We start from the raw sequence: 288,358 nt of genomic DNA on the forward strand, positions 1-288,358 counted from the left end.
TGACACTTTTGAAGAGTACTGGCCAGATATTTTGGAGAACATCCCTCAATTTCAGTTTGTCTGATGTTTTCTCATGATCTGGGGGGGAAAATACACCAGAGGTAATGTGCCCCACTCATCCCATCATTTGGGGGGACATGATGTCAAAATCACTAATCACTGGTGAGGTGGTCACATAGTTAAGGTGCTGTCTGCTAGTTTGCTCCACTGTACAGGGACAAACTTTCCCTTCTTTTCTAACAACACTTCATTAGAGGAGAGGTGCTGAGTTTAGCCTTCACTAAAGGAGAGGAGAATTAAGCTCCATACCCCTAGAGAGGGGAATGTATCTACATACATTATTTAGAATTCTTCTGTGAGAAAGATTTGCCTCTTCTCCCCCATTTATTTATTTATTCAACCATTTATTTATGTTATTACAAAACTAAGGATTTTAAAAAATTCTTTGGGTTCTAATTCAATTCTCATTTTTATTGCTCAAGTTGTTCCCCCTTTGGCCATTTCAAGCTCTTTCAAGTTGGCTCCTATATCCTTTTGACACACTCTACGTTTTTTTAAAAAATGCATTTCCTTTCTTTCTGGCACTATGAGTGCTCCAGGCTCATCTTGGCTTAGAGTCAGACATTTCTTCAAGGAGCTTTAGGTCCTTGTGTTGGAAATGACATCTGTAAACCAAGTCTAGGTGTTAAGTGTGTTTGTTGCTACTGAGGTTTTACTGCTTCTAGGCTCTCTCAAAGGACAGAGCTAGGAAATATATATATATTTGTTTATTCCTTGTATACTCATAAAGTAGTTTCACAACTGCTTACCCATAACCCTGTAAGAAATGAATTTACCAACTACAGTACAGTATTTAGGTACAGTTCTTTGCATTTTTAGCTTTACAGCATCTAGTAAAAACACTGTTTTCAAAAGTTACTTAGGTCAGCTCCTTTTTGCCTCCATCATTTTTGTTTTTAAATAATATTTTTGCCTTGTTACACATATGCTCAATCTAAAAATAAGAGCAAGCAAAAAGAAGAAAATACAACTCACGCCAATACTATGACTAAGCAATAACAATATGGTCACTGCTTACGTTTTGGTGGATGGTGTATATGTGCATGTGCCCTATCTTTACTAATATTGAAATTATTCCTTATATTCTTTTGTATGATTTTTTTTTTCATCTAACACTATGGATCCTTAAGGAACTATACATTTATAGACAGCGGCATCTGCAGATAAGATTCATGTTATAAAGGCCACTCTGGTGGCATGGAGAGCATACAGTGGAGGTGGAGGGAAGGAAGGGGACACTGAAATCAGAAACACTAGGTAGGAAGATAGAGTTATCTAGACTGAGAGATGATGTGTGACATATTTAGAGTAACAAGGGGAATAGATGAATCTGAGAGGCATTCAAGATAGAACTGCCAGGATTTTAGCGAATGATTGGATTGGAGTGAGGTAGAGAGGAGTTGAAGAATTCTGACATTTTAAGATGGAACGGATCCATCAGCAGTGATGACACTTCCCAAAGTCCATACAGAACACAAAGCAAAGGATGGGTTTTACAGAGAAGGCGAAAGTTTTATTTTTGTATGTATTGAGTTTGAGATGCTTCAGGTCTTCCAGCTGGAGAAGTTCAACAGTCAGTTGGAAGTTTGTGTCTGGTGCTCAGATAAGAGGATCAAGCAGGAGACAGAACTTGTAGAGAAAATGTTGGCCTTTATGCCAAGAGATTGGGTGAAATCAGTCAGGGTGATCTGTAAAACTGAAGAAAAGAACAACAAATACATCTGGAAATTTAGATAACATTTAATATTTTGTCCAAAGAAGAGAAATCAGCAAAAGAAATAGAAGAAAGGGAAAAGTGGTACAAGAGCTAAGAAGAGAACCAAAGGTGAGTTGTATCTAGAAAGTAAAAAGTGTAGAGTTCAGAGAATGGAGTGGTCAATCATGCCAGTGGTACAGCTGCAAACGATAAGGTTTCCAAGGACCGAAGGAGATGAAGACGTTGAAGTAACACGCCTCAACTCTCCTTCCAAGAATGTGAAGGTGAAAATAAAGCAGAAATATAGTTTGGTATCTTGAGGAGAAGTTAGGGTAGACGAGGCATTGTTTTCTTTCTTTCTCTCCTTAGTAGGACTGGGGACACTGAAGGCCAAACAGTTGGAGGTGGGGAGGATCTCTGAAGTCTGACTGAGCCAGATGGTTTTCCTGCCTTTTAAGTTTACTCTTACAGCCCAAAGCCTACTGAGAAGTTACTGCCAAATGTGAAGAAAGTGGAAATTCTTAAGTGAGGGTTAGGTGAGGGCAGGGCTGACAGAAGATCCTGTGAGCCTTCACCATTTACAGACTGACAAGCAAGAAGAAATAATAAAAAGGTCACTTATTTAAAATGGTGTTTGGGGGAGGGATTTTTTATATAACATAGTTAAAGCTACAGTTAAAAATCCTGGGATTCCTCGAAGAAAACGTAGTAACACAACTTTGTGCTTTTTTACCCGTGATATGATTTTTAAACTGAGTCAATCTGTAATGCTCAAGTGGTTTAAGAACAATAATACAATGTGTTTCCTGAGGGTTTCAGATATGTAATGCCCTTGAATATGAATGGAGCTCTAGTGAGCCACTATAATACTATGAGAAAAATCTAAGCCTCAAAAAAAATCTACATTTCATTGCTCATGTGGGAGTAAATGTTTTAGATTTGTCTAAACAAACAACTTCAACTTATTTATTTATGCTAGATTTTATAGAAGAATGCATTGAAAACATAAACACTGAACTGAAATATGGGCTGTTTGTTTACTGAATGGCTCTTTCTAAAGATAATAATAATGTGAGTCACAGAAGTTAACTGTTCCCTTTTGTAACACCACATGGAATTTCTTTTGATGTGAACCAAGATGAATTATTTACAAGTAACTTTAAAAAGATTTAAGAATTTTTTTAATTAAGATAAGAAACAACACTCATTTATATTAAACTGTGACTGACTACAGATAGAAATGTGATTCTACACTCTGCACTTACTCTCCTACTATACTCTATACTTATTACAATGTAAGTATATTCTGCAGAAGAGCCCTCATGGTGAGGGGTGAGAAATAGAGCCTGGAGTGCCAGCCTCAATTCTGTTGCCAAATAGCAAGTCACTTGCTGTCCTGGATTTTGATCAGAGCACATTTTGGCGATTCTTTGATTCCAATTTCCTATTTAAAATGTGTTCCATTCTCATCTCTGGAAAGGAGAGAGATAAAATCCTCTGATGAGGTGACTAAGGCAAAAAGAAATTCATTGACTTACTGAAGACAAAGAACAAAGTCATCAAAAGAACCAGAAGTAAGACAGAAACTCTCAGTTCACACCAGCACAGTATAGTGACAAACAGCAAGGGCTAGGGATTGGGACTGCCTGGGCTCAAATACAACGTTTGTCACTTGCTAGCTGGAACCCTGGATGAGTTATTTAACCTCAATATTACCATCCTAAAAATGGGCTAATATATAGACTTACTACTTAGAGTTATTATGAGAGTTGAGGAGTTAGAATGAGAAAAATGCTTAAAACAGTGTCTACTACATGTAAAGACTCAAGAAGTGTTAGTTATTCATATTATTTGCACTACCTTCCTTGTATTTAACCCTTCAAGGGTTTGAAGTTCTCAGTCAAACATGATGTAGATTAAACTACTCCTCAAAAAGTCACTCAGCCAGGGCCAGACCCAGGTACTAAGTGACCTGAAGATTACACAATTTGGGAGAAGTACGAATTACAAATGCAGTAGAACTCAGGCATCTGAGGAGTCTGAAGCTTACATATCATCAGCATCTTTTTATATTCATCCCTTTCTGCCCTCCACCTTCACAAAATAGAATATAGCATGTTGCTATGACTTGGAAACTCTCTTTTGTAAAACATAACAAATGCAGAAATTGTACAGATGAGCCACAGCATAGTCATGACTCCACTGAGAGGTTCTTGGATCCCCTACAACTCGAGGCTGAGAGACTCACAGAACGTTTGAAGTTGGAAGAGACCAACTGGATGTTTTTATTATGAAAGCATGCTTTACGTGCAGGCCCAGAGGCCAGCTCTGTAACTGCTGGGCCCTGGGATCCAGGAGGAGCAGACGGGATGGTAAGGCTGCCAAAGAACAGGGCCCCAAGCAGCTGCATGTGGTGTGTGTGCTGAGAGCCAGCTTTCTCAGACAATGCTCAGGATGGCTCAAGTTACCCAACGCCTGAAGTCAGCTAGCTGTTATTTATTCTGAAAAAATAGAGTTGAGGAGGGAAACGAAGAGGATAAGGGTAAAAGAGAAAAAAAGCAAAAGATGTTTCCTGCCTGTTCTCTACAAAGGCAACGAGACATTTTCCCTAATGTCTTCACTCTGGCAGGGTAACACTCCCTTGAATATGTCACTATGAGACAGTGAGTGGAGAGCCAGGCCATGGGAGAGCAGGAGTATTTGAAGGTAAATAACCAGGGAGAGAGTTTTCTTTCTTTCTTTCTTTCTTTCTTTCTTTCTTTCTTTTTTAAAAATTTTCCTTGAAAACCATCCAAAACCCCTGTAGTTGTCATTATTTATCTACACTAAGCCAGCTTAATCATGACTATACTAATAGAATTTCCTCTCCCTTTGTAGGGGTCCAGGCAGGGGTGGCGTTATGGAAGAAGAAAAAGAGGAATATTGGAATTATCTTTATAGCTTATCTGTAAAATTCCTTCTCTTTTGAAGACGGCAGTACAGTTCAGTGATTAACATGTCCTGGCTCCATCTCTTTTCAGTTGCTTCCGGAACAGTGGATAAACCTTTCTTAACCTTAGTTTCCTTGAATGTGAAATGGGGAGGGACATGGAGCGTATCTCATGGGAGTGCTGGGAAGGCTTAAGAGACAAGACAAACCAAGCTTCTAGCAAGGCACCTACAAAGTGCCCTAAAAGTGCAGTGATGATCATTATGACTCTCTTAAGCATGACTTGATATTTTCTTAATCCAGTGTATCAATCACTTCACTGATCAAAGGAAATATGGTCTGAAGCTTTCTTGAGAGTAAGGATTACTAAACCCTTTTTTCTTTTTCTATTGATTGTAAACTTCTTGTTTCTCATGTCCTAGATTTGTTCTTTGAGTTTTCAATGGCATATTTCTTTCTTTTTTTTTTTAATTGATATACTGGAGATTGAACCCAGGACCTCGTGCATGCTAAGCATGTACTCCATCACTGATCTATACTTCCTCCCACCCCGTTCTTTTAATTTTTTAAATGTGAAAAATCACCAACTGAAGACCCTCAGGTTGAACATTTCTATAGAATGCTGGCTACGGCTGAAATTGCTTTAAGAAATGATGCTCTTGATAAGAACACAATGTTTGGGAACTTGTCATTAACATCTTACTAAAGCAGTATTATATGTTCAAGTTTGGGCTTTCTTGAAATCTATTCTTGGATGGACACCCAGATCTGCTGTTGCAAAAGTAGAGAAGTGTGGTCCTTGGCCCTGCGGATTTTATCATTTAATAGAGCAACTGGCTGTAGACAGAATCACATAAATAAATGTAACAGAAGCACATAAGCAAACATTTATACATAGCTGAGCACAGCTGCTTAGGTTTACACAGGTGCAAACTAATATATCTGGGAAAAAAATTCTAAATGGTTATTACAGTACTTGGCAACTAGAATACAGAGCAACATAAGTTTTGAAATTGCACAGAACTACACATACATGGTCTTCATGGTTGCTAAAAAGTATGTGGAGCCTAAGGAAGCTCAGAGATTAGTGAGGAAGAAAGGAATTCCACTTTAGCGGAAGAGCAGGTATGGATTGGAAATGGGTGGGGTTGAACTGCTGTTGTCGCTAACAGTTATTCATGACTGACATTTGAGCTCTTCCACTGTGCCAGGAATAGGGCTTTAAATGAACCATTCCATCTAGTTCTCACAACAGTCCAAAGAGGTTGTGTCCTTGATACTTACATTTCACAGATGAGGAAACTGAGGCTCAGGGAAATTCAGTGACTTGACCAAAATGTGTGTCTAAGTGTCAGCAAGTGCCAATACTGGTATTTGAAACTGGGTCTGCCTGATTTTGAACGTGCCCTCTTAAGCTATTACTCCACTTCCTTACTGTTACAAACTGAAAAGAGAGGTAAAAGGGATCATTAAAAAAAACAAAACAAAAAACAAAACAGACAGTGGGATGAAAGACTATTTACTAAGTCCTTAAAGCCCCAAATGAAGCTCATGACAGGACCAGGCTGTGTGGAAGAAAGAGGTAGGTATGTGGAAGAGAAGCCTTGGATGACAAGCCAGCAAGAGGGGCACCAATGGCATACGTCCACCTACCATCTAAAGCATTACTGACAAACTCTTCCTCTATTGCTAAGCAAGTTGCTTTTACGTGAAAACTTTAACTCCCTAACAAACAGTGCAGCATCACAATACTACACAGTAAAGAGCAAATCATCCTACACATGCATGTAGATAACCAGAGAGGGTGCTAGTTATCCATTTGGTAACCTCACCAATTGGTAAATGAACTGGAAAAAATATCTGCTGCCCTAATAACTACTCTACCAAGCAACTTCTCTCAATGAGTTCCTGTACAGCATTCTCTGTTAACCTACCTATTAGGGTAAGAGTGAATCTCTGGGGAGGGATGGACCTGGACTCAGGTCCGGGCTCAAACACCTATTAGCTTTGTGACTCTAGAAAAGCTTCATAAGAGCTCTAGGCATCATCTCTAACATATATCCAATAGATCTATCCTAGGGTTATGAAGAGGATTAACTGAGATGATACATGTGGAACATTAATACAATATGTAGCCCATAGTAAGTGCTCAAACATATTACCTGTTATGATTAAAGGTATTCTAAGACAGGTAAAGCACTTTATAAGCTCTTCAAAGCAGTCAGAGGCATCTTTTCTCTGTGCTACTGAAATTAGCAATGCTATTCTTCTGTTGAGGATACAAAATATCTGCCACTTAGGGCCTTTGTATTAGGCAAGCACATTCCTGCTGTGGGTGGTACTACATATTCATGTGGGACAGAGATCTAGTTAAGTACAATACATTGGGACTTGAGTAGTCAAATCCCATAGCTGCAGTGGCCTGGGGGGTGGGGACACCACCGCTAATTTGAACATATCCTCTCCAGGCTTTTTGTTTCTCTCTGGTTACCTGTGACGCTCGCTGGGGTACAATTGCAGCCAGGGTTTGCAGTGCAGTTAAATGACACCCCCGTTGCACAGTTGCACAAGGCTTTGTTTGGGTGCTGTTCCATCAAAATGATGTGAGGGCGTGGGGGGGGGAGCACAATCTACTGCAGCTGTTCATCATTATCCAGATAAGCTTGGCAGCTTCCCAATTAAGCTTCGTGTGTGATAAAGCCAATCAGTACATAAAAACAAGAATTTCTCATTTACTGAAATGATACTTGGCTTGTAATTGCTGTCTGGGAATGGTGAACCAGGTAGAAAACATTAAGAAAATTGCCCTCCTCCCCACAAATTTTAGCCTCATAATTAAAAAAAAAAAAAAAAAAAAAAAAGACTAAGAATGTCATTTGGTAGCCTAAACTGTTTTGTCCTGATTTCAAGGTAAGAATAGAAATATATATTATGTCTTTTGTTGTAAAATAATACACTAAAACGTGCTTGCAACTTAAAACCTGAAATAAATTTATGAGGCATATAAATCTTTTCATAAGTCCTTGTGGCTTAAAAATCTAAATAACAAATTAATTTGGAAACATATTCTCCTTACATATGTTTCATCTTTTCAGAGAAAAAAACAAAGTAGAGAAAATACAGCATTTATGTAAATAAGGGATGAACACATGATGATTAAAAATTAATAAGGCCAGTCAAATGATACTAGTTTTTGAGATCTTGCTGTGTACACATTACTGTGCTATGCTGGGTGGTCAATATAATATTAAGAGTGAGAAGATTAAACCTCATTAATTTTGTGTCTAATAGGCCCTCAAATATTTATTAAAATTAACTGAATTAAATTGCATTGAATTAAATTATGTTAACTTGAATTAGGACAATTACAAGACACTCCCTATACTTAAATCTCCAATCTAGCTAAGAAGCTAAAATATAAATGCATAAAATCTTAAGTAACACTCATGAATAATTATCATTTAAAAAAATAATGGCTGCTCTCCAGAACAGTAGTCATTCTCCTATCCACCTTTTCTCCCACCTGAGTACATGCCACCACACCATAGAAAATTCAGTGGACGTGGGCATGAGCCCCCCTGAGCTATCTTTTTGGTTGTGAACTAAAGGCTGACAAAGATTATTACTTTTTTTTTTTAACGGAGGTACTGGGGATTCTATTTCTATGGTTTTGTCATTCTAAGAATGTTAAGTAAGTATAATCATACAGTATGTAACCTTTTGAGACTGGCTTTTTTTCACTAAGCATAATGACCTTGAGATCTATCTAAGTTGTTGCATTTGTCAAAAGTTTGTTCTTTTTGTGGTTGAGTAGTATTCCATGATATGGCCGCACCAGCATCTGTTTAAACATTCACCCATTAAAGGACATTTGGGTTATTCCCAGTTTGGGGCTATTACAGTTAAAACTGCTATGAACATTCATGTATAAGTGTTTTTGTCAATCTAAGTTTCCATTTCTCTTTATTTTAATGATTACGTTTTGGCCTTTAATCTGAAAAGCATTGATTAAAAGTGTACAACAGAGCGAGTGCAAGCAGCTAGAAGCCATGGAGCCACCAATAAAAAGAATGTCCTTAAATAAAGCTCACAGAGTAAAAATCAGATCCACTAGTCCTTCCCTCCAACACAACAGAGTACAGGCACAGAACCGGTGATGAGCCCCAAGAAGCAAGGAGGAGGCTGGGGAAGTCAGCGCAGGCTCCCAGGCTGCTGTGCAGAGGCAAAGCCCTCTTTGGAATGGGCTGAGCAAAGCTACCAGCTTCCCCTGCACACACCTCATAACCACTGCTACGGTTAAAGGACAAAGAGAAAAACCCAGGAGTACAAATACTGGGTCGTATGGTAGTTGCCCTGCTAGCTTTGAAGAAACTGCCACACATTCTCATTAGCATGTATGAGAGACCCAGCTGATCCACATGCTCTCCAGTATTTAGTTTTACTACTGTTTTTATTTTAGCCAGTCCAGTAGGTGTGTAGTGATCGCTCATTGTCGTTTTTAATTTGCTTTTCCTTAATACACAACTACAATTTAAGAGATGTCACAAGAGAGTTAACTGATTGCAAACTGGACAATTTTTGTCTTCTATTTTGGTGGTTCTCAGGATTGACTATGTTAGAATCACCTGGGAAGCTTTCAAACTATCTCCAAGCCCAGGCTATACTTTAGACCAATTAAATCTGAATCTCTCAGGGTAGACCAGGCATCATTATTTATTCATTAAAATTACCCAGATAATTATAATATGCAACCAAAGGTGAGAACCAGTGTTGAATCTAATTTCTACACAGACACCAGAAATCTAATCATACTTAAAGCTCTTCGTTGATTCCTTGTAACCTGTGGAACAGATAAAAACCCAAGCTTGTTGACCAAATCCTCCAGATATCCCTGCCTGTTCCTCCAGTCTCATCAACCTCCACTTTCTGTCTACACTTTATGCCCTGGTAGTAACAAATTATTTGTAGCTTGCTACACATATCATTATGTTTCATGTAAAATTCCTGCAGTTAGAACCTAAGAAAGTGCATTTTTATTAAGAACTCTAAGTGATTCTGATGCACAATAATATTTGAAAAACACTATATTTCCACTAATTGCAAAGTGATTGACTATTTTTTAACTCCTCTAATCTTCATTTATTCATTCACCCAAAAATATTGAGTACCTAAAATGTAGACAGCACTGGAGATGCAGTGATGGAAGGTCCCAGCAGACAAGTAAAAATGTGACAAGTACCCAGGTGGGTAAGCATAGGAATTCAGGGAGCTAACAGGAGTAGCATCCCACTCACTTACAATCAAGTAGAGGCAGCTCGAGACTTGAAGGGTGAATAGGAATAAGCTAGGCAAAAGAGGCAGAGGAAAGGATAGAGTTTTTCTAAAAGAGAAAAGAGCATGTTTAAAGGCTAACAAAAAATGACATGGCTTGTTCAAAACATTTTAAGACCATTGGTATGGCTGGAGCAAGAAAGGGGAGGAACAAAGCTAAACATTAAATGTTCAAATGTTTTAATCATATTACTTGAATGTCTCTAATAAAGTAATATCAATAAATAAGAATCAGTGGAGTCATTTTTCTTAAGCAAACAGTAAATGCTAATTGCAGGTTGAAAGGCTTTTGAAAATTCAATTGGAAATAGCCTTCACTTCATTAAACTCTATTAACAGCATTTTTTTTTTTTTAGCTTCTGACCCTGCCCAAGAGTAGCTGACCTTAAGTTCAGGGTCAAGAGATTTGCTCCGGGCACTTATTTCAGACCCTAAATTTTATGGGAACTAAGTACTCTCTCTTAATCCAAGAGTTCAACTCTGATGGAGGAAATTGCTCTGCTCTCTAAATGACACTAACACTTCACTATTCAAATACATGTCAGCTGTGTTGCTGAGCATCTACAGCAGATGTCATTCTGCCGCCTGAGTCAGTGACTTGAAGAAGCTGCCCTCCCAGCAGTGTGTGTGTGTTTTGGAGAGGGTGGTAGGGATTAAAACATAAGTTCCCAATTGAAGCACTTTAAATTGCTAAAATTTCTACAGTACTCCATTGGAACCAAAAGGAGAAGTCTTCAACTGAACTGCTGAAAAAGTTATCAAGAAAACTGAAGAGGAAAAAAAGTAAGTAAAATTTCATTTCTAAAAATTAACTTTGAAAAAAGGCAAGTTTCATCTCACTGGGGAGATCTGCTGCTCCAGAATGATTTTAAGTTAACTTAGGGATATTTTAGTTTTATTCATATTTTGGCAAAATTTATGAGCTGCAGATCATTTCCTGAAAATAAGACATTGTATAGTCCCTGCCAACACTGGAGTAAATTTCACTTTATCAAGCAAAACTGTTCAGACTAACAATTAAAAAAAAACTACCCTGGATGCTATGGAAGAACTCTCCTTCCTCTGGATCTCTGAGAACAAATACAACCATGGGTCCATTCGAGGGAGCAATTATGCATCAGAAGACCCTACCTGGACGTCACCACTGACCGGCTATGAATTAGGACTTGCCACTGCCATCACCACACAGCTTTAATTAAGAACCTTTCTGAACGTAAGGCCATGTGGACAGAGTAGCAATGTGGCAGATCTTCTGATAAATCTGAGGGTTCTTCAAGAGGCTCTAGAGCAGAACATCTGAAATCAGGGCTATTTTAGAAAATCCAGGACCTGTTGTCACTGCTTCTACCTTTAATTGACTTCCCATCCAAACCTTGTTGACATGGATGAAGACCAGGCCAAAGAAATAATAATCCTTGAACATGTAGAAGCATGGTTAAGAATTTATATTCTCAACCAAATATGTTTTTCCACTGTTAGCAGTTTGCAAATCTTTTGAAGACTCAAAACTCTGTAATGGAAGAGGACATAAGAAAGGCCCCACTGGCCAGCTTCTCAAGCTTCTTTGCCACTTTATGTAACAAAACTAAAAACAAAACTCTCTCTTAACCAGAATTAAGGCTAGAGAAATTGTGTGAGTGTGTGTGTGTATGTGAGTGTGTGTGTGTTTGTGAGATGGGAGAGGCCAGAGCTTGAATACAACACTAAAGGGATTCTACCATGTCCTTATTAAATATCTGTTCATTCCATTTGTAACTGCCTTCTTCTGAAGGTAACTCAAGAGAGGCCAGCCCTTAGAGTATCAGCAACTCTGATACTTCCCTGAGGGCAGCCTGAGAGTAGCAGGGTCTTTCTCTCTTGCTTTGAGTCCATGTTCACCCAATTTTGGCTCTGGTTAATGGAGCATTCAATACGAAAACAAATAAAAATGTCCTCCAAATCACTGCCAACATTGAGGCAATTGGTCTTCCCCAAACCCCTACATTATATGTCCCTTTCCCACCCATCTCAAAAATTGAATAGGACAAGCAGGCAGAGGAGCAGCAAATTTCAAATAAACTTTTCCCTCCTTTCCTCCCCTTCTCCAACTCCAGTCCTTGGATCTTTGTCCTCTGCCCTAAAAGTGTCTTATTTTTTCCCCTCTTGTCATCTGGCAGCCAAGAATACTGAACGTGGCTTGAAGAAACAACATCATATTCTGGAAACATTGTACTAAGACAGCTGACAACATATGTTAGTGCATGTACTCATTCTTTAGATTTCTATGCCATTTTAGGGCAAAGAGAGGGTTTGGATTCAGTTGTCATGGGATTTTTCAAATTTCATGTGCTGTGGGAAAAAAAGCAGAGCTTGCTATGTTTCATTTTTGCAAAGTTATGAGGATTAGGGAGTTTTTTTTTTTTCCGTCCCATGATTTAACATGACTTTGAAAATTGCCTGTTAGTTCACAACATAATTTTGATATTGCAATGCCAGAACAATCTCTAAAAAGAAAAAGCAAATAGAGCTCACTAACAAGGAAACAAAGATTCCTTTCACAGATGACATGGTACATTTCCAGGGTCTGGTCCAATAAAGATCAAAAAAAGGTGATCCTCACAAACGGCATGTTCAGACCTTTAGGCACCATTGTCTTTCTGCAAGTGTGAGCTATCTTTCAAGCTCACAGATGAACCCCTGGCATGCTTATAAGCTGGCTGTTCCTTCCTTGTCCTTCCTTCTCTGTCTCTTTTATAACCTTAACACTTCTCTTCATAAGAACTAAGCTAGGATGGTAAAAGGAAATGATTTCATTTGGGTGGAGAAGGGAAAAGATACAGCTTTACTCTCAAATCCTGTAAGTCTAATGTGCTGTGCAAGAAAAAACAGCTGCCAAGACACGAGCTGAGTCTCCTTAAGTGGCAGGGCCTCCCCAAGCTGGGGAGCAGCACAGGGTGGGGACAGGGAACAGACAGAATCAAGACTTGCATCTTGATTCCATGTTCATAATTTTCTCTATCCTGTAGTCCTCTCCCTCTTTATTTTAGCAGAAACAGTCCTTTCCAGAGATCTAGAGTGCTATGCTGGCAGTCGTAACTTCTCACAAACAGTAGAGAAAGGTGAAAGGACAACTAATCTCCTCAGCCTTGGATTGTGCAAAATGTCTATTTCTTAGATCGTTGTGTAATGTGCTCAGCCTGAAAACTAATCTAGAAATATATTCAGAAAGTAAGACGCTTTTAAAAACTTGGACTTAAGATTCTAGCCCAAGCCAAAAAAGCACAGCTAATCCTCAGGAGGAAAAATATTGCAAGGCATGTGCTAATTAAACGTAGTCTCACTTATCATGTCACGCTTTATCAACAGCATGCTTCAAAGAGGAGGCTATGCAAAATGCATTGACTATGGCCTGGGTTTTAGGATCACAGCCACACCCAGAATGGAGGTTGGTGGGCTTCTAACACGCAGTAGGGGAAATGAACTCATCAAGCCAGCCTCTGGGGAGCTCAGATTTGGGAATAGCTGGGAACTTAACCACTTTAAGTATCAATTTTGTTCGTGTGTCTGTTAATCCTTTTTTGGACGTAAGTCTTTGAATGTTTCATTTACCTCATAAAAAGAGGACATTTAAATTGTTTTTTAATTGTTTGATGACTAGGGTCCCACCTCTTTTCTCTTTGTCAGCTCACTTCCTTTGTAACTCTTTCACAAGGGGAAGGCCTTGTTAAACTGAACCAGCAAACGATGAGACGTTGACTGGACAACAATTCACTAGGAAGCAGGGTCATTTTGTGTTAACAGGATCCAGCTCACTTGCCCTTTTTATAGTCCTTTTAGGGACCTGCCCAGGTGTATTTGTTTTTGTTAACATCCTTTGTCCATACACTTATTAAGAGGGTGCATTAAAATCTAGCTGGGCACTACAAATACTACCTTATTAGATTTTATCATTAAACCTTCATTGTAATCTATGAGGTATATACTATTATTATATCTATTTTACAGATGAGAAAAATGAGTCTCAAAGAATGTTAGTAACTTGTACAAGATAGAGAGACAGCATCTAAAAAGAAGTAGTCTATCTTCGGCCTTTGCTCTTGACCTCTGAACTATGCAGCATTTCATCTCAGTCCTGACTGCTGGACCATCCACATGAGCACTGATACCCTGTGAAAGGTGCTCATGCCCAGTGCTCCCAAAGTGGGGGGTCCTTCTACAGCAAGGACACCTGTGTTCTAAACGGAGGCAGGAAGAAAGCTCCGTTCTATACCTGGTCATGTGGGTGCCAAAGCAGCCAACTTGGGGCCTTGATTTTTAAATTTCTTCATGAAATCCATCCTTCAGTTTTGCCATAACCATTCTTTCTAAGGGCAAAGCATACATCTATGGGGCAAAGTGATGACCAGTATCTAAAAAAGACTCCACATCCTTCCCTTCCCACTCTCTCCATCAAGGCACCCTTGCAAACTCACTTTCATGGGGGGAGGAGAGCCAGGGTGGGGGTGGGTGGGAGGAGGGAGGACAATGGTTAAAGAATGGATCTCATACAAATCGACTCCTGGAGACCTCACTTGATAATTTACCAAAGTTTTCCATGACATTCTATTGGCCCTCAAGTACAAAGAATTAGATTCATTGTAATCCTGTTTCATGACATACTATCATCACTGATACATACAAGTCCTGCTTTTATTTACCTAATTAGCTATTTAATTGAATATTTTAAATAATTTAATAAGCACCAAAAAAACTACCCCCCTCAAAAGCTAGAACTTTGGAATAACCTATATTTATTCATATGATTCCTCCTCATCCCCTTAGCCAACTCCACAAAGTAACATCATACTAAATCCAGTGTTGATCATTCCCTTGGTTTCCTTTTTAAATAGTTTTATTACATCTGTACACATTCTAAAATGTATTTTTTTATTTTACTTGTTATTAACTTTAGAAAAAGGGTATCATGCTATAGGTAATCTTTTGAGGCTTAATGTTTTTAATTTAATATTATATTGATAAGATTAACCCATTCATTTAGACTGTAATTTTCCTTTGTATAACTAGACTACAGTTTATCCCCCAGTCTCTCATCCACAGGCATTTGGACTGTTTCTGTGTTCTCCTTGTTGTGAGCAGCACTGCTGTGAACATTCTCCAGCTCATGTCCTGTTGCATGTGTGTGAGTTTCTCCTTGGAACGCAGCTAGATGTAGAACAGCTGGGTCAGATATGAGGCTGTTCAACTGTACAATCCAATGCCAAACACTCCCAGGCAAGTGTGACTCCTAGTTTAGATTTCACACGGGGACCCCATTCCTCAAGAAAGTAGCTCCTCCAGAGACTTGAGTCAGTAGCCAGTGCAGACTCTCTAGCCTGCAGAGGAAGCACGGTAACAAGTCCCAGGCACCGAGAGCTACAGGCTTTACTAATTCTGGTGTAAAAGGGCTCAGAGTTAGCATTAGAACCATATTGGGAAGATTTGTGTTTTCTGATGTATTTTATGATTCAGTTAGCTGTTTAGTAAACTACGTATAGTTATTTCCCCTGTGTATGGGCTTAGTCATTCTCAATAAATTCTTTTATTGGTTTGTAAATCTCAAAATTAAGAAGCTTCTCCAAGTATTGTTATGTCTACTCTCTGAACTGAGGAGTAATGCTGGAGTGCTAATAAATATAGCAAGATTCTGGTATCTGAAGTGGGCAGTCAGATAAATCAGATACTGTTTGCAGATAATGCCTTACTGGCTTATGTGGGTATGCTACATAAAACCACCATTGCAGAGATGCTTCTCTATGCCAATTAAATAGAAAGAGCTGTTTTCATTTTCAAGAAAGAATCCAAATGCTATATTTTTTAATCTGAGTTTAATTTTTTAAAGTTTTCTCTCTTTTCCCTCCTGCCAAATTATTAGATATCATTTCACTTTCTCTTATAATTGGGCCTGTTTTCCCCTACAAAATAGTCTTGGAATCCATGGTGGGATTAGGAACCACCAGCTAAACCTGTTACAGTTATGTGTAACGTAAGAGTAAACGGGATCTGAGGGAGAGTCTAAAGAGGCTCTCTTCCGAGTAAAGTGAATTTCATGGACTTAACATAGTTTTAAGGGCTAAAGATCTCTTTTGCTTACTTTCTTGTTCTCAGTTGTATTCTGAGTGGGAGAGGTTACTAAATTGCCAAATTTCAACTATTTAAGATAATTAAGCAGAGAATTCAGACCACGACTCAGGTTCTATTTCAACTCTGATACTTGATTGCTATCTGATTAAGCAACAAGCTTAATCATCCTTTACCTCTCTCAGTTTATGGAGTCAGAAAATTAAAATGACCACCCTCTTCAGGTAGAGAAAGGGGTTGATTGTCACCATGTACCTGAATCTTCCACTAGATGACATTGCCACAGCATAAAGCATTATCCTAATGAATTAAGATTACCTTACAGCATGTTGACCTCTGTTTAGAAATCTCTAGAAAGGACTCTCAAGCTTCTAAGCCTTTCATTAGGCAAAGAAGCAAGTAGCTGAGCTTTCCTAACAGATATTCCAGCTGGTGCAAAAGTATACCAGGCTCTAAGGCAGATATTTTATATAGTTGAAGGGAAAAAATCCAAAATGTTGGATGTCTAGAAATCTCACTTTTTCTTAAACCATTATATAAAGTAGCATTGTACTGAAGTGGATCAAGTGAAGGAAAAAAGCAAGGAGAAAAGAACATTTATCTTCTAATAATCTTTGACTAAAATTTGCCAAAGCAGATCACAGCAAGCTCTGTGTGGTATACTGCAAATATGACCACAAACTTGTCTGCTTTATTTAAGTGGAAGCTGTTTTCCTATCCTTGGGATCTGGGATAGCCATGGGTCTTGTTTTTGGCCAGTAAGACATTAGCAAACTTGACACAAACAGAGGCTGAACTTACCCTTGCACATTGGACCATGCTTTCATGCTTTCAACATGCCACTACCATGAAAAGAAGCATAGACTAGCCTACTGAAAAATAAGAGAACTTCTGAAGGAGAAGCAAGTGCCCTAACTGCACTGACAGCCAATCAACCCCTAAAAGGGGTGGAAAGAACCATTAGGCCACCCATAGGTGACTTCTGACACATGTGCATCTGAAATTCAAAAACAAATGCATAGAACCATCCAGATATTGCTAACCCTCAAATTATACATTGAATAAATGGTGATTGCTTTAAACACTAAGTGTTGAGGTGGTCTGTTACTCTGTAATAAACAGCTGGTACATTGAACATATATTCTTTCTTCTTTCTTGCTTCAAATTAGTCAAGTGATTCAGAGGATGGTCACCTAATTCCCTCCTCTTAGAATGGATCTTGACTGACCTAGGCCATTGATCTATTATATTGCCATTTATGGTTTATTGTCTGTGTCACTGATATCTACAAGTTGTAACTGATCCATTGTCATTAATTAATGAGCAATGAAATCTGAGGGGCGATCAGTTGTGGGGCTGGATTTTTCTCTGCTTCCAAACAATATCAAGTATGAGATTATTGCCACCATTTTGCTACCAGCCCAAGGATAACCAACATATAGAGGAAAAGGGAACCAAGAGACCCTCAGAAAAGCTGAGCTTGGCCCTCACACCCTATGCCTGTGGCTAAAGCCCCCACTTCTGGGTCTTTTGTGATGGGAGGATCTGAATTTTCCTATTGTCTGTGCCAGTTTGAGTTGGAGTTTTCAGTTTCTTGCCTTCCTTGAGTACTCACTCCCTGTACAGCAGGACATGCCAACTGACAGCTAGAAATGTGTCATTTGCAATAAATATTTTACGGCCATTGCAGCAAAAAATGTGAATTTTTAACAGAAACATGTAACAAATAAAATATTTATTTTCCATGTTTCTATACATCTTAATCTTATTAGATTTTGAGAATATTCTTTGATGGGGAAAGAAACTTAAAATTATGCTATTGTAGCAGTGAATATAGTTTCTGGACCATAATTTCAGAGCTACATATAAGCTTAGGTAGATATAACCAAAGTCAACTCTAAGATCTAAAGGAAAACATAATGTATTTGTTCATCTGTATCAGGTTATAGTTAACATTTATTAGAAGCCAAATTTATCAGTTTATTTGAATGATCTTAGAGCATAGTTTTCCACTTGGAGATAACATGGAAATAGCTTTCGAAGGAAATTAGTAGATACCACTTAAAAGACAACTCTTTATAAGCCCAAGCAGGACCAAATTAGAGACAGAGTGAGATGTCTGATGACCACTTAAAAGAATTTTGAGTCAGAGTAATACTGAGTAAGTATGAAATTGTTTTTACCCATTTTTAAAAGCCTATGCATCTGTGATTACTTTCACATTGGTATGGAACTTGCATGCAATGAATTGCACAAATGTCTACTTTATGGAATCAGAGACAATGTCAGGCAAAAAGCCCACTATCCATTCTTCATGACTGTCTCCAAACTTGGCCCTAATATATAGCTCGCTCCTGAATAAATTCAGTGAAATGACACATCAAAATGCTTTTATTAGAGAATGATTTTTTTCTATGAATGTATTTGCCAAAATGCATTCTTTTACTTTCCAGAGAGTCCTCAATAAGTTTCTCTTGAAAAGAAGTGTTCCTTGGTCTAATAAGTAGAGAAATGCAAAGGACAAGTGATTCACAATTGAAAGCTCTGAAAAGTATTGCTGTTTAATTTAAAAAAATTTTATTCCATTATTCTGAAAAATGCTGGTTTGTGAAATGCTGCTTTAGTATAATCTATTGACTTGGCAAAAGATGGGAAATGAGGTTCAAAAAGGAGACAGCAGTAAAAATTGTGTTGATGTGTTGAGGCTGGATGACTGGAAGACTGATGGTTCTCTTAATAAGAAAGGAAGCATGAAGAAAGTTTCAAGTGGGGGGAATGATGAGCTCCATTCTGAACGTGACGTTAAGATCCCTTTTCGGGTGTAACTGTCCATCGTTGGAAATTCAGTATTAGAGCTTACTGGAATGGTCTTGACCAGAGATGAAGATTCCATAATCATATACAGAAGCAACAATTAAAGCCAGGGCAATAGATTAAATTGGGAAAGAACTGATGAAAAAAGAAGAAAGAATGCCAAAGGCAGAACATCTCACTGTATTTAGGGAGCCTAATCAGAAAGTTAAGAAGAGAACAAGAGTCATATGTTCTTGTAGAAGCAAGAAGAGGATACAGTCTTAACAAGGAAGAAATGCTACCCACAAGGTAATAAGACTAAGACCTGAGATAATAAAGTCATTGAATGTAGTGATTTGAGGTGACTGAGGACCTTCTAAAGAACATTGGTGGCATTATGGTAAGAACCCATGCACTGTGAAAAAGGCTAAAAATTGAAGGAGTGCAGAGGAAGCAGTGGCCAACCAGCACTGAATATGTCAGTGATGAAGGGAATGAGGAAGATAGGTTGGTAACTTAAGAAAGAGACTAAAAGGAGTATCGACATTTTTAAGATGTAAAATAGCCTAAGGTTTTTTGTAGGCAAAAGAAGTGATTCCAGATGTAAGTTAAAAGGGAGATAGTTGATAAAGTTTCAAAGAAGCTAGGGGTTGGAGGTCAGGAGTCTGGATGATATTACTAGAAGATAAATTGATAAAGCCTTTTCAGAGAGCAATGTGACAATATCAAAATTTTAAGTGTACATACCCTTCAACCCAGCAATGTCACTAATATAATTCTGTCCCACAGAAAAACTAAAGCAAGTGTGCAAGGATTATTTATTATAATATTAGTTGTAATAGCAAAAAATTGAATGCCCTTCAGTAAAGGGATATTTAAATAAATCATGGTATTTATTTAATAAATGACTTAATAAACAATTTTTATTTAATAAATAATTTTTATTTAATAAATAAATCCTGTACAGGATACCATACAACTATTAGAAACAATAAGAAAAATATTCACTTACTGAAATGGAACAAAGCTCAGTATCTTGCCACTGTACTGTAAGCTGTACTGGAGCAAGAACTGTTTTCTCACCTTGTATATCTATGTCCTATAATAGAGCGTGACCAATAGTAGGTGCTCAATAAATACTTGATGAGTGGAGTGTTGAGTTTTTAAAAAGTCTTACAGAATAACATGCAAAATGTGAAGAGTCACATTTGTTTTATATATACATATATATGCTCAAATAGGTTTATACGTGCATAGAAAAAATTCTAGAAGACCACTCAGCAAATTAGTTATCTTTGGGGATGAGAATCAGATGGGAAGTGGAGTAAGAGAAATTAAGTACGTACATTTTTAATTACTTCTATATTCTTAAATTCTTAAATTGAAACATGGATTTCTTTAATAATCTCAATATGTCAATAAAAGATACAAAATCACTAGAGAAATGGGAAGAAGAGCAATAGAATGGGTCAGCCTTGGCCAGGGTCAATCCCCTCTCTTCCTGAAAGACAGTAGTGAACAATGGCAACCTTAGGGAAAGGTGGGAAAACTAGGGAACTCAATCATGTTTCTCTATAAAGTAGAAACCAGTATCACTTCTAAGAGTGAGAGCAGTAGTGACTGGCATCTGAGAAAGGATGAGAAAGTTGGGCACATGGACTCAGTTTTAGAGCAGAGGAGGCCTTGGAATTCATTCACTCCAACCACCCATTTAACAAGGACTTGCCAAAAAACACCCATTTTTGTGAGTGACTGTGCTAGTCCAGTACAACGGCCTCTAAAAATAAGCAAAATAATTCAAGACAGATGAATAAATGAATCGCCAGACATTTGTAAGGACTCTGATAAGGTTAAGAGGCGGAATCATGATGTAGAGTCTACACTATACCATGGCATTCTGTGTCAAGGCCAGGCAACCTGTGAGCTGGAGCAGAAGCAGGAAGTGAGTGGAGAATGGGCAAGCTGGTGAGGGGAAATGGTGATGAGTCCTGGGAGATAAAAAGTGTTTCAAACAATAAATACATAAATAAGCAGAATGAGGAGCTGGAACTTGTCCACTCATGAGAAAAATTCTGAGCATAGAAAAACGGTATCAAAATGGGAGACAGTTGAATTGATGACTGATAGATCAGGGTTTAGACTGATAGGCTCAAATGAGCAATAGGCCACTGGATTGTCCCAGTTTCATCCAAAGAATCAAATCTATGCTAGTGTTATGTGAGTAGATAAGTGGACAGAGGTGCTGCCACAATTGTAAAGGCAGTATCCACTTGCTTAATAAAACATGAAATCACATCAGTGAATTAGAATGTCTGCTGGTCCCTGGAATCCTCAAGGTGGATCCTGACCTACCACTTTTAACAGGTGTAGCTAGCAACTCAGCCCTTCATGAAGGCAGTGGCTGATTAAGGCTAAACATCCTGGCAGGTGTGTCTGGAATAGAGGCCCAGCCACTCAACCAGCCTTTTGGACACCGTGTTGATATTGTGTCTTCTTCCCAGATTCAACTGACCTCTCCCAGACTGATGTCCTGAAATGATGTCCAGCCATGATGCAGTAATTGGGACTGTCAGAGTGGATGGTGGACCACAGCATATGGTATTGTCCATCATTCCAAAAAGGGATCAGAGGCAACTGTTTAGGTTATTAAAAGGGGTGGGGGTAAAGAGACAGAAGGTACAGACAATGTTCTTCTGATCTCTGTGATTGCTTTGTGTTTTAATGCTGCTGGCTTTTTACTTTTTGTTTATTTTTAAATTTCTTTTCCTTTTATGGCTTACCCTCATGTCTGTGTTACACGTAGACAAGAAAGGTTGAGTTTGCCTGTGCCCTACTTTGGTCATATGTGCTACACAAAGCTACTCAATGGTCTCAAATTCATTCCTGTTTTATTGGGTTAAATAAAAACATTTTCCATGAAAGACTGAGTTTGACTTAGTCTAACAGTAGATTACATGAAAGCTGTGAGTAAACAAGGAATCTACAGCCCCAATTACATAATACTAATTCCCCTTATCCCTCAGCATCCAGCACACAAGCAGATGCTCCTTGTTCTGCACAGGTCAGTCAGGCTTGTGTCTACACTTGGCCTTGGACTTATTTATGAATTTCACATACATTTTGTCATAATTTACCCTTTAGCTTTTTACCTAATATAATTGTACATTTAGCATCTTCACCAAAAGCAAGGATAAAATGATTTACAGCTAAGAAAATACATGGGCTAAAGGGAATGGAATTCAACTTCATTGAATGTAGTAACTCAATAATTATTTTTTGACTGGCCCTGCAGGTGGCCTAATGGCTGGGAGCTACCACGCTTTCCTGCCACTAGAGTCACAATCCCCTGCTGCAGTGTCCTTTGTAGTTTGTCTGGTGTTTTTCCATCTCCAGCACTACATGATTTGATGGCCTATTGTTCTAGGAAGTACATACCATAGGGCCAGTGAAGAGCTGTATAATAGAGGGGTGAATTGAGGACAGGAGTTATATTTTTAAATTCTTTTCCTTTTGTGGTCTCCAGCGGCCTTATTTCTTTTCTGGTCTACAGTTCTGAATCTGGCAGAGTTTAAAATAATAACTCATATTTCTCTTCCCTTTGTTGCATTTGATTTGTTACATGAACTGTCCACAGGCTTTCTTGAGGCATCTAAAATATAGCTTCAGGCACAAATTACCAAATCCTGGGTTCAATTATTCCAGCAGGGATGGCCATAATATAGTCCTCTCAGTGTTGCTTTCTAAACCATCCATCTGTTCCCAACCATGCCCAGAATGGTCATGGTGTCTGGATGGGCCCTTTATTAGAAAATGACAGCCTTGAAGCTGAGTGGGACCCCAGGCTCATCTTGCCTCACTTTATATTTTATAGAGGGAAAAGGTGAAGGCCAGGGAGCTTAAGAGACTAGTTCAAGGCTGTGACTAGAGAGGCGCAGCCCTGGGGTGAAACACCAGGTCTCCAGCCCTCAGGCCAGGGCCTCTTCTCCTCCCTGTGCTCTTCTCCAGGCCCTTTATGGATATGCTTGTCATCATTCATCATAACACCAGGTTAAAAATCACACTAGACCTTTCTCAAAGGCACTCCAGCTGAATTAAGCACAGAAATGTCACAGGCTCACCTTCAGTAGCCAGCTGGAAGAAATGATTATTTCAAGCTCTTTACTACATAATCATATTCACCCAGAAGATCTCTTCCCTTAGAATACAAGCCTGAGCCACAGCAAGCCCAGTCCTTAGATCATCAGTTAATAAAGGGAGAGAGAGGATCAGCCTTCATTTTTATTCAGTTGTTTAATGATGAAATGTGTCTCCTTCCAAACATACATTCCTTTTCTCCTATCCTATAATCAATTTTTTGTCATTGGTATTTTTGTTTTCTAATAAATATTCATTTAAGAATAATAATAAGTGAACTTTTTCTCAAAACCTGATGGACAGCAATCTTGAACACTGCTTTTTTTGTATCCTTGATGCTCAGCTATGACTTAATTTGGATCATACAAGTTAAGAATGTCAAAGACTGATGATATCAGGAACCAGGTGGAATGGGAAGAGATCACACCAGGCTGAGAACCTGAAAATCAGCCTTTGGGCCTTAGTCTGCTACTCTCTGATGTCTTCATTTCTCTCAGCTTCAAGTTGGATGATGACTTTCCCCACAGAGTTGTCAGGAGAATTATTTGGGACAGTGTAGGTGAGAGCATTCTGTATACTCAAAATGATGTGAACTGAAGACCTTTGTAAAATGCCCTAATTCTAAACATTTTAGTAATTATAGAGTCTGAATTTGAATCCTTGAGAATACCAGGCAGGAAACTGTCCCCTCAATTATTGTCTAGTTCCCTTAGAAAAGCCTGTTCACATCTAGGAACTTATTCCTATGGATTTCTACTATGTCTAATTCTACAAATAAAATTCAAATACAGAACTGAGTCTGTTAAGGACATGAGTCATGCTCAGATCTCTTTGGACTGAAAGAGCCAGGTAATTAAGGACAGAGTAGTTGGAGCCATGAATTATCTGGATAAGGAGTAAGATGGGGCCTGTAATGAAGGGCTAGATGTTATCTTAGCTTGATAATCAGCCCACAGTCATGTGATAGACTGAGTAGCAGCCTCCATGAAAAATGTTAACAAATATTAGATACCATGTTGATAGTAAAGCATCTGTAATTAAGTTATAGCTTCTAATATTAAAATGACTAAAAGAAAAGTGAAAAATACTTACTGAATTATGCTATACACAACACAGAATTCTATTAGCTTCATAATCATCAACCTATCTCTGTTTTTCAGATTTCTCCAGAACACATTAGTCATATAACAACAGTAATAATACTAATACTAGTAGTAATAGTAATAGCAGCTAAAGTTTATCGAGTGCTATGTCCAGGCATTGCTCTGGGCAATTTATATGCATTATCGTATTTTACCCTCACAAAAACTCTATGAGGTAGGTACACTCCCCATTTCATAGATGTGGCAACTGAGACTTTGAGAATGATATAACTTCCCAAGATCACATAGCTAGCAAATAGGAAAATTGAGAAAAACAGACAGTATGAATCTACAGACTGGGCTTTTAACAACTACATCTAGGTTCTCTTTTAATAAATGTCTCCAAACTGACAAACTTACAGAAAATCAATACATTCTATATATAGGTTTTGCTTTTCTGATAACTGTTTCCAGAAGACTAAGATCTCTGCTCTGCAAACCATCTTTTATACACTCATCTCACTGATACACTCGTAACAATCCCTTTCAAAATCACATTTCTTAAATTCCTACCATTCTTGTATCAGAATCCTTTTGGTTTTCAGTAACAAAAAATCTGACTCAAATTTACAATAGAAGGTATTTCTTGGCCCATGAAATTGGAAAGTTCAGAGGTCAGTTTGATTCCACAGCTAAACATCTTCGAAGACCCATTTTCTTACTCTCCTCATGCTGCCTTCCACAAGGTCAGTTTCCCCTAAAGGTCCTTCCCTTGGGACTGCTAATGACTGCATGGGCAACAAAGTCCCTCTTCCACATAGAAGTGAGAGCTGCCCTCTTGACCTCTAGAAGCTCTCTCCAAAAAAGGAGAAAGCCTCTTTCTAGGAGATCCTAGCAAATCTCTCCTTCCATCTACTTGGCCTGTATCAGTCATAGAACCATCTCTGACCCTACAATTATGCTTCATGATGGGATGGGATTCCACTGATTCATTTAGATCTGAATCAAATGTCCCACCCCTAGAGCAATGAGACACTAGCACAGGTACTATGTTAGGGAGGTGTGAATGCTCCACAGAAAATCAGAGTAATTACCAAGAGCTCTCCTAATGTCTGCTAGAGTTCTCATCAGTAGCTCTAGGGTTCCAGTGATATTACAGTGAGAACAAGTCTAGAAATCCCCATAGAATAACGTGGCTGTACTTAAAGGTGAGAACCTGTGTTGATGGGTCACTTTAATTAGTAAGAACTGCATGAACTACAATCCCAAATATCATAATTGTTTGTTTTTAGTATATATACACACACATAATCCTTTTTAATTACTAAAAAGTGAAGAGGACTTGGGAAATGACTTAATAGGAAAGATTATCTTTTTATTAAATGAAAGAAATATGTTATGTCCTTAGCTTGAGATAAATATAATTATAAGTGTGGGACTTTTGAGAAAACAAGGACAAAAAAGGAGAAGAAATTGAAGCAAGAATGAGAGAGAAGAAGGAGAAAAACCATTAGTGTTTTATTTGGAAGTAGTCAAAATAGTCAAAGTAGACGCAGGGCCAGTAATTAATGACCTTTACTAAAGGATGAAGTATATGATGGATAGAAACTATCTCAAGGAATCACTGTCAAGCAACACCTTCCACTGGCAGAGAAGAACATGTTGTGGCTTGGCAAGCTCATGATGGTGTGTATTGGCTGGGAAAGACAAGTATCAAATGTTGCTTTCTTTCCTGGCCTATCTGTCCCCTCTGGGGGAGGGAGGAGGAGTGGGGATGGGGGTGCTGAATCCAATCAAGCTAAAATTCAACTCAGTTTCAAGGAAATACTGGTTTTACAAATTGAGGGGTCTGTGACGCAACTGGATTGGCCCAGGGATGGGGAGATGTGTGTGAGAAACACAGTAACGGTTCACATGCATTATTCTGTGTTTGTAACCTGAGGTCTAGACTGTTATTGTAACAATCTCCCAACTGGTCCCCCAGGCTCCAATCTCTCCACTTCAGTGTACTCTCCACATGGTTATCTGATTAACCTTTCTTAACTCCCTTGTGATCCTCTCTCTTTTCTAGTAGTAAACTAGTAATCCAGCCCATACCTATTTATTCCATATTACCTCCCATTATTCACCCAGATGAATTTTCCACAATGCTTCAGCCAATCTGCCCTTGTCCTCGCCCTTGCTTAAACGTGCATGTTTTTTTTTTCAGTCCTATGCCTGTGTCTACGCTGTTCCAATTGCCTGAAATTCCCTTCTCCATGCCCCTCCCCTACCTGTCTTCCCATACCTAATTACTACACCTGTGTGTAATCCAGCTCCAACCTAGAATAGAATCTCTTCTCACTGGGCTCAAAGGGTTCCCTTTCTGCTTTAACTCCCAAGAGCAATGGATTTGTCCCCTGCTTGACCACCTATTGACTTGAACTATAGGTACTGCTATTACCTATATGCTACAAACCTCCCTAACTAGACTATAAGGTTGTCCCATAGTATTATCCATAATATTATCCACAGTTCCTTGTAGATCCCAAATAAATAAACAGTTTGTAGATTATGCATTATGTATTATGAATTTATTATGTTTTAAACATAAGTCTTTGAAACGTTATGCTATGCTGAACAGAAATTGACACATTGTAAACTGACTATACTTCAATAAATTTTTTAAAAAGTCTTTAAAAAGAGAAATGAATACAGTTTAAGAATCTGATCGAAGAGGCATCTAAAAAAAACATTTCCCTAAACTAAATTCTTCAACATCTCCATTGCCAACTTGTACCTCCAATTCTCCTTCCCATGTAAGTAATGGCAAATCCAGAATCTGAAGACTTCTCACATCTAAGGCTAACATTGTGGACCAAGCTACCATTATCTCTCCCCTATATTATTGCAAGAACCTCTGATCTCCCTGCTTCCTCCCTCAACTCCTTCCCTATAGTCTATCTCCCACATGGCAAACTAAGTCAAATCATATCACTTATGAGCACAGAACCTTCAAATACTTCCCATCTTACTCATAGCAGAAGCCAGAGTCTTTACAATAATCTCAAAGTCCTACATAATCCACCACACACAGCTCCCTGCATTTCTGACTTTACTTCCAACTACTCTTTGCCTCCATCACTTCATTGTAGCCTCTTTCTCAACAAGGCTAGCTCCTTCGCCCCCTGCAGCTTCCACTGTATCCTAAAGCACTTTTTTTCTCCATTGTACTTCCATTTGACATAATGTATTCCACGCATATGTACTTCTCTTGCTTGATTGTTTATTCTCTTTCTCCTACCCTTGCCTCATGAATGTAAATTTCATGGAGGCAGAAATTTTGATCTGATTTCTCCTTTACTCCATCCCAGAGCCTAGAGAGGTGCCACTTGCTAGGTAGACACTAAAAAGAAATTTGTTGAATGAATAGGTGATAAGTAAATCTTATTTAGAATGTTAAATATTCAGGGGCTGTAGACTACCTAAGGGATGTGGTGGCAGTGACTTAAGAATCTTTCTTCTAAAGGTCAGATTCTGTACATTTGAATTTTTTAGTACCAGATCAGTTTCTCACTTGTAAGAGGAGCAGTAACTACTACAGTTCCAAACTGTAAAGCACCATGCAAATTTTAGGCATTGTTAAAGTTATGTGTTCCTATTTCTGAAATATTTTTCCCAAAGTCAGCTGATTCCCCAAGGTGAGCATGTCCAGCATGTGCTTTCTAGAGGATAATGCAAGGGATACAGGGCAAATTATAGAGCTTTTGAGCTAGCATCTTACAGTCTGGTTTCTGCAGCTGCTCACACAAAGCAGGTTAGAACATATTTTAACCCTCCGCCCTGTTTATACACCCACAATCGTGACAGAAATCCTTCTCTTAAGGAATCTTCTCTTCCCTTTGTGGTGCTGGAGGTGCAGTGTGTGCAGGGACACAAAAACCCAGTTTCTCAGACCTCCTCTCTTGAGTGTTGCCCAGTTCTCCTTAATTGAGTCATTTCTTTATCAAGTTCCAGGTGCTCCTACTTTCTATTGATCCCGTCACTGAGTTAACGGATGTTGACGCCTCCATTCTTTGTTGATTACATTACTGCAGAGCATCCACCACTTCCCTTTAGCCTGATGAAGTAATTATTCCAGCAGACCTAAGGAAGGCCACAGCTGAGGTGCTTGATAATCCTTATTAGGACTGTTCTGTCTCATCTGTTGGTTTCACTCCTTCCTCCATCAGGCCGAACCACTTGGATCAGGACGCCCTCATTGCCATTGTCACTCCCAAGTGCTCTCTGAGCCCCTTCTTCATGGGTAGAGTCTCTGCCCTTGGGGCTTACAGAGTCAGGGCAAGAAGAAAGGGCTTCCCAGCCTCCTACTGGTCTCTCAGGCTGCCCTCATCCACACTAGCCAATCCTCCCAAAATGCACATCTGAACACTGTGAGCTATACACAGTAATAATAAAAACACTGGAGTTACAGTGACACGGACAAAAAGTTAAATATATATATATACATATATATACATAGTTTGATTCATTTTTGTAAGAAAAAATAGATTGAATCTATAAAATGGACATATATTAAAATATATTTTACATACAGTATATATATAATGGACTACATAGAATATAAAAATAGATGGAATCCAGTAATATAGATATAACAGAAGCCTAAAGGTATTTACACCCAAACATTTTCAGTGTTGTCAGTCATTGCCCCAGAGTGGCACGATTCCTACTGACCATCATTTCCTTCCTGTTTGACACCTGTACTTTCCAATTTTACTGCAGTTATTACATTGAGTACATTAAATTCTTTAAATGCCAATATGAGCATGTCATTCCTGGGCTGAAACTTCTTAACTTAAGAAAAAAATGACCACAATTTAATGACAAGAATGGTCAGAGAAGCAAGCACAAGCAGCCCCCTGCCATGAGGTTTTTAACTGACCGTCAACTGGCAGGAAGTTAAAATGGGAGATGGGGGTCTCTCTCTCTCTCTGCTCACACTCTTCTCCCCTCTGGCCTTGTGTCTCTTCTATGAATGACTCTGGCCCCATCCTTTCCTAGTGGTTCACGGGGCCTGAACTTCCACAAGAGTCATTCGCAGAGGAGACGCATAGGCAGAGAGGAGAGGAGAGTGAGCAGAGAGAAAGACCCCATCTCTCTCTCACCTTCCTGCCACTTGATTATCAGAGACCTCATGGCAGGGACTAGCTCATACTCTTCCGACCAATCTCATCATAAAATTGTTGTCACTAGTACACAGTCCCCACAACAATCCTCTGTCTAATTATGTCCGAGATTAGCACTTAAAAACCCAAAATAGCATCTGACGTGTCTTTCTATTTGCAGAAGGGCTCATGGGATGCATTAACAACACCCTCACTAGGTCTTTGGAGACTGTGGACAGGCCCAATAACTAAGTGCTAAAAGGAGTGGGCGCCCTGATATTTATCTGTTGATAACTGTACCAAGGGACTCAAGAGAATTCCAGAACCCTTTCTTGATAAAGCTGCCAAACCATCAGATCTGCTGCTGCCAGAACTAAAAATAGCTTAGTCTGGTTGGGAAAGCATTGGTCTGAGAGTCAGAAGGCATGGGGCCCTTGTTCTGCACTAACCGGCTTAAGTGTCCTTGCCATTTAACCTTTAGCCTCTCTGAACGTTGTGCTTCTTCTGTGCACTGGAGATGATGGAGCAGCAGGCCTTCCATCATGGGGCAGGTGGGTGTCCCAAAGAAGACAGTAGACATGAAAGCGCTTGGTGAATGCCTGGAAAGGGAGAGAGGGAAGGTCGTGATAAGAAAGCAGCCATACTGGAGACACTCCCCAGTTGTCATTTCAGCAGGAATCAAATCCTCCCACACTTGGGCCTTTGATAGTCTTGGGGTGGCCCTTTGGTGAGGAGATGACGCCCTTTGTTCTACTGCCTTCTATCTTGCTGTAAATTAGTCAGCCAGGTCCCCTCCTTGCCCACCTGCCAGCCGTATTACTCTAAGACCCGCGACTGCTTCATTTATGGTTAAGGCATGGAAGTCTCAAGTAACAGCCAGAAATGTGAATGGCTACTCTCAGCAAATGGGAGGTTACCCAAATCACAGGATAAATAAACACAGTTATTTTTCCTCTTTAAAAATAATTCTGTTCTTTTTTAAGACTTTAAAAATACAGTAGAGTTAAACAGTATATATTGAGCACTGACTATCTGCCAGGCTGTGTTAATGCTTTATTTACATTATTTCATTTATTAATCATGAAAAGGGCATCATTATCCCATCTTACAGAGGAGAAAACTGACATTCAGAGAGACTAAGTTCTGTCAAGCTCCCAGAACTACTGTAAATAGACTTAGGATTTGAGCTCCATTTTATTTCATACAAAACCCATGATCCTCTATATTATGCTGTTTTGCCTCAGAAATAGTATTCTCCACAGAAAGAAGATAAAGAGGAAGAGTTAGAAGCGTATGTTTAATCAAAAATAAAAAGTTCATAGTCCTCAGATAAATGCAGTTCTACCCTCACTGCTCAAGCCTCTCACAGAACATGAACACCGCCTGGTGAGAAGGGAGAAGAGGCTCTGGGTCAAATAAAAAGTGTGCAATTACTTGACAGTTAATGAGGAGCAGGACATAATCCTTCAGAAAACAAATGTGAACAGTTTTTGTATATTGAAGAGGTTTATATTTGAAGTCAGAATATGATGTGTACATATATTATTATTAATTGTTATTACTTAAAATTCTTTTAAAGTGAGAGTAGAACAGGATATCTGAGCATCATTTTTTCCTCTTCAGAGTCTGGCCATCTTGTTTCCCAATATAAGTCTCTTGAAGAACCAATTCAACCAAACATAAATTTTTAAGTTCTTTTCCTTAATTTAGTGGTTTAACCAGCTTATGTGGAAGAAGATGATCATAATTTAGCTTAACAGTTCATTGCATTACTATTTTTATATCTTAAAATAAAAATATTAGATACTTTGGGATATATGAAAGTTTTTTACTTCTTCCAGCCTTGGCACTTTTGCATCACGCCATTTTTACCATTTAAAATCAATGACCTTAGCATCAGATTTGCCTGGGTTTTAGTAGTACTTTTACCACTTACCCATTACTAAATGTATATAACAATACCTATCATGAGATTATAGTGAAGATGGAAACAAATGAAATAATTTATGCAAACTTTTTGGCATCTAGGAGGTACCCAAAAGAATGGGAATACCATCTCTTCTGTCTCAGAATTTATAGCCTTTATTTTGTGAGTTTCAGGGTGATGTAGATGTGGAAGATACTTTTGGAAGCAGTGAGGACCGCATCCAGCTTTCTACCAGCTGTGTGACTTGGGCAAATGTCCTAATCTCTCAGAACCTCCCTTTTTTCTACTATAAAAAAGAAATAATAGTCCTATTTTGCAAGAATGCTGTGAGGTTTACAAATAACATATGCAGAGAATCTGACATGTGGTAGGTGCAAAATTAATGGCTTCTTTGTTTATCTTCAGATAAAATGATTTTTGTCCTATCAAATAGAGCTCATGATAGGTTTTATTTAAATGTTTTACTGCATGATTGTGGGTGATTTCAAACACCTAGAAACTTACTTAGGTGTCATTCTATGGTTGTCTCATGTAATCCTTTTTAAGCCATGTTTGGGTCTTGTGGGAATGCTCCTTATGAAGCCAATGAATGCAAAACTTCCTATCAGCTGTAATGGCCATTGACCCATCCACATGGGTGTCCTGCATAATTGTAGCCCAATTTCACCCTGAAGTCTTGGAAAGATTACATGACTCAGGCAGATGTAGCAGGCATGAGATTACAGGCCAAGAAGAAGAGGTCGGGGCTGTGGGCAGTATATTTGACAGGCTCATACACTGCAAGCCTTGTTCTGGGCCCCTTACAAAGCACCTCTTTAGGAGGAAAACAAGATGTTCTTTGTAAATAAAAGTTCATGCATTTGAGTAATGAAGTCATTTCCCAGTGCTGCAGTGAAAGATATTCTTCTCCCAAGCCTTTGGATGAGGACTGTTGGGAGGAAGAGGGTGGCCAGCCAGTCTCCACGAAGGTACGAGCACAAAAAGTGCAGCAGCTAGTCTCTGGAAAACCAGAAGAAAGTGGGTGCCCTCCCCCTCTGCCATCTGAGAGCATCCACCTCCGGCTCCAGCCTGGGAATCCCTTTTCCACCCACCTTCCTGCAAACTAGCGGGGCCACATAAAAGACCTACATAAATATAGATAAGACATCCGGCACCTTGGCTAAATAAATAAGAGATGTGAGGAAGCAATCACAAAAGCTGAATATTCATCTGGGGCCCTTGGAGGGGCTCCAAACTGAAAGGGGAGGGGAGGCCATAAGGAAAGGCCCCTGCCAGTGTCTGAAAGGCCAACTTGGAGGGGGAGGGTCTGGAAGTGAAGGTAAAAAGGGAGTGGTGAGAATGGGTGTAGGAAGGAAGCCAGGACAGTGCAGCCCTCAGTCCAAACCGGCAGGGACAGGAGGTAGCCGGCACTCCTGGGGCTCATCCCAATCCTGTCGGCCTTTTGATGCTCAGCTTTAAGCTCCATCCATCTGTACATTCTTCGGCCAGAGCCTCTGGGGAGAGAGAGAGAAAGTGAGAGAGGCAACAGAGGGAGAAGAAAGAGAGGGAGAGGGGGGAGGGAGGGGAGAGAGAGAGAGAGAGAGAGAGAGAGAGAGAGAGAGAGAGGGAGAGAGGGAGAGAGAGAGAGAGAGAGAGGAGACAGGCTGTGGCTTACTCTCTGACTCTCCCTTTTTCTACTAAGTTGCTCCGTGGGCTGCCTTGAGTTCCCACATCTGGATACTGCAGACGCAGAGAAGGCAAAATAAGGGAGGCACCGCCGCACTACAGGGGGTACCGGCGAGGACCAGCAGTGGCCGAGCCCCTGGAGGAGCCCTGTCGGATGTCAGCGGAGAGATGGCTTTGAGCTCAGCCTGGTGCACAGTCCTGCCCCTGTGGCTCCTCTGCGGCGCCGCCTGCTCCCGAGCGGCGTCCGGGGACGGCAGTGCTTTTCCTTTTGACTTTGAAGGGAGCTCAGCGGTCGGCCGACTGGACCCGCCTGAGACCAGCGAACCTGGCGTGGCTCCCGGAAGCCTGCCGCCTCCGGCCAAGGTACAGTGTCCTATCATTGTCACCCTGCTGGGGCACCTGTGCCTGGGCGCTGTGTGTGCCACACTCATGTTCCTCTCTCTCCCCTCCTCTTTCCCTTCCCCACCTGCCTTGAGAGTTTCACCTGGACCAGGTTAGTTCAGAAACTTGAAATAGAGTTTTACTTTTTGTGTAGAGAGCTGAGGCTTTGGAATATGTCCCTGTTCAAGCTGACAAAAGGGCATATATCCTGCATACTCTGAGTCGGCACACTACTTTCACCTGGGGCTGTAGTGGCATGTTTGTGACTTTCCACCACTTGTATGACCCAGTAGAGTCATTTTTGTGAAGTCACAGCATAATGTGTGTGCCCTGTCATGGGCTTCCTGCTCCTCTGTGATGTCAGGACAGTGGGATCAATACTACAGGACCAATCCTTTCACCACAAATTAAACAGAAGGTCCTCTGCAACAGGGGAGGGTCAGGCAGATGGGGCACTATGGAAGCTACAGCACAGCAGATACCTAAAAGAGACATGAACCATTGGATTTCAGAAACAAGAAATCATGATGAAAATTAAACTCCATCCCAAACATAAATATGACGGGGATATGCTATTGATGGTATGCTTATTCAAAGAGCTGCTGTTTGAGCCCCTTACAATAGCAAGCATAAGCAAAATGTAGAAATTGAGTAAAGGAGGATGAATCCAGAGTAAGTGATTTAAGAGCCGCCTGAGCCGAGATGGACAACAGCACATCCAGTACGTGGGAGATGCTAAGTAGGAGGAAAATGAAGTCACCTAAGTTCATGGGAAAGGAAAGAGCAGTTGAACCAACCGCGCGCACACACACACACCCCACACACATATCCTATAGCTATGTTTACAACTATAGAACCAAAGCAGTTATGTGAATTGATACCATTTCTAACAGCACTGAAGTCAGGATTATGGTTATTATCCTACTAATTGTTAGTATAACTGTAGTTATTAATTATTACTGATAAAATAAGATGCATGAAGATGGTCCTTCTTCAGGAGGGAGCCCTACCCATGCCCCCAGATGAGGGGAGGATGGGTAGAGCCAGAGACACTAACCTCCCATTGTGGTGTGAAATATAATCTCCATGAGAAAGGGGGTCAACTTTGTACTCAGACAAGGGGAGAAGCCAGACCAGGAGACACTCCATGCAACGGGAAAGATTCATTTCTCTACAGGCTTGGAATTAAACCCCCTAGAAGCATTATCTCCACCTGTTGCTTTGAACACGGAAAGTCCCAGAATGAAATGCTTAAGAGTAGGATTGCCAGACAGAATACAAGACACCAAATTAAATTTGAATTTCAGATAAATGACAAAAAAGATTTTTGGTTATGTCTCAAATATTGCATGGGATGTATTTATACTAAAAAATTGTTCATTGTTTATCTGAAATTCAAATTTATCTGGGCATCCTGTATCTTTATCTGCTAATTTGGAAGAGACAGGCACACATAACTTTTTGTAACTCTCATTTCACAAAAAGTAAGAAAATAATTATTTGATTTTTAGGGAGCCTTAAATTTATTGCTGAGACCTTGAGCAATTTATTAATATACCCAAATGTTCAGTGAAATAATAGGAAGGCAGCACAGCAGTGTTTTAGGTTGCAGGCTTTACAGTCTGATGGTCCCAAGTCTAAATTTCAACTTATTTGCTCCTTACCTTGGGCAAATTACAGAGGCCCAACTTGCAGATAAACAAACTGAGGCTTAAAGAAGTTATTGATGTCTACTTCATATTTCACACAGTTATTGTGATGAAATTAGTTAAATACATAGAGAGAGTGCTTACCATAGTGCTTGGTATAGTATAAATTCATGGATGATTAGATTAAAACCCTTATTTGGGAATATTTCTCAGAACTTTATTTTTATGGTGTTATTTTACTTAATATTGCTTGTCTGTATCCTTCCAGTCAGAAAGAATGCCCTGTAGTGAGTTAAATTTGTAATACGGTCAGAGACTAATAGGTTCAGAATGTCCGTTGAGGCTTTTGGTTTAGAGAAACAGAAAGAAACTATTAGTCATTCCGGAGGGTCAAAGTATATGATGTAGAAAGGGTGGGATTGGGGTAATTATGTTCCCACTGCATAGTTTCACATAATGCCTCTAGTCAGCCTGCGGTCCCATGGTGATCCCACCATTTGGGTTTCCCATGCTTTTTATAGCCAGCAAGGAGACCTGAAAGCAAATACATTCTTGAGATTTAATAACATGGTACAACCACTCTACTGAATTGGTTCAGGAGGTTGTATTTTCATCTAGAAAGAAAGAGGACATGAACTCATATAAGATATTCATTATTCATGGGAAGGTCCAGAGGTGGATGGAAGGATATTCTAAAAATACATTCATTTTATTTGAATTGGATTTATATGAATGATTATTCCTCAGTTCTCCTTCAAAGGGAAGGAAGAAAAATACTAAGCAAGCATGCAGCAGTGTGAGGTGCTAGGCCGACAATCTTCCTAAGGCTTTCCTAAGCTTCTCCATAGTAGGACTGGCAACCTCTCAACCCCTGAGCCCTCCACCCTCAATACAGACTAGGGCACTCTGAGTAAGGGGAACAAATAAATATGCACTGAATGAAAGGATGGAGAGTGCTGGCTGACCAAGAAGAAAGCCCCTCCTTTCCTTCTAAATTAAGCACTAGCTTCCCCCAGGATGCAAAGAATTGCAAAAGAGGAGCATCCATGGGTAACTCTGTGCTCATTGGTAGAATTTTCCCACCATCTGCTTTCTTGTAAGCAGATAATCCACTGAGTCCATTATTTGTGATAGAATGGTAAGAACAATGATTCTCAGTAGGCGGGGGTGGGCAAAGGGGAACCTAGTTTCAAAAAGTATGTTTAGCATTCTAATATTTCACATTTAAGAAAAGAAAGTGAAACTATAGCAAGTGAAACTAGGCAGAAGTCTTCTTGATCAGTATGGAGAAGCAGAAGAACTGAAGGGGGTACAGGGATGGAGATGGGAACAGTCCTCCAGGAGAGGGTATCAGAGTGTCCTTGGGAAGAGTGACATTCTTGTCTATCAAAAAGAAGGAGTTATAAACAAGGTCAAGAACACTAGGTTAGAGGTTGATTAAAAGAAAACCTTAGTTGGGAATATTTCTCATAAATTTATTTTATGGTGCTATTTTACTTAATATTGCCACATCTGTTTGTCTATATTCTTCATGGCTAGGAAGAAACCACTCAGAGACTCAGGAGAGCGGAGAACTCTGCTGGAAGGACAAAGTGGGAGGCAGTGAAGAGCGACAGTGCTGTTACTGCCTTTGGTAGATTATTGAGAAAATAAGGGGAATAACTGACAATATTGAGCAAACTTCCCTGAGAGGATAAAACAAGAGTTTATCTCCTGGTAACTGGACTGGCTATTCTGGGTTTTGCTGATGCTGGTCTTAGTTTCCCTCCAAAAAAAATTAGTGCCCCATGAACCACATGTACAAGTGTATCTCACACTAGATAAACTTGCTGTTAAAAAAAAGTACCAAGAACTAGACTAATTCTGAGGGACTCTTCTTCTAGACTCTTTTCATGGTTGATCTGTGATCCCACGCAAGTAGTTAGGTGCTCTTCCACTGAAGGATTACAGTATGTTTATTAAAAGACAGCTTAGATCTCTTTCTCCTTCTGCTTTTCTTTTCCTTACCTTGCTCCCTTTGTAAAAGGTCCTGTAGACTCACATTAAGACCTCCAGTCACTGCCCTGGGCCATCATTCTGTACTGCTGTTCTACTGCTGTGCAGTAGGTAATATGCCCTCACTCCCCACCCCAGCATGCAGTCATTATTTCATTTACTTATTATCATCCAATGAAAATCCTACTACGTACAGAGCAAAAACAGGTGGCAGGAGGGACAGAAAGAAGGCAGAGTCACATCCTTATCCTCAAGGCGTAAACAATCTAAGATAGAAATACATATTCAGAACCACTATATAAAGCAGAATGAATTAATGTTCTATAAGAGTGGCTACCAGCTAAGTGCCTTGGGGATAATGTGGAAAAAGTATTACTCCTGAGCTAGGCCAGTAGGGCAAAAATACGTACTCACTAAATACCAAAGAAGGTTCCTGGGAAACATTATTTTAGAAGGACTGGAATATAGTAGCAGTAGCAGTAGCAGTAGCAGTAGCAGTAATAATAATAGCATGGCTTAAAGCTGACACTCATTGAGTATTTACCATGTGCCAGACACTGTTCTAAGCACCTTCCATGAGTTATTTCCTTTAACCGTCAAGACAGCTCAATGGGACTGGTATAGTTACTATCTCATTTTGCAAATGTGGAAACTGAGGCACAGAACATTTGCCCAGGCACCCTGCCTGGTAAGTATCATAGCTAGGAAGGAGATTATGAATGTAACTTGACTGTGCAAGAATATCTAGGAAAACGTGGTTAGGTAAATAGAATTATCTGTAGGAATAATTTTAGTCAAAGTTTAGGAATTTCTTAAAATGATGACAGATAAAATACTGTTCAAAGACCATTTATGCAGTGCTTGCTAGAAGAGTAGCATAAATTGCATGAAATTTTAGGATTACCAAAGAATTTAGATAACTCCCCCTCCCCTGTCCCAGTCTAAAAACTACTTCTTCATAAAAGACTCACATAGGAAAGAAAAAATTAACACTTGTTGATTCTATTATGTTCCATGAAGTTATGTTACTTAACATTCAATAGTGAAAATTATACCCACTTTACAAATAAGAAAATTAATGTTTGGAGATGGTAAGTACTTTGCCCAAGGTTTCCAAATTGCTTTCTCTTTTCCTAGCATATTACTGGCTCTCATTGATAGATGTCTTTTTTTTTTTTTTAATGTAGCATTTTCTTGCATCCTATTTTTCTTTTAGAAGTATAGTCTAGTATGTTTCCTCTGCATGATGCTATGGTCTACATTAGATTAATTGGAGCAGAATTCAAAACAGCAGCACCCACAGAAATACATGACCTATCTTATAGAATTTAATATAAAATTTCTGGAAAATAGAGAAGTCCATTTACTATAATTCCAGAGTTCTCTGATTTAACCAGAAGAAACATTTTTTAAAAAACTGTGGTCAAGTATACATAACATAAAATTTATTATTTTAACCATTTTAAATAGCATTAGGTATGTTCACCATCTATCACCATCATCACCATCCATCTCCAAAACTTTTTCACCTCCCCAAACTGAAACTCAATAAACATTCAACAATAACTCCCATTAGCCTTTTCCCCAGACCCTGACAACTGCCACTCTACTCTGTTTCTATGAATTTGACAACTCTAGGTATCTCACATAAGTGAAATCTACAATATTTGTTCTTTTGTACCTGGCTTATTTTATTTAGCATAATGTCTTCAAGGTTCATCCATGTTTTAGCATGTGTCCAAACTGCATTCCTTTTTAAGGCTGAGTAATATTCTGTTGTATGTACATATCACATTTTGTTTATCCATTTACCTGCCAGTGGACATTGAGTTGTTTCTACATTTTGGCTTCCATGAATAGTGCTGCTATGAACATTGGTCTACAAGTATCTTGTTGAGTCCCTGTTTTTAGTTCTCTTAGGTATATAACCAGAAGTGGAAGTCCTGATCCTATGGCACAAAGAAAGTTTTAAAACTCAGGTTTTTATAGAGGCCAACCAAAAATAACTGGGCAGTGAAAGGAACACATCCCGTGAGTGGTGGGGCCCAAGCAATAGCAGAGGAAGGGATGCCTTTTCCAGAGGGCACCCACCTCTCAGTGTTGCCATGTCTTCTGTTTTTTGAAGAGAAGACAGAATCCGGATTCTTAAGTGAAACTGCTGACTCTTCTTTTTTAATGCCCTGTGGGAAATTCATTTGGTGGCCCAATTCAGCCTAAGGACTGTTTATTTGCAGTCTCTGCTTTACAACATTTGAAATTCACCTTTCATCAAAGGCACAATGTGGGCATCTAGCCAGACAGATGTGTTATGAATCCAGCTCCTCTACCTTCTAGCTGTTTGACTTTAGGCAAATGAGTTCATCTTTCAGAGGCTTGTTTTGTTTGACAGTAAAAATACAATGTATTTGCCTTACAAGATATTTGTGAAATTTCAGTGAAATAATATGTATAAGCTGCCTATCTCAAAGTCTGCCCTCATTCTCTCTTCTATTCCTTCTCCCTCACCCTCTTTCTTCCACTGTCATTATCTACCTGCAAGTTAAGATTTATAATATCAATTTATTTGCATCTAAATTTTTACTTATTCTGTAAATTTGATTGCTTTCCACTTTTGCTTACATATTTGCTGATTATCCAACATTGGAAAAAAAGGAGACTAGTTTAATTTTTATAATCTATGTATCCCTAATGGCTCTTTATACTTAACCTTTTTCCAGCAATAGGATAATCTGAGCAGTTAAGAAAAATGAATGAATTTTTCCAAATCCCCAAAAAAGCTAAGCAGAAAACCAAACACTTTTGATATTTCAAGGACTATTATCTTTTTTTTTCCTTTCACAATTAAATTCTCAAATTTCTTGACATCTATAACACCAAAAACACTCCTCTCCTGTAGGGTTTTTCCTTGCTCAAAGTAAATGTATAAATATAATGATGGCCGGACATAATTTTGAGACATTTGATTGATTAAAAACCATTAAAATTAGATCACCAGTCCATGCTCTGAGTTCCAAAACTTAGCATTTCCAAACAATTAGTTATGTGTTTTCTAAAACAAGTAATCTGCTACTTGACTTGAGATATAGTGATCACATAGAAGGATATTTAATATCTACTCCAGCATTTGCCAAAGAGCATCATTCTCTTTTCAACTGTTTTTCTTTTTGCTCCTAGTGTGGTAAAGTTAAATTCTGGGAAATGGTTTACTAAAGGGAAGTTTAACCACAGATGTTTGTAATTCCAACTTAAGTTTCCCATCAAAGTCTTAATGAAATTCAGCTGCCAGCAGTTCAGCTCTGACTCTGAGTCTTTTTTATCATGAGAAACTTGGGAAAACAGCATTCTGAGGCTGAATGGTAGTGGGAAAATGTCCATACTCAAGCCCAAATCCTCTGCATAAAGAAAAAAATATATAAAGAAACAAATTCTGTTTTTTTTTTTTTTAAAAAGGAGAGAGAGGTGGTCAGATTACTTTGAATACCAGGCAAGATGACCCTCTTTTTACTTCCAGGAATGTCTTAGTTTGTGTGTTGTGTTTTCCTGGAAGCTGGAGATCTAGTGTTTACCTAAATGGAGTGAAGTATCAACGTTTATGACTCCATGAGAACCGACAAGTTGGAGAAATCCCATAATGTTAACAGCTGCATTAGCACAAGTCTCTCGGAGACTGGGGCAGTGATCCATGCTACATACTGCAGCTAAAAAGAGCCTTGAGCACAGTGCAGACTTTGTATATTAGTATTTATTTTGAAATTATGCCCTCCACTACATGGAGTGGCTTGATTACTTTAAAGGAAATCTAGAGATCAAAGATGTCTTCACTAAAACTTGCCTCAGACGTGACTGTTATATGCAATACTATTGTCTATTTACAAAGTGAAAAGCAGCTCTGTAAAGCCAAATGTCAACCCAAGGGAATGCATAATATGGACACCAGCAGAAGGCTCAAATGCCAGGGGTGTGGAACCATCTAGAATCACAGCAAGAACCAGCACAAATTCAGGGTCTCAAACTTTAAATCATGGCTGGCCTCTTCTTCTGCAGATTTATTCCACAGTGCTTTTCAAGGTTGACAGCTACAGTGTGTGTGTGTGTGTGTGTGTGTGTGTGTGTGTGTTTATCTTTGATGAACAGTGATATAACCTGACAAGCTGAGCATGTCCTAAGTGTAACTTCTCTTCCTGCTGATATGCTATGAGTCCTGGGAGCAGCAGAGCAGTTCCATCGTCTGTGATTCTGTCAATCCCCAGGTCACAGGTGAGGTGCTAAATGCCTGTTACTTGGAGAATGAACAGAGTCTGAATGCCTGGAGATGGGCCAGTGTTTCTTTGTGGTGCCTGAGTAATTGCCTCATTCTGTATTCTTCTCTTGGAATTGTTGTCTGTCATGATCAATGCCAGCAGACACCCTGAAATTCCACCCATCAGAGACAAGCCCTAAAGTCTCTATTGCAGCACAGAATTCAGCATAAAGGATACTGTTTGAATGCAGAGCCAGTGGGTGGTTATTATTGGATGTATAATTCTATTATACCTTGCAATGGGAACCATAAAATCAAAGGGATCATAGAATGTTAGATCTAGAAAGGGAATTTAGACATTCAACCCTCTCATTTTGTAGTTCAGTAAACTGAGTCTCAGAGGAGCTGGGGTGCTTCACTCAAGGACACAAAACTTACTAACAACAGTGCCAGGAACTATGTCTTCTGACTTTCAGGTTTATGTTCTTTCAAATTGTTTCAATGAACTTAATAGTCCTTAGCTTTAGAGCTGGGAATCATTAAGTGAATATGTATTTTATATATATATATATATATATATATACACACACACACACACATACACACATATATATACATATACATATATATATACACACACATATATATATTTAAGAGAAAATTATTTACTTCTAACATACTATTATTCACTTTATTCTTTATTGTTTCTATTTATCCTTAAGCTGAATATCAGTAGGAGAGTCTCATAGAATTGAGTGGAGTGGGACAAGCAGTGGACTGTGTGTCTGAAACTATTCTGATTCTTGGCCATGCCATTAACAACCAGATCACCCTTACCAGTTAAAGGAACCTAGGCAAGTCCCTTCATCTACTGGGGCCTCAATTTCTACAGCTTGAAAATAACAAAACAAAATTAAGGTTACCTCTAGTAACAAAGTTCTATAATTATCTAATAACTAGATCAAATTTTAAACTAGTTAAAGGAAACTTGACTTAAGGGACAAAATCATTCAGAGTCACAGCTGATGTCCTAGTTAGAACCTCAAGATTTAGGAGTCTAGAGCCTGAAGGAAACACAAGTCCTGATCTGGTGAAGAGGGTTGGGTGGGGCTACTTTGATAGAGTCCTTTTTCCCCCTCACAACTCCAGGGGCAGGGCTGAGGATGGTTTTTGCAGGACAGAGCACTGACCCAGCCATGGACATGAGCCTTTCCAAGGCGACACACCCAGGAGGCTTTCCAGCCAGTATCAGCTGCAGATACCTAAGTGTGTCCAATAATGTTAACAGTCTCCCACACCAGGGTTCCTGAGTGTTGCCACCTGCCCTATTCAGACTCTTCAGGGTGACTTTAAACATGAAGCTCCACATGGAGAAACAAGAAGGATGACAATGGACGAGATGAGGGACATGGAGAACTACACGTCCAAGCATCTCCTAGTGCTTAAGTGGCATATGACAGGGATTCCGGAGAGAATGTATTTTTACTCCAGGCAAAAGGAAGGAGGAGCCAGTGAGGGATTACTGATTCATTTTAAACATCACTGAAATCACTGCATTACAATAGACATAATACCACTACCAACTGAGGCTTCATGGCAAGGTAGAAAGGAAGTCTTAATTTGATAGCCTGCTATACATTGGGCAGAACGCAACATTTGGAAGCAGATATTTTCAAGGACCTCTCTGAAAGCCAGAATTGCCAGTGTGCGAGGGCACCTGCCCTGGCGTGTGAACGGCTGTCAGGAGGAGGGGTCTAAATCATAGAGACTCAAAGTGTGGCCCCAAGGACAGCAACACCAGCAGCACGCAGGCCCGTGTTGGGGATGCAGACTCTCAGGTCCCACTGCAGAATCAGAATCTGCATTTTCACCAGACCCCTAGGCTGTTCATATGCATATTAAAGTATGAGAAGCTCTAGCCTCTAAAATGCAGCTGGGCTTGAATTTTAATGGACTTGGGGAAATTGCGAATCCAGAAAAGGGTAGCGTTTTGACTTAATTATAGAAAAGCCTAAAATACAAAACCAATCATGGCTATGTGGGGCCAATGAGAGAGCTCAAAGGCCCACTCAGGTACTAGCTCCTGGCCTGAAAAGGTACACTTTAGAGTAACAAACAAGCTTCAAAGCAAAGTGCTGTTTCAAGGTATCTGGAGGAGCTGAGAGGGGAACATCACTTCCTGAAACCATGGCCTGCACATAGTTAGGTGTTCAGGAAAGGGATTTAAAGAAAGATATGAAATGGTAGGGAAGGTTTCCTACCCCCTCCTACAGCCTAGAAACAGGACTACTGGAGACTCTGTCCTTGAGAGAAAGGGAGTGGAGATGGGAAAAATTTACTTGTGAAATTTTCTTGAAAATTGGGTGTTGCTAGACTCTTAGGAAACAGTGGGATTGTTTCTCTTGCTAACGAGGTTTTCTAATTCACGATAATGTGTCTTCGGGGAGTGAGGAGTGTGGTCCGTGATCTAAACTAGAAAGATAATGATGAAAGATACGGAAGAGCTAGTTCTCCAGAATGAAAATTCCCAAGGCTAGTCCTCAGGCTGTACTTTTTGAGAGGGTTAACAGTTGAAGGAAAGTCCTCTGGAGACAGGGTCTCTGCCTCTTTCTGCATCAAGAATGGTTGTCCCCATTCTCCTGGCAGACTCCAGGTCTCCTTCACACAGCCTCAGTCCTAAAAGGGGCCCTTTTATTATTTTATAACAGCCTGACAGGACAGCTGTCATCCTTTTAGTTTTAATTCCTAAGCACTTGATTAGTATTTGCTGTATCCTAGGCATTGTTCAAGGCACTTTATATGTATTCTTAATTCATTTATTGCTCATTAAGTAATGAAGGCACTACTGTTAGCACAATTCTACAGATGAGGAAACTGAGTCATAGAAGCTTAGTAACTTACCCACGGTCACAGTTTAGGGAATCTGGCTCCAAACTCTTAAGCTCTGACCTGTAAATGACCCTCTAACATCTGTTTCTAAATCTCAGAATGCCTTACAATAGCTCAGCTAACAAGGGTTCCCAGTATCATACAGGAATGCCAGAGTAGTCTTAGTAGTTGATGAGTCTATTAAAAAACATTTAAATTAGTCGTATGTTTACACTTTGACTTGTTTTTTAAGGTCTAGAGTAAACTCACTCTATCATTTCAGTAACAATGGGAGGTTCCTCTTTAGACATAACAGGCATAAAGACTGACATAATATCTGAATGTGTATATATTTATGTATCTCCAGCTATGCTAAGCATTAGTCATTTAGTGGAATCTTTAGTTTACATTAGGGACCTACAACTTAAAAGAACTTGATAGAAGGCTAAAGAAAGAACTTGAACTGTAGTAAAATCCGGCCCTCGGGGGAAATGATTAGACAAAGTGTGTCAATAATAGGAAAACTGAGTGAAGGTTTAGAAACAATTTGTCTTTTAAATTCTTTCTCTATAAATGACAATATGGAAAGAAAGGGAGTTTAGCAACAGAAAGGATTCAAGTCAGACCTAAAAGACACATAGGCTGTTAGCTTCTTAACTAGAATTTTTCAAGCACTATATAAAAGCATGTCTGATAGAAGTTGAGTTAATCATTAAGGGCACAGTGATTAAGAGCTGAGCAAGGCATCAGGAAAGGCACCAATGATTCCATCTGGAGCAGACCTGGGTAGGCCCTGCTCTCCTGGACTAGGAGGGTAGGTGTGGTAGCAGTCACCACTGGTACCTAGGAAAAGGGAAAGTGTTATAGCAGTGGTCCCCAAGGTGGTCATACCCAAGAATCTCTACTGTTTCTCCTATTTCTCTAGCTTCAGGTTTTGAAAGGTTTTGCTTACTGTATTAGTTTGCTAGGGCTGCAATAACAAAATACCACCGACTGGGAGACTTAAACAACAGAAATTTACTTTCTCACTGTTCTGGAGGCTAGATGTCTGGATTCAAGTTGCTATCAGGGTTGGTTTCTGATGTGAGCTCTCTTCCTGGTTTGTAGATGGCCATTCTCTCTCTGAGTCCTCACATGGCCTTTTTTTTTTTTTTCTGTGCACATGCAGAAAGAAAGACAGAGATCTCTCCCTCTTTTATCAAGACACCAGTTCTAGCAGATTAAGGCCTTACCCTTGTGGTCTCACTTAACCTTTATTACCTCCATACAGGCTCTACCTCCAAATACACTCACATCACTCACATTGAGCACAGAGCTTCAACACATGAATTTGGGGGGAGGAGAGGACATAACTGAGTCCATAACACCTACCAAGTATGTTAATCAGTAACTCATTTTTTAATGAAGTACTTTATAACAACAAAAGAGAGCTTATTATAAAGTAAAATAATCAGTGTTATCATCCTGTATTTTCAGCCAAAAACAAACACAAAATTTAGCATTTCATTTTAGTTGTACATTTTTATAAGTATGTCACAATTAATTTTTATTAGATATTTTGAAATATGGAAAATAGTATGTTGGGCCCTATATTAACACCCTGTCTTCCTTAGGTGTCCAGGGATACTTTCTGATTGATCAGCATTAGTATCTTTATTCTCTTATTTTAAAAAGGTCCCCACTACCTCAGCAAGTTCCATGTACACTACAAAGATGAGTAAAACATCATTAAAGAGATAAAACAAGTAATACAACTAACAGTAATACAACTAAGTTGGTATGTTATAAAAACTCTTACGGGGTTTAGAAGGAATGTTCTCTCGGTGGGCAGTTCACAAGTGACTTCATGGAAGAGGTGCCATTTGAGTGGAATCTTTAAGACTGAGAAAAATTCAAGCTGAGGGAATAAGACAAATAAAGACAAAAATCACAGGGTTTCTTCTGGAAAGGGATATAGTCCTAGTTGGTGGGACTAGACAACAAGGAGCCACTGAAGATTTCAGAGCAGAAAAGAAGCTCAATTAGAATTCTTCATCAATATTAATGCGGAAACAGGCTATCAGATGGAATGGGCAGTAGGCAGCAGAAAGCCTGGAATCAAGGTAATTTATATCATTGTACTGGTAATTGTCCCGGATTCACATAGTGGCCATGGTCTGGAAAGGAGAGAACAGACACTGGGTCATTGCAGAGATTCTATCAAGATGATTTGCCATGTTTGGAGAGCAAGGATAACAGAGAAGTCACAAGTGTTGCTGATGTTTGTAAAAATGTATTACATCATGGGAAAAAGAGACCTTTTAACACAAGACCTATTAAATCAGTGGCTTTCAAGCTGAGGCTTCGTGGAAATGCCTCAGGTATAACTTGAGGGGAGGGAGGATAAGCAGCAAGAAGTTGGGGCTATGCTTCCTTCAACCAGTGCATCTTCTTTTTTATCTGTTTTATAGTTGAATTATACATGAGATTTTCCTGGGGAAAAAAAGGAATTTTCTGCTCGAAATATTTGAGAACAATGATGCTGAGGGCTTTTGAGATGGTATTCTAAATCATGACAGGTCTCCAAAATGTTGCCCAAAATCTTGTTCAAATCAGTGCCTTCTAGGCAATTTCTCAGTGTTACACACACTTGCCTCAGGGCCAGTGCATGTTGCTGATTGCACAGAGCAGCTGGCTGGTACTCTGAGCACCCCTGCAGGAGCTCCAAACACAAGCTAGAAATCTCTAAACAATTGGTGTTCTCCTGAGAGATATTTTTGTGCTTCCTGTTCCCTGTCTGAAGATATTTTTGGCTCTTTCCTAGGAAATGAGGAAATTCCACTTTTGTCTCAGTTATTACCTGGAATTGCGGAGGAAAACAGCAAAGGAGTTTTGAGAAGTTTTGGAGGGTGGTAGTGAGTAGGACAGATAACTGGTATCTTTCAATCCTCAAAGGAACAGTCAGATGTTTACATGGTTCTTAAACCAATTATTCCATCATCATTAACATCATCTTATCCTAAAACCTAAATCACATTTTCTTACCTGAACTCTGAACTAAAAAGATAGCTCTTAGTCTTATTTTCCCATCCCTCAACGCATTACACCCATCTGTGGTCCTTCATATTCCAAAGGCCAAAATGCTTCCACTATGAATGTTATGTCTATTGAAAGGGAATAAATAAGTATTTAAAATTGTATTTTCTTTATCTTTTTTATTTGAATGGAAAACATGACACCTTAAGCATTTCAGTGTCATGAAGGAAGGTGCCACTTATTTTATTTTGCTTTATGATACATACTCAGAACACTGAGAAAGAACTAATCTTCTGATAAATTAGGAAACCTTCCTATTATCTCAACCTGTAATTTATTTTTAAATCGTTTTTTATTTATGTATCTATTTTATAATATCATATTTTTAAAATTGAAGTATAGTTGATGTGCAATATTATGTTACAGGTATATAATACAGTGATTCACAAATTTTTAAAGGTTATACTCCATTTATAGTTATTATAAAATACTGGCCATATTCTCCATGTTGTACAATACATCCTTATAGCTTATTTTATACCTGATAGCTTGTACCTCTTAGTCCTCCACTTCATCTTGTCCCTCCCCTTTCATCTCCCCACTGGTAACTGCTAGTTCCTTCTCTACATCTGTAGAGAGTCCATTTCTCTTCTGTTATATTCACTAGTTTGTTGTATTTTTTTAGATTCCACATGTGATATTTTACAGTATTTGTCTTTCTGTTTGACTTATTTCACTCAGCATAATGCCCTCCAATTCTATCCATGCTATGCACCAGAAACTAAAACATTTTAAATCAATTTACTTCAGTTAAAAAGCAAGCAAGCAAAGAAAGAAACAGCCCATTTAAAATATGGGGCAGAAGAACTGAACAGACATTTTTCCAAAAGAGGAAATGCAGATGGCCAACAGGAACATGAAAAGTTGCTCAACATCACTAATACCAGGAAAATGTGAATCAAAATCACAATGAGACATCATCTCACACCTGTCAGAATGGCCTTCATCAAAAAGAACACAAATAACAAATGTTGGCAAGGATGTGGAGTAAAGGGAACCCCGGTACACTGTTGGTGGGAATGCAAACTGGTGCAGCCGATGTGGAAAACAATATGGAGGTTTCTCAAAGACCTAAAAATAGAACCACCATATAGCCCAGCAGTTCCACTCCTGGGCATATATCCAAGAAAAATAAAAACTTTAATTCAAAAAGATACATACACTCCGTTATTAACAGCAACATTATTTATTATTGCCAAGATACAGAGGCATCCTAAGTGCACATAAATAGATGAATGGATAAAGAAGATGTAGCACATATATGCAATGGAACACAACTCACCCACAAAAAAAGTATATTTTGCCATTTGCAGCCTTTCATTCACTTTTTTTTTCACTTCAAAAATCAGAATTTTATAACTGCATAAACATTTCCATTGCATCAAAAACAAAATACCTACAAATAAACGTAATCAAGGAGGTTACCTATACTCGGAAAACTGTAAAACATTGATGAAGGAAATTGAAGATGATACAAGAAATGGAAAGATATCTTGTGCTCTTGGATTGGAAAAATCAACATTATCAAAATGGCCATACTACCCAAAGCAATCTGCAGATCCAATGCAAACCCTGTCAAAATACTCACAACATTTTTCACAGAACCAGAACAAACAATTCCAAAATTTATATGGAACCATAAATGACACTGAATTGCCCAAGCAGTCTTTTGTAGGTCTTTTCTTTCTTCTTTTTGTTCTCTTTTCTTATGGTTTGATGACTAGGCAAATTCCTTTAACATTTGTTGTAAAGCTGGTTTGGTGGTGCTGAATTCTTTTAGCTTTTGTTTATCTGTGAAGCTTTTGATTTCTTCATCAAATCTGAATGAGAGCCTTGCTGGATAGAGTATTCTTGGTTGTAAGTTTTCTCCTTTCATCACTTTAAATGTATCATGCCACTCCTTTCTGGCCTGTAGAGTTTCTGCTGAAAAATCAGCTGATAACTTTATGGGAGCTCCCTTGTATGTTATTTGTTGCTTTTCTCTTGCTGACTTTATGTTTTCTTCTTATCCTTAATTTTTGTCAATTTAATTACTATGTGCTTTGGTGTGTTATTCTTTGGGTTGATTCTGTGTGGAACTCAGAGCTTCCTGGACTTGGATGGCTGTTTCCTTTCCCAAGCTGGGGAAGTTTTTGGTTATTATCTCTTCAAAAATTGTATCAGGTCCTTTCTCTCCCTCTTCTCTTTCTGGGGCCCCTATAATGCAAATATTATGTGCTTCAAGTTGTGTCAGAGTTCTCTTAAACTATCCTCATTTCTTTAATTCTTTTTTTTTTTTCTGTTCTGCAGTAGTGATTTCCACTAATCTGTCTTCTAGCTCACTGATCCATTTATTCTTCTGCCTCATGTAGTCTATTATTGGTTCCTTCTAGTGTATTATTCATTTCAGTGATTTTATTTTTCAACTCTGTTTGGGTATTCTTTGTATTTTCCAACTCTTTGCTAAAAACTTCGCTCTAAGTTCTATACTTCTCTTGAGTTCTCTGAACATCTTCACCATCATTACTTAAAATTTTTTCTCGGACAAATTGCCTATCTCCTCATCACTTATTTCTTCTGGGATTTTATCTTGTGCCTTGGCCTAGCAGATATTCCTCTGCTGCCTCATATTGTCTATCTTTCTATTTGTATTTTTAGGTAAGTTAGTTACATTTTTTGACCTTGGAGAAGTGGCCCTCTGTGGGAGACGTCCTTTGTGTCCCAGCAGTACACTCCTCACCCAAGGGCCAGGGTCCAGCTGGTCCCAGTGTAGAGTCTGGCCTGTGTTTGTGGATTCCTTTCACAGGCTTTGAAATTGTTGTTTTCTTATTTCTGGTATCTGCCCCCTGGTGGATGAGGCTGGACTAGAGGCTTATGCAGGTTTCCTGGCAGGAGGAGTTGGTGCCTACCCACTGCTGGGTGAAGCTTGGTCTTAGATCTCTGGTGGATAGGGTCATATCTAGAGGCCTTTGTGGCTCAGGAAGTCTGCTGATGGGTGGGGCTGCATTCCCATCCAGTATGTTGTTTGGCCTGAGGTTTCCCAGCCCCAAGCCTACAGGCTATTGGGTGGGGATAGGTCTTGGTGCTAATGATCTAATCAAGATGTCAGCCTCCAGGAAAGCTCATGTAGATGAACACTCCTGGAATGTCTGCCAGCTTTTGTGTCCCCTGGGTAGGCTGCAGGAGACTCTTCAAAACCAGCAGGCAGGTCTACCCCAGGTTCCCATGAAATCACTGCCTCTGCCCTCGGACCTGGCACACTCGAGATTCTGTGCACACTTCCCAAGAAAGTGAAGTCTCTGTTTAACCTAGTCTCGTGGGGCTCCTGTAGTTAAGCCCCACTGGCTTTCAAAACCAGATGTCCTGGGGTCTCCTCCTCCCAATGCCTGAACCCCAGGCTGGGGAGCCTGACATGGGGCTCAAAACTGTCACTCCTGTGGGAGGGCCTCGGTGATTTAATTAATCTTCAGCTTATGGGTCGCCCACTTGCGGGGTATGGGGCCTGATTATATCATGAGCACACCCTTCCTACCGTCCTGCTGTGGTTCCCTCTTTAAGTTTCCAGTTGAAGAAGACCCTTTTTGCTAGGTTCCAGTCTTTTTTTCTGATGGTTATTTAGCAATCAGTTATGGTTTTGTTGTAGTCATGAGGAGAGGCAAGCCTATGGCTCAACCTATAGTTTAAAAAGTACAGCTTCAACAGAATATTACTCAGCCATTAAAGAAAGAATGAAATAATGCAATTTGCAGCAACACAGATGGACCTAAGGATTATCATATTAAAGTGAAGTCAGATAGAGAAAGACAAATATTGTATGATATCACTTATATATGGAATCTAAAAAAATGATACAAATTAACTTATTTAGAAACCAGAAATAGACTCACAGACATAGAAAACAAACTTATGGTTACCAAAGAGGAAAGCGGTTGGGGGGACAAATTAGGAATTTGGGATTAGCAGATATACACTACTATATATGAGATAGATAAACAACAAGTAACTACTATATAGCACAGGGAACTATATTCAATATCTTATAATAACCTATAACACACAAGAATCTGAAAAGAATATATATGTATAACTGAATCACTTTTCTGTACACCTGAAACTAACACAACATGGTAAAGTAACTATACTTCAATAAAAAATGGTTTTAAAAAAACTATTGATATTGGACAAATATTATTCACAACTGAAAAATACTGAAAAATTCTAGTGAGTACTAACTCAGTTGAAAAACAATTTTAATATTTACAAAGCTTCCTACATATTTCCACCTTTATTCCTTGCAACCATTTTACAAGCCAAGCAGGTCAGTGGTTATTATCTAATTTATGTAAACATGGAGAGGTTAAAGTTTCATAGCATAGAACCATAGCTGGACAGCAGGAAACTTTACAGAATTCTAGACTGTTAGGATGGGAAGACCCCAGAAAGCATCGTGTCACTAATGTCATCGAAAGAGGAAGGAGCCAGAAGTTAAGGAACTTCCTCAAGGTCCCATAGCAGGTTTCTAGAACTGGAACCAACCAAGTTTCCTGACTCTTAGAGCAGTCCTCTTGTTCTACTGAATCATAGCATGGATGCCATTACTAGAACAAATAACAGGGGTAAGGAACACCTGATGATCTTTGTGTTGGGATGTTAAACAAGCTGGATCAGATAAGAGCATATCAATGTTTACCTTCTTGTTAGGACTTATGTCACCATCTGTGCCGTATGTCTGAAAATTTAACTCCTAAAATATGAGAAATTCTCTTGCCCTTTCGGTCATTATATTTATCCCAAATTTGAATTTAATTTATAACCACATTACTCATCCTTCTTCTTTCATTTCAAGGATTTTTGTTTTGGCTCCATATGGCTATTGATCCACTTAAACTATGCTTTCAGCACCTATACTTAAAAAGAAAGCTTTCAAGTACAGTAAGATTTCAGAATTTCCTGCTAGAGTTTTCTGATGGTCATACAAAAATAAACAACACATCCTGGATCTTAAAAGGAAGAAAGAAAAAAAAAAGATCTATTTCAAAAATGAACAATAACCCTTTTGTTTTAAAACAATTGAAGAACTAAGTTTAAAAGTTCCCAGACCACATTATGTCTGCTATTCCCCCTGCACACAGTCATCATTCAGGTTTCCACATGACTTTAAGAAACTTCTTTATCATGTAGTAAAACAACTGCAACATAAGAAATTAATGAAGAAAATGAAATGTGTGCTGGCACCCAAGTGATCTACTCTGGCAGTCGTTCCCTGCCCCAACCTGCTTTATAACAGTACTGAGATTTGGCATCCCCATTTTTCTTTGTGGAGCTTTTCCACTGCTGATTTCAAAGCCAAGCCATTCTACTCTTGCAACAGCAAGGAAATATATAATACTTGTTTCTCAAACACAATCTAGAATTCCCCAGAGAACTACAGTTAGTAAATTCCAGGGACTGCCCCAGGAATAGCAGCTGCTTAGATGTACCCTGAGTCTAATAGAGGTTAAGAAATAAGGAAGATTTCAGGGGGTTGGGGAAGCCCACGTGTGGTCAGCAAAATAGGAAGGTCTTTGGGAAGCTGAATAGCTCCAATCTGCTGCCCACTTAGTGGTTCATTTTCAAAATGGTGGGCACCATCATCCCTTGTTCTCTTCCCTGGTCTTTGATATGAGGAGGACCCTCAGTATGGTGAAAATAATACTGTATTTAAGGAAATATAAATATCTTTGTAAAATGAGAGTAATAATATTTATGGGGAAAGGATAATATTCTTTGTAAGGTGCTTAAAATCTCTGGGTTTTATTAAAGGGCTGGGCTCTTCCTATTCTCAAAGAATATTCGTGATTATTTTGGCAGGTGAAGCACATTTTTCCTGTGACCTGTGTTTTTGGACCTGCAATATATCAAAATGTTCAGTGGAAATAAGCATTTTGTTGTTGTTGTTTTTCTCCAGAAACATCTTTTTATCTGCTCTTCTGTTAGTTATTTTGAAAGCTAACAAGTGTTGGACCCTTCTTTTAGTTTTAAGACATTATATCTTCATCTCAGATTATCTAAACTATTTCAATTTTCCTTTGATTACAATCTCTTTTTTAAATCTGCTAACATAAGTTCATGTTCATCTAGAAAATATGCTTTCTCCTCAAAGTCATGAGTAAGCATGGATTTCCTTTGACCTTAGTTCAAATTATCTAAGAAATTTACAAATTTTAAAAAAGGAGAAAAAACTAAAATAGTTGAAGCTTTAAAAGAGGATAGACTTTTGCTCTATTTCAGCTGTTCAGTGACTGGGTTATTGACAGTAGAGTACTAAAAACCAAGTGCACTAGATTCTTGCTTTAATTATTGAGATTCTCAATCAGTTGAATCAATCTTGTAGCTATTGAGAGCACCACACAACCAAGTATCTGTGTCACCACTCTTTTTGCTCATCTCACTTTGGGTAAAATGCATTAGATAGCAGAATAAAAGAGGATAAAATTAGAATTTTCTCTTTTTACAGTTGAATGACATTCTCCCCATGGATAAATTATAAGTTGGAAATTACTGTCAATTCCAAAATTCCTAACGTTTAAGCCACGTGAGAGTCCCTACGGGATCCTGGTGACCACAAAGAATTAATGAGGCTTCTAGGCATACCTAACACTTAGTTCAGGCATTAGGGCATGCCTATAAAATTATATGCAATGTGTGGAGAGAGGGTCGTAACTCCGTGTGAGTATACTGTAATCCAGAAGGTTGCTGAAGATGTCACATGAGTTTAATTGCTGATATTAACCAATCCTTCCAAAGACGATTGGGAGAAGCAGAAAAAAGGTCGGTCCATCTGGTGCCTTTTATTGAAGTAGATTACGGGGGTGACGGATGCCTGCTTTGAGCAATAAAACATCAGAGGGAATATAAGTTTGAGCCTCTCTGCCTTAAGGGGAGTGACTAAAAATTGCCCTATGTTACCCAATATTTCAGCTTCAGCTTTCTTCCCTCAAGAAAACCTTGCACAAATGCCACCTCCTCCAAAGACCCATTCTTGATCTCTGCCTTCCACCCAATGTTAAAAGTAATTTCCCTTTTCACTCTCTAATCATTCCTCTGTACCTCTTCTGTGTTATGATTCTTAGCACTTTCTACCATATATTATAATAAGTTACATCTACACCTTAAATGCCGCCACTAAATTCCTGGAGGCCAGCAGCATCCTGGATTCATCTTCTGATTCCCAAATTGCCTGTATAATAGTTGCTCCAGTATAATAGTATAATAGTTGCTCAAAAAAAAAAATAGTTCATGCATTCCTTATTTGTTGAATGCCTACTTTGTGCCACACCCTAAACTGGTCCTTGGGTAAACAGTGCTACATGAAACAGACAGAACGAATAAACGATCATATCAAATAACGAAAGCCAAAACTGTGCCTAATTTTCTATTTGTGGCATGTGCCTATTCTGACATAATCCTGCTGTATACTTCTGATGAACAAATAGGCATTCGGCTTGACATCAATAGCAAACCATGGTGTCCCTAGGCTATTCATTCCAAGAGCTCTGCCTTGTGGGTGAGAATGCCTTTTAAGCTAAAAGCTTTGTCTTTCCCACTGTATATGGAAAAATTGACTATGCACTTTCATGGAGAAGGTCTAGCTAAGAAATGTTTATGTTGGAACAAGCCCCATCTCTAAATCTGGGCTTGTCGCTGAATGGTATTTTGTTTCCTTGGATCAGGGAAGGGGTCTGGAAACATCTGTAACTAAAGTATTGTTTTAAAATCAGCACAAGTTTTCCCCCTCAAATGACAGATAACAAAATTACTTTAAATCAAACACTCTCAGCCTTCCTCATTCATTTCCTTTCATAAATGTGTATTATTTTGCTGTCATTAAAACGGCAGTGCAGAGAATAGATCTGTAGCACTCCAGGCACTGCCATCTCCTTTGCAGTCATTTTCTTCTCACTTTGTTTGTGTAGTTTACCTTCACTTTTATAAGCATGCTCTAACAGAATAACTATCTGGGTCACAACAGTAATTTGGGGGCAAAATTTTAAAGCTACAGATAATCAGATTGCAAAGTGATTCTGAAACTACCCTCCAGAATTTTTACTAAAAGGAAAATGTGCAGGTCGTTTATGCCTTTTATCAATGTAAAATTGAATGAAATAAAGATTTAAATTAAATAGTATTTTACCAAAATCACAAAATGAAATCTTAGGGGAGGGAAGGTGGGGAGAAAAATCATAGGAAATAATCCCAAACAAATAACATGAAAAGGATAGAAATTCTGTACCAACTTTGACTATTATTCATGTTCTAAAAATAATAGACTATGATCAGTTCATGATATTATAGTTAAAGTTTTGTTAGTATAGATTTACCATTTGTTGGAAAAGTCTTTCTGTTGTTTTTTTAATTAGCTCCCCAAATTGAGGAGCTAAATGTTCAGGATGGTAACTCATTTGCCTTGTGTTCTGTAAGCAGTTGGTGTTTGATATATTTATATATTTAATATATTTATTTGATATATAATTATTCATGAACTGTATGAAAATGGCCTTGCCATCAGAGTCTCTGAACAGACCAACACACTGAAATACTTCAGTTGTGGCCTGAAGATTCATTTTCCTGAGCCATTTAAGTGCTTGACACATAGTAGAGATGTAAACTATTTGTTTAATAAATTCTACTGCTCTCATTTTACAAATAAGAACACTTGGGGTAAAGTCTCACTGTCACTTGGCTCATAAAAGTTGTCTTATAAAATATATCAATGGCAGTGTAGGTTCATTTTATATCTTAAGTTTTGAGCCAGTCACAAACCCTCTGTGGGAGCTAGCCTCCCTCAGTGTTGAAGGATCAAGGTGTTGGTTTCATGGCTGAGTCAAAATTATAGTGATGGTATTTTACTAATACAACTTATGGGTCATAGTTTTCCTGTTAGATGGGCCAGACCCATGTCATGCTGTCATATATTCTGCCTAACCAGACATCTGCTTCCTATTCATAAGGGGAAACACCTGCACATGCACTGGTGTGTATTACACAAAGGAGCATCCTTTCCTAAGGCCCACTGTCAGATCCCTCAAATGGAACAAGGGAGGTGTCAGGAACCAGCTTCTACATGTCATACAACCAGCTTCTAACAAGAGTTGACTTCTCTAATGAGTAATCTATTACTTGCTTTTCAGAATATCTGCACTATATAGAAACTGTTAAAAATTGAAACACCAGCTGTAAATTATTATATTTAAATGATACAAATAATTGCCATATACCAAATCTAGTCATTACAGAGGGCTGATGGGCAATGTTTCCTATCTCAACTGAGCCACCCACTCAGAGAAAACTTGAGCAAGGTTTAAAAGTGTTCTTGCCCCTCACCTGCCCCCTCTTCTCCATCCCAACCCACACCACTCCTTCACCCTCATGCGTGGACAGTGGTAGTTAAGACCTTTTGATGATGACGGCACTCACCTGTGAAATAAGGTAGACAGTACTAATGGAATAACTTTAATGAGATTCTTGATAAATCTGGTAACCATGAGCAGAACTGATTTTTACCCCAGATATGACTGTGAAAGGCAGAGGTAAAAAGTGTGGGCCTGTCTGCAACCCCAGAAGAGGAATGAGCTTCAGCACAATTCCCACAATACTTAACATCCCTTCCTTCATTATCATCAAGAAGTGTGGCTTAGTGGAAGGAGCACTAAGAGTGGCATCAACTTGCTGTATGTACCTGACTTTAAGTAAGTCCCTTACTTTTCTAGGTTACAGTTTTCCAAATGTTAAATGAGGGGTTAGATTAGGGAACCACTAAGATCTTTGGCAGCTCTGGAATCCTGTGATATTGTAATGGCAAGCTACATTCCATACATGCTCATTAAGCACCTGCTATGCAAGGCACTGAGGATACAGTGACAAATCAGACAAATCCAATTTCTGGTCTCAGGGAGTTAAGTCTTTTCAGGAAGAAAGACAATGACCAGTAACTTCAGGTGTCATTGCCAAACTGTGTCCCACAAAGAGTTATGGCTCACTGAAGAGCCACCAGTTAAAACAGATAACCCTAGAACAGACACATCCAAAAGGGAGGGAGGAAACTAATAGCTACTGAACCCCTTCCATGCCCTTCCATTGGACTTTAAATGCACAATATTAGTTGATCCTCACAATCACTCTAGGTGATAACATGGTGATCACTCCCATTTTTTTCAGAAAGGGAAACTGAGACCTAGTATTAAATAAGTCAGGCAAGATCGCCCAGTAGTAAAACTGGAACTGGAATCAAGATCTCATGCTTTTCACTGCTCCAAGTTGTCTCCAGAGGATGTAACTATAGGGAATTATGGCTTCTGTAAAGAATAGATTGCAGTGCATCACATCAGTGCACATAGGAGATAAAATGGTAAGATCTAGAAGTTGGGGGTTACCTCAATGCAAGCATATTTAGAGGAGAAATTGATTCATTCATTCAATAAATATTTACTGAACTGAAGGGCTGCCAGATGCATGGTTAACAAATGAGGACCTGAACAAGGATACACATGTGTGCACTTCTTACAATGCCAAAGAGTAGCTTTTCATCATATTCTGACAGTTTGGGGCACAAATTCTAAAGAAAAATTACCTAAATGTATGTGTTCCTGGGGAGGGGGTGGGAGAGGGGATTGTAAGCTGTTGGAAGAATAAGGGAAAAAAGAGAGAGACAACATATTTGAAAAGAAAATTCCCCCAACCATTTCATAGCTCTTAATTTCCTTGATTTGTTATTAACCGATTGCAACTATATTGAGAAACCTATCAAAATTGATTATTTGAAAGGGATCCCACCTTTGAATACAAACTCTTAACTATTTGGAATCCCTAAAAATATGTTCCATCAACTAAACAGGGGAAACATGTCACTCTTCCCAGATTGTTATAAACTATGAAAGAAGAGTCCAGATTTGTGAGGTGCAACCCATCTTTAGATGGTGCAGTTTCGATCTTCAGATGGATAAAATTCAATTTGCTAGCTGTTTTCAGTCCATTACAAGCTATTCCAAAAATATGTCCTGTAAGAGGCACTTATATTCATGTTCTTTCCTGACTGTGGCCCCGAATGGGACCACTTAAATATCTGTCACCACCAAATTAATGTTTAGAATAATTATAGCTAAAAAAGAGCTTTCCACTCAACCAGAAAAGTTATCTCCCAAGAGTTGATTAAATTTATATGAAATGTAAAGTTGAGTTCAGGATGTTGGCGGTGATCATGGGTGTGGTTATGGTTTTGCTTGTTTTCAGAGGCTTATGCCTGAGGAACGCTGAGGAACAGGGCTCTCTAAGGGGACAAAAAACATGAAGGAGATGCACCATTCTCCACTGACAAAGACAGCAAGGAGTAGGGCTGCAAGGAAGGTGTGATTAAAAAGGAGCTGGATATAGATAATCCTAAACTTTTAGCCTAGTCTGGCTCAATCCACACAGCCACAGTAATTACTGGTATCACATTAATAATTTTCTAACAAAAGCTGACTTTGCTTCTGTTTCAGGGTTTAAAACCATTCTTATTGGTAAATTAACATTTTTTTAATGAGCTTTCAAAGATTTGGTAAAGGCAGCTTGATTATTTTAAAGAGGACTTGGCCTAGGTCTGTCTGAGAAAAAAAAAAAGTCAATCAGATGTCATGTCACTTGTCTGCTGACCATTTGAATCATCCCAGATAAAGAGCTGGTGGGTCAATTATTTCCTATTGTTGCTTGAATACCTTCTCTTGTCACACCCCTGGGAACGAGGGTGTGCTGATTACTCTGCACGTGCCCCCTTCAATCCCCCCAGATGCTAGCTGTGCAGGCCTACTTGCTACTCTGCCTCCAGAAGCTAACCCCTGCAGACTCCACACTCAGGCTGCCTTGCTGAGCTAGAAAGGAGAGGGGAGAGGTGGGACAGTTCTGCACTATTACTTCTCTGCCTCAGCACTGCCTCTTCAGCAGAAGCTGTGACTCCCCAAACGTGTAGCTCCCATGGTGGCCTCTCCTCCATAGCTCTGGCCTCTCCTGGGTTGGTATAACAGCTTTCTTTGCTCCTTGCACCCTAGGGGTGGTAGGCCTGACCCCATTGCCTGTCCATCCCTTGCTGCCTTAACTTGCCCACACTTCTGTAAACTACCCATCCATTTTCTCATCTTTCTTCCCTTCATTTGAATCCTCCAGAGTGAATTCTGTTTCCTCGTGAGCCTCTGACATTGACTATATCAGTGACAACCTCTTTGGAAATTCATGGCTTTGTCCATTTCCTTTCTTGTGGGAGAACCCTTTCTCAAAGCATCTGTGAGGCAATCAGCTGTTATAATTTACAAGTTATTTTAGTTTCATGTAAAAGAATAATGGAGAAGAGATTATACCCTTCAAAACCAGCAAACTATATGAACATAATCTTAAATTCACAATTCAGCTTCATTTCGTTTAAATCATTGCAACACCTTTTCCCATTCCCCCTTTTCAGATCCAGGCCAGCTGGAGAGGGCAACTTTTAGCCTAAGCTTGTGGGTCACTCTGTCATGTTCTGCCAATTAAAAGCCAGAGATGGCTGGGGCTTCCACTATTAGCTGTCTTGGTCCCTGAGGAGTCTGGACTTCAACTCCCCTCTTAGAACACTTAGAACACTAGCCTATAGAAAACTAGCCTATAAACTCTCTTACTTGGATTTTAACATTTTAGTTAATTGGAAACTGGGAGTACTGTGCCCTCTTTGAGAACCTTTTACCTCTGCCTTAAATTAGTAAGTCCCAACTAAAATAAATAAGCACCCTAAAAATCCTCTAGATTGCACAGGTAGCCTAGGACATGTAGCTTTACTGATAGAATAAATTAATTAGTGGAAATCAAATTAAGTAGTTATTTAAAAATTTTAGACGAATGTAGGAGCTGATACACGCTTTAACTGAGACAGATATACAGTCATGTGAAAGGCTTCCATGTGGGATGAGGCAGCTACTAGCTGTATGATGAAAAACAAAGGAAGAACAAATTAAGGAATATTCTCCTGCTTATTCTTTTAACTGTGTATAATGATAATGGTACATAATGGTACATAAATTCAATAACAAGGAAGTTAGGGAAATTATACACAAGCATCTGAACCTATTGTCAAGACCACATTAGTCACTTCCTAGAGATGATGTTTTAGACCTCACCAGGTCTAGACATGGAAATTCAATATCCAGCCAATCTAAGTGGGATTTTGTTTTTCTTTGTCTCTCTCTCTCTTTCTTTCATGAACGTTTGTATCCCACCGTGTAGCTTAAGAAATAAAATATTGCCAACATAGTTGAAGCCCATATATCCTTAATTTCACTCCTCTCCTTTCCCTTTAAATTGCCTGATTTCTCATTTTCCCATTTATTTCTTACACTTTTTAATATGCATGTATCCCTACACAATTTTATGTATAACATAAAATTACTTTGCATATTTTAAAATACAATATAAGTATTGTACTGTTTCTATTCTGCAGCAGTTTTTCTTCCTTCATAGTATCTTTCAGAAATTCACTCATGATTGGTGATCTTCACTTGTGACATTTGCCAAATTGCTCTCTAAAGTTTTTATATGATTTGCCCTCATTTGGTTCATTCTTTACAGATTCAAATGCATTTTTTGAGCTAACATATTTTCAGCATCTACTTGCTATTTGTTAATCATTCTGATAGGCGACAAAGATACAAATATAAATAAGAAACTATCAAATTCTCAAGGAGCTCATGGTGATTTCAGGGAGGCTGAAATATAAATTAAAAATTGTAATAGCACATTTTGTGTGCTCTAATGAGGTGTGTGCGGAGTGCCATGTGAACACAAAAAACAACCATGTCTTGAGACTGAGGAAAGAATTCATAGGTGACAAAGGAGAGAAAGGGACCCCAAGACTCTTCACACAGTATGTGCAGAGTCAAGATGGTCAAAAGAATGGTATATTGGGGGAAGAGGGAAATACATAGTTTAATTAGGGCAGAGGGAGTCGAGGTTGAACCTGAAGAGACAGTTAGGGTTGTATTATGAAATAGGAGCCTTGTTTGTCATGCTAAGGAATTTTTCTTACTCATGTACACAATGAATGGAGAGCCATTGGGAGGTCTGGAGCAGAAAAGTAGTATTATAAGGTTTTTAAAAAATTAATTATGGTAATAAAGAAGGGAGAAAGCCCAGTGACTAAGAGAGTAGAGTGAAGGTAACCATAATAATTCAGGAGAGAAATGCCAAGATTCTGAACTGAACAGTGGTATTAGGAACAAGGAGGAAGAGTTATCTTGGTAAATATCTCAGAGGAAGAGTGTAAGCTCTATGAGGTAACAGTATACAAAGGGTGACAGGAGGTGGGATCAGTCTCACCCAGCTGGAGGCAGTAAGGGATGCAACTGTGTATAGAGAATTTTAAAACAATAATAAAACTTACTAAACCACAGTCTGCTTTTTATTATCACTGTGTGCCAGTAATTCTAAACAATGTCCATGACAAAATTCTCCTCCCTGAAAAATCTTTTGTTGTCTAAGTTCTAAGTAGTTGCTGTGGTAACTGTTGAGTTTTAATAATATAACAAACACATAAGCTTCAAATTAGCACATTCCAATTGCTTAACCTTTGATAAACATTGTATTCTACACAGAAATTAATCTGGAGAACATCGAGTCCTACAGTCCACACCAATACAGATATATTCATTTAGAGAGTAAATTTATAACAGTTCAGAATTGTGTAAGGTCATTTCCAACTTGAGACTCTTAACTTCTGTGGTACTTCATCTACCTCCACTAAACCATATTTGAAATAAACAACAATAGCACAGTATTTGTAAAAAAAGAAGAGATAAAACATGAGTACTTAAACTTTGTCATTCTATATGCAAACCATTCTCTGATCCTTGCAGAGTCCACTCTTTTGGAAGCTTTTCCAAAACCTACATTAATATAAAATTCATTCATGTGATTTAAAAGTATTAATCCATTATTTTTCCCTTTTATGTTCTATAATCTTAATTATTAACTGAAATATAAGGAGAAAAATAGATTGGGGAGAGAATATAATAAAGTTAGTATGGAGTGCATTTAACTCCATATGTGTAGGAAACTGGAGATGGACTTGCCTAACAAGCAATTAGAACAAGAATGTGGCATAAAAGAGTGATATCACACATATGTAGAGAGAGATGGGATCTACCAGAATATAGACGGAAGTTGAAACTGTGAGAGAGGTTGACGTCACCCAGCAAAAATGTGTAGATAGAAAAGAGGGATACAGAGTTATCTTGGAGAACACCAACAATGTGGGGGCAGTAGAGGAAGAGGAACAACCTACCTTCCTTTCCTTCAACATCCCCCATCCCAATACTGAGAAAGATAGGCAGGAGAAAAACCCAAATAGATAGTTATCCTGGAGAGAAAAGAGAGAATGTCAAGGAGGGAATTTCAAAAATGTTAAGTACTGGAATAAGAACAAGTAAAACTGGAACAGCAAAGCCACAAAGACATCACCCAACAGCTTTGTCAACAGGGCAATTTTAGTGGCACAATGGAGGCAGACGCCAGATGATAGATAGAGGCACCAACTGGTATTAAGGAAACAGAGCCCATGTAATTGAGTTCTCACTCACCAAGTCTGGATGGGAAAGATTGGAGGAAAATGAAGGACAGAGCTGAGGGAAGGTGTTCTTAGAATCTGAACCCAGAGGAAGAAGTCACCACTCATTCAACACAGGACTCAGCACCTAACTGTACTCTCCCCCTCCTCATCCCCGTGGGTACAAAGAGATGAGTGGCATGGATGAGGAGGCTCAGTGATGGAACAGGGCCTGCAGGCCACAGGTGTGTGGGTCCCAGAATGTGGATAGAGGGCTAGTCTTTCCTAAGAGAAGGAGCACTACCTCCTCTGAGATGGGCAGAGGTCATTAGCATGAGTCAAGACAAAGATGAATTTTGAGATGGAGAAGAGGGAGAGAATGAGATTTTTCACCCAATGACCTCCATTTTCTCATTGAAAGAGGAAAGATTACCTCCTTAGAATAAATGGGTACAGCAGAGGTTTGGAATGCATTTCTGTTTCCTACTTATTCACCACAGCATTTCTTCAGTGATGCATACACTCATGAAGAAGAACATAAAGAATGACAGGTCCTGCTGGTCACGTTCTGCTTTGCATCCTGAGTGGGCCAGGGTGAAGGGAGCACTGAAGTACTCAACACAGAAGCAGGTACACCTACTAGCAATGGAAACTGATGGAACACTCCAACCAGAGAACCTGTCCAAGAAAGCACTGGTGCCTTCCCTGGGCACACTGAACAGAAGCCATCATCATTTTATAGACAATTAAGCTTCCCAACTTCTTGTAAAAAGTAAAGGTAATTTAGGCAGACATTTGCAAACCTGTGGGCTATTAAATGGTAGTAACAAAAATGGAATGTCTATAAAGAGCACTTGGCTCATTGCCTGGTGTCTGACAATAAGTATTAGCAGTCATTATTCACAAAAATCAGTTGAAGAGAACAGAGATGTCTGTCATTTCACAACATTGATCCTTACTAAGTGGTTAAAGAGTTACATCAAAATCCCCTAAATGCTGTAACCCTGAAGTCATTTTTCTCTCCTTGTTCTTAAGGCTAGCCCTTGTGGTTCGCATCTCTTCCTTTCTTGGAAATGTGTCCATGGCATTAGCCCCAGTAAATTAAATAAAACTGAGTCAGTTTTCAGATATATTAAAAAAAAATCTGGCAGAGGCTATGTTGTGTAACCATAGCTTGGAAGGCAAGGAGTGAAAAGCACAAGCCAGTTACATGAGGCAATGAGAGGAGGACCTGGAGCAGAAAGCCTGATTTTAGCAGGAGATTTTTTTTGAAAGAAAAATTGAAGGAAAAAAGGCACAGCTAAAGTCCCATTATGTTTTATAAGTAGCAATCATTACTATAAATGAGCAACTTAAAAAGTGTTTTAAGTAACTTTTCAAGGAGAAAATCAAAGATATTTTCATCAGTAGTAATGAACATAATCATCCTCCAATCTAACATTTCAAAAGGAAAATCTTTATGGCTTTAGGGCTCTAAACTTTTCTTGTTTGATCTCTTTAGTTTTACTACTAAAGAGAGCTATTTATTACCAAATGTGGTAAGTACTTCATCACAGCCTTAGTCTGTTGGTACCTACAAGTCCAAATAAGCATTTGATCAAGTGCAGAGTTTGGAAACAGTTATTTGAGACCTTTGAGTGGAACACTGGTTTCCACACCCAAGAGAATACCCAGAAGACCCAAAAAGAGTACCAAGGAATAGCCACGTAAATGCAACGTAAATGCCATGATAAATCTCTCTCCACTCTACAAAATTAAAGGACCTGGCTTAACTGTAGACAAGATAGCAGTGCTGTGTTCCTCAGAATTCCCTGGGACCTAAATCACTGTCTCTAGTTCATTTGGTGATTAAATTGAGGGCTGGAGTGTTTCACAAGCTTGCCAAGGCATGGCAGATACAGCTCCTAAGCAATAAGCACGAAGATAGCTCTAAGAGCCAACTAGAAGAAACCAGCACCATAGTTTGTGTTCAGCTGATACCCTAGCTTTATTATGCCAATCCTAAGGAGAAATACCTTTGAACTGGATAAACCCCTGAGGAATGCTGAAACCACTTTCCTAATCAAGCTATGGTGAAATCACTGTCAAAATCTGAAAATTAACTTCGCCTATTGAAATGCGGGGAATTTCAATTACGCAAACAAGAGCTTAAAGAGACCCAAGGGAGGATACATGGATAATTCTCTCCAAATTCAAGTAAAATCAATCAAGAAGCCAACTTCTTGCTAACTGTAACCGATTGCATAATGTGTTTAACTTATTTTGGTACTTTCATTATAGCTTTGTATGTGAACAATCAGAACATGTTAAGCCCTACATGAAAAAATAGAGAGCCAAAGTTATCAATAGCTTAATTTGGGACTGCTTTCTATCCTAGATACATTATCTTCTATTTTTACAGACATAGGAAAAAAAAAAAACTGAGTGATGCCAACCCATGTAATGAATTCATATGTTTTCAGGAGTCACTCCTCCCCAGCAAAGGCTAAAAGCTAAATTGATACTTTTAAATAGATTAATCTGAACTATTGTATATTTAGGATCCCTAAATACTAAGGGATTCTTAATTCTGCTCCATTTAAGCAGATGAAAGTCAGCATTGTGCAAGACCCAGAGACTCTGAGTAAAGGCACAAAGCTTCAATTTAATTTAATTTAAGTGAGCATAACATTCAGTCTTAAGGTAACTTGATTTTCAAGGTGGCTCATATACTAAAACAAAAAATGGAATTCACTAAAACTAAAACTAGAACTGAAATCATTGTTGCCTGGAAACAAGAGAAAAGTGGATTCATTATACCCATACAAAAACCTAAGCAGAAAGATAATTGAATGTATGCTGTTAAATTTGAAGAATACTAATTCAGAAGGTAGCAATGACTCTGGATACAAGTGAATCAATTCAGAGTTTTGTTTTTTTTTATAAAGCTTTCCACATTAAGCCTTAGTAAATTAAAGCAAAAATTGATGAATCAAAATTCTAAAAGTCTAATTCAGAAAGCAAGATGAGTTGATATTTGTAAAATGTTTGTAGATCTTGGTTGAAGACCAAATGCAAAGATCTATTCCAATTACAGGTCAAATCCTATTAGAATAGGCACCAGGCCTATGGAACATGCTCTTTGTAAAGGAATTTTATTGTATTTAATTCATTCCTAGAGAATGCTATTACAGCATTCAAATTATTTAGTCAAATGGATGTTTTAACAGAAATTCTGAAGGTTCTAGAGATTCAGTATCTCTGCAAAAGTAATGGCTTGTGGCCAATTAACTGGCACCTCTATGACAATATTTGGAAAACAGTGAGATTTTTGTGAATTACTAAATGGTATTACTTAGCTTGATACTCAATTTATTTAATAACTCCCAAGAGATTTTTAGAAGTTTGCCACACTCAAAGGATGCAGACTGGATTATACTTCAAAAGAGCACAATTTAAGAATTTTAAGAAAATGCAAAACATGTTCTATACAATGATAGTATTGTTGGTATAAGTCTAGTGTTCTCAAGGGGACTTCTTTGAATGAGGACAAAAATTATCAATCAGCTGTATAAATGTTATCCTTTTTGTTAAGAAACATTCTTAATTATAATTATATTTAGTGAAATAATTAATATTGTATTATATGATGGACCTCTGGAAATAGTGCCTTCTGCAAGGATATCAACATATACATAGTGTCATTCCCAGTCCCATTAAATATAAGTGGTACATGGATATACAACACTAATTTCCCCCTAGGTTCCACCTAGTTCTAATTTCTATACATATAAAAGTAGTCAAGTATACATACACTGATTTTTTTACTCCAGGCCAGACATCATAGTAATCGTAACAAAGTAAGCAAATAGCAATTTTCACTCTTATTCTTCAAAGGCAGAAGTAAATGTTATTGATTAATCCAATCTCAGTATCAGGGCAGGAGGCAAGCTATAGTAACACAGTGGCTTAATAATGGAGGGATGTAAAAGGTCTACAGTGATTTCGTGGAAAGTAATTGATCAAAATGATAATGTGACTGAAATAAGTTGTTTCAAAAGTAAGTATTTCCATTCAATGGTTTTCATATGCTAATAACTTTATGTATTTTTAAGCATGTATTTTAAGAATTTTTTTTTCTGTGGTTTAAAGGAGAGATTTTACTTTTTTTTTCCTTATTAATTTCAGCCTGCTCTGGATTGTTTATAAAAACAGCAAAAAAATTGGAAATAATCTAAATGCCCAACAAGAAAGGTTTGGTTAATATATATTAATGGTATACCAGATAGTTAAGAGCTCAAACTTGGGAATCAAACAAAGGATCCACCATTTCTTATCTGTGTTATTTGGTCTGAGTAACAAAATCCCTGTAAGCCACACAGACCTCATCTACAAAATCAAAGTACTAGAACCTACCTCACAGGGCTATGGTGGGAAAAAATGCGAGAACTATACAACATGACCAATGCAGTGACTTAAACGTGGTAGATATTTATGTTTAACTAATTAAAACGTCAATTAAGATAAATTTTCTCTTCCTTTCTTCTTTCTTTCATTCCTTCCCTCCTTTCTTACTTTTGAATTTGGATCAATGTGAACCTCTTACAAACCTATGTAACGGATACATTTATAATCTTCTCTGACCCTCAATTTGTTCAATACTAAAATGCAGGTAGTTATACCTAATTCAGAGTTGTTGTGAAGAGCAAATATCACAATGTTGATAAAGGACTTATCACAATACTTGGTACATTGGCCTTCAGTAAATAGTAACCATATTACAACTATCACCATCATCATTATTGTCATTATTATGCTTGTTATTATTATCCATTTTTTAAAAGGTTGTGGCACCATCCCAGAAGGTACAAATCTCCTAAGTGTTCTCTAAATCACCCATGTGTTTATACAGTTGTCTGCCTAGGTCAATTGTCTTAGGTGGGCAAGATGGTTCAGTGTGGGCAAGAGGGTTTAGGGTGGCATTTAAAAATTGATTGTAAGACTTCTTCTCTTGCTTACACACACAACATATACATAAACATCTTTGTTTAATAAATTCTGGTTAATATTCCAAAAGAAAGCAGACACTATTTTCTTTGTGAGATGACTATTTAGCTTTCACAGATCTCTAAATAGCACAGGTCTTAGAATTACTTAAAGAAAAGATTGTTAACCAGAAGCAAAACTGAAAAATAGCTATGCTTTCATTCTACCTTTCAATAGTATGACAAAGGTCAATTGTGCTAGCTCCTATAGAATTTTAAGAAGAGATTCAGTAAAAATTGATAGAACTTTCTGGGAAAAAATAGTGAAATGTCTTTACATAAAAGTAACACCCTTAAACAGCCCTTCTGAGGACACTCAAACTTCTCTCAAACCATTTAACAATTTGCCATTCCAAGGAATCCCCTAAAGTTCTACCTCAAAAGGTCCAAGGTATCCAGTGCATGGGCTCTAGTTATGGCATCAAAGCTCCCATGCATCTATACAGTGCCTTTATGTGAATTTTAAAATGGTGCCTCCCTTTCAGATAGATGAATTAGAAAATATAATCCTTTCAGGTGTATAAAACCCAGCAAGAAAGGAGTCAGCCAGGCTTCCAACCCCCTTGTCCTCCTGGCAGGGGGCCAAATGACTGTTTCACACAACCTAACCCTGCCTCCCTTCTCTTCCCACCTTCCACAGTATAAGAGACCTGAGCCAAGTCATCTTGCACACAAGGTCAGTGCCTTCACCTGGGGAGTGGATAAGTGGATAATGACAGATTCTCAGAGTGAAGGCTCCTCCTAAACTTGGCATAACATAAAGAGTTCATCTTGTACACAGTCCAGTCTAGGCAGTGGCTCCTTGGACTATGTTGAGAAAGACTGGAGACCAAATCCAGTCCTCACAGAGAGCAGTGAGTATATTAGCAGGATAAACCATCGGTTTCCAACAGCATGTATGCCTCAGATTTCCTATCCTGGTCCAAACCATTCAAATCACAAGCATTCATTGAGCAATGAACATGTACAAGGTGCTGTGAGAGGTGCTTTGAAGCAATCCTTCCAAACCTGATCTCACATCAGAAACTTGTAGAGCTTTTAAAAATACAGATTTCTTAAATATTTTTTAGTAAACCTAAAACTATTCTAAAATACAAATTTTCCCAATTTTTGGTTGGTTTTGGGGGTATTTTTCCTATGTTGTGACAATTTTATTTTTGATTTTTAAAAAATGAGTATCTTAATTTAGCCAGGGTCTCAGGAATGTAAGAGATTAGCCACTGTCTATTCAAAATGATGCACTTATTCAGGGAAAAACTTAATTTTCTTTGTCTTCTTCAGAAGAAAGAGCTACAAGAATGCCTAAAAGACATGAGCTAATATCAATTTAAAACACGCTTACTGAAACCTGATTCCTTGGGCCAGAGGAAAGTCCTTAGTGTAGTTGATGATACAAGTGGATCTTTTCATGCACTGTTTTCAGCCATCACTACCAGACTCCCTGCCACCATAATTACACTCTTCTCTTCTAATTTATGCCCCACTCATTGGAACTCATAGAGAGGCCAGAATGGTGGCCACAGGGGGTGGGAAGGGAGAGGTTGGTCAAAGGGTACAAAACTTCCAGTTATAAGATTAACAAATTCTGGGTATCTAATGTACACTAATGTATTGCTGTATATTAGATACTCTTGATTATAGCTAATAATACTGTACTATATACTTGAGAATTGCAAAGATAGTAAATCTTAAATGTTCTCACCACGAAAAAGAAATGGTAATTATGTGAGATGATGTTAGCTAATACTATAGTGGTAACCATTTTGCAATATATACGTGTATCAAATCAACATGTTGTACAACTTAAACTTGCACAACGTTACACGTCAGTTTTATCTCAATAAGGCTCGGGGGAGAATTAATTAATTAAATCATTTTTAAAATACAATATTTATTTTATAAAAATACAGATTCCTTGGCTTCACGGTCAGAACTGCTGAATCAGAAACTCTCCAAATCAGATGTCTGCAGCTTGGTCAGTTAGAGAACTTGGAAAGCACTGGTTTAGAGGATCCTGAGATAACTAATACTCAGCCCCTCACTACTCTTATTCATTACCCCTAAGTTAAAACCCTCCTAATGTCAAACTACAGGATGCAACACATTCATGGGTTACTAAATCAATGTTTTGTCTTAGGACCAGGATATATTTTTAAATAAAACAGGGAAGTTTAAAGTATATGACACACAGTAAGATTAATTACTGTTTTGTGCTTTTTTCTTAATCTTGTTTCTGTGAATTCTTTTTCCTTTGTACCACATCATAATGAAAACATTTATTTTTTTATGTTTGAAACATAAGTCAAAAACACATGAAATTTAGGTGGTCTGAATTCAGTGCTGCCTGCTGCAACTTTAGCAACTTTCCCTCTCCTTTGTTTCCTAGTGGAAACTGAGAAAAAGGCTCACCATTAACTACAAAGTCTCCATTATAAATTATAAATTGGTCCCCTCTCAGCCTTACTTTCTCTCACTTGGAAAGATGGAATTTTTTCGCCTTTTCTTCATACGCAAATGTCATTCTCAATTAAATTTCCTCCAAGTGAACTATGTTACATCTTACTTTGGGGACTACGGTGTTTTTATACTGCGAATGGTGCTTAGTGATTCTTTTCTCTACAGAGAGAAAAGCAAGAGGAAATAGGTTTGCATACGAGTCAGAGGGACTTCAGCCAGATACAATGAAAAGTTTCCTGCTAGCCAAGACAGTACAAACTACAATGAGTCAGGGTGGGGGAGAGTGTGATGTGAAACCTCGTACTCTTGTCAGTTTGTGGAAACAACCCAGATTCTTATCCGTCTGGAATTCTTTAGATGTAAATCTTTCTGATAGGCAAGGAGTGGACCTTCCAGACCTATGATGGCACTTCTGCTTTGCTTCATTAAAACAGCCCAAATAAACATAAAATACATGTCCATAAGACCAACTGCATAAACCAAGAACAATCACACGAAGTTTCTCGACTAGAATACTAGTGAATTTGGGGGAGGGCACTTCAGCGACTGCACGATGGTTTCACATCCCTGCAACCCACAGCACCTCTGGGTTTAATCATGTAATCATTTCGCCACTAGCATGGAGGAAAATAATGTGTTTCTCACAGTTATGAGGATAAATGGAATATAGGAACAGCACCCACACAGGACCCGACAAGTGTAAGGGCTCATTCACTTCCTTACTCCTCCCTTTAAATTTTTAGGATTGATCTGAAAAGATAATCTTTTTAAGAGCTCAAGTTTCTGAGAGACACATCTCTAAGTTGCTCCGCCAAAACCAATAATTCCCGAACCCATAGTCTTTACTTACAGGGAGCGTGTCAGCTGTGCCTCACCCTGACTAACAGCCGCGCTTGGATTTGGTTTGTCTTGTTTCGGATTGGAAGAAAGCATTTATTTCTTTCTCCTTCACTGTTATTTAAAATCTTCTTATTCCTCTTTACAATGATGGACAGTATTAAAGGTGTTCCCATTCTCCTGAGGGAAAGAAGTTCCCGGCACGCCAGTGAGAAAGAGGAGAGGCAGCGCCACGCAGGCGGCTGTGGGGAATCCGAGGGCCGCAGTGCATCACGGGAATGGGCGCCTATTTGTTCTCGTCTGTGATTGGGCCCCCGATTGGTTCCCGTCTGTGATTGGGCTCCAGATTGGTTCCCAGCTGTGATTGAGCTCCGCGTGCGAGCAGGTTACGCGGGGTTGCGGCTGCTCCTCTGACCTTGGCGGGACCCAACCCCCAACCCAAACCACCCAAAAGCAGTGAAAGACGAGGCAAAAAAGATACGTAACAAAGAAAATTGGATATACATCATTGACTGGTAGTTCATTTTAGTATGTTATGTAAAGAAATATTTAAATACTTTACTAATCATCCCCTCTGACTCCTCCCAGAAAAAGATGGCCAAAATCGATCTTTTCAATAATAAAAATGCTTCTGTTGCGTCTGTTTCAGAAATGCGATGCTGGATTCTTTTTTGCCCAGTCGGGAGAATGTCAGCCTTGTGACTGTAATGGTAATTCCAACGAGTGCTTGGACGGCTCTGGACTCTGTGTGGTAAGTCGACGGCATCTGTCTCTTTTCACATATTTAATTGAGCCTCTGCATGTTAGAGAGGGATAATATATTCTTCCTGGACGTTTGAGCTACGTAGGAGCAAACTGCTCATCGAGCTTTCTTTTTACCCTTCACTTTTTCCTGTAAAGCACCTCATATAAACTGCTTATGACTGTTAAGTGGCCATTAAGGTGTGTGTCTGAATGTGCATGTGTCCCTGGTGGTAACTGTTCTACCGCCCCCGGGAGCTGGTTTCCTGCTATAGGCCAATGGTGATGGGCTTGAAAATAATACACAGAGGGGGAAATCATCCATCCAAATTCCTCTGTAACAGTGTAGTTTGCCATATGTTTGGCTTTACTCCACATAAACCAGGAGAATAAAACAATTGTTTCATAGGCTACTTTACAATCTAAGATAGGTCTGTAGATCAAAATTTGTAAAAAAAAAAAAAAAAAAAAAAAGGCTTGAACCAAATAGCTAATAAAAATGAAAGCTTTGGCACTGTGGTCTTTGTAACTATGAGTTCAAACCCCCGGAGACCTTTTTGTCCTTAACTGGAATGAATTCTCCAATAGACTGTTCTTCAGTGAAATATGATAGAGACTTATGAGGAGACTGAGAAGCCTTTTAGCAAAAAGTTCTTGCTACATATTTCCCATTTTCACTGGATGGACTGACAGCCTAATGAAAATGGGGATTGAAATATTTACCAGAAGTGACATCAGTAGAAGTCAGAGAGGGCATTTTTAAAGATTTATGCTGTAAGATCATGTTTTCCTTCATGAGCTGTGCTACATAGCAGTAGATTCTAATAGTTCTACAGGCAAAAGAGGCTTTTCACAACTGCAAGCTTATTTTTGCATAAACTGCAAGAATACTTAGTTAAATACACCTGTCTACCTCAAAATTAGCATAATTATCCATATTGAGATAATTTTGATAATAAGTTTTCTTTAAGGTGTGTACATGGAAGTGTTATTTTACTCATGCATTATGTTAAGATGCAAATTAGAACATTTTGACTTATTTTAAATCTAACAGTTGCTGTTCTCCTAGGGACAGAGAGAATTAAGTGGTAAACACCAAACGTTGCACACTCTTTGTAGTGTTTGTTTAGTCCTGAAGTTTCTATTTTCCCTTCCCCCATCTTCTTAAATAACCATTACATCCAGGATGTCCTCTGTAGCAGTGTAGGCACACACAGCTGCCAAAGTCTACCCCTTTCTAATGCTTCCATCTCCGGTTTCCTGTTATTCTAATCCCAGTGACATTTGAAAAGCAAATTCCATGGATGCATTTGAACTAATAATGTACATCTCTGATAATTTGACCAATTAAAGGCTCTTTATTATCTAGTTTATTTGAATATAAAACAGTAGGGACTGGCCCGCCCATCAGCTGCTGTTAGGCAGTTGGTAAGAAGGAAGACTGAAATAATTAAAGGGGGAAAAATGTCCTTCCTGTTAGTGCCTATGGAGAGCTATGACAAAGCCACTCTTTATAGTGACCTTGTCAGAATAGGAGCTATCATGGTTTTATCTTTGACATGGACTTGAGCGTGTGAAGAAGACAGTTATCACGTGATTCCTACATAACTTCTGGGGCAAAAGAAGTCCTAATAAAAGTTTGGAGATGGGCTAGGATGTAAACATTTATATGCACATTCAGGAAAGTTACCAATCTTCTTGCATTCACTTTGTTCCAAGACAGAACATTTAAAAAGAAAGAAAAAGAAGGAAGGAAAGAAGGAAGGAAAGAAGGAAGGAAGGAAGGAAGGAAGGAAGGAAGGAAGGAAGGAAGGAAGGAAGGAAGGAAAGAAAGAAAGAAAGAAAGAAAGAAAGAAAGAAAGAAAGAAAGAAAGAAAGAAAGAATCTTACTTATCCTAAAAGTAGCTCCCCCACCTCATTCTACTCAGATTAAAGTAATATATGCTTAAAGTAGAAAAACAAAACAATACAGATAAATACTATACATGAAATTCAAAGTGAAAATCGTCTACAGTCATCCCCAAGAGCCAAACATGTATTTTCTTATAAATTTAATTTAGACAAACAAACAAACAAAAAGAATGAAATTTGTATTTAAATGTAAGTGAGGGAGCAGAAGAGGCTTGCCAATATAGAAAGAATATTTTGTCATTTAGTTGGCTAATATATTGTCATGATGTCACACAGGAATCAAACTCATATTTTTCTGTTTCCTTTGGTTTCCCTACTCTGGCCTACTGGTCAAGCAGGGCCAGTTTCTCAGCTCCTGCCTGGTAGCCCCAGTTCATTATCAGCTGTCAGGGAGCCAGAGAAGATGTGGCGGCTCCACCTGAACACTTCCTTGCAGTTCACTGTGGGCACCAGAGTTTCAGTCAGTTCTTACAGTTTGCCTGGCCTAACTCATTTTCCCCATCTTCCATAAGCAACCAAAAACAAATGGCCTCCTTTTATTCATTTTGTTTTATTTTAAAGGTTTGTAATGCCTGTCTTGTCCTCCCCCAGTGTTTCTAATTCCTTCTTCATTCCCATGTTCAATTTCAATTTTACCTTACATTTTACAGACTGTTTTCAAGAAACTAAGACATTTGACAATAAAATATGTAGAGTAGACAAAGTTATGCTACCATTTTAGACATACTAAAAAATTTTAGAGATTTCCTCACAAGAAGAATGCCAGCTCTTCAAATACAGAAAGGTGACTAAGTGAAAAGTGGGTTAACTAATGAAATCCAATATGTATTTGTTGTTTTTCTAAAGGGCCACCTTGCGTCTTATCAGAACTGGAGTGCATTGGGCAGAGTTCTCAGTGGAGTCAACTAGGCAGAGCCCCAAAGGCCAGGCAACTCCAGTGGACATAGTAGACTCTAGGTAAACTCCCAAAGGAAACATGAGAAGAGAATTAAGGGTAGAAACAGCTAGAAGTTGTCAGATGGCTGGTGATAGGAATGCCTGGTCACTGATAATCCATCTTTTATCCCAGATCTAAAGGCTAGGTACAGAGAACCAAGAAGAGACCATGATCATCTAAAGAACTGGTGCTTTGTCATTAGGAGAAAGGCTGGAGCCCACTGACCAGAAATAGAGTGGAAATAAATTTGACTTGAAGTTCACCACTGGCATAGGGCTCCTCAGGTTCCTGTTAATTAAGGATTGGTTTATCTGTTGATTTCATTAATCCATTTAACAAATAAGCATTTTCTGAGTACTACCCACATGCCTGACACTATTCTAGGATCTGGTTAAGTGGATTCCACTGTGGGTTGAAGGGCTGTAGGGACAGAGCACCTACTTGAAAATGCTTGTGCATGTGACCAACATAATGAAGTTTAAGGTACAAGGACCATCAGAACTTCAGAAACACATGCAGAAACCCTTAGCTGCTCAGTAACAATCATAAAAAAAATTAAAATATTTCAGAGTCTGTACTAGCATTTCAGGGAAAAGTATAAATCTGAATGAGAATATTCAGATTTAAAACCACTGAGAACTGCAAAAACATAATTAAAATCTAGAGAGAAGACCATCAGGCTGTTGAGTATTTACATCTGGCTGATGGAAGTGTAGATGGATTTTTATTTTCTTCTTTTCACTTTACAGTATACCTGGCCAAATGTTCTACAACTGCCTATAGCAATTTTATAATTAAAAAGATATTGATATTCAGATGGACTTCCACCCAACCCTAAATACAGTGGAGAAAGGGGAGCATTACAATATATTTCAGCCTAATAGATCTTTTATTACTCTGAAAGCTTAATTAAAACTTCATTCAGGAAAGCAAAGGTATTACATCTCTAATTTTTGCAGACACTAGCATTTTTCTCATGATTTACAACTCTCCTTTATTATGAGTATGAGGCTGAAATCAACCAATGTTAAGTCCCTGTAAGACTAAGCATGTATGATTAATAAACCAACACACTCATTAGGTGTCCAAGAGCAAGAAGAAATTGAGTTCTAAAGAATTCTTTTTCCTGTTTTACTTGCAACTATAAAATTGGTATCTAGGTCAAGTGAATAATTCTTACATAAAAATGTTGACAGTTTTCCAATCTGTTGCAAACTTGGAAAAACCCAAGTTTTGGAAATAGTGATGGATTTGATTCCATGCTAGCTAAAGTTTCAAAATAATATCATAAAATTACATGTGCAAAGGATTCCAAGGGTGGATATCTCAGTGGAGTCTCCTGTTGCTTTGTACCCCCAATGTAAGAATACGATGGGAACCAAATGCAGATAAGTTCTCTATACAGTGTTTGTCCTTCTCCCAACCCTAAACATGGTCCTCGTATATTCCCTACCTAAATTAATGACAGCACCGTTCTGCCAGTCCTCATGCTTAGATGTCCCAGATGCTTCATCAGCTTCCTTTTCCTTCTCATCTACATTCAACTGGACACCATGTCCTGCCAGTTCAACTTAGGAAAGAGCCTCCTGTCTTCTACACCATCCCACTGCCTTAATTCATGCCCACAGCATCCCTCACTGACCACTACTACAGCTTCACAACTATTCATTATGACTTGCTCCATACTCTCCTTACCCTAATCTGTCTTCCTCACTAGCGTTGGAGACATCTTTCAAAAACTGATCAAGACGTCCCCCTTTCTAAAATCCTTCAGGAGTTTCTATTCCAGCCCTACGGAGCTTCTCACTGCCACCTAAACTATACTTTCACACTCTGTGTCTGAACTTGTAAATCCCACCTGGGATTTCTTGCTTATCCTTCAAGGCCTAGTTCAAATGTCACCATCTTCATTAAATCTCCAACAACTTTCTCAGGAAGAGCTAGACCCTTTCCCTCCTCTCTATCCCATAGCAGGTATGGGCTTTATGCACACCTCAGTCATGGCACCTAGCACACTGTGTTATCCAAGGCTTACCTGTCTGTTTCCTTCATCACAAGTTTGTGAGTTACTCAAAGACAGGAGCTGGGTCTTCTTCATTTTAGTAACCATCACAGCCCACTGTCTGTTATGATATCAGCTTAATCTAAGTTTGTTAAGTGAATGAGTAAATTAGTTAATAAAATAACAAATAACTTAAATGCAAAAACCTTTAATATGATAACTTGAAGACACAGGGGTCCTCTTTATTGCAGTAAAATGTACTGTCTTGGTATGCTGGAGACTCTGGCTTGGGCCCAGTGCTGAGTAACTAGCAGACAGTGCTACCTACATGAGGTCTTTCTATCTAGGCCCTTGTTTCTCAAGTATAGTCTAGACCAGAAGCACTGGCAATACTTAGGAGCTTGTTAGAAATGCAGAAACCCAGGCCCCACCCAGACACCCTGAATCAGAATCTGTATTTTCATAAGATCCCCAGGGTATTCAGTATACACTGAAGTCTGAGAAGCTCTGATCTAGACAGAGCCATGCTTCGCAAACCTTTCGTCTCTTGTGCCCTTTACACTCATGAGACTCACTCAAGGCGCTAACAAGCTTTTGTTTATGTGGATTGTATCTGTCTACATTTACTGCATTTGAAATTTAAAACTGAAAATTTTTATATTTTCTTACTAATTTATTTGAAAAGGACAATAGTAAACCCATTGCATGTTAACATAAACCATATGTTTTTATAAAATATAAATGTATTTTATAAATGGAAAATAGGTTTCACATTTGGCTTAAGAGAAGGCAGCTGGATCTCACATGTGCTTCTGCATCAGTCTGTGGTGATATGTCCATGTCATGTATCCTCAGGAATACTCCACCTTACACACATGAGAAAGGAGAATGGTGCAGAAGATAAAATCTTAGCATTATTGTAACAGTTTTGACCTCCCTGGATATATTTTGAGAACCCTGGGTCTAGGTAGACTAGAGTGGTGCATAAAGCATGTGACCAGCCACACGAAGGCTAACCTGATTAGGCTTTCTTCCCACGTTATGCTGGTGCTGTGGCCCTGTTGTTGAGAGACATCATTTCTCACATGAAGGAGACACAACTGGTGCCCAAATATCATTCCTAACACTTATCTGCAATCCATTGTCTACATATAGCTTTCTTAACCACTGGCCAAAGATTCAGAATGCTTTTGTCATTTGTAAGCGGAGTCAATTTTATTAAAAAAATAAATGATCCCCTCACCAGCAACAACCTACTCATTTGTTGTCATTTTTCTTTTCTGTTTTTTTTTTCTTTTTTGGTAGCGGTGGTAATTAGGTAATTAGATTTTATTTATTTATTCATTTTAACGAAGGTACTGGGGACCTCGTACATGCTAAACACATGCTTTACCACTAAGCTATATCCTTCCCCCTCTTTTCTGTTTCTTAAATGGCAGAGTAATGAAGGTAAAGGATATTTGCAATCTCAGAGTTAAAGATTTTCAGAGCTAAAAGAAACTTTATAGACAATCTCAGCTAGATCTTCATTTTACAGAGAGAGAATAGAGACCCAGAAAGGTCAAGTAACTTGTTTAAAGTTGACCAGCTAGGAAATGGAGAAGCTAGGGAACTCTGTCCCTATCACCATCACCATCCCTGCCAATCTCCCAGAATGTGCAGCTGTGCCTTTTAGGGAATTTCATAACAAACCCTTTAAAAGAAGGCAGGTAACGAGTCAGTGTTTGCACTCTGAGCATTTAGGGGTCGGAGCGATTACCTTGAGAGTAATTGCTCCCTGTAGCTGCCATAGCAGAATTAGAGCCCTGACAAGGAATCCGAAGCATCCATCGAGCCATAAGGGGACAGAACTGGGAATTAGTTCATTTTGCAGCTTAACAGATGCTGCAGGCACGAACAATGGCCTGACACCTTACAACAGGCCTATTTTCTTCAGCACAGATGGGCTTCATCTGTCCAACAAGGACTTAGGCAAATTTGACCCCAATCTAGAGCAGCCCTGCCAGATTGCTTATAGCTTAGATTCCTGGTTGTTGGGCAAGGCTCATTGGTTTTCCCTGCAATAAGAGATTGCCACCAATTTTGAGCTGGCTTTGGGTGCGTGCTAATTTTCTTTACTTGCTCCAAACACTAATTCACTCCTTCCCACTTTTTCCTTCATTTTTTTCTCAACAAATATTTACTGAGGGCTGACTTAGCACTTGACACAGCTTTAAGAACTGTGAGGGAAATATGTTAACGTCCTATTATCTGCATATCATACTTTATTTTTCAGTTTCTCATTGATCTGTCAGGTGGTCTAAACTAGCCTTTTAATTCTATTCTACTAACATAATTCTAATCAGGGGCCAGAAATTGTCCACATCTAATGGTTGATCAAATGCCCAAAGAGTTGTCAGCCCTGATAGCTTGTGGCCCATATTAGGAGTCCTCCCTTTTGTCTAGTGTGTTGTACTTGATTTGAAGCTCAAAATGTTAGTAAAATAGCCTGACATTTTTCTAATACAGTCATTTTATGACTTTTCAGAAAGGAGCCTTTTCTCCAACACACTGGAGAAGCAGTATAATATACGAATTAATAGCCTAGCTTCTGGAACCAGATCGCCTGAGTTCCAGTCTCACTTTTGAGACTCACCTACCATCTGTGTGGCACTAGGCAATTTACTTAACCTCTCTGTGCCTTTGTTCATTTGTAAAATGGGGAAAAATAGTAACTCACCTTAGAATTATTGTGAGAATTAGTTAATCCAGGTAAAATGTTTAGAGTAGGACCCCACCATTATTTTACTTAGAACCTTAATGTAGAATATAAAAACAAAAATGAAGAGCTCAAGTTCAGCTTACTACTGTTCCATCTTGCCTTCCACAAGGTTCCTGCAACTGTTGGAAAAAAGTTGTGTCTGTTGAAGTTCTCGTGCATAGGTATTACTAAGGGAACTCAAACAGGAAGGTGCCTCTTCAATGGCATTCTAATTCTAACAGCGCAGTTTTTCACTGGAAATTCTATTCAAACTTGTATAAAGTTACACTTTGGTGAATGTAAAGATGAAAATACTATAGTGCTACTGGTGGTGTCTTGTGCATCCAATTCTGTCCAGTTAGAGAAAATATCAGTAGACTAGCATCACTGCCTCTTATAGAGGACTAATCAAAAATTAACCCATCAGCTCAGCAAACAGCTGCTGAGTACCTGCTCCTTTCAAGTCGATGGCAGTATAGTGCTGAGAGACACAGTGTCGGGGGAAGCGCTGCTGAGGCTGGGAGCAGATGATAACGGTACGGTGTGGGTAACGGAAGGAGGGAAGTGTTAGGGAAGGGAGCATCAGGGAGGAATCCTGAAGCTCTCAAGACCTGGTGTAGATCTTTAGTGATAAACAGGCATTCTGGCAGAAGAATCAGCTGTTCTGTGCTTTTCTTCCAATTATCCCCACCATAAATGGAAAAAATCACACAATAAACCAGCTTCCTATTTCTTGTATATCAATATCCAGTATATCCAACCTATTAGCAGAACATTCTTTATCTACCTGCTACTCCATTTATTCTTTACTCAGAAACAATTTGTTCTTCCAAGCCCATAAATTCTTAATGTTCCCCCTGGTAAGTACCAGGGGGGATTTTTTTTTTTAATTTCAAGTCCAAGTCAGTAAACTGATGCTTCTACGATGTCCAGAGTTTGATCATTCTGATTATCATTCTGAGTTGAAACGAGCAACTGAAAAATAATCCCCTCTGCACACAAACTCTAAAGAGAGTCCAGGCTGCTAGAGCACACACACAAGTCATCACCATCATCCACACTTTCTAGCATTGACTGGGGCCAGCGTAGCTCCTTTGCTGACCACTCCCATCACACACCATCTATTTTTATCAGGCCTGACATCCCCTTTGCTTGAAGTACTGCTTGGTTCACAGATTTGCTGTGTATAAAATTTCTTTTGTGACCCTGTCAATTTTCTTATCTTTTGTCTCATAGCATTGCCAACGGAACACAACAGGCGAGCACTGTGAGAAATGTCTAGATGGTTATATTGGAGATTCCATCAGGGGAGCACCCCGGTTCTGCCAGCCATGTCCCTGTCCCCTGCCCCATGTGGCCAAGTAAGTCTTAAAGAAGATGGTCTCTTCTACTGCTTATACCCTTAATTTTTCTTTTTCTTTTTTCCCTCTGCCCACAGTTCTAAGGTTTTTCCACAGTCAAAATTGAGTATCTCATGTTGAGGTGAGATTAGAAAAGATATTGGAAAGGTCTCTAGCCTAAATACACTTTCAGGAATGTTTAAGCACTTGCAGTATAGGTGATGATTGTTCCCTCGATATGAGGGCAGGGTGCAGGCACATCACAAAGTCAATGAAGTTCCCTATGTTTTATAAGCAAGGCTAGTCTCTTCTTTTCTTGGCCATCCCTTGACCTAGAGAGATCACAACTGATGATGCCAACAGACATTATAATTCAGCATTTTCAGTGGTAGTGTTTCTCCTGACTTCCACAGAGCAGATATTTCCCTGTGTGTGGCAGCCAAGTGGGCTTTCAGTCAGAAATAGAACACAGATAAACAGATGTGCTTTAGGCTAATCAGCTCATAGAAGATTTCCAAGAAAACTCATTTTCACTTCTGGCTGTGTTTTGACCTGAGTAAAATGTTATAGGTGATAGACATACATCTTAATGGAAACAATGGAATTCTTTTCAGGCACATAATGTATATAAGTCCAGTAGTCAAGTCATAATTGGCCATTTTATTGGCTTAAAAATGGAGAATGTAGAATTAAAGTGGCATGGTGGTATTTGGTTTTCCAAGTATCAACCAGTTTCCAATTCTCTAACATCAACTGGGTGTCCTACAGTCCATTCAAATCTGACACTACCCGTAGGCGTTAGTGCAGACCCCATAGGTTAAGAGCTTAGTCCCACTTTGGAAGCCAGCCACAAATTAGGTTTCCAGGCTACTTGAATTTCTTCCCAGCTAACTATAAATTCAGGAGTTCCTTCAGTGCCTCTCCAGTTTCAATAATTCTCTAGAATGACTCACAGAACTCAGGAAAGCACTGTACTTACAATTACAGTTTTATTACAAAGGATACAACTCAAGAGCAGCCAAATGGAAGCGATGCAGGGGTGAGGTATGGAGGGGGAGTTGGGACAGAGCAGTCTCTGTGCATTTGCTCTTCAGGTGCACCAGCCTCTTAGCAAATCAGCATCTTCACCAACCTGAAAGCTTCTCAAAGCTTGTTGTTCAAGAGCGTTATTGAAGTTTCATTATATAGTCATGATTGAGTAAATTATTGGTGATTGAACTCAATCTCCAGCCTCTGAAAATTCCAATCCTATGGTAGGTTCCTCCACAAACCAGCCCCCATCCTGAAGCTACTGAGGGGCCCATCAAAAGTCACCTTATTAGCTGAAACTCAGGCAGGCCTGAAGGATTGAAAGGAGCTCATTATGAATAACAAATGACAGTCTTGTCGCTCAGGAAATTTCATGGGTTTTATGAGCTCTGTACCAGGAACCGGGGACAAAATATATATTGATACGTATTTTTTATTATACCACAGGTGCAAAGAGTAATGAACCTAGGTTCATATCCCTGCCTTGGCATGTTTTAGCGGTGTGATCTCAGACAAAGTCCCTTCTCCCTATCTCTCACTTTCCATGGGATTTGAGTCAAGGAAACTAGATTCGGATCTTGTTCCATTTGTTGGTTCTTTAACCTGCTTTGAATCTCAGGTTTTTCCTTAGTAAATCAAAGTTGGTGTAAGCATCTGCCTCATAAAGTTGGACTAGGGCAGCACGTGTGGGGTACTTGGGTTGATGCCTTATGCATGGAAAGGTGTATGTAGATATTGGCTTTACTGAACGTAAGCTTTATATTTTTTCTAACACATTTTTCATACTCTATGTCAGGCACTGTTCTACGTGTGTGAATGTGATATTTACTTGACAGCTATTGTAAAGATTAAATAATGCATATAAAATAAGTTTTAAAAGACCTGAATGCCATACACACACACACACACACACACACACACACACACACACATTTTCTTATAAAGAGAAAGAGATGACAACCAAACTTCCCCCCTAAGTTTTTTCCCTTAATTGAATACCAGTATCAATTAACATTTCACCTACTAGCTTGTGATTTTTTCAAATCCTGTGATGAGTCTGACACTCAGTGAAGAAGTCAGATGTTTTACAGCTTCATCTTTAGAAGCCATTAAACTGCCTCAGCCCTTACTTTGTGATTTTTCATGTCTGATAGTATTAATAATGTGTGCAAAATGGATGGTACTGAGAATGACAGTGGAAAACTCAAACATTAAATGTTCTATTATTTTCACTCAAGTGTGTCTTGATTTATGAGCTCCCTTTGCCTCATCTAGGTATATTCTTTAATTGTTCATTAATATTCCGCTCTCAAACATGAGTCTTAACCATATCTGATGAGGTGTTTAGCATGCTGCTCCCTTACCATGGTAGAGTTATTTTGTTAAATATTTACCTCCAGCTTTCTAATAATAGGTTTCACTCATTCTCCCATGTAAACAAATGTATCATACAGCACCATCTGCTCAAAACAGGTTTATAAGCTTGGAGCTGTAATTTCTTTAGAAGCTAACAAATGAATTAGAAAGTAACCCCAAATTCTTCATTGTATTGTCTGACTTTTGTTCTTTTTGATCCATTGATACCACAAGGCTTCCTTTTCTAAATTATATGACATTAATGCCTTGAGGTATGAGTCTTCTGGAACCTCATTCCTATGGGCTGAGAAGTCTTGTCTACATAAAATCAACAGATACTAATCGAGCACTTATTATGTGTCAATCATATACTAGTGACTGGTCACAGCAGTTAATAAAACAGTCAAAAACTCCTGCCTTCATTAAAATAGATCAAATTACAGCAGTATTTTGAAGTTCCTAAAGCAAAGAGCCTTTTTAACCTTTGAGCTGGGTTATCCAGTATCTCAGTCCATTAAGAAGCTTTTCTGAAGACTGTTAACTCTTTCAAATAAAAGAAGCAGAAACTTGTCAGTTGGGTAATGAGCTTCCTCTCTTGAAAGAGGAAACACAGGTAGTTTCCATAGGCACCAGGAATTACCATTTTCACTCATGTGCTTTCTCTGCATGTGTGAGTGGATCTAGGTTCAAAAGAGCAATTGAGGGACTTAGGGAACCGGCTGTGCAGTTAGGTACGTATTCATACATGTAAAAGCTGAAGTCTCTAGAGAACAGATTTGAGGTGGAAAAACCTGCTAAAAATTAACACAAAAGCAAAAATACGCTACCTATGAGTAAAGAACATTATGTGGGAGTGTGGAGGGATTGGGAAGGGTGGGAGAGACCTGCTTTCTCTGTAGTAGCAATAGTTCTACTTCCTGAATCTTTGGGGGAAAAAACTGGCTACAAAAAGGGAGGGTGATAGTCTGTGGTCATAGAACAGAACAAATTTGCCTGGATCCTATGAAGTGCTAGCCTTTGATCTGTCCTTATTATTAGAGTTAACTACTCAAATACTAATCAAATATCTTACCAGAAATCAAATGCCCCATTGCTTCTTTCAGCTTTTCTTAAAATTCATATTGCTACTTTCTATAAAAATGAAAGCAGGACTTTGATTTGAGCTTTCAGAAAGACACCAAGTATGGAATCTGAATTACACTTTGAAAAACATGCTGGTCAGGCCTACAGACCCAGGATTTGGATTTTCAGTTACAATAGCCACATCAGAAAGCAAGAAAGTAATGCTTGAGGGTTTAGGATACAAATAGTGCTGAGTCTATTTCCTTTTAAGTTCCCGGAGGGTTTTCCAAGAGCAAAAGACTCCCTTCCACTTGGAGAGAGCCCGCCATGGTTGTTAGTGCGGGCTGAGAAGGCGCTGTGTTTTCATTGCCTTAGCCAAAACAGACATTAGCCTAAGAAAAATATAAACAATCAGTGCTGATGAAAAATGGAAAAGGAACCCTCACTGGCTCTTCTGCCTCTGAGTCTCCCTCCACCAAGACCCATAGTCACACAGCTTTTCCCAGGGACCATTTGCACAGAGCTTATGTATTTATTTTGAGGTTGGCCAGACATCCTCTGTATTTACTACTAATTGCTCCAAATTAGGAAAATGTCATCAGTTTGAAACAGCAGGACATTAGCTCAAAACAGACAACTCCAAGCAGATATTTCATTCCTTCAAGCCATGGGTGGGCTGTTTGGTGGAACATCTTCAAGGAAATAAGCATTAGAGTTTATTCATATTCTGAACACTTAACTGTTAGTGTTTCTTTAAGTAGGCTGAGGAATGAGAACAAGCAAAACAAAGGGTAAACGCCAAAGAAGTGTAATTCATTGGAATGTTTTTAACCAAACTGTTAGGGAAAATAAATTGTGTGTGCTGCCTTTCACTAAGAAGCACATACTGTTTTCTGACTGATTTTATAAATGTCTTGACACAAAGCAAACATACCCATTTGCTTTCCTCCGAAGACCATTAGGTCTTTGCTGATGCACGCAGGAATGTGAGAACAGCAGGTCACACTCCATGGATTGTACAATACCTAAGCCAAAACTAATTTAAAATCCTTTAAAATTTTTCACACACACCCCCCGCAAAGAGATGGATTCATGTGTCAGCATAGAATTTACAAAACATGTGGAGAGTAATATTCCATTTCCCCTGCCTTAATAATTAAGATAGTTATTTGTTCTGCTGCAACAATGTGTTTATTTTTTTCTGTCCTGTGTCCTAATTTTTATTGTTAAAAAAAAGAAGAAGAAGAAGAATCAAGAGAAGTTCTATGGACTAGAATCCTTTTACAATGGGTCCTGTTTCTTGCTTGAGTACTGGCTTTGTGACTTTGATCAGCTGAACCAGTCTCTGCACCCTTTATTCCCAATCTTTAAGGTACACATGAAAGAAATTAAGGTTCTGTGGAGACTATAGAGCATAGTTTAGAAGTGGCTCATGACCTTGAAGAGTGAAAGAGAGCTAGTGTGGAAAAAAAGGGGGAACCTTTCAAATGTATACACAGAAAGTGGTGGAAATAAGAGGAAATGCTTATGTAAGTTTAAAATCGCAGGTAAAATTTGCTTACTTTATCTCTGGCTTTGGAATATGTATTTTAGACTTGCATTAAAATATATGTATATTTATAAACACACACATATTTGATGTTCTGGAAATTCCCACTGCTTCAAGTAAAAATAATGAAGTGCCTCTATGGAGAGATAAGGTGGACATGGGAAGTGGTGTCCCCAGTGGCGTGTCATTTTGTGTCTGAGCCTGATATTCTAAACTTTCTTGAAAAAGAAGAGGATGTAATTTTTTTTTCAAATTAAAAAACATGTATTGAAAAATATGGAATGCTTCACCAATTTGCATGTCACCCTTGCTCAGGGGCCATGCTAATATTCTCTGTATCATTCCAATTTTAGTGTATGTGCTGCCGAAGTGAGCACAAGAGGATGTAATTTAAATGAAGTAAATGATCGCACCCATTTGAACTTGAGGGGGACCAAGGTAGAAATGATCTAATCAAAAGTTAAGACAGTCTTTTCAGGGATGTATGGAATTGACTTCTAATACTCTCTTTCAATTCTAGTTTTGCAGAATCCTGCTATAGGAAAAATGGAGCTGTTCGGTGTATTTGTAGAGAAAACTACGCTGGACCTAACTGTGAAAGGTAGGCTACTAAAAGTCACTGTTTTCTGGGGAGGGTCAAAGGAAACTTTCTATTTCTTGCACTCATCAGCTCTGCCATGCTCCCAATTCACTAGATCTTAAGAAGAGGGAATGGGGGATCACATATCAGAGCTCCCTGGGGAAGCTTTCCCAAGTCCCATGCCTCAGATACAGCTAAAACAATGCTGCCTAGGCATCCAGCACTGCATCTCAGGATAAATGGGCAAGGAAAGAGGAAAATGAATTTGAGTATTTTGAAAAGATTTTCTACTTGATTTTGGTACCATTTCTCTATCACTGAGAATTAGTAGTATAATTAATGTTCAAAAGAGAGAGAGAGAAAGAAAGCCTTCCTAAATGATTCCTTTTTTAATTAACTGATAGGTCAGTTAATAGAGTGATACATTGAAATACGTTATTTAACCCATTCTTTACACCATCTCTTCTGAAAAGTAAACTATTTCCATGAGTTTGGATTTTCTAAATCCCTGTTTGTTACTTAACACCTAACACTCTTTTTTAAGGTGCTCGGGGCTTTGCTCAAGTGGAAAAGTCCTTGGCAAGCAAGGGACCAAGGCTTCTCACTGAATATTTCCTGGCAAGGCATTTCCCATCCCTGCCACCATCAGCTGTTCACCAGTTTCCAAGATAAAACGGCTTCTGCTGAAAGTGTCTCAGAGAGAGGCCTTTTTTTTTTTTTTTTTTTTTTGAAATTAACTTTGGCACCCCTATTGTGTTTAGGCAGCAAGTTGATGTTTGGTGTCCCAGAGACAGGGAGGGAAGGGCGGGGAGGGACGAGTCAGACATCTAGTCCCACATCCCCACATCTGCAGGGCTCACCTCACCACAGCAGTTCCCGACTGCCCTGGGTGTGGCTCACAGACTCAGCCTGAGGTTCAAAAGGTAAACTTAAATACCATCTCACTTCCAAAAATAACACCTTCCACCTCTTGAAGAGTAGCTCTGGCACTCTTTTTAAAAAGCCACAGTGTCTATGGTACATAGAAAATCTCTTGAGGCCATTGCTATTGTGATTATTAAATGTGAAAAATAAGGATAATTCTTTCACTAAAGAGTTTTGATTTTTCCCTTTTTTGCAATAAAGAAAGAGGAAAGTAAAAACTGAGAGATCATATAAATTTCATCCTTTAGGAGGGACTGCTAGAGATGATCAGATTAATGTTAGTGACACACTTATTCTGTATTTCCTTATTTGGGAACCCAGGAAAACAAGCCACCTGATTTACTCATTATCTGGCTCAGTGAGGGTATGAGAGGATTGTTCATCAGCTAGGGATGGAGATTTTTCTCCTCAGTGTCTGAGGTTAAACTCGGTTTAGTCTGATAAGGATTAAACAGCATTACCAGCTAGTGGGTGTTCAATGGCTCCTGTGAGGGAAATTAGTGGCCCTAAATTGTGTCCTGCTGACCAAATGCAAGTTCTCCCAGAAGTAAAGTAATCTCAGCCCCAAGGGCTGAGCCCTGCAAAATTGCACAGGGGTGTGGCTAAGGGTTCTGTCAGTGACAGTGAGGGGCCTGGCATGAACGACATGCCCACCTCCAACGTGGGACTGTAGGTAATAAACCCCCTGACCCACATCAGAGGCTCCTAGGACCTTTCATTAATTGACAGGCCTGAGTCCGATCTGATGCTTAGTCTGGACCTGGACTGATAGGATGGGGAGAGAGCACTAGTTTAGGAAGTGGAAGCAGAATGTTGAAGAGATGTAGCGTCAGCCTGACTGAGTCTATCTCTCAGCTCTAGCCCCTTGTAGTCCTCCTGAGCAAGTTATTTGACTACTCAGTGGCAATTTCCACATCTCCAGAAAGGAAAAAATGAAATTATCCACCTCACAGGACTGTTGTGAGATTATACTAAAAAGTTTTTAGTATGGCACCTGGCACTTAATAAATGTTCAATAAAAATTAACCGGTGACAGTACAAATCATTGTGCCCCATTGTCTGATTTCTGCCACTGGCATACTGTGTGCCTGGGACAAGTTGGCTCATTTCCCTGAATCTCAGTTTCCTTAGTTAGAAATTACGGCTTTGAGCTACATAGTGCCCTTTATTGTGTCCTCCTTGCTTTACATTTCTCATCCTCCAGCCTTATAACCACCCTGAGAGGAGGTAGTATTTCATCATTTTGCAGATGAGGAAACTTTGACCTGCTTAATGTCACATCACTGCTAAGTGTGGGAACCATCATTTGCAATTTGGCCTAAAAATCTGGATTCTTTCCCTGTCCCCATACCACTTTACCTAAATGTCTTCCTAAGGGTCTCCTATTTTAAATGATGATAATTAATAAATTACTTGAACCTCTGATGTGGAGGAGAAAAACTGTTGGTCTGTTACTAGATTCCCTTTGACAGGAGGCTGCATCTACAAAGGTGCTGGAAGTAAGCAACTCTTCTAAGGCCTTTCATGTGCACCGGGGAGGATCACTTTGAGCAACCTTCTCCTGTCCACCTTCCTTACACCCTGCTCTTTTAAAGAGAATGTACTGAGGTCTTGTGTAACAAAAATTGACCCAACAATCCAGGGGACTCTTCTTCAAAATAGAAATGATCACACAAACAGATTGACGGAGGGAGTAAGGCTGCAATACATCTAAGATAAGGTCTCTTGTCCTCAATGAAGTCAAGGCTAGGAGAGGAGACAAACCTGAAAACCATTCATTACGAGGCAGAAAAAAGAAAAAGCTCAAGAGAAGGACAAGCTAAGGCCCTTAAAGTGTGTACTGGAAGGGATGATTTCCTTCCCACAGAGGGGCTGGATCATCCCACAGAAAGGGGCCTTAGCTGCTTTTGATTTGTGTTTGACTCTGGGACTCAGAGGGGGTTTCTGTTTCGAGTTTAACAGTCACATTGTTAAGTTGTCCCAGTTCAACTTCATCTAATCTGTGTTTTCAATGAATTTATGAGCTCAGACTTCTCCACAAGGTCTTTTCAAAACACATGGCTGATTTGTATGGATATCTCTCTCATTAGTCCAAACCAAGAACACTCTGGGTGTTTCTGTACCAAGAGATCATTTAATTAAGGGGTGGTTTTCAATCCTGACTGCATGTAAGTATCTCCTGGAAACCTTTGGATTCCTGAGCCCTCCCTAACCCTTTCTGTGCCCCACTAAAAAGAGGCCTCTAGGATGAGGCCCGGGGACCCATATTTTGACTCCTCACTGGGTTCTCACGCCAGTCCTCTCAGTGCCTTGTGAACTGCTACTCTATTTCAACCTTCAGTACCACACCCATGAAATATAAAACAGTGTTTTTCAAACTGGGGCTCAAGAACCACTGGTGTCCTTAGAAACATTCATGGAGGTTCATGGGTTTTCAGTGAATGTTTTCTTAATTTTGTGTTTAATTTCAATGATAACCTTGAGACAAAAGTTCATTGAAACATATTCTGGACTTTCTATAGTACCAGTTTATAATGAGAGGGGATCTGCCTTAGAGCTGAGGAGAAAATAATGGCTGATGGTGTGTCAGTGAGGCATTACAGACAACTGGAGGCCAAATGGCATAACTGAGGCAAACTGAGTCATCACGTGGCACACAGCAGGTCATGCATGCTGAGCTCAAACAGTCCTCTACCACGTCACACTGCAAGTGGCCATTTGGTTGCAACAAGACAAGATCATCGATTGTCTTGAATTAATACTATTAATTTGCATTTGATTCATTTTATACTTTTGTTGTGTTTTATTCGGAAAATTTGCCTTGGTTTTCAAGGTGTATAAAAGCCTTGGACATAGTAGGTTACTACTTAGTTTTGTGTTTGAAATATTTAAAGACAATTTAAGTGAATAGTGGAAGAGATATTCTATATAAATGTTTTTACTTTCACAGGGGTCCATACTGCATACAAGTTTGAGCAACATTGGTCTAAAGCGTAGGGCATGAGCCTCTTCTAGTTCTGTGCAAAACATCTCACAACACATTTGTCTTTCTAGTGAGGTCCATGTTTCTTAGCTTACTCGGGGTCCTACCTATCTCTTCCCAAAGTCCTTTTCCCACCTCACAATTTAAACTCCCCATGCTGAACTCACACTCTTACAATCCACCAGGTCAGTGGTAGAGCTTACCACATTGTATTGCATTTGGATTACTAAAAATAGTGACTAATATTTATTGAGTGTTTACTGTATGCTAGGCACTGTTGTAAGCACCTTACATGCAATGACACATTTAAACATAAAAAAAAAAAATCCTATGAGATACCATTTTCATCCTTATTTGCAAAGAAAGTGAGATACAGAGAGGGTAAGCCACTTGTTCAAAATCACACAATTTTTAACATCTCATTAAGCTATGAGGTTCTCAACAGAAGTAGCATCTTATTTATTTCTCTATCCACTCTTCCTCCATCACAGTATCTAGAATGTGGTATGCACTGAGTTATATTTGTTTCAGTAGTACTTTTTTAAACTAAAAAACTCAGAACTTTTAATATTTCTTTAAAAAGGTACCATGTAGTGACAAGAGTCAGTCATTTCTTGCACCATTTGTCCCCACCCCTCACTTCCCACCCCATGCCTGGAAAATGGAAGAGGGTGACCCAGAATTGAGTGAGTCAAGTCACTGCCATCTGGCTGAATAGAGTTTGTAATTGGAAGTTATCTTCTGATGCAAATAATTATAAGATGCACAACTGTATGGACAGAAATTTTGAATTCTCATTCTCATTCTAGTGTGACATTCCCTTGGCTCCCAAGTAATTCATTTTAAAGATGAGCCTGAAACTCAGAGCCTGAGGAGACTTAATTTAATGTCACACAATTGACCCTCAATATTCAATGCAAAGTTTTCAGTTAATAAATGTATATGATGTCGATGCCTCAGTAGTCCACATTGTCTCTGGGACAGCTTTAGTAATGCACCTTTATCCATTCAATTCTGTGGGGGAATGAGAGACATGCTAAGATCCTATGGGGGTATATCTTGTGCATTTTGTTGCTTAAGGATCTGAAAGAAGAAAGGGACAAATGAAAGCAAATTCCAGGGAAACCTGAAAATCCTAACAGGAAAGGCTGAGAATAGTATCATCAGAGACAGTTATGATGACAGTGATAATGATTTTGACGATAATGTTGATGTTAGAAAAGAAGAATAAAGAGGATGAGGAGGAAGAGGAAGCTAACATTTATTAAGGCTTATCTTTTGATTCAGGAATTTAGTCTGATTCACTGTGTAGGCACCAAGCTTTTCAAACTTAAGCTATCAGCCCTGTTATCGCTACAGAATTCTTCTTATTACTCCCTACTTTCTGCATTGCCCCACTTCTGGATTCTTGCCCTGAGACCTGGAACGGGTTAGTTACATTTTCCTACCCTTATTTTTCAGGCTTTCATAGAGAAGTAGAGAGCATTTGTATGGCACCTACTATGTAACAGGTGCTTTTTTTAAAAAATGTAATCCCAATGTTAGCTACAGAGTGACATCTCTCTCAGAAAAGCTTCTGTGCCACCTGGGCTAGGAATTTTGGCACCTTTGATAAAGGCATTTAGTGAGAGCTGTATGACCCTGTGAAGAGAAGCAAAGGAGAAAGAACAGAGGAGATTAAAAAGCGCTACAAAAATTCCTAAAATAATAGTTTTTAGTCAAAAACATTTTTTCCGAAAAACATCTTTTTGTTTTCCATTTTGCCCAAATAATTTAACTAACTGAAATGACAAAGTTCATATGGCACAGTTCTCTCATTTATACTGTAAATTTAAAAGCTCTATTTTCTCTGAATGAATCAATTCATTAATAAAGCTAGAAATGAGATTATGGAAGAAAAAAATAGGATCAGTACTGGGTACCTAGGCTCCAATGCTGACTCTAAATCCAACTCCTGGTCCTTTTGTATCATTTGTTATTTGCTCTTTGAGAGCAGAAATTAGGTACATCAATAGATAGCATTTGATTACTCAACTGTTGTAATCATTAATTGATTATTTAGTTAATTCATTAAAGACAGACTTGTGAAGTGGAAAGAGCATAAACTTAGTCCTAAATGATGCCTGAGCCCTGAAGCAGTGAACCAATCATCCAGTTTCTCTGTGCTCTACCTTCCTCATTTATAAAGTCGAGGTTAGAGGGTATACTATGAGTACAAGACCTTTGCATGCTCATTATATAAAATCTGTAGGGTTGAAGTTAGGACTGTGACTTCAGAGTTGTCTCTGAACCTACCACCAAAAGATGTTCTTGAAACTCAGAGTGACTCAAAGTAGGTCTCCACTGTGACTGAGATTCTGACTTAAGAGAAGAGAGAATTTGGTTTTTCTCTTGTAGAAGACTAGGGCAGCCTTTGGAGATCAAATACAGTGGAATTAAACAGAGAAAAGAAAGTAACTGGCATCGGACTTCTGAGAGCTTGGACAAGTCCGTTCACTCCCAGACCTCAGGCTTCCCAGCTGTACATTGAGGTGGCGGATCTGAGGCCCATTTCAATGAGGCTAAGAGTCCAGTATTCTGTTTGGTGAACTGCAGCACAGGATAGAAATTCAGTCCAGCCATGAGTGCTGTAGAGGGATGATTTATGCTGGCTTGAGGACAAGAGGGCCTATAAACTAGAGGTACAAAGACATGAGTATAAATAACAAAATTCATCGCACATTTCCTCTGGGGGGGGGGCGGTGTTTCTTTGTGAGTTATATGGCACTTACGTTTATTCTTATCTTTTTCATAGACCTCGATTTCTATAATTCATGGTATGATACATAATTGTGCTTAATTATTTTCCTGTTCTTTCAGTGCATGGGCTGTGTGTTTTTCCTCTTCCTGTCTCTCCATGCCTTACACAAAATAGACATGAATTGTTCTTCTGTTGGATGAATTCACTCATTCATTTACAGCAGCAGCAGTTGTGGTTCAGGGAGGAGCGCAGGAAAGAACATCAGAATCAGGAGGTCTGGGTCTTTCACTGTGACCTCCTAGCTATGTGAGCCTGGAAAACCAAAGTAGCCTCTCAGCCGCAGAATGCCAGGCCTGCATGGCCTACCTCCCATGTGTCTGTGGTAACTAAATAGACTCACCTAGGTGAAGCCATGAGATACAATGCTAGTATGTTTGTTCTTGACAGAACAAACCATCATTATAACTATGTCAACAAAACTGAGACATGGGAAGAAAGCCTGGAAAAACACATGCAGAATGTTGAACAGTGATTTTGTTAGGATCTTGGGATTACAGGTGTGATTTTTTTCATATCTCTATTTCTCAAATGTTCAGAATCATGATTCTCTTACTTTAAATGGAAACATTTAGAAAATGTGATGTCTTATTATTACTGGCCAGGTCTTATTGGTTTCCTTGGAAAGTGCTCCCTTCCTTTCCACTCCCAAGGCCAAGACCCCACCCCAGGCCCTCCCCATCCCACCCCAGTCTCCCGTTCCAGCCCGCAGTCCATCCTGAACTCTGATGCCAACACCAGCTTCCTTCACCATCACTTTCATCGCACTCAGAAACCTTCACCAACTCTCTTTCTTGTGCTTTCCCACATCAGAACTAATGCCTGTGCCTGACCTTCAACCCCATGATGACGTGACTCCGCATTCTTTCCAGCCATTCCCGAAGCATCTTCAGCCCCAGTTAGCCAGTCTTAATGCTAGTTTAGGGTCCACAGCAGAGAGGAGGCCACAGCCAGCCAGCAAACATGGAGTTTGGCTCATACAGTATTCTTACAGAGTTTGAACCAACCTTTAAAAACTGAAATTCCACATGAAAATCCAAATTTCAACTTTTTCCTTTTAAAGTAAGAAAATCTAGTAACAAATATGTCATTCCCTCCAGGCTACAATTTGGAAACAGTTGACAGGAGCTGAAAAGCAGCTGCCCCCTTAAATGAGGCCTGTTGCTCCTTCACTTACAGCAGGGCCTCTGCTACCCCACAGGGCACCTTTTGGGAAAAGCAGAGAAAGGCATTTTTTTTTCCTCTGAGAGAGGCAGCCCCACCCAGAATGCGCAGCTTGGCAAGGCCAGCAGAGGCTGGATAGATTTCAGTCTCTGCTCTCCAACTGGGCTGGAGTCTCTCATGAAGGGCCAGCTGGCATGATCATAGGCATCAGTTCTGCCCCTACAACAAATGCAGTTAGATGCCTGGGCTCCGTAGGTTCATATATTTAAAACGTACAGAATAATGGCCATCTGGCTCTGACTCCATTTATCTGCGGTACTCCCAGCTCTGCCCTCTGCTTTGTCTCCACACTACCTTCCCTCAGTCACAAGAAGGCTGCCAGAGCTGAGTGCTGTCTGCCTCTACATTCACCTACAGATGGAGAGAATGCCTTCACACAACTGTTAAACAAGAGCCCTGAGTTCCTCTCCAATTGAATCACTCCTAAGCCAAACCATTTTGGCCAGGACAATGCCAGGCACTGATTGTCTCAGGCTTAGTTTATCTGAACAGTTCTGTATAGCAAGGTGGAATGGTGATTTATACCAGTGTTTGTCAATAAAGGTATCATTAACATTTTGGCCATGACAATTTTTAGCTGTGCCTGGGGGGCACATCTCATCATCACATTTAGCATTTCTGGTAGCACCCATTATATGCCGGCTGTGCATCCCAGTCATTGAGATGACCAAAATTGCCCACTTACTGGTTATAGCCAGACACTCCTGCACCATAGGGTCTAGCCAAATTGAATGGGCTGCAACACAATGGGGAGGGGTAGCTCCTTAAAAACAAAGTCTTGTCCTATTAGGAAGATGGGAGAATGGGAATTAATTCTGGGATGCCAATCCACAAATATTCATTACACTTTCTTCTAGGTGGGAAAGAAGATAAAAAGGAAGACAAAGCTATGGATGCTAAATTTTTGACATATGATTCCCCTTCAGATGTGCTCCTGGTTACTATGGAAACCCCTTGCTGATTGGAAGCACCTGCAAAAAATGTGACTGCAGTGGAAATTCAGATCCTAACCTGATCTTTGAAGATTGCGATGAGGTCACTGGCCAGTGTAGGAATTGCTTACGCAACACCACCGGATTCAAGTGTGAACGCTGCGCGCCTGGCTACTATGGGGATGCCAGGATAGCCAAGAACTGTGCAGGTACAGTGCTGTGCATACAGCATCAGTTACCTGGCCAGCACGTGCATGATAGAGCAGGTTCTCTGTCAATGCTGAATTTAGGTGAATTTATCTTAGGGAAATACTACAAGTACCCCCTTGACACTTCCAGGGCAACATACATTCTCAGGAATGTAGATACTCATAGGGGTAGATATTTTTTATCTAGATGAAAATAACTTAGCTCATGGGTAGAATGAACCCTGAGATGCTAACACTAGTGAACTTTTTGTCGTATCATCTTCATATCCTTCCAATTTTGATCAAAGAAATAAATCAGACTTTCAGACCAAAGGACTGAATGAAAGCTTGCATGGTTCACATCGTTTTTCTCATTCTGCAAGCTGTGTCTTTTTTTTTTTTCAGTTATGTTGGGTAAAATTGACATTTTAGTGAAATAGATTAACAAGCCAAGGGTAGTTTAATCATCCCCCAATTTCCTCAAATTATCAGAGTAAATAGTTCAGGGAAAGTATAAGAAATCTTCCTAGACTTCAGTTACATTGAAAGGTACACATTTTATTCAGGATTTCTCCAGTCCATTTACCTCAGAGAGTGAATCTCTTTAGAAGTGAAGTTAAATTGCATTTCCTTAGGGCTAAAGGAAGGCTAAGACTGTATATTCTTTCTCTTATGCAACTTTGAGGGGAAAAAGAGTGAGGAAGAGGTATTGTGCTCTTGGCATGCTTCTATCAGAGGTTCTCTCACTGAAACAGATTTCCACTTGAAGAGATTTTAGGAAGTGAAGAGTTTGAATTGAGAAGGAAATGGATATGATCTGCAGAAGTCACAATAAAATTAAACAAATCTTCAGGAAAGTTGTGTGCTCACGGGCGTAACCCTGAGAATAACAGGGGGAAGAGAGGAGCTCTGTGTCCAGTCGGACTAAAGAGAGAGAAAGTGGGCATCAAAAAATTGTTGGCAAAATCAGACTTAAACATTGACATCTTGATTCTCAAAACACTGACTAAACTCATGTTAAACTACATAGATGCAGATCACTCTTTGAAAAAAAGCTAAGGTTCGAGGCAGTAAAGCATGCTCTTGCTGAATTGTTTAATAAATCTGCATTTTGTGGAACATTGAACAGCCAAAATGTAACAAATGTATGTCCCCCTTAAAGCTAATTTTTTATGATTATTCTGTAAAGACAGTTAAGAAGTGGAGGGAAAATTCACAATTGTATTCCAGCTTTTTGCTAACCTAGATAGTTTAAGAAATCCTTTTTAAATATTAAAAATTAATCTCCAGTTCAAAACTCAGTGGAAAATAAACAGTCTGATGAGATTGGGATATTGTTTTTGTTTTTGTCCAAAAGGCATTCTTGAGAATCATCAGTAGATTAGTAATGGGCTTTCAGACCTCCTCGATTCATGTAAATATGCTTCTAATTCTTTCCACGACATTGTTCCTAGCCATCCCATTGATAGCTATCATGTGGAGGTTTGGAGTCAGTCTTGCCAGAGGTCAAGCACTGTGGGAGCCAAGAATCACTCTTGGGTCTCTTCACTCAGTCCTAGCTGGGCTGCTCCTCCCTCACACCTGGCAATGATCAACCCTGGAGTTGGATTAAACTGGAAAATCAGTCTGTGATGAAAGGATGGCTTTCAGATTCCAACTGAGTCATGGGCTCTGTGATCATTTTGTACTTGTGAAACTGACCAGGATCTCTTTGGATTGAAGCAGTTGCAGCATCATGCAGAATCTCAAATAATTGACAAAGGAATCCTAGAAACGTTTAGATTGACTTCTGCCCCAAAATCACCTTTGGAAATCTCACTGAGCTGGGGCTTAATTGGGTGAAGGGCATAATCCCTATATCGTGGATTCCACATGGTTTCAAGAAGAATATAATTAATCCCCATTGAAGAATTATATACTGATAGCCAGTATTTCTACAAACCACAAATACCATATTTTAAACATTAAGAAATGAATCCCTAACCTCTTGTTTCTGTTTCCCACAGTGTGCAATTGTGGAGGAGGCCCATGTGACAGTGTAACTGGAGAATGCTTGGAAGAAGGTTTTGAAACCCCTACAGGCATGGACTGCCCAACCATGAGTAAAAATAACAGTCCATGATTGACTAACCCCACATTCTCTAATGTGCTGCAGATGTAGGATTAAGAAGAGTTATGCAATACCCTCTCTCTAGAAACTGCCTGGGTCCCTCGACTTTAACCCTGCCTGTGCCTCAACCAAATTGACCCTAAACAAAAGGCATTCAGTCCACCTGATTCCAATTGGCTGACAGATGATGTATGTTTAAACAGCTCTATTTTAGAAAATGTATTTTATCAAGTCTTTAAGTTCAGCATCTTATTTAGTAGGTAAAGGCAAAGTCAGAAACACAATTCCCAATGACTGAGTTCATTTTAGCTCCTCTTTCTATAGTCTCTCTTCAGGTCCTCAGATAATGTTACCTACAGACAAGGCTTTACAGCATGGGGAAACTGAGATACCAAGAGACTTAAGCTGGCTTTTCCCAAATCTGAAGTGGTACCTGGAATATAATAATATTCAGGCCTTATGAAATGGAGCTGCCTTTTCTCTTTCCTGGATTTCTCTCTCTCCTGTCAATCAAATCATGCATGATTCCAATGGTGCAAGAACCTGCTGAAACATTTTGAACCAAATGCCCAGAGCCAGTCTGAATGACTTCTCAAGCATCATTCAAGACCTTAGCCTAGAAAAATCCATGATTGATTCTTAGAAGGATTTGAGGAAGCTTTGCCTTAGAATGTCTAATATTTGGCTTAATTTTAAATAGAGTGGTTTAAAGTCTTCTTTAACATGAGACATCCCCTCTCCCAAACAAAAATGTCTTGGTCTCTCAGTCCCTCTGGGCACAAGAGATTAATATTACTGATGAATCCCATCTTAGAAAGTGACATAGGATGTGAGGCACAAGGAGCACAGAGTTTTACACACTGACAGCATAGGTGGTCCCCTAAGCAGGGTCACTTTAAGGATATCAAGATGCCTGCCTGGCCCTACGCGTCTCCTCCACCAGCCTGATATGCTGTCTGGGGAGTCATTCCTTTGAGAAAGCATATGAGTAAGAACATGTTAAACTTCAAATAACAAATTAACATATTAACAACCATTAACACTTTAGTCTCCATTTATCAGTTCTCTAGAAGAGAGTACAGCCTGAGGAAAAGAGATTGGGAACAGGAAAGTTTCAAAGGGTGACCTTGTGAGTGTGTCATAGGAAGGCACTGGGTCCCTGGGTGTGATGACTCAAATGCAAAATGCAGGAAGCAATGAGAAACCACCACCTACCTCACCAGGTGTGCAGGTTTGTCAGCTATCAGAGAGTGATACTTGGAAACAGTGATGGCCTAGCGACCATCTTCTGCTGAAGCATTCATCCAGACTGAAGGTCAGGCCATGGGGAGGCATTGAGCCATCGCTGGGGTGAGGCAAAGGCACTAGAACCTAAATAGCTATAAGAAAAGCAGCTAGGAGAGGAAGAATGTCTGGTACCATACCATCTTCACCAGCCAGCACAAGGCAGAAGCCTAAAGCCTGATGTGAAGTCATCCCAGATGGCTTTCCCACCACCAGAGAAAAGTGGAGAGGGGTTCTCTCCACCTATCCATCTATCTCTCAGATGCTTTGCCCTTTTGTGCTTCATTCCTTTCTCAGTTCAGCCCTTAGTGTTCATATTAACCTACTTTCCTGTTGCATGTGTTTGTTTTTTGTCACTTTTTAAGTGAGGATAGTGCCCAATATACACTTTGGTTTGTCTTAGGCTCTACTCTGCTTTGAGTGTAAGGACTAGTGCCATGGCCCAGAACATCTCAGGAAACAAAAATACAAATAGTATTAACCAAGGAAGTGCATGTAATGATGGACAAAGTGGCATGCTTCCTGGCTGACCTTTGATTTTGAAGAAATGACATGCCTGTTTTACCTCCAGGCTGTGATAAGTGCATCTGGGATCTGACTGACGACCTTCGGCTAGCGGCGCTCTCCATTGAAGAAAGCAAATCCAGTCTGCTGAGTGTGTCATCTGGTGCTGCTGCTCATAGGCATGTGAATGAAATCAACTCCACCATCTACCTTCTCAAAGTATGCAAGAATGGTGTACCCTCTGCTTATTTTCAATCTTGTTTCACGGCGTCACTCCGAGTAACTCCTAACCCTTTTGGTATTTGAGTCCTGTGGTTATATTGCAAATTGTTAGACCTAGAAAGTTATGAAAAGTTGATTGTAGTCATGAACTTCAGCCTAAACCAAGAGCTGTCGTCTATGAAAGAGGTTAATATGGAAAATTAAATTACTGAAAAACTCATATCTGTGTAGAAAGCTATTGAGGGAGGAGAAACACTCTTATTTCTTTGGTGGAGCTAAATGTTGGTTACTCAAGTCAACAACACAAACATGCCATTACTTTAGCTTCAGTTTGCCATGTTTAGAGAAGTTTCTCTAATCTCCTCTCTCTCTCCCTCCACCTCCCTTTCACTCTCTGCTTCTCCCTCCTTCCTTCCCTTTATCTCTTGTCCTTTCCTTCTCACTGACACACATTCCTTCTTATTTTCCCACACTCACACACACACTCAAACATGCAAGTATACTCATATTCTCTGTTTCTTTTCCTGGGTCTTGGTTAGTATCTAATCAACAAGTTAAATGCAGGCAACAGTCAAAAACTATAACAGTGCTTATATATCTAAGCTGTAAGAGGTTTTTTTTTTTTCCTTCTAAATCATGAGCTTCTATCACAACTAACAGATATTTTTAAAAACAATAATAATTAGCTGAAAGGATAATAGAATGAATTCCAGCACATTTTTTTACTTGATTAATCCATTCAGCATAATGATTAAGACCATAAACTTTGACACCAGAATGCTTAGATTCAAATCTCAGCTCTGACACTTACTAGCTATGTGACCTTGGTAAGGTATTTAACCTCTTTATTTTTCAGTTTCCTCATCTGGAATTGAGGATAATGATTACATCCATCTTGTGGGTTGTTAAGAGAATTCAGTGAGTTGTTACATGTAGAGCAGTTAGAACAGTACCTAACATAGAAAGTTCTCGTTACTCTGCTTTTTGGAGATGAAAATGATATCCACAGCTATTGCCTAAATATGCAAAGTATAAAACAAAGTCATTTTTGTTTTAAAAATCACAAAATTTTAGAGCTGGATGGAATCTTAGGGAGCACTCTATTCTAAATTTAAGAATTGTTCTTGTTCAGACTCATCTGTTTGGATTCATGAAGACACTAATTTTCAGAGAAGTTATCCAGACTCAGTCCTCTTGATACCATTCGAATCCTCTTTCCCCAACAGCACAACTTCAAGATAGGAATAATTATAGGTGATGGGAAGTAAGTGCCAAGATTAAAAGGCTTACTCCAAAGTAATTAGAGGAAAGCTACATTTGGACCAAACTCCTCAAAAGTAGATAAGAAAGGGTCTGAAATAAAGAGAATTGTTCTCTTTACACCAAAAAGAGGAAAGTGAATTTCTAAACTCCATTTGTATTGATCCAGGTGGGTTATCATTTCCTCCAAGACCTGTCAAAATTGGAGTTTTAAAGCTCAGACACCCAAGGCCACTGCCAGTCTATATTGTGCCTTTGTGCAAATTTGGAAAACGTACCCTTTCCCCAGAACCAGCACAGCCCAAGCCAGAGTCTCCAGTGTGGTGAGTGGAGTTCACAGAATTTCAACCCCTAGAGCCCTGAGCCCGCTCACACAGACCTCAAGCTTCGTACCAGCCTGCAGACCCCACTGTTTTGAGAATAAAGGCTCACACTCTATTCTGAGTCCTCTTACACTAAGAGAATTTTTTCTATTTTTTTTTTTTACAAACCTGGTGTGCACATCTACGGACTTTGGAAAAATATGTGGTTTTTGTTTGTTTGTTTTTCCCCACAGACAAAATTGTCAGAGAGAGAAAACCAGTATATCCTAAGAAAGATACAAATCAACAATGCTGAGAACACAATGAAAAGCCTTCTATCTGACGTGGAGGAATTGGCTGAAAGGGTATGTGTTCAGTTTCTGGGGCTGACTTCAGAGAAAGGACTTAGCTGGTGTGAACCTGGCTAGTCACAAATGACTGAGGCTTAACACAGCCCAGAAAAAATGCAGTGACCCAAGTGCCTTAAAATAAATCAAGGCAAGATCTGGGGAGAAAGTTAATATACTTGGTCTCTGCTGTATCTTCCCATTTTGATTCGTTTCCTTGAAAAACTACGTTTATGGGGAACTTACATTCTATTTGCTGCTGGTTAGCATGGTTGATATATGTTTCAATTAGGGTATCATTTAACTGTTGCCTTAACATTTTATGGCTAAGAGCTATAGAACATCAATAAATAGACTTTATTGTATAGAATATAAAATGTAAATATTTGCTAAAGGATGGATTAAATAATGAAAGGAAAGAAGAGAAATTGTGTTCAGAAATAAGTTTTGCAGTTTGGCAGGAAAAGAATCCACATGGATCCTTATTTTATACCATATACTAAGATAAATTCCAGACAGATTAAAGACTTGAGTTTAAATCTCAAATCCACAAGAAAACAGAACCAGGTAATTATTAAGCCTTGAAAGGAAATAGCAATACATTTAAATATAGCATAAAGAATTATAAGGAAAAGAGAGAATATATTTGACAAGATAAAATTTCAAATACCCAGTAAAACAACTAAAATGAAAAATGTCAACAAGACTAAGAAAAATGTGGAGGTAAATATGACTTGCAAAAGCTTTTGCAGATGAACAAGAAAAACATTAAAACATGAGCAGAGTCAATGTGAGAGACTATTAAATAAACTCCCTAAGAGCCTAAAGGAAAAATATCCATCCTCTATACTAATAAAACAAAAATACAGCTAAGCCACAAGGCGCCATGTTTAACATATTAAAATGTTTCACATATTTTTTTTCCACCAGCTCTGCCCAGAGTACTCTGGAATTTCTGCTTTCAGATATTGGTGTTTGACACTATAAACTGTTGAAGTTCTTTTCAAAACAATTCTCATTTTCTACAAAAATCAAGGTTAAATAACTCTGATAATCTCTTTTGATCTTGGACCTCTTAAACTTCAAGAGATTATGCTTTTAAAAATGTGAATAACTCCAGTTGGATCCTTGGAATAGTCAACCACTTTAGAAGTTTAAAAAGTATGTGTATAAAAATTGTGTCCTTCATTCCTGTGCAATGGAGCATATTAATCCAACCATGAGTGTTTGAAGAGCAGTGAGATTTCTTAAGTTTCAAAGGAAATACCAAGCAAGAAATCTTTGTGAAAATTCATTGTGATTTCATTTCAGTATCATGGCTGAGACTTGCCAAAAGTGTCTCAGATTCTTGAGGAACTGTTTTCACCAAGATTATTTCCTCCCATAGCTTAGACACGGAGTTACTGTTCTTTTGTTATGCAGTTTTCCCACTTCCAATACAAGTTAAATGCAGGCTTTCATAGGGAGGAAATACTGCAAGCTTGAAACTAACATTACAGTAGAAAAGTCTCCTGAACAATAAGAACAGACACTAAAGCAAGAGGTTGATGATAAAACTACTGGAACATTCATCAGACTGTTTCCACTGATTCTTACTGAAAACAGCATCCTTCTGACCACGATACCAACAGTCCTGTTTGATGCAAGAACCTGCTGAAACTTTTCAAAACAAATGCCTAGAGCTGGTCTTAAGGACTTCTCAATCATCCTTCAAGCCCTTAGTCTAGAAAAGTCCGTGACTGATTCTCAGAAGGATTTAAGAAAAGTTTTGTCTTAGAAAGTCTTCTATCAAGAAAGTAATTAATATTTAACTTTAAGTAGAGTGAAGGATTTCACTGTAGAGTCCCACAGTATGATAAAAATCACAGTAATGTTGCCCCTTGAACTTGAAAATATGGTTGATCCTTGAACAACACTGATTTGAACTGCATGAGTCCACTCACATGCAGTTTTTTTCAGTAAATACATACTACAGTACTACATCATCCACAGTTGGTTGAATCTGCAGATATGGAACCTCAGATACAGAGAGCCAACTGTAAAGTTATACACAGATTTTCAACTGTGTCTGCACCCCTGATCCCTGTGTTGTTAAACTGTACCTCTGTATGCACATTACCTGTCACATGAATCTTACATGATCCAAATCTCACAATTTACATTAATCTAAGGTTACTGATTTTTTTTCCCCCAACCTCCATATCCAAGTCCCCTAGCCCTCTCTTAGGAAATCTTACAGCCCTTTCCCACCCTACTTCTTCAAAACCTCCAAAGGATGCCCAAGCATTTGTGTTCCCAAATAGCCACTACCCAAAAGGGCCTCACTTTTGCCACTGCTGAGCATGCCTGTAATGATAGTACCAAAGCCTATGTCAAGATTCCATTCTCCCATGTTCCCAAAGCCACCATCCCCAAAGTCAGAGTGGGACTAGGCTACAAACAAAAGTGAAGATGGCAGCCCTCTCCTAATCTCAGTATTGCCCTTTGGCATCTGGGTCTAAATGGTACACTGTGGAGCCCTGAGTTACAGAACCCAGTCTCCAAGGGCTGGCTCAGAAGGGAGGCGCACCATCCCCTCCCCTTCTCCATCTCCCCCATCTCTTCCCTACTTCTTCAGCCACAGCTAAAGCTCCCTGCATATCAGTACGTACAAAGAGATCTTTAATACAGGAAGGAAAGTAGATCACCTCCATACATCAGAAGCATTTGAGCCTCATCTCTGATCCTGAAAAAAAGGCAGGACAAAAAAATAAGAATACGTTTCAGTTCCAAAAGCACTCCTTACCACCCTATATAGCAGTTATTATGTTAGATGCTAGGGATACTGAGATGAATACGATAAGACCCTGCTCTCAAGGAGTTCACAGTCTCCTAGGAAAAACAGATATGAAAAAAAAAAATTAGCACTGTACTCAATAACAGAGGTGTAATACAGGCTAAAGAGATAGCTCTAAGGAAGAAATAATTAACTCTTCTTAGCAGAGGTACATTAGGGAAGGTTTCTCGAAGAAGATGAGTATTGGCCTGTGTGCTAAAGAATGACTAGGTGTTTATCCAGCACTTCCAAGCAAGGGAAAAGTACCACAAGTGCAGAGAGTTGTGAAACAACATGGTACATTCTTGGAACTAGAAGAACTTTGGATTTGGCCTTGCGGAAGATTAACGGTAAGGCGGAAGGAGGAGATATTGCTGAAAAGTTCTCACAGTCGAAGTCATGAAGAACCTTGCCCACTATGCCCATCCTGTGGTCTCTGGAAGACATTGCAGCATTTACATAGAACAATGAGCTGATTAGATCTGAGGTTTCAGAAACATTTCTCTGCAGTGTGAATGATAGATTGCTGAGTTTAAGACTCTGAAAACAGAGACACCAGTTAGGAGACTGCCGCAGTAATCCAAACGAGAGTGGTCAATTACTACCTTGTCTGCATGTGAAAAGAATTTGCAGTATACAGGGATAAACTGAGATTATAGGTGGTAAGGAACAGGAAGAGAGGCCAAAACGACAAGTGGAATAACAATTGTTTGGTGACCAACTGCATATGAGGAGTTACGAGGATGTAAGCTTTACTTGGAAAAAACATGGCCAAAACTAAAAATTCAGAATGGGTTACCCTGGAACTTTTAAGGGTGAGGTATCTGTGGATGCCAGAGGGCAGTTAGAGATTTGAGCCTGTAGCTCAGAGAAGAGATCAAGGCTGGAATGATACTTGGAAGTCAATATTTGGGAGGTAGCTAAACTCACAGAAGTACATACTACTGTACAGATTCTGAAATGGCACACCAATTTTCCTACGTTTCATTCAGCACTGTCCCTGTTTATGCTTGTCTTCCAGGATGATTATTAAAAGTTCCCCCTTTCACTCTCAAAAGTGTCCCAGTTTAAACAGTAAACTATATGACCATCCTACATATTATCATACTCAATTTAATAGTATTCTAGGTACACTACTCTTTATGTACTGTATTATAAAAAAATTCTTGCCACTTTTTATATCAAATATGTACAAGGAGAATTCACTGTTGGGGTAAGTAAATGATTAATCCATTTGTAACATTAACTACCAATGGCTTATAGTTGTGAGCTTATTTTTTAATTAGTTTTTCTTAAAACAAGTTGCACCTGTTTTATCATGTGCCCATATCATTATTTTCTTTCCATAAACAAAGTTAAAGAAAAAAGTAAAGCATTCAAATAAGTCATCACTATATATTATGTCCAGTAATTTTGTAATTTAAAGTAACACATGTTTCTCTTTGCCACTCTTTTATTAAATGTATATATCTAAGCGCCCTCTGGTGTTTGTCAGAAGAGGTGGTCTTAGAGCTGTGACAGTCTCCAGCTGTCTTTCATTACTTCAATGAATTCAAAGTTTCCGTATCAAAAAATGAATTAAATCAACACAGTAATAACAATAAGCCCTTTCCCTAGAAAGATGAAACCAAAGTCAAAAATATACATGTTGTCCTTTGTAAATACAACTCAATTTAAACTGGACCAAAACACAGCTTGTTAAATTTTTTTTTACTGTTTTATATGTTTGTGTCCCTATTTTTTAAAATCAGGAAGGGGTGACATCAAGAATAAGATTCATCTTATTTCCTACATCATCTAATTTTAAAATGGCCACAGATTTTGTGTTTCTGGAAGGCATTAGAACAGGACAAGAGGAAGACTGGAATTGGGGAAAGGAACACCATGACTCATGGCCGTGTCCACTTGGAGAGCCCACTGTTTAGGGAAGGGCCTAGTGGTTGTGCAGAGAGCTTTGTACAGAGGGGATTTCGGATAAGTGCCTGATGAAAAGCCTCTGGGGCATGTGTTTGCTATGATACCATTTCTGCATTTTCTTCCTTGATGAAGGGCCACTTGCTTGGGTCATGCACAGGAAGTGTAAAAATATTCCAGGTAAAATCATGGCCCTAATCCTCCAGCTAGAACACTGGGTGAAAGGAGAGAAGTTTGAAACAGACACTTTCCTGTCCTGGGGTGTCTCCCAGCCAGCACTCTGTGCAGCAGACCACGCTGCAGTCCAGTCAGGAACTGCAGCCCTCTTTGTCACAGAGCTGAGCCAAAAAACACCAGATGAGGCAAGTGAGCATTGACCAAATAAATGCCAGACTGAAGATCTCTTCTCCTCTTAAATATAACCTATGAGTCAATCTTTCGTATGACAAGAGTACACGTCCCCATGCTGTCATACAGGCCAGTGTCCTGGCCTTGAACCATTTCTTACATCAGCTTCTGCCCTTACACACCACAGAAATGTGCAAACACATGCACACACCCACACATCCTTTCTTCAGAAGTCACATTTGAGTTGGGATTTCATTTTGACAAATCCTTCATGGTAGCTCTGAAACAGAGTTGAGAGAATGAAATCATCTTCTCAGAGAAGAACTCCATTCACCCTGAGCCAAAGCTGCTTGAGTGGTTATTTGTACACAAGTGCCATAAATGTTGACGGGAATTTGGAAGGCAGCACTGAAAACAGCATTTAGCCCAGTGAGCATAATCTTTTAAATCCCTGTGGCAATTCAGTTGCAGCAGTTGCTAGACCACCCAGAAGCCACTGGACGCATGGGGCATTTCAAGATCTGCCTACTTTCTCAACAGGTTTTCCTTTGAACCTTTAAGCATTTCAGTCAGCACAATGTCAAACTGATTAGCAGGCATGGGTGATTTCCTAGTATGGCATCTTGAGATACGGTAAAAATTCAAAGGCTAAATTACGTATGAATGATGGTTTGCATTGAACTGAGGCTGATGGCCTAGGAATAACGTCTGTAATTCTAAAGCTGGTCATCACATCAGTCTCCAGGCATGATTTCTGAAACGATTTTATATGTTATGGAACTTTCACATGCCTGGGAAATTTATGTTTATGGAATACATTATGCCCACCCATCCCCACATGCACGTACACAATCTTTCCTTCTTGTAAATTTAATCTGGTGCTTGTACGGATTATTTATAGGAAAGTCAAGCCTCAAGAAAGAGCCAGGTGGCTCAGAAGGAAAGTATGGATACCATTAACCACGCAACTCAGCTTGCAGAGCAAGCCCATGATATGAGGGACAAAATCCAAGGTAAATATATTTTCTGCTTCAGCTTCATGTCAAGGAATCATTCGTGTTATTAACAACAATCAAAATAATAGCTACTGTTAATGTTTGCTATGTGTCAGGAACTGTTGTTAGAGTGTTACAGGTTTAAATTCATGTAAGATCTTTCAAGTTTGTTTATCTGGGATTTCTGAGCACTCATCCCTACTTACTATCTGTCAATTTTCAAGGATAAATTTACAGAATCATTCCCTTCTTTGGGCATTTTGCAGAAGTGAAATGCTAAAATACCTTCCCAGCAAAGGAAATCACATACTATGGTATCTCTAAAATGCAAGAGTTGAATAGGAGTCAAATTTTTCTCAATTACTTGCAGAGAAAACACTGCCTTTAGAGTGGCAGTAAACTGTCCACTAATCCATGTCGTCCTAAGCTGTCTCTATGATGCTCTTTCCCACAGACTAGGCAGGCCACATGTTCTGGTCCCCAATCCAGAAGAAAAGCAGTGATGGGGAATGGGAGATTTCTTAGCCCTAAAGCATAAGATTGTGACAGATTTTACCTTTCTTCTTGAGGGTTTACTTATTTGTGCTCTAAACTTCTCATAAGTGCAGGCTGCATTTTGAAGACTATCTTAATAGCACACTGAAAGCCAGCCTTCAGTTTACCAACAGATAACAAGTGATTGCATATGTTCTAAGATAAAGAGAACATCCTGGGTTACACTCTGCTAAGATACAGTATTTATGTGATTCCAAAGTTTTTATTATCCTATATATTAAGAGCCTGATGACAACTCCAAGTGCATCTCAAGGGCACAGTGGCAGTGTAGGGACCCACAGTGGGGGATTTCATATCTTATACTGATGTATAGGGAGCATATTCCAGGAAAAGGGATATGTCAAGCCAAGATTTATCATTTGTTATATTTCCTTTGGTGCCCATAATACATAATAAAAACAACTGGTATGCATTTCAAACACTCCTGTTCCCATCTTCATCAGCCAATAAAATATTCTTTTCCTATAACATTTTAGAGTTACTATTGATTTGTTCAAAAAATAAGATTAAACCTAGATTAGCTGACCTCATCTAATTAAGAAGTACATGTCCCTCTAGGCAGCAAATAGAGCCAGCATCCTGTAAGCCATTCAGAAAAAAGGTAATTCGCCTTTGTTGTCATAACTCAAATTTTGATTCTAAGGTGTTTCATTTGGAAAGACTCTAAACCCTCTTGTTTGACCATTAGGACATAGGAAAAGAAGGAAAAAATACAAAAGAAATGTAAGTGGGAAACAGTAATTTCCATCAATTTTTACCTTTTTAAAATGATGTATGAACGGTCTCCAAAGACTAAAGGCAAAAATGATATTCTCTAGATTTCTTTTTTCTAATCTAGACTAGACATGGCTAAAATAAAACAAGCCAAATTGTAAATATAATATTTGTGTCAAAATGCCAAGAAATTCAGCATTGCAAGTGCTAGATCTGAAGGAAAAAATATCTATGTTTCAGGAGTTAATATTTTAGACTTTACTTAAAGAGTGAATGTTTAATCCCTTCATAACTTTTTTGTAGCATATCTTGGTTTCCCTAAAAATTTCTCATTAAAATTTATAGCATTAAAAACCTCTTCCCCCATTTATCTCCCTTGCTTCAGAATTCAGGGACGCTGCTCGACTCCACAGTATGTCATTCCTTATTCCCAACCATCTCTAAAATAACTTCTAGTGACCTTCAGGCTATTATCTGTATAAAATACAAGCCCCTATCTTGGTATGATTTATGTGACACCAGTGCTTGTTTACCCATCTTGTCTGGCCAACCACATAGATCATGGTAAACCACAGACACACAATTTCATTTATGCCAGGAAGATAAAATGCTTCTCCCGGAGCTGCCATAGGACAAGGTGGCAATTACATAACTTTCATCTGATCATGTGTAGTAGGAAGAGGCAGCCAGAGAACTGCTCAGCTCTGCCGGTGTTCACACAACTCATCTGTCCTCTGAGCCTCAGCAGTCCTCCCAGTTCTAAAATTCTCTACCCTAATTCTCATAGGGTGAAAATGACCCAGAGTCAACGGCACTATCTTAACAAGCAGTCATACCACATAAGGCAAATAGCAGTTGCAAAAAATGTGTATATTAATGAGCAAAAACTCACGTCTTACTATAACAAACATCTGTATTAATGTCATCTGTACAATAATATGAAAGACTCACTTGGACAACTATTGATATACACTCATTTTGGCTTAGAGCTTGGGTAAAATCCTTGGCTAACATATAATTAGTATCTCCAGTGCCTCCTACATGTGACAGGAGCTACCTCAGAACATGTTCTTCAGATTATCTATTTTATATAAAAGGTTGATCAAAGGCCCAGATTTGTGTGCCTTGAATATTAACGTTTCTGAATCATGGTAGAAATCAGACTCAGATGAAATCAGGGCAGGCTTTGTATTAATTCCATCCCTGTTCTGAAGACACCAAATGGAAAGCAAAGAAGTGTGATTCCCAGGTTTTACCTCTCCCTGGAATATATGATGAACTCCGATGCCAACACCAGTGTTCACAGCGTGAGCATCATCACCATGCTGTCTTTGCATGAGTCTGTCTTTCCTTCTTAAAATCAGCCCTGCCCTTTGCCCTCCTCCTGGGTTTTCAGTGACATCTCTGTCAAATATCCTGTCATCTCTCCCTCCTGCCTTTTCTCACCGTGTCTTTCCTTTCAGAGATCAACAACAAGATGCTGTATTATGGGGAAGAGCAGGAACTTAGCCCTGAGGAAATCTCTGAGAAGCTGGTGTTAGCCCAGAAGATGCTTGAAGAGATCAGGCGCCGACAGCCGTTCCTCACCCAACAGGAACTTGTGAATGAGGAGGCAGATGAAGCCTATGAATGTAGGTGTATTCAGCTCCTAGAGCCCAGCACATGTCTGCTTCCTTTGTGGGTCAAGGAGAGGACACTGAGCTGCAGGGTAGCATTTGGTCAAAGCAACCAATTCCCAACATTCAAAGTTATTAAGAGTTTATATGTGGCTTCAGGGAGTCATTCAGGACAACTTCACTATATGACCAAGATTTTTAGATCGAGGCCCACCCTTGAGCTTTTGAGAAACAGCTGAGATTCCACAAGGAATGCACAGAAGTTTACTCCTGAGAAGAAGAAATAAAAACTTAGCAGTTGGTGAAAATGTATAAAACAGGGGAAAGAGAGCTAAGGGGAACCAATTCCCCAAACTACAGTAAAGGAATCTCACTGAGAAGGCAATAAAGCTACACCCAGTAACATTCATTCATGTTCTGATGTCCATGAATGACTTTTAACCTTCAGTGAAAATTTAACATGTCCTTTCATGATAAATATAGGTAACAAACCACAGTAGTATTAGCGAATCTACGACTTAGTAATTGTATCAAATATCAGTTACTAGCTCACATTTACCCCAAACATCTTCATTTAAAAAATAGTGATTTATTTACTTATGATTTCATAGATGACAATTTGGGCTGGACTCAATCTGGACAGCTCATCTCTGCTCCATGTGGCATGGTTGAGCTCACTCACATGTCTGGAGACTTAGCTGGGGTGACTGGGCCTTTCACTCCACGTGGGGTCTTGTCCTCAAGAAAGCTCACTGAGGCTTGTTCATGAGGCAGCAGCCTTCCAGGAGGGCAAGAATGGAGAGTGAAAGGTCCTTGAGGCCTAACCTTGGAACTCAGCAACATCACATTCATTCCATTGGTCAAGACCAGCCCAGATTCAAGGGTAAGGAAATAGACTCCACTCTTCATAGACAGAGTTACAAAGAATTTGTGTCCCTTTTAATCTACACGGTCAACAAAGAAACTGCAGGTTTGCATGTCATACTTCAGCTGTTGCTATTATCTCACAACATTAATTCATCAATAGTTCAAAGTTTTTGTCGTTACTGGTCTCACTTCTAAATCTTGTTGCTTAATGCATTAATAGAAAAGCACATCAATTATTATATTACCAATTTGTTTTTTAGTATAATAGTCTCCTTTATAATTCTACGTATTTTATTTTGTGCATTTTAAAACACATAAGAAGGGGTCTGAAGGCTTCACCAGATTGTAAAGGGGCCTGTCTCACAGAAGGATTAAGAACACCTGCATTAGATCATTTTCCTACATTTGTCACTATCAACTTCTGTTAAAAATTATTGTGAATATTCTAAAAGAGGAACATTCTTGACATGAAGGCATATTGTGATAGCAAACTTACAAGGTCTTAGAAACAGTAAGAAGTAAAGAAAACTCTCAGGCCCCATTTCTGAGTTGGGATGAGGCCGGCAGTCAGGAAGGCTGGCGCTTTAACGTCACAGCCAGATGGTTCCATGCTTCTTGCCTATTTTGGAATTTAACAAGACTGCGCTGGAAAAACGGGACCAATCACGTCTCCCACTTAACTGCCTTCCACCTAGTGAATGCATTTTCAACCACTTTCTTTACTCAACCATGAATTTGTATCTTCTGCTCATGGTGATGAAAGTAAATATGAAACCTCAATAAGACATATTCTCTGGAGGAAAAATAGAATTAAGGCACACAGTCAATTCATGTAACTTTGATCAGAAAATTAAGACATATGCAGAGTTTAAGAATATGTCATTGCCAGTTAATCCTCATTCCACCCAAAATCATGATTTCCATTTGACCTAAAGGAGCTAACTAAAATCAGCTGCCTGGAGAAAATACAGAAAATGAGTGATTGTGAATATCATTTGTCAGTAACAGACAAAACAACTTGGGTTCTTTCAATAGTAAAACTATAGTATATCCAAGTTCCCTTTATATGGTAGAATTATTAATAATCTGGGTGGTCATAAACTTAGTTTAATAACATCATTTTCATAAACATAAGTCATAATCTCAATAGGAAAACTAATAAAGCCTCTTTTTAGCTAATAGTGGTCCAAAGACCACAACAGTGTTATAAAATAGTATTTTTTTCCTTTAAAGATAAAAGAAGGGCTATTTTTGTGAACAACAGCTTCAATCTCTGTTGCTAAAGAAGGCATAGCCTGACGAGTTGCTAGATGCTGGATGGTCTGGGAGGAGACAGGAAGAAGTCCAGACTGAGTTTCTGCATCCTTTTCTTCCCAGTGCTGAGCCAGGCTGAGAATTGGCAGCGGCAGTACAACGATACTCGCTCTCTGTTTCCTGTCGTCCTGGAGCAGCTAGATGACTACAATGCTAAGTTGTCCGACCTCGAGAAATCACTTGACCAGGCCCTTGACCATGTCAGGGATGCCGAAGACATGAACAGAGCCACGGCAGCCAGGCAGCGGGACCACGAGGTACAGTGGACACTCTTAACTGTAGATGCATTTCAGGCATATGCAACATGAAGTTATACCAAAGAGGACAGCTGGTACACAATTTTTTAAATATTGGTACATTTAAATCTTTATTTTTAAAATTATCTGTACATTTTTTGCCACTGTAGTTTGCTAATGTGTGTACACCTAAAATCAAGTTGAAACCATTATAATTGTTAAGCCTGTGTGTTGGTAAGAATGCAGTTGTTCTTGGTGCTTGTGTCTGCATGTATGATTGTATTGCTTTTGCAAGTGAGTAAACGAGGCACAATACCTGTGCCAAACTGTTTTTATACTGAGAGCACTAAGAATCCCAAAGCAACCCAGAACCATGTTCCTGTAAGCATATGTGTAATTTTTGGAAGGGCCTGATAAGCAGATCTCACAGCCTGGCTGGTGAGCAGCTGCAGAGATAAGGAGTCTAATTCAAACTAAGATCAGGCAATTACAAAGAGGTAAGAAAAATTCCCAGACTTGGCCATAGCCTGCCAGGGCAGTCACCCTAGGAAACCAGGATTTGTGCATGCCCACACCTAGGGGCTTAGAACTGGTGGTGATCACCTGTCTGCCCCAAGCAATGCATGCACTCAACACCACCATGCAGCAGGATCTTCTGATAGGAAGACACCTGCCTCTTTGGGTGTATTTATAAAGATTACAGTGAAAAAGCAATGTCAAAAAATAGGAAACAATTATGAGCAAATTCATTACTTCAGTTATGTTAATTTTTATTTTTGACAAAACCAACTTAAATTAGGTCCTCTGCCTTGATTTCCAGTCATTGCTAGCTCTCAGCAAGTCGTTGTAAAATTTCCATAATAAAAGTGAATTACATTCAATAAAGAATAAAAATTAAATAAATAAAATTTTAAAAGTGAATTACATTTATCATCACCATTTTGTACCATTGGAGCAACCCCCTTAGCTAATATTTTTAGAATAGTAATGGTCAGGATAGCATTCTTTGTTTTAAAAAAAAAAAGCATGATTATCTTACACAACAAAATTATAACTGTAATGCAAAATAATAATTTCTTTAAACAGCATTCAAGAGAGTTACTGGGACTCATCCGTATCCTTGAATTTTCCCTCTTTCCCCACCCTCACATCTAGTCAACCACAAGATTCTGCCAATTTTACCACTGGACTATTTTTAGCTCTCTTCCCTCTGTTCCATTCCTCTATGACTTCTCCAGTGTGGGCCTTCATCATTTCTGAACTAAAATAGCCTCCTCTTCTCTCTTTCATTATGCTTCCATCCAATCCATCCTCCTCACTCTGCCCGAGGGGTCCACCTTAATCACAATCCTGACAGTCACCTCTTCACCTCTTACTTTTACTAAAATAATCCTTAACTTTTTCCTTATAACATATGGCAGTGTCTTTGGCACTACAGCTTGTGAACCATTTAGCAAATCACAAAATAAGTTTTGAGGTTGTAACCAGCATTTAAAAAAAAAAAGAAATGAAATAGAGGAGAAAATTTCCAAGTGCATCATCTATAGTAAGACACGGTTTCATCACCTTTCTGCTTTAGTTATGTATGTGTACTGGGTTGCAGCATAAAATACATTTTTTACTGCGCAGCATGGGTAAAAACATCTGAAAGACACTGTCCAGTAGTATAGTCTATGTTTGTTCTTGTGACGTACGGGACCCTCTCTGTTGGGCCCCTGCCAGCCTCTTCAGCCTCACCTCTTGCCGTTTGCCTACTTCACATGTTCAGTTCAGGCAGCATCAGGTACACCAGTAATGCCACTGCAGGCTTTTCCCTCTTTTCTCCTTCACCTGGATAATTCTAGGCATCATGTCCTCCCGGAAGGCATGCCACCATTTCCAGGTCAACACGTGCTCCTCTCCAAAAACTTCATAATACACCTGTGCACATTTGTTTCTGCATTGTGATCATCTGCTAATGAATCTATCTAATAAATGTTTTAATTTCACGTTTCACTGCTAGACCTACAGTATGGCTTAGAAAAAAATAATGCCAGAATTCCAGTCTTTATACAAAACCAAAAATAACCACACAATGTAAGCATTTTGATGTGTGCAAGTAGTAGCCACACAGCTAATGATTACATTATTTATTTTGCCATCCTTCTCCCAACCTGAAAGGATAACAGAATGATAAAAAAAATTTTTTACCAGATGAATGAGACTCTTGTCTGTTTAGGGATTCTCATAAACCAAAGCTTCACCTTCCCTTCTCTCTTTTTTTAAAGGATCAGGAAACTTTTGTTTTATTTTTTGCATATGTGTAATGGATACCAAAGCATGCTGAATGGTGCTAATTACATCATTTTCATAATTATTAGTTTTTGAACTTTCTTTTGTTCCAATTGCCCATCTTTCTGTGGGAATAACTTTGTTTCGAGGTTAATTTTATTCATCTCTGTCTAACGCTGTATATGGTACATGACAGAAACCCTTTAACTTGAAGCATATCATTTTCCAACCACTGCCAATGAGCTTATCAGGCAGTGCTGTTTGCACATGGCTTTGAAGTTTGGTTGTTACTTCAGGGGGTTAGCTGTGCTCCCATAAGGCAGTGCAGATACGAGAGCTTCCAGAAGGGGTCATATCTCAGACTCTGCAACAGGAAAACTGCTCTGAGAGAGCTAGATAATACCAGTCTTTTTTCACCTCCCTTCCTCACATACTTTAAATTACTGCTTTTGTGTAGAGCTGTGTAACTACCTCTCCTTGTACAGACAAGAATAATTAACCCCAGATAGCCACACTGCATTAAGCTTGATGGATTTTGAGGGGAAATTGATTTTTTTTTAAATGTTCTTGCTTTAAGAGGATGTTCAAATGAGATTCTTTTTTGTCCGTAGACCTATGTCTTACCCTGTAGCAATATATTTGGAGACGATTCTTCCTTTCCACTGAGTCAGGAAAGACTGCAGGGAATGAGAAAGGACATTAAGGTGAACTTAGAAAGTTTAAAGTATGTCCTTCAATATCTAAGTTTCTAGAATTATTTCTATGATATCCTAAATTATACCATAACTTATACATTTCAACTCCAGTTAAAATTTATATTTCTGAAGTAACTTTAACTCATTTTTTACTCAGATTATAAAGTGAATCTTTTACTTTTCCCTCTAAAGTTTCATTTTGTGCCGCTTTCAAACTCTGAAATTCTTTGAAGCTCCAGTGTTTCTTCAGAATCACAACCCTGACTCTAGAAATTAAAGCATTCATTTACCTCCTCTCTCTGAAAAAACAAAGGAAAAAAAAAGCATTCATCAAAAAATATATATATCCACACTTGGGCAACTTCCCTCCTCAAAATGTCTGAGCATCTAACATAAAGAGCTCAGAGTAGAAGGAAGCAAGTTCACAATTTTATGCTTTGATAATAGGGCCATTTAAAATTTTTAGGGGACATTAAGATTCTTTTGTATATACTTTATTCCTGTCCAAATGAGCTATTTATGCCTGGTCTAAAGTTAACACATGATAAATGCTTTTTGGAATTAATCCATTTTCCAGTTAATGCAAATACAGTTCAACCCTGTATCCTAACCCTACTTCACATTTATGGATAAAGAGGCGAGGGCCCTCTCTGAAGTATCACCTCTCTTCGAGGTGGTTGCATTGTAAGTAATAATCATAACTAACTGCTTTAAAACCCTCAAGGTGCTTACTTTCATTATCTCCATTTTATAAATGAGAAAGCTAAGCCGGGGCTGGGTGGAATTCCCCAGAGTGGCACAGCAATTTGGTGGCAGGTCTGGGATAGGAACGCAGATCTGTCTGAGTGCAGACAGCAAGCTGACAGTTGGCACTCTCCCTGATGCCTTCTCTAAAGCGACCTTCTCTTCCTCTCTCCCTTGCTCTTCTCTCCTGCAGAAACAGCATGAGAGAGTGAGGGAACAGGTGGAAGGGGTGAACGCTTCTCTGAGGACGTCTTCCTACTCTCTGATAACGCCTCGGCTGACCCTTTCAGAACTTGATGACATAATAAAGGTAAGGACACACGTGACTTGTTCAGGTTAGTGTTTATAGCAGGTTAGAACAGCAGCTCAGTGTCACAGAAGAAAATCGAATCCAGTTCAGTCTATCAAATTACCTGGTGTTATAAAAGTAAGATTAGGTGACTGAATTTTTCAGTTTTTTTCATTGTTCAGTTGCCACTACATGGCTACTTAAATTTAAATTTAAATTACTTAAAAAAAAATAAAATTAAAATTGAATTTGTCAGTAGCGTTAGCTACATTTCACTTGCTCAATAGCACCACATGTGGCTGGTGGCTGCTATATTGTGCAACACAGATAATTCCAGAAAGTTCTGTTGAAAGTGCAGATCTGTCCTACTCACTCTTTACTCATAAATTGTGTATTTTATTAAGCTGACATTCAAAATCAGTAAAAGTCATATTTTAAAGTAGCAATTTTCCAATAAAATGCAGTGAACAAAACCATCACAAAAGTAGTCTTACTCATTGTTATTACCTTTGAAAGGATACCATTTTAAAGTCATCTGATCACCATCTCTCCATCTCTACTTCCATCACCATCCTTGGTGACATCAAAATCCAGATGGATGAACCCACCAGCTCTCAGCTCCTTGAACTTCTCCTACCCAACAGGCTTTTTCTCCATACTACCTTTGGTCATCTGGCCAGACCCAGATCTTGTCATCAGTAATAGCACCTTCTCCCAGATCCCAGTGTCAAACACCTCCTTCCCCAAGCACCATCTCTTATCTCACTTACTCCAACAATTATCTGGCCACATCAAGACCTCTGCTGTCTCATTTACTCTACTCCTTTCACATCCTTTCTTTCCTTCTTAAACAGCTAAAATTATCAATGTAATCATTCTTTGCAAACACCCTTTACTTCCATACCCACCTCTTCCCCTATTGTACTCACTTGAGAATTTTAATTCCATAGCCCAGTAAACCCAAGTACCTTCAGCATTGTGGCCACACCAGAGAAGCCAGTATGACTGGTGGGAAACCCACCTCCCCTTGTATCAGTCTGGCTGGTAGAATTTGCTTCATGCTTCACTAAAAATTAGGAGCAAAGATAAGAGAATTCCCCTCATCTTCCCTCCCCAAGTCTACCAGCCCTCCTACATGTGTATGCATACTTCTACCTCCCTTCTTATTATAATTAATGAAGTACCCCCTTTTCCTGTCAGAGATCCAGTTCCCCAACCTGTGCTCTGAGTCCCATCCTTCCTCTGCTTGAAAACAGGGTTGCTGGGTTTCACTCCAAGAGTATAGCCTCTCTCCTGTTTCACCCAATTCTTACTTTTTACTGAATCATTACTACCAACATACAAACATACTCTAGTATCTTCTATGTTTAAAAAATTAAAAAGAAAAAAGCCATTGCTCACATCCGCTATAATCTCTCCCCCATTACTCTGCTTCACAGCAAAACATTTATAGTTGCTATTTTCACCTTCCGGCTCCCCCCTCCACTGTCTACTGTACTCATTCCACTTTGAGTGGGGTTTCGTACCCCTCCACCAAGACTATTTTTGTCCAGGTCATCAGTGACCTCTATGGTTGCTATGGTTGCTTCTCTATCCTCAGCTTTCTTATCCAACCACTAATTACCCTTCTCTCTTTTTTTAAACACTGGGAGCTTCTGTCCTGGCTCCTCCAATACCCTACTCACCTGATCCTTCTCCCACCTCCCTCACCATTTCCTCCCAGCTGACTTTGCTAGCTTCACCTCTATGCAAGTCCTCTATGTGGTAAATATTTTAGGTTCTACAGGCCACATACAACTTCTCTCCCTTATTCTCCTTTGTTTTGTTTGTTTGTTTGTTTTTCACAACTCTTTAAAAATGTAAAAAATATTCCTAGCTAGGATCTATATAAAAACAGACCTCAGGCCACACTTGGCACTGGGCTGTGTTGGTCCCTGCTCTGGAGAATAAACAGCTCAGTCCTCAGTCGCAGGACCCTCTTCAGTCCCATGACTTTAAAGAGTAATTAGATTCATGATTCCACAATTTGTATCTCTAGCCCTGGGACCTCACTGAGTTCTAAGCTTCTATATCCAAAAGCTTACTTGACATTTTCAAGTAAGAACTCAATGTGGTATGCAGCTAAATCATAATTTCATCTACCACTTAGATGTGTAATAGGCATATTAAACATAATATATTCTGAATAAAACTCTCTTCCCTAGTCTTCCCTATCTTAGTAAGTGTCACAATCCAACTGCTCAAACCAAAACTCTGGGTCTTTCTTGATTTTTCCTTAATCCTCACTCCCATTTCAACAAGACCTGGTGGCCCTATCTCCTGAATCCTGATTTCTGACCACTACCATCTTCTCTGCTGCTACTCTTTAGTCTAAGTCTCCTCATCTCCAGCGTGGACTGCCACAGGAGCCTCCTAGTGATTTATTTACTTCCACTTTTGTACCTCAAGACCCATCATCTATACAGCAGCAGAACAATCCTTTAAAAACGTAACCAGATAACATTATTTATCCCCCAACAAAACCTCCAGTGATACTTAAAGTAAGAAACAAGCTCATGTTACCATTGGCCCTTGAGGCCCTAAGTAGCCTGGCTCCGGCCCACCCTCTGACTTCATACCCCACCCTATCCCTCACTCATTACACTCCAGCCCACTTCTGTTTATTACACTCCAACTCCTTTCTGTTTTTCAAACATACCATAATTTTTTTTTTTGCCTCAGGACCTTTGCACCTGCTGTCCCCAGACTTCAAATGGTTAATGTCCCTGTGAACATTCAACCCAAGTGGATTTCTTACCCTCAATCACTCTCCAACCCATCCCACCTGCTATATTTTATTCAAAATATTTTTTACTCCCTGAAATTAGCTTGTTTACTTACTTGATCACTTGTTTAACACTGTATCTTCCCACTAGATTCTAAATTCCTTGAGAGTAGAGACTGTGTTCATAGCTACGTGTTCTATTTCCTGAAAGAATACCTGGCACATAGTGGGCACACAATGAGTATTTGTTGAGTGAATTAATAAATAAAGATATAATATCCATGGTATTTTTTCTGCTTATACAATTAAAAGCATTTTTTTCAAAGTACTGTTCCCCAAATGACTAACCAAATTACTACAGGCTTAATACTGTCTCCCACAAAATAAATTCTATGTGCTGGGAACTGTGCTACCTTCTGAATAAAAAAATAAATTAAACATAGTTTCTGCTTTCTAAGATTATATAATCTTATGAGTGAAATAATGATGTAAAATCATTGTTGTAGTGTGGCACGTGGATAACTGAACCATGTGGCAACACTTAGCTTACCCTAAAGAGATTAGAGATGGCTTCACAAAGGAAGTGACATCTGAGCTGAATTTGGAAGGATGAGTAGAATTTTCCCAGGTGGATCAGACAGAAAAGAAAGAAAAGTTATTCCAGACAGAAAAAAATATTATATGAAAAGGCACAGGGGCCAGAAAAAATTATGGAGCATTAAAACAACAGTCAGTCAAGTTTGGACCATGGGATGTGGTTGGGTGGAAAGTGGTGGGAAATGATGAAATTGGTAAGAGGAGGCATCTGTTGATGAAGCCATGTGTAGGAATTGAATTTGTTCATGCAAAGCAATTGGCTGATTTTGAGAAGGGAAATAACATGATCAAATTTGCTTAGTAGAGAGTTCACCACTCCTGCAGGATGGTGGAGAATGGATCAGAAGACTAAAATCTGGGCTCAGAGAGAGGAGTTAGGTCTCTCAGACATGAAAGGGCTGAGTCTAGCCTTGAGGAACATCAGCTTTTAACATCTCCTGCCTGGCCAGGGAAATAGGAGACCAGGAGGGAGCAGCATCACAGAAGCTAGGGAAAGAGAGGGCTTTAAGGCAGAGACAGTGACCAACACTGTCACAGACCAGAGAGTATTTCCAGTAAATACAGGAAAGTGTCAAGTGGATCTGGCAATGTGGGATCTGACATGGGGAACCTGGCAAGAACCATTTCTGTGGAGGGCACTTCATCTACACATGAGAAGAAGTTGGAAGGGAGAATAGAGTCAAGGAATAGGTTTTGTTTATTTTTAATGGGAGGAACTTGGACATATTTATATCTGAGAAGAGCCAGTAGCTAGAAAGCAAGAAATCAGAAAACAGGGCCACTGAGAAAATAGGGGAGCATGCCTTGTACAGAAAAGGGGCACTTCCTCTTAAAATATGAGGAAGCTATATGTATAGAGGTAACTATAAATAAGTGTATAGGGTTTGCAGGGGCAGGGGAGGCCAGAGATGGTAGCAAATAGTTGGGGAAAGTCCTGGTTGTTGGTGTTGGCATCTCTGAGTAGGCTCTCAATAAACGACACTGCTTTTCAGCACCCAACAAAGTTCTAAACAAATTGAAAAATAAATAGTAAATATGAAGACCAAGAATATCACCTTTATTTCTGATGCAGCTAAACTGAGGGAGTGGCTTTTTAAGAGATCTCTGAGTGAAATGGGATTGCTGACACTCAATCCCAGAATTAGGCAGATCTGCCCACCAGACTCTGCAATGCCTCAGAGCTCATGTCGAGGGTTCCGCCCAGGACGGTTTTCGGAGTGGAGGAGCACAGGAAAACTCAGCTTTCTGCCGGCAGCTTGCTCCCAAGAGGCAGAAGGGTGGAGGTGAGCAGAGTCTGTGCAGTTATCCCCCCAAATTTACCATCAAATAAACCACCCTCTGTCTCAGGGCAGAGAGAGGAAAAGGTGGAGAGGTCTAGACTCTCACTAATTGAGCTCCCTTTACAGGGAGGGACATCACATCAGGAATTCATAAAAAGTGTTCCCCACTAATAGCTAATGTTTTCTAAATAAAAAAGAAAATAAAGTGATCTGCTGACAATCAGATAGGGATGAAAGAAGGAATTATTACTGGCTTGAGAATGGTTTAGAATCACTAATGGGAGTGACTGGGAGAGCAAAATTCTTTTTAGTGTTGAGAGTACAGACAAGGCTGGAAGTATCCTATATGTGGTCTTTAGCCAAGATATAGGTCTTTGGTTGAATTGAAAATTAAGAGAGGTCACATCACAAGGTGAATTTCAGGGAGGGAGTAGTCAGCACAGGAAATGCAGCTGAGAGGTCAGATAAGATAAGAACTGAGTGATACCCACTGGACTTCGAAACTTAGATATAATTAAGTGAACTTCTGTGTTGATGGAGTAGTGAAATAAAAACCAGACTAGAATAGGTCAAAAGCATGAATTTAAAAGAGATGAAGTAGAGATAGCATTCATAAACACTATTTTTTTGGTAGGAGGAGGGTTTCTATTTTGCTATGAAGGGAATAAAAAAAGTAGGGTAATAACATTAGGGAGAAATATGGAGAATGGAGGGTTTTTGTTTACTTTAGTTTTCTTTTCAAATGGAAGATGGCAGAGCATGTCTAAATGCCTTTCTAAGGAAGCAATCAGTAGGAGCTGAAGATGCAAGAGAAATAGATAAATATCTATGTGTAGCATTTTATACTCATGTAGATCTGGCCTGACACTTAACTGATCTTCTTATTCTTAATAAAGAGGAATACAGATTATCTTTGGTACTCCCTGGAAAAAAGTATTTTAATTCCCTCTAAATTTAATTCTCTTCTTTAATATATTTTATTTAGAATGCATCAGGGATTTATGCCGAAATAGATGGAGCCAAAAATGAGCTACAAAGAAAACTATCCAACCTAAGCAACCTCAGTTATGATTTAGTCCAGGAAGCTGTTGACCATGCACAGAACCTTCAACAAGAGGCTGATGAACTGAGCAGGTAATATCCTGGTTTTAGAAATGTAAATATCTACATAGGCTGAATGATTTATTTTTATTCAATTCCACATGACAAGGTTACTGGGATACAGTGTTAGCAGGTTGGTTTTAGGGTTGAGTTTGCTTGTTTGTTTATCTGTTTGTTGCTTGATCAGTCTGACAGCCAATTACTGTTTATTACGGTTGCTTTGAGGAGAAAGTTCTTTGATTTTAAAAAATCTATCAGATCAGAGAGCTGTGTTGTTGGGGCTAGGGGTGGTTCCATTCCACAATTATTAATAGGATTACCTAACACATTTTAGTTAGGGACATAACTGCTGCAGAAAATATCATCAAGAAATCAGATCCCTCTACAAGTTCTAACTCTGCCATCATAGCCTATTTCTTTCACAGACAGAATTAGCTTTCTGCATTCAAGTGTCCTAAATAAAGCTGGTTGGAAGTTGGCAATCCAGAAGACTTCTGGTAAATACTCTGGCCACTCCACAGTGCCCAATAGGAACTGATTTCAGCACCTGTTAAGATAAAATCAATTGATAATTTTCCTCACAGCATCTAGAATGGAGTCATGCACCCCTTGAACACTCATTTAATGTTAATTGAAATGTACAAAAAGATTGGAATTGAATTCATGACCCTGAAGTAGTAGGTAAATAATGAGATCATTATAGAAAAAGATCACAAATCTGGTGATTAGAAACAAGCGTTGGTAAAAGTTATGAATAAAATAAGAACCAGTATTCACTTCTGTTCAAAACTTGAATTACCCTTTTTATTCTTGATTGCCAAAATTTTCAGATATCCTTCCAACTCTCCCAAGAAGAGGGAGCAGGAGTGGGTATGGGAATGAAGAGATCACATGTAAAACCTTGGTGTGTGAGGTGGTGTTATAAACAGCTCAGTGTCATGCTCTCAGGAAATGTGCTTTTGATCAAGCCAATAAAATGAAGCTTGGGTAAAATACTGGTTTTTTGGTAATATACTGTATTGGTAAATTATTGTCTTTGAGATCCATCCTCTGTTATTGTTCTTTTGTCAAGTTAGTAACTACATGCCACTGAATGGGATCCCAACACATACCTTCTCTAAATGCCACCTGCAGCAGACAGTATTCTAGTATAATTCTAGGGAAGTTATCCCAAGCTTTACATGAAACATAATCAGAAATATTAATCACCCTAAAGTCCCTTTAATGTTTAGTGTATGTCTTATTACATATATTCAGGAAAACACCCACATTTATAGATGTCTTCCCTTCAAAATGTGAGTACTCTTCAACATCTATCTGGTGTACCCAGTGATTTGCATGTTGTGCCCTATCCAGAGATAAACATAATTCATCAAGAAGTTTCCATTTCAAAAGTACATTTTTATTTTGTATATCAATGTTATACCTGTTTTGTGTCTAGTAATGAAAACAAAGTGGTAAAGGCTTTGTTTCAAGTTCTTTAATATATTTGCTCACCACTTTAGCCATCAAAATTTTTAAATATTAATAAATAACTGTAAAATTTTATTCCCTTTACCCCTTTCTTTCAAAACTTCCTCAGGCTTACTCTCTGTGCCATTCTGAGAACAAAAGGTTGTGGGGGAAAACAAGTTGCAAGTTTTGGGATCAGAATTACCTCTAGAACAAGACACCATCATGACTTCTGTGGACCATTAAAAACGTTTTAAATTATATGTCATGATTTATACATTGATATAAAGGCTAATTTAATCATTATTGTTATCATTTTTTTCTTCTGATTAAAAAAAAAATACATGAAACCTTGTCTTTGAGGGCCCCTACTATGCCTAATGGATGTCAGCCCTACTGCAGAGGAGCCAGAATGACAATGAACTTGGACACAAGAAAAGAAAATTGCCAGGGAGATACAGAGGATGTCGCTCTGAGCCTAAGCAAGCATACAGGGACTGAAACTAGATGGAGGAGGCTGATGAACATTGACTAAGCTCAATAAGTCAGGACAGTTTGAAGAGAGGAGCCAGTGTAAGATCTGCTGTGTCATGTACTGCATCACAGAGAATCTTCTGGAAGTTACTGATGAATAAAGCAATACTAGTCATCAATATCTGATGACAAAAAACCTGGAGCTGGTGAATTTAAGACAGTAAAATTAAGACAAGGGATTTAGGATGAGCTGCAAAATGCAGGGTGGAGTTTACATCATAGAGGAAGAAGTGTTTGTCAGTAATATGAATTATTGTGTGGATACACGTACAGTTTGAAATTCCCATTTAGAAAATAGTTTAGGTGTAATAATAAGCCCTGAGGTTTACTGGATGCCAGGCATGGGTACCAAGCGTCATACATATTTTATCCCTGTTGGGCCTCATATGAATCCTCTGAGGCACATACCGTTATCAGCCCCCATGTGAGGGTCATGCCCAGTGCATGACAGTTATCAGTAAATGTCAGAGGAACTATACAAGGGCCAGAAGGAGACAAAGGCAGAGAACCTGGTTTCAGGGCAGCGGTGGTTATGAGGTGAGGGTGTGCAATTGAGGGGAACAGCTGCGCCTCAGGAGTGAAGCAGACCTTAACCGTGTTTGCCCTGGGCAAGTTATGCACCCTCTCTCAGAGCCTCAGCTACTTTTGTGAAAAAGGAATAACGATGTCTATTTCATGGGTGTAGTAAGAATTATAGACATAATATATGGAACGGGGCTAGCCCAGTATCTGCCTATATATGCTCCATACATGTTATTCACTTTCTTAAAGAAAAATATAATGTGTTATATAAAAGAGGAAAATAAGATTGAATAAATAGAGTGAAACCAACTAGTACCTAACAGCATGCTGAGGTCATGCACCCTCTCTGAGAGCCTTAGTTTCTTTGACAGGAAAGGAATAACAATGTTGATTCAGGTAAGTAACAGTGGGGGGTGATTGCAGGTTCATTCCTCTGCCTGACACCACCACATAAACAAACTTTTGCTTGAAGAGGTGCAGATGCTGTTTTTAAATCAGCATTTCCTTTCCCTGTGGCTACTGCCAAGCAGGCAGCTGTCAAGGAGCCAAAACAAGGTGAAGTTTTGGGGGCACCAAAGGCAGAGGAATGCAAAGAAAACATGGCCCTCGAAAAGGCAGCTCTAGAAAACCTTGCTCAGCCAGGTAACTTTAAATAATAGGAAGGAAGTACCTGTGGTCCCAGAAGTATTCAAATCAAAATCTAAAAATGGCTCTGTTTCCCAAGGAGGTAAGAAGAAATAATGCCAAGTTTGTTCACTAACAGGAATTTGCACAGTTCAGATATGAATGGGCTGGTACAGAAGGCTCTGGACGCCTCAAATGTCTATGAAAACATCGCCAATTATGTTAGTGAAGCCAATGAAACGGCAGAACAGGCTCTGAACATCACTGACCGAATTTACGACGTGAGCATTCCCTTATTTTAATGTTCATTTGTATGTTGCCTTTTTCCGGCTTATGACTTTTCTGTTTCCTAATGTCATCTCTTGAGCTTCCAATGTAATACAAATGGCAGAAAGGGTAGGAGAACTAAAAAAGATCATGTTATTTATGTTATGAATGTTTCAGTAGTACAAGTTCAAGATGTGTCATACTCCAGTCAGTGAATGCCAGTTCCTTTGACAGCTTTTTTAAGCCAAAAGCCCTAAATAAAATATTTTCAAGACTAGCTTATACTGATAGAAAAGATGCCTTATGCATACATTCAGATTTCTTCAACTGAAAAGTTATTTATTCAACTGCTTCTTCATGACAAGCACTTTGATGGGGCCTTGGCCAGGCACTGTTGTAGGTTCACTGAATTTTCCTCAAATACCATTTATCTTGAAAATGTCAAGCATTTTGTTTTCTCGTGTTCACATTTGACCTTGATTTTGAGCTATGAAAATGAAGCTGTATGAATTTAGCTTGGTGTTTAGAAGATAAACTGTGTCATTTAAATCTTAAAACCATGAAAAGTTGATTTCTTCTGCTGTCATTCTTACACTTTCCACCCAATTCCTTCGTAGGCTGTGAGTGGGATTGATACGCAAATCATTTACCATAAAGATGAGAGTGAGAACCTCCTCAATCAAGCCAGAGAGCTGCAAGCAAGGGCAGATTCTAGTAAATATCCTCACTTCCCTGTCTTCCTTCTGATTTATAGCCACTTCCCTCCTTTCACAGTGTTTCTGCATGTAAACAGAGGTTTCAAATTTCTAGGATTAAAAAGTAAATTATATTTCATTCAAATAGTGCATTAATAGCTCCTGCTCAGAGTGCAGGTATAAAGAAGCCAGGATTGGGTATTTTAAAATAAATTGTGGTTTTAAAAAAGATTCCATGTAGTAAAATTATATGGAAACATAGAGTTATCCAGCATGTAGTGGATATTCTTGCTAATCAAAAAGGCTAATTAATAGAAACCTACTATAAATACCAAGTTTTAAGATGATACCATAAAATGCACTTAACAGTAAAATTACATTGCACATAATTTAACCTTTCTTGAACAATTCAGAAGGCCCTTTAAAATTTTATCATGAAAGGATGAGTCATCACTGGGAGGGTCAGGAGGACAGAGTACCACAAAGCCATCTGGTTATTTGCACTTTCTTGTAGTTTGTGTTCTACGTGTTTGCTGTATTTAGGACAAGCGTAATGACCATATGGAAAGAAGCACTTCCAAAGGCGGGTGTCTGCATCTGCTAAATCAAGTCCATCCAAGAGTGGGAGAGGGAGGAAAAAATAAAAGTGAGATCATTTTAGTTAATTTTGAATCTTGTGAGTTACTTTTAAAAGCAATCAAACTAAGAATTTTACTAAACATTTCTCATTTCTGAGGTAATGAGCTCATTCCTAAGAATATTCAAGCATTGACTAATGAGGTTGGAAATCCATTATCTAGCTAACTTCTACCACCTAGAAACAAAGACCAAGTTTGAAACTGAAAATTTCATGTGATTTTATCAAAGCAATTAATCTCAAGTCTGTGCATTTTCTCTCTTTTTTTAAACGTAGAGCCACTATATAGAGAGAAACAAATGCATTTATTTTTCATATGCCGACTGTTTAACTATTTAATTACCATAAAGCAGCTATTATTTTCTCTTTTCTGAATAAACAAAGGCAGTAGAAATGCTGTTTCTTCATTCTAATTAATTTATTGTACAAGTCTAGTCTTAAATATGCTGTTTGGAAAAGAATTAGAATATTAGCAATAAAGAATTAGAATATTAATAGTAAAATATTGCAAAATAAATTTTGCCATATCTATGGATTGCTTTTGTTTGTGAAGACCAGAATATGTGGGTCTTCATAATGCAGTGACTTAAATATTGATAACTGATAAATATTTCCTTGATAATTTGCAAGATATTTGATCAATTCTGTCATTATTGAATTACTGAAGTCATGAAAGCAGTTTTTCTGTTCTGAATAAATCTCCTCAAAGTTTCATATTTTATGTGCAAATAAATCTCTCTGCTTTGGTCTTTGAATATTTTGTAGATCTGGTCACCTATTTCATGATATTATTTGGTTAAATCCCTTCATAAATTTATTTACAAAAGGGACACTAATGGGAGTTAGGACTGTGTGGATCAGAACTTGCCTCCCTTTAGATAATACATGTTTGTAATATAAATTTAGATTTCAAATTGAGCCACATTCATCTACTCAGTTATGTTACAACTTCAGATCACTGTTAATTCATTTCCAAATGAGTTTCAGTGATCAGTAATCTTTATTTACCAGATTTCCTTTTCTTCATTATTTATAGCAAATGGCAATCTATAATAAACTCGAGAAGCTGCTATTTAAAGAAATCTTCTTCTAAATTCATTTGTAAAATGAAAAATGTTTATGTAAGACGGTAGTTCCAAATGGGACAGACATTTTATAAAAAATTTCTTCTTATAAAATCCAGCCCAAAATAGATTTCCTTTCTCCTATTTTTATCAAAAACTCCAAATATAGTTAAACATATTCTTTCTCAACATACCAGCCACTGCTTTTTGCAATAACAAGACCCAAAAGGAAGAGCTGAATAGATTGCTTGTATCACAATATCCAAAAGTTGAAACTAAAAGAGAGAGAAAGGTTGCAAAACAACTACAAAGTATGTTTAGGACCCTCCTTGAATTCCGGGAATTACCTGCACTGCCCAGAGGAAACAAGAAAGAAGTGCTTGTACTTTGGCTACATTGTACTTGGTACAAGTACATTGACAGAATCAGCTAAACATCACCTGTTATATACCCATTATACACATGTATGGAGGGAAAAGATAACTGAACAATAAATCAAGCACACCAAGATTGTATAATAGAAAAGGCAGTACACCATTGGAGAGTATATGTTTGCTAGCTTGTTGGAAAGAAAGAAAAGAAGAATGGGAATTGAAGAAATTTTTTTCTGTTTGTCAAGAAACATAAATTTCCTGATGCTTTGGAGGTAAACAAAGCAGGAAAGCAAGAATTCTTGGGAAACTTGATCCTTCAGTTCAGATGATAAGATACTACATCATAACTTGTTTGGATTTGCCTCAGGGCAACCCCAGTTTAAGGTCTATGCTTTAAGCACACTTTCAAGAATAATTTTGTAAGAAAAGGACTAATTATCAAAACTGATACAAAAACTAATAGAAAAATCTGATAGAACTGTATGTACATATGTATGTATAATAAATCTAACCAGTAATTAAGCCCTCCCACAAAGAAATCTCAAGGCTCAGATGGCTTCACCAGTGAATCCTCCCAAACATTCAAAGAAGAAATAACACTATTAGCGTATAAATTCTTTTGGAAAATAGAAAAAGAGGAAATATTCTCTTTTTCTATGAGCCAACAAAACTTAGATATCAATACCTAAGGACATTCATAAACAAGGAAGAGTATAAGCCAAATTCTATCATAAACAGAGATGTGAAAATCCTAAAGATATTAACAAGTCAAATCTAGATACATGGAAATAGTAATACATGACCAAGTTAGGTTTATTCCAGGATCTCAAGGATATTTTTAAACATCAATAGCAATTCACCAGATTTACAGAACATAGAAGAAAATTCATATGCTTATCTCACTACATGCAGGAAGATCATTTAACAAAACTCACTACCCATTCATGTTTAAAAAAACTCATAGCAAACTAGGGATAGAAGGAAGCTTCATAAAGAATAATAAAATAATATTCAGCAAACATATTCATACTGAAATATTGAAAGCTTTTCCAATAAGATTGAAAATAAGACAAGGATTCTCCACATTACCAATTCAATGTGTAAATATTCAGTTTAATTCTATGTAAAACAACTAGAAATTAACTTTTTAAAATAACACCATTTGCAATAACATAAAATACCTAGAAATAAACCTGATGAAAGATGCTAAGATCTTTACACATAAAACTATAATACACTACTGAAGAAATTAAGTAGGCATCTTGGCCCTATTTGTACTTTATTCGGCTTCTTCTCCACAGTCAGTGAGGAGGCAGTGGCTGACACCAGCAGGCGTGTGGGTGGAGCCCTAGGAAGGAAGACTGCCCTCAAAAACAGATTAAATGATGCTATTAAGAGACTAAATAAATGGAGATCAAAATGAGAATTTAGATTTAAGGAAGAGTGAATAAAGAACTGTATTTATTAAATGATGACTCAAATTTGTAAAAATAAAAATTTCTGCCAGAATTTATCTATAGATTCAATATAATCTTAAAGTACCAGAACTGTATGTACATATACAGGATGTTTCTAGAACTTCTTCAGAAATGGGAGTAGGCAGGAACAGCCAGCAGTCTGGAAGAATTAAAAAAAAAAGCTAGAAGACTTAAACTACTCAATATCAAGACATAAATCCACAGACATTAAGACAGAGATGCAAAAAGTATGAAAAATTGTAATACTGTATCATTTCTTTTGAATAAAGCTTAAAAGCAAATGCAACTAACAGAGATAGGATTCAGAATAGTGGTCACCTTTGGGTAATCATGGGGGTCCTAAGAAACTGTAAGGGGCTAATAATGGTCTATTTTCTTGGCCTAGGTTCTGGTTATATTTTGTGTTCAGTTTGTGGAAATTCATCAGGTTGTTTACTTATACTTGTGTGCCCTTTTCTAGATGTATGTTGTGTATCAATTAAAATTGTATTAAAACAATTAAGAAAAAAGAATTAGTCTTATGTAACTCCCCACGAATATGGATAGATCTATTCAGCTCTTTATCCATTGTGCTGTTAGGTGTTACTAGTCACAGCAGTGCTATATTTTCCAACGAAATTAACCATTATCTCTACACCCTTTATGAGTTACTCTCTGGCATCCTAAATCACTCCCAAGCACTGCTACAAGTTTTCTGCAATCCTTTACCTCTTAACTAAATGCCATTTTCCAGAATCAGAGTTCTATGTTCCTGTCATATTCAGAATATTGCAGATGATTCCATGGTACAAATCATAATTTTCCTTTTTGTTGAAATGGAGATTTTTTTTCCCTGCATCTTGGCCCTATTTGTACTTTATTCGGCTTCTTCTCCACAGGCAGTGAGGAGGCAGTGGCTGACACCAGCAGGCGTGTGGGTGGAGCCCTAGCAAGGAAGACTGCCCTCAAAAACAGATTAAATGATGCTATTAAGAGACTACAAGCCACAGAGAGAGGTGAGAATCTCAGACAGAACTTAAGCCTCATCTCTTTGTTCACTGGTATTAAGATAAACCTTGGAGGAAAGAGTAGGTGATTCATTGCTTATCAGTCTTTTTAAAAATAAATATTGTTTTCTGATGACAAAAGAAACTATGTTCATCACACACACACACACACACACAAAGCACACAACTTCATCGAAGTGATTTTTAATTTTTTTAATTAAAGAATACATGATCATTATAGAAACATTAGAAAATATAGATATGAAAAGAAACCAAGAGAAGAGAAATCTTTTATAATCTCATTACCTAGGAAAAAACATTTTTAATAATTGTTTTTATTTTAAATATATAATTAAAAAAATAGAATTTCATTATAGATTTCTTTGAAACTTGCTTTTCTTATTCAGAAATAATAGGGGAGGGATAAGTTAGGAATTTTGGATTAATAGATACACACTACTATATATGAAATAGATAAACAACAAGGACCTACTCTGTGACACAGGGAATGATATTCAATATCTTGTAATAACCTATAATGGAAAAGAATCTGAAAAAGAATATATATATGTATGTATAACTGAATCACTTTGCTTTACACCTGAAACACTATAAATCAACTATACTTAAATTAAAAATTTAAAAAAAAGCTTTTCTTACCAGTTTACTTCTGTACTAGAGCATCATTTTTATGGCAAAAGGTGTCCCACAAAGAAGAAAGTGATATTTACAATGAATTTCAGACATCATAACATTTTATGAGTTAGTATCTCTTACGCATTTTCTGTCTTTCTCACCAGGTCTCTAACCTGAAGAAATACTAATTACTCTTTTTGTTAAAATTTACCTCTAATTTGAAAATGTTTTAAATGAACTACATGATTTTAATGAGACTTTAGAGTCTTTCAAGCTCACTTATTAATACTGCTTCCAGTATTCTTGCACAGGTAACTTATACCATAATTAACATACATTCAAAGATTTAGTTTGACTGAAAAGCCCAGAATTTGAGATCTATTTCATCCCAATGATTAAATGGATATTCACGATCCCATCAAATGTCTTCTTTGCAAAATAAATGTCCTTGTGTTCTGTGTGAAGGTGATGCTCAGCAGCGCCTGGATCAGTCCAAGCTGATCACTGAGGAAGCTAACAAGACCACAATGGAAGTCCAGCAGGCAGCCGCCCCGATGGCTAACAATCTAACTAACTGGTCACAGAATCTTCAGAATTTTGACTCTTCTGCTTACAACACTGCAGTGGACTCTGCCAGAGATGCAGGTATCACTTAGCAACTTCACAATTTGCATCCAGTTAAGGAATTGGCCATTAAACTCTACACATCTTTCATTAAGAAGCAGTTTTCTTCATTAAGGCTTTAGACTGGAATATTGTAGAAGTTAGCTTAGAAAAGGATAAAAACTTTTTGCCCAGTTCATCTATCAGCATGTATGTGTGTGTGGACATATGAAATATATATATTTCCCATAAATAAATGCTAGCTAGATTGGTTAAGAGTCCATTTTTTTCCACATGAAATAATGGTAGCACTTGTTTCTATCAATGTAAGACTGATCCTTTGGGGAAGAAGGTCAGTCACATGTTAGAATAAATAATCTTAACAAAATGCTGGTTAGCTTTTAAGAAAAAAATTTGCTAAACAGCATCACTTTAACCAAACAGCATTGCCTTTGCTAAACAACATTGCTTTTTCCTGATCCAAGTAAAACCGGTTATTACCGACAAGTACTGAATATAGTCAAACATAAATGAAGCGTCACATTAAGAAGAAAAGTTTATTGTCCAACTTAAATATAAATATACAGCAATAAAGATGAAATATACTGATGTCTACCTAGTTTATTTAGTTACATATAGATACTCAAAATCACATATTACTTGAGAATTTTTTCCAATCTCTTCATATTTTTATTCTCTCTCTTCATATCTCTTAAATATCAGTGTCTTTGTCATGACTAGAACTTCCAGTTCCCCAGCATGGTTTTGCAGACCATGTTCCCTTCACTTCCATCTGAATTTAACCACCTTTTAAAATCCATATATGATCTGTTTGTCACTGGAAATTTTATCCTGGGGCACAATATCCATTCCCGTAACAGGAAGATAGCTCTTTTATATTCATCTCTTAAGTATGTATTCATGAGTTCATGTAACCACTCAGTTTCTTTTAAAACTTGATCTTTAAAAGATTTGCCTACATAATAGCCAATATTTACATTTATAAAGATACTGCCTCAGGAATATTTACTAAATCGGTGTTAATTTTTTCCCTCCTTTTTCCCTCCTATCAGTGATTCCAGTAGCCATCTAGAACTAACACTGTGTGCTTTCCTCAAATAGCATTTTGTGATTCAAAACAAGGTAAATGAAAAAGAATACCACAATACAAGACTTTATAAAGACTCTAATATGGAGTGATTCCCTCTCTCTGAGAGAATTGGAGGCAGAGAAACCCTGCTTTGTACATATTTCCATAATCAAAATTTAATGTAGTATTTTAAATACGCTTTATTACTTCTAATGTTGAAGACTATTATAATATAACAATAGCCATCTTGTGGTATGGCTATTGTGGTCAGTGATCAAACAACAAATATTTACCTCTGTTAATACATACACTAAACTGATAGTAGCTGTTAATTTCATTCCTTCTGCTGGAGCAGCACCTTGTTTCCTAAGTACAGAAAAGAGATGTTTCTCAGGTCCTCACTGACATATTCTCCTAAATCTGAGTTTAGTTTGGCTCCAGTAAGATGCTTGCTCTTGTCCAGCTGCTAATGCTGAGTGACCGTGCCCTGCCCTGAGGTAGGGGAATGCCCAGAGATACTCATTCTCTAGTCCAGTGGTTCTCAAATACCAGTGTGCCTGGGAATCTCCTGGGCTCCACCCTCAGAGTTCCTGAATCAGTTTGCTTGGGATGGAGCCAGAGAAACTTTGGAGAAAGTTATGCCTTTCTGTGTGTTTTGGGTTTCTCTCATCAGGCTATATCCTTATGATTTGTCCTCTTTCCTCTGTGTATGTTATACATTCCCCCACCACCCAAAAAAAAGTAACCTAAAATGTCAGTATGACCTGCTTATACCATCACTCTTGTTTGGGCTCATAGCCCATGGCTGCCCCCGCTCCACCTTGGCACAACTGCCACTTTCCTGGGTGCTCCCTTGTTTCCTCCACCTAGCTCTGCCTCTGCTGGGACCACTGCAATGGCAGTGTGATGTGTGAACAGGCTTCCTGGAAAACAACCTTTCTACCTCCTTTTGCCCTGCATTCCTTTTGACCTGTTATATCAGTTAGATTAGAAATGAAAGCAGAACCTGTGCTGTGTGGTGAAAGGGGCATCTATATATTTGTCATGGGCCCTGCCCTTCAGAAATGTACATTATATGTCAGCTTGCTCTGCATACAATTTATAGATCGACATGCATTGTAAATGCCAGAAAACAGCAACTGATTATGCTTTGTGCTTAACTATTAGTTTTTCAGAATTAAAAGTAATTTCTTATAGTGCTACCAGAAGTAATCACGTGTTTGTTGTCTCTTCACTTAATTCTTCAAATGACTTAATATTGAGATATTTACTCAAGTGATTAATTTTTATTAACTGCAGTAGGAAATCTGACAGAGGTTGTCCCTCAGCTCCTGGATCAGCTTCGTATGGTAGAGCAGAAGCGGCCTGCAAGCAACGTTTCTGCCAGCATCCAGAGGATCCGAGAACTCATTGCTCAGACCAGAAGTGTCGCCAGCAAGGTAACTGATGAAAGGATCATTATTGGTCTCTCGATGATCATGAGAACGTGAGGCTGAGCTCCCGCTAGTTGGGCTGCTTCCAGAGCAGGAACCTTTCTACTATATTGTCCAACTCCGTAGTTCTCCGCTCCATCTGCTCATTAGAATCGCATAAGGAGCTTTGAAAACCAAACCAATTCCTGATCCCAACCTCAAAGCAGTGGTCAGGCTGTCTAGAGGAAGGGCTTGGCACTTGTATTTTTTTGAAACTCCTCAGTGATTCTAATATGTGACCAAGATTAAGAACCACACAGTTAACCTAGGCAACAAAGCTCATAAAGCAAAAGGAATCAAGTAAAGCAAACCGCAATAAGAGTCAATTTTATTATTATTATTCACTATTTATTATTCTAACAGCTCTCTTAGTGCAGTCACTGTATGGGATAATCTTGCCAATCTACAAAGAATTCTCTAGCACAACACAAATGATATGAAGCTTTCACAGGCTTAACTAAGGAATGACAAAGTAGCTAAACTGAACAATTTCAGCAAAGACCCTATTCTGAGGTGGTATATGGAACCAACACAACACTGCAACTAGTGCCAGCTTTGGTAGGAACATATCCGGACACAACAGTTAACATTTTCAGTGGAAACAGGACATGTTCTTGGCCCTCCTTTTAATTTATTTTTAATTCATTTATAGATCAGCATCACTTTTTACAACCAAATTATATGGTTTTATTTCTCAATTGAGCTGAACAAACTATTGGCCCTAATTACTGACAGAATTAAGAGTTAGAAATCAACTATTTTGTAATGAAGAAAATTATTATTGGTAAATACATATCCAACTTTTAAATTATATATGAATATTGGTCCCACAACATAAATCACCCATTTTAGATATTTGGAGAACATTTCAAAAACAGATTTATCATCAAGAAATGGTATTTCCAAAGCTAGGTTTTTGTGAATGCCTTCTGGTAGTTTTATTTGTATGGAGTAGAATCTGGGGGCCTTAATCATCTAAAACTATTTTCTAAAGAAAGTCTTGGCAGTGCCTTTGGGATCCCACTCAGCTCCCCAAAGGCAAATACTTTCTATACAGATAAACACCTTTTTTGAACTCTCAAGTTTTACAAAGAGACTTTAATCCCATACATTGCTTAATTGTTTATTAAGATTTATTGTCCTTTATTCAACTGGCTACAGAGGACAGCTGTAATCTAGGTGCTTGGAAATAGAACCTTGAGCTCACTAACCATCAGTATTAACTAAATTAATATTAATTAATTGGTCTAATTTATTCATAAATATTTGCATAAATGGCATAAATATACACAGTCCATCCACTTCTGAATACTCTGAAAACCACCTTGAATCAGACCAGTTCAGTGCATCATATTGGACTTCTTAGAAATGCATTTACTGAGTCTTGCTTTATTGTGATGCCTTTCTGAGAATCATTATAAGAAATACCTTAATAAACTCATTACAGTTATTATAATGAAGGAGCCAGGCACTGGAAAGCACTTGATAGTTATCATCTTATTTCATTCTCACACAAATGTGTTGTCTTCATATTACAGATGAGGAAACTGCAGGTTAAGTGACTTGCTCATAGTTCCATAGCTAGTAAGTGGCAGAGCCAGGTTTCAAGATCCTGTCTAAGACTTAAAAACTGGGTCTAGACCGCTCCCAGCTGTCCTGACATGGTCAGGGATGTTGCTCACAGCCCATGCTCCTCTTCTGAACCCTGGAATGAATGTCCTACCTGTATTGGTAACCAAGATTAGTTATTATTCTCCTGATCAGTTAGTTGTTAATTTTATGGGCCTTGTGAATTGTATAACTGACCAAGTATCCCTTCAAGCTGTTTAGTTCACCTCAACCAAGTATGTAGTTCTTTGTGGAATTCATATTTATCCTCATTCTTGGATGTACTTTGTCATTCTCTTTTTTTTTTTACTTTCTTTCACCCTACTTTAAATTTAAACTATTGTGTTATAATGTTCCTTAAATCCTTTCTGCAAAAAGGTGAAGACGTAAATAAATAAGGCTCAGAGACCCCTTAAGGAGTTAAGGAAGCCCATTAAGAACCATGGGAAAGCACCATGCCCATTTCTGCAGGGTATTTTAATGGAGCAATTTTGTAATTCAGGTCCAAGTCTCCATGATGTTTGACGGCCAGTCAGCAGTCGAAGTGCACCCCAAAGCCAGTATGGACGACTTAAGGACCTTCACGTCCCTGAGCCTGTACATGAAGCCTCCTCCTGTGAAGCAGCCAGAACTGGCTGGGACTACAGATCAGTTTGTCCTGTACCTCGGAAGCAAAAATGTAAGACCATGAGGTTTTAAATGAGAGAATTATATTAAAAGGAAAGATAAGTGTTTTTCTCTTGCCTTAAAACAAATCTGTGGTTGAGGGGGAGACAGCTCAAGTGGTAGAGTGCCTGCTTAGCATGCGTGAGGTCCTGGGTTCAATCCCCAGTACCTCCTCTAAAAATAAATAAAATAATTGCCTCCCCCTCACCAAAATAAAATAATTAATTAACAAACGAAAAAACAAAGCTACGTAGCAAACAAACAAAATTTCCATCCTAGTAACTCAAAAGGTATAGGTTATTTTAAGGCCAAGACAAAAGTAGTGACTTAAAGACAAGTAATTCCTTCTCTATGTGGGATATTTCTGAGGTTGCTTCATATAAGTCTCACACTGCTAACTCTGAGGAGTCTGGATGTAGCAATGCAAAGACCTTTGCAATACGGAGGCCTATTATGATTGATGCCAAAGCCTGCTTGAAGGTGCATAGCAGTCGGTACTGGCAGATTGCATTATATCCCTGGTTAACCAAACAAGGCTCGCACATTCCTGGCAGCCATCAAATGTCCGCAAGCCTGCAGCTGCTTGCCTCCTGCCCAGGATGATTTGGACAGGCCCAGGGGATGCAGCACACTGATGCAGCCACAGGGAGGCTGGAAAAGAAGGGACACCGCCCAGTCTAACAGGCACTTCAGTAAATAATTCAAGCCAGACATGCCTTGTATACAGCCAAACGTTTGGCTTGCTAATTATCCTTTAAAGAAATGAGAACAAAAGATGACATTCATTCATGTGGATTTTATTTAAGAGACTTCTTAACATTTCAGGCCAAGAAAGAATACATGGGTCTTGCAATCAAAAATGATAACCTGGTATACGTTTATAATTTGGGAACTAAGGATGTAGAGATTCCCCTGGACTCCAAGCCCGTCAGTTCCTGGCCTGCTTACTTCAGCATTGTCAAGATTGAAAGGTAAAGTGAATCCATGACATAGGGCCCATGTGCACATTTTGTAAGAAACCTTGTGAATGCACTCACACACACACAGACACATGGTCTTTCTATGGATGTTGTAAATAGCACTTTTTTTCCTTTTATTCTTGCTCCTCTTTCTTCCATTATTCCTGTATTCCTTCCCAAATACCTTACGGGAAAACAAAAAAATTAGAAAAAACAGTCATCATTTCTAAATAGCAATCTGATTACTAGAATTTTTTTAAACTGGCCAATCCATGAATTAATTCCAAGATGGAATGTTTTTTCCCCTTCCCACTGATTGTTGACATTCTGTAAATGCTTATGTACATGACAAAATCAAATCACCAAATCTGTTATGAAGGGACATTCACTTTTTGACATTTTAAAAAACATGTTTTCTACAAATTATCTGGCTAATAAAAAGTGAAAAATTCTTTATCTGAACAGGGTAGGAAAACATGGAAAGGTGTTTTTAACAGTCCCAAGTCTAAGTAGCACGGCAGAGGAAAAGTTTATTAAAAAGGGGGAATTTGCAGGAGATGACTCCTTGTTGGATCTGGACCCCGAGGACACTGTGTTTTATGTTGGTGGCGTGCCTTCAAACTTCAAGGTAAGCTATCCAGCTGTATTTTGACTTACTGCAAATCTACACTGATTATTTTTAAAAATCCATAAAACCTACAGTGATTTGAGGGTGGGATGGAAACCTTAATATCTTAAAAAAGAGCTTAGCTCAGTGGGTGGTAGAATTCTGATCTATAAATTCAGGATCTATAAATCTGGTCTCTGCTACCCATATTTTCATGGTGTCAAATGCTTTCAAGCTATCGCTAACTCTTTTTTTTTTTAATGAATCAAGTGTTTTATAACTCTTCTACAATATCAAGAAATTTTTTCTTTTTTTATTGATATAGCTAACTCTTGATACCAACTTATTTCATTCTGATGTATGCATATGTAATTAATATTACCCTCACCTACTGCAGGAATATCTTTACCTTGTGGGTGTGTTTGTAGCTAGTCTTCAGGTTCACAAATGACAGTTCCAAAAACTCAGTTATTTCAGCTAATATACGGGCATGAAATGAGATACCTAGGGTGAGGGAGGGGATGGAATCTAGTGGTGAGTATGAGACCTGAGGAAGGGCAGGTACAGGAAAGGCCCAGGAAGATAGGGAGTTGAACTAGGATTTCAGTTGCAGAACTATTACTTATTAGTCAGAGGTGCATTATTGAACATCTCTGAGAATTATTTTCCCTTGATAGGAATACCTACTGCACAGAGCTGATGTGAAGACTGACTTTGATCATGAATTCACTGTCCAGCGTGTGACTGACCCATAGTATATGCTCAATAAATCCCCCCATCTTTGCTAAGATATGTGCAACTGAAAAATTATTGTTTACCTAAATGGTTTGGCATAGAATAGACACAAACTCAAGTCTAGAAAGATATTTATATCAGTGGGAAGATCTCCTTGACCTGTGGTTTGTTTCATTGCCTGTTCTGTGTGACTGGTCATCAGGTGGTTATTGACTTCACTTTGTCTATTTCACAGCTCCCTGCCAGCTTAAACCTGCCTGGCTTCCTTGGCTGCCTGGAATTGGCCACTTTGAATAATGATGTGATCAGCTTGTACAACTTTAAGCACATCTATAATATGGATCCCTCCAAATCAGTGCCCTGTGCCAGGTAAGAAAGTGTTAAGAGAACTGAACATTTGACAGCCATGCATGAGCTGCAAATGAGACAAGTGTGGATCAGTATTCAGGTTCTCATACTTTTCCTGGGGGAAACTAGTTTTGAAACTGCATAATAGTCATGCCTACAAACAACTTTTCAGTTCTCCTCTACCATAACGAGCATGCACAATTATTGAAAGTGTTAAACTGCTTGTTTGCAGCTTTGGTTTTGAATTCCAGAGACTGGGGTTTCACTAGAGCCTTTTGCTGTCTTAGCGCATAGGGTAAAGGGAAAAAATTCATTGAAAACAATTCATTTAAATGCTTCTTTGTGTCTTCCATGCAGACATCAGGACTTCATTTAAATGCTATAAGGTCCATGGAAGATGTCATGAGGATGGGTTAAAAGGGCCTGACTTGACAAGCACAACATAAACTGTCTTGTTCATATGATCCTTATGTTTATATTTCAGAGATAAACTGGCCTTCACTCAGAGTCGGGCTGCCAGCTATTTCTTCGATGGCTCTAGTTATGCCGTGGTGAGGGATATCACAAGGAGAGGGAAATTTGGTCAGGTGACTCGCTTTGACATAGAAGTTCGAACACCAGCTGACAACGGCCTTGTGCTCCTGATGGTCAATGGAGTGAGTGAAAATAAAAGTCCCACATCTTCTCCTTTATTGCCTTTACTTTTCTGCCAAGCATATTTTAGGAACCTTCCCAGGTTGAATGTGTCATGCCATCAAACTGGAGTTTTAGTGTAGAAAGCAAAATTGCTTTTTTTTTCCTTTCTGGGAAGTGATGTCAGCAATAAGTAAAAGCAGCCACGAAATGCATTTCCTTGCCCTACATTTTTGGATGTATATTAAATATAACCCCTTTAATAAACTAAGGGAACTTTGAGCAAAATCACCCCCAAGATCTAGATGAGCATGTGTCTGCAGAAATTTAGCACTGACTTTTTAAACCATTTGCCCTAATCATTAAAAAAAGTTTGCTTGCTTAGTATTTAAACATATACATACATTTCTTTATCTATTAATGATACATGTATGCTATATATGAATATAATATTCAAAACTTAGAATAAAAGATAATTTCTATAAAGATAAAATATTGAATAAAAATAAATGCAATTTTAAAATAAAGATGGAATACAATAAAACTATTTTTATTTGTTAATGATACAAAAATTAATAGTAGTGTTAGTGAGAACAATGTAATTAAATATGCTTAAGTATTTTTTAAAGTCTCCTTAAACTCTTTATGATACGAAAGTCTTGTCCTGAGTCCAGTTTATTTTAATACTAAGCTTTATTGGCTATCATAACTGAACAAGATATCTCATACAAATAAAAATGTAGGAAGTGTATCATTGGCTATGTTTATTAAATCATGGCATGGTTATTCAGTCTCATTCACCAACTGGCAAACGTTGTCTTTGAAATTCAGTGGTATATTTTCATATTTCCTGATTTCAGTTCTTGCAAGCTAATTAGATATTGTATCATTTTGTAGACTTTAACAAGAGTTCAAGACATTGAAAATCTTCGTTTGAAAGATTTTTAAACAGGTTAGAAATTTCTTTCCAAAAATGTTTTAATAGTACAGGTATGGAGAGTCTTTGTGGGTAGTACAGTTACTTTGTTTTCATCAACAAATTTACTTAACAATAAAAAAAATTTCCATGTGAAAAAAAAAATTTCCAAACACATTTTTTAAAAACCATCTCTCTAGAATACAGCTTTCTTTGAAAAAAAAAAGTTAATTTCTCATCCATTATTATAATGCCCTACCTTGAAATGACAGATCAAGTATTTTTTTTAGTACTTAGTAGGTTTCATACTACTGAAAGACATTTGTCATCACAAATGAAGGTTAATAAATTTAGAATAATTCATTTTATAAAGAAAATTTATAACCCTCTTTAAACGTGATGGCATTTTTAGTAATTTGCAGGAAATAATCTGCAAACATCTACATATCTCAAAATATTTTCTCATCACTGTATCTCAATAGAAAATCATTGTAAATATTCTGTTATTAAGCCATCTCACTTAGGCACACATAAACTGCAATAAACTGCATAGGCTAAACACAAAGAAGTGGGTAGGGGGCCATGGCCAGCCTTTCAAGTGTGGAACTTCGTTCTCAAAGCCTCATGTGCCATGTGAATCTGAATCTCGTGAAAATTCATCCAAAGGACAAAATGAAGGCCTAGAGTAGATCTATGTATTAAATATTAAAAGTTAGCTTCTTTCTCTGTTTTTGAGTTTTAAAATGAGTGTAAGTTGAGATATTTGCTTTCTATCCCCCCAGTGGATTGTGTTCCACATTCTCAGGAGTATAAAAACTTCATCCGAAATCACTTTTTGTGAAATGGGGATTTTACCATGATATCTTATTTTTCAAATCTCTTGAATTCTTGTATCTATGAACTATCTCCTGAAGCAAGCAAGACTGACAAGTAAATTACTTGAGTATTACAGAATTACTTTGGTTCTTAAACATCATGTGGTCCAAGTGCATAATAATCCCATATTTATTTACGTAAATTCAGTGTTTCAAAATAATACAGAAGTAGCCTCCTTTTTCTTATATCCATATTTGCTGATAATTTTTAAAGATTCTTTTCAGCATACGTTGGAACTATTTTTAAATATTACCAATTTTGCTCTTAAAATGAAATGTAATCACCTATTGGCCTGTTACAACTTTCAAACGTTGCCTAAAACAAGGCAGTTGACTATATATGCTCTATAATACTGTTTTCAAAGATTTCAAAAAGGTCAATAAGGTAAGCTTAAAATTTCATAAATTCAGAAAGTAAATGAAAAATGATAGAAGATAGTTGTGTTAAGTTGTACATTAACACTTTGGTATTAAATTGAGACATAACTGCTGATTTGGATATAGTTGTGATTTTTATTTTTTAATAAAAATTCATGAGACTTCTTTAGTCTTCAATTTCAATAATAAAGAATACAATATTATTTCTCAAATTCAGCTAAAGCTGCTCTTTCATAATAGCAGACACTCACATCTTATAACTTTTTTCCTCTCCACAGAGTATGTTTTTCAGCCTGGAAATGCGCAATGGTTACCTACATGTGTTCTATGACTTTGGGTTTAGCAATGGCCCTGTGCACCTTGAGGACACAATGAAGAAAGCCCTAATTAATGATGCAAAATATCACGAGGTACCAATCATTGCAGTTTGCATGTTTTGTTTTGTTTGTACTTAAATCTACTGACCTAATCAGATGGTCAAATGAGATCAGTGAGAAAGTAATTAAACTGAACACCTTTATATATAAAGAGCAAGTGAAGGGCCCTCATCTACTCAACTCCAGGGTAACATTTTCTTTAAAAGAATGGATATTTTAATCACATTGACATTTCTATTAAAAGTCAATCAAAGATTACTTTTGATTACTTCATTGACCACAAGTCTCCTGTTAGTACTCAATATCTTGATTACAATGACACCTTCTATACATTTGTTGAAAATGCCAGAGTGTAGATATACAGGCATTTTTTTAACTTATTCATTGAGCCCCATTAAATGTAAAAAGATTAGATATAAGTAAAGAACTTCCCTTTAAACAGTTTATCCAGAGCTTAGAAAATATTAACACAGATTTCTTTATAAAGAGAACCCACAAAGAATGCTCTAAATTTAGTCTTGAAACAGATGTGTAGTATACTGATAATATATTTCATTTATTTTCATTAACAGCTACTTTAAATCTACAGTTTAATAAAGTGTATAAAAGGCATAATATCTTTTAAGTTGAACTGAAATGCAGAGAGTAGAAGGCTATATTTCTCTTTTCAGTTCAAAGTCCATAACCTACATGAGAATAGTTCACGATAATATTTTAACCATTTTTCTGACTAACATTTTCCCAGATTCATTAAACTTTCTTACTATGTCACCAAAAAAATGATATCTGGCAACATGTAGTCAAGAGTCCAGAAGGTACCTGTTTATGCTTTTTCACCCAAATCCCCTCAACAGGGCAAAATAAAACAGTTGGTCTCATAACAGAATTTTTCTTGGGCTAGCTCCATCTCCATATGGAAATCCTCCTCCTGCCAATGTGAACTTCTTGTTATAGAAGTAAGAGTTTCCATGTTTGTGAGTAAGAAAGGAAGATGTGTTCCCCATTTGATGAACAAACAAGCACAAGAACATGAATATAACCAGAATAATTAAAATAACAGCAATCTCCAAAAAGCTGATTGATAAACAGTGATCAAGGCTTACTATATATCATTTCTCCCAGATCTCAATCATTTACCACAATGATAAGAAAATGATTTTGGTAGTTGACAGACGACACGTAAAGAGCATGGATAATGAAAAGATGAAAATACCTTTTACAGACATATATATTGGAGGGGCTCCGCCAGAAATCTTACAATCCAGGTAAGCTGTTTTGTTGTTGTTAAGCTGCTTGTCCCTAATGAGGCACGGGGCTGAGTATTCCACACCCCGCAGAGGTGCAGTGAGTGTTGGAGCATCCCTACCTACTACTTCCAGGCACATGCACAGGAGCGCACACACACTAACATGCACCCTCGGGCCTTGTGCAGCCAGCCCTCGTGAACCCCTTAAATTAACATTTAGTAGATGTGATCTACAAATTTCTTTAATTATTGTATTACTCTCAGAATATGTCTAATGCAGAATTTCTCATTCACAAGAGGAAAGGTGGAGCATGTGTGTTGTGTAAAAACAAAGCAGCATTGTGTCCCTTTACTTTTGTTTCAGTCTTAATTTAGACTTATTTGAACTCTCAAATAGCATCTGAGGGTAAACAAAAATTTTAAGCCTATCCCAGGGGTTGTGGATTACGTATGATGAAAAATTCAATTCTCTGTTATTACAATCAATTCATAGCATCAGAGACCCTTAAAACTGAGAAACAACTTTAGGATATTCCAGTCCAGTCATTCTCAACCCTGGTTCTCATTAGAATAACCTAGAGAACTTCTGTAAACATCATTACCCATCACAATTCTCCAGAAATTCTAACTGCTCTGGGATAAGTCCTCAACTTTAAACTTCCTTTCTAAACTAAATATCTTCTTCAGTTCCTGCAACCACCCACATGGGATCTTTAACCATTATGATTGCTGTTATGTGCACCTCAGTCTGTCCATTAGCATGGTCATCCAGGTATGATCTTGTTGGAGCAGAATACAGTGGGACTGTTACCCCTGTACAGTTTGGCTAGTGTTCATCTAAAATACTTTGAACTCATAATTTTCTCAAAATTAACTTCATGTTCATTCAATATCCAGCAATGTGTTCTTGGGCACTTTCTATACTAGGCATAATGATATGTACTAGGATTATAGTTTTGAACAAAATGCCATCCTTGATCTTAAAAATGAAAGGATTTCTCACTTTCCTATTGGACTAAAGGCCCTACATTCACTAAAACCTTCTCTAGCCTTGATTGATTACAGTGTGTTGCAAATGAAGACAAGAAAATGAGTTCATGACCCAAGTGGATTAGTGGAAGACTGAAGACCTGGGTTCAAATCTTAACTTACCATTTGTGACATAAAAAATTTTAATATTTCTTAGTTTCATTTTATAGGTTAAACCATGTGAAATTGCCAAGAGTTGACCATTTTTGACCCATAAATATGTCAAATCCTATGGTTCAACATGTTAATCATCTATAAAATGAAAATAATAGCATCACCATCTATCTCACTGAATTGTTATAAAGATAAAATGAGTTAATGTCAGTTAAAGGATCTTGAACACTCTAAAGAAGTAAATAACTTGGCTTCATGCAGAAAAAAGCTGTTCTATATGCAATGACTAGACATTACTGTGCTTACAAAAGAAAGCATGAGAATAGGAATAATAATAAAGCTTTAAAAATTACTGTAAGTAAAATCAAAATTTATATCCTACACATACATGCTAAACATCACCACCATCATCATGGATATATCAGCGAAGACTAATTTTCTCTTCCAGGACCCTAAGAGCACACCTTCCCCTAGATATCAACTTCAGAGGATGCATGAAGGGTTTCCAGTTCCAAAAGAAAGATTTCAATTTATTAGAGCAGACAGAAACCCTGGGAGTTGGTTATGGATGCCCTGAAGACTCACTTGTAAGTATGCAATCAAAAGCTTTTTTATAAATAGACACAAAACATCACTCTCAAAAGCTGAAGAAGCGCTTTTCTCTGTGATCCTGTGTACACTTCAGTCTCCTTCCTGCCACCAGCAGAAAGAAGAATCATTAAGCTAAAAAGGCTTGTGGAGTTCCTCTGTGACTTGTCTAGTTGCTTTAGTTTTCGATGGTGGGGGCTTCCAAAGCCCAGAGAGGCTGCGTGAGCATCTTCACTCAGTCAGGGTGGAGGAAGTAGGGAAGTTGAAACCCCATTTGCTAGAGGTACACAGAAGGAAAGCTAACATGCCGTAATTCCAGTATATACCAGAAGTTAAAACATAACTATTAATATAGGAACTAGCAGACAGGGACTTTGTTATGCAAGAAATAGACATTTTAAGCATTGATAGTTATCACCAACACTGTGTTCACACTTTTTTTGGCACACAGATATCTCGCAGAGCATATTTCAATGGACAGAGCTTCATTGCTTCAATTCAGAAAATATCTTTCTTTGATGGCTTTGAAGGAGGTTTTAATTTCCGAACATTACAGCCAAATGGGTTACTATTCTATTATGCTGCAGGGGTAAGTATTTATTTTCCCCTATAGAAACTACTTTGTAGTAATCGTTTTGTCTATTAAAAATACTCTTAAGCATGTTAAAAGTGATTTTCTATTCAGATTAATTTTGACTCACATGTACACACATGGAATGTTTCATTTCAGACACTTTATAAAATATTACATATATATATAGTATATAAGAAGTTTTTAATCTGAGATTCATAAACCCACCCATCATGGGTTCATGAAGATAATTTAGTGGGTATATGACCTAGGTGGAAAAAATTACATCTTTATTTTCTCTAACTAAAATTAAGCATTTTCTTCAATTGTGAATGTTGACAACAAACCATAGTAATATTAGCTGTACCTGTGGCTTTGTCATTAATAGAAATCACAGGTATTTTTCATTTCACATTACAGTTGTCACAGATGTCTCAAAATACCATTTTTGCTCATTCCTAAATTACAGTAGTTATGAGATCTGCTACTGGATTTTATTACTTAGTGCCTTCATGAAGAAGTACATGTATAACTGTATCACATATTTATCGTTTCAATATTTTGAAACTGTATTTCAGTGTGACTGGTTTCCTTTGTATTCCTACATATTTTGCTTAATGCATTTTAAAACATTTTATGAAAGGGCCCATATGTATCACCAAATTGCCAAAAGAGTACATGGCACAAAAATGTTAAGAACCTGTGTATATACACAAACATGTGTGATTCAATTTATGAAATAGTTCTTGAATTTGCTGTAGAACACTTTAGCTTAGCTTATAAAGATATACTATGTCAAGAATAAAATAAGATTTATAGAAGTTTGGTGACCAACTGATTTATCAGTTAAGATCCAACTGATTTATCTCTGGAAAGGTCATCACCAATATATACACTGATGGACCAGGTCATATTATAATTTATAAAAGCAGCTTTTATTTTCCCTACTTATTACCTTGTGTCTGTCACTTTTATGTCCAATTTAAATCAGTAGCATCTGTGAGAATGTACCCAAAGCATTTGCATTTTGTAGGACCTCTGCCACCAAACCTGCCTCAGATGACCATGGTTAGCTAAATAACACTTTTGGTCCACAAAAAGTAGTTATGTTGAGGGCTAACTGAAGAGGTTGGTGTCCACGTAAGGGAGGAGAAGCAAGATTATCATTTTGCCAATATTTTCAAACAAGCAATAAGCAAATTCAGAAAAAGAGATGTTAACCTTTGCTGTTTTTTAATTTCTCTTCTGCCTCTGTGGATGAAAAGTGACTCATTTTAAAAGCCATAGTAGCGAGTTAACCTTTACCTAGGCATCTAGTTACATCAGGAGATTCAAATACTGCCTTTTCAAAAGTGAGACTGATGACAGAGTAGAAATGCCTGAGTTAGGAAAGTAACTGGCACTGGGATAATATCTCTCAGCATGACAAAATCACCAGAAGTTTTTAGTTCAAAATACAGGATATTCCTCTTTCTATTGAAATGTATCTAATTTTATAGGCAATACCAATACAAGCAATAGAGTATTTTGTTGTTATTGTTTATAGAAATTATTTTACAAGCAAACTTCCTACACCCTGGAAATTCCTTGAAGCCATCCCATTAAGTGAATGTTGAAAATGTGTCCATCTTTTGGATCCCTGACCTCCCTACTTAAAAACCTGTGTTTGCATTTCAGACAGACGTGTTCTCCATTTCACTGGCTAATGGCACCGTGATCATGGATGTAAAGGGAATCAAGGTGCAGTCGGCAGATAAGCAGTACAATGACGGGCTGTCCCACTTCATCATTACCTCTGTGTCCCCGGCCAGGTACAGCTCCTCACTTTATGCTCTTTCCACCGGATGGCTTTATCCGTAGAGTGAGATTCCATCAAATGACCATGATGAATAATAGACTACCCTGTAACTTTTCAAGTGTTTAAAAAAAAATGGTAGAAGGACAACTTACCTTCTTTTAAAAAAAAATGCTATTAATTTTTAAGACATACCAGATAAATCACTATATATTACTTAACATGAATGTAAAGTTTTTTCCAATCAACCCATAGGCTGTAATCTCCTTGATGGAAGTACCTACACATAGCACTTACCGAATGGAGTGTGGTGTTTTGTGCATAGAAGGAGCTCAGCCAATATTGGTTTCATTAGATTTTAATTAAACAGTTAAGAACGCTACATTTATGGCCACATTTTAAAAGCTCTGATTTTATCTTTAAAATATATAATACTGAATTTCTTTTTTATAAAAAGAACATTATTTTGGAAAAAGAAATTTCTGTTGTTGACTGCTGGCTATTGTATGTCCAGTTCTGTGGAACCCTGCCATTAAAAGAAAAAGAAAACATTAATAGGTCTTTTCTAGATTCCATTTCCAATCAAATCAAAACTATTCAATATGCTTTACAATGAAAATAGTTTCCCACAAATGTGATTAAATGATTACCATGTTTTAAGTTCTGATCTTTTCACACCCCAAAAAAAATATTGCTGATGACTAGTTGTCAGAACTTCTTGTTTCTATGGGTTTAAATTCCAGTCATGGTTTGGAGAGTCTTTTCTGCATATAGAAATATTCACCATTTTATCCCCGGCCTCACGAAGAGTCTGGCAACTCGTTATCTTGTCATTAACCAAATGTTCCATTTCAATTCCATGAGAAATCTTGCAACCTGAAATGGAACTCATAGTGAAATGTCATTAGCTGTGTAGTGTGTAAAAGATGCTTTTTCCTTTATAGATATGAATTGATAGTAGATAAAAGCAGACTTGGGAGTAAGAACCCTACCAAAGGGAAAGTGGAACAGACACAGGCGGGTGAAAAGAAGTTCTACTTTGGTGGCTCACCCATCACTCCCCAGTATGCTAATTTCACCGGCTGTATAAGTAATGCCTACTTTACCAGGTATAATATTTTTATTATTCATAAATCTGCATGATTGATAAAGATCAAGTCAGTAACGAAAATGTTTACCTAATTAAAACTGCAAACTATGAAATTTAGCGGAGGCATTGGAGGGTAGTAATTGAAAGCTTGCGTGTGCTTGAAAAAACTGACACCTTGGGTTTGTGTGTAGATTTTTTGCCTTTTAATTTCTGTATGACGTTGGCTAAGCAAGCCTTCGTTTCTTCACCTGCAAAATGCAGATAAAAATGAGGCCTGCATTGTAGACTTGTTATGAGGATTAAACTGAGATAATATGCATAAAGCACCTGGCATACAGCAAGCTATAAATATTAAATGCAATATTTCTGTACTTATTATCAATGGTATAGTACAGAGCAACATACCCAAATCATTTTTAGAGGTTTAAGAAAGTCTTTTTAATTTAATGCATGACTTTATTTTTTCATTATTTTTCTTTTATTGAAATTCAGTTGATGTACAATATTATGTTAGTTTCAGGTGTACTATGTAGTGATTTGACATTTGCATATATTGTGAAATGTTCACCAAGATAAGTCTAGTAACCATCTGTCCCCATACAAAGTTAATAAAATGTTATCAGCTATATTCCTTATGCTGTGTATTATACACCCGTGGCTTATTTATTTTATAACCGGAGGTTTTACCTCTTAATTCCTTTCACCAGTTTCACATCCGTCCTCTCTCCTTTGGCAGCCACCCACTTGTTCTCTGTATCCATGAGTCTATTTTCATTTTGTTTGTTTTGTTTTTTAGATTTCACGTATGATATTTGTCTTTCTCTGTCTGACTCATTTCATTTAGCATAATACCCTCTAGATCCATATCACAAATGGCAAGATTTCATTTTTTATGGCTGAGTAATATTCTGTTTTATAAGTATATATAAACACTACATCTTTACCCATTCATCTATAGATCAGTACTTAGGTTGCTTCCATATCTTGGCAATTGTAAACAGTGCTACGGTGAACATGGTGGGGTACCATATACCTTTTTGAATTAGTGTTTTTTTTTCTTCAGGTAAACACCCAGGAGTAGAAGTCATATGGCAATTCTGTTTTCAATTTTTTGAGGAACCTCCATACTGTTTTCCATAGTGTCTGCACCAATTTGCATTCCCACCAACAATGCACAAGGGTTCCCTTTTCTTCATATACTCACCAACACTTTTTATTTGTTGTCTTTTTGATGATAGCCATTCTGACATTTGTGGTATCTTTTTGTAGTTTTTTGTTTATTTGCTTTTTAAATGAAGGTATTGAGGATTGAACCCAGGACCTCGTGCATGCTAATTAAGCATGTGCTCTAACAGTGAGCTATACCAACCCCCCAACTTTGTTGTTTTGATTTGCATTTCCCTGATGATTAGTGATGTTAAGCATCTTTTCATGTGCCTTTTGGCCATCTGTATGTTTTCACTGGAAAAATGTCTATTTAGGTCCTCTGCCCATGTTTTAATAGGATTTTATCATGTTGAATTGTATGAGTTCTTTATATACTGTGGACATTAATCTCCTATTGGATAGATTGCTTAAAAATATCTTCCCTCATTCAGTAGGCTGCCTTTTTGTTTTCTCCTTAACAAAGACAGTGAGGGCCTCCTGAGTACAAGAACAAGCAAGACAGGAATTGAATACAGATTAAGTAACACGGAGGAGGTTCTAATCATCCAGAGAGTAGTGAGGGCAAACGTGTTCATCTGTCAGAATGTGCTGGTGCCAGGCACAGAGTTATCGGTTAATTGGTTAAATGATTATTTAAAGGGTTATGATTAAGACAGTGGTTGATGGATAAAGGCCCATCTCACACACACACACACACACACACACACACACAAAATTTAAATGCTTAAGTTCTTTGACTTACATAGTTTTCATCATGTAATTCTGAATAATATTTTTTAAGGTTTTTCTTTCCTCTGTTACAAACACAGGTTGGACAGAGATGTGGAGGTTGAAGATTTCCAGCGGTATTCTGAAAAGGTCCACACTTCTCTGTATGAATGTCCCATTGAGTCTTCACCATTGTTTCTCCTTCACAAAAAAGGAAGAAATTCCTCAAAACCTAAAACAAGTCAGAATAGAAAGGTAAAAGATAATGCTGTGACAACTTCTTAATTGCCCTTGTATTCCACGCACACAATGACACCGATGCTTTATAGAATTTACTCTCTTTTGCAACTTGTGTACATATAAAATATAGGATTCCTGAAGTATCAGATATTGCAGTTTACCAGATTTGTTGCATCAGTTCCTGTTCCCAAAGAAACAATTTGAATCAGCTTTTACCGATACTTCCAACTACTTTCCGTTACAGTTGTTAAAATTGCTCTCTACTTAACAATTTGCATATATAACATACATTGTTTACCACAGTAATTCTCTAGTATCATTTGTTTTCATGTAACAATCTCAGGTTTCTGTCACAATAATGGAAATTATTAGTTTCTGATCTCGCCTCATTTTCCCCTCCTTCATTTTAACCGCTCAATTGCACAGTTGATCTGTGGCATCAACTAGAGCCACTTATCATCAAAATCTTTTTTTTTACATTTTTTTATTGAGTAATAGTTATTTTACAATGTTGTGTCAAATTCCAGTGAAGAGCACAACTTTTTCAGTTATACATGAACATACATATATTCATTGTCACATTTATTTCTCTGTGAGCTACCACAAGATCTTGTATATTTTTCCTTGTGCTGTACAGTATAATCTTGTTTATCTATTCTGCATTTTAAAATCCCAGTCTGTCCCTTCCCACCCCCTACCCCCTTGGCAACCACAAGTTTGTATTCTATGTCTATGAATCTGTTTCTGTTTTGTATTTATGTTTTGTTTGTTTTGGTTTTTTATTTTAGATTCCACATATAAGCGATCTCATATGGTATTTTTCTTTCTCTTTCTGGCTTACTTCACTTAGAATGACATTCTCCAGGAACATCCATGTTGCTGCAAATGGCATTATGTTGTCGGTTTTTGTGGCTGAATAGTATTCCATTGTATAAATATACCACCTCTTCTTTATCCAGTCATCTGTTGATGGACATTTAGGCTGTATCCATGTCTTGACTATTGTAAATAGTGCTGCTATGAACATTGGGGTGCAGGTGTCATTTTGAAGTAGGGTTCCTTCTGGATATATGCCCAGGAGCGGGATTCCTGGGTCCTATGGTAAGTCTATTCCTAGTCTTTTGAGGAATCTCCATACTGTTTTCCACAGTGGCTTTCCTTGCTTCCCTCTCCCGCTTTTAATGATTTAGATGTCTTCTTTTACAATTTTGTGTTTATTCCTTTTGTAAGTCATGGCAGTTATCTCCTTTCCAGTTATGAGTTTCTCATTTTTGTAGCATCCTGCTTCTTTTCTATTTAGAGCAGACCTGTCAATATTTCTTTTAGCATGGGTTTAGTGTTGCTAAACTCTTTTAGTTTTTCCTTGTCTGTGAAGTTCTTTATCTCTCCTTCTATTTTAAAGGATAGCCTTGCTGGATAGAGTATCCTAGGCTGCATCTTTTTTTCATTCAGGACTTTGAATATATCTTGCCACTCCCTTCTGGCCTGTAGTGTTTGTGTAGAGAAATCAGCTGAGAGCCTTATGGGGGTTCCCTTGTAACTCACTCTTTGTTTTTCTCTTGCTGCCTTTAGGATCATTTCTTTATCCTTGACTCTGGCCATCTTGATTATGATATTTCTTGTTGTGGGTCTGTTTGGGATCTTCCTGTTTGGGACACTCTGAGCCTCCTGTACTTGGATATCTGATTCCTTTAGATTTGGGAAGTTTTCAGTCATGATTTCTTTCAATACCTTTTCAATCCCCTTTGTTCTTTCTTCCCCTTCTGGAACCCCTATTATGTGTAGATTGGCACGCTTTATATTATCCCATAGGTCCCTTATATTGTTTTCATTGTTTTTTATTTGTTTTTCTCTCAGCTGTTCTGATTGGGTGCTTTCTGTTGTCCTGTCTTTTAGGTCACTTATTCGTTCCTCTGCATTATCTAGCCTGCTTTGTACAGCCTTTAGGTCAGCTCTCATCTCAGCAAATGAGTTTACTAATTCTACTTGGTTCTTTATAGCTTCTATTTCATTTTTGACATATTTTATATCTCTAAACACTATTTCTTTTAGTTCCTTCAGTACTTTGATCACTCCTTTTTTGAAATCTTGATCTAGCCATCAATGTCTATTTCCTTGATTGTGCTTTCAGAGGATTTCTCTTGATCTTTTAATTGGGAGTGGTTCCTCTGCTTCTTCATATTGCTCATATCTTTCTGGCATTGTGGCTTAAGGAGTATCAGTTATCTAGTTCTCCTGGAGACGGATGCTCTTAACTATTTTATCGAGAGGTCTTTGTGTCTTCGCCCTGTTTCGTGAACTCAGCTTGCTGTTTCCAGAGGCCCTCTGTTGGCGCCCTCCTCTGTGCTGCTGTCAGCTAGCAGATCGCGCCCCCTCCTAACACTGGGTCAGGAGCTGAGCTCTTACCTGGTGGGCAGGCGGGTCACTCCCCATCCCGATGCCGCAGTCAGATGCTGCACTTGGGGGGAGGTAGGTGGGCGGATCGCACCCTCTCCCAGCACTGAGGTCAGGTGCTGCATTCCTGCCAGGAAGGGGGGTGGCCGCCCACCCTCTCCCAGTGCCAGTTGCTCCACTGCTCTGTGCAGCTGCCTGCTGTGCCTCAGGTCAGCGCTCCAAAGGTGGGCTAGGGGAAGACCACAGAATGGCCCCTCCCCTGCTCTGTCCCAAATCTCAGCTCCTTGTTTGTCTTGGCGGCGCAAGTTCTCTAAGGTGCCAGGGAAGAAAGATCCTATCTGCCTCGGGCTGTAAACAAGTTTCAGTCCTGCCCAGGAGGTTGTGGAGCCCCCGGCTGTGGACTCAGGCCTCAGCCCCACCCCGCCTGGGCGCTGTGCACAGGAGGAGATGACAGCTGTGGCTGAGCCCCACCTCTCTTCTTACGAGATGCGCCAGTAATGGCGGCACAGGTCTGAGTTAGACAAAGGCGACGGCGCCCATCGCCCCAGGGCACACCAGCTGTGTTGCTTTGCTTTTTTTTGCAATTTATGGGGGACTGAGGTCATTCTGCTCTGTATCCCCTCCAAGCCACGGCACGCAGTCCCCTGCAGTCCCCGGGGCTGCCTCAGTGCAGCCGCCCCAGTCCTCTGCCCGGCTTGGGCAGCCTGTCCCGGCCCCCAGCTGCCGGCTCACATCTCAGGCTGGGTGTCGCAGAGACCCTTTGTGCCCGTTTAACTCAGTTCTGTCGGTCAAGGGGTGCTTGGGGTAGATCTGAGCCTTGGAGCCTCCCCTTCCGTCCTGCTGGCCTCTCCATTGGAGGAGGAGGATCCAACGAACGAGTGCCAGTCCTCCTTTGCCGCTCCCTCCCTGCGGGATCAATCTCACACTACTTTGCTTTTTCTTCTTTCTCTTTTCCTTTTCTCCTACTAGATTTTTGGCGTCTTTGTCTTTTGAAGAGGGCAATGTTCTGTCGGAGTTCTGCAGGTGCTCTGGTTGGCTGACTAGGTCCGTAGATGTGAGTTTTGGTGTATTTGTGGGACAGAGTGAGCTACAAGCGTCCTTCTACTCCGCCATCTTGCTTCTCTTCCCCAAAATCTTGAGTCAAGTTGCATTCACTGACGACTATTCTTTCTCATTCATTTACTCTTAGCATGTATAGTATTTGCCTTCATTACAAATGAAAGTCTTAATTCCTTCTCATTCTTTCAGTCTAACCGTCCCTACTCCTTCCTGGTCCAATGTTAACAATGCACTCAGATACCAGTACTCCCATCCTGATCCAAGCCATCATCATTTCCCAATAATCTGAATTACTGTAATAGCCTCTTAACAGGCCTCCCGGCTTCTACCTTGTTCACCAAAAGTATATTCTCAGCACAACAACCAGATCCTTATAAATATCCCATATCATGTTACTCCTCTACTCAAAGTGGTCCCCCACTGCACTCAGAGTAAATACTGAAGTCACTACAATGTCATTAAAAGCCCTATATATTCCAGGCCTCTTTCCCTCACTCGCTCTTCTCCTCCCACTGGTCTCCTGGCTGGTTCTAAAGCAGGCCACATGCACTCCTGCCTTAAGATCCTCACTTGAGCTTTCCTTTTACCTGGACCACTCTTCCCCAAATGTCTGCATGGACAACTCCTCCTGCATCGTAGTTAATGGCGCACATTCTCAGGATGTATGATAAAAGAGGTAGAGGTAGGCTGCTATGACAGCAGAGCTAACCGGTGTACAGGGAAATTGAAAATAGGACTTGTATTCATTGCCCAACTCTTACCTGCTCATTGAGGCTGACCTTAACCCCGATTTTATTTAATTTATTTTTTTAATTGAAGTATAGTTGCTGTACAATGCTATATGTTACAGATGTACAATATAATGATTCACAAATTTTAAAGGTTATACTTCCTTTTTAGTTATTATAAAATATTGGCTATAGTCCCCATTTATACTCCCTTTTTAGTTATTATAAAATACTAGCTACAGTCCCTGTGTTGTACAATAATACATCCTTAAGCCTATTTTACACCCAATAGTTGTACCTCCCATTCCCCAATCCCTATCTTGCCCCTTCCCTTTTCCATCTCCCCATTGGTAACCACCAATTTGTTCTCTATATCTAAGTCTGCTTTTTTTGTTATATTCACTAATCTGTTGTATTTCTTAGATTCCACATATAAGTGATATTATTCAGTATTTGTCTTTCTTTGTCTGACTTAGCATAATGCCCTCCAAGTCCATCCATGTTGCTGCAAATGGCAAACTGTCATTCTTTTTTATGGCTGTGTAGTATTCCAGTGTGTGTGTGTGTGTGTGTGTGTGTGTGTGTGTGTGTGTGTGTGTGTGTGTGTGTGTACACCACACCTTCTTTATCCATTCATCTGTTGATGAACACTTAGGTTGCTTCCATAACTTGGCTATTGTAAATAATTCTGCTATGAATATTGAGATGCATGTACCTTCCCCAATTAGTGTTTTTGGGTTTTTTGGATATATACCCAGGAGTGGACTTACTGGGTCATATGGTAGTTCTATTTTTAGTTTTTTGAGAAACCTCTGTACTATTTTCCACAGTGGCTATACCAATTTACATTCCCACCCAAGGTGTACAAGAGTTCCCTCTTCTCCATATCCTTGCCAGTATTTGTTGTTTGTGTTCTTTTTGATGACAGCCATTCTGACAGGTGTGAGGTGATATCTCATTGTCATTTTGATTTGCATTTCCCTGATGATTAGAGAGATTGAGCATCTTTTCATATGCCTATTGGCCATCTGCATATCCTCTTTGGAAAGATGTCTGTTCAGTTCCTCTGCCCATTTTTTAATCAGGTTGGTTTTTTTTTTTTTTTGATGTTAAACCGTATGAGCTGTTTATGTATCTTAGCTCCTATTTTATACCCCAGACCACCTCCTGCCTTCCACCAGTACTACCAACCTCCTTTACCTTTTCCTAGCTGTTCTTTTTTCCATAGCACTTATCACGTTTAAATATATAGACTTTATTTATTATGGGTATTATTTATTGTCTGTTTCCTCTGCTAGAATGCAAGCTTCTTTGTTTTGTTCACTGATGTATTCTAAGAGTTTAGAACAATGTATATAATAGGTATGCAGTAAATATTTAGCTCTCTGCATCATAGGGTTGTTATAAGGATTAAATGAGTTGATGAATGAAATGCTCTTAGCACAGTGCTTGGCATAGAATATTCACTGTTAAATCTTTATAAAGCCTTGTGAGTATTTCTGGAGGATTGATTCTTAAAAGTGGAATTGCTTGGCTTAGTGAATATATATTTTCAATATTAAAGCAATACTAATTTATACTCTCACAAACAGCATTTGAAAGACTCTATTGGAGGAGGGTATAGCTCAGTGGCAGAGTGCATGCCTAGCAGGCACGAGGTCCTAGGTTCAATCCCTAGTACCTCTATTAAAGGTAGATAAATACAAACCTAATTACCTCCCCCCAAAATTTAAAAAAAAAATGATAAAATTTTTTTTAAAAAGAAAAAATCAGTTGTCCCTCACAGTTGCTAACACTGGATATGGCCAAATTTTTATGATTTAGCCAATCTAATGGACAAATATAGCATCTCACTGTGATTTTAATTTGCATTTCCCTGAATGCTAGTGAAGCTGAGAATCTTTTCAAGGGAAGATCTGATTTCCTTCCAAGGCAGGCTTCTGAACCATCAGCAAGAGGGCAGCATCCCCACTAGCTCCTCACTTTTGATCATTCTCACTGACCATTCTTTCTTGAATACTTCCCTGTTTATTTCAGCTTATGTGGACCACTTTTTAGAATCTCCATGAAGCTTCTTTGTTCACACATAATTTGTTTACCAATGTTAATAAAATAATTTTGTTCATGTGTAACCAAAACTCAGTAGTTTCTCAGGATCCCTTCCTAAGTTTCACATGGAAGACTTTTTAAAACCATTCAGGCAGAGAGATAATTTCATTGATTTTTATGAAGGATTTTGCTAGAGGATACTATGAAGGATTTTTCAGAGTAGACTGAAATTCTGATGGAATCTTACTGTCATCTTCATTTATTCATGGTAAAATTTATACTTGAGTGCTGATCAGTGGATCATAGGCAGCAGGTTAACATCTTAGGCTCATAATGAAAATCAACCTTCTAAAGCAAATACAGTTTATCCATTTAAATGAATACAGATTTCTATATGAATCTATCAAGTGTAGTTTCCTAACAGACATTCACAGTCTCAGGGTTACAATCAACAGCCCCTGGAACTGTTAGCACAAACTAAAAAATTTTAGAAAACCTCTTAGCCTTTTTGGTAAAAAGGCTTAGAAATGCAACTTTGTAATAAGAAGATACAGAATCACTATAGATTTCACTTACATATTTTGGTAATTAGAATGTCAGTGTTTGCTAATCTCTTGTATTTACTCATGTCTCAATAGCTTCTTAAATAGCTACAAAGAAAAACTTCTGACCTTTAGTTTAAATTTTTATCAATGCTGAATTATAGCAATTTGAACTTATAATAATTTATTTTTACAGTAGCATTTATTATAATTCATTTAACCATTAATAGTCTTTCAGTTGTTTCCAGTTTTCTCCCTTTTATGGGTGAAAATCATTATACATTAATATTTGATCATATTGCTGATTCATCTTTAGGATATAGTCCTAGAGGATCAAAGCAAATTACTTTCCAAAAAGGTAGCATCAAGTGATATTCTCCCATGAGTATATGAGAATACCTGTCTTACCACCTATGTTCCAACCTGAAAATTTTTCATAATTTTTATGTTTATGAATTTATTTGGGAAAGTAGTTTCTTATTTGGTATTTAATGTGATAATGAACATTTGATACATTGTAACAGACACCATTCTAGAATATCTAGCCAATCACTCCCTTCTCTGAGAACTGATTCCTTGCCCACCAGGCAGGCCTCATATTTTAGGTATGTGACCTCATCTGCCTGGATATAGATGATTGGACCAGGGCAAATGATGTGAACTAAGCCGGACTTTCAAGTTCTCTTCCTTGGATACTTAGAACCCAGAGTCTAAGCCAGTCCTTGAATAGGAAACATGTAAACCTAAGAGCTCTATGTTAATCATGCACAGAGAAAGAAAGCTGTTTCATAGAAAGAGAAAAAAGGCAGAAAGCTGTTCTGCAGAGAAAAAAATGAAAGCAAACACTCTTTGAAAAACAAAGCTAAGATACCAGAAACATCCAGAAAAGGAGTCCCTTGATTCTTCCCAGCCTTCCAATTTCTGATTCTTGCCCCTGGTAGGACCTCACTGTATTATCTTCTCTTGGATTGTGGAAGATACTCCTGTATCCTTATAACATATAACACATTACCCTCTTTGTCTTTAGTAGCTCAGTCTGGCTGTAATCTGAAACAAAAGAACCTTGCTAAATTGAAATTGGTACCACCAGTTGGTTTGCAACTAACAGACCCTCAGAGAAAAAAAAAATTACAGTGGTAAAATCAAAGTCTAGTGGGGTTCAGTGGGAATCCCCACACACATACCCATTTTAGTATAGTAAACCGAGTCTCTGTGTTATATGGTAGCAAAGTAATTGATTAAATTATAACTTTTCATTCTTGTTGTCATTCAGAGCATATATTCACAGAGGATTTAGAGTATTTGGTTGCCATATGTAAATTTTATTAATTTTTGCAGCAGACAAGAGACAGGTCCTAGTCCGTATATTCCCACATTGAAGCAGAGAAAGGCAGGGCTGGTAAATTGAGACTCGTGGTCCAACAAGCCATACTTTGCTGAGCCCCTGTAGTCTAACTCACTGTTGCTCTCCTCTCACAGCTAAATGGATGCACTAGTTGAGAAAAAGTGAGAGCCTCTCCATAGGAATGGAGAGAATGAGGAACAGCCAGAGTTGGGGAAAGTCCCCTAACCCCACCAATCTCTCACCCCCATCCTCCAGGCCACATGCAAAGCATTTCCAGCTTTGTCCCTCAATGAGACAAAGGTGATCACATCTCCCGTTATAAGGCCTGTTACTCCACTAACGTTGGAATACAGTGTGGAGTCAGCGGAAATTTCCTAAGATATGTTAAAGGAAAAGAGTCTCCCCAAATCCCCACTCCAACCCATTCTGCCCATCCATAAAGCTATGGCCATTATTTATAGGTGAGAGCCTGGGCCAAAAACACATTGGTGACTGGGTGTATTTCTTCCATTCAGGAGAGAAACCTTACTTCTGTAGCAACGAATCAGGTTCTAGTCCTGACAGCTATGTGAGGAAGGGAAGAAGCGATGGTAGAACCAGGTGGACTTTTGTTTAGAATGAGTGAGTCTCTGCGCACCACTTCACTTTCTCCAGTCTAACCACCAGTGAGAGAGTCTCCACTGCCAGAACCCGACTGTGGGAGCCGCTGCCCTGAGAGCAGAGCCCTGGCAGAGCTGGTCTGCCCTCTGCCCACTGTACTTGGATTTGGAGGGTAATTCTTGTATTTGCCTGGAACACTGATTTTTATGGAGGTCTTATCTTTTGCCCGTATGAGATTAAAGTTTATTATCAATCTGTATTATTATCTTCTGGAAATTCCACACTGCTTTGTTCTGCTAGTAAAAACCCTCCTAGATTTTCAGGACTACTGTGGATTTATTTTTATGTGTATAGTTCTTCGGACACTTCGGTGAGAATTAGGGAAGGAGAAAATTAAGTATGTGTGTTCATTCAATAATCCTGAACAAGAAATTGTCCTCTCCCCTCTAATTCTGTATCTCATCCTGACTCCTGCTGTGTTCTCCAGCTCTCCCTACCTCCAAGTATTTCCTCTCTCTCTGCCCTAGCATTGTGGCAAGCTTTCTTCCTAAGTGGGTCAGAGCAGGGCACTCCCTGCTTTTCAAAATTGTATGGCTCCTCATCACCTAAAAAATAAACCCCATCCTCTACCAAATCATCTAAGGTCCTTTCTGTCTGGCAACAACCTGTCTTCCAGTTTGCTGTGCAGAAACCTACTCCTCCAAATCAGTTTTCAGTTTCTTAAAAAACAAGAATCATTTCTCACTCAACTTTCTATTCCCCACCACACATTGCCCATAGAAGGCACGCAGAAACACTGATTTCTTCCCCCTTCACTCCTACCTACTAAGTGCTCAATAAAATTTGCTTCAGTCAATGAGCAAATGACTGAATGCTCAGATTTACTTGCACTTACTTTTGCTTCAGAAATTGATTAAATAACCATTAAATATTAGTCTTTAGTTTCACAACTCTAAATTTTAAAATGAGTAATACAATTTTAAGAGCACAAGATAATTTTTAAAAATCCTTCTGTATCCTGTCACATAAAAGTTTGCTACAGATCTTATCACCAAAAATATTCTTAAATATTTTGAAGATGTTCCTAAGGGTGTGAACTTTTTATACGTCATGTGTAAATAATATGTATAGTAAAGTGATATTGTTGCCTATGGTATGAGGAACTTATTAGTTGATTGAGTCTCTGAAGGTTATTTTATTGCCAACTTTTTCATTTTTTACCATTGGTTAAGATGTGCATTTAATTTCAATGGCAGAGCACTTATCTCTAGAGCTTCAGTTCGACTCTGCTTTACTGTCACAGACTAGAATTTCGGGTTTGTTAACATCTTCTGTTGTTGTTTGTTGCTGCTGTTACTGCTGCAGCCACTGCTAATGTTTGCCAGTGGTGGTGTTAGCCGGTAGTGAGACCCCCAAATTAGGAGGCCCATCAAAATATGGGTCCTTGCCTACTGGCTGAAAAGAATTCACAGCTGAGGCAGAGGGACAGAGTGAAACTGCTTTTATTTCTCAAAAAAAGGAAAACGAAGGAAAGAAAGTGCTAGAACAGGAAGAAGGAAAGAAAATCACTCCAGAGAGGAAGAGGTGCCCGAGTGGCCAGTAGAGAAAACTCCTGCCCAGGTCTGGCCACGCGGACTTTTATGAGAGACTTCTGCCATCAAGTCCTCCTTCCGGGTGTGATAGAGCCAATCAGTCCTTGTTTGAGTTTTTCAGTCCTTATGTGGGCTTTTCCGGTTGTTGTCATGGCAATCGTCAACTGTCATGGCCCTGGTGGGTGTGTCATTTAGTGTGTTAATACATTACAGTGAGTGTATAATGAGGCTCAAAGTCCACTGGAAGTCAAATCCCTCACCCTCTTGGACTCTGTGGTTTCTAACCAGTTCTTGTTTCTTCTCAGTAGCTGCCTCCTGAGACTTAGATAATAGTAATCGGTTTCTAGTCGAGGGAGGGGCAGGTGTATGATCCTGGGGGCAGCAGCCTTGGTAACAAGAAGGAAAGTTGCTTTTAACCAGAATGGCTACGATCTGGTGGACCCAGCATCCCCCCCAAAAAACCATCTCCTAAGATTCTGTTCAGCCAAGTTTTAAAGGGAAATGGGGGAGTAATCTCAGTTAATCGTTGAGATACGTGGTCAGAGGCACTGCCGTTCCCCAAAGCCTGGAGACTAGCCTTAATCAACTGCACGAGACCACTCTTCTAAGATTTAGGGAGGCCTGGAGGCTTCAGCTTTTCTATAAATAAGAGGCACGGGTGGGTGGGAGCTTCACAGGGTCCTGCTCCCTTTCAGTGGCAGAGGGTGGGAAGAGAGAGGCCTAATACTTCATGAATGGAAAATGCACAAATACTATCCTCTTAATTTATTATTATTATTATTAGTGATTAAGAAAATCAAAAATGAATTTTTGCTACTAATATATCAGTTTTATCACTTACATGATTCATTTCGTATTCTGATAGGGAGAGAAAAGTAAAGATGCTCCTTCATGGGATCCTGCTGGCCTGAAATTCCTAGAGAGGAATGTTCCAAGAGATTCTCATTGCCACCTTTCCAGCAGCCCTAGAGCAATAGAGCATGCCTACCAGTATGGAGGAACAGCCAACAGCCGCCAAGAATTTGAACACTTAAAAGGAGATTTTGGTGAAAAGTAAAGTAACACACTATCCTTTCAGAAATTTAATGCCGTGGCTGGGCTTCATCCTTCTTTGCCATATGTCATCTTTTCTCTGTAATCTTTCTGTGCCACCTTAATTGTATTCTTTTATCATCAAAGCAAATACTAAGTAGTACATGATTCATACTGTCCAATAAATAATGGTCTCTGTGACTTTCTTGCCAAAAGTAAGGTGCATAAAACAGCATTCTCCTAGGAGTTTGCTGTATTTTATCAAAAAGAAAAGACAAAGAAAGGAAGATGGGGTAGGTTTCAAATGAATGACTCATCATATAACCTTGCTGTCATCTTCCCTCCCCCATACAAATTGCTTTCAGATTGTGGTAAGTGGGAATGTATCTGAACTGCTGGAAGGTTAATAAGGAAAGACAGTGAAAATACAAGTGTGCTTATAGCTCTACTGGCCCTCAAGTTATCTCTAAAGTCTGTCTATCACCTCTTCCTGGTATTTCGCAAATCTCCAGATTACTTAGTATTATTGAAGATTTCTTTTTAAAGTGTTAGAACCCCAGCATTCTTACATAGGTCTTACATAGCTCTTTCAAACATTTACACAGGCAGGCCATTCAAAAAGAAACCCCTAACACCTTCTGATTTGCTATTTACCTCATAGGCAGAAGCAGTATTTTGTGTTCTCCAGGAAAAATTTAGAATTAATCAAACTGGAAATTAGCCTAATAAATGTATCTTATCTGTGACCTGGAGCTAAATTGCTAGAAATTTTTATTTAATTTCTACACATTGTAGTTGTGTTTAGCATGTGATATCCATTGATTAATTTCTACTAGGAGAAAATTGAATCTGTATTTTAGATAGTACACAAATCATATTTTTCTATGCAAACTGATATATGCATATTAATTACTTACTCGTATTTTGTCCACATGAAACTTTCTTAACGTAAAGATTTTTACTAAACTAACTGCAACCATATTTTCAAAGCAAGACATGATACGATCCTTAACTGAAACAACACTTTCATAAACATGGGATGTATCTCTGTTGTATGAGAAAGTAGAGAACTAGCAGTGCTTACCCAATATTCACTAATAATACTAAGGGAGAATTACAAGTAATGGTGCTTGGGATTAGATAGGATGGCTACTTATTTATTTTTCCTCACACTCTTTTGCTTGGGAAGTTAGAGATCACCCTCAGCCTCATTTGAGGTAGTAAGCTTTTTCTTCTCATTTACCAGATCTCAGTTTTCCATTCGTCTGAAAACACGCTCCTCCCATGGGATGATTTTCTATGTCTCAGATCAAGAAGAGAATGACTTCATGACTCTATTCTTAGCCCACGGCCGCTTGGTTTTCATGTTTAATGTTGGCCATAAGAAACTGAAGATTAGAAGCCAAGAGAAATACAATGATGGATTGTGGCATGATGTAAGTTGAAGGCAGAGAATATTATTACCAGCAAATGTCCACCATTGTCAAATGAACTAATACCACACTAATGGTTTCTCCAGAAACATCCATTTAAAAAATTCTGTTACTATATGTTCAGAGTTCAATTTCAAAAACTTTAATTCATTATAAAAATGTTGAAGCATATTATCTTAAGAGATACAGTCTGAGTATTTTTTTTGACAGATCAGCTTTTTCTAGTGCAATTATTTTAAACAAATGATCAATGGCCAGCATGAACTGGTTTGGTTTATAAGGACTTTTCACTTGACTGAATCTTTTTCCCCATTGCCTATAATGTCTAAATTTTCAATGATTGCTGCATGTCTTTTATGGACTAAAGTATGGAATGTACAAAGAATAAATCTGTTAAGAAGACAGAATATAACAGAGAGAACTGCCTAAATATTGAAGCAAATCAGTGTGTATGTAATGAAAAGAGTATGCAATGTCAGCTGCATTACAATTAATTGTGATAAATTTAGGAGAGAGGGCATGTGGGCTGGCCAGCTGGGGAGAGCTTCATAGAGAACTCTGCTGAATACAAGCTGTATTCAGAACTTTAAGTCTGTAACTTTAAATCAAGCTTTAAAGAGACAAACTCTTGACCTTCAGAGAAAGGACCACTTTTTAAAAAACTTCTGTAACATTGCTATAGCAAAGTTAGGAGGAGAGGCAACACAACCTTCCCCCTAATTTGGGGATGTACTAGAGATGCACTATTTTTGTTCTCTCCATCCAGGTGATATTTATTCGGGAAAAGAGCAGCGGCCGACTGATAATTGATGGTCTTCGAGTCCTAGAAGAAAGTCTTCCTCCTACTGGAGCTGCCTGGAAAATCAAGGGTCCTATTTATTTGGGAGGTGTGGCTCCTGGAAGGGCTGCGAAAAATGTCCAGGTAAACCAGGAGTGATCAAGTAGAGCCACTGACCTTTAGAGCTGGAAGATCATTTAATCCAGTCCTCATTTTACAATTAGAAAACTGGCAAAAGTAAAATGTTAAAACTGGCAAAAGCAAAAAGTAGTTTGACTGGAGATGGGATATCAAAATGAGTATTGTCCTGCAGTTGTCTGTCTGCCCTGTGGCATTCCAAAGCCCAGAGCGATCTTTTGATTGATTCTAAGGAGGGGTGAAATGAAAAACATTTCAGAGGTATAAACTGTCATGAAAAGTTACATATCAAGGAGATACTCATTTGTTCAGCAGGTACCCATACTTCTAGTGTGAAAACAAAAGCCCCCAAAAGAAAGCATGTCTTTCCATTACATATTATTGAGTGGAAAAAAAAAGACTTTCAGGCTATTATGTAAACTATGATCTCATTTTCATTTCTTACACATACGCACAATTTGTAAATGTGCAAGGAAAAAATATGGTTACCCCTGGGGAGAAGTGAGGATATAGTTTTTAAAAAAAAGTTCTTTTTGTAATTTAAAAGTTTAAAATATTGTACCTTTAAAAAATACTTAGCAATAAAGGAATGCATCAAAGGACTAAATTTATCTTAACGTAGATATAGATTTGACTTTAACACAAAGAATTAATATACTTCTAAGACCCACTAATATATGTGAATAAAGCAAAAAAGAGGAAAATATTCTTGTTTAATGAGATTTTAGGTAAGAAGCCTCAATTCCATGATAAGCTCTTTAAAAGAAAGATTTCCAAAGCAGTATGAAATCAGTTGTCCAAAGTGGCCCATGCTGCACGTCCTGTGGTATGATAAATGCTCAGCCACAAAACAGCTAATGAAGCAAGCTTTCTGCTGTTCATTTAACCATGGTAGACTTAACAGTTAAGAACTTTGCTAGCCCTCATCAGCATTAGGTGAAGTAGGGCACAGCTGTCATTCTAGAAGAAAAATAAACTAGGACGTTTCTAATACTACATTGGAAAACCACAGCTGCAATTTATCTTGTGATGAAAAATGTAAACATTTTCATAACTTAATTACTGAAGGTTGACATCATCAAATACAAAATTCCAGCTTCAGAAAAATAGTTAAAAACAACTACCTGGGAAACTGTTGATCATTCAGACAGCTAAGATAATTAAAACGAGAAATTACTTGATTTCTCTCAGGACTCAAATCCCTTCATTTTGTTTCCCTTTGGTGCATCTGTGGGTGTTGAGAAATGGATTTTAAGAAATGTCTTCTTCTCTCAGATAAACTCAGTCTACAGTTTCAGTGGCTGTCTCAGCAGTCTCCAGCTCAATGGGGCCTCCATCACCTCCGCTTCTCAGACATTCAGTGTGACTCCTTGTTTTGAAGGTCCAATGGAAGCAGGAACATACTTTTCAACAGAAGGAGGATATGTGGTCCTAGGTAACAATTACATATGTTAAAACATGAATCATGAAATACTGCTTTCCTGGAGGTGGCCAACAGGGATATTAGGCCCAAAGTTAAAAACCACAGTGCCAAACTTACTCAGCCCTAGAACGTGCCCTCTTTCCATAAGGACCACCTTTCTCCCCTTCCACCACTCCAAACTAGATACCGGTACCATGCCCACCCGTTTGCTTTCCCAGCTAGAGCTTCTCCACAGCTGCCAAGCCTCTGGATGCAGATCACCTTGGCCACTTCAGAATCTCCTATGCTGTGCTATGGTCTAATCTGTGTTGGCTCTTGGCCACCTCACTCTCTAAGTCTTTCTCTGCTCCCTCTAAGCGTCACCCATTGTCCCTACTAAGGGAAGTTCCACTTCCGCCCCTTGCCAGCAATGCCAGCAGACAGCACTATTTCTGAATTTTTATTCTCCTCAAGTATTACTCTCTCACTCACTCAACAAAAATTTTATTGTATACCTCTGGTATGATAGTCCCTATGCCAGGGAAATCCTAACAGACTCCACACAGTCACCATCCAGTCCATTCCAGCAGCATTGTATAGAGCAACCATTTATGAGGAAGGCAGCAGGATAGGTGCTGGGAAGGAAGATGGGAGAAGGGTACAAAACCACTGCTCCCTGCCCTCAACATCCCCTGAATAAAGACATTACAGTGTAGCCAAGTACACCTTCTTATACCACCCCCATGCCCAGCAGAATAACCAGAGGCTGTGTTTCCTCTCTTTGTCTAGCTAATGATTTTACTTTCCTTTCTCCTTCTTTGTCCCAACTAAAATACCTACAGGCACATTTCTCAGCCCTTTATTGAACTTCAGTGATAAGAACTCAAAGTCTTAGACAGCTTGCAAAGCATAACAACCTGAACAGTTTATGTTTTCCATAAACATTAATTAATAGCAGGAGAAATTTAAAAGTGATTTATAAGGAGATACATCAGGTGAACATTATTAAGATGCCCTGGTTTGCAGCGAGTCTCTTGGAGTGAACACAGCTATTCTTAAGAAGAATTCATTTTCTGGCATCACTGCGATCACAGCTCCTAACTGCTTTTGCTACTCTCACTTTCTTTTTCCTCCCAAATTCTCTGTAACACTGGCACCAGTTATCTTTTAAGAATTATTTTAAACACAGATCTGATCAAGTCAGCTTTCTTGCTCAATGACTGCAAAGTAAATTCAGCTTCCCATACTGGAGCACAAGAGCCCTTCCCAGTGTGACTCCCACCTGCTTTCCCCACCCAACCATGCCTCCCTCCACCCTTGCAGGGTACCGTCCACCACGCTGGCCTCTGCAGCGCTCTCCAAATATTCCAGCCTTGTTACTTGTGTTCAAACTACCTCCTTTTCCAAGTCTTCTCTTTCCTTCTTCTCACTTTTGAAATATTAAATGGTCATGCTAACTGGAATCAATTTCTCCTCACCTGAGCTCCCATAGCCACACTGTATTTTCAGCATGCTGTTCCCACCACACGCCGCACAACAGGAGTGGTATGCTGTAATCCCAGGCCTCCACAGAGCTTTCCATAGTGTGTTTGACATGAAAAATGACACTTTCTACTTACCTACTGAAAAATGCATCAAACTTTCAAAAACAGATACAAAAATATACAATAATGAAATCACACTGGAGTTACAAAATTTAGGTTGCTATTCTTAAGACTAATAGTCTTTCTCTCCACAGATGAATCTTTCAATATTGGATTGAAATTTGAGATTGCATTTGAAGTGCGTCCCAGAAGCAGTTCTGGAACCCTTGTTCATGGCCACAGTGTCAACGGGGAATACCTAAATGTTCACATGAAAAATGGGCAGGTAGTGTGTTAAAGATTGTATTAATAGTCTGTCTCCTCTGATTTTGGATTCTAAATCTGAAGCAGATTTTAGTTCACAGAATTATTTCATCAGTCTTTCCTAACTGGGGCAAAAACAAAGAACGGAGAAGCTATGACATGAAATTTATTTATTTTAAAATACATAGGAAACTTTATTTATTTTGATGGAGGTACTGGGGATTGAACCCAGGACCTCATGCATGCTAAGCATGCATTCTACCACTGAGTTATACCTACCGCCCCCATAACATGAAATTTAAATGCAGGTGATATTTGGATTCAGATTCATATATTGGGAATTGATTTGATTAGAGCAAAGAGCCATGAAATTGTGGCAAAGCTTAAAAAAAATCATTAATAATTAAAAAAATCGGAAGAGAACTTTTCAGCAATAAAATAGGAGCAGCAAACATTCAGCTATCAATAAACACTAAAACAACAGCGAAAAGAAATGTGACAATGAATGTATGTATGTTCATGTATAACTGAAAAATTGTACTCTACACTGGAATTTGACACAACATTGTAAAATGACTATAACTCAATTAAAAAATGTTTAAAAAAAGAAAAAAGATAAAAAACACTAAAACATCTTTTTATCCATCTATAATATGTATGCATACCAGATGTCTACCTGTGTGTGTATATTTATATAATACTGTATAATAATTAAATAATATATATTATATACATATATACTTTGTATATGTATATAATATATATTTTTAAATACACATATTTTCAACTGCTAAAAATTTAAAAATTGTTGTAATTAAATACCACTTGCCTCCTTAAATAATACTACTAAAGGACTTTCATGAAAGTATTCAAATGAATATGAAGGGAAAAGTAGCATATTTTCAGTGATGTCCTTAACTTAACTGCTTTTTATTTGAGTTCCAGTATATTCTATTAAACCGTACAGTAATAAAACAAATCCTTATATGGTGCTTACTGTGTGTCAGATACTGTTCTAAATGCTTTATATGGATTAACTCGTTTAATCCCCCTAGTAGCTTAGTGGAGTAGGTATTCTAATCATCATTCTTGTTCTACAAATGAGAAAACATGGCACAGAGTGAGGTAAGTAGGAGCACTGAGACGTGAACCTGGGCAGTATAGCTCCAGCATCCATGCTCTTCATCAGTGTCTTAACCTGCTTTGTGTAACACATTCTATCTTTAAAATTAAGGAATTAATTCTGTCATCTTACTGTTCCTCTTCTCTCTCTTCTCTCCTGTGTCATTGTGTTCTCTCTCCGAGGTGCAGTTTAAACTGCTCTAGCCTACTGAAGAGTGACCCCTTGCGTTCAAATCGCAGAGCTAATCATATGGGGATGTTAAAGTACTTTCCCTGTGGTGAATTTTTAAGATTTAGTTTTATCACAATGAGGAGACATGAAATTAAATTCTATACCATGCCCTGTCTTTTGCAGGTCATAGTAAAAGTCAACAATGGCATCAGAGACTTTTCCACCTCAGTAACACCCAAGCAGAGTCTCTGTGATGGCAGGTGGCATAGAATTACAGGTGAGAAAAGCTAAGTGTCCTGGGTTTCATTTATAAAGTGAGCCTACTACACACCCACCTGTGGAATGAGGATTTGGCAGAACTTACACTATAACTTATATGACAGAATAGGTGATAGATGACAGTTTAAAAGTGGCCGAGAAAATCACGTTACTGTCCTAAAATGTGTATATTAAATCCACATGTGATTTGAAAATATGAGTGCTGTCAAAGTAGTCTTAGAAAGTTGTTTAAATAATGCATAACTTATGGAGCAAAAAAGTAGTGGTAAGAGTATCTTAAATATTCTGCATTTCAAAGGAAAATGTTACAGTGATTGCTTGGTTAGACAATGCTGTTTTCAATGACCAGAAGAAAATATGGGGTTTATTCTGAAATAGATAAAACCACTGTAACTGTACTAAATTATTCCCTTTCATGTGAAAATTAATCATTCCAGTGCTACTTATGACCATTCTTTTCCCTGTATTTCAGTTATTAGAGATTCAAATGTGGTTCAGTTGGATGTAGACTCTGAAGTGAACCATGTGGTTGGACCCCTGAATCCAAAACCGGTTGATCACAGGGAGCCTGTGTTTGTTGGAGGTGTTCCAGGTAAGAGCTATTTAAAAGCAACAAGTTTCCGAATCCAAAAAAACAGTAAGTTCTCATAATTATTATAGTGTTGAACTGTGTGTTTTCATAACTCACCTAATAACTCAAAGGATTTTATATACAATATCCTTTCATAGGAAAAAGTATACTGACAATTATGAATCCTTATCCAAGGATCAGAACAAAGTAACAGATAACTACACCCAGCATTCTAACCACCAGATACTACTCTCCCTCTGCCATATGTGCGTAATTATTTCTCTCTCTTCCCTTTACATATCCTCCTCTCACACACACTCAATGAAACACCTACTCTGTTCTATCTCTAACACTAAGAAAACTCATTTACTAATACTGCTCCAGGGTCTGAGAACCTTGGAGAACTAAAAGTTTGCTGATAATTGCTCCCCTTCCATTCTAAGAGAGAATACACAGTTCTTCCCATCCAGGACTAGGCTGAAGTGTGAAAACAGCTGCAGACCATAAGTTCTGTTGTTTCTACATAGTGACATTCCCTAAGAGAGGTTCCCAGCTGCAGTATGTAAATATCATCAGTAACATCACAGCTGTCATCTGCTCAGAATGGTGTATAATCCAGGATGGTGATAGGACGACACTTGTGGACCCCCCACAATTATTTTAAACCTCTAAAGTAGGTCCATGACCTTATGTTGGAAGTGTTTGTTTCACACACTTCATTTACTTGGAAAAACCAAATGTTAAATCTAGAGAGAAGGAAAATCAAGCTTTTAACATCTGGAATGTGGTGGGGATTGTAAGGAAAAACTTAACGTGGTTTTTAACCATGTTAAAACCAACTTGACTATTTTAGACTGACCTGTGTAAAGGCAAATAATGCTTTAATTAAGAGAGCAAGAAAGATTAAGCATCTGATCTTGAGTACTGGCAAAAAAGTGGCAATTAAGCACTTTACTGCTTTGTAACACAAAGTTTTCAAACACTACTATAGACAATAGCAGAAACTCACTGATGGAATATTTGAAACCCTCAAAAAGCAACCCTTCCTCTCCTTTACTTCCACCGTCTACTCCCATCTCCATTCCTTAGTCTTCCCTTCCTGCTCCTGGCTTTGCTTCTGAAAGGGATACTGACAAAGACCACATTGCACTTCATGCAGGTACAGAGCGGAAGATGTGTCCCATCCATTCTTCCACTTCCGCACATTGCTTTCTTCCTGGACATCACAACGTAGTTTAAAATATTGCAGTTTCTCAAAGGCCTACAGGATCAGATTCAGCATAGTATGCAAGGTCCTGATCATCTGAATGATCCTTGCCTCTGCCTGTAGGTTCTCCCCTTACCTTCTGGGACTTGCAGTTCTCTGAGTGGTCAGTGATGGTCTTTTTGCTTCAGGCCTTTGCACAAGTGCACAGGGTCTCAATTTCTGGAAAATGTTCTTCCTTGATCTCCCTAGTACCTTGTCAAGGAACAACATCTCCTGCTCCACCCCTAACTTAACTCCTACTGACCTTGAGGCTCCAACTCAGACTTCTTACATGCCCCCTCTTCTCCTAGAATGCACTACGCATACCACTTGCTGAAGCTAAATAGCACACTCCTTGCTGCCAGAGATTATGACTTTAACACACAACAAATAGGTACTGAGTGTCTGTCTCTTTAAGTGCTGTTCTAGGCTCCAGGAGATGGACAAAACAAGCATGGCCCTCCCTTCAGGAAGTTACAGTATTTGTTTTTTGCACTGACAGTGCTTACTATGTCTTTCAAATATTTGTCTCCCTGATTTGTGTTTGTTTTCAGTGTTTCATCCCTGCGTTACACACTGCCATCATCTCTCACTGCGAGAGTTGCTAAGCTCCACAAACTGGGTGGGCAAGATATACCTGAAGCCGAATTCAGCCTGCCTGAGACATATAATGAATAGCAAATGTTAGCTAATAAGCCAGCACACAGGAACTAGCAAGACCAAAGGGGCCTACCCACCAGCCCACTGCAGCACTGCAGCTTTTAATTCCATCCAGGAATCATGCCAGCAAGCCTAGAACAAAAGCAATTATGATTTAAGCTGAATGTCATTAATTACATCATTTGAGCTGCTCAAGATTAATTCCACTAAAATCACATCAGAAACTGGGGCATGAAAAAGAATAACTAAAGGAAATTAGGCATAAATAAAACTCCTATGTGTGCTGAAGCCTCTTGGAATGCCGTCCAGTTCTCTTATACCAGGCAGAACCCTGGTAACACATTATTTCTATCAATATAAAAAGTTAATGCATTAAAATTTAATGAACTATATATACACCAAAAAACTAAACCTTACTGTATTATCACTTAAAAGTCAAAGTTAGAAGTTAAAGAATTTTTTGAGTTAATGACTATTCATTCCTCTACTGAAAATCCTGATTACTCTGTGAATAGTCAGGCTTTCAACCTGAGGAATGTTCACACCAAAGGGTGGTGAGCTTGGGCAGAATCAAAATCCATGTTCTAAAACTAGTATGCAAAATGAACAGAAGAAATAGATGTTTCTACCCCTTATATTCTTTCTTGTTCATTCATCTTTATTCTGATGATGAATAACCTGAGTAGGCTTGAAGAATATGTATAGTCATACTAAACTAGAGACAAAGGAAATTGATCTCAGGCCCCTTCTAAATCTAAAATTTGATAATTATCATTCTAAATATGAAATGCTATTTCCGTGACTTATTTTCAATACAAAGCTTCTGCATATTCTTAATCTACATTGCTTAGAAAATTTATTATAGCTGCTTGATGGTATTTAATTTGCTGCCCTGTTTTATGTTCCTTCCTGAATTACTGACTTCTAAGTATTTTCCATCTTTTATCTGCTATTACTCACATAGCTGTTTTGTACATAATAATAAGCTTTGACTAAATGGATTTTAATTTCATGATATTTCTAAGCTCTCTAAATTGCTTTAAATTATATTGCTTCTATCATCTCAACACATTTAATTGTGTCTGTGCAATTAATAAGCATAAGGCTTCTTCTAGATCTCTAATTAAGATAAGGGGAGAAAATTCCCCTGGCATGTCCCAGGGCACCTGTACCCACACAAAGACTAGGCTAGTTATCATTATCCATTTGTAGTTCTTAAGCCCTGAGCTCAGAAAAATTAAAACTTAGTTTATTTGAATTCATTATTTTCTCATTATATTTTATGAGCTTGGCAAAAATGTGGAGGATTAAGGATGAAGGGTAATGATACAAATTAAACAGAAACATTAACAAAGTCTAAAAAGAGTGTGGAAGTTAAAATTTCCCCTTTCTCAGTAAATCACACAAAATAAGTGAAGCCCAGGTGAAATTAACTCTAAAAAGCATAGCGAGATCCTGAAAATTAATTGCTGAAGATTTACATGTAAGTGGTAAATTTCAGTGGTAAATATACAGCTGAATTATACCCAGAAATTTGATCACGGAAAACATGGCAAAACTTTAAAGTTATCACATGTTCATATTACTTCAAAAGCAGATAATGTTCCTGAAAAAACATGTAAATTTTTACTATATTCCATCTTTCACATGTGAATCATCTTGATAATGTGAGCAGTTATGATTGCATTTTTTTGCCACAAAACAATATTTGGGCTTGGAATTCCTCAATTGCAATCTTTGTTTCATTTCTTTCTTTTTTCAGAGTCTCTACTGACACCGCGCTTGGCCCCTGACAAACCCTTCACAGGCTGCATCCGTCACTTTGTGATTGACGGGCGCCCAGTGAGCTTCAGTAAAGCAGCCCTGGTCAGTGGCGCAGTGAGCATCAACTCCTGTCCAGCAGCCTGACACAGCAGCGCTGCCCAAGCACAAAGTTCTTTAGAGCACTGAAAGAAACACAAAGCCAGCCAGGAGGAGTGGCAACTCTTCCTCTCAGTGGAAGCTTTCATCTAGTTGAGAAGAACTTAAATGAATCATCAGGGATTGGATGTTTATTATTTCTTATTTGGAGTCTTACCTTGGATCCAAAATGTCTGCCATGGCGACAATCAGAGGAGCGTTAAACTTACCTGTATTGTATTACTTCCTGCTGGTGAAATTACTGTTCCTGTTTCTAAAAAAATAGAAGGGATTCTAAATAAACACTGGCACACATTTTTAAAGTGTGGCTAGATTCTCAGATTCATCTTTCTTTCAGGGAAGATAACATTCAATCTATACCAAAATATGTTTGGTATACTTTCTTTATCCTGAAAAGATTTACTACTTTACAGAAAATCTAAAATTAGATGATAGATTTGCTTTTAGCACTTTTGTTTGGTCTATCAGTATAGCAACAATATTTTAGGTTTATCAAGATTTAATAAAGTAAATTTCTAACAAATTATCAGAAAATGGTAATATAATTTGTTTCTAGGTAAGAAAAAAAGAATGCCTCAATCAAATAAATGCCTACTTTTTCCCCTTACTTCCTTGAAAGAAAAATAAAATTTTGCATGAGGGGAGGTTCTTGTAGGATATTGTTACTGTGTGTTCAGTAAGAATCACGAAAGACATTAGAGCAAAGAGTAAGACAAAATCATACAATTCAACTTAAAATTATAAAAGTTTGTTATTAAGTTTTTTTCTCACATACCTGCAACACAACTAGTATTAATTCTAAAATTTTATAATTTTTATGTATCTATAATAGAGTCTAGAAAAAGAAAAATAGGCTTGACTACCTGGTAGAATAGTAAAATATAGAAACTGAAATAAAAGAATTATACATGAAAAGATAATGCTGAAGACAAAATAAGTGAAAACAGGCCCTCGTATCAACAGGTTTGAAGATATGTAAAGAGAGTAATTTTGGGGTAAGGGGGGGAGTATAAAATATGTTGAGGAATTACTAAGGGAATAATCTCTTACATACATGTGTAACTTTTTACATTCCCCTCATACCCTCATGTCTCAGGTACATTAATAATAATGATGAAGGTCAATGAAAATAGCTAATATCTATTTATACAGGACTTACTAAGTGCCAGCCTCCAAGATAAGCTAAATTAGATATCATTTGATCATCACACTAATTCTATGAGGTAGCACTTGCAGATGAGAAACCGGAGATTTAGAAAGGTTTAATAACTTGCCGGCTATCATTCAGCTAAATGGAGGAGCCAGAATTGGAAATAAGGCTGTCTGCCTCCAAGGGCAGCATGATTGTCCCCTTGTTTCTTGTCTCCAGAGGACTGTCTGCCTTCAGGCCAACTCTCAGCTGGCCTCTAAAGCTGGAGTCACAAACTCAAGTGCCTATAGAGCCAGAAAGGTATCATAAAGAAGTGAAGCTGGTGGGGTCTGACTGAGAAAATCAAAAGGGTACCTGCCATGGCTCATCTAGAAGGCCAGCAGGTATTCAGTCAATTGTTACCATGAAAGAACACAAGACTTAAAGGGCCAAAATTTCCAAAAGAGGCTGGAAACGTGAAATTTGAGAGGTCTGAAATGGCCTGATTTTTCAGTTAGTAACTAATTAAAATTAAAACAATAGTAATCAGAACAGCAAAATACTAGGTTGACCAAACAAAACCTTCTGCGAGCTTTAAGTGTTTTCTGGGCTAACGACTCTGAATCCAGTATCTAGGGCCTTAACCAGTATGGACTGAACCAATGCTTAAAACACACTAAGCCCTCACAGTACTCCATCAGAGCCAAGCAGGAGGCAGTAGCTCTGAAACAGCCTACCATTTTATTTTCTAAAAGTGTTTCCTGAGGCATCCTGTCCCTTCATTCTCAGCCGTAGCCCAAAGTAAACTAAACCAGCCAAGCTGCCAACCCTGGCTAGACCTCCAGTAGCTCCAGCAGGCATGGATGCAGACTCTCATATATGCAGACTAAAACCACAAAAATTCTTCTACCTTCTCTACAATTTACAAGGCCACTTCTTTGCAGAGTTAGTATTTCACGTTCTTATGGTCAGCAAATGAGAATCTACTGACCCATGTCTGCTGACCCTCTTAATGACTACAGAATGACCTTGAACTTTGAATATACCATTTATAAGAGCTTGATTCAGTTCTTAGATAGGGACCACATCTTCTCTCAACTTCTGTCTAGGGAGAAAGAAGTAGGATTTATTTTCTTTTAGTTGCACATAGTATATCAGAACTTCATATAGAGAAGTATGGATTGGGTGTTCAGAGTAATTTTGACCAGTTGACCCCTGCCAGTTCAGAGCCCCTTCAAAATGAAGAGGCCTCCCATAGCCCCAGTTTGAAGGAAAAACAGCCCTTTTTGGGCTTGTGTCCCACTTCCTCCTCTCATGGCCACAGCTGATTGGGTGAGGGCACCATCTTATAGCCTCCTGGTGAAGCAACATCCCACTATCTGGTGGTATGAGATGAGTCCCAACAACTGAAAATTTTCTCCTGAAATTGTGAATTAGGAAACAGAATCAAGCACTTAGCGATAGAAGCTAAAGCCAAAATGATCTTATCTGGAAGTGTGGTTTTAAGTGTTTACCACACACATTTATAGACACACACTTAAAAAAACAAAAAGAAGAAACTTAGCATTTCCCATTCTGTAAACCTAGAATAATATATATCCACCTTCCCTTTGTCCAGGAAGAACCACCTCAGTTCTCAGCCCACAGTTTGTAAGGGGGCATCACAGAAGACAATGGGCTATTTTTCCCTCTGGGCCCCATTTCCTTGTATGTAACATGGTAGTACAGGGGTCAAGTAGGGACTTTGTTTCCCTTAATTGGTGACTGCAGCCTATAGCTAGAATCATAAAGCAGTTAACACACCACACTGTAGGTTCACCAAACTCTGAGGTTTGGAGCTGATCCCTTCTCTTTTAGGACTGGCTCAAGGAGGCCATTCGGTATAATCAGCAATGTAAAACCACAATGCCCCCAACACAGCACGCACACATGCACACACGCACGCAGTCTAAGCAGAGAGGCTAAGAAGGCAACAGAAGAGTCACTGTCCAGAATGTAAGCGCCATGAATTTTTGTCTGCTGTTCACTGATGTTGTAAGATCCTAGAACACTGCCTGACATGTAGGTATATGTTCAATAAATACTCATTGAGCGAATTTCAGGAAAGCAAATTTTTCCATAAAAGTTACCCCCTTACCTCACTTCCCAAGGCTATCACTTATAAAGTGCCTGGCAAATCTTCAGAAATGAAAAAGTGATGTTTTTTCCACTTGGGTTCCCCTGAGCCACAGGGGTTTCTGATTTGCCCGAGGGCATAGAAAAAAAGACTAGGGAGGAAATGTCCAGCCCATCAGAGACATGAAACATTCCCTCACGTCTTTGGTAACCTTTCAGGTCCTGAAAGTAGGGAAGAAGGTTGGCTACCACAGACAAAGCCACTCAATTTATAAACATCCCAACACCAGAGGACATCATTCCCAGAGGATACAGCAGAGATGGGTTGGGCAGAGTGTAGATGAGTATTAGCTTGATACCTGCCAAAGCATGGGACAAAAAGGCACACTCTTAAGAGGAATATAACATGACACTACCAGCCAGAAGCGCAGCGACTGAATCCCTAAAGGAAAGAACTCCGAAAGTGTAGTGATGGTACCTGCTCAGCATTGAGTCCCTCACCAACCCAGCCAGATCACAGTGAGTTTACAGCGAGCTAAATCAGCAACCTCAAAGGACATCTTTTCAAATGATCATGTCTAAAGATGGATAATTTATGAGCTGATGTCAACCTGGAAGATGGTTATGAAAGCATGATGCCACAGGGCTGCCCTAAGTCCTGTTTATGATATTCCCTTCACAGAAAGCTCCTGCCTGGGAATGTAAGGAATGTGGGAAGGCATTTATTCAAGGCAGAAGCCTTAGAAGACTGAAGACTTCATACTGGTGAAAAACTCTGTTTAGCCTTTAAATGTTTAAGATTTGTAGTGATGTTCCCACTCTCAAATCTGGTATCAGTTACCTGGGTCTTTTTTATCCTGGTAATTCTACCTAAAGGTACATCAATTTTATTGATCTTATCAAAGAACTAGCATTTGGTTTCTTTGATTTTTCTCTATTATTTATCTTTTATTTCATTGATTTTTTTTACTTTTTTCTTTCTGCTTTAGGTTTCGTTTTCTCATCTGTTCTTCTTTCTTAAGGTGAAAGCTTAGCTAACTGACTTGAGACATTTCTTTTTTTTTTTAGTGAAAGCTTAGATAACTGACTTGAGACATTTCTTTTTTTTTTTTTAGACATTTCTTTTCTAATGAAATAATTTTATGCTTTAATTCTAAGCACTACTTAGTTGTACTCCATGCATTTGATATGTTGTTTTCATTAACATTCAATTCAAAATACTTTAGATTTTCTCCTGTCTTTTCTTCTTTTATTCGTAAGTTACTTGAAAGTGTGTCGTTTAGTATTCCAACAGTTGGAGAGTCTTCAAACATTTTCCTTTCTGATTTCTAATCTAATTCTGTTGTGGAACATACTTTGCATACTCTGTGTACTTTGTTTTGTTGCCTGTAACAGTCTTCTCGGCAACTTTTCCATGTGTGCTTGAAAAGAATGTACAGTATTCTGATTTATTGTTGTTCTTCTACCAGTTGTTGAAAGATGTTGAATTCTCCTACTATAAATGTGGAGTTACTGCTCTTTTCAATTTCATCAGTTTTTGATCCATGTACTATAATGTTCTGCATAAACATTTAAGATTGGATGACCCCTTTATCATCATTAAATGTCCCTCTATATCCTGGTAGTATTCTTTGTTCTAAAATCTTCTTGTCTATTATTAATATAGCTACACCAACTTTCCTGCAATTAATGTTTACATGGTATATCTATTTTTGTCTTTTTATACTTTTATTTGTCTTAGTATTTAAAGTAGGTTCATGTAGACAGCATCTTTTTTACTAGCCAATCTCACAATCTGTCTTTTAAAAGTGTTTACACCTTTTGTAATTAATGCAAATATCAATATGGTTTAGTTTACATTCATTATCCCTTTTCCTGCCTTCTTTAGGACTGAGTGGTATTTATTCCATTTAATCTCCTCTACTAGTATGTTAGCTCTCTGTTATTCTTTGCTTTTAGAGATAACTCTAAAGTTTACAATTACATATTTACCTCATCACAATCTATCTTCAAATACTATTTTGTCATTTCATAAATCGTATAAGACCCTTACAAAAGTAACCTTCCATTTTCCTTCTCCTGTCCTTTTTGCTATTGTTGTCATACATTATACTTTTACATAAATTATTATTTTTGCTTTAAATAGTCACTTACCTATTAAATAAAAGTTTAAAAATGAGGAAAAGGTTTTTATATTTACCCATACATTTTCTATTTTGGGTGCTCTTTATTTTCTTGTGCAGATCCAAATTTACATCTGTTATCATTTCATTTTCTTTCTGCCTGAAAAAAAACTTCCTTTAACATGTCTTATAGTAGAGATCTGCCCGTGTTGAATTCTCTCGCCTCTTTTTTTTTTTTTTGGCTGAAAAGTCTTTACTTCACCATTTTTAAAAGATGTGGCTCTGTTGCCTTCTTGCTTGCATATTTTTTGATGAAAAGTGCTCTTATTCTTATTTTTGTGTTTCTCTGAATGAATGTGTCATTTTTCTGTGTTGGATTTTAAGATCCTCTCTTTATCCCTGGTTTTCAGAAAACTTAATTACATGGCTTTTTGGAGGTGGGGGGCATTTTTTATGTGTATTTTCCTTGGGGTTAAGTTACTTGGACCTGTGAGTTTTTAGTTTTCATCAAATTAGAAAAAAATTGACCATTACTTCTTCACATATTTTTCCATTATTCTCACTCTTCCTTCTGGGAAGCTACTTACATATATATTATACTTTTTGATATTGAAACACAAAATGTTTGCTCTTTTATTTCAGTCCTTTTTTTTTTCTGTATTTCATTTTGGATAATTTGTACAGTTATATCTTCAAGTTCATTAATTTTCTTTCTTCTACAGTGTCTAATCTGTTCTTGACCCCTTCAGTGTATCTTTTATTTCAGGTATTGTTTTTTTCATCACTAGAAGGTCAGTTTGGGTCCTTTTTATATCTTCCATTTCTCCCTTTGTCATTATTATGCTTTCATCTTTCACTTGAACATTTATGGTAGCTTGTATGCTAATGCTATCATCATTCTGAATCTGTTTCTATTGACTAATGATTCTCTTGACTATGGACTCCATTGTCCTCCTCTTTCTGCATGCCTGGTAACTTTTTAGACTGATCATTGTGAATTTTACAGTTTTGGTGCTGGATTTTATTGTAGTTCTTTAAATTTTGAGTTTTTTTCCCCCTCCATGGATGCAGTTTAGTTGCTTAGAATCAGTTTGATCCTTTCAAGTCTTGCTTTTAAGTATTTTTAGGGCAGGACTAGAGCAGCCTTCAGTCTACAGCTACTCTCCACTCCAAACCCACCCCCACTGAGTCAATATCTTGCTGAGGACTCTACTCAGTACTCTAAAAGATCTTTCCACTATGGTTGAAACACAAATTATTCCCAGCCTTCTAAAAGCTCTGAGGAATTTTTCATTGCTCCTTTCTCCTTTCCCATCATTCTTTCCCCAGCCTTTGGTAATTTCATTCCTGGATTCTGTTTTCTTCCTTTAAGGTGTGTTACATTTTTATTTGACAGATAATTGAGTTACTCATGGATCACCTTGATTCTCTTGTCTATTTTTAAGCTTTGTTAAAGCTGGCATATGTTAACCTTTGATCTAGTGCTGGTTTAGAACTCCTACTAAGATATGACATTTCTGGGGTCTCTACTCAATGCCCACATGTTCACAAGGTCTTTCCACTCTGGCTGGTTGGAATTCAAACATCTCCCAGCACTGTGTGAGCTACAGAATTTTTCCATTTATAAATCCCTGGAAGTTTTTCTTTTCACCTCCTGTGGCACACATGGATCTATGTCCATGTAATTATAAGCTAATAAATCTTTCATTTAAAAAGGTTTATACATATATCTTCAGGAACAGAAAAGTAGACAAGAAACTGGGGGAAACTATATTTGATACTTAAGTCAATCTTTCAGAGAAAAAAAATTTCATGGGATGAAGGGTGCCAACCATCAAGAGGAAAAGAAAGCAAGCTGAATTTCCTGGAACTATTGCAAGAAGAAAAAGAAAACAAAGAGCTGGCCTAGACCTCAAAACTGAACCTTAAGTCTAATCGAATAAAAAGATCCATCTGAGGTTTCTCAACACCAGTTGCAGACAATTTCAAGATGACTGGCTGGGACTTGAGGTATAGTGTGATGATGGGACATTCATTTCTCCTGGAAAAACAGGTTAGAATCATAGCCTTGATCTCATTGTAATAAATTTAACCAAAAACCTGAGCTCCCATATGATAGCAGTGTATATGCTCTACAGATTAACCATGGACTAAGAATTTTCTTTAGTCTTGGGTTTTTTTCCAAAATGCATAACCCACAGGACTCCATTTCTCACCACATATAATCAATCCTAGGCAGAACATTATCAAGAGACAGAAAGACAGAAACTGGCTTAGGGTATTCAAGTGAAAGGATTCAGCTAAATAGCAACCGAAATATAAACAAAGGAACAAAACACATTAAGCATTTAGAATGGGCCCCTCTTGATTGATAATCAAGGTGGTTTAAGCTTCATCATGAATTATTGATATTAATGATCCACTGTGAGCAAAATGATCTCTAAGGAACTTCCTAACTGTGAAATATTATTCTGTCTTATCTATCGAACATAACTGATGGCTTATTACTACACATGGTTTACAGACTACATTTCTGTCTTTTCCTACTAAAAATAAATATTCCATCTGTTGTCATCATCCAAAGGTGCCACCACTTTTATTTGTTTAGCAGATCATAAGATGATACTGGCCCATTACCCTTGACCTAGTCAAACCTCTACAAAAGACTTAATGATGCTATTTAGGATGCACTTCCTTGCTGCTTTGTGCAGGTGGCTTTCGCATTGTTGCATAGACAGTGATGGGAACATCAGTTATTGTCAGGCAATGACTTCCAGGGCATCTTCGGAGTTGCCTGAATAAAAGAGCAAATGACATGTAGTTAGATACTAAAAAGGAAATTTTCTTCAGAGCACCAAAGTTTGAGTGCATATTCAGCTGTTTTAAGTCATTTTGAAATCTCTGAATGTCACAAAATAATTATAACACAGTGGCACTGATGAGGCAGGCTTTTTATACTATGTTGCAAAGAAATTTTTGTTAAATGCTGTTGTTACACATTTAATCACAGAAAATGCATAAATATAAAGATAAACCTCCAGATGTTCATTTTGAAAGGTATGCAGCGATTGCTAAATGGCAAAAAGAGGGGCAGAGTGCATAGTTGCAAACGTAAGTGATAATACTACAGCAACTCATACATATGTGCACCTTAAAATCACTCCAGTTGAGTAACTTAAAAACTAGTATTTGGGGAGAAATACAAAACTGAACATACTGTTCTATATACTATGCAAATGTTAATGGAATCTCAGGATTAAAAGAGCGTTAAATGACACCTAGCCTAAAAAAATACACCTAGTGCGTAAATTTTCCTCCCAACATCCCCACCAAATAATAACCCAACCTTAAACATTTCTAAAGACTAGTGCTCAGAACTTCCCAAAGTAGCCTACTTCATCTTTAAAAAACTGATTTTTAAAGTACCTACCTATTAAGCTTAAATCTGTGTTGTAAAAATTTCCAAGCCATGAGAAATCAAACAATGCAGTATTTGATGTTTTGCCATGGTAAACAGCAAAAAAGTGGAACAAATCTTATTTATTATGGTTTTCTTCAATTTTGTAAAAATAATTTTGTTTTGTAGACTCTTCATCTCTGTATCACTTTCTTTCTGCCAAAAGTCAAGTCAAAGCCAAAGCGGCACTAAATCTGCGGTCTGGGCTGTCTTCATATATGTAGCCTTATGCCTAGCACAGTGCCCTGCACAAAACAGCACTAAAGATTTGCTTGTTTAATTGGATGTTATATAATTAATGACAACAACAAAAATCTAGCTAAAAATTTACCCCCAAAATTTGGCCTATCATTCAGACTTAAGCTCTGTACTAAGAAAACCTAGAATCTGTTAATACTAATTTAATAACAGCAATGTTCCTGGACTTTTTTCTTATTAACTGAACATCAGCTAAAGCTTGTATTGATGAGAGCCATTACGTGTTTCCTCAGTCGTCAGGACAAGAAGACTTTTTACCTGGTTGGTGGCAATTCTTTCCCGTTACAGGCAGCACTGGAGCTCAGCCCAGATTCCAGCCCAACTGAAGAATCTCCCCCTTCCACTGGAAATTTCCTTTGCTGGGTCCCAAACCGAAAAGGCATAATTCACTGAAAACCTAAATTAGAAAGTTAAAATAATGGAGAGGGGGGTGAGTTGTTTTCAAACAGTTCTGTGGAATTTTTCATATGAATTTTGATACAGATATAAAGAAATTGACTATAAAAGTGTACGCATATTTTATAATATAACTCTCCCTTCCATGCAATTTTAAGTCTTGCAGCAAATACAAAATAGCCACTAGATGATAAAAGTAAATTGTGCCCTATGGTTAACATAACTGTAGTCCATTTCTTTTATGTGGAAAAAAAACTGTCTTTAAATGGTTATGGCACTTGACAGGTTTGAGCCCCCACTGCCTCCCTACCTGTTTAAACCCCTCTCTTCCTTTGAAGTACAGGAGTTTCACATCTGCCTGATATCTACAACTAATCCTTCTGTTCCTGGTGATCATTTCTTTGTCCCTACCTCTCTACATTCGCAGTGTATTTGTTAAGAAAATGCCTTGGGAGAGTTGGATTGACCTGGATTCAAATCCTGGTTCTGGCTCTTCCGAACTAGGCAATCTTAGGTAAGGTACTTAACCAAGTTCACTTCTCAAGGATAAACTGAGCTTAATAATAATATCTACCTCCAGGGTAATAATCAGAATTAAATAAGGTAATACATGTAAAATGCAGTGCCTAATACATAATAAATGCTCAATATTATTAACTAATATTACTCAGTAGATGGTACTGAGCATCATTAAATATATATACCTAAATAATGTAATGTATGTATAAGTATGATACATGTGATATACATACACATACATAAGCACACATACACACACACACAACTGCACAAAATAAGCTCCTGACTGCCTATTGTTGCCTCTGCATGGAACACTTCCCCACCCACCACTCCCACCCTTTACTTCTTAGGGCCAACTCATTCATTAAATCTGAATTTAAATTTCACTTTCTCAGAGAAACCTTTTATAACCTCTCCATTATATGTTTTCTTAGCACTCTTTATTTCTGCTTTGTAACAGGTCTCATCACTCTAATTCAGGATTTCTCAACTGTGACACTATTGACATTTAAGGTCAAATAGATTTTTTGTTTAGGAGGGAGAAGGCTGTCCTGTGCATTGTAGGATGTTTTGCAGCATCCAAGACCTCCACTCACCATATGCCAATAACACCCCAATAACAGTGACAGTCAAAAATGTCTCCAGACACTGCCAAACATCCCCTGGTAGAAAACAGGAGAAAAATCTCCCCCTGTTGAGAAACACTGGTCTAATTTTTTGTAAATGTTTTTGTTTAATCACTGGCCCCTACTCCCATTCTATGCCTGTCTTTGACACCATTGATTGACTCCTTAATACCCAGAACAGCACCTAGGACACAGTGGGTAATTAATAGCTCTATCTTGTATAAGTTTACATGTCTTCAGCAAAGGACAGGAAAAATGAAAAATGTCTGATAACTGTTTCTTACATCTAGTGCAGTATTCTATGCCTGGTAAATGTTTACTGTGGTAATAAAACTAAATTATTAAAGTTTGGGAATTTGAGTATTATATAATGGTTTTTATAGACTGTGTGTCAATTATCAGGGGAAAAAGTGTTAAGCTCAATAACAAGTTAGTAAAACCATAGTAAAATCTATAGTTTAGTATAACTATCTCTCATATGTAAGTATTAAGTTCAGCTAACTTGATCAAGGATACATAGACTTACCATAGACTTGATTCCTGTAGAGGTGAATAAATCAATTGCTTCTACTAACCTTCCAGGGAAGTCTGGAATTGCCAAAGGAATGATGATAAAATGTTCCAGTGACACCCAGAAATTGTGACATCAGAAGATTCTTTCACAGTTTCCTATCTGCTAACAAATAAAATATCACACTTCATTGCTCCAGCAACAAGTTAAACATAGCTAAAAACTGTCTCTAAACTTTATGTGAAGGTTTTATTCTTGTTGTCATTGCCTTATTTTCCAACAATACCAGATATTTTAACCTATGAATGAATTTATATCCATTCTAGACCTGCAGTCAAATCAATCTGCACAAAATCACAAGATTCTTCTCACTTTACATCCTATTTTCCTCTTTATCTTTGTCTTCCAGACTTTCCCTTAACTAATAACCCAAATGAGTCCAATCTACCTATGTCCTCATCCCACTCCAAAGGCCTCAAACTGCACCTCTGCAATTTCTCTATAGTTCTCCTGTGTAGGACTCTCTGCTCTAATACCTGGACTACCTCTTCTTTCTTGTTTCCTCAAAAAAGCCTTGAGATTCCCAAATGACAAGAATACTGACAATTCAGAAGGGAAGAATACATCTTGTCCTGTCCTCTCTGTCCTGTTCTCTGGACCCTGAGGTTCTCCTCTGCTCATAATATCTTCACCAAAGGAATGATGATCAAATATCCCAGTGATATCCAGAAATTATGACATCAGAGATTCTTTCACATAGTTTCTTACCTGCTAGAGAATAAAATGTCTCAATTAGCAGTCCTAGTAACAAGCTGAAACTTATCTTCTGGACTGCCTTCTCTCTCCCAATTTCTGTATCAACAGCTTACCTCACTGAATGTTAATACTTCAGTTTAACTCTTAAATCAGAACATTACTCTTCAGTTAATCAACTTTTTTTCAGTTTTCACAGCTGATGACTGAACTATTAAATGCTAGTGAGCATTTTTCACATTTAGTGAAAATCTTTTTTACTACCTACATTTTATGCTAAGTTCCCACTGTTCTGTTTTCATACGTTTTATGTAATAGGAAATTGGCATTTTACGAAATTAAGTTGACGTTACACAAAATCTTAACTCTATCTTCTCTTTCTTACTAGGGTGCTGTCTGTGAATAGTTGATCACAACTTTAGCTTAGAGAAGCCATTTAACTGACTGTGTCATAGTCAGAAAAACTGAAATAATTGCTAGCCATTATTAGCTAATACATCATGAGGACCTAAACATTTGATCCTTAGTTTAAATTTTTTGTGGAGGGGGCAGTGGAAAAACGATGGATTGTAGCAACAGAATTAGGCTGAAATTTTAACACCATGTTAACTCTGAGATTTTGAGCAAATCACTAAAAGCATATCTATAAAATGGTATTAATTCCATCACAGAGTTGTATTGAGGAATAAAAAAATCTAAAGCCAATGTCTGAGATACACAAATTCAGTCAGCACAAGTTCTCTTATCTTTTTTGGGTGACTCTTGAAGTCAGAGTGTTGAGGCATTGATTTAACTTCTAGTCACTGATATATTATTTTTAAACTACAAAGTAAAAAGTATTCACATGTGAAATATTCTTAAATTCCTCTAATTTACCATCATTTTAAACTAGTTTATCTGGCACAAATTGTGCCAAGTTTCTTCTTTAGTATGGATGATACAATGAAAGAAACCAAAGAGTAGCCTTTAATGATGAAATTTTCCAGCATCAGAAAATACACATTAGAAGATAAAATGAACTTGACTCTCCACCAAATCTTCACAAAGAAATGAATAAATGAAATATAAATGTTTTTTTTAAAAAAGGGTGATATCTCTGAACACATTCTCAATTCTCATAGTCCAAGAGTAAAGATCTTTCAAAATTTAGGATATTGAGTCATGAGATACAGAAAAAGAGTAATGTCTGAAATGGTAATATCCTAAGGAAATAGATCCATTATTAGAATTACTCCACTCATACAACAAATATTTGCTGATAACCTACCATGAGCCAGGCATGTGTTGAATGTTGAAGATAAAATATTGAGAAAACAAATAGTGTCAGTCCCAGTGGAGTTTACAGATTAGGGTAGGATATGTCCTAGACTAGAACTAAATCTAAAGCACAATTAGGCATTAATTGGATGGAAGTGGCTGGGAAGCTGACACTGAGAATCGGGAAGGGGGAAAAAAGAGGAAACAGCATCTGCAAAGGTCATGTGCCAGTAGAAAGGACAACAGAAGATCTGAAAGGCCAGCATAACCTTTGCAGAGAAAATAAAAAAGAAACCAAATTAGAGAGAATAAGTAGTGGCAAATCATGCAGGACCATGAACCCAAGTTAAAGGTTTTAGACTTTATGAGCAAGGGAGCTCACAAAAGAATTTCCATCTCCCAGGAAACATATCTAGTTACACTGATTTTTCTCTATTAATTTTCTATTTATTTGACTTCAACTTAATTTTTTATATTTCCTTTTTTTCTGTTTACTTTGTGTTTAATTTGCTTTTGTCTAGTTTCTTAAAATGGAAGCCCCAAACTTTGAGACTCCAATGTCATTGATTTAAGATCTATCTTCTTTTTTAAAAAAATATTTTTATTGAAGTACAACCAGGTCCTGGGTTCTATCCCCCATATCTCCATTTAAAAAAAACAAACAAAAAGTAGTGCTTTGATGGAAATTTATAGAATTAAATGCTTATAATTCTGACAACATTGTAAAAGACCTATCTTCTTAACATAAGCCATTTAATTCAATAAATTTCCATCAAAGCACTATTTTGTGGGGTTTGTTAGTTTGTTTGTTTTTAATAGAGGTACTGGGGGTATAACCCAGGACCTTGTGTATGCTAAGCACGTGCTCTACCACTGAGCCATTTACCCCCATCCAAAGCCCTACTTTAGCTTCATTCCACAGCTTTTGAAATTCTGTATTTTCATTTCCTGCAGTTAAAATTTTCCCTTTTGGTTTCTTCTTTGACCTATGGATTGTTTAGAACTATGATATTTTGTTTTCAGATATTTAAGAATATGCTAGCTATCTCTCTTGTAGATTTCTTAGCTTCCATGGTTTATCAGCAAACATTCTTTGTATGATTTTCATTCTTTTAAATTTATTGAGACCTGTTTATGGACAGAATATAGACTATCTTGGTAAGTGCTATATGTACTCTTAAAAATAATGTGTTTTGCTATGGTGGGGTGAAGTGTTCTACATTAAATTGTAGGTGGTATATTAGAAAGAATTCCACTAGAGCTGTGTGTAGCCTTCCAGGCTAGCCTGAGTTCTGCTTGCTGTTCTGAGAGCTGGTTGAATATTTTTAATCTATCTGATTAGGAGTATATTCAGTTTCAGGATATGCTCAGATTTATGACTTAAGCTGGACTCCTGGGAAATATAACTCTAAAAAGTTTTTCTGCTTTACTGAGGTCCTGCTGAGGCTGGTAGGTAAGATTCTACATTGACTCTGAAGCAGCACGGCCTCTCAGTCTGATTCTCTCCAGACTGAAGTTATTAAAGAGACTTGTCAGGAGTTTCTAATTTGTTTCTGGGTATAATCTCTGGGGAATGATGACTGGGACCTAACTACTGCATGAAGGGTGGAGTTCTGCAGAGGCCAGAATACCAGATGAGCTGGCACCATAGCTCACTGACACAGACCTACTCACATCACTACCTACAAACTGGACCAAGCTTTGCAAATTTTAGAAGCCCCAAACTTTGAGACTCCAATGTCAAGACCTGAAGTGAAGTATTGGGAGTGTCTGGCTGCACCTCCACCACTGACTCCATGCTCATCAATAAGGAGTTGAGTAAAATTCTGCAAATGCAAAAAAAAAAGTTGATTAAAAGTTGCCTATTAATCATCAGAGAAATAAGTACTAAGGTAAAAAAACATCCAAATGAAAATGTGGGAAAGCTTCAGCATCATAAACCACTCACTGCAGCTTCAAACTTACCAGCTATCAGAGAAATATAGTAACAACTCTTAACTGTTTTGGTAGGGGAATAAGATGCTCCAAGCAATGTAATATTACAGTCCCTTTTACCACATATTAATTGCACATACAATTTAATATGTGTGTGTGTGTGTGTGTGTAAGGCTTCCTAGGATTTTTGTAGTCTCTCAGAATTTTTGTGGAAAATATTCATTTCATTAAAGAAGTGCTTGAGTTCTTAATTGAAATCTGGCCTAATACTTTACAGTATTTTTCAATGTTCGACAATTTTAGAAGTTGGTCATTTTCGGCAATGCTTGATTTTTCAGTCTCCTCCTTCTTGTCCCCCCTAAGCACTATACATAAATTAAATGCCTAGCTCTCATTTCATCTCTTCCTTCAGACTTCTATTTACTCATATATCTCCTCGTGCCCTGAATCCTATTACACTTATAGTCATTGCCACACAATACTGTAAGTCACAACTTTTTTTTTTTTTTTTTTTTTTTTTACTATTTTGTGTGTATCTTCAATTAGATTGCAAGCTTCTTGAAGCTGGATCTATGTCTTAATTTCTTCTGAATCCCCCGTAGGTCCTAGAAGTTACTGTTGGGAGCATACAGCTTCAACACACACGGGTTGGGTCTCTGAGGCGCCATTTTTGTCAATGTGTATAACCACCTAGTTTCGGTTGTACCCTGACACGTCTATTTATCTGGGGTTTCTTTGTGCTCATCGACACAAAGAACAAAGGGCTTGCTTTATAGATATACTATTCAACGTCCCGAGGCATCTGAATAAACGGAATTTGGCCCACCGCCCTGGGTATTGAGACGGTAAACGAAGACTAAACCTCTGATAACTCATAAATAGCTTTAAAGACACACGTTTTAAAATCCCACTCTAAACTCTAATTAACCGCCAGTTACCCCGGCCTCCGGAGCTGCCGATGCTCAAAGATGTTCACAAGGCACCGGGGATCTGAGGGCCGGAGGCCCAGTCGCTATGGTAACGGCGAAACACAAGTGCACTTGCGCGGTCTTCTGACGGAAAATCTTAGCCTGAACGTAGAGAAGAGCGGAGCGACGGCAGCAACTGGCGGCAGCAGCGTGACTTACGGCCGCCCCGCCCCCTCGGAGAGCGCCGTGGTGGGCGGGGAATACGAAGGCCGGCGCGGGCTCCCGGGTGCAGCGGGAAGGCCGCCCAGCGGCATGACCCAGTCGGTGGTGGTACAGGGTAAGCTGCTCTGGACGGATGGAGAGCCTGTCGCCGCCAAGCGGCCCCTTTTGCCGCCTAACGTCTGTTCTCTTTCCTTCCTGAGCGCAGTCGGCCAGTGCGGAAACCAGATCGGCTGCTGCTTCTGGGACCTGGCGCTGAGGGAGCACGCCGCCGTCAACCAGGTACCCGCCCTGCCGCGCGGGAGCTCCCCCCCGTCTGTCACCGAGGCTCTTCCAACAAATAAGCAAAAATTGCTCTGTTTGAGCTTTTATTTGGCCAATATAAGTTGTATGAGGTCTCGGTAAAGAACAAACTGGTTTTTAAACATACGTTGGCGTTGGACACACAATAGTCCAAACACTGGCCAGTTAGGCTTAATGTGCTCTGATTCTCAGGGTTTCATCTTCATCAGGGTATTTGTGAAGAGCAATGAGATAGAATAAGTGAAAGCACTTCGTAAAATAGGTAACGTGTATTGTATTATATTCCTTAATTTAACCAGCTTTTTAAGTGATCGCCAGGAATCCAGGGAAAGCTCTCATTTGAGGCACCTGTTTTACAGCCCTGTGGGGACTCCTTTTTCCAGTACCCTCAGCTGAACTTAACCCATAAATCGCACGGTCTTTGCTCTTTAGATTGGAAGAATCAGCCCAAGCACTTTATGATAATTTTATTTTTCTTATTGTAGCATTACACCAGCTATTAAAGTATTGTGGGATTATTAAATTGAAAGGACTTCATTTGGGAAAGAGGAAAAATATAATCAAATGCTAATAAATACGTTTTTTCTTTTTAGAAAGGAATTTATGATGAGGCAATAAGCAGCTTCTTTAGAAATGTGGATACCAGGTAAGATGGGGTTAAAGTCTATCACATAGTATAATGATTTCATGTCAGCAGTTTGGGAGAGAATTCTTCAAAGCAAAGGACAGTAAAAGTAGTTGATAACTGTAAAGAAGTTGTCTGGCTTTTTATTGTTTCTCATTATTGATAGCATATTCTCATTCTCTTGTCATTAATATTCTCATATCATTTGGCAGAGCAGGACTACAGGTTTCCTTTTAAAGCCATATTAAGGAACAAAATGAACCTTTAGTGTACCTTCTTATAACTTGACCTTGAAATAAAGTTTCACTAAAAGGAATGCTGAAAATGTTCCTAAGGGCATCTTGTTAATGCATTCAGTAGTGACTAACTTTGGAAAAAGAAATATATTGTTTAATTTTTGTGATATTTGTGATCAGGAATATTTGCTCTACAAATAGAATGTGCTGAAAAGGAGCAAAGCAGATGTCAGATTACTTTTGTTTATTTAATAAAGTGTATACATAAGTATGTATCTTTTATCTAAAAGAGTAATTTAACATTCAGGGGTATGGTCTTAAGCTTTTAATGTTGAATCATGAAGTTCATGTATTTTCAAAATACTTAATAAAAACAAACTTGGTGAGCTTGAACTGAAAAATGTATACTTTATATCCAGCTTTAATCTAATTTAATAAAAATTTCAGTTCTAGTTTGAATTAGTTGGTTGAGGCAGTTATCTCCTAGGGAAGCCTAATTAGGCCCCACTTCCTTGTTGAATTCTGGAGTCTGACCCTCAGACTTGCAGACTCAGAAAACTTGTTGATACCTTGAGAATGGTGTCTCTCCAGTACAGGCAAATAAACCAAACTCAGAGATGGGAGATCAAAAAGCAGAAAGTCAATGTGGTCATAGACAGGAGGAACTGTAACTCAAAAAGATAGATACTCATATTCCTTCAAGAGCACATTCTCTTCTGTAGGAAATCTATCAGAAAAGTTAAGTAATAGAAGGTTGGTTGGTAACCATGTTATCAAACCAAGGGAGGTTAGGTGTATTACCTTTATGACTGGTGTTTATCTTTATTATATGGAGAGAGTTGTCATATAGGCTAGATTACCTATTGTTTGTAGACTAGAACGTCTTCTCCCCTAAATGCTATGAAGACACTCAAATTGACCTTTGCAATACTTCCTTTTAGGTGCATCCCTTCTAACTAAATTTGTATACCAACTCCCTCAGCAATATTATAATACTCTTTTTCATTGAGTATTCCATAGTTGAGATTCAGCCTGGAAGCCATTCTCTCTTAATAAGGTGGTTTTGCATAACAATACTCTCATCTGCTTGGTTTGTTTTATAATTTAACCTGAGAGCATTCTTATTTTCCCACTCAAGTTTGAGAAGAAGGGGAGAAGGGGCTTGGCATCTTGCTCTTCTTTCCACGTACTATCAACATATAGAGCATCTGTTCCACAAGTTACCACAAAAATTCTTTTTCAAAAATAAGACCACATATTTGTGTATACTTCTTTATTTGAGGAAATTATCATATGTTTTTATAGCATGATAAAAGTTTACCTATACCAGGGATGGGCAAACCTTTCCTAAAAGGACCAGGTGGTAAATATTTTAGGTTTTACAGACCAGAAAGTTCATGTCACGTCTACTTGAGCCTGCCATTGTAGTATGAATGCAGCTATAGATAGTACATAAACAAATGGGTGTGGCTTTGTCCCAATAAAACTTATTTTCACCAACAGCTGGTTAGATTTGGCCTGAGGATTGTAGTTTATCAACCCCCTGACCTATAGCATCATCTGTGCTCAGTTCAGCTCCACTTCATATATTCTGTCTTCTTGTAAACTATATTGATTTGTACACTATGTGTGGTACAATAGTGTGGTACACTATTAGTTACTTTGGTAACTTAATGTGCAACATGAAATACTAGGAACAGCCTTGGATACTGAACAGTATATAACTGGCTTATCAGTTGATGTGTGTTTGGCTACAGCAGGAAACCTCACTAATGATGGCTTAAACAATAGATGCATCCAGTTATGTCACATTAAGAGAAATCTGAAGATCAGATGTTCTGTGTTTGGAGAAGTACCCTAAAGACCAGGATACTGTCATTACTGTTGTATGTGTTGGCTTTTGTCCTCATGTTTTTTCCTTTATAACTATAAAATGACAGCCTCCACTGCCAGGAATCACATCCATAGTTACGTTTAAGTTAGGAAAAAGGAAGAATTGGCATCAACTACATCTGGTCCTTTTTATCAGAAAGCTTCTCAGAATACCTCCCTTGTATCTCGGGTACCCAGAACTGGATTACATGGCCAGCCCTAATTACAAAGGAAGCCAGGGAAACAAGTAGCTCACTTTTTCAGCCTAAAGGGAGGTGGGCAAGGGAGAAGGAGATTAAGAATGGCTCCTTTGTTGCCTTTTGTGTCTGCCTCACCTGGCCTATAAGTAGCTTTATTATATAAATGGAAATTACCTTTATTATCTGATAGCACCGTTAGCCATGGAAGATCTTATGACCTTTTCTCATCTTTTATCTTTTAGAGTGGTTGGTGATGGTGGCAGTATTTCCAAGGGGAAAATTTGTTCTTTGAAAGCACGAGTAAGATATATACACTTGGATTCTTATATTACATGTGTTTTTAAAATAACTATACTTCTGTAACTATCATGAAGAATAAAATTTTAATTGAATTTCTCAAATTTAAAAAAAATATTTACTAAGATGCATTTAATATAAATGTAATTAAGCAGACATTTGTGTCTACATGAAACTTTAGCAAGGAAATTTTGTGCTTAATGTAAAAATATTGCATCTTGACCATTTTTCTAAATGTTTCAGGGGAAATATATGCCTAGATAAATAATAACAAAAGGAGCTTTTGTAACTCTAAGGCTAAAATACATACTAATGGAGATTAATTTTCATTCGAAGATAATGAGATTTATTTGCACCAGAGTTACTACTCCCAATGCAAAGCATGGATTTAGCCACATTACAGTGACTAAATACTGTAACCACGTAAGACCTCCCGAAGTACTTCTAGTCAATAGCCCATATTTAGTCTTAATCTCATTCCAACAACTCTTCTCTGATTGTTTGTCTACAATATACTGCTTTTTGCAGTTGTTGATCCTAATGTTTGACTGTGACAAAAAAGAAAGTCAGTTTAGATGCTATGGAAATCATTGAGACAATAAAGGATCAGGAGTGGAGAGCAAGTGTTATACCTGGGAACCATGTCCTTGTATCTGTGATCACTGATGTTCTTCGAAAACAAAATTTAGGGCAGAGACTTAGAATTTAAGGCAGGTGCTTGTAATTTGTTAGGATAATTGATTAACACTTGGTGTGGTCCATGCCTTAGTGCTGACATCCCAATCCAAGTCTTACTCGGAGAAAAAGAAATGTTGACGTTTCCTAGACCACTCCCAGTTTGGGCTCTCTCCCACCGCCATATCAGTGAGCAAGTTGGGAAATGGAGGAAACCCCGTTAGGAAAGAGTAAGTCAGCATGTTCTATAGCCTTTGACTTTTTTCCTAGAAGGTACTCTTCCATCTCCCCTTACAAGTCTTAGTATCATGTAATGATCACTGTAGAGTCTGGGCTTCAAAAGATAACCTGGTGGTTGAGTCCTCCACTGTGTTCAGGATCTTAGGTTAACAAGCAAACACTCAGAACTTTGTAAATTCTTCATTACAATTAAAGGAAAGCTCAAAGGCCTGAAAAGCTATCACCAGGTGGCTCTGGAAGAAAGTAATAAGCATCAAATCTTGGAACAGTTGTGACTCTAGACCTTGGATGGCTAAGTGAGGAATCCAGAATAATTCCTTTTTTTTTTTTTTTTTTTTAAAGGAGTTATCTTCCTAAGAGTATGTTTGGATGTTTGGGTGTGAATGGAGACACAGTTCCTGGTGCTTCCTGGAAATAGCATGATAATGGGGCCCTGGTGAATCCCCTTCCCTGGTTATTTCCCAGTTGTTGGTTGTGTGGCTCTTGATGAGTCACATCTGTGTCCTCTGAGCCTCAGTTTCCAGAATAATTCCTTCTAATTGTAATTAATTTCCAAAGGAAAAACAAATCAAAGCCCTGATGTGACTAAGGTTGGAAGAGTGATGTACTATGTCAGGGTTTAATGCTAAGTGACTATGACTGTGATGATTCCCTCAAAACTGACTTCAGGAGGTACTTGGATGTCAGTTTGTATTCTACATTCTCTCTTTTTGATTACATGGTAATTGAGGGTATGGCTTAAATGTGTTTAATCTTCCACAAATCATCTCAGTAAATCTGTTTTAGAACAAGGCCAGAATAAGATAATTTTTTTCTTTTTTGTAATCTTATACAACTTGGAGTACTGTAATTTGCCCATACAGTGAAGTCCCTCTTACGTATTTGATTAGGTATTAAAGTCAGCATTAACTGTAAAAGTTGCATATTATCAAAAATATCCTTGAAAATCCCTAAAATTGCCAGTAAATAACCATATATAGTCCTGTGTATGTATATTGATTGCTGTATATAAAGGAGCACATTTATAAAACATAATTTTATAGATTTTCTAATATACCACTATCATATACTATGTGATAGATACAGTATCATACAATTAGAAATATATTTCTAAAATACTGTGTAATATTTTCATTGCCAGCTCACAGTAGCATAGTTAATTATACAAATTTAATTCATAGAGTTTAAATGGGCATAAATTGTAACTCCACTGTAGTCAGTACTGGACAAATGTCAAACTTGACTGTCTCCCTTTGATAAAATAGTACAGCATAGTCTTAGCATAGATAAAATAGTAAGAGTCATGCTTCTGCAGCCAAGCTAGCCAGGTTTGAATCAGCTCCATCACTTCCTAGCTGGGTGATCACTGCCAAGTTATTTAACTTTTCTGGGCCTCAGTTTCCTCATGTGTAAAGTGAGGATAATTACAGTACCTGTGCATAGGGTCATGAGGATTAAATGGGATGATACATATAAAGTACTTAGAACAGTGGTATGTAGTAAGTGCTTAATGTTATGTGCCCACAAGAACTGAAAAAAACTCATAAAGCAAGCACTTTCTCTGTGACACTGAACCAAAGACTTAGCTTTATAGTATACCCTAACATTATTTCAGATTATTTTTTTCAGCTTTGCTTTTTTATTTATTTAACTCTATTTACTCTTTCAGTCTTCTTCCCCACTGTAGAAAATGTGGGAAGTAAAGTACAAAACAGTGGGTGTGGAGGATTTGTAATCCTACTGCCAGCCTATCTCTACTTCCATTTTTCTGTATTTCCCTCCAGTCTTTTCTGTTTTTCTTTCCATAGTTAATTTTGTTTTATAGTCTCAATTTCTTCTTAGTAATAGAGGTTATCTCCCATGTCAGTACGTTTGTAGTATTTAGTGAATTTGTGAGTTACTTGCGGAGAGAGGGACCCTGTTGTCATCTTTGACATCTATCCAGTGTCTTGGCTTTGCATATAATAGTTACTGATTTGAATTGGACAGTTTGGGGCTGTGATTCATAAAGAGCAGTATGGTTGTTTCTGGTGAGCAAATGCATTAATGCACCCTACATTTATTGAGAATTTTTCTGGCTGAGGTTACCTTCTTATTTCGGAGATGTTGTTCTCAAGAGATTTACAGTCACATAGGCACATGAATTAAATAACTATTAGAAAATCAGTAGAGAGAATTATTCAGTTCCTTTTTTCCCCCACTTGGTATTTTGGAGTAGGATAAGAGTTTAGAATCCACCTTTTCATTGGATTCCACCTTTCGAGCAGAGTGAAATTATTTTTTAATTTTTATAACAGATTCTACATAAGGATTTGAAGATTTGATTAAAATTAAACTATAAGAGAAATGTACAACCGTTAACTCGAATTTTTTTTACAAAGTGACTAAAGTAAAATATGCTAATTAAATTTTATTTCTCTTAGGCTGTCTTGATTGACATGGAAGAAGGGGTAGTAAATGAAATTCTGCAGGGACCATTGAGAGATGTATTTGATAGCAAGCAGCTCATCACTGATATTTCTGGCTCAGGGAATAATTGGTGAGAATATGCTAAATGTAAAAATTAAATGTCACCTGAAAAAAATGAGGAAGCTTTCCTTCATTCTAATGGGTCCTGCTGACATGAAAGCAAGATGAGACTTGGCATACCTAACTTTCGGCCTTTTAGCCCATCATCTTTTTCTTGATAAATAGTGGTGTTTCAAAATGCTTAGAAGCCATCTGTATCCTAGTTCTTTCTTTCTTTTTTTTTTCTTTTAAGAACAAGATAAATCATGTAAAATTGACTTACTAAATGTCTTGTAAATTAATTCTTGGTATAATGCTAAATAGTGACGAAAGTTGTGTTTCTATAAACTGTTCTCTTACCTATAGTATTTGATCTGTCAAGTTCTCCCATTGGTCAGATTTAATAGAAATGATACAGATATGCAAGACAGGCCAGTGTCCCAGCATTCAAGCTCAGTCAGAGGCTGTATGTGGCCCTTAAATATATAATAGTCTCTTCTCCTTAATGGGAGAAAAGCCCCAACAATGATCATTTAAAAATTTACATTGAGACTAGTTTTGCTGTTTTTTAAAAATAAAGTAGCTCCTTGTTGCTTGCAAATCTAATATTCATTATTTTAACTATTTGAAGTCAGGTTCATAATGTGTAATGATGTGTAATTTTACTGAAGCATGAATTTGAGTCTTGTGTTCTGGGAGACTCATTTGGGGAGAACCTGTCACTGAGTCCACCCGACCACCCAGTAGGCTTTTCCCTAGTTATCATGTAACTTGTGAATTATATACCTGACTGCGTGTTTTGTGAAGATCATTGTTTTTAATTAATCATAATGATCCTTGCAAATTAGGCAACCAAAAGGCTAGCAGAGCCTTATGAATACCAGTTTCCTTCCGTGTGCCATTTCATTGAGTAATAACACGATGTGGTCAACATTTTTTCTTATATTTCTTATATTTTATATTTTAAACCAAAATAGATTAGTTTAAAATTTATTTTAACGTCTCTATGTCTTGACCATATTCTGCTTTTTAAAACAACATTCACTGCAATCAGAGTTTACTTTAAGTGGAAATGACAAAGAACTGTATAACTAATCTTGTTTTGTTGTAATTATACCTTAAGAGAAGATAAATTTTGAAAACTGTTGTTTGATATCCATTGATAATGAATATCTTTTCAGGATATTTGAAGATTTTATATATATATATATATATATAAAATTGTGTACCTTGTATCTTTGAGATATCGTAATATGATTTACTGATATTAAACAAAGATAGAATTTAAATATACTAAAATTACTTTTTCAAGTTTTTCTATAATCTTTTCATGTAGATCAGAAATAATAAAATCTTGAAATTATAAATGCAAGGACTTTTTTTTTTAACCTATATTCTTTTTTTCAGGGCTGTGGGTCACAAAGTGTTTGGCAGTCTTTATCAGGAACAGATTTTAGAGAAACTCAGAAAGTCAGCAGAACATTGTGACTGTTTGCAGTGTTTTTTTATAATACATTCCATGGGAGGAGGTAAAGTTATTCATTCATTTGCCTATAACAGTATAAAAGTGCAAGTGGGAATTCATTTTGCCAACATAAGTCTTATTTTCAGACTTTTGCTTAATGAAGATAGAACTATTAAGAATTAAATGTGTGTGTTTATGAATGTATGATATATGTATATTACAGCTTTTTATCTTACATGTTTTTCAGATTGTATCACTATAGCCATTGTTTAAAAATTCGAGCCCTTTTAAAGAGTCAATAGAACTGAATCTGAAAATTTTTTTCTTCTACCTTTAATAGAAGGTAGAGTTCAGTGTACTTGAGCTTTGGGGGGATGCTGACTTTTTCCTAAGAGCTTGCTCGTGCAGTTCCTTATCCTAACTAGAACTAAATTTTTCTCTCATGTTCATAGATACACTTGCAAAAGAATATCAGTACCCTCTCTTTAACCACATTCAAACTTTTCTTGTGTCCAATAAGAGAAATAAGTAAAAGAAATCCTGTTTGTCAACTCCTATGAATCATTCCTTATATGATAATTGATCACCTTGACCGAGAATAAATGATCAGCATTGCTTTCTCTCTCAGGGGAGCCTGTACCTTGCAAGTGAAGTATTTTGCTCCCCTGTTCCATGAAGTAGAAGCAGATCATAATTTGCTAATTTCAAAAGAGGATTAGCCAATTTTAAAATAAGAATTTGCAATGCTTCTTTTTTCTCTAGGCTGAGATTAAGATTTTATATTCAGGTTATATACAGTTGACTTTTTTATACATACCTATTATTCAGTATGATAGCATTTTAAAATTAAAAGTTATAGTTGCTGTGTAATCATGCCTTTAGAACAACCATCATAATCATTAAATTAAGAAACAACTTTCTTTGTACTAGTGTAAGTAACCTGCAAATTTGAGTACTTTTTTTTTAATTTGATTTATAGTTCATTATGGTGCCTTTTTTAATCTCTCTATTATTCAAAATCTCAGAAGATTATGCTTTATTCATAATTCACTGAACATAGCAAAAAATAATTTAAATAATGTTGAAGGTTAAAAAGTAAATCCTTTCCCACATCTAATCCCTAATCTCCTTAGAGATAATCAAGTTTATCAGTGTCTATCTTTCCAGATATTTTATGCTTATTAAAAGTATGTGTGTGTGTGTTTACGTAAACAAGATCATGCAATACATATTACTCTGTAGTGTTTTCACTGTTTATCCTTACTGAATGTCTTTCAATATCACCTCTGTCTCATAGAACCAAATTGTGTGAATATATAATAATTTTTAAAGTCAGTCCCTCATTGATGGATGTCAAGTTGATTATCATGTTTAGTTATTACATACAACCCCCGTAAACATCTGGTACATACATCTCTGTTTGTTGGTGCCACTGAAGCTGTAGGTAATATTACAAGAGAGGAACATGGAACCAAAGAATATGTACATTTAAAATTTTGGTAGATACTACTAAATAACCTTTTCTGCATTATTGCACCAATCCATATTACTAGCAACAATTTATAAGAGTTTATTTCCATACACTGTCACCAACATTGAGTATTATGAGACGTAAATCTATCTATTATGTTCAAAATTATGTTTTAATTTACATTTTTTAACGAGAAGAAAGGTTGATCATCTTCACATCTATTTGCCATTTGATTTATTATGAGTTAAAATTTACATTGTGCCCATTTTTCTGAGCATTGTTCATATGTCTTGATTGTTGATTGGTGACCTTATTTGTTAAAAAAATTTAGTTCTCCATCATATGTTTTGAAGATTTTTTTTGTAGTTTGCCTTTTTATTTTGTTTATAGGTTTATATAGAGGGAGAAAAGTTTTGTTTATTTTTAGTGGAATCAAAACTGTCTTTTCTATAAGAGCTCTCTTTTTTTAATAATACTTAAAAAGTCCTTCTCAGTAAAGATTAATGAAAAACATCTCCATTACTTTGATCTAATGTTTTTAACATCATAACCTCTTTTTTTTAAACATTTTTTTTTATTGAGTTATAGTCATTTTACAATGTTGTGTCAAATAACATCATAGCCTCTTAATATTTATCCAGATGGGTTAGAGCATTGACTTTTAAACTTTTTGTTAATCAGAACAGCAAGAAATACATTTTACATCACAACCCAGCACCCAAACATACACAAACTAAAACAAAAGGTTACTTACCCACACTATATGTAGCACATTGATATTTCTATTGTTCCATTTAAGAAAAGAAAATACTGATCCTAACTGTATAAATTAGTTTCATAGCTCACTAATGGTTCACAGACCATAGTTTGAAAAGCACCAAGGTAGAGAATTCCAGTTTTCTCTTTTTAAGTTCTTAAAAATTTCTGAATTTATGTAAATATAGATCTGTAACAGAAAGTTATCTGAAAGGAGTTCCTAGAGTTTTTGCCTTTAAATAGGTAGTAAAAAAGTTTCCTATTTGAAAATTTTGTAAATTCAAGTTGGTCATGCTTAACTTTAAACAATTTTAACTCAGTGTTTAAGTTGTTTAATGCCACGATAGTGTTCATCATTAATATTGTATATGTGCTGCACCAGAGGTGTCAAGATTGTTTTTTTAAGCTACTTAAGTGTAAACTAAATAGTGTCTTAGTTGAATTTTTTACTCAGTAGTCAGTTCTTTTGGCATCATAGAGATATAACTTAAATGTGAAAAAGAGTGAATTACAGGAAGGCTTTCTGTTATCATGGTCAAAACCAGAGAGTGAATTCAGGACCTTAAGCCTCACTACCCATGTTGTCTTCATTTCTTTATCTGAAATTGGGTTAGTTAATATGTAATCACAGGAATAAGTTGAGAATTGTAAGTCTTTAATAAATACATGTTTCTACCCTTAAAAACATAAAATTCAAAGCTCCTCACAATTCTGAACTACTTACGCTATTTTCTTTTTAAAATCTTAATCTTCAGGAACAGGATCTGGACTTGGCACATTTCTTTTAAAGGTGCTTGAGGATGAGTTCCCAGAAGTATACAGATTCGTGACTTCAATTTATCCTTCTGGTGAGGATGATGTCATCACCTCACCTTATAATAGCATCTTGGCAATGAAGGAACTCAATGAGCATGCCGACTGTGTGTTGCCCATTGACAACCAAGTAAGAAATAGCGTTGTAAATTATGGACATATTGTGTATACATTCAATCCTGTGTTATACTTATGTGTTTGTATGAAACATTCTCTTTTTAGTCTTCCCATCTAAGAGAAAAAATAAGTTTATTCTTTTTTCTCTTCTTTCCTTCCAGGTAGAATGCCATCTATGTTGCTCTTTTTTTTTTTTTTTTTTTCACTTTTCTATGCATATTTTATTTATTTATTTATTTATATTGACATATAGTCAATTTACAGTGTGTCAATTTCTGTTGTACAGTATAATGTTTCAATCATACATATACATACATATATTCTTTTTCATATTCTTTTTCATTATAGGATACTACAAGATATTGAATATAGTTCCCTGTGCTATGCAGGAGAAACTTGTTGTTTATTTTATATATAGTAGTTAATATTTGCAAATCTCAAACTCCCAATTTATCCCTTCCCACACCTTTTCCCCCTGATAACTGTAAGTTTGTTTACTATGTCTGTGAGTCTGTTTCTGTTTTGTAGATAAGTTCATTTGTCTTCGTTTTTTAGATTCCATGTATGAATGATATGTGGTATTTTTCTTTCTCTTTTTGGCTTTCTTTAGAGTAATATATACTTGCTCTTCTTAATAGCCTCTCTCCCAATATTTTTCCCTTAAAAGTCTTTATTTGACATCATTAGCAAAATTGAACTCATGATGAATTCTGGAAAATTGGGTACAGTTATAAAGCCAAAGAGTCTGGTTACTTCAAGTGCTGGGACTTCTAAAAAGAGACAGGAGAAGCCCTTTGATAAAATGAACAACACTGTGGCAAATTTGCTGCTCAACCTAACAAGGTAATCCTACTGACAGTGTGCCCAAGGAGAGTCTAAGAAACTTCACTGTGCTTTTTTGATGTTTTGCGGTAGCATTTTTTAGTTATTCTAAGATGTAGAAACTTTGTCTAGTGTTTTCAGATCTTGGAGTGATAGACCAGAATTTATTTTCTCTAACTCCAAAGCAGCATTTTCCCAGGTACATTCCGTAGAATATTAATAGGTGTTAAATAGTAAAAGGTTTTACACTTAAGAAACACTTGGTGATACAAAAGTAAACTTTTTTTTTTTGCTGTGGAATATCTTATCCTTTTAAATTAGCTCGTCCAAAATATTTATTTTACTTTGATCTAAAAGATTGCTTTGGCATTAATATATTCCAAATTATAGAGCATTTAAGCAAACCCTGGGGGTATTTAGTAAAGTTTATAGAATAATTAAGTAAGTATTGACCTAAATGTGTTTAATTCAATCTAAAGTCTGTTTTAAGTAAGATATTTTTATATCTATAATGAGGAACTATAAAAGAGTGTTTGGTTACACATCAGATAATCCAAAAATAAGAATTGCTATAGATGTTGTGGTTATATTTAATTATACATGATGTTCATAATACTAAATTTTACTAAAGTGGAAAAAGAAAAAGCATATATTCTCTGCTGAAGTACAGTGTATGAAAGGGTGTAAGAAAATGCCTGCTGACTAAATCAAGCTACATGAAAGTAAATATTTTCATGCATTAATGTTAATTTTTTATTTAAAATTTTTTTTCAGTTTTATTAGGTAGGATTATTACAGTTTGACTGCACATATACGTTATATTGAATGTAAATACTTACTGTTAATTTTTTAGCTCTGCAAGATTTGAAGGCTCCCTTAATATGGACCTTAATGAAATCAGTATGAATTTAGTTCCTTTTCCTCAACTACATTATCTTGTGTCAAGCCTAACACCTCTGTATACACTGGCAGATGTTAACATTCCTCCTCGAAGGTAAGATGTAGTAACTTTATTCCAATTACTTGAGAACTTGAATTTCTTAAAAAAAAATTTTTAACAGAAAAAGTTATAAAAACCCTAGTTATTTCTTCATATCATTTTCTTTGTGAGAGGTATATAAAATACAGTTGATGATAGCCATTTTCCCATTAAGTGAATGCTTCTTTATTTAGAAGTCATTGTTTAAAAATGTAATTATTAAGCTATTTGAAATTAAATCTAATTAAGTGAATTCTTTAAGCTTATGAAAATTAATAGATATAATTTTTATTGAAAAAGATTTAAGGGCTTTGAAGTCTGATAGGTTTAAATCTGAATCCTAATTCTGTCACTTACTAGCTCCAGGACCTTGGGCAGGTGACAAACTTTTCTTCAGTTTTTCTCACCTGTAAAAATGATGAGTACCTACATCATACACTCTGGTTTTATTAAATAAGAGTATCTTAGAATTAAGAATAGGTAAGGACTCTTTCTGTGTCTCTATGCTATTGAGCTTAACAAGTTGTGCAACTTGTACAGTGTATGGAACATGGGGATCGTTCATTAAATGTTCACTCTGTTATCAGCCCAGCATATTAAACATGAGGATATTTAGTAAAAGATACATATTTAATGTGGAAATGCAGGGTGTAAATTGGTGCTAAACTATTTATTGTGTGATAGTGATTATTCAGACATTCTTGTATTTAAAGTTAATCCTTAAAAAATAAAGATGTGAAATTTCTGATTAACTTCAGCACAAAGAAAAAAATATTTGACCTAGTCCTTCAGTGTGAATATTTCAAAGTCATTTAAACTTCCTTTACTCCTGCTTGGTGTATTTTGATGACAATAATTCTATGTCAGCATTTTGTATAATTATAATTTGTTGTTGAAGATTATGTGTTAGTGGATATGTTAGTGGACAAATCTATAAGGAACATAAAAATGTTAGACTCCTAAGGAACTTATCACAATGTTCTTTATAACTTTATGGGGTTTTTTCCTTTTTTTTTTTTTTCTTTTTTCTTTGGCTTACTATAGATACTTCAAAGACTGCCATATCCACATATAGACACATTTATCCTTGAGTAAATAATTAATTGTTTTTAAATTGTGCTATTAAAAGGCATAGTTTTATAACTCTGATTTCTTATTAGTAGTTCCCAAATAACAGAATGGTTTTGGTTGTGCCTTTTTTTATTTAATTGAAGTATAGTTGATTTATAATTTAGTGTTACTTTCAAGTATACAGCAAAGTGATTCAGTTATATATATGTGTGTATATTCTTACTCTTTTTTAAATTGTTTTCAATATAGGTTATTACAAGATACTGAATATAGTTCCTTGTGCTATACAGTAGATCCTTGTTGTTTATCTATTTTATATGTAGTAGTGTGTTAATCCCAGATTCCTAATTTATACCCCCCCTTTCATCTTTGGTAACCATGTTTGCTTTCTATGTCTGTGAGTCTGTTTCTGTTCTGTAAAGTTCATTTGTACCATTTTTTTAGATTCCACATATAAGTGATATCATACGATATTGGTCTTTCCTGTCTGACTGACTTCACTTAGTATGATAATCCCTGAGTCTATCCATGTTGCTGCAAATGACACTATTTCTTTTTTTTATGGCTGAGTAATATCATATATATATGTACCACATAATCTTTATCCATTCATCTGTTGATGGACTCTTAGGTTGCATCCATGTCTTGGCTATTGTAAATAGTGCTGCTGTGAACGCTGTGGTGCATGCATGTATCTTTTCAAATTAGAGTTTTCTCCAGATACCTGCCTAGGCATGGGATTGCTAGATCATAGGGTAAGTCTGTTTTTAGTTTTTAAAGGAACCTCCATATTCTTCTCCATGGTGGATACACCAATATACATTCCCACCAACGGTGCAGGAGGGTTCCCTTTTCTCTACACCCTCTCCAGCACTTGTTATTTGTTTATCTGTAAAGCTTTTGATTTCTGCATCAAATCTGAACAAGAGCCTTGCTGGGTAGAGTATCCTTGGTTGTAGTTTTTCCCTTTTCATCACTAAAAATATATTTTGGCACTCCTTTCTGGCCTGCAGAGTTTCTGCGGAAGATTCAGCTGATAGCCATATGGAAGTTCCCTTGTATCTTATTTGTTGCCCCCTACCTCTGTTGCTTTTAATATTCTCTCTTTAATTTTTGTCATTTGGATTACAAATGTATGTCTTCACATGTGTCTTCATGTGTTCCTCTTTAGGTTAATCCTGTATGGGACTCTGTGCTTCCTGGACTTCGGTGACTGTTTTCGTTCCCAGTTTAGGGAAGTTTTCAGCTATCATTTCTTCAGGCCCTTTCTCTTCTCCTGGGACTCCTATAATGCAAATATTAGAGCTCTCAGTGTTGTTCCAGAGGTTTCTTAAACCGTCCTCATTTCTTTTCATTCTTTTTTTTTCTGTTCAGTGGTAGTGATTGCCATTCTTCTGTCTTCCAGCTCACTGATACATTCTTCTGAATCATTTAGTCTACTGTTGATTCCTTCTGGTATATTTTTCATTTGTTATTCTTCATCTCTGGTTGTTCTTTATATTTTCTAACTCTTTGTTAAAAACTTATGGCTTCTTGTTCTTTGCATCCATTCTCCTCCTGAGTTCCTTGATCATCTTTACAATCATTATTCTGAATTCTTTCTCAGGTAGATTCCCTATCTTCACTTCACTTAGTTCTTCTTCTAGGGTTTTATCTTGTTCCTTCTCTGGAACATACTCTGCCGCCTCACTTTGTCTGAGTTGCTATTTGTAATTTTATGGGTGTGGTAGGTTACTTATGTTTCTCAAACTTAGAGAAGTAGCCTTCTCTAGGGAATGTCTTACGCGTCCCAGCAGTGCACACACCTCTCGTCACCCAAACTGTATGCTCTAGGGGTTCCCGCTAAGAGGGCCATGTGTGTCCTTCTGTTACAGCAGGCTGTGTGGGTGGTCTTGTAGGTTTGATTGGCCCCTAGTCCAGGCCCTACCTTGTGTGAATGCTGCTGGCTGTTTGGCAAGGCCTGGTCCCAAGGTAGCTGGTTGTAGAACCCAAGGGGGCCCTAGGGCTAGTGCTGGCTTCTAGCAGGTGCAGTCAGGGTCCCGAAGACTGGGGGTCTCTTGCCCACCCACTGGCCGGTGAAGCCAAACCCTGGGGTTAGTACTGGATACTGGTACGCAGAGCTAATTCCTGTTGTCTGGCTGCAGGGCCCAAGGATCCCAGAGCTAATTTCAGGTTGTTGGTGAGGGGGTGCTGGTTCCTGACACAGTTGGGTTGAGGTCCAAGGTATCCTGAAGGTTGCATTGGCCTGCTAGTAGGGAGGGCCAGGGCCTACCTAGTCCCAGCAGAGGGTCTGCCCTGGTTTGGCAGACTCTTCCGCAGGCTGTAGGTTCCTAGTTTTGATGCTCTGGTATCTGCTCCCGGTGAGTGAGGCTGGTCTCAAGGCTTGTGCTGGCTTCCTGGCAGGAGGGGCCAGCAGCTGCCCACTGGTGGGTAGAGCTGGGTCTTGTCCTCTTTTGGGTAGACTCGTGTCTAGGGGTGTGTCTAGAGGTGGCTGTGGGCTCAAGAAGTCTTTAGGCAGCCTATCTGCTGATGGGTAAGGCTGTGTCCCACCCAGTTAGTGATCTGGCCCGAGGCGTCCCTGCACTGGCACCTACAGGCTGTTGGGTGAGGCCAGGTCTTGGAGCTAATGAGCCTGGATGGCAGATGCCAGGAGTGTTCACAGTTGAATGTTCCTAAATGTTTTGGACATCAGTGTCTACACCCCCGTGGTGAGCCACAGCCACCCCCTGCCTCTTCAGGAGACTAAGACCAGCGGGTAGATCCTACCCAGGCTCTATTCAAATTACTGCTTTTGATCTGGGTCCCAGTGCCTGTGAGATTTTGTGTGTGCCCTTTAAGAGTGAAGTCTGTTTCCCCAGTCGTGTGGGGCTCCTGCAGTTAAGCCCCACTGGCATTCAAAGCCAAATGCCCTGGGGGCTCCTCTTCCTGGTGCCAGACCCTTGGGCTGCAGAGCCTGACGTGGGGCACAGAACTCTCATTCCTGTGGGAGGGCCTCTGCAGTATCATTATTTTCCAGTGTGGGGGCCCCCACACGGGGAGTATGGGATGTGATTACATCGTGAGTCCGCCTCCTTACTGTCTCATTGTGGTTCCTTCTTTATGTCTTTAGTTGTAGAAGATCTTTTCCAGTAGGTTCCAATCTTTTTCATTGATGGTTGTTCTGCAGATAGCTGTGATTTTAGTGTGCTTGTAAGAGTTGGTGAGCTTGGGGTCTCTCTACTTCATCTTGGCTGTGGTGGTTGTGCCTTATATTAATAGATGCCAGTTCTGTACCTAGCCTGTTTTTATCAATGAAAGTAATAAAGCACATATTAGTGTCTGTATGCTCCTTGAAATTCCGTATTTCTGTAAAGATAAATATCCCAATAATTATAAATAGCTCCTTACTAGTTTTTATATTTTGTGACAAAGGATCAATCAAGAATGAGTTTGCCCACTTGCTGTATAGTGGTTCTTAACCTTTTCTGGGTTTCCTTGAATTCATAAAAATGTCCAAAAGCACATATGCACCAAAATTTTGAACACAATAGAAGAGGATTCATGAATCCCCCAAAACTTATCATCTACTAAGGGAGTCCTCTGTTCTTCTTGCTGTAGGACAATCAGGATAGAATATAAGCTCCTTTAGAGTAGGGCATTTTATTGTTGCTCCTGGCTGAATCTCTTTCACTTAGAATAGTGCCTGGCACATGGTGGGTATTTAGTAAATATCTACTGAATGAATAGGCAGCATAGGGTGATATCTGCAGCTCTTCCCAGACATTCTGCAGATTCAGCACACACAGCTCTGGCTAGAGTTATCTAGGGAACCTAATTGTATTTGTATTAAGTGGTATTTAAGAACCAGACTGGGGTCATAATTAAGAACCTAGGAGCCTGTGTATTATTAGATAGAAACTTGATCAGTCACTTTTATCTTCCTCTCTTTAACTGAAGGATAAAAGAATGAAGTTAAAAGACTTCATTCACTTAAAAGTCTTCCTTTTGAGGAACACTACTGCAGAGTTGCATCTCTTTTGGAGCTTGTCCTTTAATAGTTTCCTCTTAATTATTCCTAACTAATGTATGCTATAGTTTATAGAGACAAAGTAATTTTAATGTAGTAGGTTTTCAGTTAGTTTTGATTGTTCTGACACTATGAAATAGATAAGCATACTGAACTAAATAATACACAAATTTCATAAATTAGTACTATGTGGAGCTCACTAGTGGTGTAGTCAACATTTTGTGGCTACCTGAAGTCACCAATATATTGAAGAGCTTTTTATTCCCCTCTAAAATAGATACCGTGTGATTTCCTCTCTTCTCATATTTATCAAGATTGCTTTAAGAAAGTGACAGCTGAGATTCAGAATATATTTGTGTGTGAAGTTTACCTATCTGTTCATTTTATACATAGAAGAAAGGTGTATTTTGTATAAACATTGACTCTTTCATTGTTCTAGATTGGATCAGATGTTTTCAGATGCCTTTAGTAAAGATCATCAGCTAATTCGGGCTGATCCCAAACACAGTCTCTACCTCGCCTGTGCCCTCATGGTTAGAGGAAATGTACAGATTTCCGATCTTCGCAGAAATATTGAAAGGTTTGATTTTATGTTTCAAGATAATCTGTTACGTGTACTGTTTGCATCACTGCAGCATAGTAGTAGAATAGCATTGTCCCTCAACTAAAGTGGGACCTTAAGCAAGCTACTTAGCCCCTCTGAGCCTTGTTTTCCTCAAATGTAAGGTAAAAATAGTATAAGGTTGTTATTTATGAGGATTAAATGATATATGAGGTGTTATTTTCTGAAAGTTTTCAGAAAATTTAACTATTGTTACTGGTTTTATTACCACCACTACTACCATTATACTGCTTCTGAGTTTGTTTCATTATAGTCTATTTTTAGGAAAACTGCTCTTTTGAATTAAAAAGGAAAATTATAATCATTGCTTTTCATCCTCCAGTTTCTAATGTTAAGGAGTTCTAGCTTTTTGAATCACCATCATGACCACTCTTGTGTCCCTTAGTTCACTGTCAGACTGTACCATTCTGCTAATAGGAAAAAACAAAAAAATGATAATTTACATTATAAACTAAGCACTTAGAGTGGTACCATCAGTAATGTCATGGTTTCATTCATGTGGGCTGCCATAATATGGGAGACATTTTAGTACCTTAATTCTTACCTTTTAGTTTTTGTATCTCAGATTAAAGCCTTCTCTACAGTTTGTGTCCTGGAATCAAGAAGGCTGGAAGACCAGCCTGTGCTCGGTACCTCCTGTGGGCCATACCCATTCATTATTAGCTTTAGCAAACAACACATGCGTGAAGCCTACCTTCATAGAACTGAGAGAGAGATTCATGAGGCTCTACAAGAAAAAGGTAATCACTGGTACACCTTTCTAACTGTAAGTGTTTGTTTGGCTTTCTAAGATACACTCTCAAGAATTACAGTTACAAATCAGAGGTGTTCCTGTCTGCTGTGTTCTGTACTGATGATAACTGAAGAGGAGAGGCTTACTCAGACTCCCCAAATGAGAAATCTCATGAGTTTATAGGATAAGATAGTATTGTCTGTACTAAATATCCTGAAAATGGTCAGCATCATTCCATTGTTATGTATAGGCTCATCTTCATCACTATCTGCAAATTGAAGGGATGGAGGAAGGCTGTTTCACAGAAGCTGTGTCATCTTTATCAGCACTCATACAGGAATATAACCAACTGGATGCCACAAAAAGCCTGCCCGTGGAAGATATACCTAGGCTGAGCGTAGCTGTGTAAGAAACCCTCAGGATACAACTTCTACTCTTTCTTAATTTCACATTGTTTTTTGTCCCCTTACCTTTCTGTTTGAGAATTTTTGTGATTCAGAAAGCCTGTGTGTTTGTCATATTAAGAAGTATTCTTGTCTGAAAGAATGTTTTTTTGTTGATGATACCACTGTGTGAAATTAGCAAAGTCCTAGTGCCTTAACTTCAGACATTTGTCTTCCAAAAAGTCCCCTTTTCTAAAATTGAGAGAATGGAGTTCTTCGACATTTTACTTTATTTATAGTCTCATACTTAGGCATTTATACAAAGATAATCATGTCTTCAATAAAAATCTTGTACATAAATATTTTTATATTTATAATTTGTTTTCATATTCTGCTTAAATTCTGATTTTTTAAAAGTAACTACAGGGAGTAAAAGAATACAATATAAATATTTTTGTGTAATATATCCACTGACTTCTCAGGAATAGATTTTATTAACAACAACTGTCATGGAGGTTTTGTTTCTTCTTTGGGTAACCACTTGTTTACACTCTAACATATATTTGTATTAAATTATTTTTAAATATAATGCTTTTTTATTAAAGCAGTTGATTTTGTAATAATAAATGTCCATATTTTTAAACTGTGCTACGTATCAGTTTTGCTTGTCACTATTTATATAAACAAACAGAACATTACTGAACTTGATATTTTCTTCCAAACTTTGCATTAAATGACTATAATAGTCTAGTGCCAATATTCTGAGTACTCTAAATCTCCAGTTTTAATCTTCAACATTAATTTACTTTAATCATAATTTATATTTAAAATTCATAGGTGAATTTATCACTTAGGGAAGTAATTTTTAGAAGCCAAATTTTCAAACCAAAAAAATCTGCTTTCTTTAATGTTATTTTTATTTTTATTTATTTTATTTTTTTGCCTTTTCAAAGTAAGGATACTGCTCTTGGTCTCTTTATCTTGGAAATTAAATTTTTATAGTACTTGGTATAAACATTTTTAGATTACAGTTGTCAACAGTTGCCAAAAGTTCCATTATTCTCCTTCCAAAAGAAATCTTAACTATCCTGATAATCAAATACAAGGCAGTGGAAATAATAAATAGGAATAAGATTAAGCTGTAAATATACTTAAGAATAAATTTATACTCTTGCTTACACGATAACGATTACATCATCTAATTGGAGCATAGGCACATTGTCAGAGTACAGATAATATGCTTTTTGCATATCTTCAATAAATTATTTCAAATTTTATAGAATAAAATGTTCTCTTGTAAATTGTATTTTTCCATTATATGGAATACATAGATGGAAACGAATATCTGTATTACATAATTAAACATTTTAAAGAGTGCAATTTTACTGTTTTCATAGTTTACATATATTTTTAGGAGAACCTTTTTAAAAGCTTTCAATGCCTTAAATACAGGTATCTGAGACTAGCTAGGCATTCTGAGTGTTTTAAGCCAATATAGTAGATTTTCCACCCTTTAAAAACCATTCTAAATTTTAATGTAATGACATGATTAACCTTAACTTTTCCCCATGTGCTTGGTTTTATAGGATCTTGAGCTCAGAAAATATATCTCCTGGATCTCTACAGTTTCTCTGACATACACAAGATGTAATCCACCGCATCTTCCATTTAAATGACCCTTCATTTGGGCAATCAAACTGAATAGTAATCATTTTAGACTTGTTAGGGACACAGCATCTCTTATCCAAGCATACTCCACAGAAAGTGGGTTTGTAACTCTGCGTGCTTGAGCATCCAGAGAAGACAAATTTCTCAGCTTTGAAGAGTTGGAAAGTAGGTTGGCATGTTTTTCCTTTGGGGATCTGAAAAGATACATGACATTAAGCAGTCACTCTTTAAACTTCATTACAAGGGTTCAGAAAAGTGACACTTTATAGAATACAAATACAAACATAATTATTTTCGGGGCATTAACAGTTGCTATTTAGTGACATCCAGCCCTCTCTACCTTTAAAATCCCCTCTCACCAGAGGAAGTTTTAAGTCCTCCCTGTTCTTCTTCCATCATATAGATTATAGGACCCATTTCCTAATGTTTTTTGCTGTCTACCCTTGACTTAGTTCCACAATAAATGAAAATTTCTATTTTGTTTAGTATCAAGGGCCATGTCTTATTAAATATTTATTTACCTAAGACTTAGCAAATTCTCAAACACAGTTTTGAGTAGATGGATAGATGAATAAAAAACATCTTAATCCCTCTGAAATTGAGTTGTCAGCTTCCTAATGTGATAGGGAATAACTTTTTGGGAATAAGACTGGTTTTGTAGCGTTTCTAAAAACTACTCTTGAGACATTCATCTTGCCAAGTTCCAGAAGTAGGACTGGGTCTAGTTATACAAAGCAACCTTAAAATATCATATCATAGTCCTTTGGCATGTACTAGATAAGCAAAGCGTTTTGGAAATGGTGTGGTTCGCTCTCCATGTTGGTGATACATATCTAAGATCAGAACTTCTCTGATGTTTATAATGTCTGTTTTCATAATTATGATGTATCAGCCAAAATCTTTTATTAGTGGCTTTGGTTCCACTACATGAAATTCAAATAGAAAAAAGTCAGAATCTGAAATGGAAACGGATCTACTCTTAAAAAAAACACACACACACATGGTGGGGTACCAACCACAACAAATCAGGCTGATCAAGACCCACACTACTAGAGTGTCTAGAATCAACAGGGTATCATGACCCCTCTCATAAAACTTTTCACACAAAGTACAGTTAGATTAATACCTGCTTTCCTCCAAGATAGTCTGACTTTAAGAGTTATAATAAGGTGGTTTTATTAACAAACACCGTTCATGCCTTAAACACACATTCACACATACTTTTCAGGGGTCTTAATATTGGATTATAATAAAGTTAACGCTAAACCTTACCTTTACCATGTTTGATATATTGCTGTCACAAGGCTGAATATAGCACAGTCTTTTCTCTTTTCTCATTTCACAGTTGCTATTTTCATTGGTTACTCTATTAGATATTCCCATCCCACATGTTCTGGAGCAAGGGGTCCACTTTGTTGCTTGCACAAGACATTTTCTTTTCCATATAAGTGGGAGATTCCTATAAGCTAAAGTAAAGAAGTATATGTTTGTGTGTGTGTGTGTGTATATATATATATATATACTCATGTAGATAATTTTTAATCATTGTTAAGAGTTAATAGATCTGAACCTTTATAGAATATAATTCAGAATAAAATAAGCTTATGGTCTAATTTATCATTCTCTCTTTTTTCCACTTCCAAATCACCTTTCAATCAAGTGTTACAGTCCAATATCTTAGGAGGAATAAAAATACTTTTTGAAAAACTGAGTAATGTACCCATTTGCTTCTTTCTGCTTGGCCAATCCTCTGAGTACTAACTCAGGTTTATATGCTGATGGATATCTGTCTTTTCTCTGGTTCTTGCCTCATGCTTGATACTATTTCTAACAGACATGGAAACAGACATTAGTAGGATTAGGGAATTCAAGATAATCTTTGGAACAACGTGGTCTTAATGTTAAACTTTGCGATATGTTAAAAGCTACGATAGAAGAGTTACATTTGAGAATTCAGCTATCAGTGAGACCAGTTGTTTTTTTCTCCACTTTTTTCAATCCAGTCTTTTAGAAAATTCTCTACATTACACTGAACAAATGTAAATAATCATAGACTAAGTCATGGAAAATGTCCATTCTATTTTATGCATTCAGCCTAATTGTTACATTCCCTATGGTATCAGGCCTATGGTATTCCCTCTGTTGGTGAGCCATTTCATTATCACTTCAGAAACATGGGGAATGGATGGGTGGATGGATGGATAGATCTGTGGGTGAGTGGGTTGGACAGATGGAGTCCCCTTCACTCCCTGCAGCTTAGGAGCAACAAGGGAGGGGAAGGGGGTGAATAATGAAAATAGAAAGAGGGTACAGTAACTCTTCCATCTCCTTGTAAATCCATTGGGAGCTCCTTGTATGCTCATGAATCAGGCACTTGGTTCATTTTAAGCAAACTACATATTGGTTCATTGTCTCAAAGTATTTCTTACAGGTTAATACACATCCTAAAGTGGATGCTTCGGGAGCAAGGTGGTGATTTGAGTTTGCAATTGAATACAGCAAAATTCTTGCTACATTACTTTTAAAGGCCAATTTTTAAAAGACTCCCCTAAAAAATGCTTTCTTGATAGGAAATATCAGTCACTTTGAAGTATGTGCTATCTCTGAATAAAAGAATACTTTGATACCACATTCAGTGTTATTACAGTAGGATCTTCAATTGCACATAGCACTGAAGGGGAGGAAACACGGAGATACCTGGAATGTAGGCAACAGTTTAAAGACCACAGCGCAGGAAGCAGATTAAAAGCCTGGCACGCATCTGCAATAAATAAAGGGAGGTTAGATTATCGTGTTACCGGTAACCCCACTTAAAGTTACGCCAAGAGCTGCAGTTTAGAAATTTGCTTAACATTCCATTAAAAAGCAAGAAGCCAGAAGAGGTTTTTAAAGCAAAGGTTTAGTGTCTGATGAGCAGTGAAAAAAGCATGAGGGCAGCAGTCACTGCATGCTTCCTGCTAACCAAGCAAAAGCTAGAGTCCAACCAGAGACCATCTGGAATTAACTACATTTATAAATTACTATCACAAATGTATCTTAAAGCCTGTGTGTGTCATTGTGCTTCATTTTAAAAGCTAAACTCCTGTCTGGGCGCATAAATACAGTTTTGAAGTTAAGCAGAGGAGAGATTTTTTTGTAGCAAAAACACTAACCACTAAGAATGACCATCTGATGCCTCCTCCAGCCAGGTTCCAAGTAAATACAATGAGATTGCTCTAACTTCACAGAGGAGACCAACTTGACCTTTATCCAAAGGTCTTCACTTGTGGACAACTACTGCTTTAAGGTAGCCTCTCACCAGGGAGCCTCACGCACAGGTTCTAAGAACTTGTACTGAGTCACTCAGATCTAATGCAGAAAACCAACTGTTGTACGTTTTGGGAAAAAAAAATGGGGACTTATAATTTCAAAAGTTTTAGAGTATTATTACTATCATGCTGTTAGCTGAATAACTATGTATGGTAAATGCAAATTCTCAACCTGGGAAATTTTTTCCAATCAATTGGTATAATTGAACTCCCAAAGGAGTTCAATTTTCAAGAGTCAGTTTTCAAATATCTAAAACTTATTTCTCTGATTGTAGTTACTTTTATTAAATATAAGAGTCAGTTTTCAAATATCTAAAACTTATTTCTCTGATTGTAGTTACTTTTATTAAATATCCATATAAGTGAATTTAGAGTTTTTAGCATACATAAATATTCTGTGTTTCTATGGTACTTTTCATTCCTTAAGCTTTAAATTTCAAGAAGGCATTCTTGATTTCTGGATGACAACACAGATAACCAGTTATCATCAACGTTGTCCCTTTTGAGTCCTTTCTCACCTCTGCTTCATTTGCTGGCATTTTGAAACTCCTGTCTCCAAAAATTCCTGGCACTTCAATAAGATGCTAGCTTAGAGCAGACCAGGATACAAGGTTTATGAATATACTGATACCAACTGTAAATGGCCAGGTTCTCCAGATGAGTAATAAAGAATCTCATTACAAGTTTCTGACCACACATACCTGGGTAACCTACTCAAAAATGCCCGTGTGTCCATTTATTTAGAGAGAGTGGTTGGTAATTGTTAAGCTTTACTTTCAGAGTAAATGAAAGGGAAATTTTTTATCAGCAGTTTTCTCTGTTTTTAGAAATAATATTTACAAATTCAAATATTTTCCATCAGTAGCCTTCCATTTCTGCTTTTATCATATAGAAAAGTTGCCTTTGGAAATTTCTGGAACTGGAACCTCACACTTCTTGCCCATAATATAATGATACAAATAAAAGTTTTTCCAGACCAGGGTGCATTTGAACAGTATTAAGTCAGTTTTCCTGAGAAGAGGTTAAATGGAAATAAGCAGAGGTGGTAAGATTTTAGAAGAGTTTTCCTGACCTAGTAGAGCTTTTGAAAACTGAAATAGTTCACTGGAAAAATCTAGAATAGTATAAAAATCCCTTTTTCAGACATTTAGAGCATACCTGCCTGAGGCAGAGACTGGGCACGACAGCACACTCAGTCTCACACTGACCACCAGTCAGCAAGTACTAACTGGGTACCTTCACTACAGAACAGGGACATGGACAAGAACCAGGCGAAGCCACACATGAGAAACAGTTCTACTTATGAGCACCTGGCATTGTTTTGTAGCTTGTTGAAAGCTGCTGTTGTGACGATGCCAGGCCACATTTTGATTGATCAGTCTTCTTTCCACCTTTAGCCCCCGAGCAGTGACTGTCAGCCAGCTTTGGTATGAACAGAGGTGTGCATCCAATGGCCCCACTCACACAGAGGCAGCTGAACAGTGGATGGGGCTGGAACACTTGGCCATTATGATAATGAACCCTGTTGAACTCACATCCCACAGCTACAAGGTCTGAAAAGAGAAAAGAGCAAAATCACCCCAAAAGCCACAACTGATAGTCTAGACCTCCAGTTATAAACCACAGACGAAATTGCTATCTCCTTTATGAAGTATAGTTCTCAACTTCTAGGCACCAGCTGGAACCTCCTTCACAGACATCTGTTAAAAGTGAAAATGAGACATTTTTATTATATCCCAGGCTATTAGCCCCAAATGGTCACCTTTGTAATTAAGACCCTGTTTCCTGTTCTGAAGTAAAGTTAAAAAATCACTATGACTCTAGAAGTGAGATAATGATCGTAAACCTCAGAGTTGGGTTGATGGCTGGCAAGACACAGCTCCAACAATAAGCTGGGATATATTCCTAGGAAGTTAGGGTACATGAATGGATGAAGAAATCATAATTTGCTTAATCACAATACTGCATAGTAACTGATTTTTTTTGTTAAGAGAATTAGAAAAAACTTTCACTTCCTTGGAGGGATTCTTGACCTGGATCAGCAGTTTTCAAAGTGGGACTGTGAACCCCTGGGAGTAACTGAGGCCCTTTCACAGAATCTGCGAGGTCAAAACTTTTTAGAATACTAAGATGTGACTGATGTCTTCACTGTGTTGATATTTGCACTGATGGTGCAAAAGCAGTGGTGGCTAAAACTGCTGCTGGCACCTGAGCATGAATCAAACTGTACAGGTTGTCACTGTATTTTCCTTGCTGTGCACTTATACATTAATGTACTTAAAAAAAAAAGGTTTTAATCAGGGAGGGTACAGCTCAAGTGGTAGAACACATACTTAGCATGCACAAGGTCCTGGGTTCAATCTCCAGTACTGCCATTAAAAATAAATAAACCTAATTACCTTACTGCACACAAAAAAATTTTTTTTAAGTTTTTGGTTTTACCTAAGAATGGCCTTAATGATATAGTAAAAATTACTAATTTTATTAGATCTTATCAAATACATGTTTAATATTCTGTGTGACAAAACAGGAAGCATATATAGAGCATTTCTCTAGAGATTATACCGAAGTGCAGTAGTTATCTTGAGGAAAAGCACCTGTGTTATTGTTTGAGTTGTGAGCTGAACTAAATACTTTTTTAGTGGTAATTTCCCCTGAAGAAATGACTGACAGATAAATCATGATTATTCAGACTTGGGTATTTGGCAGACGTTTTCTTGAATTATCAACAAAGTGAGCCTGTCACTTCAAGGAAAACAATGAACAGTACTTGTTGCCAATGATAGAATTCAAGCTTTCAAGCAAAAATTAGAATTTTGGAAAACTTGTATCCACCACTGAGATCTTTATAGCTACCTAATATGTAGACTTTTCTGATGACATGGATATTAATGTGATTTATAAAAAAAATCTACATAACCCATTGTTCCCAACTGATATTTTCCAAATAATTAATGCAGTGGTATTACAAAATTATGCACGAAGAAAAGCCCCATTCCAAATAGGTCTTGGATAGACTAGTGTATTTTAAAATCACAGAATTTGACAAGCTTATTAATACAGTTTCAGATTCCATGTGATACAGCTAATTTAAGAAACTCCATTTCTCAAATTTTAATACAATACCCAAAAAGAATACTCACAGTTATTTGAAAAGTATATTAAAATATTCCTTCCTTTTCCAAAGATAAATCTTTGTGAGACTGGAATCCTTTCATATGTTTCAAACCAATACAACATACAGCAATAGGCTGAATGCAGAAGCAGATGTGAGTCTAGCTATCTTCTGTTAAGCTAGACCTTAAGAGAGATTTGCAAAAATGTGAAACAATTCCATTTCCACTCTTCTCACTAAATTTTTCTTTTGAAAATAAATTTTTTTCACATATATATTATTCCTATTATTTTGCAATGGGTTTGTTATTTTTTAATGAATTAGTAAATATCATGTACATCATGTAAATGTAAATATTTTTACATTTCTAATCCACTAAATACCAACAGATAACTCACATAAACAAAATCTCTTTGGGTCCTCATTGACTTCTAAGACTAAAGGGATCCTCAGACAAAAAAAAAAAAAAAGCTTAAAAACCATTGTTTTATATCACGAATCAGCACATTTTCTGTAAAGTTGTATCTTAGCTTTTATAGACCATTCAGTCTCTGTTGCAGCTACTGGACCTGCTGTTGTAAAGCAGCCACAGACCATATGTAACTGAACTGGTGTGGCTGTGCTCCGATGAGGCATTATTTACAGAAACAGACTGTAGGCCAGGTTTGGTCCCTGTGCCATAGTTTGTGACCCCAGTCAGAGATCATCCCCACCCCATCCTCATGGCTATGCTCTGTTAAAATACTCATCACATTGCACGTGAAATTACTTGTGGAAAGATCCATCTGACACAATAAACTGTGACGCTGTGGAGGCAGGGCCTGTATCTTTTTTCCCCTGTGGTGTCCTCAGCTGCTGGTCATGTTGCCTGGCTCAGCAGTGGATGCTAAGACTTTGTTAGGTTAATGAAATAACTTGCCCAGCACTGTTTGGGAGAAAGGGGTGTCCTGAATGCCAGAGTCTGATAGGTCATGTTTTCCCTCTTAAATTTCCGTAAGTAATAGCTAACACTTTTGAGAGTTTACTGTACATCAGATATTGTGCTAGGTGTTTTGGGTTTTATTTCATTATTTCATTTGATCCTTCTAACAACTCTATAAGATAGGAAGTGCATATAATATAATTAAGCCACAGAGAGGTTAAGCAATTTGATCAAGGTCACTCAGCAGACAGAGCTCAGAATTTGAGCCCAAAGCCTACATTCTTAACCAGTGTAATAAAGTGCTGACAGGGGCATCAGGCTATCAAACTGGAATGGTTCCACATTCAGCCCACCTCCAAAGCTGTGTTCCCATTCCATGCTCAGTCGAACTTCAGCCAGTAATTTGCCTTCCCATTTAGGCTTTTCCACAGAGAAACTCAACTGCCCAGCTGACAGAAGTTATTTCTCTTCCCTGAGAAGTTTTATTTTTTAATCCTAAATAAATCAGCATCCTGAATTATTTCCAAGGTGTTATTGTAGGTTTAGATGGTCTCAAGCAGCCTCCAGAGCTAAGATCCATAACGCTGAGGGTCTGGTTGTCACTTAGGGTACCCCTACCTTCCTTTTTACAAATCTGCCTCAGTAACAAGCACAGTAACTTGATAGTTGGGAAGTATGAGATTAAAGCAGTCTGTCTGAATATTAGGTATGTATCCTTACATGTTAAGCGAGATTGTTTTTAGTACAGAAAAGGCTGAATTTACATTGTTTTTTGACAGTATTAACAAAAGATGTCATTTTGTGGCACTTTAAGAAGTCAGACTCTATGTACCTAGTTTCTCCTATTTTTATCATTAAAAGCAATTACTTGAGAAGAACTGCAAGATCATTTCAATGCAATAAAAATAGCAGGTTTCTGAACATGTGTAAATACCTGCTCATTTCACATGGTGTCCAGCATGACAAAGCCAGTCTTATTGGTGCATGAAAACCAAACCCACCTCATAGTCAGACTAAGCTGATTGTTCCAAATTAACAATTGGAGGAAAAAAATCCTGTCTAGATTCAACATCTTCCAGCTGGCCCAGAAGGAAATACTTACATGCACACACTCCGGTCTCGTACCTAGGCCTGTCTGCTGAGTAGTCACAGTACAGCCCTTTGTGGGGGTCACAGAGGTCAGCTTCGTTGCAGGTGTCCCCTGGTTGCTTAGCACAGATTTTACAGCATCCACAGCCATCTCTCACCAAGCTCACTCCAGGAGGGCAACTGGGCTTCTGACGAGGGCATCTACAGGGCCAGTGACAAAACTGTTTACGATGGTGCACTTCTGACGCTTCTCCAGGCCTTCCTTCAGGTGCCGTGTCGAGCAGCCCAGTACCCTGGGCCCTGCAGCAGAACTTCATTTGACAGTAAAGTTGAGATTAGAAATGGTTCCTCAAACTAATTCCAGAAGTTTTATTAGAAATAGGATTTCTCGAAAATTGCTAGAATGGGGCAGTGAGTTGTAACAATAATAATATCTATCAGTTTTTGACATGATCAATCTCTTAAAACTTCTCTGCACTCAGCCTCCAATGTATGACTCCTGCTCCTCCTTTCTCACTGATGGCTCCTTCTCAGTTTCTTTTACTGGTTTCTTCTCATCACCTTCATCTCTCAACAGTGGTGCCCCCTGTGGGTAAGACTTCAGAAGTACCTCCCTTCACTGTGTCTCTGATCTCTACCCAGGCCTCTCTCATGAACTCAAACTGCCTCCTTCACAGATCTCCACTTAGGTACTTGCCAGGCATCGCAAACTGAACATGACCCCAAACAAACTCCCAATTTCCCCCTCTAATCTACTCTTCCTTACAAGGGAAAGAGAGAGACAGGCGTGCCAGAGAAGATGTGATGGTAGATGCAGGGGTAGACAAGATGCCACTGCTGAAAGGGGTCCTGAGCCAAGGAATGTGGGCAGCTTTTTAAAGCCGGAAAAGGCCAAGGACAGAGTCTCCCACAGACTCCCCAGAAAGAACACAGCCCTGCCCTGATTTCAGCTCTGTATGGCCTATTTTCAGACTACAGATGTCCAGAATTGTAAGATAGTAAATTCGTGCTGTTTTAAGCCACAAAGATTATGGCCTTTTGTTACAATACCAATAGGAAACCATACAACCCATGCAATAAATGAGGACCATGAGGGTCAGATTATTTAATCTGCTCGAGGTAAATGTCTAGTAGAAGAGGGACTTAAACCAGGCAGGTGGATCATAGAGCCTGGGCTCTCAATCCTTACCCTCCTCCCTTCCCCAGGCCAGGGTCTGGCCACAAACTAGCTTTGATATTGAACTGATCACTGAATCTCTGCATCTGTTTCTCCTCACCAGCCTAGACTCTCCCCCTAACCTCACAATGAACTCATTCATTTCTGCTGGGTACACCCCACTTGGATGTCCCACGGCACCTCACCATCTCCCTTCCCCCAATAAACTGCTCCTCCACTAATCATCTCCACTTTTATGAATGGTGGCACCGTCCACTGAGTTCCCCAAGCCAGGAAGCTGAAGGTCAACCTCATCTGCTCCACCTCCTTCATCCGTCACACCTAAAGTCACCGACCTGCAGGCAAGTGCAGGCCCCTGAGCACAGCATTCAGGACCCTCCTCATTCAGGACCCTCCTGGTCTCTTGAGTTCCTTAGCTTCCAGCAAGTGAAAGTATCTGTGATTCTGTGCATATCTGATGCTGTGCCTTCTGCTTGAAATCTTATTCACCTGCCCCGACTCCTTCACTGAGTTATCACCTTTTCCAGAACTTTCTGTAACCTCTCCATGCTCCCTTTTACATGTCTGTGTACTGAAATTATATGTTTAAGTGCCTCTCCACTCACCATAAAGCTACCCAGCCTCAGGGACTGCAAGTTGACTTGCTAGTGTACTGTTAGCACTTCGCACAGTGCCTGGCAAGTAATTTCTGTAATTAACTCTCCATTTTTATTTCATGGACTGGCAGTTGGATTGATCCAGAGATCTAAATCTCCTTCCAACTCAAAAACTCTACATTTAAAAGTATCCGTTTGAAATTCCACCATTAATCCCTCAGTCTTTTTTCTTATGAAACACATAACCCCCAGAGTAATGTGTTCAGCTACTATTCAGGTTGAATATACAATGTGAAAATAGACTTTGAGGATACAGTGCTGCACTTCTGGAAGAGGAGGAGGGGAAATGGAAATTTCAAATGTAGAAGGGAGTAGAAAGAACGAGGCTAGAAATAGTGAATGAGTGTCCACTTCTCAACCTTGCCTGGGTTCAGCCGTGGTTACCAGGGACCCCTAGCCAGGTTCAGTGGCCTCTCAGCTGGGCTCATGTTCATGGACCTTCTTGGCCCTCTCCTTGCCCCACCCATCTAAGGTCTTTGACTCTCAATCAATCCTCTTCCTTGGCTTTCAAGGCACCAGCCTCCCCAGTTCTGCCCCCATTTCTAAACATACTTTCTCAGTCTCCTTTGCAGGCTCCTGTTACCCTGATTTGGGTTTACAAGTATTTCATGACCTTCATGTTTTGCTGTTCTCACTCTGCACACTGTCTCTTGGCCATCTTGTCCACCTCCTTGCCTTCAATTTCCACCGTATGCAGCTTTAAATCTAAATTTCCATCCAGGACTTCTCCACTGAGCTCAGACCCATACAGCTGACTGCCAAATGGACATCTTCACTAGATGGTCCTACTGAGAAAACTTACATCCCAAACTTATTGCCCCACCCACCTGAGACAGCTTCTCTGTACTTTGGAGTTAGAATCCAGGAGTCATCCATGTCACCCTCCCCACCCCGACCCCCCAAAGTCATTCAGTGACCCATCCTGCCTATTCTCCTCACAGCCCTACAACTAGTCACTCTTTCCCATCTTCACTGCTGCTAAGTGCTCTTGTAGCAAGTTTCTAACTGCTCTCCCACCCTCAAGAATGACTTGTCCAATGAATCTATGTCACAGCTGGGAGTATCTCTTTAAAAAACATATCTGATTTTACTCCTCAAAGCCCATCAGTGGTTCCTTCTACTGTCAACAGTACACAGCCCAGACTTCTGAGCACGGTGTCTAAAGCCCTCTGTGTGCTGTTCTCTCTAGCCGTGGCGCTCAGTGCCGTCTCCTCCTATGCCGTGCAGTGTACTAATGCGCCAGGTCGGTTTCTCCTCCATGTTTTTCCTCATGTTGCTCCCTCTAACGAAGTGCCCACTCCCAAAACTGCCCACCTGGGGACACCTGATCACCTTTCCAGTATTGAAGCACTTCTACATAATCTGAGGTCACAAGGTAACACTGTTGAAAACCACAGATAAGGAGAAAAATCTTGAAATCAGCCTGAGAAAGGGGGGAGTATTACACACAAAAGAATAACAATAAAAACAAGATCTGACTTGTTATTGAAAGGAGGAAACCAAGACATCCTTCAGTAGGTGAGTGGTACCTCCAGACAGTGGAATATTATTCAGTGCTGAAAGAAAATGCGCTATCAAACCATGAAAAGACATGCATATTTCTAAGTGAAAGGAGGCAATCTGAAGTGTACATACTGTATGATTCCAAATACATGACATTCTGGAAAGGGCAAAACTATGGAGACAAAAAGATCCATGGCTGCCAAGGGTTAGGAGGAGCACAGAGGTGGAGCACAGAGGATTTTTAGGGCAGAGAAAATACTCTGCACGACAATGTAATGGTGGATACATGTCATTATACATTTGTCCAAACTCATAGAATGTACAACACCAAGCATGAATGCTAATGAAAACGAAGGACTCTGGGCAGTTATGATGTTGTCAGTGGGGGTGCATCAGTTACAACAAATGTAACACTCTTGCAGGGGATGTGGATAATGGGGGGAGGCTCTGCACTTGTACGGGCAGGAAGTATACAGAAAATCTCTGTACCTGCCTCTCAGGTTTTCTGTAACCCAAAAACTGCCCTTAAAAATTAGGTCTTTTTAAAAAGGAGGAGAAGGAGAACAAGACACCAGGAGACAATACTAAAAAGAAAAAACAAAACTGTCAACCTGGGATTCTATCTCCAGTGAAACTATCAAAAATGAGGTGAAATTAAGACATTTCCAGATAAACAAAAACTGAGAGAAACTGTTGCTAGTGTGCCTGCCTTACAAGAAGTACTAAAGGAAGCTCTTCAATCTGAAGGGAAAATTACAAAAGATTGCAATTTAGAAATACAGGAAGAAATGAAGGGTCCTGGAAATGGCAAATATGTGGTAAATAAAAAGGATTATATATATTTCTTATCTTTTCTTTGGACCTTTTGATTGTTTTCAAAATCAAAATCTCACAACAACAAAAGAATCATCAGAATGACGACACAGAAGGAACGAGGGCCTTGACCACAGAGCTGAGCTTATGTATAGCTAGGATCTTAGATAACTTTCATTTATTTGATCTTTAAGCCTCAACCCTCCTCTGTAAAACAGGACTAATAATATCCACTTTGCAAGGTTATTTTGAGGATGAAGTTCATGACTAAAGTGCCTGGCATACTACTTGGCACATGCTAGGTGTTCAGTAAAAGGTAGGTATTATCAGAGCCTTCAGAAATTCACAATGGCAAAGTTAAGGAAAATAATATTTTTTTGTTGCTCTATCTATAACCTTTTTTTGTGTGTTTGCTTTTGTTTTTATTTTGGGCATATTTATGTTGGAATATTTGCTGTTTAGAGATATGTTTTAGTTCTCAATCCAGGAAAATGACAGGCCTTTTCCAAGAATGGTGGAACAGGAAACAAGCAGTCCCATCTCACCCCCACTGGGGAAAAACACCCCTCCCCATTAACAGTACCACTGACATCCTTGCTACGATCCTTTTAAAATTTTAAATCTCTCCCTTTATAACAAAAACAATTTTCAGTCCCTTGTTTTCTAAAATAACCTACCATTTACTGTCCCGATCAACCACAGACTCGTCCCTGTTTCCTAAACCACCAGGTTTCCAAAGCTCTGTCCTCTGGTCTAGCAATAACCTCCACCATGTAAATAAATCCATAAATAAGTCACCTTGTTTCGATCTTCTTAAAAAAAAATACTAAGGCAACGACTTGCTCATATTAAATTAAACGTCCCTTTGGTCTGCTGCTTGAAATATTTCAAAGTCTCTGCAGACTGCTTCCCTTTCATGAAAAGTGAGAAACACATGGGTTAAGAAAAGACTAAGTAATAGAATGTTTTAAAAATACACATGTTTGTTCCCAAGCGCTCCTTTCAAACAAGGACAGGCTTAGCTGAAGGAAGTCGTCAGGATCACTTTTTCCAGTGGCTCCAGGCACATTCTGCTCCAACCGCGGGGAGCTGAGCCCTGGCCGCGCGCCCACCGCGGGGCACCGCTCACCCCACCCGCCGCGCTGGGCTGCAGCTCCCCGAGCACGCGTGCGTGTCAGGCCCCGCCAAACCATACATCTTATGAAAATTTGGGAGCTGTTCAAACACATCAGAAGCAGGATTAAGTGCCCTTACCTGAAAGGGAGAAAAGTTTTCCACTCTTTCCTGAAGCTAATGAACTAAAACAGGACTTGCTGTGGAGAGGAAAAATGGCTCCCCACTCGTCTGCAAGTATTTCCACAAGGAATGCATCCCTTCTCTCCCCCCATCTTCGCCTGCCTTTTTATTTTTGACCTGGAGAAATAAGAGCTGCCGCAGTCCCTGGGGGCAGGAGTGGCGTGAAAGCCAGGACCTACCTGCGACAGAGCAGCCAGGAGGAGCGTGGAGAGAAGCGGGCCCCGCATGTCCCCGGCCCGCGCCGCAGCTGGAGATGGGAGGCCGGCGCCGCACAAAGCTCTCCTCTGTCTCCTGGCGGAAGGACCCACGCCTCCACCTCCCAGCTCCTGACTTGGTGCTCCTGCTTTCAGACTCTGCTTTCCCGGATCCCTTTTAATACCCTGTTTACTTTCAGGCGACTCTTCTCTTATTTACCTCCGCGGTGGCCTGGGGCGCGCTCCTCCCAGGCTGAGAAGGGCAGATCAGTGGTGACTTCTGTTTGAGTAACTGTTCTACCCGCTCCTAGAGATCAGAGCCCAGCCTTGGGCAAAATGATGAAGTTAGATGAATTTTCCCTCCTTAGCCTCAGCCTCTCGTCTGAGTTGGCCTGCCCCAGGCCCTCTCTGTGCTGCTTGCTTCCCCTGGCGGGTACTGGCCTGACCTCTGCCCGCAGCGGTCGCATCACAGCCTGCGCTGGGGCTTCTCCCTCCACGTCCCGAACAGGATCCCACAGGCCTTTCCTGACTCCCCCAGCTTCTAATCGCTGTGCCCTATACTTACCTCTACTACAGCGCGTCACTCACACCAGATGGATTAGGTTTGGGGAAATGTAGATGGAACACAGGTGGACGCCTGCTTGAGGTGCCTGGCCTGAGGGGAAGCCCCCTTCTGTGGTCAGGGCCTCATGAGAGTAAAGTTAACCCCAATCTTTTGGAGCTAGGGTAAAACAACTGCACTAGTGGCTGTCATTCATTTAACAAATTCAGATTTTTTAAAAAATTATTACAGATTTGTGTCCCCCTATCCTTCTAATTCTGCCCCCTCCCCTGGCCTGTGTAGTCACCAGCCCATCTCCTGTGTCCAGTTGTGTGTGACCTCGTACCCGACTTTCTCGACCTTGGTCTTTGACCAGTTATCTTGACAGGCGTCTGCCATGAGGCTTTGTCTTCTTGTGGATCCAGGGTCTGGCCCACCTTCCCGGCCCATCCTAGGGCCGATTTCTATTCCCTTTGACCTGTTACCTCTCCTCCTTTTACCTGTTACCTTACCTCTCCTGGGCTCACTGCTTACCTTTGTTTCTGTGTATAAAGACATAGTGAGTGGAACTCACCAGCCCAAGACCTGGAAAAAAACTGGGCCAACAACAGGGAATCTGGGGTCCTCAGAGACCAAGGACTCCATAAAATGTACACATATCTTCTACACAGTTTACTAAGTAGTCAATTACCCCATAATTATATACACACCAAACAACAAGGAATACCCAGTGTACTTACGAGGTCCACTCTTTATCCCTTCCCTCCTCCCTGAGAAATAGGACAAAAACCTGTGTAATAGGAAAGACCCTCTGTATTCGATTACAAGTTAATCACTAAAGGGATGCTGCCTATAAGCTTAAATTATACATAATGGTCCATCTCTGGGAACCCTGCCTCCCAAGTAATGAGGTTAAGCTAAAATACCTTTGTTTAGTTCACAGGAAACATCCTGGCCAGGCCCACCTGTGAATGGCTATGGGAAGGAAGAAATTAACACATGCCTTCCGAATCCAGCCAGAACCAGGAAATCACTCCTCCTTTTAGCATAAAGGAAACCTGAAATCTGACTCTGGGAAGATGGTTCTTTGGGACACTAGTCCACTACCTTCTACCTCAGGTCTGCTGGCTTTCCAAATAGTCACCATTCCTTGCCCCCAACAACTCATCTCTCGACTTACTGGCCTGTCATATGGGGGCAGTATAAGCTTGGACTCCCGAGAACAGCGTAGCGAAGGAAGATGGGTCCACATTGGTCCAATCTGACTATTATTTTTCTCTCTCTGGCTTAACACCATCTGACCTTTGGGTTCCCAGCCTCAGTGATTCCTGCATCACATGGGCCACGAGAAAGGATCATTTCTTATTTCGTCACTGGTTTATCAAAAGCAGAAGAATCTAAGCCCAGGATTAGCATAATTATCAGCTACATCCCTCCTATTCCAAATGTGATGCCATGCATCTGTTTAGTGTTTGAACTTGAGATTCATGCTCCCCACATTAGGTCTCTGTGAAATGCTGGCAACAGCAGCCATTTTTCTGGAAATGGCTTCCCTCCCTCTGCAGTCTCTCTGCCATGGGCCGGGAAGGTGTCATACTCACCATCCTTGCCTCTTGGTAGGGAAGGAACATCCTACTTGAGAATGAACTTGGAATTCCCCAGTGTATGGAATGGATGGGTCTGGATTACCTGCTGTCACATGTGTTTGGACATCTCCAGCCATGGGCTTGCTCCTGTTTAGCTAGTTCAAGCCTACTATGGATGGACTAAGTGAATAGGATATTTCTAGAGGTTGGGACTGCCAACTTCTACTTTAGATGACAAGAGCCATCACGGTGACATCCTGCTCTAAGCGCTTCCCTCTATTATCTCATTTAATAAAATGTCCATCTGCCTAGGTGTTCATTTCACAGGGGTTTGGCTTATGATACACATTCAAATAGACATGTCACTGAGCATAACCAATGTTTGCATCCTGTTTCATGATTTATAAGGAAGTTCACATGTATTATCTTTTTTAATTTCACAGCTCAGTGAGGTAGGCAAAAGCGTATTACCATCCTCATTTAACAGAGTAAAAAGTTGAGGTTAAGTGATTGTACTTGGTCAACAGAACACACGTAATCCTCCAGAGCTATATAATCTATGGGGAGAGAAGACGCTGAACAAACACGCAAAGTATCCATGGCTAAAAACTGAATACAAGCTAAGAGCTAATAGCAAAGAACAAGAAACCACATGAGAGAACAACAGGTAGGAGCTCATTTAGATTGGGGGCAGGGAGGACGCCTGTGAGGAGGTGGCACAGAGAGCTGAGAGAGGAAGCTGGCTGAAGACTTCCGGTCCAGTGCTCTCTCCACCGGCAAAACGCGCACCTCCGATGGTGACACGCTCTCTCCGTGAAGCGCACACCCCACTGCCCTCGCCGTAGGATTCCTGAAATCCTTCTATCAGGGACATCATCTCGGCTAGAACAGTGCCTTCTCCTGGGAGGTTGCGCCACCTAGGCAGGCAGAGATCAGCGCCACAGGTCTGCAGCACACTGAGCAGTGGATGAGTCTCCCTTCCCTCATCCCCTCGTCCTTCTTTCCTTCTCTTATCCATGGTGGAGAGGGAACTATTGTCAGTCCAAGAGAAGAGACAGACATTACTGGAGTAGGAACGCTCCAAAAGTGTGCGTCATGGACTCAGCGGATCCTCGCAGCATCCCTGCCGGGGGGTCCGTTGACTACCATCTTTGAGGAAACTGAGGAGAGCAAGAGGTAGAACCAAGATCCCGAGCGTTTAAGCCACCTGCTCTGCTGCCTCTCTGCGTGGCCTGTGAACTACACAGTGCTCTGTAGCAGGATCGTTCATCCAGATACTAACTTGCATTGTGTTCTCAACGTTCCCCCCGCCCTTGGTCTCCTCTCTAATTTCGAGAAGTTAGTGAGGCCATTTATATTCCCTTCCGTCCATCCTCCAAGCAGAAGACGGAAGCTGCCAATGCTTTATCTTGTCTTTTGGGAAACTAGATCTCACTGAAGAGCTGAGGCTGGGAGGGGAGAGGGGAGTGAGTCTGCGGCAGCACAGAGGAAGCAAGGGAAGCAGGTGGGGTGGAGGGTGGGGGTGGGGACTGGACACTCAGGCTGTCTCTGTGCGAGTTCCCCGAGGCCCTCTGTGTCGGTGCAGAGCCCTCAGTGCCAGTGCAGACATGGACCATCAGGGTGTGGGCAGTCAGCTCGGAAAGTGTGGACCAGAGGCCTGGCCTCTTTCCCAGGCACCAGCTAGGCCTCCTGGATTGTTGTTTAACCTCTGATGGTGGCGGTGGTGGTGGTGGGAGCCACACTCCAACGGCGGCTTAGAATAATACATGTCTCTCCAGATGGAGATGGGGGAGGGTGGCTCAGAGCCAGGTTTAACTTAAATGTGAACTTTAATTTTAATTAATTAATTAATTAATTTAATTAATTAAAATTTGAATTTGAAGGAAATGAAGAAACAGATGTTTCCTACACTCCCAGATTTGTGGCTTCATGTTCAGCCTTGCTACAAATACTGTTTAGTCTCACAAAACCACCGTTCTCCTGGAGTGAGCGCTCGCCCCTGAAAATCCACAGGCCTCAGAACCACAATCCATGCCAGGATGTCTATACCAGCGTCAGCTCTCTATCCGCCTCCGGCTGGTTCTACACCTAGATCTCTAATCGGGGATTCTTCCAGCCAGTTGCTATTCCAGCCCCATGGTGCTGAAGGACAGTCAAATGGCAGGTCTTCAATCCAAACTTCTTGGGTATTTAAAAGGACTTCTTTTAAAATCACCCTAAAACTGCCAAAGCTAGTCATGTCTATGATCTTGCATAATTTATCCACTGCATCCTTTTGTGCCCTGTTTCTAACTATTACTAATTGTTGCACTTCTCATTTACCTCTTTCCTATGTGTATGTCTTCTGTTAAATGTAGCTTTTTTTTTTTTTTTTTAAAAACAAAGCTCTCACCTGGAGATCCCAACATGAATTTCATGATGCATGACTGGGAGAGCAGGTTTACTCTCTCTTCCTCCACTAACCTACACAAACCTCTTTTACCAACACCTGTGCACTCTCTGCGGGGCTGCACCAGGCCTGCTAAGGTGCTGCCAACGCCCTCACCTGGGATAACGGTTGCCAGAGTCCCAGGATGGCCTGGCTCTGCTTGGCCTCCCATCCAGCTTGTAGTGAACCAGGTCCAAGAATGAGCAGCCCCTGACAACCACAACTCGCTGGCCCTGCCATCTGCGTGGGCCTCGCAGCAGAGTCTCCTTGAAAAGAAGCAGGTGCCCTCATTCCCAGGGCATCAGAAAGTCAGGCTGCGGCCCAAGGAAAACAAGGCCAAATACCTCAAAGGATCTAATTGACTTTGTCACTTGGCCCTGTTAGACTGGTTTGCAGGGGGAGCCCTGTGTGGGAAAGGGAGCTGAGTTAATCAGATGCAGGCACTGAGAGGCCTCATGAGAAGCAGGAAGGAAGAGAAGAGGAGGACAAGGTATTTCCTGTATTTCTGAAGATGGGTGGAGCTCATCTTTCAGAGAAAGGAGAATAGGCATACTGTGGTGTCATCCCTGAGCTTCAAAATGATGGCATTTGTGAATCATAATCCAATTATACATGTAGGCCCGCTGGCAGGTTGACAGGATGCTGGACTTCACATCCAAGTTCTGCTACTTATGAGCTCGCTAACCTTGGAGAGTCTCCTCCAGCCCTCCCCATCTCTGGCTTTCTTAACCCCTCTAATCCATCCTCGACACGGCTGCAGATTTATCTTCCTTAAACACAAGTTTGACCAAGTCACTATCCTACTAAAAACCTTTCTCTTTCACCCCCTTACACCTGGGATAAAATCCTGCTCCTGGTTAGCTCAATGGAAGACCCTCTGTGATGCAGCAACCTTCCCTGGGGCCTCGCCCCTCCTCGCCCCTACATTTACGCAGCACAGAACTGCTCTGCTTGGAGTTTTCCCAGCCTCCTGCCTTTGTTTTTGTGGTTCTACCAGGAGAACCCTGCCCACTGTTCACTGGTCTGGTGAACCATTCACATTAGTGACTCTCCCCTTAGAAGCCTTCCTAACCAACACTGCCGAGTTAAGTTCTTCAAGCCCTTTGTGCATATCTAATGACTTTGTCAAACCTGTATTGCAATCATGTGTTTCCATGGAGGACTGCCAGATTTAGCTAATAAAAAGTATGATAATAATAACGATAAAATATCCAGTTAAATTTTTTAGTATATATAGGACATATTTATACTAAAAATGTATTCGTTCTTAACATGAACCTCAAATTAGCTGGACATATGTTTGTATGGGTTTTCCCTCCTAGACTGAGTCACTTGAGAGTGGAAACTCATGAGACCTGGCGACATAGCCTTGGTACCCATAGAATGACGGGCAGGTTCTTGCTAATCCCTGTTTTAACTTTACCTGATGGGCACTTGGTATTTCTAGCCTTAAGTTATTCGTTTTTCAGGCAAATGAATAAACAAGACATTTATTTTTTTTTTTCGCCTTTTAACATCAGATCTCCTTTTGAAGGCGAAGTGTTGCTCCATGCGCAATTTAGACTGCAGTTTCTAATTTTCCACATCCAACCTGCAATGAACACCAACGGACGCGAGATGGCGCACTGGGCAAACGTACCGGCCCTCCTCCCCCGTGCGGCCCCAGTGCGGGGAAGAAAGGCGGCGCAGCGTAGCCGCAGAGCCCTGCAGTGCTAGTTGTAACGCTGCCGCAGAGGTGGGCGGAGCCCGCCGCCATCTCGCCGGGTACCCCGCAGTCTCTGCAACATCCCTTTTCCCTCCTTGCCAAGTCCCTTGATGTGGGAGGAGAGAGCTCTCTGTTGCACACGTTATTTTTCTCATTCATAAAAAGATTAGGCCTTTCAATAGTCAAAATTATTTTTATTTCACATTGCATTGTCATTGTTAACAGCGGCACCAAAGAATGGCAACCGTATTTCTTGAAGGCAACCGCCTTTTAAATCAACATCCATTTAAAAATATTACCGAGTGTGATTAAAAGGCAATAAAATCGTGTGGGGTTGGGGTGAGGGTGTGTAATGTTCATCACTCACCTATAAAACAGTATTTTATAACTAGAAGAAAATAAATAGATGCGCTCACTTTGGATGTAAAATAACTTCATTCTATTGATGTGAGCATGGCTGCATTTTCAGCCGGCATTGTAACCGGAAATCTGCACATTCTTACTGAAAAGATGGGCTCTGAAAGGAACCCGTGGGTGGGGCCTCCATGCGATCCACGGTTGGCATCCCTCACTAATGACCAGTAGAGGGCGATAATCCATTCAGACAAAAAGAATCACACGCACAAATGATACATTTCCGCAGCCAACATTTGATTGTAACAGGGAACTTCTTAAATGTATATTCACTCACTCATCCTTTTATTTGGCCAGTGCCTTTTCTTCGAATATGGATTTGCTGATTAGAGTGCTGTGTTATCTCCTTTCTTTGCAAACCACACAGACACAATGCATCTTTTGTGTTGTCTCACGGAGTTTCCTTAGTGAAAGGAGATTTAAAGACAGTGCAAAGCATCCTGACTCAGGAATCTTTCTAGATGCTATACTAATAACCATCAAATATAATTCAGCAACACTTTTAAAATCGACTTTCCTTCACTGAGTCTTTCCAAAGCATGAAGCTTAATTTTCATTGGTAATACAGCCCTCTTTCTTTGTGTAGTCATGTATCACTGGTTTTAATACTATTTGGTCAATCTGTGTAATTTTTTTTGGAATACGATCAATTGGAATTAACAGGTTAGGAAAGAAGCAAACAACACACTGTGGGCCTACTGAATGATAGCCTCTGCCACATCAGCCACCAGCCCTTAATGAGCAATGGGCATCAGTCAACGTCTTACCTGGGGCTGCTACACAGGACACCATAGACTGGGTGGCTTACAAGCAACAGAAATTATTTCTCAGAGTTTGGGGATCAGGGCCATTGTCAAGTTCCGGTAACAGCCCACTTCCTGGTTCAAAGACAGCAGTCTTCTCACTGTACCCTGACCTGGTACAAAGAGGGCGAGAGCTCTCCTGGCTTCCTAATACCATCAACATACAAATTTTGAGGGAACACAAACATTTAGTCCATTATAGTAAGTATGTTTCAGGAATTGGAGAGCTAGTTCATCTAGCCAACCAATTACACTGGAGGTCATTTAAAGAGCTACTACTTGAATTCAGAGAAGTAATAATCATTTTTCAAAAGACCAATAAAAAAATACACTAATCTACCACTTAGCCAAATCCGCATGCAATGTAATTGAATTGACTGCTGTCACATGCTATCCTCACTGAAGACCTGGCAGAACAACACTGAACTCTCTCTCACCCCCAATGGGGCTGTCAGTTGATGAAGTTCATCCACAAAGGACCCCCCAAAGTGAGTCTAGTGTCAAATTTTCAGAGTGTGGAAAGCAACCCTTCAGTCCTGGCTGCTGGCTGCTGGCATGCCATCTGTGTCCCCTGCCAGTCACACAGACACTGTCCTGACCTACCCCTCAGATTTTATGCCCAAACCTAGTATATCCAACTGCAGCAAGCAAGAATTTTAGTCCTGAAACTCAGGTGTACAAGAAATATCATATCTTTTTAGAATCCCTCAAATTAAGTTAAATGTGACTCCAAGTCCCCCTTCCACTGAGCTGATGAGCAGTTGACTCATAATCATTATTGGGCACCTGCTCCTTCCGGGTTCCAGGTTCCTGCAGCCCACAGGCCACGTTGTCCCAGGTGCATGTGGTTTCTTTGGGTCTGAAGACCCTGCTGTTTCTGTGCCTCTTGGAGCGTTAGAATCGTTGGTGAGCTGGAAGGTCCTGCATCTGGGGTCCAGTCTCTCTGGCTAGGGACACCCTAGGAATATCTTGCCCCCTTTTCAGCTCATAGCCAAGGAATGATGAGTGGTTCCCATGCTCACAAGACCTCTGACCAGTCGTAAGGGGGGCATCTCTCCCGCACCACCCGCTGCCTACAAAGTCACGCCTCCCACTCTAGAGCAGAATTCACTGTAAACAGGAACAGCTGTGACCCCCTTAGAACCAAGAGATGGTAGGAACAGTTTGTAGATTGGCACCACAGGGACATAAGTTCTGTTTCAGTGGGGACGAAACAATTTTGAAGATTCAAGGCAGCTTTGATTAAGAGTGTTCTGTCTTTTCTGGACAGTAGTAAAAAGAGGAGGGATGGAAACTTCCCCACCACAGAGACCACGGGGCCTCTGTTGTTGGGCCTGTGAAGCCTTTTCTACAGGCAAGAATTTCATTTTGTTAACCAGCATCTCTATTTCCTACATTCCTTCAGTCCCACCTCTGCTTAAGCCCAGTGCCTTAAATTTTCAGCATCAGCAATAAATGTCCCTCCAGCCCAAGAAATTTCTAGTACAGTTGTACACTTTTTCTACTATAGAAAAGAAATAAGTTTACATGATTCAAATGTTGGCTTTGAGAAAACAAATACAGAAGCAAGTCTGAAAGGAATCAGCAGGAAGCATAGTGATGGGAAGGGAAACCAGAACTCACAGCTCCTGGGAGCTGAAGGCTGGTTCCAGATCAGTGAACACTTTTGTTAGGGAGCTCACTATTTCAGAGGACAGTCCACGACATTGTTACACCCTCTGCAGCAACACTGGCCAGCAGGACGTTCGGCAGTGATGGAAATATTCTATAGGACAGAGCTTGCTATGGTTGTGTGCTTGCTACTGGGCGCTTCAAATATTGGTAGTGTAACCGAGAAACTAAGTTTTATTTTACTTAACTTTAAGTAATTTAATTTAAATTTAAATAGTCAGATGCAGCGAGGGGCTACCATGTTGGATAGTACAACGCTGGAGCCTTTTTCTCTTTTAATCTATGGTTTATAACTCATCTGTTTTCATAAAAGTTCTAAAGCAGATTACCAAAAAATCAAGCATAGCATGAAATGGGAAAATTGAAAAAAGTTTAAGGATAAAAAATAATAAAAGAAGAAAGCAATTCTGTAAAAATAGTGCAGAGAAATAGATGTTCCCAGACACATGGAATAAGTTAGTCATTGCCTTTGAAAATTAAATTTATTTCTAAATTGCTGGAAAGTAAGGCAAAAATGAAAAGTCATGCAGAAGGCAAGGTTGAAATTTGTGTTTAACAAGTGTTTGGCTGCCAGCAACTCTTATTTTCTAGAAAGGGCTGCCCTTCCCCCTGAAACCCCCAGCCTTCACCCGTCACATCTACTTGCTTAGGGAGGAGTCACTTAGGATAACCTTGGCATCTAAGCTGGCCAGTTAGTTCTGGACTGGACTTGGGTCACAGGAGGCTGTGATCACTCCCTGGGCTGATGGACACAGGTGTGATACCCGGGGTCTGTGGAACTGAGGGGCAGAACTGCACCCAGAGACCCCAGGGTGGAGAGGGTCACGAGCACAGACAGGTTCACTTGCTCTCTTACTTACTAGCCATGTGACGTTCGCCACATGCCCTAACTTCTCCAGGCTTCCTCCTCGGTAAAATGGGAGTGATTTTAGTTCAGATTTCACAGAGTTGTTGTCAAAAAAATAAATGCAAGGACATGATAAGTGCTTCACAAATAGTACTATTAATTATAATACTATTAGGGTCAGAATCTCAACAGCATCCAAGTCACTGGATTAGGTCATTGCCAAAGTCTTAGCAATCACCAGCCCTCTGGCTCCATGAGACACACTCCTCCTCACATTCTTAAAATAACATTTCTGTTTTGCTGCAGTGAATTTGGGTTGGATTTCTGGTAACTGGATCCAGCAGAGTTCTAACTTGCATGCCATTTTGTGCAAGGCTACCTTCTCCTCTCCCCTGTGCAGAGGGCCAGGCATACCTAACCTCACTGCAGGCAAGGGGCACGGACTAGGAGAGCTCAGAAGGACACAATTTGAAGTTACAATCTTTAGTGGACATCTGCCATACTTTCGGGTGCCCAGCACCCACACCCTCCTATTTGGGAATAAAGCTTCCAGAATATGCATCTTAGAGGGAGATAGGGCCCCACCTCCTACTACAGGAGCTGGAAGTTGCTAGGTGATACTTTCTCCACCCCTTGGCAGAATGATTGTGGATACATGACCTGGGCTGGGCTAATGGAACACTCATAATTGGAACACTGGAAGGAGTGACATGGACGTGACTGGTGGCTGTCGTGGTGACAGGGTGCTGATGTCCAGAGCCCTGGTCTGGAGGGGCAGCACCGATGCCAATGTGCTGACTACATTGCTCCTGGGACCTGACCCTCACCGGCTCTCCCTGTCCAGTCTCCCATTTCCCAAGCCTGGTCCTGCAACCTTCTGGTCCATTCTTTGAGCTACCCAGTACGTTGCCAACAAACTCCTTCTCTGCACCAGCTAGCCAGGAGGGGGCCTTTGGTTTGTAACCAAAAAACTTGCTTTCTTCTTTCACCTCTGAGCAATTAAGAGCAATTAAGTGACAGAAGATAAATACAGCTAGCTCCCTGGGCTCGTGCGGCATTGTCTTCAACAAATATTCCTGCTCCAATCCCCAAGGTGGGCACGTATCAATTCGTGCACAGTCCTGTGGTGCTTGGACTGCCACGTGGCCACCATGGGCCTGATCATTGTACCACAGCACAGCCTGCGATGGAAGAGGTCAGAAGGACCAAGCAGGTACCAGACACGCTGCTTTTCTCCCAAAGTTACCGATACCAGGTTTGGGGCTGACGTCACAGTCCCGAGAGAGGAAAGTAAGTTATCTTCAGAATGACTGAGTTTATAGACAAATCAAATGCTCATCACCTATTTAACATCGGTGTGCCAGAGCACCTCTGATAACGATCTTATCATTTAGATGAATAGATTAGTCTTCTTTATTGATGAGGTCATGTTTATAGTTTCACCTTCTAATGAAAAGTTCCTCCTGGAAACTCTGTTCGACAGTCTACCCATGTGTGCTCTTCTCTGAGTTTCAGGTAGACAGGATAGGGTAGAACCAGGGATTGGTGCTGTTTACAATGAATAGTAGATAATGAAGGTTCGTTGAACAAATGACTGAGGGCGCTGATGCATGAGTTAAGGCCCAAGCAGGTGCAGGGGTAGAACGAGAAGTCAGCATCCATGTTTGCCCTGGAATGACAGACCTTCTGTGAGCTCGGCCGTGGGGACGGAAAGAGCAGCCTGATGACCCAGAACATCTACTCGTGACAAAAATATGAGGCTGTTTTGGTCTGTTTGTTTTTTCATCGTGAGGAGAATTGACAATTAAATCCTTCTGTTAAGGTAACAAGCACACCAGCTGGACACTGGGGCGCGGGCTGCAGGAGTCGTTGATGGGGCATCCCGTGTGCCGGAGGAGCTGGCATGCCCCTCGGCACTGAAGACCTGCCTGCTGCCATTTGAGGCGTTCCACTGAACCCCCTCTCTGTTCATCCTGCTCAGCTCTCTGGGAGCACCTGGAACAGCGGACTGTTCAGTCCTGGCTCTGATTCCCTGGGATGACTTGGCTCATGGCTTAGGGCCTGCATATCTGATTTCCCCCCATTCTTTATTTAACCTAAAACAAAGAAGGAAAAAAACCATTTTGGACACCGTTTGTCATCTAAATAAATCACGCTACATTTCTGGATTTCTTCTTCTTTGACCACATCAGGGGAACACAGCTGGACAGATTCTCACCAATTCGGGATTGCTAACTCAAAATCTTGACTAACTGGTCTTTGAAAAATGTAATTTGGGGACCCCGGAGGCTCCTTGGAGAGAGAGGCAGTCGTCCTCCAGGGTAGCAGAGCTGAGGTGTAGGAGGCCGGGTGACTGCTGACCAGAAGAGATGAACCTTCCATCCAAAGATGAATGAAGACCACACAGGCAGACACTCTGGATCGCAGGTGTGAAGTTGAGTGGGGCTGCTTTTCTAGCTCAGGACCTCTTGAACAAATACAGATCGCATGGGGATCAGGAGGCAGCATCTGGGTGGAGCCTGAAATTCTGCCTTTCTGACCAGTGGCAGGTGGAGTCAGCGCTGGTGGGCCTCAGACCCCCACCTAGAGCAGGAGGCTCAGGCTCCAAGGTGAGCGGCATAGGACGCTCATCACGTAGCAGCAGCTGACAGATTCCCAGAGCAACTTCTGGTACAGCAGAGACACTGAATAAAGGAAAACTAGAATATGGAAGAAAATATTTCCATTCCCATTCCTCTAAAGCAGTGGCTCTCAATTTTGGCTGCAGTTAGAATCACCGGGGGCGGTGTAACTACCCCACTGCCGAGGACCCGCCTCAGAACAATGACATTGGCATCCCCAAGGGGGAGCCCCAGGTGTCTGGGTGTCTGGGTGAAATGCCCCAGGGCACTTCAGTGTGCAGCCAGCATTAAGGCTGCTGGCTGCCCAAGGTGTGCCTCTGCCCAGGAGTCATTGGTGTGAACTGCCCCTTGCTGCTCCTTCTGCTGCCTCCTGTGCTTAGAATGGTGCTAGAGTCCACCCCCCGCAGAGCCACGTTCCTCTCCTAAATCTGGGAATATCAGCCATCAGCCCGTTTGGCGTGGACAGGCCACCCCTCTGGCCTCCCCAGGCCTACCTGTGCTCTTGGAGCTGACAGCAACTCTGCTGTCTGCCAGGGCATAGCTGCCAGGGTCTGTTCCACACAAGTTCAATAAGGATGCTAGTAGGTGCTATTTAAAAAAGAAAATGAGTGTTTTTTTTTTTTTTAATTATAGTAGTTTGGGTTAAATAAAGTCAGCCAGAGTTCTTTACTCCAGGACTTCTCAGATCCTTTAATATTTCATAGGCCAGTGTGTTCATCCTCAATAAGAAGACATTGAAGGCAACACTTTCCAAATGAATTTGACCACACAAACCTTTGTAAAGAACGAATCCAGGCAATAGGCTTTAGAACAGACTGCTTCAGGGTATGATTTAAAATTTAAACTTTCCTGGATACATTTCCTAATAGTTTCAGTATTGATGTCATCATGCATGTGTTTTATTCAACTGACTAGTGTTCTACGGGTAACTAGTCTATGCTCTGAGATCTGTCAGGTCCTGGGAAATCTGAATTTGGTATCTGCTGCTCATGAAACAATTAGAGAATCACTGTGCTTAATTGAGTTGTATTGTTAAAACACAATAAAATTTAATTCAATTTTTAAACTAAAGGAATAATGAGAGGGGGCTACTTAAGGCAAGGAGGCCTTCGTGAAGGAAGTGGTAACTTCCTTGAAGAACCTGAATGAGTAGCATTTAGATAGAGATGCAGGAGAGCAGAAGGAAGGGCATGTACAGTGGAGGGAACAGCATGGGACAGAACCTGAGAGCAGGGGTGCGTAGGGTGGGATGTGATGTAGGGATAGGGCAGGGAGCGTAAGGAACAGTGGGTGTCAGGCCTGAATACAATAGTGATGGGAACAACAAATGGACACAAATAAAAATGTTTGCTCATAAGGGGATATTCAATTTTCCCAATGAAATGATTTAAAAAAAAAATTAGTAGCCAACCTGAATGTATAACCTTGTAAGGATGTAGCTGAACAAGTCAGTGCTTTCCCGTAATGTTTGTTAACGTGGCACCTTTATGTCCCAGGGTAAGGTCTCTGGAAGCAGATGCTGAGAGGGAGCTTGGGGTGCAAAATATTTAACAGAGCTCAATGCCTGTGAAAGGGTGGGGAGGAGGTAGGCGTGGGCAGATGTGTAACCACACTACAGGCCTGACAAAGCTCCCACCAGCCCCCAGGGAGCTCAGGAGCCAATGGTGCCATCCAGAGCCACCCCAAGTGAAGCCCCAGGGGCCAGGTCCCTGTGTCTTTACCTCCTTAAGTCACTGGTCACAGGCTGCCCCCAGGAGTGAGACCTTGGGCTGGGGAGCTGTCTGCAGCAGAGGGAGACCCCAGTTGTGCTGATGGTGAGACAGCACGTTCTTCCTTAAAGACCACGTGGGCAGCAGCACGTCTCTGTGTCTTGTGCAACATCCAAACACTGCTTTTCTCCATTTTCACATATAACCCAGTTCTTGAAACCCTTCTTCTGTGTCTTCATATGCACCATCATGTCATCGTCACTTCCAGCTGTATTTCCTTCCAGTTGTCTCGTCCACCATGGTCTTCCAGAGTACACCATCCTTACAGGCATCTAAGATGCTGGGCACACAGCATGACTTAGAGCCATGTGCAAAGTTGTCACTAAACATTTTATCCAAGCTGCAGTTTACCAGTTCCTCCTGTTAGGTCAGTTGGGGTTTTTTCGGTTTTGTTTTTGTTTCTTTCCACCTTCTTCCTGTGGTTACATACTCATGAACACCACAAAGTACCCTTATGCTGTATTTTTCTAAGTAGTCTTTTAAAAAAATCTTAGAAGTGAGGTCATACTCCTAGAAGTAATTACTAAACAATATTAAATTTCTTTGCTTACTTCCTTTTAAATGACAGGTAACAAACATCCCAAACGTTCATTGATTTTCATCTAATACTGTGTGCTCTCAGTAGTGATTTTTGTTCCAAATAAAGTACTTCAGAAAACAGCTGAATTGCAGGTGCTCTATACAAAAGTCACCACGCTTTGTAAAGACTTAAGTATAAAGTGACTTTTCTCTTTCCAGAAGGATGCTATTGGAGAAGAAGTATCTTGAGCATAAATGGTAAGCTTGTCCACTTGACATGAGACCAGGTCACTGAAGCTCTGAAGACCAAGGAGAGAAGTTTAGATGGAAAGTCATTGTGGTTATGGAGCAGGGAGGTGGCCTGATACACACCATCTCAGGAAACTCTGTGCAGCTAAAGAAGTTTTCAGGATGTGTTTGCAGAAATATTTTGGAAGCAAGAAAGCTATCTAATAACTGTTGTAACCAGAAGCTAAATAGTGTGGACTGAAAGGACAGCACAGGATGTGCAGGGGCCAGGGAGGGGAAAGAAGTGGAAGGAAGAGCACTTCTAAAGAAGAATTAGCAACTTGGAGACAGCTGGATATTGGGACAGTAGGAGAGTGAAGGGTCAAACATGGCCTTAAGAACTTGAAAAGAATCCTCTAAATACAGCCTGCCCTCTGTATCAATGAGAAACCACTATAGTTGGAGCTCTCAGTTCCTCTAGAAGACTCTTTGTTTACTAGAGCCCTCCCAGCTTCCTGCCCTCTCTTTAAAAGAGTTCTCCTCTCTTTGTTGTGTGGGGACTAGCACGTGGCTCACCATGGTTGCAGACCCTGATTGCAATTCTTTGCTGACCCCGAATAAACCCATTTTTGTTAGAGAAATAACCGGCAGTCGATTTGTTTTAGGTCAACGGTTGAGTCTCCATGTTGAAACCTAGACTCCCTCTGAGCTGCCCCCAGGTGTCCACCCCGGGGCTTCTCTAACTTTAAAGTGCACACAAATCACCTGGGGATCTTCTTAAAATGCAGATTCTGACACAGTAGGGCCGAGGTGGGGCCTGAGAATCTGCATTTCTAACAAGATCCCACGATGACCATGTTTGTGTAGAAGGCTCTTCCCTGTGAAGGTGGCCGAGAGCCACTGCGGATCAGCCTCTCCTGGGAACATGTGTACATGTGCCACAGGTCAGTGAGACATGTGCCACAGATCAGTGAGGCATCCGCTGTGCATTCAGGAAAGCGGGAAGTGCAAAGCAACAGGACTTCGGAGCAGGTAGAAACACCTGTCAGCCTCGCCTGGCAAGTACTAATGGCCAGGGTGTAGATACTATGTTGACAGCAAAACTCTAGGACTTGGAGAAGCCGCAGAGTGACTGTCAGTCAGCTGCTTCTCGGAGAAGGCCGCGGAGGAGGGGCACCGATGTTGGCAAGAACGAGGACTATTTTCTTATGAAGAACTCCCTAATTATGCAGTTAGAGAACCGTGTGTGGCACATTCCGGAGCCCACACTTCTCTCATAAGGATCCCACTGTTAATTTTAAGAAGAGAAACAGCAATGCAACTTTCTCGACTCCCACGCCGTTCACACATTGAATTTGTGTGCCAACTCAGAGCATACCCACTGGAAATGAAAACAGAGTTAAAGCCAGCCCTTAAATTGAAGCTTGTCAAACTACAGAGCTATACAGGGGGAGAACTTGGTTTTCTTTCTCCCATCTCAAAACAAAATTTTCTCTCTGCCATTTCTTAAATTTACACCAGACATATTTTTTTAAACCCAAAATGCCAGAGCCCAAAGCACCTAACACAGGGCCCTTCACACCCTAGGCCCCTGATCCACATTTGTTTATTGCCTGAGTGGTCTTTCGTACACTCCACATTGACCTAAGGCAACAGTCTCCAACACGAGCCCCTGGTGAACCCACCCACACCCCCATGCTCTGGACGCTACCCAACCAAGTCCTTCAGACGTGATCCCTCCCTCTGGAAATATGAGTGGGAGGCATGGACGGAGCGATCAGGTCACAAGAGACCGCGGAGCAGTGAGACAGCGAATCTGGACCCGACTGCCTGCCGCTCCTGCTGCTTTGTCCCGGTGGAGCAACAAACTCTACAGGGCAGGGCCTTTCAAAGTCATGACTACGACTCTTAGTAAGAAAAATATTTTGCATCACATCCTAACACACACACACAACTGGAACAAGAGCTTTATGAAACCAGAGTCATCCCTGCTATACATGATATACCCTGTTTTTGCATGATGGTCTCTTCTAAGGCATCAAGCATCACTCAGACTACTCCCTAAACCACAATTTTCTATTATTATTATTTAACTAATAAACAAAACAAAAAAATTTTAAAAACCCCAAAAACAACAACAACAACAACAACAAAAAAACCCTACATGGCAGCTTTTTTCTGATCTCACAATTTTTAAAGTACTATTTTAATAATTCCTTTTTTTTTCATCAACCCCACTCGATGCATTGTTCCTGTGGTTCTTCTCCTCATCACTACATTTTATTCTCCTCTTTTAAAGCCTGGGGGTGCAATTAGCACCATGACAAGTAGCATGCAATCTGGAGCCAGACTCAGCTCCACCACTGTGTGACCTGGGTCAGGTTACTCAACCTCTCTGTCTCAGTTCCCTCATCTGTAAAAAGACGATAATAACAAGGCTACCTCATAAAGCTGTTCGGAGGATTTAATGTGTTAAGACAGGTGAAGCACTTAGAATATTGCAGAGCACAGAGTAAGGCACCTGCTACCATGACGGCTGTTACTACTCAAATAAACCCTCTCCTCTGGGAAAAGATACCCACTGTGAACAGCCTGCCTGATCTTCTCAGCACCTATGCCCTGAACCTAGATAGTGTCCTTACACACCTGTGGACATAGTCATGCTCCATGTATCCTGCATTGTTCTGACCTCTGGGGTTAACATTTTAAGTGTGTACATTTCTTTTTGACATTTCTAAAATGTATTCTTTAACTCAAATGGCTTCAGAAGATACTAAATCTACTTTAGGCTTTACTTGATTACAAATGGCCATCACTACAAACTGTGACATGAGGCTGGATCACAGTGTGACCTCCTGACCTGTGATAAGTTTCCTTTAGCCAGATGTTTCCATCTTCCATTAGCTCCAAAATGTTGTTGTGAGACTGGCAGCCCAGAGAGGCATGTTTATTAGAGGAATGAATAAAATTGTAAGCATAAATAGGTTACATCTGAAGACATCCTTAATGAGGAAAGTGTATGTACTCTGGTGTGTGTGTTCAGGGGCACATATTCTGGCTGATCTGGGGGCACTGGTTTTCAACTATGTTCTAGATCATTGTTGCTACCCAGAGAAAGTGTCTCGATTAGTTAGGCGTTGTGATACACAGTTCTTGTGGCATTTCATGAGTGAGTGTAGCTTCTTCCCAACCTGATTCTAAGCAGAGTGCAGAGACTCTGGTTTTGATTTAATTCATTCAGTCATTCACTTATTCTTTCAACCAAAAAGTTATCCAGCATCCAAGGTGCCAGGCATTACGCTGAGTGATAGAAAATAATAGCAAGCAGGTCCATGTGACTTGATGGTTGTCAAAGTGCTTTCAGGTAAATTACCTCGTTTACTCCTCTAAACAGCTCCATGAGACAAGTGATCTTATTCCTATAAGAAAGAAAGAAAGAAAGAAAGAAAGAAAGAAAGAAAGAAAGAAAGAAAGAAAGAAAGAAAGAAAGAAAGAAAGAAAGAAAGAAAGAAAGGAGGAGGGAGGGAGGGGAAGGAAGGAAGGAAAGAAAGAAAAAGAGAGGAAGAGAGGAAGAAAGGAAAGAAAGAAAAGAAAAGAAAAGAAAAGAAAAGAAAAGAAAAGAAAAGAAAAGAAAGGCACACATATTTATTAACTGACCAAAAGTCCTGAATGTCCCATCCCACCCAAGGTGGTGCAGACAGACAGACAGACAGACAACACAGCTGAGGGGCATGGACTTTGCTCCCTGAACTTATCTGGTACTTTGCCTAGCCCAGCGCTGCATGCAAAGACTCACTTCATAAACACTCAAGAGGGAGATAATTTTGATGTTGCTGAGATTTCAGGTCACATCGGGGGGGGGGGGGGGGGGGAGTAGTAATAAATGCCAGGAGGCAGAAAAAAGAGAAGATTAACAATACTGGTCCAAATATGTGAGGAGGAGTGGTGGGAGGAGGACAGGCAAGACTTAAAGGAAAGTAATGAGGTTGAGGTTGATTTCAGTCTGGGGGAGAGGACAGCCTGACAAAAAGGACATGGGGCCCAACGAAGGCATTAGAGCATGGAGAGCAGAGACTTATGATCCAAGGACTGTTTCCAGGATCTTACAAGCTGGCCTCAGGAAAAAGGAAACAGCCTTCGTGCTTTCACCAACAACTTCCAGCCGGCAAAGTGGTTCCAGATTTCTGGCAGCCTTTTAAATGAGCTTCAGTCCCAAATTCAAAGCAGAAACTGCCCTAGATTCTTCTGTTTCTCAAAATTTCCCTTTTCTGTTGCACCAGGAAGCTCAATATACTCCTCACTAATGATCTCGTGAATGTGCAAAGACTGCGGCTTCACAGATGAATCAGTAAGCCAAATATTTATTGGAGATCTGACGTGGCCTCGCCACGGTGAGGTGTGCTGTGATGAGGCAGACACACCTATGGCTTCACCGACAGCTGACCAGCCTGACAGCAAGCACTGCATGCTGATGGGCGGCAGTGTGCTTGTGATACACCCTTGTGCGCATCTGTACTCAGCCAAAGAGGTTATGCCTGAGTGGGAAGTAGGATCAGATGGGTGAGGTGAGGTCATATTACAAAAAACCTAAAGAGAGAGAAGGGTAAGTCAGAAGCTTCAGTTAGTCTGGGGGCACAGTAGGTGTCCAAATCTGTTGAATGCATGCATGCATGGATGATTTGAAACAAGCATGTTGTCCCAGACTCAGGACACAGTCGTCTTCCCTAAATCATTGGGTCCTGGGTGTCAAACTGTGTCAAAACATCTGTGTGATATTCACAGCTTTGTAGAATTAGTCTGCAATTAGTGATGGATAGAGGTCGACCCTTTTCCTGCAGACAGTGACTTTTGACTCCCTGAATCTATGATCACTGGGAAACAGAGGAGGAGAAGCTGAAAGAGAAGAGAACTCAGCACATGATGGGCACATCCTACTAAATGCTGACTAACAGAGAGATGATGAACTAAAGAGAGAAAAAGCCATGGCTATCGCCCAGTTCTCCTCCTGCCCAAAACGGCCCCAGGAGAGCAGCCGCCGGGGACGTGGAGATGGGAAGTAGTTTTGCCAGCATGCCTCTGCGTCCCTGCTGAATGGGCCACTTCCTTGAAGGAGAGTCCATGCTGACCACCAAGTCTTAAGCGCCATGATTCCTTCTGCCTTCCTAACGCCCAAATCTTTTCTAATATATTTTGCTTATCTTGACAGTCACAAACCTAGAATGTGTAGAAATCTGTAGAGTGAGGAGAAAATTAGATGTTTTCTGAATCTTAAACAGATCTTCCAGATGAAGAGTGCACTGGTCCACAGAGGATGCCTCCAAACAGCCTTCGGCAAAGGAGATCCCATCAGAATCCTTGGGGAACAGAATCGTGGGCTTCTTGTAGTCCTCTCCTGTCACCCCTCCTGCCTACTATCTGCACACAAACCTTGCCACCTTTATCTGACCCTCAGACCAGTCCTAGGGCAACTGACACATTGTATACTAGCCCAACCTTGATAATTCGAACATAAAAACAGAGAAAACCTATGATTCGAAGGTCATCGTCTTAATGAACAAGCAGCCTGTGAAGAGTACCAGCAGGGGGAGTCGTCCGTGAGGGACGTGGTGCGCGGAGCCTGCCTCACGTAATAGGTAGGATGATTCTCGCCATAGTTCGCTCAAATTTCTGTCCCTTAAATTTGTCTGAACTGCTCTTAAAGCAATTAAGAACAGCAAGGCGTTTCTTCAACAGTCCTTTTCTTTCCCACAATATGAGACTCAAGCAGGAAGAAGCTGGGCCCTTCCGTGGAGACCCTGTGCTTTCATGTTTTCTTTGTGCCGCTCAACGGAAGCGTCATTTAACAGTGGTGCTAGCCTGTGGCTTCTCTGGATCCCACACTTCTCAGTCGTATCAGTTGATCTGCATTTCATTTGGCCAATGAAAATAAAGGCGTTACCAGTAGAGACTTCTAGCTACATGCATTGAGTTCAATTCCAAAACCCATTACTCTGTCCAAGATCTACTGACTTTGGTACCTAGGTATGTATCCCAGAGGTCATCTGCCTCACAAGCCCACACCTCCTTAGAGTGAGTTCAGAAGGCTGGGTGGAATTGCGGAGGGGATGAGGGGGAAGAGGGAGGGAGAAGCAAAGGTAGGCTGAAGCCAAGTTCTTCTGCTTTTGCCTTTTGGAGGATGGCAGTCGGGAATTCACAACCCAGACACAATGATGCTAAAAGCTCCCACAAGGAGGGTGGTGGTCCTCTGACCCTTTCAATGAGGCACTAAAACCTACACCTTGACCTGGAGCTGTGTCCTCCGACAGGCGATATTTACCCTTTGTATCAAATGTCTTTCCTCTCAAGATGAAAGATCCTGTTTAAAGACCACTGGAATCTTTTGGAATCTGCCCTTTTCTATGTTCAGGAGGGATCATCTCAGCTCATACCTGATTAACAAACAGTAAGAGCAGCAGGTCTGCTATTCCGGAGACCTGAATAATTATTCAACGTCATCGTGGGTCATCTGTTATCACGTTAGACTTTAGTAGAGTCAACTGCTTTTGCAAGCAGTTGGGCTACAAGTACCATGCACAACAGGATGTGGTTAGACAGGCAAAATTCACAGGTCTTGGCAGCTCTATGGAGCTAGATAGTATAGGGTGTCTGAAAACTCCTGCCAAAAATGTGCAGGGTTTACTGAGACTGTCAGAACATGTAGTTTAATTCCACATAGGTTTTTGAATATATATGTATTTAATGCTTGCTGCATATGATGCATTGTGCTATGGGAAGTAAAAAACAAGACACAGTCCTTGCTGTGTAATGGGGGTGTGAGGTACAACAGACTCAGACTATGAGCCTTGTTTAAGCTCCATCCTGGGAGGGTTGTGACTTTCTGAGTTTTCCCTCTCTCGTCACTGAAGAGATTTGAATTACTAGGTAGGGTCCACTCCATCCAGACAACTATCCAAAGTAAAAGCTGAAAGGGTTCTCTGATCAAGGATTTAAAGGACATACCAAAAGCAGTTGTTGGGAAAAGACTGGACCAATAGATGGGAATAAGAGCTGGATGCAGTGTACCATGGAGCACACTGAGAAATCTCCAAACACATGACTTCAGATGATGCTCTGCAATGGGATCCAAGACACAATTCCACCTCTTTATCATTCGGGAATCAGTGACAAGTTTGCTGCCGACTGCTTTGAGTTCCGAGATGTTCAGATTTCTGTTCTCCTGGGCGGCCCCTCCTTTGTTGGTCGGTGCCTGTTTAGGCCTCTGGCCAGGCTGAGTGGCTTCTTCTGCCTCCCACACTTGGCCTCACGCTGGCTGCCAGCCGGACCCTCCTCCTCACTGGGAACTGGCTTCTCTCACACCGTCTCCCTGCCCCGGGGGCTGTCCTGGGTGTGTTCGCTGGCCCCAGATGAGCTCTGTGCCTTTCAGTAAAATGGTGGAAGGGAAGCATGTGCTGGAAAGAGCAGTACCTGGTGTCTGGGGGCTGAGATGGAAACGGGTCCTGCCTGGAGCAGAAGCAGGACTCCTGACGCTGCCCGGGTAACCATTCACTGTCCAGCGTCTGGTTTTCCAGCTCAGTCCTTACACCAGCTATCATGTGAGTGGGGCAGGGGTGGAGATAGGAAACCCTTTACACAGAAAATCACAATCAAAGGTGTGCAGAAAAGCAGTCTTTTTGATTTTACCTCACTCTACCCCCTTTCAGTTCTCTTCATCGCTCAGTAAGGGGAAAACAAGCTAAATGCTCTACACATGCATCTGCAGGATCGTTTCCTTTAAGATACAAAAATATATCCACGACTTCTCGTGAGTTGTACTCACTCTTCACTGATATTAACAGCTGGTTCTTCACCACCACCTTCCTTGCATGGTTTTGATCTTGGACCTCCGAGCCTTGGACCTGCCCTACTCCACAGCCTCTGTCATAACTGCCCAACTACTACAAGACTGTGAGCTCTGAGCAGGTGGCCTTATATCTGACATGGTCACAGGTTATCCCGGTGCCTGGCATGCTGCCCAGCACAATAGGAGGGCTCAATAATTATTTGCTGATTAATTAATGCAAAAATAAAGTAAAATAGCTTTCAGGCCAGTCCCAGGGTAGGGGAATCATGCCCACCCACTCCCCTCTTTACTCCACCATGTCTCAACGTGACATCCTAAATCCCAGCAGAGAACCATCAAAGTTGTCAGAAATGCAATGGAACAGTCAAAAGCATATAAAATTCATTATAGAAATTGTGAAATGCCTCTCACAGTTCTATATCTTTTTCATGGAGGTAGAAAATGAGAGCAAATAAACACCCTGAGCGCCACGTAGTAAGAATAACTGCAGCTACCATAGCCGGGTACCTGGTCCCCGCCCTCCGCACCACCGTCATGTCCCCCGTGCGATGTCCACGCAAGGATCGTAGCACGTTGTGGTGTCGGCAGCACAGAACTGGCTTTGAGTCCAGGCTCTGCCACATGCTAACTGACAGGTGACTATTACTACGTGCTCCCAGAACTCATACATCATTGTCCTAACTCCCCAGTACCTCAGAATGTCACCTTATTTGGAAACAGGGCTGTTGGCAGATCTAACTAGTTAAGCTAAAATGAGATAATGCTAGAGTAAGTGGGCCCCCAATCCAATATGATTGATGTCCTTATAAAAAGGGGACATTAGGACACAGAGACACACAGAGGGAGAGTGCAAGCCAAGGGACTAGCACAAGCTAGGAGAGAGGCTGGAACAGATCTTTCCCTAGTGTCTTCATGGGGAGCACGGCCCCACCCACATCTTGAGTCAGACTTCTGGTCTCCAGAACCGTGAGACAATACATTTCTGTTGTTTAAGCCACCTGGATTTAAGTTTGTAGGACTTTGTTGCATTAGCCATGGGAAAATTAATACAGTGGCCTTTGGCAAATTAATCTCCTTGTGCCTTAGTTTCCTTCTTTCTTTTTTTTCTTTTCTTCTCTTTTTTTTTTTTTTTAGGGGAGGTACTGGGGATTGAACCCAGGACCTCATACATGCTAAGCATGTACTCTACCACTGGGCTATATCCCACAACCCCCTTGGTTTCATTTTTTTAAAAAAGAGATTAGTAATGTTCCCTATCTCAAGGAAGTTTAAGCTGTGGTTGGTTGAGATAGAGGCCATGGAACCAATGAATACAGAGGGCTGAGTGCACTTCCACTCACCGGACACTCATTTTACAGCTTCCCCATGCTAGGAGCAGGGCCAAGGATCTCACATGGTCAGATGTGACCTTACAAGGAAGAAAGTTTTGTATTATTTTATTGTTTCTGATATTGAACTGTTAAAAGCAAAACAATCCTAGATTTTCCTCAGTTTCTGCTCAACATTTCTAGCTTTCTCATAATTTACACAACCCAGGAAACTCGAAAGAGTGGGAGAATGTTAAGAAAAATCTATGAATGAAAGACTGAAACAGCTAATGGGGGAGTGGGTGAGGACAAAGAAAATTCAGGAATTATTATTCTCTTTTCACTTTAAACAAAGGACTCTTTCTTCAACAAAGCTCCTCTTATACTCCAGGTCATTAGTGAAAATTAAAATGTGTGTGTGCTGCACAGTTTCTTCAGGAATGGAGTGTGAATATCTCTACTTTCTTGGCCAAAATGACCAAGAAAGGAAATAAATTTAATCAATCCTTCAACAGGTATTTACTGAGCACTTGCTATGTGCTGGGTGCTGTTTTAGGCATTGAGGATATGGCAATGGATAAAACTTTTAAAAAATCTATTTCTTCATGGACTTCATACTCTGGTGAAGAAAAAAGACAACATAATAAATAAGTAAAAAATATAAATATATACATCACGTAACTGTAAATGCTAAAGAGAAAATGAAATCAGGGATGGAGCTCGGTGAAGGATTGATACTGGGGGAGAAATTTTGGTTAGGATGACCACGGATGTCTCATTGGGAAGGTGGCATTTGAAAGACCTGAGAGAGGTGATGAAACGAGATGTCAGATACCTGGGAGAAGAGCATCCTAGACAGAAGGGATGGCAAGTGCAAAGGCCCCGGGGCACAAGTATTCTGAGAAAAGGAAGAAGGCCAGTTTGGCTGGAGTAGAATGGGAGGGGGTGAGAAGTGGAGATGGAACCCAAGTGAGGCAGTCACAGAAGGCCTTGAAGTCATATTAAGAATTTTGGCTTCTGCTCTTAGGGCTCCAGGGAGTCACAGAAGGGACCTCTGGCTGCTGTGTGGTCTCATCTCTACTGTGTCGGAGGCAAGGGAGGATGCAAGGACACAAGTTAGAGGCTTTAGCAGTGATTCAAACAAGAGCTGGTGATGGCTTGGCCAGGACGGCAGTAGCAGCAGTGGTGACTCTGGGTGTATTTCAAAAAATAAGCAGGATTCGCTAAATGAGATGTGAAGTATGAAATAAAGAGCGGAGTTATGGATGATTCTAGGGTTTCTGCTCTAGAAACTAGATTCTAGCAACTAGAAAAATAGAATTTTCATTTTTCTCAGACAGCAGGCTTGCAGGGAATCTCGAGTGTGGCTCTGGATCCATAGGGTTCTAGACAACTGTGAGATATGGTGTGAGATTTCTATGGCTGCTGTAATGAATTATCACAAACTTGATGGCTTAAAATAACAAAACATAGTCTCTCACAGTTCTGGAGACCAGAAGTCCAAAATCAGTTTCAGTGGGACCAAGGTGTCAGCTGGGCCACAGCAGGGTTTCAGGGAAGAATCCATTCCTTACCTCCTCCAGCTTCTGGTGGCTTCCAGCATTCCTTGGCTTGTGGCTGCATCACTTCAACCTCTGCTTCCCTCTTCTGTGTCAGATCCCCCTCCCTTCCTCTGGTAAGGTGACTGCAATTAGGGCCCATCCAGATAAACCAGGATCCTCTCCCCATCACAGAAGTGTTTAAAATAATCACACCTGCAAACTCTCTTTTGCCATTAAGGTAACACACACAGGTGGAAGGGACTAGAAGGTGGGTGTGTTTCAGAGGACAATTATTCCGCCTACCACAGACATCCGAGTGGAGATGCTGCATGAGAAATTCCCTATATGAGTCTGGGTGTCAGAGAAGAGGTACAAGCTGGAGGTAGAAATCTACAAGTCATCAGCATTTACTGTCATGAGACTGGACCACCCAGACAGGGAGTGTAGAAAAGGAAGACATCCAAAATATCCCAGCCTGGGGCCCTCCAGTGTTCAGAAGTGTAGGATATCTGGAGAAATTAGCAAAGGAAACTGAGGAGGAGTAGCTGGAGTGGCCAGAAGAAAACTGAGAGGCTTCTGAGAGGCACCTAAAGAATATTTCTGAAACAGCAAAGATTGATTGACTATGTCAAATGCACTGATGGGACCAGTAGGATGATCTGAGAACACTGAATTTAGCAATGTGGAAGTCACAATAAGGGCAGTTTGAATGCAGAGGTGGGGATAAAAGTCTGATGGGAGAGGTCCTGGGAGAGAATGAAGAAAGGAAAGAGCAAGCACTGATGACTTTTCAAGGTGTTTTGCCCTGGGAGGCAACACCCAAAACAATCCCTCACCTGCCTTAACTTTAAAAAAAAAAAACAGCAAAGAGAACAGCCATTGAAACTGCTCTAACTGGAATTCTAGGATCCCAAGAAGAGGGGATGGATGCTGAAGATTTCACTTCACTGCTTTGTCCAAAGTCTGTGTGGTGAGTCTTTTCTTACCATCATTAAGATTGACCGCGTTCTGAAAACTCCCCAGAGAAGGCTTGTCCCTGAAGATGAAATCCTTGATCACCACGGTAAGATGGACCACACCCTCACTGAAGCCCCCAACACAGGCAGGGATGCCTTGACCCTTAGAGATGTGCTGTGCAGCCCCCTCCAGGCACTGCAAGGTCTTTAAATAACAAGGTTTCTGAGTTGGTGGGAGCAACACACTGTTATGCACACACTCTGGAGATGTAGAGCTAATTAACCTTGAGGTAGGCAAGTTTCCAAGTCTCTCACGGAAGTTTATTTATGCCTCATCTAACTGAGGGCAATGACTGCAGCCTCTGATTTTAATTCTACGTTTGAGAAGGTGTGAGGCATAACTTTCGTGCTAATGGAGAACGGCTTGAGTAAATTAGCACCAGCTTGTAAGGATTTAGTTAAGGAAAATTACGATTCTCTCATGAGTTTCTAGAGGACACCGCAGTATACTTACCTTTTCATAACTGTGACACCTGAGAGGACACAAGGCCAGGCTCCAACAAGACTCAGGTGATCCCAGCTGTCATTTATTAAGTGCTTACTCTGTGACAAGCACTGCACCGAATGCTGTGTGAGTATTATTTCTTAATCCTCATAAGAGTCTTATGAAGAAGTTACTTCTGCTACTCAGAAATCTTGTTATTTAAAGACCTTGCAGTGCCTGGAGGGGGCTACACAGCAACTCTCTAATTTTAAAGTTGGGGGAAGTCACACGGCTTCATGCCATTCCCATGAATGCAAAAGCACAACATGTAGAGCCTCTTCTGTGGAGGTGAGATGCCTGCAGTTCACCAAGGAAGATGGAACCGGGGCTTCTAGAAGAGGTCTTGTGTCCAGAAGCCAACCTGCTTCTTTGCCCTGCATCTGACAATGCTTTGGCCATAGCCAGCATCCATTAAAATTCTCCATTAGAGAAAGAAAATGAAATGCTTCCTTTGTGAATTGAGACAAAGCCTAGAAGGTGTGGGGTAGGAGGTTGCTCCTTATATAAAAGAAGCCTTGTAAATACAGACATTTGTTTCTGGGCAGAGCAGTCCGCTGAGTTTATTGAAGGAAATGGGATGTGGTTATCAGCTCAGCTGGACTGTGCATATTAAAAAGGGAAAAAACGGGGTGGGGAGTATAGCTCGGTGGTAGAGCGTATGCTTAGCATGCACAAGGTCCTGGGCTCAGTCCCCAGTCCTTCCATTAACAACAACAAAAACAACAACAAACACACACACAAGTAATAAAGAGGGAAAGAACAAAAGGCAGCTTCCATTTCCCCACAGCCCATGTGCCCAGCAGAATTGTTTTTTATTATGGCAATTATTTCAACAAGGTGGAACTTAATACAATACCAGTACTAAATAGCCTCACAGAATAAGTGGGGCACATGAGGCTGAGATTTGACAGATGAAGGCAATAGCTGTCAGTTCCCAGAACATTAACGGGCTACCCAAGGGCAGATCTAGGCAAAATTTGTAAAACGAAAGTTATCTTCAACAGTTTTTCTGATTGACCCCTTCTTCATTTAGGAGACCCCAGACAGCCTCGGGTGTTGGCTACCCTCGAGTAATCCCAGCTGCCCACGCCACTCCCCAACGGAGGCCCCTATTCCTGCCCCTTCTTGCTCTCATCAGAATTTGTGTCCTGGATGCAGATTTTTTCAGCTCCCTCCTAGGTGACCACCAAACTGATCTTATGAGAACAGGAGCTCATGTTTCTCAGGGAGGAGAAGCACTTCTAGGTGTCGTTTAAGCCACGGCCAACTCACCTTCCTTTATCCAGCTTTGGACCCACCTCTGAAATTGGCCACACTTCCCCCGGGCTGGGTATAATCCTCTGAGAATCTGAGAGGTGTGCACTAAGCAAGACATTCACGACGAAGATTTACTCATATAAAATGATTTTTGTAGATCTAATAATTATTGAATAGGAATTAATTTCTCAAACCCAAAAGAGGTACTAATAGGATGGAATTACTCTCTGAAAAGGTTGCTTTTTCCTACCCAAACCTTCCCTCACATCACAAAACAAAAAAACCAAACTCATATACACAGCCCAGTGCCTGTGCTCCACTACCACACAGAACCAGGTTAGTTACCTGTTTCTGTGACTTGTTAACTGACATCAGGCAGCAAGTTTCCTCATCTGCAAAACCAAGGTAGTACTAGTACATGCCCCCTAGGGCTTTGTGGCAGATTGGATGTGATAACTCATGTGAACCCCTTAGTACAACACTCGGCTTCTAGTAAACGTTCAGAAGATGTTAGCGCAGTACCATCACTCCTTGAATAGCAACGACTACATTTCAATGTGTAGTTTACCCAGTGCCAAGCACTATTCTAAGCAAAAAACCTTGGAATATAGGTTAACTCATTTAACTTTCACAACAACCGTATGATGTAGGCATACGGTTGTACCCATTTGAAAGAGGAGCAAATGAAGGCACAGAGAGGTTAAGTGATTTGCAAAAGTAACACAGCATGTAAGTGGTGGAGCTACCACTCGAGCCCTATCTGTCAAGCTCCCAGGTCTGTACTATTCACCACAACCACCAATCTCTGGGGCTTCTGGAAGGCACACCAAGTTGAACCCCCTCTTATATCACAGAAAAGTTGTGTTTGTGGGGCAAAGAGAAGATTATATGTGAACTCTCTCCCCAGAAGGAAAAAAAAAAGGCTTTAAGCAATTCAAGTGCCTAGAGAAGACTTCTGGTAGGACAATGTAAACTCTACACGCCCAGGGGGAGTGAGCAGTTCTTAAATCTGCAAGTGAAGGTCTATGTTTCTATAATGTGGAGATTAAGGGGTGGAGTTCCTCATTTGGAATGAACACATCACCATGAACTTAGGTTCTTAAGAGAGGGCCTATAAAAAGTGCTAATGAAAGAAGGGAGGGGCAGGAGGGAAAAATGAAACAGAAGGGAGATGGGAAGGCAGTCATATTCCTGGAGCATAATTCACACTCTGCCTAGGACCTGACACCACTTACGGGGACCGCCTTTCCAATAACACATACAATACACAATGCTCTAAGGACTTGTATGATGTTGAAATGTTTTCTTGAGTGAGATTCACAGTGGGTATTCTTGTCGTTGGACGTTCCTTCAGGTTTATTAGGCCACAGTGACCTGTGAGAACTGCCATCTGTGTCGCAGGGCCGCGTTGGGCATATACTGCCACTTACTGTATTTATTCACGCGCGGCTCTTGTCTCTCTGGTTTGAATGCTGCCCTGCCTTGTATTTAATTCACTCATTTGGTACTGGGAGAAGGAAGGAAGGACGGGAAAGGAAGAGAAATCCTTTTGTGGAGATTTGCTTAAATTTTTCTTTCCAATAACTCTAAAGAAAATTTTCCAACATGATTCTTTTCAAAAGCATCTCACCTTTTAATAAAATCTCTTTAAAGTTGGATCAGAAGAGGAGATCTGCACTCAGGGATTCATCACAATAAAGTATGGGCCACTCTGCATTTAGATTGCAGCTCCTAGGGCCAAAACGATTAGCTGCCAACCCTGTGGGTGTTTCCTGGTCGACGGAACAAAACCAAACCCAGGGTCCACAGAGGGAGCAAGAGGCCTCCAAGGTGTGTGCCTCGCCCTATATCTGGGAGTAGTTCTGTTGCCATGGGGATAGAAGCCCTTCAGCTGGCAGGAGAACTATTATTTTCAGTGGCTGGCTACATGCTGGGAAGCATATTTTTTTTTTTTTTTTTGCAAATCGCACCGATAATTTCTACCAACAAACTCTGAAAACCTATCACCAGGTAAGAGTAGAAGGGAACAAATAAATTGCATTTCAGCTCCTTTTCCTTGCAGTTGTCTATTTTGAAGAAAATTAGAAATTATAAAGCAGGAGAGTGGGCAAGGAGTTCCCATCAGCTGTGAGAAGCAAACCAACCATCTCTGCTCTGTCATTGCCATTAGGTCCTCTAGAAACTCTTCACTGGGCTGAACTGAGATGTGGGACTTGCCCTTCAGGCTTCCAGATTCACTTGCCTGGTAATCCTGAAGAGGTCCAGCCCTCTGCAGAGGCAACTTCTCCCAGGGCAGCACAAGACCAAGCTGTAGCGCCCCAACCCCAGCCTCTTTTTTGATTTCCTAAAGGACCGTTTTGACCACACAGATAAATTCTCATTTAAATTCAGGCACATACACCCACAGGCAGATCGACAGAGATGCCATGAATTGAATGATAAATAATACATGCAGACAAAGACAACACCAGTACTTATTTGCAGATGAAAGAACACTAGAAATTATTTCTGATGGAAATATAAAAGATTAAATTCAAGCAGGGAGTGGAGGAGTAAGTTTGTTTTTTTTTTAAAGATCCTGAAGAAACAACTTCGTTGTTTCACTTTCAGAAAGGCACTTTGTGTCTTGGGTTGGGAATTCAGTGGGCACTGGTAACTTAGGCCCCAAAAGATGACACTCGTCCACTAAGGATAGAGCCCAAGGGAGCAGAAATGGAACTTAAATTTAAGATGGGGCACCTGCTGGCGGGGCGGTCTGGAATTCCTCTCCCTCCTTCTGATAATTTTCTTTGGGGTACTATCCCTTTTCCACTCCCATTCCGTATAGCCAAATGGTATTGTGTCCCACCATCCATGGTGAGGGAAACAGGGCTGGGATATGACCAAAGTCATCCCAATGAGACCAGTTGCTGGGCTTGGCTCTCCTTTCACTGAAGTTTCCAGCTGGTGGGATGTCAGACTGGAGCATCCAGGGCTCATGAGGTCAGGAGAGCCTGCCTGGAGAACACAGGAGCCGAGAAATGGAGAGCTCCAGATTCTTCCCTATCATGTGGCATTGAGTGCTTGAGTCCAGCCATTCCTGAAGCCAGGTGAGCCTCAACGTTTCAGTTACATGAGCCAATTAATTCACTTTTGTGCTTATGTCAGTTTCAACCGGGTTTCTGTCATTTTCAGTCAAGCACTCAGTCGGGGGGACTGGTGGTTCCCACTCGAATAGCCTACAAGACATCACTGTGTAATAGAAACAAACCTGAGTTTTAATTTATGAGGAAGGGAGATGATCACCCTATGCTCAGGCAATCACGAGCCCAGGTGGGATAACTTCTCATCTCTCTGGTGTGATTCCAGCCTCACCTTTGACAGTAAGGGTCCCAAAGGGACTTGAGTGAGAACTCATATTTCTAAAACTGAGAGAGTTTGGGACACTAAATGAGAATTACTTGTGGTACCCCTAATCTTAAATTTTGACAGCTTAAATAAGTGAATATTCAACATATGGATAAACATATACAGATGTGGAGATACAGATATAATTACTAACATGAAAGCAATCTTCTTGTGCTTGTTAGTAAGAAGGTTTAACCCAATGACGGGTAAAACGTACATATGAAAATTTGGGTTTACCCACTGATAAACTAGGGAGTAATTTATTAGTTAAGGACTACACAGGCTGTCTGTAAAGAATTACATGGTAGATGAGGCCATCATCTGAGATGGGGGTGAATGTTCTCAGAAGCAGGGATCATGCCCTGGGAAGACACCTCAAAAGAGGTTTAATACAATATGGAAAATGCAATTTAAAAGGAGCAAATTAAAACAAAAATGAGAATCACATCAAAACTGTGAAAATTACAAGACTATACACTACTGGAAATAGGCAAATGAGCAAGCTATACTTATAAACTGCTCCAAGCAGGAGAGATGACCGACTGTCCATAAAGAAGAGAGAACCATGGCTAACTTGAACCATGAAAAACCTGATATCTTCCATCTCAGGGTTTAGGAAAATTCCCACAGGCAGGAGGCAAAATTCCAGTCTGTTGGGAGGAGCTGGTGTGGATCAGTCCCACGCTCCTGCACATGGTCCAGAAGCCATGCTCAGAAGATAAGCTGTCTTCCCTCTTCTGTCCACAGACACAGCCTCCAGCCAGGCTCTTTGACGCCTCATCCTGAGCTAATCTACCCAATCCTTCTGACTTTACCTTCGAAATAGATATAGACCCTAGCTTATTCTTTTGGTCCTGGCTACCGTCAGGTAGCGTCTCCCAATTGGTCTCCCTGCTTCCATCCTCACCCGCCTATAGTTTCTTTTATAGACCACAGAATGAGACTTTAAAAACACAAGTCAGATCATGTCACTCCTTGGCTAGAAACCTCTCCATCTCCCACAGGAAAAGCCAAGGTTTGAAGGGTCAGAACAAAAAACATGGAATGATTATGACACATTTCAACCAGATAAGGAAATGAAAACAAAGGGCAACATTTTGCCTTTTTTTCTCTAGTTGAAAGGCCAGTGCAAAACCCACCAGCGAATACAAGTACATTGATATTCAAAGTTTCATTTAAAAAAAATATTTAAAAATAAAGGAGAGGAGATTGAAGCATTACGGGGAAGAAGGAGGAAGTACAGAACTGAAGTCAGACTGTCTGGATTTATAGCCCAGCTCTAGTTCTTAACTAGCTGAGAGATGCTGGGCAAATTACTCACCTCCCTCAGTGTCAGTTTTCTCATCTGTGAAATGAGGATGCTAACATTACCTACGTTATCAGGTCGTTATGAGGATAAAATAAGGTAATACGTGTAATGGGCTTAAAACCTTGCCTAACATATTATGGGAATTCAAAATGTTATTAATAGTTGTTATTGTTTGTGTTAAAGAAAAATTTCAGGTAATTTAGTTTGGAGAAAGTATCAAAATATTGCTACAATAATGCTTGCAAGGGAAAAAGGCCTATAATAGGCCAAGTCAGAGTTATTCTGTAGGAAAACAGAACAGTACAAATATCATTGTTAGATTCCAAAAAAAAAGAATGCCTGGTTAAATGTCTCTGAAATCAGAAAAGATTGTCAGAAAAGACAACCAGCTGAAACTCAATTGGGTAGGAAAGTAACTAATTTCCTAGTCCAAATCTTCATCCTATTAAATTCAGCAGAAAATTGCACAGGCATTTTTTTCTCTAGGAAGAAGTAATGGATTTTTATCACATAGAAAAGTACTGCCCCAGACCAGATTTGGAACTTTTTTTTAATTGAAGTGTAGTTGATTTACAATGTTAGTTTGAGGTGTACAGCTAAGCAATTCAGTTATACATATACACACATATTCTTTTTTTCAGATTTCATTATAGCTCATTACAAGAAATTGAATATAGTTCCCTATGCCATATAGTAGGTCCTTGTTGTTTATCTATTTTATATATAGTAATGTGTACCTATTAATCTCAAACTCCTAATCTATCCCTCCCCCTGGTTCCCCCCAGTAACCACAGTTTGTTTTCTATATCTGTGAGTGTATTTCTGGCTTGGAAGAATTTTTCTATTATGGGGAGAAGTACACTAAAACTTCATACTCTCTCACTGCTTCCTTGGAAGTTTTCTATAAGGGGAACGTGATGATGAGCCATATGATCATCTCAAGATAATGACAGTGAGGTCTCACTCCCAAAGTAGACCCAGTGTATGTGAATAGGTCATATGACACCACAAGAGAAGAGTATAAAAGGAGTTCCAGTCATAATAACGATCCAATGATATCATGGAAAGAACACAGTGTTTGAGCCAAGCAGCCTTATAGCCAAATCCGGTTTGGCCAAATTATTTAACCTCTCTTAGTCTCACTTTACTTACCTTAAAATAAAGATGACACCGTCTATCTCACAGGGTTATTGTGTGGCTAGGGTAAGACAAAAATATGTCAAGTACCCAATATGCTGATATGTCATATAAACTCAAGATAATATTAATTTTCCCTTTTTTCTGCTCCCCACTTCTCTTTACCTACAATGCTCACAATAGCTAGGAATCTTCAACTTTTAGGTCAGATACAACCCAGTAAGTCTCCAGGCTAGTTGTCATACCTGCCTTTCTGCATTTGTTAGGAATCCTCAAGAGAAGAGCAAACCAGCAACAATTAGCTTCTCCCCTGCACTCCCAATGGCCACACTCATCACGAGAACGTAAAGCCCGAGTCAAGGGTATTATCTTCTAGTGGCCCCAAGGTGCCCAGTCTTCAGAGCTTCCGAGCTGCGTGAGACCCCCAGTGTGGCTAGGAGAACGGCCCTCTCCCACACCTCTGGGCCGTGCTTTGTAACTTGAGCTTATGTCCACAGTTAGAATGGTCCCAATAGCTTTGACGTGCGTCCTCCACCCCTAAGCACAGCACTCTCCTGCTGCTGGGGCTGGGCAGGGAAAGATGTTACAGAATCTCCTTCATCTCTCTCATAGAAAAAATAAAAATTCCCATGCATTAGATTAGAAGCAAATATGGTGATGGTGTGTATTTGGGGGAAAGGATGGAAGAGGGGTTGTTTACTGGAAGCAGGCAGTTCACTATGCTTAGTTGCAGAATAAACGTTTATTGACTATTCTGAATTTGAATGATGTTCGAGGAGGGAAGAAAACATAGACTCAATCTCTACTACATTCATGGCCAATTGAAAGGAGGAGACTGCTCCTTAAGGCCACAGCAGTTCTTTTTTTTTTTTTTTTTTGTATATATATATATTTGTGTCTCATTCTCTGTTATATCCTCCATATATGTGCACATAATGGAATGTCAATAGTTACTGAAAGTATGAATAAATTAATTAATATTCCTCTTTGGCCAACTTAATATGTACGCAAAAGATGTAATTTTTTTGAGTTTTATAATATATCTTAGTATTTATTTAATGAAGGAAATGCTTCATTTCATAAAGTAGATGTGGCCAGGGGCTTATAAAACAACTGGTACACTTACTCTGTAGTTTGCAATTCTACTACACAAATTTTCAGAAGATGTGATTCTTGTCAGACTAAAACATTTGGATGAAGTATCAGGGCACTGAAAATGATGGCTTACTGTGTAAGTGAGGTTAATAACACATGTGCATTGTCAAAATTAAAGATTGGGCTCAGATTAGTCAAATGAGACTCAACAAAGAAAAACAAAGTTGTTCCCATATGAACAAAACGGGGCAAGCTGAGGACCGGGACTGTTGTCTGGCTGAGTGTGAGTCATAAATGGTTTGGAAGTCCACAGAGGGCCCCACGGCACCAGCAGACTGTGGTGTGTCAGGCTGGGCCGCAGGGATTTTGCGCTAAGGTCAAACAGACGTGTGTTCATTACTTTCGATTTGGCCTGCACCAAGTACAAACCCAGTGGGGATACCAAGTATGTTCTTCTTCAAGTTCCAAATTTCAAAATTAATGTAGACCAGTCAAAGAAGTTTTCAGAGGAAAATGAGGATGATAAAATTTTTGAAAAGTAAGTCTCATGAGAAAACACATATAAGATGGAACTATGGTTGGCTTTTAAGGAATGAGATTGAGGGGAGCCATGAGTCTTTGAGTCAATAGTTACTTTGCAGAGAGGACAAAATGATTTATTCTCTCCAGACCCAGTGGACTGTTGAAATGATAAAGGCATGGTGCTGACCTTGCTTCCTGAGCACTAATAAAATCTAGGACGTAGGCAGTGAGGACAGTCATTAGCATGGTCTGCTCCATCTGGGGCAAACGCTGGCCTTTAGTCAACATATTACTCAAAGCCCAGCTTCTCCCCACTAGCATAAACAGAACCTACCTCCCAAGAGATCTCAGAAAGAGGAAACAGTTCCTCATCCTCTCACATAGAAGGTACCAAAATAAAACTATTATCTTCTAGGAAAAAGCAATACGGTAGAGTGGAGAGGCATATGCCCTCACCACCAATGCCAGGTCCCTCTGATTCCCAGGCATGTGAATTGGTGAGGTCTTCAGATGCTGGAGTCACTTGGGGGTGGCGTCTCTGTCCCCTGTGAACTTTGTACACTTTAGTTTGGTTTATGCCTCCCAAATATAGGCCTAGAACCTATATAAGTTGTACTGAGATGCAAAAAGGAAGGTTTTTTTATAGCATGCAGAGCAATATGTCTCCTTCCTGGATGTTTAATACCTCATCCATCACCAAGGACAAAGCCATAGGCACTCAACAAAGACCCAGTACCTTTTCTCCAGCTCAGGCCTGCTCACCTGCCCCCTGTCTCGCCCTGAGCATATCTGTTCTGTCCTGTGTCTACATTCTCTGTCCTGCCACCTCTCCCCTAGTTTGCAAGCATGCCACTCTGTCCCCTCAGATTAACACTCCTGTGTAGGCCCTGCTTGGCCCTCATTTCAGACTTTGCCCCAGTGCTTTCTTTTCAATTTCCCTGGAGTGCCTGCTCTGCCTTCTGAGAGCCAACCTCGCCTCCCCCACACCAGCTCAGGTTCCTAAATCCCAGACCTGGACAGAAGTCCCAGAACCCCAGGTCTAGGAAGCAGAAAGCTTGACCATACTCCCCAAGGTCACTCTGAATGTAACATTCTAAATATCTAGAAGGGTCATTCAAGATGAAAAATATAGACATTGGGCTGAGATTCTGAATCTCTCAACCTGCTGCTCTACTCTAAGGGGAGGGAGGGAGACGAAGACCCCTTCCCCTCAACTAGGAAAAATCCTTCTCTCTGTTCTGATAAGACAGGGTCACGAACAGTATGGCCCCAGGGATCAGAGAGGCGATGAAAATGGCTGCAGTGGAGCTGGAGAAGGAGTGGTGGGAACCACGGCCACTGTACTGCAGCCCACCTGGATCAGCCCACCGGGGCTGGCACAACAAAGCGCCACAGACTAGGGGGCTTAAACAACAGAAATCTCTTCCTCACAGAGGTTGGGAGTCCAAGATGAAGGAGTTGGCAGGTTTGGTTCCTTCTGACACCTGTCTCCTTGCTGTGCAGGTGGCTGTCTTTTTGCTGCATCCTCACATGGTCTCTCCTCTGTGTCTGCCTGTGTCCTAATCTCCTCTTCTTATAAGGACACCAGTCATACTGGATTAGGATCTCATCCTAACATAATCACCTCTTTAAAGACTCTGTCTCCAAATACAGTCACATTCAGAGGTCCTGGAGGTTAGGACTTCAACATATAAATTTTGGTGGACACAATTTGGCCCATGACACCATCTAAAAGGGGGGCCATTACTTGACTTCTGTCCACATATGCCATCATAGTGTGGGCCCAACACTGACGGTGCATCTTATTTCTCAGAAGAAAGCAGAAATCTGGAATTTCACACGAAATCCTCCATTTTTAAATGTGCGCAACTAATTTTTATTTCTTAAAAATACCACATGGGCTGCAGGTGCCCATGGGCAGCCATCTTGTGACCTCCTCAGTTAAGCTTACGGTTCCCTGGAAACCCTGCAGCAGCATGGCAGTCTGAGATGCTCGAGCTGAGGTGGCCCGAGCTGAGGCGGCCCAAGCAGCTCTGGCAAAGGCCGGCCCGGCAAAGACCGACCTCAGGAAGGGGCTGAAAGGGAAAGGGCACACTTGTCCCTGAAGCCGGGGCTCTGGAGGTTAGCATCCTGTCCTGAGCCCCTGCCTGAGTCTGCTTGTCCTTCCCAGGGCAGGAGAGTGCACCAGGGGACATGTAGCCCAGAGAGAAAAGGGGAAACTGAACAACTGCTCTGTGGAAGTCAAAGTATTTAAACTTGCTACCCTTTGCTCCACACACTTCTCCCCCAGCACCAGGGCTAAACAATGTTACTGGCCCACAATCAGCACCTCTGTCTTCAGGGACAGAGGGATGGAGGAGGTTTTCTTTGCAGAGGACTAGGAATGCACAGGAGAGTTGGGCCCCCACAGAGCCTGCCAGGAAGCCCGATTCCGAGTGGCCTTCAGGAAAACAATCAATCTGACCTGGCTCAGTCCCCGAGACAATCCTATAAACAGTGCATTTCAGAGAAGATCTGTGACTTCTCTGGGCTTCTTTCAGACACCTGGGGAAAGAAGCTGCTTCTAGGTACAGTAATGGTAGTGGTAGAGGGATTGTGAGCGGAGGGTCACATGTGACCCTTAATAGACATAACTGTGCCAGATTCCTGGTAGCCAAAGACTACCAGGCTCCAGAGCTGTCTGGTAGGGGTCGGGGGCTGAGAAGAACGGGGTTGGGTAGGTTTCATTTGTCAAATGGGCAGGAGAAGGTCAAGTCCTAAGAGGCAGAGGTGAAACTAGCAAAGTAGATCCACGTGGGCAAGGGCCATGATCTAACTCAGGGAGGGCAAACAGGACTGCGCTCATGCACCGAGTCTGACTGTGGTAGTTGAACAGGATCTGCAACCTTATGGGGACACTGAAGGAAAGGGTAGGTGATTGATTAGCCCTATCTGCCCTGAGCACAGGGTGGGGAGTGGTTATGACTGTTAATCCCTGCTGGAGGAGGTCAGGCAGTACCAATCAAATATCCACACTTGGGGATGGGAAACAGCAAGGGTGTTTCTGCCATAAGAGGCCAGAAGCTTGGTGAGGGGTCTCAGTATAAGAAGCCACAACAAAAACAAGGGATTCCATGTTATTTGTTTGGAGAGCAAAACAAAAGCTAAGGAACATGGAGGTCAAAGCAGAGAGGTGAGAACTTGAGGTGTTGGTTTTTAGAAGCTAACTAATAACCTGAAAACCAGGAAAGAGGTTCTCAATAGCCAAAACAAGTCAGGGGCCAGAATGGAGGGAAACAAGGAAAATGAACAAGAGCAGCACGGATCAGGGTACATGAGCACCTGGGGTATGGTTTGTTTGCTGGAGGAGCCAGGCAGCAAACAGCCTCAGACAGAGGGATCCAGTGCTGCACGTCTGACAGAGAACCCAGCTGCAGCTGGCTAAGAAAAATCACTAAATCACTTCAGGGCCCAGCCTAAGACAGGCCAACTCCTAGACCGCAAGCTCACTTATTCACTCACGGGAATATTTACTAAACAGCTGCACTGTGTCAGAAGCAGAGAGGTAACGCGGCATACTTGGGCCCTGAAAAGGCTCAAAGTGAGGCAGGAAAAACAGACAGGCTGGAGTCACCACAATGAATATGCTGAGCGCTGAGCTAAAGGTAAACACAACACGTGGTGGGCACACGGGTGCAGCAGAAATTAACATTCATATCAAAATGAGAGTGAGCTTGTTGAATTCAAGAGCCAGGACAACAAACACTTATACAAAACTACCTAATGTGTACCAGGCATCGTTATCAATCCTTTACACATATTAACTCTTTTCCTCCTCTGAGTGAGATATTTTGTTATTACCATTTTACAGATGGAAAAACTGAGGCTCAGGGACATTAAGTAACTTGCTCAAGGTCCCACAGTTGGTTAAATGGCAAAGCCACAGATAGAGCCTTGGTGGTCTGCCCCTAGAGCCTGTGTCATGCTGCCTCTTAGGGAAAGTTTAGAATTAGATCTAAAACATCATTCTTGACAGTTGTTTCAGGGTTAAAATGAACCTTGAAGTCCATCTAATTCAAGTGATACACTGGATGGGGATAATTAGGCGAAAGTCCTAAAAAATCTTTAATTCCTAGATTGTTATAAACACTGTGAGACCACAGAAGTATCCCATTCTTCTCTTTTAAGGGTTAAGATTCCTGGGACAAAATTAATGGGTACCCAGCAAGGATGTTACTCAATCTGAAATCAAAAGAAATCAAGGATGAATGATCAGGAGGCTGAGGGCTATACTACCAAAAAAGCCATGACCCCTTGCCTAGTTTCCAGATATGAGCAAGTTTTGTGGACCTGGAACCTAATAATTGAGCAACATCATAGCAAGTGTACCCAGTAATGATTCCTCCAGTCCTTCCCCAAAGAGAAGTGTAGTCATTCATCACGCATGCACTGAGGAAAGGGGACTGTCCAAACATTTTGACTTCTGTTGAACACAAGATCTGACTTGGCATTGGTAACTGGAGACTCAAAGTATCAACATGGTCCTGCTGTTAGAGTGAGAACATATGGGTTTCAGGTAATAAATGGAGACAGCCTGGCCCAGGTCTGGCTTACAGTGAGCCCAATACATCCATGGACCCATCCAACAGTCATACCCATGGGCCCTAGTTGTGCAATTCAATGCACATACACCCACACTGATGCCTTCGTCTGTAGGGAAATCCAAGTGAAAACCTCTGAAACAGCGTTCTTCCCAGACACAGTTCAAAATAGTAAATCAAAAGCAATATAGCTCCCTGGAGGAATGGCAGGAAACAAAACCCTAAAGGATGCATCTTACCTCCATTTACTTCAGTCTGATCCCTGCAAAAACCAGACGGATCCTGAAGGATGACAGTAGATGATGCCACTCAACCAAGCCCAAATGCAGTGGCTGTACCAGATGTGGTACATTTGTTGGAACATGGCCTTGGGTATGTGGAATGCAGCCCCTGAGCTGGCAAATATGAAAAAGAGGATCAGAAACAGATAACTGTGTATTTACACTCTGGTCTCAGGGCTATATTAACTTTCCCACCTTCTGTCATCATATAGTCCAAAATAAAAGCCTGGACTGGTTAGATACACCACAGAATATCATACTGGCCCACTATACTAATGACATCATGCTAATTGGATTGGATGAGCAAGAAGTGGCTAGTATGTTACAGGCCTGTCTAAACTACATGCACTCTGGAGAGTGAGAGAAAAACCTTATGAAGATTCAGGAACCTACCACATCAGTAAACAATTTAGGTATCCAGTGATCTGAGGAATGCCAGGGTGTCCCCTCCAAAATAGAGGATAAATTATTGCATCTTGCACATGGCTCTGTGAAGAAAGGCGGCAAACAACATCTTATTCCTGTAATGGGCACCTGAGCCCTCACCCCATGGATGAGGGTCGGGGAAAGTGGGCAGTAAGAGTATTCCTGGAAGCCAGCACTGCTCAGAAAAGGCTAGCAATAATTTAACCATCAACAGAAGTGAGTGCAAATCACTTAATCCAAATGCGTCCCTACCTCACTTCCTTTTACGGGGAACCCAAAGGCTACTCCAACAACACCCAGTACAAGAGGAACTAAGAGTACAGATCTTTTTTTTTTTTTGATGGTGGGAGGTAATCAGGTTTATTTATTTATCTATTTAAAGAATTTTTTAATGGTGGTACTGGAGATTGAACTCAGGACCTCATGCATGCTATGCATGCACTCTACCACTGAGCTATACCCTCCCCTCCATGGATTCTTTTTTTTTAACATCTGTCCAGTGAATACATCACTGGGGCCCCTCCTAGAGCCTTGAAAATGGTACATGTATGAACATGTAAGAGGCTGTGGAGTTTAAGTGTCATTAGCTTTTAGGCAAATCCAACCACAGCCAGGAATCAAGAGAATGAGCAGCTAGGTGAGACTGGAGGAGGAGGGGGCGTCAGGCCAGTGCACACGCCTGGTTGGATATGAGTGCTTAAGTTTTAATGCGCGTTCCAGAGCCTCTTTTCTATTCCTATGTACATAAATGTTTTCACCACTGTGGCAATTGCCCAGGGCTTTTTGTTTGTTTATTTTATCAAACTAGGTTCCATCAAATACTCTCCTAATTAGGAACAGTTGGTGAAGTACAGGCACTGGAAGAAGAGCCAGCTCTCCATCCTCATCCAAAAAGAGGCATGGAGACCAAGAGTCTGGCTCCTTAGCTGCTGCGCTGGGTGGGAATTAGAAAGATCTGGCCATTTTTGCCAGAGTTGAAAATTCAAGAGCTTTAGACCAAAGCATGAGAGTTTGCAGCTTCAGTTTCCCCCGTCTGCAGATCCATGATATTTGCTAGTCAGTGACTGCTTGGCGAGTGGCACTATCGAACTGCAAAATATTAGTAGTATTGCTTTTCCTCTTTGATCTCGTGGGGCCAGATACATTTATGATATTGTCATTGTTTCCATGGCAGCAAATCATATTGTTCCCAAACAGGGGATTTTATGACTGCATGGCTGGATTAAGAAAAAGGCAAAATCAGATTGGGAGTGAGAGATTTGCTCAAGCATAAATATCTTCAACGAGAGCAAGGGGAATAGAGCAAAATTGCCTTTGGTTTAAATGTTCTTTTCACAAGTTCATCTCAGTGCAGAAGCCCCTTCTCCAGGCATATAATTTGTGTAATGATGCCGCTTTGCTTGAATTCACAGAAGGCTAATGTTGAAGCTCTATTTTGGGAATGCTTCAGAATGCTAATAGTAATTGTTTTGCAGCAAATATCTGGATTTCTGCTGTAAGCGGTTTTGTTTGGCTTTTCTATTTTTTTTTAACTCTCTCAAGGTTTTATATACACAAATTTATTTGAAATAAACCAATTTCCAGATAAGAATTGGCCTTTTGTCATCAGAAAATCTGTCAAGAATTCTCTCTCCTCACCAGAGGCATCTGCTTTGCCTTGCTTTGGGTCCTGTCGACTTTATTCTCACATTTCCAGAGTCTCTCATTAGTTTCTGCCTATTGCCTGAGAAGAAAACAAAATTTCTAATTTTGAAGCCACTTAAATTGACCTCAGTTTCATTTAACTGTAGACAACACACAATGACCTGGGATTTTAAAACTCTGGGTCTCCCTTTGTCTCTCTCTCCCCTCCTCTCCCTCTCCACTCCCCCTCCCACCCTTAGCTTTCCCTTCCCTCCCTCCTCCCCCACTTCTCTCTCTTTCTTGTTTCCTCTCTCTCTCCCTTTCTCTCTCTTCCTGCTTTTCTCTCTCACCTCATCTCTCTTCCAACCCCACCCTACTCCTTTCTTTGCACAGAAATATTTCCAGTACCTTCTAAGAGTGATCTCCGCCTCTCTTCCTTTTAACCCTCAAATACCTAGACTCTGTAAGTTCCTGCTGGTTTACAGCCTTCTTGCCAGGCAGCTCCCCTGGGGGGCACCACCCAGCTCCCACTTGCCACATGCCCAGGAGATTTGCTGCTTCTTATCCAGGTCTCTCAGTGACCTTTCTCCATTCTTATTTTGAGGAGTCCGTCTTGTTGAATCCTAAACCATGAATTACCGGCACACCTCAGAGATATTGCAGGTTTGGTTCCAGATCACCACAAAAAAGCAAATATTCCAATAAAGCAAGTCACACAAATTTCTTGGTTTCCCAGTGCATGTAAAAGTTATGTTTACACTATATTGTAGTCTTTTAAGTGTGCAAAAGCATTATGTCTAGAAAATGTACATACATTAATTTAAAAATAGTTTATTGCTAAGTCATAGCAGTAACATCAAAGATCACTGATCACAGATCATGATAATAAGTATAATAATAATGAAAAGTTTGAAATATTGCAAGAATTACCAAAACGTGACACAGAGACATGAGGTGAGCCAATGCTGTTGGAAAAATGACACCAATAGACTTGCTTGACACAGGATTGCCAAAAATCTTCATTTTGTGGAGAAAAAAAAAAGGCAACATATGTGATACACAGTAAAGCAAACTGAGGTGTGCCTGTACTTCTCAATCTGACTCAGTTAGCAAGTGCTCTGTGGTGGTTAGTTTTATGTGTCAGTTTGGGTAGACTACAGTACCCAGTTATTTAATCAAACACTAATCTAGGTGTTTCTGTGAAGGCATTTGGTGGATGTAGTTAACATCTACAATAGTTGACTTTAAGTAAAGGAGATGACCTGCAATAATGTGGGTGGGCCTCATCCAGTCAGTTGAAGGCCTTAAGAGCCAAACTGAGGTTTCAAAGAAGAAATCCTGCTTCAAGACTGTAACAAGAACTTCTGCCTTGGTTTCCAGCCTGCCACCAGCTCCACAGATTTAGGACTTTCCAGAATCCCACAATTTGCCAGTCCTTAAAATCCATGTGTGTATGTCTGTGAGTGTTCCATTTCCCTAAAGTACCCTGGCTGGCACACACATATAAAGAAACTACTAGGTGTTCAGTGACATGCTGAGTAATATACTGTGAGAAATAAAGGACACATAAGATGTGGTTCATTTCTCTTAAAAAGTTTATAACTCATGGGGGAACCAAAACTAACTGTGGCTGAAATAATAGTAAATTGTTAAAAATAATAAAAATAAGATTTAGGTGTACTGTGTAGATGCTCAGGAGTTCAACACAAAGAAAGATCAGTGAGAACTGGAGGGGTCAGGGAACAGTTTATGGAAAAAGTGAGTATTGAGCTGGCCCTGGGGAGATGTGAGGATTTGGACAGGTATGAGCGAGATCAGAAGGCACCCAGGCAAGACAAGACAAGTACATAGGTGAAGGCACAGAGGCAGGCATCAGTGCAGTCTGGTGACAGGACCAGGAGGAGGACAGCTTGACTGGGACAGGATACATTTGAAAAATACAGAAAGCAAGGTTGGAGAGGTAATTTGAGATGGATTTTGGATAAACCTTGGGAAGATTATTTAGGCCTTAATGTGATAGAAAGAGATCCTAGAATTTAGAGAGAAAGATAATTTTTAGGTTGACTTAAATTCAAGTACCTTGCCCAAGCACCCATGGCTAGTTAGTGACAGAGCCAGAGAACCAGATTTCTTTTTTCAATTGAGGCGTAATTGACATACAATATTATATGAGCACCAGGTACACAACATAGTGATTTGATGTTTGTCAAGTCAAAATGATCACCACGATGAATCTAGTTAACATCTGTCACCATGCAAAGTTAATGCAATGTCATTGACTATGTTCCCCACGCTGCCCTTTACATCCCCAAGACATTTATTTCATAACTGGAAGTTTGAACTTCTTGATCCCCTTCACTAATTTTGCCCCCCCCCCCACAACTCTCTGGCAACATGTTTCATCAATGTCTTATGGTCTTCAGTGCATAGGTCTCTCACCTCCTTGGTTAAATTTATTTCTAGGTATTTTATTCCTTTTGATGCATGGTAAATAAAATTGTAAGTGAAACTGATTTCTTGGTTTCTGATTCTGATAGTTTATTATCAGTGTGTAGAAACACAGTAGAGTTTTGTGCATTAATTTTTTATCCTGCAACTTTACTGAATTCATTTATTTGTTATAACGGTTTTTTGGTGGAGTCTTTAAGGTTTCCTCGCTATAGTATCAGGTTATCTGCAAAGAGTGACACTTTTACTTCTTCCTTTCAGATTTGGATGCCTTTTATTCTTTTTTCTTGCCTAAATGCTCTGGCTAGGATGTCCAATACTATGTTACATAAAAGTGGCAATAGGGGCATCTTTGTCTTGTTCCTGATCTTAGAGGAAAAGCTTTCAGCTTTACAGCATTTGAGTATGGAGTTAGTTGTGGGTCTGTTATATATGGCCTCTATTACGTTGAAGTACACTCCCTCTATGTCCACTTTATTGAGAGTTTTTTTGATCATAATTGGATGTTGAATTTTGTCAAAAGCTTTTTCTGCTTTCTATTGAGATGATCATATGATATGTATTCTTCAATTTGTTAATGTGGTGTATCACATTGGTTGATTTGCAGACATTGGACCATCCGTGCATCCCTTGGATAAGTCCCACTTGATCATGGTATATGGTCTTTTCTACATTATTACATTCAGTTTGCTAATCTTCTGTTGAGAATTTTTGGATATATGTTCATCAAGGACATTGGCTTGAAGTTAGGGAACAAAACCATGTAAATAGCTGGGAAAGTGTCTGGAAATAACCAGAGAGGAGAACATGGAGCTCCCTTCTGGGTGCCCTTACATGCTCTGGCAGGTGACTGGCAGGAGCATGAGATGGAGAGGCAGAGCAGCTTGGAGGTGTGGGGAAGGAGACAGGCTGAAACAGCCAGTAGCCTCTGCCGGATGAACATGCATTTCGGATGAATGGAGATCATGCCGGGCAGAGGAGCTGCAGAAGGCAGACAGTAAGGATGGGAAGTGATCCCCGTCTTTCCCCAGTAGAGATTGCACCCAGGGCACAATCCTTATCTGGTTCCCCATCTACCTCCAGAAAAAAGCTGGCCCTTCCGAGTGCCCACTTCATCAAGGCTACCATTTTGCCAACTCCATGAGAAATCTTTGGTTCATTTTTTTAAATAAAAAAAAAATTGAAGTATAGTCAGCTACAATGTGTCAATTTTTGGTGTACAGCATAATGTCCCAGTCAGGCACATACATACATATATTCATTTCCATATTCTTTTTCATTAAAGATTATTACAAGACACTGAATATAGTTCCCCATGCTATAACAGAAGAAATTTGTTTTTTTTTTTTAATATATAGTTGTTAACCTTTGCAAATCTCAAACTCCAAATTTATCCTTTCCCACTCCCTTACCCCCGGTAACCATAAAATTGTTTACTGTGTCTGCAAGTCTGTATCTTTTGTAGGTGAGTTCATTAGTGTCCTCTTTTTTCTTTCTTTCTTTTTTTAGATTCCACATATGAGTGATATGATATGGTATTTTTCTTTCTCTTTCTTTTAGTCTTTATTAATCCAGTTCATTAGCAAGTCCTGCTGCCTTGTTCCTCTCTTGATATTTAGCCTTTCCACCTTTCTTTTCATACCATCACAGTCTGAGAACAGACACGGGTGATTTCCCAGGGGAATCGTCTTCCTCCTCAGACATCTTCCCTCTAAATCTATTACCCTCCTCCACTGACCCTTGCCACCCCAGCCAGAATTATCTTCCCCTGTTGGTATTGTTTTTATTGAACCATCATTTTTATTTTACTTTTCGTACCCTTCTTGGGCTGGGATTCTAACAGTTTTCCACATCACCAAAGATAGAGCCAAGGGGTTGATCCTTTGTATCAAAGACCAGGGAGCTCTACCTTCACCTTTCCATTGTGTCCCTCCCCCTAGGCCTGACCTTCTTCTTGCCCCAAACCTGTTCCCAGGCGGTAGCACCTGCTCAGCCAGGCCATCTGGGAAGACTTGCTGAATGGATCCAAGACAGGCAGAGGCCTCCCTGGCTCCATCTGGTCATGGAATTCCCACCACTCCCTATATCTTCTTGACACCTCATTTATGTGCTTGTCCTGATCTGTCACTCCCGCTCCTGGCATATAAATATGATGTTACAGGATCACAGGGCTAAGGACAGTGAGGGTCTGTGGCTTTGGTTTGTCAGCTCTAAGGATGGCTCCCACTTTATGCAACTGCTTAGTTCCTTGGTCTAAAAACATAGGGAGGAGGAAGCATCCCTGAAACCACGAAAGCTCAAGCACAATGATGTGCTCACAGCTTTAAAAACAACAGCAAAAAAAAAAAAAAAAAAAAAAAGCAGCATTTCCATGTTGATGTTTCATTAAAAGGCAACAGCAGGGCAAACTTAGGTATTACTGCAAATACGTGCTGTGAATCTACCAACTTTGAGTGGGTTGAAGTTCAGAAAAATGCACTCCCACTCCAAACCCCAAATCCCTATTCTCATCACGAAACAGCAAAGTCATGGGCCAGGAACTGTGATTTTAGCCTTTCTCTGAAAGCTCTCCTCCTGGCTCCTGACCCAGCTTGGAGAGCACCCTCTGGCCGCATTTTTCAGAGGAATGAACACCCCCAGCCTGTGAGCTAACTTGGCCGAAACATCACCCTGGAGACTCAGAACTGGCTTCAGAAGAATAGGAGGGGCAGAAGACCAGGGAAGAACAGAGACAGGGCAGGAAGCATCTTTGGCTGATTACTGCTGTTGGATGTCCAGCTCAGGGGAAGGAAGTCTTCAACAGCGGAGAGCAGGAGGAAGAAATGGAGAGCTGGCCACCCTCTGAGAGTGGGTGACCAGGAGCCCCCAGCTTCCGCACAGGCACTGCCTGTATGCCATTTCTGGGCTCCCGTCTCCATCCCCCTGCTCCACCCTCTCTCCAGCAGGCGTACACAGCCTACAGTCAGAGCAGTTGATGCTATCCTGGGCAAACTGTAAAGGCAACTGAGAAGGCTTTAAAAAACAAATCCCAGTGATCTATTTGGGAGAAATCTGCTGGTGAAATAAAAAGGCAACGTTTTGAATAGCATCGCCAGCCCTGATGGCAGTGAGCGGTGCAAGTGAAACAAACTCTTCAGTCCTGAGCTTCTCTATCAGGGAAAACAGTGAGGAAATGTCTATCTCGCCTTTGTTTGCGGGAAATTTCATGAACACTCCCGTCTTTGCAGTTTTCATTCTGTTCTCTTAGTCAAACACAAGTCCTGAACCACACACTAGAGGTCGCTGTTCATTACAATCTAACCTCACCTCTGACCGGGCGGGGGAAGGCCTCCTGTCTTCGTGGTCTTCTCTGCAGGGGGAGCAACCTGCAGGCTTTGCAGGCAGGAAAATCTGCTTGGTCACACCCAGGCCAGATACGTCCGGATGCAGGGGCCTGCAAGTACGTTGCCCTTCATTACATAAACAGAAGTATAAAAAGAAGAAAAAGCAAATTACCAAAAGTGCTTCAAATTAATTAGAATTTTAAAAAAAAATACTGCATAATTTGTGACGTTTAATACTCCTGGGCCTTTCCAACTGCCCAGGGTATCACTTCTTTTCAGGTGACCCACCATGTACCGTAAGAAGAACCTGAGTACAAACCAGGGTTTAAACACGGACTGTACCTGCAGCTAGCCACCACTACAGACGCCATGGGGCTGGTATCCTTCCCAGCTGGTTCTGCGCCCAGAATGTAAAACAGCTAAGACATAAAATGACAAGACAACAAAGCAGATAGCACGGTAAGCAGTTACAGCCTCTCTCGATGCTGAGATTTTTAGAGCTGCTACTCGAAGAGCAACACTGTTCTAATCAAAGGCCATTGTCAGTGAACCAGAGCGCAGCCTGGCTGCCTCCTGTTATTCCTGTCCTAATTCTCCTGTTTATGTCCACCTGTCCCCTCTTTAGTCCTAAATTGTAAGTTGCAATTCACTCAACACAGACCAATCCCAAAGGCGACAGAGGCCGGAGCTGACATAAAAGTCAGCAAATGACTGTTTCCAGACAAGGCGTGAAGCGTTGATTTAGTGTTTGCTGCATTTCCATATCTGTCCTTTACTCTAGACCCAGAGCAGAATCTAGATGGTGATGCAGCGTCGTTTCACCTGCAGGCACGGCTATAAGACAACGTGCAATGCAGCATTAAGACCATAGCCCAGACTCCAACTCTTGGGGAAATCCCAAAAGATAGGAGTGCAGAGCAGCAGTGTAGACAGCCCTGGTGTTCTTGGTGAAGAGTGGGGCTTAGACCCTCTGGACTGTGGGTGGCTGGGAGCTCGAGGGGCTGGGGAGCGGCACAGCAGGGGACAGGGAAGTACACAGGAGGGAGCCTGGCTTCTGTGAGGAGACGCCCACCTGCAACCCAGGTGGGGCTTGTCCCAGGCTGGGGTGCCGTTGCTGAGTCGGAAAGGAAGAAGGAATGACAGCACCAGAGCAGGAGGGATGTGATGTGCACACCGTCAGAGAGGAGTTTGGCTGTGCACTTTCGCTATAGTGGCAAAATACACGTAACAAAAAATTTACCATTTTAATCATGTTTAAGTGTACAATTCAGTGTCATTAGTATATCCACATTGTTGTGCAACCATCACCACTACCAACTCCAGAACTTTTCATCATCTCAAACTGAAACTCTGTACTCCCCATCCCCTCCCCTACCGCCGGTCCCGATATTCTATAATCTGCTTCTTATCTCCATGAATTCGCCTACTCGGGTACCACATATAAGTGGAATCATACAACATTTGTCCTTTTGTGTCTGGCTTATTTCATGTAGCACAATGTCTTCAAGGTCCATCTATGTTATCGTACGTGTCAGAACTTCAATCCCTTTTAAGGCTTTTAAAAAATATTCTATTGTGTGTGTATACTACATTGTGTTTAGCCTTTCATCTGTCGATGGACATTTTTGGCTATTGTGAGCAATGCCACTATGAACACTGGTCTACAAGTATCCATCTGGGTCCCTGCTTTCAGTTCTTTTGGGTATATACCTAGTAGTGGAATGGCTGTATCAATATGGTAATTCTATGTTTACCTTTTTGAAGAACTACCAAACTGGTTACCACAGTGTCTACACCATTTTATATTTCCACCAGCAAAGCACAGGGATTCCACATCCTCATCAACATTTGTAATTTTTTTGTGGATTTTTGACGCTGGCCATTCTAACTGGTATAAACTGGTATCTCCTTGTCGTTTTGATTTGCATTTTCCTAATGATCAATGATGTTGAACATCTTTTCATGTGCTTATTGGCCATTTGTATGTCTGGTGAAATGTCTACTCAAGTCCTTTGCCCGTTTTTGGATGAGTTACAATTTAGAGGCAGTTTGATGTTTCAGTTTTGGCTTGGCCACTTCCTACACTGGTGACCCTGAACTACTTACATAATGTCTCTGTGCCTCAGTTGCTTCCTCTGCAAGGTAGAAAAAATAGCATTTACCCCATAGGATTGTATGAGGATTGAGTGTGTTCGTATCTGTTAAAAGCTGTGAATAGTGCCATAGCAGACACTCAGGTTAGATTTAGTATTACATGAGGTTGCTTGGAGAGGGGAGAGACCGAGTATGGGGGAGCAGTCAGGAGACAGCGTCCTGCCACCACTTGGTGGGAAGGGCCTCCACCATTTCCTAGTCTAGCCTCTTTATATAGCAGGAAAGGAGAGAGACAAAAGTGAAGCCCCAGAGCCCAGTGGCAAGAGGGGTCCTTGAAGCCACCTCCCCAGAGTCCAGGTCCAGCACTCCTTCTACCCAGCTTTCTCTCTCTGACTTGGCTTCAGCCTGCAGCATTGGTTAATGTCCTCACGGGATATGATGTGAACCCCTTCAGCAGCCCCCTGATGTCCTCTTACTGGCAACACAAACTTGCATCAGTGGGCCTGCAAAAGCCGTCAGTTCAGAGGATCGGAAGGGGAGCTGGCATGAGCAAGAAGCAGTGTTGCCTCCAGAATTCCCTTTTGGAGAAAGGAACTCCAGGCTCTGTCAGTGTTCCAGGCGCTCTGGCTTTCAGACAGCACCATAGTCCTTGATGACTTGTTCCCACAGTTCCCTCTGACGTCCTCCATGTGTGGCAGAGGCCAGTTAGAGTGGAAGACCAGGGACCATGGGACCCTGGGATCACAAAAAAGCCAGAGAGTATAGGCAGCCTCACTCACTTCAGATGATGGTCTGACTGAACCGAGCCCTGCTTAACTGTGTAACTGATTACTCTGTGCCCGCCAGCAAGCGTGAAGAGGCCAGCTGCCTCCCAGCCCCCTTGGTGGCAGGTGACAACAGAAATTGCTGGATTAATGACCAGAAAATGAGCTGAGGCCACACAGTCTGCTGAAGGTTGGTCCAGCACCTCAGACACAGAATGCCCGGAATCACTGGTGAGTCAATACAGCCTCTTCTCACAGTGTCCGAGGCTGAAGTTCATTTCCAATTCCCTAAATTGTCCCCAAACTCCAGCAGCAGAACCTGTTAACATCAGCTTTAGCAAACCCGGCCGCCTCGCATCTCATCTTAGACCCAGCTTAGAACGTGACTTCTTCTGTCTACCGCCCTCAACCACGCACGGCCGAGCCTTCATCTCGAAGTCACACCTTCATCTCTAAGCTGCACCGCCCCTCACCGTGCGGTCTGCTTTCTGATGACTCACGTCAGATTTCCTGTTTGGCTTCCTTTATAGATGCACGGTTCCTGGTGTTTTCACCCATCTTCTGCGGTGCATCCGGCCCGAGAACGCTTATCGTCCTTGTCAGTTTAGCAGCTGTACTTCTCCGCTGATGCTGCCCCAGGCAGGAGAAGATAACTTCACACTTTAAAATATTTTGAGTACTTCTTCTTTCTTATGCTTTTCTTCTTTTCTTCTAGGATTAATAAGAGTGGGCTTTTACAACACCAAGGCCCTAAATACATCTGTAGTAGCCTGTCCAACAAGCGAAAAGCCAGAACAGGCCCATCACCAGGCCTCCCCAAGTGTGAGGAGGAGGCCAAGGGAACCCCAGCACAGAGGATGACCCCCCGACCCCCAGGCCCTACTCAGCCATTTGGAGGAACAGTTCAGAGCTTTGGGGGTTGCCCAGTCCCCCAAAGGGTAATTAACAACAAGGGTAATTAACACTGCACGCAGAAGGCAGCTGTGGTGTTGACTGGTTGTTTTCAAACTGTGCTCCCCAGAGGTGTCGAGGCACACAGAGACAGAGGAGACAGAGATCATAAGTGGAGAACGAGGGAGAGGCAGGCACTGGGCGTCCTCCCTCCATTCAAGCACAGCAGCTCTGAATTTCTATACATCACACAAGCTTGTCCTTGGAAGACGAGCATCTGTGCCCCTAGACATGCCAACCCACCAGGGAACTTGAAAGGGCGCTGTCCCGAAGGCAGGTCCTGGGTCCAGCCTAGCCCCACGGCCTATCGCAAATCACTGAGCTTGAAGTCTCCCTGCCATGTCTGAACTTTAAAAGCCTTGGACTAGGAGCTGGACAAGACCCTTCCTTTTGACTATTCTTTGTAACCCTTAGATGACCATGTCAGTTCCAAGTCAAAAAGACTCAGGACTGAACTCTAGCCCGGCTACCTGCAGCTCTGTTACCTAAGGCAGGACCCGCCTCCTTGCCTTTCAGGTCACCCTCCCCTGTGATCACAAATCATATTGGTGACCTTGCAAGGTTATTGTGAAGATTAAAAACAATGCATAGAACTTTCTCAGCTCAAAGTAGTTGTTTAGTAATGGGCAGCCATGACCCACTATGATTTTTATGCATGCCCCTCAACTGGGCTATCCTGGTACCAGCAACTTACCTGTGGGTAACTGAGTGGGAGTTCACCAGGATGTTCATACAAGGATATTCATAGCAGCAAAATGTGCAATACCAAAAAAAAAAAAAAAAGTGGGGGACAAATAGAGGGTGTCCATTGATCAGGAACTGAATACGTGAATGATGAATTAGGCCTCTCTGTCTATGTGTATTTTGTGACCATGGATAGGTTTGCCATCCTTTTGTTTGTTTATCTCTTCATACTTCTCTGTATTAAAGGAAAGTTCAGTAAGTGTTATTTTTAATGCAAACATTCTATATTCTGAATATATTTGGTGAGTAAGTTTTTCCTGTGACAAGGCTGATGAGGCAGGTGGCGATGGTCACTGTCAGTATTCAGGAATCGCGGGGTGTCATTCAGGAGAGCTGTCAACAAGGATCGGGCTCTTCAGGTGGATTTTCTCTGGCTAGTCTTTTTTCTGGACCACATCTGCTCCACCTGATGAATTACTGGGTCTTTCCTGGGAGCTTCTCCAAGTGAAATAACTCTGACCCTTGCTTTTACTTTTCTCTGTTTTACAACACAGAGACTAGGGGAAAGGAGAGTTTACAATCCTTACCGAGTCTCAAAACGTTTAACCAAAAGCTCAGCTGAGCATCGTCAGGGTTCCTTCAGGACACAAACTCGACTTCTCCATTTTCAATGTAGGCGTCTCAGCAGCTGGGTTTGCGTGTGTAGAGGCTTTCCATCTGCAAGCAGGTGATCTATTCCACTTACAGAAACAAAGGCTGCTGTCCTTATATATAAAGCTCAGATCTATAGGGTTTCTCTATTTTATTCTTAAAATTTATTTTCCTAACTACTTTTAAAATAAAATGTTCATTTTTCAAGTATATAGGTCAGTGCCAGCCAGATATTGCCATCATACAGAGTAAACACTCAAGCCAATACTGGTTCAAAGATGCAGGATTTCTGGCCTAGGAAATAAATGTATGAGTAGGCTTGTTTGGTCTCTTTCTCATGTGTGAACATCCCACACACACGTTGAATGTCACACTACTTCCTCTGGCTTTGGGGCCCCATTATGACATCCTGTCTTACCTGAGTTCTGAAGTGTGCAAAGCTCTACACAACCTTTTCCTCTCCTTCCCCCAATACACTTACATCACCCAAACTCCCCTATCCACATACAATCTCGAATTTTCTCCCTCATGTAGATGTCAGAAGGAAAGAAGCTGATCCACTAGTTTAGCTTATAGTGTGAATGACTGTGGCCTGATAATTTTCTCAGGGAATGTGAAGGTTTTATTAGAGGCATTAATGCAAATCTGTACCCTGGAGAGATTATAAATATTTCACATTTTCTTTCCTCCATTCCTAACCCAGCCCAGAGTTTGATGGGTCCACAGTCTTATTGTGGGAGGGGTCCTCGGGGCAGAGAAGATCTCAGCTCATCAAGAGAAAGCAGCTTCTTTCCTGGTAGACTGTTCTCCTATGGTCCCGACTCCTTCCTATTTGTGTATCACATAGCCATCACTTTCCTTCCTCCATTTTTTACCCCGTGGCCCAGAGTCCATAGGCCTTTGTTCTTTCTCTCTTCATTTTCAAGGCAGCTCACAGACATCCTTCTTCTTGGTGTTAACCTACTTCCCATATTCTCTCTTCCTAGTGGCTGCGCAGGTATCTGGGGACAGATCACAGAAGGGCTCTGCTTTTATGTCCAGGTCTCCCAGATGCTGACCTTCCATGCCTAACAATGTGTCCCCAGGCTTGGGGAGCACAGTGTAGAGAAAAGTCACCAGGGTGTAGGCTAAGAGTCTCATTCTTAAAATCATGATTGCTGCCTGTTCAAGAGCCCCTGAGATGTCTGCCGTGTGTTTTCAGGCAGCATTTACTTTCCTCCGACCTTCTGCCACTCTCTACCCTCAAGATCCCCCCTGTGAGGACCCCTGCCTCCCAGCTGTCCTGCAGCTCCTCTAATTACCTTGTTGTGTTTCTCTGAATCACAATCTTTTTCTGAATCACAGTCTAGGGGTGAGGTCTGTTTTCCACTATTGTTAAAAAGCAAAAATATGAGACAGTTGGGTCTACTCAGTGGCTTGGAGCTGCCAGTGGGACCACTTTTTCACTTGAGTACAATTTTTATTTCATTACAGTTCCCCTTCCCTTGGAAGTTGGCACAAATCCTCCAGACCAGGAGATATTGTGGAATGCTGGCTGCACAAAATATCATCAGAACAACTGTTGATAAGTCAAAGCTGTTTGTTGCTCACAGCAGGAAAGGAGATCACTTCTCCTCTGAGTCTCAGAATCATCTCTGGGCAGGAAAGGCTAAAGAGATATATTTACTGAGATTTTGAAATCTGGCTTAAGACAGGTGTTTCAAAGTGGGAGTGTGGTCAGGCCTGAGGAAGCATCATGATGTAATTTAGGATTGGTGGACAAAACAAAGCAAGGATTTTAAGGCAAGAGATTCAAAGAGTCTTAGGGTATAAACTGTCATTTGATGCTTTTTAAGTTAAAGAATGAATAAGTCTTTCAGAAAGTTCCTGCAATGATCAATAAAGTTGTCTGCAACTTTCATCTCCCTGGGCATGAGTTTCCCAGAAGAATGAAGTTATCTGGAATAGTAAGGTCATGTGTGAACAGTAAGCTGAGTAGGACGTTTGATCCCCAGTAGTAATAAGACCAAATAGTGCCAACAGTGCTATCCTTAATTGCGTCATTCTACGCCATCCTGTACAGCCATCCCCACCCTTCCTTTCAGAATCTGCAGACCTAGAAATTTCACTCCATCTCTTCTCTCATAGTGGTTCCTTCCTCATCCAGTTCACAGTTTGGCAAGATTAAGGATTCCTATTTTCATGCCCAGCTCAGCCACATACACTCCACTTGAAGGCCATCCCATGCAAACAGACTTCTGTCCAGCCTTCTGGGCAGGCCATGACAGGCCTGGATCCACACACAATAGATATGCACCACTGGTCCTTAGCCACGTTGGTGCCCCAGCCCGAGAACATGGCGCTCCATGCACACCAGCTCTCAGCAGCCCCTCACCTAATTCTCATTCTACCCTGCACCCATAGGATGACAGTGAGGTTTTTGACCTCCTTCTCTGCCTGTCCCACCAATTCTCTGTAAAATAAGGTTGATAAAATTGGCCAGTCTCACAGGGAAGAAGTAGTTAATAGATATTAAATGATTACAGATGATAACTACGAGGAAAATATAGGGCACCAGATATAATCACCACAGACATGCTCTGAGCCTCGATGCTGGGACAGTTCTTTCTATCACAAGGTAAAAAAGAAAGAAAAAACATTTAAACATTTAAAAAAATGCCTTTCTCAGTAAAACTTTTATAATGGAAAAAAAAATGTAGCATTTGGCCCCTCCATCCTGACTACAAAAGGATTCCACAGGCAAATAGTGTTCCTAGAAGAAGCTGTCCAGCGCATACTTGCTCATTCATTAGTCAGAGCGTGAGCACTCTCTCGCAAACCGGTTCTGTGACATTCTCATCGGAGGAAGTCACGTGGGCACCTCCAGTGCGTTTCCAAGTGTGAGTCTGGCTTCGGTGGAGCTGTTTGTGGGCAAGGCCCACATGAAAGCCAAGCAGGTGGCTTTGCGAGGTTGAGGCGGGAGGGAGAAGTTGACTTCAGGGACCGGAGGGCTTGGAAACCTGACAGACTGAGCACTAGGTGCTATTTTTAGATGGTAGTTCTTCAACCTGATTGACATGATGAATGCCAGGCAACATAAGACCCTAAAGGAAGGCGCCTGATTTCGCCATCAAATGCAGCAGAGAATAATAATTAAAAGCTCTTCTCCTTAATGGCCACCTTTACTCAGTTAGTTATACCTCTTAACTTCTGGGTGGTGGATCATATTTTGGTACTTGAAGAGCATAGGGAATGTTTTTGGATTTTATTATTTTTCATCACGTGAGATTTTTAAAATAAAGAGATCTAAGTCTGTTTGGGTTTCAAGTGTTCTTTTTGTTTTAAAGTTTCCAAGTGAAAATACCACCGAAATTTAGACCACCTGAGGGCTTATGAAGTCTGGAGAAGACGTGGCGGTATTGTCCCCCTGCCTCCCAAGCTGAGGGGAGGCACAGCCCGGGGGATCCTGCCGCACACCTGGCCTGCTCTCCAAGAGAGGCGGCCACAGAAGAAAAAGTGGCTGTCCTTGCGATTTGTTTCACTTTGAGGAATAGAGACCCACTGAAGTGAAGTCAAATAAAGGATTTTTTGTGAAAATACATGAGAAATGAAAAGTACTGGAGTTCCAAGGACAATACAAGGGGCCATTGTAGAGCTAGGTCTTGAAAGTGCCTATGAGGGGTGGGGTCCTGGCTTCAAGGACATTCAGTGGACCCAGATGTAGGAATGAATGGATCTTAACTCCAAAAACTTCAAGATCTGCTAAACCTCGTGTCAGATGTGTCACCCCTCGGCTCAGAATGCTCCAGTGACTCCCCGTCTCATTCAGCATGAAGACAAATTTCTTACCACGACTTACAGACCCTATATGATTCTCACACCCTCCCTCGCTCACGGCTTCCCCCTCAGTCCCTCTGCCGGTGCCATGCCACCAAACCTGTGGTCTTTGTCACTCTAGGAGCACTCCTGCCTCAGGGATTTTGCACTTGCAGTTCCCTCTGCCTGGAACACTCCTCCTCAGAGAAACTGCTGCCATCACTTTGCTGAGGTCTTCGCTCACATGTCATCTGCTCAGTGAGGCCCTTCCCTGACCCCCCGTCCAGCATGCCTGCCTTCTTCTGAAAATTTTTGGTTGTGAAAAATTTTAAACATACTCAAAACCAGTATAATGAGCCCTTTTTAGCCATCATTGATCAGATGTCTACATTTTACCAGTCTTGTTTCATCTATTCCTCCTCCATTTTTTCTCTGCATTATTTCTAAACCTCCCTAGCACTTATCACTAATGTACACATTTCTTATTTTCTTGCTATTTTATGTCCCCCCACCCCACTCCAACGTCAGCCCCACAAGGGCCAGGTGTTTGCCTGCTACGTTCACGTCTGTATCACTAGCACCTAGCAGAGTGCCTGAGGCAGTCGGCGCTCACTAAACGTGTCGACTGAAGCCATGTCGTACCACAATGTCACCTGTTTTCTTCCCTCCAACCTCCCCCACCATCTGACCTGCTCCGCCACGAATGCCCCAGGCAGCCCTACTCTGACTCCACCCAGAGACTGTCAGCTGCAGTAACCACCTGTCCCGCTCCCAGACTCTCGATAGTTCCTGGGTCACGTTGCCAAGAGGCAAAACCAGATTGGCGGAGCTCTCTGTGTGGATGCTGTGTCACAGCGTTCCAGCAAATCTGTGAATTGACTTCCCTCTGCTCCTCTGGTCACTGCTGGTCATGTGATACAAAATTGCGCACCCGGCAGGGACCCTAGGTGGGGCTTTTCCTTTAGAAAGCGGTGTGAGTGAACAGTATCCCTCTTTCAGCTGCAATTTGTTAGCAAATGTGCTGTGATTCAGCCACGTTTCTTTTTAAGTGGGTGGGCAGTTCTCCTGGGCAGCTTCCAATCATTCCAGCCATCCTTGGAGTTACTGTGCATCCCATGGAGAAGATATTTTTTCCAGGCTCCACCTGTGAGGAAGGAAGGAATGCACAGGGAACAGCTTGCCTTGGCTCAATTACCTTCCACCACTTTCAAGACTGTCAACCAGCAAAGAACTTTGGGCATCAGACACTCTCCAATTAGGCCATCAATAAAAGCCAGGGGGTGTTACCAGCCATGATGACACGTTAGGAACTGGAAGGACTGGAAATGTGCTAGGGTCCCTGCAACCACAACATGGATGGCTTACCCAATGTTCCTTGACAAGAGTGTTTCCAGTCTACCTGCCAAAGGGGTGTGGCTTCCTCCTTGGTCAACCCTGTGAAAGCCAAGCACTGGCCAGGCAAGGGCAGGTCCAGAAGGAAACATCACCACATCAAAGCATATCTCAGGGCTGTTCCATTCTTTTCAGTAAAGGTTGTTTATTTTCATGGGGGCTGGGTGGCCCTGCTGGGTAGCGCTGCTCCACCGGCTGCCTCTTAGGATGATTCGTAAGGCCACCTGTTTGAAAAAGTCATCTTACAAGTTTGTAGAGACTCAGTAGCTGGAAGTTCCCATTCAGATTCAAAATTTTAAATTAAAAGTATTTCCTCCATTGGATGTTGGATGTTTTAGCAATGTGTATTGACTGAGACCTCACATGGGCATAGCCTTTTTCTAGATTCTTTCAGGAGTAGAGCTGATATTCATCTGGTGCTGCCTGGCATGGCCTTCCTACAGTTAAAGTATTGAAATACTTCTGTACCACTTAGTAAGAACCAATGCCCCAAGTATGCCCGCTCCGAAGCACCCCACCATCTCAGCTACCTCAGCCCCGCCTCCAAGACCTCTGGGCCTTGGCCTGACCCGGAAACTAAAGGGCTCTATCAGGCATCCTAGTTTCTCCAGGAGACTTGGTTTTCATTTCCAGAAATTTGGCCTCATGTTGATCAGTTCAGCAGAAGCAGCTCCGGGATCTCAGCCAGCACAGGTGACACAGAGAGAGGAGGCCAGCACCTGCAGTCACAGCTCTGTGACAGCCACCTCGTTGTGGCCTCTGGGCCCAAGGTGCTCCAGGGGAGGGGAAGGGGGTCGGGGCCAGGAGGAGGAGAGGCTGGCAGCAGGCCTCTGCAACCCGGAGGAACCAAGGTCACGTTCTCCCATCTCTGAAGAAAGCTGCTCTGGGGGATAGAAAAGGACCGGGTTTCATTCACCAAGGCGCCCCTTACTCTCTGCACCTCATCCAGCTGTGCTCTCGGGGACGTGTTTTCTGCCAGCAAGTTCTCTGTGGCGTTTGGATGGTAAAGCAGTGAAATCTCTACTTGAAATCTGTGACATTTGAGAATCAGCACTCTTCACTGTTGACAAAACTGTAGGGAAAAGCATCAGCCTAGGAACACACATCCCACATGCAGACCCAGTGTTCCTCTTGACTTTAGTTTGGGGACCAGTATGGCTCCCACTACAGCTTCTCCAGTGAGAGGCCTTCTCCACAGGGCCTACCCTCTAAAATGGGCTTTTAGTCATGACACCAAAAGCACAACCTACCATGTGTCACAGTGACATTTTATTTTGAACCCCTTTCATCCCTGCATTGCCACGCGGTTTGCAAACTTTAATTAATACCCCCTCACAAGGTAGCGAGTGTCATTATCCTTGTGTCAAGCAAGTTTGAGAAACTGAGTCACCCACAGGCTGTGACCCACAGGCCACAGGCTGAGTCAGGACAAGAAAGAGAGTCCAAACCCCTGAGCTCCAGCTGCCTGCACCACTGGCCTGGGCCCACACCCACTGCAGGCCATTTCTTATTGAAAGCTGCTCGCCTCAGCCCACACCTCCTCTGAGGTCTTTTTCTCACTTGGCAGCTAACAGGGATGTGGTGGCCCAGCAGAGGCAGAGATCAGGAGAGGGGGGTGGTTGAACACACATCAGACAGCATCTGAGGGCCTCAGACCCAGTCAGGAATGCGGGCTTGAGGTAGAAGTTTTCTCTCAGGAACGTCAGACCACAAAGCCCCATCTCATTCCCTGAGCCTTCCAGGTGCCTCTCACCATCTCAGAGAGGCTCAGTCCACGCCTTCCGAGAGCCTCAATTCTCACATCACTGCCTCAGTCCTATGTCACCCCTTCTGGAGACACCTCCACTCCCAGCATGCCCTCTCCAGCGCGCAGTCCCTGCTCTGAGCAGAGCCTTGAGCCATGTCCCTTCACGAGCTCAGAGAAAGTTCTCACACTCTATCTGTCTTCATTCTCAGCAACAGAGACGTCGCAGGAAGGTACCCACACTAACGTGGTTGGGCGGCTGATTTCCCCACCCCCCTCCCCTCCTCCCGCAGACACATACAGGGCTATTCTTGGCCTGACCCCATCTGGACAACACTCATCAACCCTCTCCAAGATGACCCTTTTAGACTGAATTGCTCTAAGTGACTGAATGAATGGTTTTAGACTTCATCATTTTCTTTCTGTCACCCTGTTTGTGAACAGTCCCCTCCCTCCTTTTGCAAACCCCCAAACCCACACACCTTCGCCCAGAAGTCCTGGCCGTCCGGCTCACAATCTGTATGCAGATGCTCCGGCACTTTCTAGAAAAGGAAGCCAGGACCAACTCCATTAGGAACCAGCTCTCAGGGCGTGGGAGAGGAGGCACGCAGATGCCTGGGAAAGGGTCTGGCTGGGAAGTGGGGTTCCTGGATGCTGCAAACAAGGACTTTTTTTTTCATGGAAGGAGGAGAAACACGAGGAAGTGGAGTCCTGACAAGTTTTCATTCATCAAGACACAGTGTAGTGCAGGGGCTAGGGGATAGGCTATGGAGCCTGACTGCCTGAGAGCAAATCCTGGCTCCACACTGACCAGCTATGGGACCCGCAACTTTCTCCACTCGGCGCTTCAGTTCACACTTCTGTAAATTGGCTAAAATTTTACCTCCTTCCTCAGGATTGTCATGAGAAAGGAATGACTTAAGGTGTCTGAAGTTAGAACAGTGTTTAGTTCTTAACATTTCTGTCAACAGTTACACAGTGCCAAACACTGCTCGGGTTCAGGAGCTGGCCTCCAAGGGTCTAGTAGAAAACCAGGTATTCATGGTACACTGCAGGC

General features: G+C 39.7%; 4 protein-coding genes and 1 non-coding gene across 15 annotated transcripts; 2 read left to right on the forward strand and 3 right to left on the reverse strand.

Annotated features, from left to right (window-relative positions):
- The first annotated feature begins 10,730 nt into the window (after positions 1-10,730).
- On the forward strand, positions 10,731-174,682 carry LAMA4 (laminin subunit alpha 4). Of its 6 annotated transcripts, none has more exons than XM_064486762.1 (39): positions 10,731-10,799; positions 32,877-33,223; positions 71,595-71,696; positions 80,513-80,637; positions 86,133-86,213; positions 95,047-95,261; positions 97,247-97,342; positions 99,206-99,357; positions 101,177-101,287; positions 107,248-107,359; positions 110,074-110,241; positions 112,471-112,664; positions 116,547-116,663; positions 122,269-122,417; positions 125,656-125,797; positions 126,401-126,497; positions 130,910-131,026; positions 132,119-132,298; positions 134,646-134,785; positions 136,929-137,105; positions 137,918-138,063; positions 138,517-138,679; positions 139,629-139,762; positions 140,226-140,397; positions 142,822-142,953; positions 144,043-144,185; positions 145,758-145,896; positions 146,349-146,486; positions 148,146-148,279; positions 149,208-149,372; positions 151,330-151,483; positions 162,643-162,830; positions 164,056-164,245; positions 165,009-165,164; positions 166,434-166,593; positions 168,299-168,429; positions 169,885-169,978; positions 170,453-170,572; positions 174,220-174,682. In XM_064486762.1, exons 2-39 carry the CDS (start codon positions 33,029-33,031, stop codon positions 174,363-174,365), a joined length of 5,475 nt encoding a protein of 1,824 aa, XP_064342832.1. In that variant the 5' UTR covers positions 10,731-10,799; positions 32,877-33,028; the 3' UTR covers positions 174,366-174,682. The 6 variants fall into 6 exon arrangements, with proteins under 6 accessions (XP_064342832.1, XP_064342828.1, XP_064342829.1 ...); XM_064486758.1 differs by lacking the exon at positions 10,731-10,799 and adding an exon at positions 21,428-21,503; XM_064486759.1 differs by lacking the exon at positions 10,731-10,799 and adding an exon at positions 32,493-32,513.
- On the reverse strand, positions 85,883-85,989 carry LOC116154517 (U6 spliceosomal RNA). Its single transcript, XR_004138492.1, has one exon. It is a non-coding gene; the product is annotated as a U6 spliceosomal RNA (small nuclear RNA).
- A 7,630-nt stretch (positions 174,683-182,312) lies between the features above and the next one.
- On the reverse strand, positions 182,313-190,552 carry FAM229B (family with sequence similarity 229 member B). Of its 3 annotated transcripts, none has more exons than XM_031456186.2 (5): positions 190,395-190,552; positions 189,269-189,347; positions 185,576-185,673; positions 183,718-183,856; positions 182,313-182,538 (listed from the first exon to the last, which is right to left on the reverse strand). In XM_031456186.2, exons 4-5 carry the CDS (start codon positions 183,840-183,842, stop codon positions 182,421-182,423), a joined length of 243 nt encoding a protein of 80 aa, XP_031312046.1. In that variant the 5' UTR covers positions 183,843-183,856; positions 185,576-185,673; positions 189,269-189,347; positions 190,395-190,552; the 3' UTR covers positions 182,313-182,420. The 3 variants fall into 3 exon arrangements, with proteins under 3 accessions (XP_031312046.1, XP_031312045.1, XP_010990312.1); XM_031456185.2 differs by having other exon boundaries at positions 185,527-185,673; XM_010992010.3 differs by having other exon boundaries at positions 185,527-185,676.
- Positions 190,553-190,596: 44 nt separating this feature from the next.
- Positions 190,597-211,420, forward strand: TUBE1 (tubulin epsilon 1). Of its 4 annotated transcripts, XM_010992005.3 has the most exons (12): positions 190,597-190,701; positions 190,792-190,865; positions 191,480-191,532; positions 194,062-194,119; positions 197,455-197,570; positions 198,947-199,068; positions 201,987-202,174; positions 202,829-203,004; positions 203,837-203,977; positions 209,479-209,619; positions 210,227-210,401; positions 210,645-211,420. In XM_010992005.3, the coding sequence occupies exons 1-12, from the start codon at positions 190,677-190,679 to the stop codon at positions 210,801-210,803; spliced, it is 1,428 nt and encodes a 475-aa protein (XP_010990307.3). In that variant the 5' UTR covers positions 190,597-190,676; the 3' UTR covers positions 210,804-211,420. The 4 variants fall into 4 exon arrangements, with proteins under 4 accessions (XP_010990307.3, XP_031312041.2, XP_064342834.1 ...); XM_064486763.1 differs by lacking the exons at positions 190,597-190,701; positions 190,792-190,865 and adding an exon at positions 194,886-195,021; XM_031456181.2 differs by lacking the exons at positions 194,062-194,119; positions 197,455-197,570.
- Positions 211,421-213,649: 2,229 nt separating this feature from the next.
- CCN6 (cellular communication network factor 6) lies at positions 213,650-226,551 on the reverse strand. The gene is given in 5 exon segments (XM_010992009.3): positions 213,650-213,878; positions 213,880-213,911; positions 217,064-217,306; positions 220,893-221,190; positions 226,504-226,551. Coding segments are annotated over 5 exon segments (693 nt in total). The 3' UTR covers positions 213,650-213,806.
- Between the last annotated feature and the right edge of the window lie 61,807 nt (positions 226,552-288,358).

Source organism: Camelus dromedarius, chromosome 6, assembly GCF_036321535.1.
Source record: "Camelus dromedarius isolate mCamDro1 chromosome 6, mCamDro1.pat, whole genome shotgun sequence".
NCBI lineage: Eukaryota > Metazoa > Chordata > Mammalia > Artiodactyla > Camelidae > Camelus > Camelus dromedarius.

Coding starts and splice junctions, on each gene's coding strand:
- LAMA4 (XM_064486762.1), top strand. CDS start 33,029: ATGGCTTTGAGCTCAGCCTGGTGCACAGTCCTGCCCCTGTGGCTCCTC. Junction 138,064..138,516: donor AGCATTGTCAAGATTGAAAG/GTAAAGTGAATC, acceptor TTATCTGAACAG/GGTAGGAAAACATGGAAAGG. Junction 139,763..140,225: donor AAATCAGTGCCCTGTGCCAG/GTAAGAAAGTGT, acceptor TTTATATTTCAG/AGATAAACTGGCCTTCACTC.
- TUBE1 (XM_010992005.3), top strand. CDS start 190,677: ATGACCCAGTCGGTGGTGGTACAGG. Junction 191,533..194,061: donor TTTAGAAATGTGGATACCAG/GTAAGATGGGGT, acceptor TTTATCTTTTAG/AGTGGTTGGTGATGGTGGCA. Junction 209,620..210,226: donor CTTCGCAGAAATATTGAAAG/GTTTGATTTTAT, acceptor TTTGTATCTCAG/ATTAAAGCCTTCTCTACAGT.
- FAM229B (XM_031456186.2), bottom strand. CDS start 183,842: ATGCCTTTTCGGTTTGGGACCCAGCAAAGGAAATTTCCAGTGGAAGGG. Junction 182,539..183,717: donor AAAGAATTGCCACCAACCAG/GTAAAAAGTCTT, acceptor TCTTTTATTCAG/GCAACTCCGAAGATGCCCTG.